General features: G+C 47.9%; 1 long non-coding RNA gene across 2 annotated transcripts; it reads left to right on the forward strand.

Moving 5' to 3' along the window:
- The first annotated feature begins 49849 nt into the window (after window positions 1-49849).
- LOC141270908 (uncharacterized) lies at window positions 49850-185361 on the forward strand. 2 transcript variants are annotated; one of them, XR_012321756.1, is made up of 3 exons: window positions 49850-50410; window positions 182607-182820; window positions 184023-185361. It is a non-coding gene; the product is annotated as an uncharacterized lncRNA (long non-coding RNA). The 2 variants fall into 2 exon arrangements; XR_012321757.1 differs by lacking the exon at window positions 49850-50410 and adding an exon at window positions 178323-178494.
- The last annotated feature ends 102997 nt before the right edge of the window (window positions 185362-288358 follow it).

The raw sequence follows: 288358 nt of genomic DNA on the forward strand, positions 1-288358 counted from the left end.
CTTATCCCAGGGTTCCCCAACTTCAGTCCCCAAGACCCACCAACAGGTCATGTTTTCAGGATTTCCTTAGTATTGCACAGGTGATAATTCCAACATGATCTGTTGGTGGGCCTTGAGGACTGTAGTTGGGGAACACTGCCCTATCCTACCATTGTTTGCACTACTGCTTTCACATTTTGGAGTCTAAATAAGTAGAAAGGTAACTTCACAGTATACAGCCACTGTACCCAGTTTGATTGCGTATTATTATTTGTGTACTTTATGGCATTCTTATTTGACCATACTCTTAATGGGAATCTGTCTTCAGGTTCATTCCACCTTATCTGTGAGCAGCATAAAGTAGAGACAGAGACCCTGATTCCAATGATGTGACACATACTGGGCTGCTTGCTGTATAACCCCACCCCCATCACTGATCGGCAGCCTTCTGCCTATGTGTAGACCGAGTACCGAGGGGGTCTCTCACAGAGCACAGCGGACCGAGGACAAAGTATAATAGTCAATTTGTTGGGGTAACAGCTTTTTACTAAAGACTGGAACTGGGTTGCCCCAGCAATGAAAATAAGGAACAACAATAAATCTCACACACACCTAGCTCAATATAGCTAGGACCCTTGCGCTACACAACCGGCAGGCCCTGGATGTACTAACAAGAGAACTATAATTTGCCTACCCAGTGGTTCCGCCTAATGCAGTTTCCGAGCGTTACCCAGAGGAATGATGTAAACGGATGGGTGCACAAGGTGGCCCGTACAGTGGTGTAGCGCAAGAGTTAACAAACAACCAATTTCTATGTTTCCAATACAGTTATACTAACTATACACCATCTCACCACAGTGGGGAGTCTCTAACTAAGGTTCGCCCAGGACCTGCCTACAACCAATGTCTTTGAGAACTGGTGTTTAGCGCCAAACTATTCCTGCTATTTGAATGTACCAACAGAAACCTGTGGTGATATCTGAGCTCAGATCTTTCTGGCGGGTAACTGCTCTCTGATGAAGCTGAAGTCTGAGGAGAGGGTCCTGCACTTGTCACAGGAGCACGGTTTCAGTCTGTAAGGCTAGCAGAGGGTCCTTCACATCTCTCAGATGCCCAGGGGAGGAATCCAGCTCTGCATCCAATAACGGTTGTCCCTTCAAGGTAGCTCCCTCTCTCTGGCCAGAGTCACAGGAAAATCTTCTCCTTCAGGCAAAGCTCTATCATGATCTCTGCATGCTGCACACACCAAGCTCTTGGAGTACAGCTCCACCATCTCTCTCCTCTCTCTTCTCTAGCTCCTCTTTTTGCTGACTAACACCAACAAGTTCACCAAAAAGTTCCTTTCTTTTAGAGGCAACAGGGACCTCTGGTGGCCAGAGGCTGATAAAGCAGCAATGTCCACACAGCTCACTCTTACATGCCACCCCACTAGAGGTTGGCGTCCTCGACACACCTTCCCAGATGAAGTCGTCTTGCGCATAGCGTTGTGGGGAAATACCTGCGGTAGTCCGAGTGGTCCTTCACAGGACTGGGGCTGCTGACTCCCCTGGTGCACTAATGCTGGGGTTTGTCACAGGTTGCGCAGGGGTAGTCATCACTTCTTGTATGTTGTCTCTGGGGGAACCACAGGTTGAGAAACAGACTCTCTGGAGGGCATTATTACAACAGCAGGGCCCCCCATTTGCAAGGGAGAGGATGCGACCCACCCATCAGCATCCATGAGCGGGCCCACCTCCCTTGGCTCAGGTTCAGGAGTCGCAGCCGCAGTAGTCGGTTTCCCAAACTGACACCGTCGCAACATGTTGCGATGGAGATTTCTCGTAGGCCCCCAGGTCCCACCGGTTCCACCTTATGCACAGGGATATCGACACCTACTCTCCTTTTTACCACATATGGCACCACCTCCCACTGATCATCTAACTTTACAGACCGTTCTTTTACTCGAACCAGCACTCTTTCCCCTGGGGCAAACACTTCCTGCTGTACCGGTCTCGGGTCATGATGGGTCACCTGTTTCAACCGCTCACCCACCACCCTGTGTACCGTTCTCAGGTGCCGCCGATGCTCCTGGGCCCAGGAGGTAATAGACCGAGGAGGGTCCACCATGGGATCAGGCATGTGTAGATCTTCAATCTCCCTTCCTGCCCTCCCGAACATCAGCATGTGGGGCGAGTACCCTGTCGTGTTGTGGACCCGATTGTTATAGACCCACATCAGTTCTGATAAGCACTCAGGCCAGCGCGCTTTTTAATCATTCTCCAGGGTCTGCAGCATTTGCAGGAGGGTGCGGTTAAAACATTCACATGCTCTGTTGCCTTGCGGATGATAGGGAGTCCTCCTTGATTGTTCAATACCATAAAGGCGATAAAGTTTGGGACCTGTATTGTTCAACATCTTTATCAATGATTTAGATGAAGGAATCGAGGGTAAACTGATTAAATTTGCTGATGACACAAAGCTAGGAGGGATAGCTAATACTAGAGAAGAGAGAGAGAGGATTCAAAAAGACCTAAATAAACTGGAGCAGTGGGCAGCAACCAACAGAATGGTTTTTAACAGGGAAAAATGCAAAGTACTACATCTGGGCAATAAAAATGAAAAAAGCATATACAGAATGGGAGGAATAGAGCTAAGCAACAGTACATGTGAAAAAGACTTAGGTATACTAATAGATCATAGACTGAACATGAGTCAACAGTGTGATGCAGCAGCAAAAAAGGCAAATACAATTCTGGGATGTATTAACAGAAGCATACAGTCTAGATCACGTGAAGTCATTATCGGTCTTTACTCCTCTTTGGTCAGACCTCATCTGGAATACTGTGTACAGTTTTGGGCACCACATTTTAAAAAAGACATAGACAAACTGGAGCAAGTTCAGAGAAGAGCGACCAGAATGGTGACTGGTCTGCAAACCATGTCCTATGAGGAACGGTTGCAGGATTTGGGAATGTTTAGCTTGCAAAAAAGAAGACTGAGAGGAGACTTAATAGCTGTCTACAAATATGTCAAGGGCTGTCACATTGTAGAAGGATCATCTTTATTCTCATTTGCACAAGGAAAGACTAGAAGCAATGGGATGAAACTAAATGGGAGGAGACACAGATTAGATATTAGAAAAAACTTTTTGACAGGGTGATTAATGAGTGGAACAGGCTGCCACGAGAGGTGGTGAGTTCCCCTTCAATGGACGTCTTCAAACAGAGGCTGGACAGACATCTGTCTGAGATGATCTAGTGAATCCTGCTTTGAGCAGGGGGTTGGACCAGATGACCCAGGAGGTCCCTTCCAACTCTACCATTCTATGATTCTATGATTCTATGATTCTAAGTTCTTTCATTAAGGCGCCCTGGAAGCATGCTCCCTGATCGGAATGAATCCGCCGGGGACACCCGAACACCTGGATGAAGTGGCGAAATACGGCCTCAGCGTCTGATTCTGCGGTCTGGTCTCTGGTAGGTACCGCCACTGCGTATTTAGTGAAATGATCCATCATCACTAAACAATACGAGTGTCCATAACTGGAGTACCCTATTTGTACATAGTCTATCATGAGTAACTCCAACGGAGCGAACATGCATATGGTCTGGATGGGAGCTCGCTCTTCCAGACTTTTGCTAAGCCCACACGCTCAGCATTTTTGACACGCCTCAACTACCATCTTCTCTAGGTCTGGGCAATATACCATTCTCTGTAGCCATTTGTATGTCTTATCACTCCCGAAATGAGCCCCTCTCTCATGGGCCTCTCGAGTGGCATCTGAACCCAACGCCAGGGGAATCACCACATGTTGACGGTGCTGCAACTCTGAGGGTAGGTAAATCTGACGACATAAGAGACCTTGCACCATCTTCAGATTATCCCATTGACGCAACAGTTTTTCACCTTCCAGGGACAATCTCTCCCGCTCCTCTGGCCTGGGCCATATATTTGCTTTGACCCAGCGTTTCACGCATCTTATATCTCTGTTCTCATCTTGGGCACGCTCCCAATCTGCAATAGTTTTCCCGAGCACTGTAGGCATTCCGGAGGCCATCCCACTTGCGTGTACCACGTTCCGGAAGGGGGGCAATCGGTCCAGGTCAGGCGTCTCGGTGTCCTCTAGTTCACCATCGATATTCCCCGCCGGTGGCTCCATCGGATCTCGAGATAGTGTGTCTGTGTTTCCATTTTCCCTTCCTGACCGGAACTTGATGTGTTGGTTGAACTTAGTCAGCCGTGCCATGCACCTCTGCTCCAGTGCCCCCAGTTTGGAATTCTCCAGGTGGGCCAGTGGATTATTATCCATCATGACCATCACTTCAGCCCCCGTGAAGTACTTCACAAATCGTTTGGTCATTGCTTAAACAAAAGCCAGCAGTTCTAGCCTGAAAGAACTATAATTTGCGGGGTTACGCTCTGTCTCTCTTAAGGAATGGCTTCCATATGCGATCACTCTGTCCTGGCCATCTTGTACCTGCGACAAGACTGCTCCCAAACCATGCAGGCTCCCATTGGTGTAGAGCAGGAACGGAGCATCAAATCGGGCGTAGGCCAAGATAGGTGCGCCAAGAGCTGCACTGAATGGGGCGATTCTTGGGTTCTCGCGTTATGTCTCTCAGGAGTTCATTCAAGGGTCCAACCATATGAGCGAACTTGGGGACTAACCATTGGTAGTATCCCGCTAGTCCCAAAAAGGCTCTCACCTCTCACAACGTTCTTGGCAGAGGCCACTTCTGGACAGCCTCAACTTTACTGACATCTGGTCGTACTCCTTCAGGAGTCACCACATGACCCAGGTATTCGATACGGTCTTGAAACAACTGACATTTTTGAGGCGTTATCTTCAACCCATGGTCACAAAGTCGCTGAAGAACCTGCCGAAGCTTCTGAAGATGATCCTCAAACAATGTCCCAAACAGCACCACGTCGTCCAGGTAGACCAACCCTGACTCAAAGTTGAGGTCCCCCAAGCAATGTTCCATTAGTCACTGAAAGGTTCCCGGCACATTGGAGAGACCAAATGGCATCCTGTTAGATTCATAGAGTCCCATGGGTTTGATGAACGGCGTCTTCGCTTTGTCTTTCTCAGCCACCGGGATTTGCCAGTATCCGCTGGCCAAGTCGAGGGTCGAGAAGTACTTAGCTCGACCCAGCGCTGATAGCGATTCTTCAATCCGGGGAAGAGAGTAGGCATCCCTTACAGTGTGAGCATTACATTTTCTATAGTCAACACATAATCAAAGGGACCCATCCTTTTTACATACTAAGACCACGGGCGCTGCATATGTGTAACATACCTGGCGGCGTTCTTGCATGGTGGTCCATCTCCCACTGTGCAAGAGCGCGCACTTGATCTCCAGTCCAGAATGTCTCTCTGGCTTCCCTCCATGCTGTCTGTTTGTGTCTGTTTCTGCTGCTTAAGGGCGGCGCCCGATCACTTCCTGCTTTTTTGTACCTGCTGTGGGTCACACCCCTTGTGCGTCCTCAGCCTATTGCTGTCTGTCACCTGGTATATAGCTCAGCTGCTCCCATCTATCCCTGCCTGAGCATAGTGTTTCTTTCAGTGTGTGCTTGCACTCTGAAGATGCTAGGTCCCGTTCTTTGTCTCCTGCTTTGCGGTATCAGTTCCCGTGTCTGAACTGAGTCCTGTCTATTTCTCCTGCTTTACGGTATCAGTTCCTGTGTCTGAACTGAGTCCTGTCTATGTCTCCTGCCTTGCGGTATCAGTTCCCGTGTCTGAGCTGAGTCCTGTCTATGTCTCCTGCCTTGTGGTATCAGTTCCCGTGTCTGAACTGAGTCCTGTCTATGTCTCCTGCCTTGTGGTATCAGTTCCCGTGTCTGAACTGAGTCCTGTCTATGTCTCCTGCCTTGCGGTATCAGTTCCCGTGTCTGAACTGAGTCCTTTCTGTGTTCTCTTGTCTGCCTATCCTGGAGGCTGTATTTCCAGGCCTGTCTGAACTCGCTCCTAGCCTGTTCCTCCCGCCTTCTAGGGGCCGATTACCTAGACCTGTTCCTGTATCTTGTCTGTCCTGTCTGAACACGCTCCTTGCCTGTTCGTCCCGCCTCTCTGGGGGCCGTATTCCCAGACCCGCTCCTGTATCCCGCTGCAGTGTCGGTCTCCTCCGTACGCTCAGTTCCAGTCTGAACTCTTTCCTATCCTTTACCTGTTTTGCCTCTATGTCCGTTCCCTTCCTTTTTCTGCAGAGTCTGAACTCGTACCTAACTCCTGCTTGTTGTCTCTGTACTCCCGTTTGTGAGTTTGTGGTCCACTCGCTACTTCACTGCAAGTATCCTGTGGGTATCTGGCTCTGCCTTTCTCTTCCTGTCTGTTCCGTGTGAACAGAGCCCTGTCCCCCCTGCTCTGCCTTGCTCACCGCTCCGGCGGTTCTAGCCTGCTCCTACTCCTTTGCTCATCGCTCCGGCGGTTCTAGCCTGCTCTGACTCCTTTGCTCACCGCTCCGGCGGTTCTAGCCTGCTCTGACTCCTTTGCTCACCGCTCCGGCGGTTCTAGCCTGCTCTGACTCCTTTGCTCACCGCTCCGGCGGTTCTAGCCTGCTCTGACTCCTTTGCTCACCGCTCCGGCGGTTCTAGCCTGCTCTGACTCCTTTGCTCGCTGCTCCGGCAGCCTTGCTCCGCTCGGACCCTTTTGCTCGCTGCTCCGGCAGTCTCGCTCCGCTCTTATCCTTTTGCTCACTGCTCCGGCAGTCTTGCTCCACTCTTGCTCACCGCTCCAGGCGGCCTCGTCCTGCTTTACTCTTGCTCACTGCTCCGGCAGTCTCGCTCAGCTCTGACCCTTTGTTCACCGCTCCTGGCGGCCTTGTCCTGCTCTACTCTTGCTCACCGCTCCAGGCGGCCTTGTCCTGCCCTTTTCTCGCTCACCTCTCTGGGCGGCCTCACTCTGCTGTGTTTGTCCGCCACATCTGTGGTTCTGTTCCTGAGTCCCAGTGTGTACTGGGTCCTATCCCGCCAGTGTCCCTACCTGCTAGTGCCTCCCTGTCTGCACTCTAGCTGTGCTTGCCTGTACCCCTCTGCCTGTATTGTTCCTGAGTCCCAGTGTGTACTGGGTCCTATCCCGCCTGTGTTCCTACCTGCTAGTGCCTCCCTGTCTGCACTCTAGCTGTGCTTGCCTGTACCCCCCTGCCTGCATACCCGCCTGCCTGCATACCAGTCGTGCCTGCCTATACCCACCAGTCTGTGTGCCAGCCTACCAGTCTGTTCCTGTATTCCCCTGTGTGGGTCAACAGCCGTGTCCGGGGTCTGTCCTGGAGTAGCACCTGGTCCCTCTGCTCGGTTCCTCCTTGGTGCACTGGCGTCGTATGCCGTCGTGCGACCCTGGTCGGATCGGGTGAATACCTAGTTACGCCCCTCCAGGCATTCACTCTCCGGCACGGTCCAGTGGAATCACTACAATCACACGCACACGCCGCTCAGCCCGGGCGTGTGCATTACAGCATGCTCAGGCCATGGTTCCCGTTGAGCCCCACGGCCTTCGCTCTCTGAGAAGTTTTCCAGCGAATACATGCATTAAAATAAATAAATACATTTTTTTTTTCCTTAGCTGAGTTCCAGGCGAATTACGCACCGTCCAGATGGATCTATCAGCTCTCGTTCCTGCGGATCCGCTACGTTACTATGGGGATCCAAGACAGTGTCGTGCATTTGTGGAGCAATGCATGCTACACTTTAAGGCCTACCCTCTCTATTTTCCTTCCGATTGGGCTAAAGTGGCCTTTATGATTGACTACCTAGCGGGTGATGCCTTGAAATGGGTCACCCCCCTATGGGAAGCATGGGATCCTGTCGTCCTTGACCTGCAGGCCTTCCTGGTGGCCTTTCGTATGGTCTTCGAGGACCCTAACCCTGAAGCCCCTGCTGAAGCTTCACTTCCCAATATCCCGGAGCAGCCCCGACGGGTAATGTGTGTGGGTAGCGCAATAGTCCTCCAGCCTAATGAGACTACTGCCCACCCAGAATCCTCACAGGGTGACTACGCTTTCCGGAATACTTCTCCCAACCTCAAGAGGCAGTCCAGACGTGCTAGACGTAGAGGCAAGCCGTCATGCCAGGGTCTGTCCTCCCTGAGACCTCCTGACCCCAACCTTGAAGTCCCTACTGAAGCTTCATCTCCCTGTATCCCGGAGAAGCCCCAACGGGTAATGTGCGTGGGTAGTGCACCAGTTCTCCTGCCCGAAGAGACTTCTGCCCATCCAGACTCCACACAGGAGAACTTCCTGCACCCGGCATCAGATGCTTCACCCACTTTAACTGGTGTGCATGTCCAAGGATGCTCCAAAGCTGTGGTTATCTCAGAGTCTGTGCACCTCTACTACCTGGTGGAGGACCCCCTGTTGCCTCCTGAATCCTCCGGGATACCACTCGATGACAAATGGAGAGAGACTTCTCTACACCCGGTACTCGATACTTTGTCCGCTTCGTCCTGTGAGCCTGACAATGGGTACCCCAAAGTGGTAGTTACCCCCAAGTCTCTACACCCCTCCGACCAGGCGGAGGACCTCCAGTTGTCTCCTGAACCCTTCGGGGTGCTACCTGGTAGCGAAAGGACAGAGACTCTCCTATACTCTGTACCTGATACCTCGCTCGCTTCGTCCAGTGAGTCCAACCTAGTGTACTCCGAAGCAGAGGTTACTCCCGAGTCTCTACACCCCTCCGACCAGGCGAAGGACCTCCAGTTGTCTCCAGAACCCTTCGGGGTGCTACCTGGTAGCGAAAGGACAGAGACTCTCATATACTCTGTACCTGATACCTCGCTCGCTTCGTTCACTGAGTCCAACCTAGTGTACTCCGAAGCAGTGGTTACTCCCGAGTCTCTACACCCCTCCGACCAGGCGGAGGACCTCCAGTTGTCTCCAGAACCCTTCTGGGTGCCACCTGGTGGTGAATGGACAGAGACTTTCCTATACTCGGTACCCGATACCTCGCCTGCTTCGTCCAGTGAGTCCGACCTAGTGTACTCTGAAGCAGATGTTTTTTCTGAGCCTCTGCACTCTTCTGACCCGACGGAGGACCTCCAGTTGTTTCCTGAATCCTCCGGGGTATCACCAGATAACAAAGAGACAGTGACTTTTCCTCATTATGTACCTGATAACCCGTCTATTTCTTCCTGTGAGCTTGACAAGATGTACCTCGAAGCAGAGATTACCCCCAAGTCTCTGTCCCCCTCCAACCCGGTGAAGGACTTCCAGTTGTCTCCTGTACCCTCTGGGGTGCCACCTGAAAATATGTGGAGAGAGACTTCCTTGTGTGCTGTTCCTGGTACTCCACCCGTTTCGTCTGTTGCTGAGGATGGCTGGATAGGAGGTAGCATCCTAGCTAACCAGATGAGATCAGTTTTTCCTGTGGACAGTGGAAGTGATCTCCTTGAAGTGAACGACTGGTCCTCGAATTCCCTGCGGAAGATTCTGGCAGGCCTGAAGAAGAGGGGGCGTAAGGGGGGGGGTACTGTAACATACCTGGCGGCGTTCTTGCATGGTGGTCCATCTCCCACTGTGCAAGAGCGCGCACTTGATCTCCAGTCCAGAATGTCTCTCTGGCTTCCCTCCATGCTGTCTGTTTGTGTCTGTTTCTGCTGCTTAAGGGCGGCGCCCGATCACTTCCTGCTTTTTTGTACCTGCTGTGGGTCACACCCCTTGTGCGTCCTCAGCCTATTGCTGTCTGTCACCTGGTATATAGCTCAGCTGCTCCCATCTATCCCTGCCTGAGCATAGTGTTTCTTTCAGTGTGTGCTTGCACTCTGAAGGTGCCAGGTCCCGTTCTTTGTCTCCTGCTTTGCGGTATCAGTTCCCGTGTCTGAACTGAGTCCTGTCTATTTCTCCTGCTTTGCGGTATCAGTTCCCGTGTCTGAACTGAGTCCTGTCTATGTCTCCTGCCTTGCGGTATCAGTTCCCGTGTCTGAGCTGAGTCCTGTCTATGTCTCCTGCCTTGTGGTATCAGTTCCCGTGTCTAAACTGAGTCCTGTCTATGTCTCCTGCCTTGTGGTATCAGTTCCCGTGTCTGAACTGAGTCCTGTCTATGTCTCCTGCCTTGCGGTATCAGTTTCCGTGTCTGAACTGAGTCCTTTCTGTGTTCTCTTGTCTGCCTATCCTGGAGGCTGTATTTCCAGGCCTGTCTGAACTCGCTCCTAGCCTGTTCCTCCCGCCTTCTAGGGGCCAATTACCTAGACCTGTTCCTGTATCTTGTCTGTCCTGTCTGAACACGCTCCTTGCCTGTTCGTCCCGCCTCTCTGGGGGCCGTATTCCCAGACCCGCTCCTGTATCCCGCTGCAGTGTCGGTCTCCTCCGTACACTCAGTTCCAGTCTGAACTCTTTCCTATCCTTTACCTGTTTTGCCTCTATGTCCGTTCCCTTCCTTTTTCTGCAGAGTCTGAACTCGTACCTAACTCCTGCTTGTTGTCTCTGTACTCCCGTTTGTGAGTTTGTGGTCCACTCGCTACTTCACTGCAAGTATCCTGTGGGTATCTGGCTCTGCCTTTCTCTTCCTGTCTGTTCCGTGTGAACAGAGCCCTGTCCCCCCTGCTCTGCCTTGCTCACCGCTCCGGCGGTTCTAGCCTGCTCCTACTCCTTTGCTCACCGCTCCGGCGGTTCTAGCCTGCTCTGACTCCTTTGCTCACTGCTCCGGCGGTTCTAGCCTGCTCTGACTCCTTTGCTCACCGCTCCAGCGGTTCTAGCCTGCTCTGACTCCTTTGCTCACCGCTCCGGCGGTTCTAGCCTGCTCTGACTCCTTTGCTCACCGCTCCGGCGGTTCTAGCCTGCTCTGACTCCTTTGCTCACCGCTCCGGCAGTTCTAGCCTGCTCTGACTCCTTTGCTCGCTGCTCCGGCAGCCTTGCTCCGCTCGGACCCTTTTGCTCGCTGCTCCGGCAGTCTCGCTCCGCTCTTATCCTTTTGCTCACTGCTCCGGCAGTCTTGCTCCACTCTTGCTCACCGCTCCAGGCGGCCTCGTCCTGCTTTACTCTTGCTCACTGCTCCGGCAGTCTCGCTCAGCTCTGACCCTTTGTTCACCGCTCCTGGCGGCCTTGTCCTGCTCTACTCTTGCTCACCGCTCCAGGCGGCCTTGTCCTGCCCTGTTCTCGCTCACCTCTCTGGGTGGCCTCACTCTGCTGTGTTTGTCCGCCACATCTGTGGTTCTGTTCCTGAGTCCCAGTGTGTACTGGGTCCTATCCCGCCAGTGTCCCTACCTGCTAGTGCCTCCCTGTCTGCACTCTAGCTGTGCTTGCCTGCACCCCTCTGCCTGTATTGTTCCTGAGTCCCAGTGTGTACTGGGTCCTATCCCGCCTGTGTTCCTACCTGCTAGTGCCTCCCTGTCTGCACTCTAGCTGTGCTTGCCTGTACCCGCCTGCCTGCATACCCGCCTGCCTGCATACCAGTCGTGCCTGCCTATACCCAGCAGTCTGTGTGCCAGCCTACCAGTCTGTTCCTGTATTCCCCTGTGTGGGTCAACAGCCGTGTCCGGGGTCTGTCCTGGAGTAGCACCTGGTCCCTCTGCTCGGTTCCTCCTTGGTGCACTGGCGTCGTATGCCGTCGTGCGACCCTGGTCGGATCGGGTGAATACCTAGTTACGCCCCTCCAGGCATTCACTCTCCGGCACGGTCCAGTGGAATCACTACAATCACACGCACACGCCGCTCAGCCCGGGCGTGTGCATTACAATATGGACTTTGGCTCTCTCGTATGACCTCATTGTCCAGCATGTTGGCTACCATGTGTTTTACTTCTTGATACATCTTTGGAGGGATCTGCTGATAACGTTCCCGAATTGGGGGCGTGTCGCAGGTTGGAATTGCATGCTTGATGGTAGAGGAACATCCAAAATCTGCGCCATGGCGGGAGAAGGCCTCCTGGAATTCCCACAGGGTCTCTTCGAGGAACCTCTGTTGAGCAAGAGTCAGGGTCCTCCTATCCACTCCCATCCGATCCATCATGATTCGGCCGTTCCACTCAGCAGTTGGGTCTTCCTTCCTGGTTAACTCATATCAGGCCGGAGTTCAAACCCTGCTCTTCGGAGTATCTCTCCATCAGGCATATAGACTTCTGCCAGTAATGTACCCCCGGGTATAGCAACTTCGCTGTCCAGCATGTTAATGAAACGAACAGGCACGCAGCCATCTCTCACCGTCGCTAGTGCACGGGCCACCAAAGGCTTTGCCTGGGACGACTCGTCAAACATTGGCTCAATTAGTACTTCCAGACCTTTCAGCCTACCCGAGGTTCCTATAGGCAACATCAGAAGTTGTTCTCTTTTCGGTGCGATCACCACCGGTGCACGGAAGGGAACCCTGATGAGACCTACTGGTCGGCCAGACGGGGCACTTCTCTGAAAGCCACAACTTCTCACTATCCTCTGAAGGACCGTCTGGGTTGGCCGGTGAGCTGTAGTGCGTTGCCAGTATCGCGGTCCTTCCTTAGTGAACAGACGGTGATCCAGATCTTGTAATACATTCATCCCCAAGGTTACGTCCATTCCTTGCCTAGGGGAATGATTGACCAGGACCACTCCTTTTGTACTGATATCTTGGCTTCATAGCATCACTCTCATCCACACAATTCCCTTCACAAGCAATTGTCCATTGTTGGCTGCTGTAAGTTGAATAACGCTGCCCTCTTCAGGCGCCATCATATGACCGAAACGATTCTCAAAGACCTCCAGGGGCATAATGGTGCACTCAGACCCGGTGTCCACCAGACACCTTACTTTCTGTCCTTCAAAATCAGCCTGTAACACTGGACTGCCGGAATACAAGTCACATTCTCCACGTGAAGGGCTTGGTTGATTGGGGGCAGCTGCAGGATGCCCAGCTACTGCTCCGGTTGGTAGTTTAACGCTGGAGCCACCACATCTGAGTCGGTCCCGGCATCGCAGTCTCTGGTAAGATGACCATATTGTTGACAACTCCAACAGAGGGGACCCTGGCTCTTCGAGCACCAGGAGCGCTCCCTTGGTTCCGCCTCCGCGGCTAAGTCGGGACCGACAGAGGAGCTCGGGAGGGTGGGGTCGCCTCTTGGGGTCGCACAGATCTCGCCCTCATCTGGGACTCCTCTAGTCGAAGATCCTTCAATTCTGTGTGCAGAGCCTGCACCACTTCCTTCAATGTATCCGGATTTTCGGATCCTGTCCAGCTTTGCATTACCTGCGTGCTATTTACGACTTTCTCGGTCACGGGCGTGGACTCTTCTTCTCTTTCTATTGAGGCGAGATAGATCTGGTAGAAGGTCATATTGGCCGTCGTCCGGGTCATCTTCCATAACTTGTCCCGTAAGAATTTATTGGCCTACCCAGAAACGAACTGATCCTGCAACAGCCTGTCCACTTCCCGGAAAACTTCCATGGCTTCAGGGTCCCGCTGTTGAATTTCATTTAGCGTTTCTTGCAAAGCATTGGAGTATTGCATTAGAGTCTCGCCCTCACGCTGCGGCCGATTAAAAAAAGAACTTCGCAGATGCATCACTATGACACCCCTATACCCGTGGGTTCCCTCCAGCAGTGCAAGTATCTTATCTAAGGTGTCTCGTTCAGACTCGGGCCTGACCATTACTGTCCGCCTGGCATCACCCTCTAGTGCATTCAATGCTATTTCTGCTCACAACCCCGGGATCAAATTTCGCATTTTAATCACACTCCGCACCCTTTCTGTCCAATCTTGCAACAACATAGTTTTACCGTCATACTTCAACAAATGCTGTAATAGTGTGCCCGCCGGGAGGTATCCCGCCAAAGCTAAAACAGCAGGAGGTGGATTCAGTACCTCGGCCGGGGCCACCGCTGCTACTGTGTTGTCTCCCTCCATGTACTTGTCCAAGGCAACGCTGTGTCCTTCCGACAGTTGTAGACTGAGTACCGAGGGGGTCTCTCACAGAGCACAGCAGACCGAGGACAAAGGATACTAGAGTCAATTTGTTGGGGTAACACCTTTTAACTAAAGACTGGAACTGGGTTGCCCTGGCAATGCAAATAAGGAACAACAATAAATCTCACACACAGCTAGCTCAGTATAGCTAGGACCCTTGCGCTACACAACCGGCAGGCCCAGGATGTACTAACAACAGAACTATAATTTGCCTACCCAGTGGTTCCGCCTAATGCAGTAACCGAGCGTTACCCAGAGGAATGATGTAAACAGATGGGTGCACAAGGCGGCCCGTACAGTGGTGTAGCGCAAGAGTTAACAAACTTAACCAATCTCTATGTTTCCAATACAGTTATACTAACTATACACATCTCACCACAGTGGGGAGTCTCTAACTTAGGTTCGCCCAAGACCTGCCTACAATCAATGTCTTTGAGAACTGGTGTTTGGCGCCAAACTATTCCTGCTATTTGAATGTACCAACAGGAACCTGTGGTGATATCTGAGCTCAGATCTTACCGGTCGGTAACTGCTCTCTGATGAAGCTGAAGTCTGAGAAGAGGGTCCTGCACTTGTCACAGGAGCGCGGTTTCAGTCTGTAAGGCTAGCAGAGAGTCCTTCACATCTCTCAGATGCCCAGGGGAGGAATCCAGCTCTGCATCCAATAACGGTTGTCCCTTCAAGGTAGCTCCTTCTCTCTGGCCGAGTCACAGGAAAAGCTTCTCATCAGGCAAAGCTCTATCATGATCTCTGCATGCTGCACACACTAAGCTCTTGGAGTACAGCTCCACCATCTCTCTCCTCTCTCTTCTCTAGCTCCTCTTTTTGCTGACTCACACCAACAAGTTCACCAAAAAGTTCCTTTCTTTTAGAGGCAACAGCGACCTCTAGCGGCCAGAGACTGATAACGCAGCAGTGTCCACACAGTTCACTCCTACATATGCACAGTGTACTCAGAAAGCTGCTAATCAGTGGTGGCGGGGTTATACAGAGCTCAGCATTCTGAGAACTGGTATATCTGCAGCACAAAAAGATGTGCTTTTATCAAAATTACAGCAATCAGCCCAATAAATGTTACATTGCTGGAATCAGGGTCTATACCCCTACAAATGGGTAGCAAAAACTTGGTGTCACATTCCCTTTAAGGCTACATTTAGGCATTTTATGGTACATTTTTCAGTACACTGTATTTTGTGCTATTTTTGCCTCTTACAGCCATGTTATCTGGACACTAGATGGTAGTTTTAATCAGACACTGTATGGGACATGTATTTTTACCCTATAATGGGTCATTATTAGGAGACTAGATGGTGGCCCGATTCTAACGCATCTGGTATTCTAGAATGTGTATGCGGCCGACCGGGCGCAATCAGCAGAGCGGTGTTTAAATTTGGCGCCAATATCGCTGATTGGTCGCCGCCGGCGGCCGCGACCAATCAGTAGAGCGGTGTTTAAATTTGGCGCCAATATCGCTGATTGGCCGCGGCCAGCAGCCGCGACCAATCAGCAGAGCGGTGTTTAAATTTGGCGCCAATATCGCTGATTGGTAGCGCCGGTCATCCCCCAGCTGCATCGCCGCTGACCTCCGTGCGGCAGATGAGCCGCTAACGGCCACCATCTTATCCTGAAATCCCGCGTCGCTGATTAGCCACTGCCGGATCAATCAGCGATGCGGGATTTCCTGGACAGATGGACAGACAGACGGGATCATTATTAGGAGATACTGCACGGGGACTAGCTCTGCTCTCAGGCTATGTACCCACGATGCAGAAATGCTCCGGATTTTTCCTGAGCGTTTCTGCATCTCCCCTGGCAGAACAAACACATGTGGATTGTACATGCTGATTGTACATGCGGATTGTACATGCGTTTTTCCTCCCAGGGACATGCGGATGTGAAGTGTTCTTCACATGCATTTCCGCATGCGGGTTGACAAGCGCTTTCCAAGCGATTTTAGCATCACTTGGAAAGTGCTTGTCAACTTGGTCACACTAAAAGGCATGGATTTATATACTGTGACCCCAAAGAATGGTTACAAATAAAAAATTAAATCTATACTTACCTTCCGATGGCCCCCGCAGTCTTGCTTCACCGTCCCGGCTGCCGGGACATCGTGGTACACGGAAGGACCTGCCCACGTTAGCGTCGCGTGACCTGTCACATGACTATGACGTCAGCGCAGGTCCTTCAGTCCATCGCAATCTGTTGGCATGCGAAGAGGAGCGCACCGGGGGCCACCAGAAGGTAAGTATATATTTATTTTTTATTTTATTCTTTTTTTTTTTTATTCTATGGTACCCGGGTCCGGAGGAGAGTCTCCTCTCCTCTAGACCTGGGTACCATCCGCACATTGAAATGCTTGGATTCCGCATCTACATATACGGTGATGCGGAATCCAAGCGATTCAATGCAAGACAATGGCGGCGAAAACGCAAAATAATTCGTAGTGCTGCGTTTTTTTCCGCAATGATAATCCGCAGCGGAAATTTCTGCAGCATGTGCACAGCACATGCGGATTATCATTGGGGAACATGGCAGGCCTTCTACCATGCGTTTTTTAAGCGTTTCTGCAGCGTTTTGCCGCTGCGGAAATGCTTAAAAAACGCATCGTGGGCACACAGCCTTACTTTTACTTTTTTACAGGCAAAAGATTATGTAGATTTGCAATTAGTAAAAAAGCAGCTCTTGAAACTCATCTTGTCCATCTTTATCGGAAGATTTTCTGAGGATCTTGAATTCATTCTGATGGGATGATTTGATGCAATTAGAACCTTTTTTGGGTCTTTGATTTTTGTCTTTAAGCCATTTGTAGTCTATTACTCATCGCTGGGAGACAACGGACAAGCTGAACTGCAGATGATTTGGCATTTTGAAAATTTAAATAGCTCATAAGTTTCCAATATTTTCAGTGTATAAGAAATAAGACCTGGCTAATGTAATTATTGCGCCTAATTATTCACGGTAATCTTTTAGGAGGATGAAAATGAATGTTAGGTGCATTGCAAGCTCCTCATTACCCGAAGAGCCTGCTGTTATTAAGTTCATGTGACATTCTTGGAAAAATAATTCACATATCTTTAATTAATTAAGATGATTTTGATGTTCTTTTGATTTGCATTTGAAGGCATTCACCTTCAGGGAATGTTTGAACTGCAATTTTGACTTAACTGTGTCTGTGCTGCAAGTTTTCTGTATCAGAGTCAATATTATAGGATCGCTACACATATTTTTAGGGCATATTGAACCTTAAAGTATACCAGCATTTCCTGTGTCTGAGTACAGGTGTGTACGTGAGGAACTACAGTACAGACCAAAAGTTTGAACACACCTTCTCATTTAAAGATTTTTCTGTATTTTCTTGACTGTGAAAATTGTACATTCACACTGAAGGCATAAAAACTATGAATTAACACATGTGGAATTATACACTTAACAAAAAAAGTGTGAAACAACTGAAAATTTGTCTTATATTCTAGGTTCTTCAAAGTAGCCACCTTTTGCTTTGATGACTGCTTTGCACACTCTTGGCATTCTCTTGATGAGCTTCAAGAGGTAGTCTATATATATATACACTGCTCAAGAAAATAAAGGGAACACTTAAACAACAGAATATAACTCCAAGTAAATCAAACTTCTGTGAAATCAAACTGTCCACTTAGGAAGCAACACTGATTGACAATCAATTTCACATGCTGTTGTGCAAATGGAATAGACAATAGATGGAAATTATTGGCAATTATCAAGACACCCTCAATAACGGAGTGGTTCTGCAGGTGGGGACCACAGACCACATCTCAGTACCAATGCTTTCAGGCTGATGTTTTGGTCACTTTTGAATGTTGGTTGTGCTTTCACACTCGTGGTAGCATGAGACGGACTTTACAACCCACAGAAGTTGCTCAGATAGTGCAGCTCATCCAGGATGGCACATCAACGCAACCTGTGGCAAGAAGGTTTTCTGTGTCTGTCAGCATAGTGTCCAGAGGCTGAAGGCGCTACCAGGAGACAGGCCAGTACACCCGGAGACTTGGAGGGAGCCGTAGGAGGGCAACAACCCAGCAGCAGGATCGCTACCTCCGCCTTTGTCCAAGGAGGAACAGGAGGAGCACTGCCAGAGCCCTGCAAAATGACCTCCAGCAGGCCACAAATGTGCATGTGTCTGCACAAACGGTTAGAAACCGACTCCATAAGGGTGGTATGAGGGCCCGACGTCCACAGATGGGGGTTGTGCTCACAGCCCAACACTGTGCGGGACGCTTGGCATTTGCCACAGAACACCAGGATTGGCAAAGTCGCCACTGGCGCCCTGTGCTCTTCACAGATGAAAGTGACTCGCCCTCCCTGAGCGGTGGGGTTACTCAGTGCCGGGCCAATGTACGGTGGTGGTGTGGGATGTCGTCGTGGCTGTGACCCGGTCCGTGCCCAGGGCGGTCACATAAAAAAAATGGGCTTTAGGTTGAGTGGTTGTTCGACTACGCCACCTGTGGTTTCTGGTGAAGGCCACCAGTGCTGCAACAGTCCTCTGAGGCTGGTGTTCTGGCAGCTTGGTTGGTACTACTCCCCACAGGCGGAGTAGGCCTTAGGGCAGTGTTTGATGAACTGCGTGGAAGGATGGTGGGTGTTAGAACCTTGCTCTTAGGTTTTTTCCTTTGCTGGTCACATGACCTTGTTGGCCTATTTAATCCTGCTCCGCCCTTCTGGCTTTGCTGGACTTCATTGTATAACTACTTTCTAGCTAGCCTGTGCTCTGTATCTAACTCTGTTAGTTTGCTTGGTCTACGGACCTCAGTGTTCTATATATTTTGTTTGTTTGTCTGTCTGCTACTATTTCTGTTAGGAGGTGTCCCATTTTCCTCCCAGTCCTTAGTACTTGTAGGGATTCCTTCCCCACATCTATAGGTCTCCGTACAGACTAGCTTAGGACTTTAGCAGGTCTGATCGCAGGATCAGGTCCCCTGTTACATCGTAGGGATAAAGCTGAGTTCTATCGTAGGGACAGATCTCCTCTCTTTCCTTAGCTCTGGTAGCAGAACATAACAGTAAGTCCAGCCTGCAAATTCTCTAAGGAAAGATTTTCCTGTTCCATCATGGTGTCGGTTCAGGATTTGGCTCATCGCCTGCAGGGACTCTCTCTGGAGGTGGCCGAGCTCCGTCAGCACGTGAGTAACTGTCCTGGAGCACATTTCTTGGAGCCTAAGGTATGTTTGCCGGATTTATTTTTTGGTGAACACCGAGAATTTTTTTCATTTAAAAATGCTTGCTTATTGTATTTTCGTTTGAGACCCAAGTCCTCTGGGGATGAATCCCAGCGCATAGGGTTCATAATGTCACTTTTGCGCAAAGAGCCTCAGGAGTGGGCCTTTTCTTTGCAACCTAGTGATACATGCTTCAGATCAGTGGATAGTTTTTTTTCTGCTTTGGGACTATTATATGATGATCCTGACCGTGTCGCATCAGCTGAGACTGAGTTGAGACGTTTGAAACAGGGATCAGGTAATGTGGAAAAATATTGTACTCATTTCCGTCGATGGTCTACTCAAACAGGGTGGAACGATTCTGCTCTGAAAAGTCTATTTCTTGCTGGGCTCAATGAAAGGGTTAAAGACCTGCTAATTGCTTATCCTACACCTGAAGATTTGCAACAGGCTATGCAATTAGCTATACGGGTGGATAGGAGACTGCGTGCAAGGGTTAATGAGAGCAAATCCTCTGCTATGTCAGTTTCTGGTTATGAGAATGTGTGTACTAACAGTGGTGAACCGATGGAGATTGGATCGGTGGCACCTCGCTCTCAAGAAAAAGACCGTAGATTTTTTGAAGGCTTGTGTTTCTATTGCGGAAAATCTGGTCATTTGATTAAAGGCTGTGAGCTTCGTATGAAGAAAGAAAAAAAAATGGTCAGTCATGCCCGTATTGCCTGTTTAAATTCCAAGGGTGTATTTTTAGCTGCTTCCACGATTGCTCAGGAAAAATTAATGGAATTTCGGGTGTTTGTTGATTGTGGGTCTACTCTGAATGTAATTGATGGGGGATTCTTGGAAAGACTCAATTTAAAACCCGAACCTTTATCATCCCCCATTGCTGTGGCTTCTGTGGATGGTTCCCCTTTGAAGAATATTACTCTCAAGGTCTGTGAATTTCCTCTCACTATTAATGGTGTTCACCATGAGAAATTGGATTTGGTAGTTTTGAATAACTTGCCTTCTCCAGTAATATTGGGATTGCCCTGGTTAAAATTTCACAATCCTGTACTGGATTGGTCTACCAGTGAAATTAAATCCTGGAGCCATAAATGTTATGACAAGTGTTGTAACGGGCGTATTGCAGCTTTGGATAGGGGAGAATTGCCTGTTCCTATTCAGGATTTTTGGAGAGTTTTTTCTGAGAAGGAATCGCAGGTTTTGCCTCCCCATAGAGACTATGATTGTTCTATTGAATTTGTCCCTGGAGCGACTCTTCCTAAAAGTCGTTTATTTAACCTTACTATTCCTGAGAGGAAGGCTTTGGAGGAATACATACAGACAAGTTTGGCCGCCGGTCACATTAGGCCCTCTAAGTCTCCTGTGGCGGTTGGATTTTTTTTGTAAAAAAAAAAGGACGGCGGTTTACGTCCTTGTCTGGATTTTCGTGAGATTAACAAAATTACTGTACGCAATCCTTACCCACTGCCATTGATTCCTGATCTGTTTAACCAGTTAATGGGGGCCAAGTGGTTCTCTAAAATTGACCTTAAGGGGGCATACAATCTGTTGCGCATGAAGGAGGGTGACGAATGGAAGACTGCTTTTAACACTCCTGTGGGTCATTTTGAGAATCTGGTTATGCCTTTTGGTCTTACTAATGCTCCTGCATTTTTTCAGAATCTTATTAATGACATCCTTAGACCTTTGATCGGCAAAAATTTGGTTGTGTATTTGGATGACATTTTGATTTATTCGCCGGATCTGGAGTCTCATTGGCGGAGCGTACGTGAGGTATTACAGTTGTTAATGGACAATTCGCTTTTTGCTAAGCTGGAGAAATGTGAGTTCGCTGTACAGAGAATTAGTTTTTTGGGTTACATTATCTCCAGCGAAGGTTTTGAGATGGACCCGGTTAAAGTTCAAGCTGTACAGGAATGGCCTAGGCCTATTGGTTTGAAATCGATACAGAGGTTTTTAGGTTTCGCCAATTATTACAGAAAATTCATAAAAATTTTTTCTAGTATTGTCAAACCTCTGACCGATCTCACCAGGAAAGGTGCTGATGCGGTTCAGTGGTCTTCTGAGGCTATTGAAGCTTTTGTGTATCTCAAGGAGAGGTTCACCTCTGCTCCCATCCTTATGCAGCCTGATGTGACTAAGCCGTTTTTGGTTGAGGTTGATGCTTCCTCTGTGGGGGTTGGCGCAGTATTGTCTCAGGATAACGGGGATGGATTACATCCCTGTGCCTTTTTTTCAAAAAATTTTTCGGAGACTGAACTGAATTACGATATTGGTAATCGGGAATTATTGGCTATTAAACTCGCATTTGAACACTGGCGCCACTTCTTGGAAGGTGCGGAATTTCCCGTTCAGGTTCTTACGGATCATAAAAATCTGATATATCTTGATGCTGCCAAGCGCCTGAATGCCCGTCAGGCTAGGTGGGCACTGTTTTTCTCGCGGTTTAATTTCTCCGTTACTTACATCCCTGGTACTAAGAATGTTAAGGCGGATGCCTTGTCTCGCAGTTTTTCTCCCATAGTCGGTGCTGAGAAAGAGGAGAACATTTTACAAGAAGGTGTTGTGATAGCTGCTTTGGACTCCGTTTTGGAAGATGAGATTCTTAAAGCACAGGAGAATGCCCCATCTAACACTCCTCATGGGAGGTTGTTTGTGCCTGGGACCTTTAGGAGAGATTTGTTTGTTGAGTGTCACGAATCTCGGTTGGCAGGTCATCCCGGAATCTCTGAGACCAAGAGACTGGTGGGTCGCAGTTTTTGGTGGCCTGGATGGCAGAAGGAATTCATTAAGTGGGTGCGTCAATGTACTATATGTGCTAGATCTAAGTCCTCACATACTCCTGCTGCGGGGTTGCTTTGTCCTTTGGAGGTTCCCAGTGCTCCTTGGACACATTTGGCTATGGACTTTATAACTGACCTTCCCCCCTCTGAGGGTTTTACTGTCATCTGGGTGGTCGTGGACCGTTTTAGCAAGATGTGTCACTTGGTTCCCTTCGTCAAACTGCCCTGCGCTAAAACTCTCGCTAAGGCCTTTGTCAAGGAAATTGTCAGACTTCATGGCGTTCCTACTGACATTGTTTCTGATAGGGGTCCTCAGTTCGTGGCTCGTTTTTGGCGTGCCTTTTGTGATAGGTTGGGAGTTCATTTGTCGTTCTCATCCGGATATCATCCTGAATCTAATGGCCAGACAGAAAGGAAAAAACAGGATGTTGAGCAGTTCTTGCGTTGTTTTGTGGCAGACAATCAAGAGGGGTGGTCTGAGTTTCTGCCACTTGCTGAATTTGCTCTGAACAATCATACATCTTCTTCTGCTGGTTGTTCGCCTTTTTTTTGTTGTTCTGGGAGACATCCGTCGTTTGGGTCGTTCTCCAAGTTGGGATCTGCCGTGCCTGAGGAGGAGAATTTTTCCGGTGATTTGGAGAGAGTTTGGACGGATGTGCGTGGTAATCTTCAGGAGGCCAACAGAAAATCTAAAGACTACTTTGATAGGAAACGACAGGAGGTTTTGTTCGCTGTTGGTGACATGGTTTGGTTGTCCTCTAGGAATCTGCGGTTGAGGATTCCTTCTAAGAAATTGGGTCCCAAGTTTGTAGGGCCCTTTAAGGTGCTTCAGGTTGTCAACCAATCTGCTGTTAGGTTGGAGGTTCCTACCTCCTGGAGAATTAATCCGGTATTTCATGTCTCTCTGTTAAAAAAAGCTGTTGTGTCGGATGGTGACGCCTCTGCCTCTGTTCCTCCGGTGGTGGAGGACGGGGAATATGAAATTTCTCGCATCCTTAACTCTAGACAGTATAGAGGTAGTTTGCAGTATCTTGTGGCCTGGAAAGGTTTCGGACCCGAGGATAACTCTTGGGTGAGGTCAGATGATGTTTCCGCGTCCAGACTTATCAGAGCGTTTCACAGGAGATTTCCTGATAAGCCTGGTCCTAGGGGATCCGGAGGATCCTCTTAGAAGGGGGGGTACTGTTAGAACCTTGCTCTTAGGTTTTTTCCTTTGCTGGTCACATGACCTTGTTGGCCTATTTAATCCTGCTCCGCCCTTCTGGCTTTGCTGGACTTCATTGTATAACTACTTTCTAGCTAGCCTGTGCTCTGTATCTAACTCTGTTAGTTTGCTTGGTCTACGGACCTCAGTGTTCTATATATTTTGTTTGTTTGTGCTGTCTGCTACTATTTCTGTTAGGAGGTGTCCCATTTTCCTCCCAGTACTTAGTACTTGTAGGGATTCCTTCCCCACATCTATAGGTCTCCGTACAGACTAGCTTAGGACTTTAGCAGGTCTGATCGCAGGATCAGGTCCCCTGTTACATCGTAGGGATAAAGCTGAGTTCTATCGTAGGGACAGATCTCCTCTCTTTCCTTAGCTCTGGTAGCAGAACATAACAGTGGGTGCAGTGCCGCGCTGGAATAAACAAGCGGAGGTGGTGAATGAAGTCATCCGGGTCTTTACTCACTTTAGATGAACTTTCAGCCGCAAAGCTTCTCTCTGCTACACACGGCGTACTGCGGCCACCAGGAAGGGGGTTCAGCACTTCCCAGGTAGATCAGGAGCACCTGTCAAGACCCCGCTGGTGTGTTCCTCTCCTTAGCAAGTTCTCCCACTGAGTCTTCTCCTGACTGTGTGTGGTATGAACGTGGTGTAAGGCCGGGTCCCACTGGGTAAACGCAGTTTGAAGGATACAGGTGGCGACTCCGCTCCGTCCGTATCCCCCTGGGATCCACTAAGCCTCCGGGCTTTTCTGACTGAGACGTGAAGTGACAAAGTCAGATATCGGGGGCCGGTTACCCTTTTTGCAGCAGGAATCCCTCTGGCTAGGCCAGAGTGAAGAATACAGGTGGCGACTCCGCTCCGTCCATATCCCCCTGGGATCCTTTTGCCTGTGGAGACTATCTCCTCTGCTCCCCCTTCTTAGAACTGGACCCTGACCGGGCAGAGACACTGGTTAACTCTGACCCGCTCCTCGTCTCTAGGCCAGAGAGCGAGGACCGTGAATCTTCACCCAGCTACAGACTCTTGCTGGACCCTGACAGAAGACCACAATCAAAGACCTTGAACTTAAGATGGCCAAATATTATATATGATTCTATAAGTCCTTCCTGTAAGTGTTTCCTCCACCCTCACCCACTACTTGGTTCCCCCTATCTTTGGTTCCCCCCATCTCCTCTATCCCGGAACGAGGCAGCACCCTGGTGCATTCAGGCCCCCTGCAGGACAGGAGTGGTGTAGTGTTGAGTGTGAAGTGGGGTCCTGAGTGATGCTCCATCCTTACCTGGAAGAGGAGATACCACACCTCTATCTGAGGTGCAGTACCCCTGAGGCGACTGAACCCTCAGGGGCGCCACGTTACCCCCCTGGTGTAACACAGCACGTCCGCGGGCTGCAATAGAGCAAAGTATTAGGTACAGACATTCAAATTTTTAAATGTTTTTGTAAGCAGTAAAACAATCTTCCCTTTATGGGAGGTTTGGACACTTTTAACGTTGCAAGATATATATAGTATAAATATATAAAACATTAAAGAGACTTTATGATTGTAGAAAATACTGTAGAAAGTATGGTAGAAAGTGCTAATTCAGCAGCATGAGGGACCTGCCCAATACCCTCAACGTAGGCCCTGGGGTGGCTGCAGGGCATGGGGATCCCGAGTTGGACCTCCAGTAGAGCCACACCAGACAGGTTTTGTTTCTGAGGTCAGAGGTAGAGGTGGTTTTGCATAAAACCAATAGGGGGCACCTAAATAGGTGCAAACTATATACAATGTTAGTCTGTCTCATGTTCAGCGTCCACAGGGACAAGTGTTTGTTTCAAATGATCCGGGTGCAAAATGAACATGAAAACAAAAGTTCAAACAACAGGGAGGTGCATCCTCTGGGGCTGCTTAACAATGGTATCCCCACCGGGGAAAAGGCTCGTTCTTTCCAACGGAGCCTGACCGGTCCTCTGTAGCTAGGTTCGTGGGGGCATCTTCCTTGAATGCCCTGTGGACATCTAGGGCATACCACCCACGCTCCCCGTGGTGGCGGGTGTAGGATACTAGATCACCCGGGTAGAGGTTCCGGCCAGGGTGGCCCTGCTCCAGCCTCGGCTCGTCGTCCCGCCGGTTGACAAAGACGTCCCGGCTGAACTGTTGGCTATGGATAAAGCCCCATCCTGCCTCCTGGTGGAAGCGCACGATAAGGCCTTCTTCCCGGGGGCTTGGACGGGTGGCCTCCGCCTGACGGGCCTGTGACTTGGCAGCCTTGGTGCGCACCTCCAGGCGCTCACAGTGGATCCTCCTCTCTCGCCGCTCCTTGTCGAGCTGGAGGAGCTCCTTACGGCAGGTCTCCTCCCGCCTCCGCGCTTTGGACTGGGTCTCCCGGGGGAAGCCCATCAGGTCTCCCCACTTGTTGTCCCAGGCAAACTCTTCTGCCGCCGGGCAGGTGACCGGAGGTGCGGGAAGCGGCAATAGCGGGGGTCGTTTCGGGTCCTCTATTGGTGCGGACCAGTCCGGGTTGGGGCAGGTGTACACCGAGGTGAGTGCAGGGTTCTCCGGACCGGGAGTCGGGAGGCTTAGCAGGTCTCCGGCAGTGGCGGTGGCTTGGGCCTCGGCCTCCGGAGCCAGGAATTGCTCCCAAACAATGGCGCCCGGGGACAGGGGTGACGGCAGGAGATCTACTAAGAGGGCTTTGGTGCGTCCCGCGCCCGGGATAGGGGTTTCGTCCTTACCCGCTCTTGGGCTGCACAGGGCCTCCTGGGCTTCCTCCGCCTGGGCTGGGGCCTCAATGGTCAGGCGCGACGAGCTCTGGCGGCGGGCCTTGATCTTCCGCAGCACCTCTTCTCTCCATTCGGCGGCGGCCAGTCGTTGGGCCTCTTCGACCCTCCGGGTCAGATCCTGCGTTTCACCACGGAGGAACTCGGCCTCCTCCGCGGTCAGATGGATTCCCTCCATAGTGAGGGAGGTAGCAGCTGGTGGGCCAGCGACGGAGGGCATCTCCTTGGCTGCGTCCATCTCTGCTGCAGGATGCGGTCTTCTTCTCCTCCTCTTTTTGGGGCGGCTCCAGGGCAGCTGGCTGACGGGCACTCCTTGGGACGTCCCATCCGTCTTGACGGACACTACTATGCGGACAGTCTCTGCTGGAGGGGGTGGTCGGCACTTTTGGCGCCATTGGGGAGCCAGGCCCACGATGGGAGGTCTTAGGTTGCTGTTGTTTTTCCACATAATGGCGTCTGTTCTTCTTGGGCGGGTGTCACATTGAGTGTGTAACGACAGTCTTTTGTGAAAGGCGCACAGTACCCGGCGGCCATGGGGATTATCTTCTTCCGTTGCTGAGGGCACGCAATCCTGCTGACTACGCCAGTTTAAGTGACTCGCCCTCCCTGAGCGGTGGGGTTACTCCGTGCCGGGCCAATGTACGGTGGTGGTGTGGGATGTCGTTGTGGCCGTGACCCGGTCTGTGCCCAGGGCTGTCACATAAAAAAAATGGGCTTTAGGTTGAGTGGTTGTTCGACTACGCCACCTGTGGTTTCTGGTGAAGGCCACCAGCGCTGCAACAGTCCTCTGAGGCTAGTGTTCTGGCAGCTTGGTTGGTACTACTCCCCACAGGCGGAGTAGGTCTCAGGGCAGTGTTTGATGAACTGTGTGGAAGGATGGTGGGTGCAGTGCCGCGCAGGAATAAACAAGCGGAGGCGGTGAATGAAGTCATCCGGGTCTTTACTCACTTTAGATGAACTTTCAGCCGCAAAGCATCTCTCTGCTACACACGGCGTACTGTGGCCACCAGGAAGGGGGTTCAGCACTTCCCAGGTAGATCAGGAGCACCTGTCGAGACCCCGCTGGTGTGTTCCTCTCCTTAGCAAGTTCTCCCACTGAGTCTTCTCCTGACTGTGTGTGGTATGAACGTGGTGTAAGGCCGGGTCCCACTGGGTAAACGCAGTTTGAAGGATACAGGTGGCGACTCCTCTCCATCCGTATCCCCCTGGGATCCACTAAGCCGCCGGGCTTTTCTGACTGAGACGTGAAGGACAAAGTCAGATATTGGGGGCCGGTTACCCCTTTTGCAGCAGGAATCCCTCTGGCTAGGCCAGAGTGAAGAATACAGGTGGCGACTCCGCTCCGTCCATATCCCCCTTTGATCCTTTTGCCTATCTCCTCTGCTCCCCTCCAAGGCCTTCTTAGAACTGGACCCTGACCGGGCAGAGACACTGGTTAACTCTGACCCGCTCCTCGTCTCTAGGCCAGAGAGCGAGGACCGTGAATCTTCACCCAGCTACAGACTCTTGCTGGACCCTGACAGAAGACCACAATCAAAGACCTTGAACTTAAGATGGCCAAATATTATATATGATTCTATAAGTCCTTCCTGTAAGTGTTTCCTCCACCCTCACCCACTACTTGGTTCCCCCTATCTTTGGTTCCCCCCATCTCCTCTATCCCAGAAATGGGCAGCACCCTGGTGCATTTAGGCCCTCTGCAGGACAGGAGTGGTGTAGTGTTGAATGTGAAGTGGGGTCCTGAGAGATGCTCCATCCTTACCTGGAAGAGGAGATACCACACCTCTATCTGAGGTGCAGTACCCCTGTGGCGACTGAACCCTCAGGAGCGCCACAAAAGCAGGTTCACACTGAGCACATGTGACAGACGTGACAGAGTCTGGAGATGCCATGGAGAGCGATCTGCTGCCTGCAACATCCTTCAGCATGACCGGTTTGGCAGTGGGTCAGTAATGGTGTGGGGTGGCATTTCTTTGGAGGGCCGCACAGCCCTCCATGTGCTCGCCAGAGGTAACCTGACTGCCATTAGGTACCGAGATGAGATCCTCAGACCCCTTGTGAGACCATATGCTGGTGCGGTTGGCCCTGGGTTCCCCCTAATGCAGGACAATGTCAGAACTCATGTGGCTGGAGTGTGTCAGCAGTTCCTGCAAGATGAAGGCATTGAAGCTATGGACTGGCCCGCCCTTTCACCAGACCTGAATCGGATTGAGCACATCTGGGACATCATGTCTCGCTCCATCCACCAACGTCACGTTGCCCTACAGACTGTCCAGGAGTTGGCGGATGCTTTAGTCCAGGTCTGGGAGGAGATCCCACAGGAGACCATTCGCAACCTCATCAGGAGCATGCCCAGGCTTTGTAGGGAGGTCATACAGGCACATGGAGGCCTCACACAATACTGAGCCTAATTTTGACTTGTTTTAAGGACATTACATCAAAGTTGGATCAGCCTATAGTGTGTTTCTCCACTTTAATGTTGGGGGTGACTCCAAATCCAGGCCTCCATTGGTTAATAAATTTGATTTCCATTGATGATTTTTGTGTGATTTTGTTGTCAGCACATTCAACTTTGTAAAGAACAAAGTATTCAATGAGAATATTTCAATCATTCAGATCTAGGATGTGTTATTTGAGTGTTCCCTTTATTTTTTTGAGCAGTGTGTATATATATATATATATATATATATATATATATATATATATATATATATATATATTCTGCATGTAACCTACAAACATATGCAGATGACTGCACTTCCTTGTGTAACATATCACTCTCTCACTCATCCGGTGAGAATTATTGATACAGGATTTTTTTTTCTTCTTGACATTAAAATCTGTGCCCCTCATTCATCTGGTGCTTATAATGAGTCACAATAAGAGGAGACGTGCGATGGGATGGCTTATCAGCACATCCTCTATTAGATCAATATTCATGGATTTATGCAGGGCAGCATAGACAGAAAATATCCTTTTATATCACTCCTTCATTTACCATCTTTGTAGCCATCAACCCTGCAGTCCCTTTACATCTCCCCATTGGGGGGTTGTCACAGGGGCTGGTTTCTGCTCTTCGCTGATAACAGCCGCGCCATTGTCTCGCAGCAGAGCGTGATTTTATGAATGGTAAATCGATCGTCCTTCACGAGCTGCTTGAGAAAAGCATTTGCAAGAGGAGGAGATATTATACCAGAGCGTCACTAACCAGTCACAACCCAATCCTGAACTTTTCTTTCAAAGTGCCAAACCAGTCTTTAACAATTATTTATTGTATTTAGAAAAGTTTTACAATTTGTGATATCATTTGTCTTCCACTTGATCCCCATTTTTCAATGGCTTACAGTCAGCAAATGGAAAGATTCTTGTCCACATTCAAAGATTGACCACTTATCCTCACGTAATTCTACTTACACAGGCGCAAGGGTATACAGGGCATTAAAGGGAATCTGTCACCAGATTTTTGCTACCTAATCTGAGAGCAGTTTAATGTAGACCCTTATTCCAGTGCTGTGTTACTTACTGGGCTGATTGCTATCCTTGATACAACTATGTTTTACCAGCATGAGAATATCACTAGAGGTCTAGTAAACCTGCTGCCGTGTAGTCCTACATATTCTTGAGCTCTGTATAACTCTGTCCCACCACTGATTGATAGCTTTCTGTCTATGCACGGTGTACACAGAGAGCTGCCAATCAGTGGTGTGGGCAGGGTTATACAGAGCTCAGCATTCAGAGCACTGCTAGATCTGCCGCAGATAAAACAGGTATTTTATTAAAACTGCTGCAAGCAGCCCAGTACGTGACACATCACTGTAATTAGGGTTTCCGTCCCTATATCATGCTGTTCTCAGATGGGGTAGGAAAAACCTTGATGACAGATTCCCTTTAGGTCTCCTTCTAATACAGCTGTATCATTTTGTTCAGTACAGTTTCCAACCTCTGTATGTATGTGAAATGTTTTCAGCAAACAAAAAAAAAACTTAACTCTGTAATAATAATCTTTTTATTTATATAGCGCCAGAATATTCCACAGCGCTTTACAATTCAGACAATTTACAGACATTATGGGCACTGTCCCCATTGGGCTCACAATCTAGATTCCCTGTCAGTATGTCTTTTGAGTGTGGGAGGAAACTGGAGAACCCAGAGGAAACCCATGCAAACACAGGGAGAACATACAAACTCCTTGCAGATGTTGTCCTTGGTGGGATTTGAACCCCAGCGCTGCAAGGTAGCAGTGCTAACCACTGAGCTACCGTGCATTAACATAGAGCACTGCTGATATTGCTTAGGGAGCATGTGACCATGTGGTAGTTTGTCATTCCTTCCTTCAATATAGCAGTCAAATTGTAGTTAAAAAGCATTAAAGTGGCTGTCCATAACTTTATAACAGATTATTGATGGACACAGGGTGGTGCAAAAAAAAATCTACCTTCAGAACTCCATCATGTCTGTACTTTGCACTGTGTCTCACACAAAGCTTCCTCTGTATGGGGCTGCGGAGGCAGTGTAATGCCCTGTCTTGCTAGAAAGTCTTGAGAACTTGCATTGTTGTGGATTGTGCTTTGACACGTACCACCTTCCTAATCATTGTACAGACCAAATACGAATACAGTTCTTCATGGCAATGATATTCCATAAGGCAGTGCCCTCTTACAGCGTTTTGAGGAACATGATTAAAAGTTCAAGGTGTGGACTTGGCCTCCAAATTCTCCACATCTTTACCCAGTCAAGGATATGTGATATGTACTAGAGAAACATGTCTAATCCATGGAGTACGCACCTCACAACTTGCAGGACTTAAAGGATCTGCTGCTAATGACTCGCCCCCTGGGCCGTGGGACACTCGGATCCGGGCAACAGGGCAATAATGGGGGTAGTAGTGGCAACCCGGTCCATGGCTCAGGGTGGTCAGACCAGTGGCAGTCTTCTATATGTTTTGCAATGTACGACTACGCCACCAGTGGATTGCGGTCAGGGCTAACCGCCGCTGCAGCGCAGACCGCTGGGGCAGATGTAAATGTGCAGCACTGAATAGTACAACTCCCCACGGGAGGAGTATGGCCCCAGGGCAGTATATAATGGATGATGGAGGGGATGATTCCGACCGCGATAGCCAGGAAACGGAGGCCTCTTAAACAGTTCAGGGTCTTTATTAGAAAAGGTGAAACGACCTAAAACCAGTCCCGGCTAGGAGGGGGCCTGGAGGTCTGAGAACAAGTGGGAAGCTGGCCCTGATCAGGGTGAGGGTGTAGGCCTACCGTGCTCTCTGCGCTGTTTCTGGCTATTTCCCTCCTCGTGGTGTAATAGCCCACGTTCCTGAGCTCGCCGTGTCTTCTCGCCCGTATGGCTTGCAACTTGGGTCCCATTCTACTCCCGGCCTGGTACGGCTTTGCTGGTCCCTTCTGCTGTGGCGGAACCTCCGGGCTTCTTAGACCAAGGAACCTACAATCCCCTGCGGACTGGTTATTTGCTGTAGGACTTGGAATCCTCACAGCCTCAGACACCAAAGTCTGGTAGATTAGTTTCTCTATCTGCCAGGACAGGCTTGCTTCGCCTCTTGTCCCTGGCTCGTGGCTCTCCTACTGCCACACGGCCTCTTAGGCTGCAACACAACTGTCTGTCCCTGCTCTGGGACACCTCTTTCTTCAGACACAGGTTGTCCAGTTCTCTCTAACCCTGCCCCCAGTTCCAGCTTTTATAGGGGCAGCCTACTCCCCCTACTGGCCTGGGACAGGAGGTATTGCATGCTAATGGTCCTTGACCAGAGAACCTCCCCTTTGCTCTCAGACACAGCTTTATTATACATTTGTGGCATCCAGGCCAGGGTGACACACTAACATATTTGTGCTAGATACAGGACACCTTCCAAGGTCTTGTGGAGTTCCTGTCTTCAATGGGTCAAGGCAGTTTTGGCAGTGCAAAGGTTTCACTTCCTACATACTGTTATTGTTATGGCTGGGAGATACAATGTATATGCAGAACATGAATGTCAGGGTTTCACAGCGACGACACTGAGGAGATCACACAATATCTCACCGTTGCCGTCACTCTGTCAGCATTTCGTCAGGGATTCACAAACACACGATCCCGACTACGCTCTACATAGGTATCGCAAGCGACCAGTAAGTGTATGGCGTCACACCTCCGGATTCCAACGCATGGAATATGTGTACATGCCCCGTACGGTCACTGTCAGCTTCATGATACCCCAATTATTATTTTTCGCTGCCTCCACCATCCAGATTTGAAATATAATACAGGCCTGGTCGGACGCCTGCATTCTGGTAGCATATATGGCTTCGGGGGAGGGAACAATTACAGTAAAAATGAAATAGGACTGTTAAATTTTATATTTAATCCAAAAGGGAGGCAGTGTTCTGAAAAATATACAAAGATTTTACAAAGGGGACAATACAATACAGAATATACAGTTACACAAAGTAATAAGGATTAAAGAAGAAACCTACTATAAAGATCACTGAGACAATTCAATATAACTGGAGAGGAGTTCTCCTATGACCATTCAGCGGACGCGACCCCTTGTTTATGATACATATACTCCCAGCAGCGAGTGTGGATCAATCTTCAGTTGGATCTTTTATGCCGAAGAGGCGACCTGCCCACACGCCCCTTGTACTGACATCATGTGGGCTGGGCTCCACCTTTCATATTTCTATTAAAAACTCTAACTTCTTTTGATAACTCCTCACTGGTTGATCATAGAGGCCTGAAAGTGATACCACTTTTTCCGTTATGAATTTACCTTTCCTTAGACACTACACATGGCATAGTTGCTGTCTTCTATTTCGTTACTTTTGCGCCACAGCAACCCGGAGGGACTTACAGCGACGGGAAAATATCCATATTGTTCCCTAGCTGACCCTGTCACTAAAAATATAGGTGCCATTATTATCGGAATTATAGAACTTACAATATGCAATATTGTACAATGTTTAGTCTGTGGGTCGGGATTTTTTGTTTTTTTGCACAATTGTTTGGTATGTTTTTAACTTTATACCTTAATAAATATATCATTTTAAAATGTCTTCCCTTTAGTTTATATACTGTGATTGGGTAAGATTAATAACATTTATTGTTGTGAGCCCCAATATTTTGTTTTGGCTCCGGCCGTCTGCGAGACCCCTGTTAAATTCCCTTTGACGTTCTGGGAATAGAACTTCATGTAAATTGTCGCAAGCCTGTGTCTAATTATCCCCTGCCTCGGCCAGGGAAATACACTCACATTTTGGTAGACTCCATACTAAATAAGGAAGGAGTCACTGACTGTGGTGGCCCCTCCCCGGGCCGTGGCGATTAGTGACCCCCTTCGCTTCCCCTCACTGACCAGTGATCCTGAAGTCCCCGAAAGGGTCCAATGAAGCGGAAGGGACGGCTGCCACAAGCCGTCCCATGGATACATAAACACCGGGACATCCCACGTTCCTTCCTTTCTCTGTTGGTCCCGGAGTCGAACGTCGCCATGGACAATTCAGGATCAGGTCAGATTGCTGAGGCCCTCCGGGCTGGGTTTGCACAGGGGGGCGAGCGCTGGTTACAGGCCCTCATATCTGGGCTCAGCGCTCAAACCCCTGGCCCCAGCTCTAAATCCCCAGATCACCCTGTCCCAGGCCCTCAACCCCTTATGGGAACAACATATTCCCCAGACCCAGTCCCCTCGCCCCTTGGGCCCACTCACCCACTCCATCAGGATCAAGTGCCCATGGTTAAGCGGTTCCCTTCACTCCAAGTGCTGCGGTCGGGTCCCCTGGCCCGGTCCCCCGTTCTTGCCCGGCTGCCGCAGCCGCACAGCTTCAGAAGTCTCATCAGGCCAGGCACCCCGGCGCAGGGGAGTGGGCGGCTGCGGTGACGCAGCGGGCGCGCGCTGGCACGGGGGAGCGGGCAGCCACGGCGGTCCGGCGAGCACACGCCGGCAAAGGAGAGCGCTCAGCTGCGGCGGTGTGGCGGGCGCACGCCAGCAAAGGGTTAACAGATTCGGCTCTGCGGTCGTGCACCGGTGCAGGGGAGCAGGCGCGTGACTCCTCTGGGCCGGAGAGGCACGTTGGTGGAGGCGTGACTGGAGAGCCGGCAGCGCTCGATGCGCATGTGCTGGGCGTGTGCCCGCCGCACGTGACCCCGCAGGCCACGCCCCCCAGTCCAGGATGCTGCAGGGCAGAGCAGGAGGCTGCATCTCTTGCGGTGGCGGGCCCTTCACCTCACTCACAGCGGGCGCAGGGCTCCGCTGCGCTAATAAATGAATGGGGGCTTTCTTCAGTGTCGGCGGCGGGCGCAGAGTGGATTCAGGGCTCGTGCCCGCCGCCGGCTCTGGAGACAGCACAGAGTCCGTTGTTCCCCACCCCCCTGAACACATCCGTCCCGCATTCCGCCGAGGGGCACCCTGGAGAGCGGAGGTCCAGCCAGCACTCCCACCCTCCAGAGCGCTTTAGGCACAGCACTACGCAGCCTCACAGAAGAAGCTGCCGGCCACATATTAATCAGTCCCCGCCCCCTCAACACACAGCAGGGGCTGTGGCAGAGCAGAGCTCCGGACGGGAATCCTCTGCGGGGGGCTGTGCTCTGCCTCCCCCCCAAACACCCCCCCCCGCAGAAAACCCTCTAATAAAAATAACAGAAAAAGTTCCCAAAGCAGAACAGAAGACACTACACATCCAGGGGACATTGCGGCCCCTGTAATCACCGCTGCCCATCTATCGCCCATTCACAGTATCAATACCCCCCTGATGGACACTACGCGGAGCTTAAACGCTTCAGCGCCTATCCTCGCCTCCTCCATATACCCCTATAATAGCGCTGCGCCGCACGTGCTTGACACCGCTATACGTAGCATCGCAGCACCAGATTGAAAATGTATTAGTTAATGTTCCCCTGACGCCCACCAGCTGGCCACAAATAGCACAGACATGTCCCGGCGGGACGCATGTAAACGGCGCAGAACCCCCCCATACACCCTCACGGACATAGAGACGCCAGGCGTACTCGCTCCAGGTGAACTCGCCGTAGTTCCTCCTCCGACAGATCTACACCATCACACACAAGTCACCGGCGAAGGAAGCGGTCGCCTCAAACAAAGCGAAGATCGGCATCCCACAGGAGGGGTCACAGGTCAAGGTCCTCAAGGTGGTGCTCATCATCCTCCGCTTCAGAGATGTCAAGCGCATCGTCGAGCGCCAATAGCCGCTTGCACCGATCCTGTCCTCCGGGGGGCAGAAATGATACAATGGCACCCTCCAGAGCTTACAGCCTGCATGCTGCAACGATTTCACGCAGGTCTACGAGCAGAGGCATGCCGCTCACCCCGATCGAGACTGGTGCTGGAGTTCCTCCACACATCGGAGTCCCTCCTCCAGCCGCGGGAATAGGTGAGTGCAATATAACTGAAATGGGAAATAGTAACGCCAACTTAATAGCGGCCCTTAAGGCCCTAGTCAAACAACTATCTGCCCCACCAGGCGCAATACATAATTCTACGAAAGCAACTCCACCATTAGGCAGCGTACAGAAGGACGCATTCTTTTGCGGGATTAGCCCATTGGGTTCACACATAGATGAGGAAACCAGAATTAAAATATTGAATAATGACTACATCGACATTTGGTCCCTAGTATCCGCTGACCAACATACTATAGACAAAGAGAGAAGGATAGCCGACAGACCATTTGACAGAAACAGACAAAAGGTCGCAAAGACAATGAGTAACTGGTTATAAGCGTTTTCTGTGCTGGGTTGCATAATCGGCCAAAAGCATCCGGAACGCTGCTCGGAACTATTCATATACCAGGATACGGTGTATAACTCGTACAAAGCCCACGGCGGTTCAGCATGGTGGCGCTATGACGGAGAGTTCCAGAGGCGGTTGGCCCTGCAACCACAGCTGGGCTGGGGGTTAAAAGCTACAGACGTCTGGTTGCGACTAATGCTGTCACAGAAGCACCATCCCTTTCCAACAACGGCTACTGGACAACCAGCAACAGCAGGCCAAAATTCAGTGGTCGTACGTAGACCAGGGGCCTGCTGGCAGTATAACGAGGGACACTGTCATTTTTACGCCTTATGCAGATACAATTATGAATGCTCAGCCTGCGGAGGAGCCCACCCTGCAGCAAAATGTTATAGTCCCGCAAGCAAATTATCAATTAAACTCCCACAGTCAGAATCCAAGGACCCCAGTGAGCGTAAACGCGATGGGCCCCTGGCTAGACTAATATCCTAAGAAAGACGCGGCGGGGCAGTTACGTTTTGGTTTCACATACAGTTTTTTCATCCCTTTCAAACTTAATAAATCGCCTACCTTTGCAAATAACCTTAAATCTGCAAAAGAGCACGGCCAAATACTTGGGCAAAAAATACAAAAACAAGTAGCCCTAGGCAGAGTAGCGGGCCCTTTCCCAACACCACCATTCAGCAACCTAAGAGTTTCCCCTCTGGGAATAATCCCCAAAAAAGAGACAGGTTCATTCCGGCTTATCCATCATTTATCTTACCCAAAAGGAGAGTCTGTGAATGACGGTATTTCGTCTGAAGACGCCTCGGTCTCCTACGCGTCGTTCGACAGAGCAGTAATGTTAGTACGCGATGCGGGGCCAGGAGCGTTACTTGCTAAATCCGACATAGAATCCGCCTTTCGCCTACTTCCGGTACACCCAGGTTGCTACCACCTGTTGGGATGGCAAGTAGACAATGAATACTTCTACGACACTTGCCTACCAATGGGTTGCTCAATATCTTGTTATTACTTCGAACTATTCAGTTCCTTCCTGGAATGGGTGCTGAGGTACGAAAGCGGCAATAGGTCCGTCACACATTACCTAGAGTCGGACCCAAAGACTCAAAGCAATGCCAATCATTACTCAACGAATTCACAAACATTGCCCGTCGGTTTGGAGTTCCATTATGCCCAACAAAACCATAGGCCCCACAACAAAGCTATTGATCTTAGGCATCAAAATCGATACCACAGCAAAGTTGTTCCGCCTCCCAACGGAAAAAATACAAAAAACATTACACTTGATCGAGGGATTTTGCGCAGTACGAAAACTAACACTACAACAGATGCAAGTGTTACTAGGCCTCCTCGTGTTTGCGAGCCGGGTGATGCCAGTCGGAAGGGTTTTTTCTCGTTGTTTATCCCTCGCAACAAAACCTGCATTAAAACCGAGTCATAGAATCAGAATCACAAGGCAGCTACGGGCAGACTTAGAGATGTGGAAAACCTTCTTACAATCATTCAACGGTCACATGTTATTTATGTCAGCTGAGCAGTCCAACATTGAATTAAGATTATTCACTGGGGCAGCATAAGCGGGCGGATAAGCAGCGATACTAGATAACCAATGGTGCACGGGCTTATGGCCTCCGTATTGGTCTGAACAAGGGTTGACAAAAAAACACACACTCCTGGAACTCTTCCCAATAGTGGTAGCAATAGAAATATGGGGCACGCACCTGGCGAACAAAAATATACTTTTCATAACAAAAAACACCAGCCTAGCGCACTGCATAAACAAGATGGCATCATCATCTCTCCCAGTGCTAGGCCTACTACGCCGGCTAGCATTACTGTGCCTAAAACACAATATAAGGGTCCGCGCTAGCCACGATGCTGAGGGGTCTAACGCTGCTGCTAACGCTTTATCACAATTCAATTGGCAGGTTTTCAGAGAGCTCCTCCCCAACGCCCACCCGTCAGGCACCAGTTGCCCCCCCTTCCCTCTGGGATATAGTGGCGAACAGCTGATGTCATTAATCAGAGCGTCGACGTGGCAAGCTTACGGTAAGGCATGGGAAGAGTGGACACGACTAGTGGCATGCAGACGGGTTGACCAATGTGAACAAGCCAGATTAGAAGTAACCATAGAATTTCTCCACCAGCTAAGATGAGGGGCATATCAGGGGCGTCAGCACAGCGGTGGCTGACCGGAGTGGCATTTCACTTCCAAATACTGAATTAGGGAGATGTGACAAAGAGATTAATCATCAGACAAGCCTTAAAAGGGTGGAAAAGGGCTCAGCCAAGTCAGGAGTGTAGACGTCCCGTGTCACTAAAACTGCTTTCAGAAATCATATCCCTAACACCAGTACCATGCCAATCACAATTTGAAGCGACACTACTGTCTACTGCATTTGCAATCGCCTTCTTCGGGGCACTACGCAAAAGCGAATTAGTCCCTCAATCCAAAATTATCACCAGTGGAGGCTTATTACACCAGGATGTAGTCATAGCCAATAATGCTATACGCCTATGACGCGCCCCCTGGGTCGTGTATGGGGGAATACCCGGAGCTGGATCTCTGTGTAATGTCAGGGGTTGTAGTCTCCGTGGCGGCGACCCGGTCCCGTGGCTCAGGGTGGTCAAACCAGTGGTGGATCTGTTTACTTGGTTTTTAATGTTTAAATGTCCGACTACGCCACCCGTGGATTGCGGTCACTGAGAACTGCCGCTGCGGGGCAGACCGCTGAGGCTGTTTTTGCGTGCGCAGCAGAGGGTAGTATAACTCCCCATGGGAGGAATATAGCCTCAGGGCAGTGAGTGAAGATGGTGGGGGTGATGGTGCGCGGGAGCAACAGTAATGACTCAGAGTCCAGTGATGCAGTCCAGGGTCTTTACTCACAGTTTTACACTCCAAGCCACTTCTGAAGGTGATGGCTGCCCACGTCGTGCTGTGCTCACCAGGTGAGGGGCTCGGCCAACTCCCAGGTACCTTTTGGAATGCTTTTCAGGACCCCCTTCATGTGTCCTCTCTCTGGCCCGTCGTAGCCCACAATTGACCACGTTTCTGTCCAGCTGCCTTGGGCCTTGGCGGGCAAATGTATGTTCCGTTTCCCTGGGTCCTATATGGTGCCTTCCTAACGGGTGTAGTGAGGGCCAGTACACGTGCAATGCCACGGCCTCCGGTTACTAGCTGAGGGTAGTTGCTCTCCTCCACTAGATGAGGGATCCGGTTCCCTTTCTTGGCCTGACCCCCCTACTCTGGTAGCGGCGGGTGTACGGTGGCTACTGGCCGGTCCGCACCCCTGGGGTCCCTTCACTCCACTCCTGGATGTAGCGCCGGCGTCCCTGCCCTCTGCTAGGCAGGGACGCTGTTCCCCTCACCTCTCTGCTCCGTGCCCGGCGTCCTCCTCCCGCTCTGCTGGCAGCGCGCGCTCCTTCCCGGCCACTGTGCTTAGGGCGCGCGCGCGCGCTCTCCCTCCCTCTTAAAGGGGCCGCGCGCGCCGTCCTAAGGAGTCCCCGGCCAATGGCCGGAGGACTTCACCATATATAAGGCACCTCCTCCAAAATGGAGGTGCCCGAGCAATGTAGTTGCACTGTTCACTACTCTGCTTCAGCCCTCAGGTCCCGTTGCCAGTTACCTGCCAGATACCTGCCAGATTCCTGCCAGCTTGCTGTCTTATTCCTGCCTGATTATCTGCTACCTGCCTGCTAGTCTGAGGTCTGACGGTCTGCCTTCCAACTCCTGTCAGTCTGTCTATGGACCAGCTTGCCTGCTCACCTGGGAGCACACATCTGCTACCTGCCTGCTAGCCTACCTGGAGGCTCCTCCGTCACGTGCTGTGACCACCTGCCTGTCCAGTGACTCCTGCCCGCTCACCTGGGAGCGCTCATCTGCTGCCTGTCTGCTAGCCTACCTGGAGGCTCTGCCGTCACGTGCTGTGACCACCCGCCTGTCCAGAGACTTCTGCCCGCTCACCTGGGAGCGCTCATCTGCCGCCTGTCTGTTGGTCTTCCTGGAGGCTCCGCCGTCACATGCTGTGACCACCCGTTCATCCAGAGACTCTCGCCTGCTCACCTGGGAGCTCACGTCTATCATCAGCCGCCACAGGTCGTACCAACCCTTTACCCAGAGACTGCCCCGGTCACTTGCCGTGACCATCTGCCCGTTCATCCAGAGACTGCCCCGGTCACTTGCCGTGACCATCTGCCCGTTCATTCAGAGACTGCCCCGGTCACTTGCCGTGACCATCTGCCCGTTCATTCAGAGACTGCCCCGGTCACTTGCCGTGACCATCTGCCCGTTCATCCAGAGACTGCCCCGGTCACTTGCCGTGACCTCCAGCCCGTTCACTCAGAGACTGTCCCGGTCACCTGCTGTGACTTCCTGCCCGTCTTCCCTGGTCGCCACCCGCTCCCTTACAAGGACCGCCCCCTTGTATAGTAGCTCAGAGGTTCCGCCTCCCAGACCCGTTACAGTTTGCTCGGGCCATGGAACCCGGTGGCACCCAAGCTCCCTCGCTCTCGGACCTGTGTCATGAACTGTCCCGTCAGAGGTCCCAACAGGAGTCCATCCTGGGTCACCTGCGGAATGTCAATACTCGCCTGGACACTCTGACTGCTCCACCAGCAACCTCCGCCAGTGCCATGTCTCGCAATCCGGCAGCTCCGCTGCCCACTAATACCATGGTATCCTACCCCGGACCCCGGCTTTCTGCACCTCCTCGCTTCGGAGGCGACTCCGCCCAGGCTCGGGGCTTCATAAATCAGTGCACCCTGCACTTTGAACTATTGTCCCACCAGTTTAACTCCGACCGAGCCAAAATTGCATTCATCATGTCCCATCTCACTGGGGAGGCCCTGGCCTGGCTAAATCCTCTATGGGAGAGAGGAGACCCCCTGGTGTCCAACTTGCCTGCTTTTCTCACTGCTTTCCGGAAAGTCTTCGACGAACCCGGACGGAAGACCTCATCCGCATCATCACTGCTACGCCTCCGTCAGGGAAGTCTCACCGTGGGCCAATATGCCATACGGTTCCGTACCCTTGCCTAGGAGCTGGCCTGGGATAACGACGCTCTGGTATCCCGTCTTCTGGGAGGGTCTGTCCGGCCGTATTAAAGATGAACTTGCCGGTCGGGACATCCCTACCACTCTCGATGACCTAATAACTCTTGCCACCCGGATTGACCTACGGTTCCAGGAGCGTGCCAAAGAGGTCACCCGTGAGAGGAGGTTACCTCGTCTAGCTCCTACTTTTCAGAAACCCGTCACTCCCTCCGTCTCTACCCAGGTACACTCTCCTGAGCCTATGCAGGTCGACCAGACCAAGATGGTCAAAACCCGTCAGGACTTACGCCGTGCCGAGGGGAGCTGCTTCTACTGTGGCAGTAAGGAGCACCGGATCCGTACCTGCCCGGAGAGGTCAGGAAACGCCTGTGTCTAGGTTCGCTCAGAGAGGTCGACCTAGACAAGAATAAATCCTCTCCATCTCTGCTGTTGTCAGTCTCAATCGTCTGCGGGGAGAACCGTTATTTCGAACTAGCCCAACTTGACTCTGGAGCAGCCGGGAATCTTATTTCACAGTCCCTGGTAGAGAAATACCGCATCCCCACCAAACCTCTGGCTGTACCCTTGTCTGTTGCTGCCGTGGATGGGGGTCTCTTACCACGCCCCATCCAACTCATCACCGAATCCATTACTCTGCAGGTGGGAATGCTGCATTCTGAGAGTATCTCCTTTCATGTTCTGCCTGGACTCTCCCACGCCCTCTTGCTAGGCCTACCTTGGCTCCAGAGACATGCACCCGTGCTTGACTGGCAGACCAGAGAAGTCCTTCGCTGGGGACAGGACTGCCATAAGACCTGTCTGGTTCCCGTCCATCCCGTCCGTCCTTCTCCTACCCCAGCTAATCTACCTGGACTTCCGAGTCCTTATTGGTCTTATGCTGATGTCTTTAATAAAAAGGAAGCAGAGACACTACCCCCTCATAGACCATACGATTGCCCTATCGACCTGTTACCTGGTACTACTCCTCCCCGTGGGCGTATTTATCCATTATCCGCTGCTGAGACCCGGTCGATGTCCGAATATATTGAGGAGAATCTGGCCAGGGGATTCATCCGGAAATCTACCTCCCCGGCGGGAGCAGGCTTCTTTTTCGTCAAAAAGAAGGACGGCTCTCTCCGTCCCTGTATAGACTATAGAGGCCTTAACCAGATCACGGTGAAGAATAAGTACCCCCTTCCGCTCATTCCGGAGTTATTTGATCGTCTGAGGGGGGCTAGAATCTTCACCAAACTGGACCTCCGTGGGGCGTACAACCTGGTTCGTATCCGTCAGGGGGATGAATGGAAGACGGCATTCAACACCCGGGACGGCCACTATGAATATCTGGTAATGCCCTTTTGGTCTCTGTAACGCTCCTGCCGTCTTTCAAGAGTTGGTCAATGACATCTTCCGGGACCTTCTCTACTCCTGCGTAGTGGTGTACCTGGACGACATCTTGGTCTTCTCTCCGGATCTCCAGACTCACCGGAGGGACGTTCGTCAGGTCCTGCTCAGGCTCAGGCAGAATCACCTCTTCGCTAAATACGAGAAGTGCCTCTTTGAGCAGACCTCGCTTCCTTTTTTGGGCTACATTATTTCTCAGACCGGCCTACGAATGGATCCAGAGAAACTGTCTGCCATCGAGAAATGGCCTCGACCGGAGGGGTTGAAGGCCATTCAGCGATTCCTGGGCTTCGCTAACTACTACCGCCTCTTCATACCACATTTCTCTTCCCGGACTGCCCCAATTTCCGCGCTCACCCGTAAGGGTACTAATCCCAAAGAGTGGCCGCCCGAAGCAGAGGAGGCCTTTCTTTCCCTAAAACAGGCCTTCTCTTCCGCCCCGGTGCTGCATCGCCCGGACGGCAACAAGCAGTTCTTCCTGGAAGTTGACGCCTCCTCCTCTGGAGCCGGAGCGGTACTTACTCAAAAATCATCTTCCGGGAGAATGGTAACTTGTGGCTTCTTCTCCAAACTCTTCTCCTCTTCTGAGCGCAACTATTCCATAGGAGACCGAGAGTTATTGGCCATCAAGCTGGCGTTGGAGGAGTGGCGTTACCTACTCGAGGGGGCTCTTCACCCGGTAATAATTTACACTGACCACAAGAACTTGGCTTACCTCCAGCATGCCCAGAGACTTAACCCGCGCCAAGCCCGGTGGTCCTTGTTTTTTGCTCGCTTTGATTTTGTTCTTCATTTTCGCCCGGCTGACAAAAACGTCAAAGCAGACGCCTTGTCCCGATCCTTTCTGGTGTCTGATCTCGAGGAAGAACCTAAACATATCATCGATCCCGCCAGAGTAATGCAGGTGGCTCCCGTGAGTCTAAATCGTCTCCCTCCCGGTAAGACGTTTGTTTCAGTACCTGATCGGAAGAAGATCCTACACTGGGGCCATTCGTCTAAACTAGCTGGCCACGCCGGTCAGAAAAAGACCCTCCAGCTTATTGCCCGGCACTACTGGTGGCCTACCCTGCACAAGGACGTAATAGACTTTGTTTCTGCCTGTGTGTCCTGCGCCCGCAACAAAGTCCCGAGGCACCTGCCAGCCGGTCGCCTCCTTCCGCTTCCTGTGCCTGCTGCCCTCTGGCAGCATATTGCTATGGACTTCATAACTGATCTCCCCGTCTCCGCCGGTTGTATGGTCATTTGGGTGGTCGCTGATCGCTTTTCCAAGATGGCTCACTTTATTCCCCTGCCAGCCCTCCCGTCTGCACCCGAGCTGGCTAAAGACTTTATTCGTCACATCTTTCGTCTTCATGGCCTGCCCCTCCACATCGTGTCGGATCGTGGGGTACAGTTCACCTCACGCTTCTGGAGAGCCACTTGTATACTGCTAGACGTCACCCTGGACTTCTCTTCCGCTTACCACCCACAGTCCAATGGTCAAGTGGAGCAGATCAATCAGAACCTGACCAGTTACCTCCGGCACTTCGTTAATGCTCATCATTCAGACTGGGTGGATCTCCTACCATGGGCCGAGTTTTCTTATAACAATCACGAGAGCGAATCCTCCTCCAAATCCCCGTTTTTTGTAGTCTTCGGTCAGCATCCTCGGATTCCTTTTCCTGTCTCCACCTCTGTGGACAACCCGGCTGCGGAATCTCTCGTTAGCAAATTTTCCTCCATTTGGGAGAGTACCCGATCCGCACTCCTTCAGTCGTCCGAACGGATGAAAAGACACGCTGACAAAAAACGCCTGGATCCTCCACAATTTCGTCCTGGAGATAAAGTCTGGCTCTCATTTAAATATGTCCGGCTCAAGATTCCTTCCTATAAGTTAGGGCCTCGGTTCATCGGTCCTCTGGAGGTCATCAGTCAGATCAACCCGGTGGCCTATAAATTGAAACTCCCGGCCAACTTACGGATCCCTAACTCCTTCCATGTATCTCTCCTCAAACCTGTGGTACTTAACTTTTTTTCCAAGTCTACAGGTACGCCTCCTGCTCCGGTTTCTGCTGAGGACGAGTTTGAGGTAGAGAACATTCTTGCCACCAAAAGGGTAAGAGGAAAGACCTTTTTTCTAGTAGATTGGAAGGGGTTTGGTCCTGAGGAGAGAACGTGGGAGCCCCGGGAGAACATCCATGCCCCTCTTATCCTAGCTAAATTTCTGTCTGGCCTAAAAAAGGGGGGGCCTAAAGGGGGGGGTACTGTAGCGCCGGCGTCCCTGCCCTCTGCTAGGCAGGGACGCTGTTCCCCTCACCTCTCTGCTCCGTGCCCAGCGTCCTCCTCCCGCTCTACTGGCAGCGCGCACTCCTTCCCGGCCACTGTGCTTAGGGCGCGCGCGCTCTCCCTCCCTCTTAAAGGGGCCGCGCGCGCCGTTCTAAGGAGTCCCCGGCCAATGGCCGGAGGACTTCACCATATATAAGGCACCTCCTCCAAAATGGAGGTGCCCGAGCAATGTTGTTGCACTGTTCACTACTCTGCTTCAGCCCTCAGGTCCCGTTGCCAGTTACCTGCCAGATACCTGCCAGATTCCTGCCAGCTTGCTGTCTTATTCCTGCCTGATTATCTGCTACCTGCCTGCTAGTCTGAGGTCCGACCGTCTGCCTTCCAACTCCTGTCAGTCTGTCTATGGACCAGCTTGCCTGCTCACCTGGGAGCACACATCTGCTACCTGCCTGCTAGCCTACCTGGAGGCTCCGCCGTCACGTGCTGTGACCACCTGCCTGTCCAGTGACTCCTGCCCGCTCACCTGGGAGCGCTCATCTGCTGCCTGTCTGCTAGCCTACCTGGAGGCTCTGCCGTCACGTGCTGTGACCACCCGCCTGTCCAGAGACTTCTGCCCGCTCACCTGGGAGCGCTCATCTGCCGCCTGTCTGTTGGTCTTCCTGGAGGCTCCGCCGTCACATGCTGTGACCACCCGTTCATCCAGAGACTCTCGCCTGCTCACCTGGGAGCTCACGTCTATCATCAGCCGCCACAGGTCGTACCAACCCTTTACCCAGAGACTGCCCCGGTCACTTGCCGTGACCATCTGCCCGTTCATCCAGAGACTGCCCCGGTCACTTGCCGTGACCATCTGCCCGTTCATTCAGAGACTGCCCCGGTCACTTGCCGTGACCATCTGCCCGTTCATCCAGAGACTGCCCCGGTCACTTGCCGTGACCTCCAGCCCGTTCACTCAGAGACTGTCCCGGTCACCTGCTGTGACTTCCTGCCCGTCTTCCCTGGTCGCCACCCGCTCCCTTACAAGGACCGCCCCCTTGTATAGTAGCTCAGAGGTTCCGCCTCCCAGACCCGTTACACTGGAGCCTCCTCCGTTCCTCTCCTTTCTGTTTTCTCTCTCCAGGCTCAGGCCTTGAGGCTGGGCCTGCCTGGGGAGCAGAACCCATAGAGAGCCCCTGCTCCCAGCCTCCTTCTCTCTCTTCTCCCTCTCTCTTCTCTCTCTGACTCCAAGATGGTGCCCACCTTATATACTCCCCTTTCCAGTGCACCCTGGATCTACTCTCCCCACCCACACACTACCGGGTTCCCTCTTTCTAGGTGTTCCCTCCCCCACACTCCAGCCAGGGACAGGGGCAGTTGTGTTCACTCTTGGGAGCATTGTCGCCCTGCCCCTCGGAAATGTGGTGTAGTGCATGTGGGTGTTAGGGTCCTGAGCCACACTCCATCCTTACCTGGAAGTGAGATATCACCCCTCTGGGTGAGATGCAATACCTCTGTAGCGACCGAACCCTCGGGGCGCTACACCTACGCATACGCAAATCGAAAACGGACCCAGCGGGCAGGGGCACTTGGGAGCTTTTACAACCCACTAACAGTACACTGTGTCCGGTAACAATAGTAAAAATATATACAGCCATCAGGCCACAAAGTAATTTCTTCCTATCACACATTGATGGAACTCCATTATCAAGATACCAGTTCCAATCTATATTTAATAAATGCCTAACATCAGCAGGGTACCACCCCAAAGATTACGGAACACACTCATTCCGCATAGGCGCAGCCACGGAAGCAGCAAGAGCAGGACTGTCAGAAGCAGAAGTTCAGAAAATAGGAAGATTGCGATCTGCGTGTTTTGCAAGATACATAAAACTGGACTTGTTATCCTAACGTGGTTTGTTTCTTTTACAGGTGACGCTAAGCCAACAGTGTGGGTGATAGGTCACTCGTACATATACTGGGCAGAAAAAAGGGCGAAAGTCCGCCCGGGCGGGAGGAAGTTAGGGTTTCATAACACATATTTCAACTGGAGAGGTATTAGAAGTCTGCGATGGCCACAGGTACTAATGGAGGTGATCGAGATAGGGAGAGAGGCAACAGGTCCGGTCATATTAGTTATACACGCCGGGAGAAACGACCTCGGTCATTACAAGAGCGCAGAATTAATGGCAATAATGAAGCTAGACACTGAGCGCTTCAGAGCATTTTTTAGAAAACTACTGTAACTATAGTATGGTCAGAGATTGTGCCGAGAGCGGTATGGCGAGGTGCGCGAGACAGCGCGGCCATCGAACGGACAAGGCGGCTAATAAATATTCGGATGGCAAAATTTGTAAAAGAAAGAGGTGGTGTAGTAATACAACACCGAGAACTGGAAGGAGATAAAGCAGGCCTCATACGGCCCGATGGTGTTCACGTAACGGATATTGAACTGGACATATTCCTGTCAGGACTCCAGGACGGAGTAGAAAAAGCGTTAATGATGATGGGTGGGGTCGGAGTCCTGCCTACGAGTACGCAGGATCCTCCAAGGCCTGGAAATAGAAAGGACATGTTGGAGAGTTACTCTTGTTGGCCAACTTGCCGGTGTGGAGACACAGGGCATGCTGCAACAAGCTGAATCATTTTGGAAATAAAATGGCTTTCTAATGAAATGAGTTAAAGAGTTAATAAAGCTGTGACCGATCCTCACCCATCCAGTTGTAAGAGTTACATTATTGTATTGTCAAGGAAAGGGGGGCGGTAGGGGGGCTGATCGTCTGGGTTTGGTTAGGGGTCCCCACAGTCTGGTAGACTCCAACTAAATAAGGAAGGAGTCACTGACTGTGGTGGCCCCTCCCCGGGCCGTGGCAATTGGTGACCCCCCTTCGCTTCCCCTCACTGACCAGTGATCCTGAAGTCCCCGGAAGAGTCCAATGAAGCGGAAGGGACGGCTGCCACAAGCCGCCCCATGAATGCATAAACACCGGGACATCCCATTTTCCTTCCTTTATGTGTTGGTCCCGAAGTCGAACGTCCCTCCCACCCTCTTTGGTGTGAAGACTGCAAGAAGGACAATCATAGACTTTTCAAGTCACAGCTGCCTGGAAATAGAAAGGACATGTTGGAGAGTTACTCTTGTTGGCCAACTTGCCGGTGTGGATGTGGCGCCCCTGAGGGTTCGACCGCCACAGGGATGCTGCACTTCTCTAATGGAGTGTAGTGTCCCTCCTCTGAGGTAAGAACAGTGCGATGGTCAGGACCCTTCCTTCACATCCAACACCACACTTCTCCCACCAGAGGGGGCTAGAATGCACTAGGTGCTGCCCTCCTGGTTACTGGGAGACTGGGGAACCAAGAGATAGGGGAACCATTTAGTGGATGAGGGTGTAGGACTCACATTTTAGTGACACTGTAAATTTCATATTTAATAATAAAACCATTTTGGTTCTTGGTCTTTGTATTGTGATCTCCCTCCCTGAGCGTGGATCCTGTGTGGGCCTGCAGAGGACGGAGACACGGCCCTCATACCTTAGCCTTGGGTCGAGGGGCAGGTTGCAGATAATGAATGTCTCAACCCGGTCAAGGACCATGACCAAGAAGGCCCGGAGCTTAAGAGTGTAGCTCCACAGCAAATGGATCCCAGGGACGATGCAGATGGAGCGGTATACGCCACCTGTCCTCACCACCTGATATACTCAGAGGGAGTCCGGCTGCAAGAGGGGTACCGGCCCCCGACACCCGACCTTGCTACTCTACATCCTGGTCGGGAAAGCCCGGTAGGCCCAGAGGATCCCACAGGGTAACGGAAGGAGCGGAGCTGCCACCCGTACCCTTTTTCTGAGAGGAGTTCAGAGGGAGACCCGGCCTATCTACACACACACAGACAGGAAAGTACCTGGTCTACAGTCTAGGAACACTCTGGTGTGGGGTCCTGATTGAACGCTGGACTTACTCGGAGGTTGTCAGACCCTCGTCTCTGGTGACCGCAGAACTCCACGAGGAGCAGGGAGAAGCCTTGCAGCTGTACTCTACAATGTGAGTAAAAACCCTGGAAGTTAACCCCTATGGCCTCCGGACTCTTTATTCTGCATTACACCGCGCTACGTAGCACCAGATCTCCTGGACTACTACCCCCGTCTTCCTGCCCCTCTGCCCTGAGGCCTTGCTCCGCCTGTGGGGAGTAGTAACAACGACTGCCGCCATAATATCATGCCTCAGCGGACTGCAGCGGCGCTGGTGGCCTTCACCAGGTGCCACAGGTGGCGTAGTCGAGATCAGCCACTCAACCCGGATAAGCCCGTACCATCTCTTTTTGTTTTAGTGTGACGACCCTGGGCACGGGTCGGGTCCGGGCCACGGCTGCACCCCATCTCTACTTCAAAGGACCCGACCCGAGTACCCCATCTCCCAGGGTAAGGGCTTACAGAGGAAGCACGTGAGTCACACATGGAGACACAGGGCATGCTGCAACAAGCTGAATTATTTTTGAAATAAAATGGCTTTCTAATGGAATGAGTTAAAGAGTTAATAAAGCTGTGACCATCCTCACCCATCCAGTTGTAAGAGTTACATTATTGTATTGTCAGGGAAAGGGGGGCGGTAGGGGGGCTGAGCGTCTGGGTTTGGTTAGGGGTCCCCACAGTCTAAGTGGGGTGGTAGCAACTCTCTTGTGCCAGCATTTGTTTACAAGCCCCTTCTGCTGTGGGTGATAATTTGCAGAGAGATCGCTCTTTAGATTGTCAGCTCTTTTCTTGTGACAAATACTATAGAGGAGGGGTGAGAGGGGCTTCAGGGAGAAATTGTTAATATTTTCTTAATATCTCCATGACAATAAATAATTTCCATCCTGTGCTACAGAGGTGACATTATTGACTCCCCTTCTGCAGGTTCAGAGATGCCTGTTTGTTTAAGCTCCTCAGCGAGCTAATAGCAGGCAATCATCCCTCCACATTAATGCGCTTCTCCGGCTTGTCAATTTGTATCTAAAAGACGTCTTTACCTTTTCATTTCAAATACCAATTTACAGGTCTTACCGAGAGAGAATTTAGAAATCCTAATCACGTACGTGCCTGAGCAAGTCATGATTGTCCGTGAGGTTTGTGAGCTGCAAACCAAATGTACATACATAATGCAGCAAGTCGCTGAGAATGGGAAAAGATGAAGGAATTCTTATCTCATTATGTTCTATAAATATCAACATCTCAACAACAACCACGTCCTGATCTGATATCAGAAATTCCTTTTTTTTGTTAATAAATCCATTACACAACAGAAGAGAATCAAAGCCATGTTCTTTCTCTACAGTTTATATCTGTCCCCCTTTCCTACTGTCTGTAGGTCATCAAGAACACGGTGGCAGCAGCAGGTGCAATAATACATGACTGCAGGATCAGACGACAGTTTGTGATCGTGTATACGTGTTGTAAGGTGGCAGCCGGACAGGTCGTGGACGGGAGGTATGTGTCCCCGAAGTGCCAAGCTTCGGTGATGTAGGACCCGGAGAAGCAGGCTCCAGCACACATAGTGCTGAGAGGAATTTAATGGGCCTGGATTACAGGGCCGGGTTTTACGAGCAGCTGAAAGAGCTGGAGGGGAACAGCGGCTCACTTACCTCCAGTCCAGGTCTTGGAAGGCTGATTTAAGACAGCTGCGCCTGTCTCAGTCTGTCTTTGTGTGTTGGGCAGGGTGAGCAGACCTTGCATGTGCTGCTTAGTCTCTGCAGGAGGCAGAGAAAAGCACTTTTGTTTAAACGGCTGAGGCCGTGCTGCATGGACTTCTTATTTTGAACTTTGTTTTGTTATTCCTTTTTGTGCCAGGAAAAGGCTGTTACTTTTGATTCCTCACTGGTGTATGGACACTAAATAAACCACCAGTTTGTTTGAACCCGCGGACTGCATCACTGTGTGAACCTGCTTAAACATCTGTTGCAGGCACAGCAGGCACAACAAGCACAGCACCAGCAGCTACTTCAGCAACTGCAGCAGCAACTTCAGCAACAGCAGCCTTAGCAGGCGCAGTTCCAGCAGCAGTATCTGCAGAGCCAGCAGAACATACAGCAGCAGCAACGGGAGCAGCAGCAGGAAACAAATAAACTACTGATGCAGCAGTTCCAACAGCAGCAAAGACAAATGGAAATCTTGGCAGAGCAGATCCGTGGCAGGACGACCGCCACATCCTCAGATCCAGGTGATGACTCACACGTCAGGAAGACGGTAAGAAGAGCATTACAAAAGATGACCCCGGGTGATGATGTTGAGGCTTTCCTGACAGTCTTTGAGAGGGTGACAGAGCGGGAGAAATTGCCTTCAGAGCAGTGGGTGGAGGTACTGGCGCCATATTTGACAGGCGAGCCGCAGAAGGCCTATTATGACTTGGCCTTGCAGGATGCAAAAGAGTACGCTAAGTTGAAAACTAAGATTTTGGCATGCTTAGGAGTGACTCTGACTGTCAGGGCACAACGGGTGCAACACTGGGCCTATTGCAGTGACAAACCTCCCCGGTCCCAGATGTTTGACCTCCTACACCTGGTTCAAAAGTGGTTGCAACCTGAATCTTCCTCCCCAGCACAGATGGTGGAGAAGGTCGTTATAGACAGGTTTATACACTCTCTCCCGAAGTCGGTGAAATCCTGGGTTGCCCAGGGAGATCCCCATAATGTCGATGACTTGGTGGGGTTGGTGGAAAGATACCAGGCGGTTTAGAGTCCGTTGGGAAAACAAGGGGTTGTAGCCTCTCAATACTGGGTTTCCCAAAAGGCGGCGAACACGCAAAAGAAGGGAGCTAGAGCCACACCTGGGGGACATCCTAGAGTTCAGGAGGGGTCTGAGTTTGTGCCCAAGGTCCCACCCCATAATATAGTGTGTTGGAGATGTCATACCCCTGGCCATATTGCCGCCCGGTGTCCCATAAACTCTGAGCCAATGGACTGCAACATGGGCCGGCATTGCTCCTATTTTGCCTACCCCGCCGGCAGCGCGGATCGTCAACATGGCGAGGGCCCTCAGGCATGCTCTGTGTCAGTAAACGGGGTACAAATCTCTGGACTATTGGACTCAGGAAGTTTGGTGACCCTTATAAGGGCCACACTCCCTCATCGACTGGTTCCTGGGAAGGTGGTGGGTGTCCGGTGTATCCATGGGGACGCTAAGAACTATCCTGTGGCCCAGGTGGATGTAAACACGGACTGTGGCACCACATCTCATGAAATGGCGGTCGTTAAGGACCTATTGCATCCCATAATAATTGGACGTGATTTTGCATTATTCTGGGAAATGTGGGGGAAAGCGGGGACACCTGGTTGCTCAGACGACAGCCAGATCACCCCTAAGGAAACTTACCCGCAGAACATGGTAGATGAGTTTCCCATGTGTGTGTTTGTGGGCGATGAGGATGAGGCAACATCCCCTGAGGCCAATATCCCTGAGCTGGAGGTGTCCGAGGGAAACTTTGGAACTGCCCAACTCAGGGATTTAACTCTGAAAAGGGCCTTTGAAAATGTTACTGTGTTAAATGGGGTGCCTCAGGAACCGGGGGCTGACACTCGGTTCCCTCATTTTGCTGTGAATGGGGATTTGCTGTACAGAGTAACCAAGCCAAGGGGTGAGGTAATAGAACAGTTGCTGGTGCCAGGGCCGTATAGACGCAGGGTGTTAGACATGGCTCATTCTCATGTGTTGGGTGGTCACCTGGGTGCAGACAAGACTCAGGAACGGATCCTCTAGAGATTCTACTGGCTAGGTTGCTATAGAGAAATTAAGAGTTATTGTCGTTCCGGCCCCACATGCGAGATAACCTCCCCAGTGGCCCACTTCCGCAGTCCCCTAGTGCCCCTACCCGTCATCGAGGTTCCATTCGAACACATAGCAATGGATCTAGTGGGGCCTCTGGTCAAGTCTGCCCAAGGGCATCAGTATATCCTGGTGGTATTAGATTATGCTACACGGTATCCGGAGGCCGTACCACTACGAAACTCCTCCGCCAGGTGTATAGCCCAGGAGTTAGTCCACATGTTTTCAAGAATGGGGTTGCCTAAGGAGATCCTAACAGACCAAGGAACTCCATTTATGTCAAAGGTCATGAGGGAATTGTGCAAGACATTGCAGATTGCACCACTGAGAAACTCCGTGTACCATCCCCAGACAGACGGACTGGTCGAGAGGTTTAACAAAACCTTGAAAGCAATGTTGAGGAAAGCAGTTCAAAAGGATTGCCAAGACTGGGACTGTCTGCTTCCCTATCTGTTGTTCACCATCAGGGAAGTTCCCCAAGCTTCCACAGGTTTCTCCCCGTTTGAACTACTCTATGGACGACACCCTCGAGGACTCCTGGATGTGGCGAAAGAGTCCAGGGAAGCTGAGACCACTCCCTATAGGAGCGTTGTGGAGCACGTTGCCCAGATGCAAGAGAGGATTGCCCACATGATGCCCATTGTGAGGGAGCACCTCCTCAAGGCACAAGGGGCACAGTCCAGGGTGTATAATAGGTCGGCCCGGGTGAGATCGTTCAACCCAGGAGATTGAGTGCTTATGCTAGTGCCCACAGTGGAGAGCAAGTTCATGGCCAAGTGGCAGGGCCCATATGAGGTGGTAGAGAAAGTGGGGGAAGTCTACTATAAAATCCACCAACCGGGGAAGAGGAAGCCCTGCCAAATTTACCATGTTAACTTCATTAAGCCATGGCAAGATAGAGAGCCCGTGGAAGCTCCCTAGAGTTGCCAGGACTCACTCAGGTCATAGAGCATGAGGTTCTCACAGAGCCTCATGTTTGCGTCAATCTAAAACCATACCGGATCCCCGAGTCCCGCAGAGAGGTGATCTCAAAAGAAGTGAAGCGGATGCTTAACCTGGGAGTCATTGGAGAGTCCAAAAGTGGATGGTCCAGTCCTATAGTCTTAGTGCCAAAACCAGATGGAGAATGGCGGTTTTGCAATGACTATAGGAAGCTGAACGAGGTCTCGAAGTTCGATGCCTACCCAATGCCAAGGGTAGATGAGCTTATCGAAAGGCTAGGACCCACTCGGTACATCACCACTCTGAACCTCATCAAAGGATATTGGCAAATTCCCCTGTCCAAAGAGACCAAGGAGAAGACAGCCTTCTCAACGCCAGACGGATGTTATCAATACGTCAGGATGCCGTTTGGGTTGCAGGGAGCGCCGGCCACCTTCCAGAGAGCCATGGACCGGATCTTAGCATCCCACAAAAAGTATGCAGCGGCCTACCTAGATGACATCGTCATATTCAGCCAGGACTGGGAAAGTCATCTGGACAAAGTTCAAGCCATACTTGATGCCCTAAGGAAGGCGGGCTTTTCTATCAACCCAAAGAAATGTGCCATGAGGATGGAGGAAGCCAAGTACCTAGGGTACGTGGTTGGTAGAGGGGAAATAAAACCACAAATAAATAAGGTCGAGGCGATCTTGAACTGGCCACAGCCCCTCTTAAAGAAGCAGGTCAGGGTGTTTCTACTATCGAAGATTTGTCCCTAACTTTGCCCTGATAGCAGCCCCGCTGACCGATCTTCTGAAAGGGACAAAGTCAGCTATGGCCAGGTGGTCCCCGAAAGCAGAAGCGGCCTTCCAGGAATTGAACCTGGTCCTCTGTAAACAGCCAGTCTTGGTGGCACCCAACTTCTCCAAGGAGTTTGTGGTTCAGACGGATACATTGGATGTCGGGCTGGGAGCAGTCTTGTCCCAGGAGATTAACAGAGAAGAACACTCTGTAATATACCTCAGTCGGAAGCTCTCCACTTGTGAGAAGAACTACTCCATTGTAGAAAAATGTTTGGCCATTAAGTGGGCGTTAGACACTCTGAGGTATTACCTGTTAGGTAGAAGGTTCAGGTTAGTGTTAGACCATGCCCCACTGAGGTGGATGCGAGAAAGGAAGGGGAACAATGCCAGAGTGACTAGGTGGTTCCTGGCTCTACAAGATTTTAGTTTCCAGGTAGAGCATAGGCCTGGGAAACAACATGGGAATGCTGATGCCTTTTCAAGGGTTTATTGAATGGTGACAGAAGGTGCCAGAGGGGTGGGGTATGTAAGGTGGCTGCCGGACAGGTCATGGACGGGAGGTATGTGTCCCCGAAGTGCCAAGCTTCGGTGATGTAGGACCCGAGAAGCAGGCTCCAGCACACATAGTGCTGAGAGGAATTTAATGAGCCTGGATTACAGGGCCGGGTTTTACGAGCAGCTGAAAGAGCTGGAGGGGAACAGCTGCTCACTTACCTCCAGTCCAGGTATTGGAAAGCTGATTTAAGACAGCTGCTCCTGTCTCAGTCTGTCTGTGTGTTGGGCAGGGTGAGCAGACCTTGTAAGTGCTGCTTAGTCTCTGCAGGAGGCAGAGAAAAGCACTTTTGTTTAAACGGCTGAGGCCGTGCTGCATGGACTTGTTATTTTGAGCTTTGTTCTGTTATTCCTTTTTGTGCCAGGAAAAGTCTGTTACTTTTGTTTCCTCACTGGTGTATGGACACTAAATAAACCACCAGTTTGTTTGAACCCGCGGACTGCATCACTGTGTGAACCTGTGCCTACCTACAACGCGGCTCAGTGAGTACTAACCCCTACAGTGTGTACACATAGAACTGCAGAGGAACTGTATACTCAAAAAAATTTAGTTAAATACCCTCATAAAAATCCCTGAGCTTTGATGATTTTGATGCTATTTTCCATTTTGCGTTGTGACCCTCCATTGCAAAGATATTCACATTTGTTCCTTCTGGAGCGCATATGTGAAATCTCTGCTAGCAGACCATCAGAGTCTTCTCTGGGGGAGTGCACTTTCACTTCTACCTCCCAATCGCTGCCAATTATTGCTTGGCAGATTGACTAGGAATCTATAACTCTGGGGGTGAGAGGTGAAAGAACACCCCATAGAAGACTTTGAAGAATCTCCTGTTTGGACTGCTAGCAGAGATTTAACATGCTGCGCTCCAAAATCAACAAATTTGAATATCTCTGCAATGGAGCGACGCAGCTCAAAACAAAGAACTGGCAGAATCGGGAGAGATAAGAGATTTTTACAAGGTATTTAACTCACATTTTTTGATAAAGTCACAGGTCCTCTATAAACCGATTGAAAGGCTGGTTCACTTTTTTTTTTTAGATACATGATGTCATAAAAAAAGTGCAAACAACCTATACAATAATAAACTGCACAAAAACACATGCAATTTTGTGATGTTGTTATCAACTGCACCTTTTTTTATTTACCAACAATAAGCAGCACAGATAAAAACCGTGGCTATTTGCGACAAAACCCTTGCGCCGATTCATCAAGAGTGGTATAGTGCAAACTCGTGCTGCGACAGTCTTCACGGAGTACAGAGCACCGAAATTCATTAAGAGGTGCATGCCACTTAATGAATTCGGAGCCTCTTCTAAGTGTTGTGCGCCTTCGTGTGCTGTGACAGAAATGCTACTCCAGTCAAGTCATTGTAGAAAACACACACTGGAACATTTGATGAATTTGATGGGAGGAATGGCAGTGTCCCTGTCTAACCCTGTCTCCTCCCCACTTCACCCATTTCATTGGAGCTGATTCAAACTGGTGGAAAACGCCAAACATCGCAAAACTATTGCGCAACTCCCCGTTAAGCAAAAAATGGTTGACTTAAATGTTTTTTAACCACTTTTATGGTGCAAAAGCTTTGATGAATGTGTTTTTTAATCCATCTTTTAAGTGATTAATATATCTCTGGTATACAAACCTGTACTCAGGAAATCCATTTATGATATCTGCATATATTGGCCCTGGTTCAACATTTGTGATCTATTGAAGTCACTCTTCTTTTTTTTGTCTCGTGGTATTCGCTCACACATTTTGTGCCAAATTCTTCAAAATGGCACATGTTGTTCATGAATTCAATGCAAAATCAAAAATGCTCTTTATCTTTTTCTTTAACTGGCTTTGGCAAATTTTCAACAATTTGGTAAAAGTTGCATTTCTTGAATCTGTCTAAAACATCTGTAAAAGCAAAGTTGTCAAGGAAAAAATTAAAAAGAAAGACTTAAAAAAGAATGACAACTTAAAAAGTGGAGTAAGAAGTATAGAAAATAAGGCGCAAAGCCACTAAAAAGGAGCAAATGACTCTAGAAAAGTGGAGAAACAACAATGATGTATTAGGGTCAATGGCTTTTAAAGGTGGATTCCGCCTGCATCCTTCTAAAAAATCGCTTGAAAAAAAAATTAACATATGCACTGCAAGGTCAATACGACTTGCTGATCACATGTTCAGGCCTTTTGCAGCTTCTTTTAACTGCTTCAGGCTTCTAAAGCCGTGAAGCGGCTAAAAAAAGTGACTGGTCCATTCTTCAGGCAGCTCCCATTTAGAAGTCGCCATTATTTTATATATGAAATTTAAAAAAAAGAAACCTGTGACAAAGTTTCCGCAAAAACAAATAAAAAGATGAGAAAGATAACTCTTCAGGAAACATACCGTCGGCAATTTTTACTGACGCGTCTTCTGCTTCAGCTATACAAGGCGTCATGTGTACTACCCTTAGAGCAATTAAGTCCGGCTTTGGGGTACAAGTAACATAAAGTGACTGAAGACTTGTGAATCCTCACAGTGCGTGCACTGCACACTGTGAGGATTTTCCGGTGCTGGAAGCAGGCAGTCATATGACCGCAAGTATGCAATTTGCGTACTTCTAGCCACATTCTGACTAGACTTGACGGACCTTGCTCAATACATTTGAATTGAGCGAGGCTGCACACGTTTAGTCGGCACGTGACTGCATGTATAAAAAATTACATACTTGCAGTCACGTGTCTGCCACAGCCAGTGCCAGTACTGTGCATGCAGTGAGGATTCATAAATCTGCAGTCACTCATTCCCTTGTACCCCAAAAACCAGACAACCCTTTTTAGAATCCACATCTGAGTAACCCACTGACTATACAGAACTCGGCACAACATCAATACTAAGGAAAGATGCAAACCTTAAACAAATGGTTTTACGTTCTGTTGGGTTCATCGCTAGAACTGAGAGCCAGAAAGTACAGAAATGATACAACATGGAAAACCCCAGCTCTTCTCCCACAAGACAGAGATTAAGAGTTAGATTTGTAAGGAGCTGTTATGTGTGAGGAGTGCTGGGATCACCATGATTGTGGGGTTGAAGGACAGACTTGTCTATACAGGAAATATCTCCTTATTACTTCTTGTCATGTTCATCACCAGGAAAGGGTTTTAGCGCACGGAGGTCCTGACTTGAAGATAAGAATAGCAGCTGTAATGAAAACACTTGGCCGATGATCTGCGGTAGACATCTGTGTGTAACCTCCTGGGACTAAACCAGAAGAAAATACAATAACTTTCACTTGTCCCCAGCCATAAACATCCCCAGGGGCGTCACAGATCTTGTATTAGGAGTTGAACTCCTGATGTATATTTAATGCAGAAGACAATATCTAACTATTTTCCATACTTATCAGATGTGCAGAGCTGGAGCTATGGTTTATCTTCTGATTTTCTATATGAAACTAATGACTCCTAGTTTGTCTATAACTCCTCTGGGATTGCTGGTGAAACACTTCACCGACATATTGCCAGAAAAGGGCTCATTATGTTATGTTTTCCAGCTGCTAATTTGGTAATAGCGAAGTCCAATCCATTGACCACCTCATTCATAGCTCAACAGTGCTAATCCACCAGTAAAACATGAGAGGATTATTATTTTACAAGAATAAAACTGCGAATGACACTATTGTTGCAATGTAAACCTTACAGAATTGGAACCCAGTGGCAGTCATATTTGACTGGACTTGACACCATCCCTTCTGCACATACAGGTGCTTCTCACAAAATTAGAATATCATCAAAAAGTTTATTTATTTCAGTTCTTCAATACAAAAAGTGAAACTCATATATTATATAGAGTCATTACACACAGAGTGATCTATGTCAAGTGTTTATTTCTGTTAATGTCGATGATTATGGCTTACAGCCAATGAAAACACAAAAGTCATTATCTCAGTAAATCTTAGTTATCATTATCATTATCTTAGTCCTCGCTCCTCCTGTACCAGTCGCTGTCACATTGTGTTCAAAATTATTGTAATTGTTCTTGTATTATACCCCTTTTTCACATGTAAAGCGCCATGGAATAAATGGCGCTATAATAATAATAATAATACTTTATAACAACAGCTTGAAAAATGATTTTAAAATCCGAAATGTTGGCCTACTGAAATGTGTGTTCAGTAAATGCACTGAATACTTGGTCGGGGCTCCTTTTGCATCAATTACTGCATCAATGCGGCGTGGCATGGAGGCGATCAGCCTGTGGCACTGCTGAGGTGTTATGGAAGCCCAGGTTGCTTTGATAGCAGCCTTTAGCTCGTCTGCATTGTTGGGTCTGGTGTCTCTCATCTTCCTCTTGACAATACCCCATAGGGTTAAGGTCAGGCAAGTTTGCTGGCCAATCAAGCACAGTGATACTGTTGTTTTTAAACCAGGTATTGGTACTTTTGGCAGTGTGGACAGGTGCCAAGTCCTGCTGGAGAGTGAAATTTCAATCTCCAAAAAAGCTTGTGGGCAGAGGGAAGCATGAAGTGCTCTAAAATTTTCTGGTAGATGGCTGCACTGATTTTGGTCTTGATAAAACACAGTGGACCTACACCAGCAGATGACATGGCTCCCCAAACCATCACTGATTGTGGAAACTTCACACTAGACCTCAAGCAGCTTGGATTGTGTGCCTCTCCACTCTTCCTCCAGACTCTGGGACCTTGATTTCCAAATGAAATGCAACATTTACTTTCATTTCAAAATAACACCTTGGACCACTGAGCAACAGTCAGGTCTTTTTCTCCCTGGCCCAGGTAAGACGCTTCTGGTGTTGTCTATTGGTCATGAGTGGCTTGACACAAGGAATGCGACACTTGTAGTCCATGTCCTCCATACATCTGTGTGTGGTGGCTCTTGAGGCAATGACTCCAGCAGCAGTCCTCTCCTTGTGAATCTCCCCCAAATTTTTGAATGGCCTTTTCTTAACAATCCTTTCAAGGCTGTGGTTATCCCGATTGCTTGTGCACCTTTTTCTGCCACACTTTTTCCTTCCACTCAACTTCCCATTAATATGCTTGGATACAGCACTCTGTGAACAGCCAGCTTCTTTAGCAATATTCATCAATGAAGTAAAATCCCAGCACTCACATATGTTTTTAATGTTTCTTTAATGGACAACCACAGAAGACGATTCAGCCCTCCCAAGCTTTATCAATTGTGGACTGCTATTAACAACATGCATTTATAGGGAACAACCCCAGAAATACCAAAAACAAGAAAAAAAAAGAAAAAAACTTTTGTGACAGAAAACACTACAAAAATTATCATCAAATAAGTTATTACAATTAATCACAAAAATGTGTATATATACACAAAACTACAAAGTATATGCGCAACATATATCTAACATACAAAAAAATAAAATAAAATTGAGATGGGGCATTTTTATCACAAAAATCTATATTATTAGGTAATATCTGATATATAATTCCACATTGTATATACAATTTTTCCACATTGGAATTAATTAATGTTCTAATTTTAATAATATTTATTACAAAATATGTATAGTTTTTCCACATGGAAATGAATTAATATTCATTGCAAATAGTAATAATAAATTCTGTTGTATTGCTATGTTGATTATACCCATAATATATGGGATGAAGTATCCATCAAATATGCTACATTGTAATATACCAGAAAAAAAAACCTTTTAATTTTTTTATTTTTATTTATTATCTTTTTATTATAATTATTATATTCTTAAAATGTATTTATTTATATACTGTATGGAATTAATTCACACACTATCCATCCAATATACCATATTACATCAAAAAAACTTTTTGTTTATTTCCATTCAAAAAACTCCTAAGGTTTATTTATTTTTTATTAATTTACTATATCAGATATTCATCATCGTAAATGAACTTCATCGGGTGCCACTAATTAACGTGCTTGTGATGTCTGAAAAAGGAGAAAAAATATATAAATAAATAAACCTCTGAATACAGGATCACATAAAGCGGCTTGTCTCGTACTCCCTGTTCAAGCCATGTGGAGTCAATGTATTCAGGGTGTAGATACAATAGGCTTCTCTTTGCCATAGGATCTTTTTGATGTTGCCAGTTGCCATCACGTCTAGGTAATTCAACCTGTTCTAATGTTTGAAATTTAGGTTGCGCTATAGAATGTTTCTTCTCATTGAAACGATATGGAAGAGGTAATGTCAAATCATTGCATCGAATGGTAGATTTGTGCTTATTTATCCTCCTACCCACCTGCTGCATTGTCTCCCCTATGTAAAGTAAGCCGCATGGGCATTTTATAGAATAAATGACATAAAAACCCTTTGATTGCAAAACGTTTGCCTGTATGGGGATGTAAGAAATATTGGCCCCTGATCACATTATTGCACTGGGCACAATTCATACATGGATAAGTGCCATTATTATTATGGGAAAAGAAAGTCTGTTTTGGAATTTTTACTACACTCCCTATATCAGCCTGTATTATTCTGTTGTGTATGTTGGGTAACCTTTTATTACATACTAAGGGAGGGTTTCCAAATTCAGGCACATTAGGGTGTGCTTTCTCTAAAATGTACCAATATTTCTTCAGAATTGTATCTATTTTACAATTGATAGGATGGAATTCTCTTACAAAAGATATACGTTTTTTTTTATTTCTGTGGGCTGAAGTCAGCAGTCTTCCCCATGATTGTGGAGCCTACTGAAACAGACTAAGGGACCTTTTTAAATGCTTAGGAAGCCTTTGCAGGTGTTTTTTTGTTAATTATTCTAATTTACTGAGATAATGACTTTTGTGTTTTCATTGGCTGTAAGCCATAATCATCAACATTAACAGAAATAAACACTTGAAATAGATCACTCTGTTTGTAATGACTCTATATAATATACAAGTTTCACTTTTTGGATTGAACTGAAGTAAATTAACTTTTAGTCTAATTTTGTGAGAAGCACCTGTATGTTGGTGACATCTTAGGACCTTGGACTGTTCCTTTGCAGCTGACAGTAGCATCAAGTGCAAGATGCATTCAACTAATTACTGAGGTGTTGTAGAAGTGACACTTCATGAAGCGAAAGCTTTTCATGGACAAGTCTCCTCCACATAAGATGTCCCACAGTCCTTAGAATCCAGTGAGATCTGTAACATGTCATGAATTCATTTCTGCCCATTTTTCAGTGGTATCATTGCACAGAGATTTGGTGCTAGAGATGTCAAAGCTTGGGAGATAGTATTAAAGAGAAATTGTCAGTAGGATCAACTCTCCTACACAGTCTATATGGGCATGTAGGTCATAGGAAGCTGAATAATATGATACCTTGATATCTGTGATCCAATATCTTATTTCAGAGAAATCCATGTTGTTCTTAATATGTAAATGAGCTGTTAAGATCTATGGGCCGGACATAGATCTCCCCAGGAATCTGGCTCCAGAGATCATTGTAATTGAGAGGGGGTGATACCAGTGTGAGACATGCACATCAGGAGAGCAGACTGTCAGTCATTACAAGTCTCACACTGGGAATGTTCCCTTTCATTTAACATAAGCTATAGAGGCAGAGTCTCAGGGAGGTTTATGTCCGGCCCAGAGATCTTAACAGCTTATTTACATATAAGAACAATTTGGATTTCTCTGGAATAATACACCGGATTGCAGTTTACAGATTATAGGTTTTAAGAGTTTTGATCACCAGGGGCTTTCACTAAAGTCATTGGGAGACATTCATCATCGTGTTTATGCAAACGACTTTCTAGAGTAAAAAAAAAAATATCAAATTATGGTGCATGCCATATGAAAGCCATGTATTTTGGCTTTTTGATCTTTCACACCAGCTCAGGGCACTTTTGTAAAAGGTACATTGAGCTTTGAGGAAGAGTGTGGGGTCATGCGCCACCTAACACATTTGCTATTACATACGCCAGAAAATGGAGTAAATTATAGCACAAGCAAAGCAAGCGATGTGCCAAACATATTATCTGGTGGCACATTTTACACCATCATTCCCCATGGTCTTTTATTGCCTTTACTTGCAGGAGGAGGTAAAGCAAATTAGGCTTGTCACCAGTAATGTTATGAAAATGTCTTTTTTGACAAAACGCAACAAAATGACATTATAAAATGCTAATGTAACGAAACAAACACAAATAAAACAGATAAATGGCCAACACTGCAAGTGTAAATCACCTTCACAGCTCAGAGGGGACTGAAGGATTACCAAGAGGGGAAGTAAATAATGCTCTGCGCTTGTCATCTCTGCATAATCCAGAATGAACAGAGCATCTGTGGAAAAAGATTTTGGAGAGTTTGTAGGCAGGTCTGGATTAAAGTGAGAGGTATTTATTGGCGAATGTTAGCACATTATTACAGAGTGAAGAGTGTCGGGAAGAAGACAGACTGACAGCAAACTCGATAATGAACTATCTGCTCTCAGATCAGTAAATACGCAGCCGTATATAATAAGCGACAGTGGAGACGTCTTCCAGTATATGTGGAGCGCAGTAGATAATGTCCTTGTAACTTCACTCTGTTATCATTGCTGACATTTTCATAATATTTGCAGGAATACTATGATGAGGACGGGTCATTCAACAATGTCACAAGCAGTAAAACTCTCTGAGTTATGACCAATCAATACCTGGATACAATTTTAATGTTGTGTTTTGTATGCAAGATATAAATATTTGTCATTACATTATGGAAGGTTCTGCAACTTTGTATTTCAACTAAATAGTATACCTGTATTTTCAAGATCTTTTCTTGTTATGGAATGGAAAGATACAGTATTGTGCAAAAATTTTAGACAGGCGTGGAAAAAATGCTGCAGTTTAAGAATGCTTTAAAAAATGGAAGTGTTAATAGTTTATTTTTATCAATTAACAAAATACAAAGAGAATGAACAAAAGAGAAATCAAATCAATATTTGGTGTGATCACCGTTTGCTTTCAGAACAGCATCAAAGCATCAATTCTCTGTACACCTGCAAGCAGTTTTTGAAGGAGCTCGGCAGGCAGGTTGGAGAACTAACCACAGATCTTGTGCAAACCCTTCTGTCTCTTCGTGTAATCCCAGACAGACTGGATGATGTGAGATCAGGGCTCTGTTGGGCCGTATCATCACTTCCAGGTCTCCTTGTTCTTCTTTACGCTGGAGATAATTCTTAATGATGTCAGCTATATGTTGGGGTCGTTTTCCTGCTGCAGAATAAATTTGAAGTCAATCAGATGCCTCCCTGATAGTCTTCCATGATGAATAAGTTTCTGTCTATGTTTCTGAGCATTGAGGACACCATTAATCTTGATTCTTGACCAAATCCTCAATTTCATTTGCTGAAAGGCAGCCCCAAACTTGCGAGGAACCTCCATCATGCTTCACTGTTCCTGCAGACACTCATTATTGTGCCGCTCTCCTTTCCTTTGGCGAACAAATATAGAGTCTTTCTGGGATTACATAAAGAGGCAGAAGAATTTGCATAAGTGACATCCACTGAAGATCTGTGGTTAGTTCTCCAAGATGTTGGCAACAACCTCCCTGCCGAGTTCCTTCATAAACTGTGGGCAAGTGTAACTAGAACATTTTGAAAGTAAATGAAGCACAAATCAATTTCCTGTCCTATTATTCACAGTGTATTGCAGCAGGTGAAATGTCTGAAGCTTGAACTGCTTACTTCATACAGGTAAAAAAAAGTAAAAACAGAAAGGGGAAAACATCAATAACTTTGCCCTTAAAAAGTTGCATATCATTCATGACGCACCAAAATTGAGCACAAATTATGTCTTTTATTGCTTGTCTAAATAAGTTGAAGCCAAGGTTTCCATAACTTTTAACAGATGTATTAGTATTATTGTATTAGCCAGAAAAGGGTGTAAATCTTGTCACAAGTGTATCCTTGCTCATAGGAAACCAAACATTAATTTTCTGACTTAGGTTCGGTATAGACAAGTGTATGTTTTATAATAGATTCTAAGACAATAGAGGTCGCCTGTGCAAGAACAATATATGGGCCCTTGGCAGTCCAATAGCTCATCATAATGCTCAATTCCACCTGCTTTGGAGATGGTAGTGACCCCCTTTCCTCTTGGGCCCCTGTGCGGCTGCACAGGTTGCACCAATGGTATGTCCACCCCTAAATTCGAAGATGCAGGACTAAATACATTCACACAACATGGTTAAATAAAGTAATACAGTTTACTGAAATGATAAGGAAAATACATGTAACAGGTGTTTTGTATGTCAGTTTATACCATCCACAATTAAAAATTAATAAAAGGCATCATACATTTTCTCTTGGAATCTTTGCAATTGACCAGTTAAAAATGGATGGTGCACGGATGGTCTATGTATAGTATCCATTTTTTTGTTGTACCTATTGAGAATGCATGCTGCATTTATTTTTTTTACACAGACCCTCGGTTTGAGTGAAAGAAAGTTAATCTTAAGTAGCCCATTGGTTCAAGTGCTCTGTCTTGCACAGATATGGACTGGAAAAAAAAATCATCTGAACAAATCCTTAAGGAAAGTCTTAAATATGTCAATTTAATAAGATATTTAAATAGCCTCTTCCAAATTTTAGCTGAATCAATCATGTGGCAAAGCTCATTATATGGGCAGTATTGACTTATAGGATGGTACCTCAAATAGGTGGAACTAGAGACCCAGTTTTTTTTGCATACCTTTTTCAGCAAGCTTTCCATAGCCCATAAGTCTTCTTACGCCAGTTTGGAGCTCTCTATGAGAAACTTTACCCCCTAAAATTAATAGATTAATAAAGTGTGCATGCTTTGTAATAAATTAATCACAATTCAATCCAGCAGGTTTTTTGTAAGTATGAAACATCAGTAATAATAAATCTGTCCCAATCTGTTGGACAGTTGCGCTTTTTATTATACAATGATTCAGATGTAGATGTCACCTCCTCCTTATAGTTCTCGTCCTGGGTATAAAGCGATCTCTTTACTGACCCCAGATATATGTAATTTAGTCAGCATTCCTTTGAAGGTTTTTTGCCACCTAATCTGACAGCAGCATGATAAAGACCCTGATTCTAGCTATGTGTCACTTGCTAAGCTGCTTGCTGTAGTTTTGATAAAATCACAGTTTTATCAGCAGGAGATTATCACTAGAGGACTAGTAAACCTGCTGCCATGTAGTCCTACATACTCATGAGCTCTGTATAACCCTGCCCACAGCACTAATTTGTCGCTTTCTGCCTATGCATAGTGTACACAGAAAGCTGCCAATCAGTGGTGTGGGCGGGGTTATACAGAGCTCAGCATTCAGAAAACTGTTAGATCTGCAGCAGAGAAAACAGGGATTTTATCAAAACTGCAGCAAGCAGCCCAGTGAGAGACATATTGCTGGAATCAGGTTCTCTTCCCCTACATAATGTTGTTCTCGGATGAAATAGCAAATATATGGTGACAGATTCCCTTTAAATGCTCATACCCCTTCTACATTTGAGGATATTTTTTGCTGGATTTGCTAAATTTCTAGGTGCTTTTGGTATAGAGAGTACCAGATGCATCTGTCATAGTCTAGGAGTACAATAAGTAGAAATGTCCAGATAAATGTCCAATAGACTGTGACTGAGCAAGGACATGTGTGAGGAGACTCCTAATGATGAAATAAAGAAACAGACCCCTGGGATCCCACCAAGTCAAAGATCACTGCTCTCAATTATTTACCGCAGTCTCACATATGACCTTACAGCGGGATTGCTCCATCCTGGAAGGACGCAAGCCTGAGAAAAGTTAATGTTGATACTTAAGGTTAACTGTTTAACTGGTGGTTTGTTAAAGCTTCTTTCTTTGGCAGCTTATGTAATTACAGCACAAGTACTGTATACTGCAGCCGCTGAACAAAGGCTGCTAAGGGATCACAAGTAAATAGCTTTATCCTCCAACACTCGGAATAAGGTAATTGAATCGCAGGTCTTGTATTTAGACAGAATGTAAACACCTAAATAAACTAAATATATAGCCAAGATGTCCAATAGTGCTCTGAGTGATGCTTACCTGCTATTTACATTTTTCAGTGACGGCTGATTTTTAACTAAGCTCCATCTCTGTAGATTGTGAGCCCTCGCGGGCAGGGTCCTCGCTCCTCCTGTACCAGTCGCTGACTTGTATTGTTCAAATTTATTGTAATTGTTTGTGTTATGTATATCCATTTCACATGTAAAGCGCCATGGAATAAATCTCGCTATAATAATAAATAATAATTAGGGCACAGCTATAATAAGTGACTCCAGCTTAACTGCATTGTCTATTGGAGTCTAAAGTAGTCTGAAATCCACTTCCTGCATCTTCAGGGTCCCAGGCTATTGTTTTGTCCATCGTCCCTGTTTAATACTGTAGCTCTTTATTTTCAGATTGGCTTCTACAATTTCAGGGCATGAAAAGCTGATTTCCATCATGACAGCAAGTCATAAACTATAAGCAACTAAAAATCACATATAAAATGAGGTAAATTTTTCCATTGTAGGGAAAGAGACTGACTTTTGAAGTGATACCTCCCCAAGTTCAATATTGCTGCCTTAACCCTACTATTAGATGGCCGAATAATGCTTCAGACAATTGTTCGGCCAACAGCCATATCGGCCTTCTCTCACATACTCAGGAGCTCTTGTTCGGCCAAGTGCTGCTGTGCTTTCTATGAGAAAAAAAAACAAGATTAACCCCTTTACCACCTTGGGTTTTTTCCGTTTTCGTTTTTTGCTTCCTGTTTTCTCAGAGCCATAACTTTTTAATTTTTTGGTCAATATTGCCATTTGAGGGCTTGTTTTTTGCAGGATGAGTTGCACTTTTGAAAAAAAAACAAAACAATGCTTTTACCATATCTTGCACTGTAAAATGGGAAAAAAATTCAAAGTGCGGTGAAATTGCAAAAAAAAGTGCAATTCCACAATTGTTTTTTGTTTTTTTCTTTTACCATGTTCACTAAATGCTAAAACTGACCTGCCATTATGATTCTCCAGGTCAGTACGAGTTTGTAGATACCAAACATGAATAGGTTCTTTTTTATTTAAGTGGTGATAAAAAAATCCAAAGTTTGGAAAAAAAAAATGTTGTCATTTTCCAAGACTGCTAGTGTCTCCATTTTTAGGTATCATGGGCTGGGTGATGACTTATTTTTTGAGTGCCAAGCTGCCGTTTTTATTTATATAATTTTGGGGTAGGTACGATCTTTTGATCACCCGTTATTGCATTTTATGCAATGTTGCGGCAACCAAAAAAATGTAATTCTTGCGTTTTGATTTCATTTCTCGTTACGCCGTTTACCGATCGGATTATTACTTTTTTTATATTGATAGATCGGACTATTCTGAACACGACGATACCAAATATGTGTATATTTGATTTTTTTATGCTTTTATTTTGAATGGGGAGAAAGGGCGGAGATTTGAACTTTTATATTTTTAAAATTTTTAAAATATTTTTAAAACCATTATTTTAAACTTTTTACTGGCTTCAATAGTCTCCATGGGAGACTAGAAGCTGCGATCATCCTGTTGTGTGTAGCAAAAATGCTCACTTGCTGAGTCGATGGGCTGCACTTATAGCTTCCCAGCAATGACAACTGCAGGGATCTCCTGCAGACCGCGGGTTGTCATGCCAACCCATCGGCGACCCGCGGTCATGTGACATGGGCTCCGATAGGATTAGTGACGCGCTTCCGATGAAGTACAGCTGTACAGATCAGCTGTCATGTGCCCGAAAACATGCGGGCTCAGTGCTGGAGCCCACATGGAGTGCAGGGATACGACCTTAGACGTACTCATACGTCTAAGGTCGTAAAGTTGTTAAAACAAAAATGAGCATATACCCTATAGTAAGTAAATAGTAATAGTGCATGTAAATAAGGGAGGGAACTTATTCAACACTATTTTGATCAAAAAAGTGCCAGTCATCCCATAGCGACTAGGTGCACCCAATCTGGACGGTTCTAACCTTGTGTTAGACGACTTCAATATAGATAAGGGCAGATCAGGATTTGCCTGGCTGTTCAGACACCTGCCCATGTGAAACTATATAGATGAAATGCATAGCTCAGAAAGGGGTGCCACATCCCTGTATGTACAAAGTACAAGAAACTACAGCACAAGCAAAGAAATGGTACTCTATGAGAAAGCCGCCGACAGACGTTCCTGCCAGCGGTTTATCTCCTAGAGAAAAAAAGTGATCAGCAGTCCAAAATCAGGCATGCCTGATCGACACCCCCCCTCAACGATCAGTTAGCCGGGTCCCACTACACATTAAAATGTCAGGTGAACCTGTCGATATCAACGGGTTTGGCCAACATTAGCCTAATGTGAATAATATAGGTCTTTACTGAGCTGTATTTGGGACCGTAGTGGCTTTAACTCAACTTTCCCTTGAATAAATTAATTTGGCTCAGTTTTATTCATAGTAATGAAATAGGAAGACTCATTGGCTTCAACTTACAGGGGTTTTGGGAAAAGTTTTCAAGAAGGATGTAATCACCAGAGCATCCCACCAGCCCCACTCTTCAGTACGAGGGCTCGCTCCTGGCTGTCTATTATAGTTGATCATACTGATACAGCAAGTATTTATCTTATTTAGCATTTTAGATCTCTGTCCACAATAATGAAGTGTTGAGTGACTTGGAGTTTATTTTTGGAGAGTATAAATGCAATTACTCCACTGCCATGCTAAATACAGTAGAACCTAATTCAATTCAAGTTTGAGCTAGGATCTTAACTGAATAAGGAAAATGTAACTCAATTGAATGCTGATGTTATTATGTGATCAGTCTGGATCCATCTATTCTGTAATGTATTGTATGATCAAAATCATCACAAGGGAATGATGGAGACAGCGAGGGATAGAAGACACCCTTATCGTATTAATCTATCTCTTTATATTCACCTTTAAAGGAAAGTTTCAATATAATTACAGTAGTATTAAGCAGTGCAGGAAACAACAGATTTTCAGGACCCAAATAACCAAAATTACAGTGATAAGTTGTCATCAGTATTAATATGACCTTTTACCTCATCCCTACACCATTATTGACGAATGGAACTTGGGGGTAAAGTAGTTGTGTGCACAAAAAAACACAAAGTTGGCCGCCATGTCCTTTTCTTCTTACAAAGATTTAATAGTGTCACTCTCAGGAAGTATGGAGCAGGTTTCTTCTCTCCACTGACATGAGGTAATCCCATAAACATTATCAGCTCAGGTTGGTGTGGGTCAACTGGATATGTAATAATGGATAAAATCATTGATTTATTTATTAATGCTTGTCAACTGTACCCAAACATTAGTGCTTTTTGCTTACCAATGTCAGCTTACATTCATGACCGAATTTGAGACTGACACAAATTTTGGTTTTCACAAAATTTGCTGCTTAAGTTTTATAGTGGCAATTTGCATTAAGAGAACCTGTCAACAGGATTTTGCAAAGTAAAGTACACACATAGCCATATTGGCACTGTGATACTGATTAAAATGATACCTGCAGTGAAGAAATCTATTTTGTGATTTTCGTATAATCTTTGTTTGAAGTTTTAATTTAATAATATCTTCGTGCGTCGGGTCGGGCCAATAGGCAGGGTCTTTTTTGGTGCTCTGATCCCTTATTCATCTTCCTGTTTGAATGACAGGTCGCGATCCATCAGTGACCGGCCTCCTATTTTAAATATCGTGGTTTTAGAGACCACAATAATTTCTGTTGTCTCTAATAAAAACATTGTCTCCAACAAAATGGCACATGTGCAGTTGCGTCTCCAAGTTATCGCTTTTGTTCTTAATCTGCGCATGTGCTGCCCACTGCCTTCACTATCAAGATGTTTTGAGCAGCAGTGATAATTGTCTTCTCTTCGGTGCGCACACTGTGTGCAGAATACCAGAGCAGGATCTCTTCTATTCATGCTGATTGAATTATAAGAGCAGACTGGTTGCTTTAAAAGGTAACTGGTGCTTGAAATCATTGTCTTCTGTTTACCTTGGTTACCTCCAAGGAAACATGTGCAGTCATAATTGCTTTGCATCAAAAGGACTTTACAGGCAAGGACATTGCTGCTTGTAAGATTGCACCCATATTAGCCATATACCAGATCATCAAGAACTTCAAAGAGAGATTTTTAATTACTGTTAAGAAGTTTTCAGGGTGCCTAAGAAAGTCTTTCAAGTGCCAAGTCTCCTAAAGAGGACTCAGCTATAGGATCAAGTCAACACCAGTGCAGAGCTTGCTCAGGAATAGCAGTAGACTGGTGTCAGGACATCTGTATGCACACTGAGGCAAAGGCTTTTGGACCCGGCCTTGTGTAAAAAAAAAAACAGCAAAGAAGCTACTTTACTCTAAATAAAACATCAAGAAAAGACTGACATTCTGAAGTAAGTAAGTATATGCAAGGATTAGATTGCAGAGGACTGGGGTAAAGTTATTTTCTCTGATAAAGCCCCCTTTAGACATCTGGGAGAATGGTGATTGCCTGGAGAAGAAAAGGTGAGCACTACAATGACTCCTGTGTGATACCAACAGTAAAGCATCCTGAGACCATTCATGAGTGGGGGCTTTTCATCCATGGAGGGGGCTCACTCACGATTTTTGCCTAAGAACACTGCCATGAATAAAGAATGGGAACTAAGCATCCTCCAAGAGCAATTTCTCCCAATGATCCAGGAGCAATGTGATGATGACAATGCTTTTCCCAGCAGATGGACACCAGGCAGCAGTGATAACGGAGTGGCTCAGTGAACGAAACATTAAAATATTTGGGTCCATGGCCAGGAAATTCTCCAGATGTCAATCCCATTGAGATCCTATGGTCAATCCTCAAAAAGTATGTGGAAAATAAAAAACACAGAAATTGTGATAAAAGGTAAGCACTGATTGGGAAATAATGAGTTGTTACCTGTCAGGATTTGGCACAGAACCTGATATCCAACTGCCGGGGCAAAGGGCAGAAGGGACAACACAATTGTGACGCCCTGCGGCTGCAGGCTGTCACAAAACTCCTGGGTGTTGCACAGACGGATTCTCCCCAGTGGCCTCAATACATGCAGACACCTCCACCCAAGTCCACTAGATGGAGCCCTGTCAGGTATATACAGTACAGACCAAAAGTTTGGACACACCTTCTCATTTAAAGATTTTTCTGTATTTTCATGACTATGAAAATTGTACATTCACACTGAAGGCATCAAAACTATGAATTAAAGCATGTGGAATTATATACTTAACAAAAAAGTGTGAAACAACTGAAAATATGTCTTATATTCTAGGTTCTTCAAAGTAGCCACCCTTTGCTTTGATGACTGCTTTGCACACTCTTGGCATTCTCTTGATGAGCTTCAAGAGGTAGTCACCGGAAATGGTTTTCACTTCACAGGTGTGCCCTGTCAGGTTTAATAAGTGGGATTTCTTGCCTTATAAATGGGGTTGGGACCATCAGTTGTGTTGTGCAGAAGTCTGGTGGATACACAGCTGATAGTCCTACTGAATAAACTGTTCAAATTTGTATTATGGCAAGAAAAAAGCAGCTAAGTAAAGAAAAACGAGTGGCCATCATTACTTTAAGAAATGAAGGTCAGTCAGTGCGAAAAATTGGGCAAACTTTGAATGTGTCCCCAAGTGCAGTTGCAAAAACCATCAAGCGCTACAAAGAAACTGGCTCACATGAGGACCGCCCCAGGAAAGGAAGACCAAGAGTCACCTCTGCTTCTGAGGATAAGTTTATCCGAGTCACCAACCTCAGAAATCGCAGGTTAACAGCAGCTCAGATTAGAGACCAGGTCAATGCCACACAGAGTTCTAGCAGCAGACACATCTCTACATCAACTGTTAAGAGGAGACTTTGTGCAGCAGACCTTCATGGTAAAATAGCTGCTAGGAAACAACTGCTAAGGACAGGCAACAAGCAGAAGAGACTTGTTTGGGCTAAAGAACACAAGGAATGGACATTAGACCAGTGGAAATTTGTGCTTTGGTCTGATGAGTCCAAATTTGAGATCTTTGGTTCCAACTACCGTGTCTTTGTGCGACGAAGAAAAGGTGAACGGATGGACTATACATGCTTGGTTCCCACCATGAAGCATGGAGGAGGAGGTATGATGGTGTGGGGGTGCTTTGCTGGTGACACTGTTGGGGATTTATTCAAAATTGAAGGTATACTGAACCAGCATGGCAACCACAGCATCTTGCAGCGGCATGCTATTCCATCCGGTTTGCGTTTAGTTGGACCATCATTTATTTTTCAACAGGACAATGACCCCAAACACACCTCCAGGCTGTGTAAGGGCTATTTGACCAAGAAGGAGAGTGATGGGGTGCTACGCCAGATGACCTGGCCTCCACAGTCACCAGACTTGAACCCAATCAAGATGGTTTGGGGTGAGCTGGACCGCAGAGTGAAGGCAAAAGGGCCAACAAGTGCTAAGCATCTCTGGGAACTCCTTCAAGATTGTTGGAAGACCATTTCCGGTGACTACCTCTTGAAGCTTATCAAGAGAATGCCAAGAGTGTGCAAAGCAGTCATCAAGCAAAAGGTGGCTACTTTGAAGAACCTAGAATATAAGACATATTTTCAGTTGTTTCACACTTTTTTGTTAAGTATATAATTCCACATGTGTTAATTCATAGTTTTGATGCCTTCAGTGTGAATGTACAATTTTCAAAGTCATGAAAATATAGAAAAATCTTTAAATGAGAAGGTGTGTCCAAACTTTTGGTCTGTACTGTATATACTGCGGGGTGGAGTTCAGGAAGTCAGTCAGTGGGAAACAGTGAGTGTGACACCATGCTGCAGCACCAGACAAGCTGAAGTCTGTGTGGCTGAAAGCCAGGCTAGGCCCAAGTTGCGGGCTAGTCTGGCTAGTGGAGAGCCTAGAGTGGGCTAGAAGGCAAGGAGAAGAGAAGAGCCATGATGAGGGACAGAGGAACCACAGAGGGTTCGTCCCCTGATGCAAGCTGGGCACCGGGCCCGAGCCTATTGGGATCTCTACACCCAGTAGGGAATCCGGCATACTGAGGAGGATTTCATATCCCTCAGTCCACCCGTGAATATTGCACATTCAGAGGACTAGGTACCACGAAGGCCCCAGCGTCCAGGGATCGTGGTAACCAGTGGGAAAGCCATCGCCGCCAAGCAAGATGGGTGAGAGAAACATCAAGGGAGCTAGACCCTGTTCCAGGCAGGTCAGAAGCTCCAGGGAGAGAGATAGGAAGATACAGAAAGGAGGCCTTACACCCGCTCACTGGGGAGCAAGTCCAAAAGTGCACACCACCTACAAGTACCCCAGATCACACCTGCCTACCATCTGCAGTAAAGGTACTAAAACTAGCCCCAGTGTGTGTGTCTGTTCTTCCTCAGACCCGGCTGGGTCCCCTCTCTCCTGCATCCCTTCACACTATCCCTGCCCCGGGGGCCCGCTCCACCTGTGGGGAGCAGAAACACCTCAGCTGCCATTCCAACACCCCCGGAGGTCTTAAGCAGGGCTGGTAATCCTTACCAGGTACCACAGGGGCCGTCACAAACTATTTACTTTATTTTTATTTTCTATCCAAGTTCCAATCCCCTTTTTCAAGAGTGACCCCAGGGTACGGGCCCGGGAGCCGACCACCGCGACATCCCCAAAACCAGGCAAAGGCCCGGGTACCGAGTCGTCCCCATCCCCTGGGCGCGTCACTATAAATATTGAGTTTTTACATAAACTTGATGCATTTTTCAATAAAAGTAGAATTGTAAAGTTCTTAAAACGCTGAAGCAGAAAACTAAAATCTGTGTCAGTCTCAAAACTTTTGGCCACGACTGTTCAGGGTGCAAATATGATTGTCACAGGAATCTCAAACACAGTGTCAGACACTTGTCCTCTCATATATGTGCAGCCACACAATCATATAGATGTCAACTATCAGGGCCAGCGTCAGCACCCGGCGTACCCGGGCAAGTGCCGGGGCCCTGGAAAATCAGAGGGGCCCACCGCCCACTCACTGTCGGGGCCCACCGCCCACTCACTGTCGGGGCCCTGGCTGCTTCCTCGGCACCTGTTCAGTGACGCAGGCGCTGCTTGATTGCCAGCACTTCAGACATGGCTGCGCACAGTGTGCTGTGTCTGCTAGTAATGACACGGCAGGATCGATGGCACTGCACCTTTAATTGTGCTTGTGTGTCGCCCCTGCCGCGTCATTACTAGCAGACACAGCCGCACAGCGCGCGGCCATGTCTGGCGGAGTGCCGGCAATCAAACACCGTTGGAGGTCCTGCACAGATGGGGGGGGGGAGCGGCCCGGACCCGACCGCAAGTGGGCCCCTCTGATGTTCCAGGGCAATGATGTCTGTGACACGCCGGGGGCCCTGCACTGCCCCATACCTGAGGAGCTGCTGGACAGGACACTGGACCGGGGACAGGTGATTGAGGCTTCCCCAATCCCCATATTAAAAATATTTGTAATGGGTCTGTGTGAGTGCATGTATGTGAATGTCAGTGTGTATGACTGTGTATATATATTTATATATATGTTTTTAAGAATTTGTGTAAAAATGTCTGTATGTGTACATATCTGCGTACCGCGTGTGCGTGCGCATGTCTGCGTACCGCATGTGCGTGCGCATGTCTGCATACCGCGTGTGCGTGCACATGTCTGCGTACAGCGTGTGCGTGTGCATGTCTGCGTACCGCGTGCGTGCGCGCACATGTCTGCATACCGTGTGTGTGTGTGCGTGCGCATGTCTGCATACGTGAAGGATGAGGTGGCAGGCTGGGCCCTGTGTACTATATATATATATTTCTCTGTGGTATCTGTGCATCATGAATCGTGTATGTGTTAAAAGGGCCCACTGAGACTTTTTCGCCCGGGGCCCAGAAAAACCTGGAGCCGGCCCTGTCAACTATATAAGCCTTACATATAATTTAGACACATACACCTCATAATTGATGAAACAGTCGCACTGCTATTTGGAAATATTGGGTATAATAGTGTGCCTTCAGATTAGATTTGTCTTCCTGAGGCACACCATTAGGTTTGAAATATTGCAAAGGAGTAACTTGAAGTTTGTGAACCACGAAGCAAAACTTTACCCAGGCCCTTATATAATGTGGAAGTGGGAGTAGAACATCTACGCTTTCTGCTTAATGTGATGGTCTTCTCTTATGTAGTCCTGGAGCTTTTTGGGCATCTCTGGAGCAGGGTTAGGGTTAGTCCCCTTGAGCTGACCCTAATTTCTGTTGAATAGTGCCATTGAAATGATTTTGGCTCTGACAATGTGATGAATGATGTGTACAAACTATTTTCTTTCTGCTCAGTCTAGCTTACAATACCATTTCTGCTGTGTGGAGCTGTGAGAGATAACTTGCCAAAATAGGGCAAAATATTGATCTTATTTCACTAGACAAATGGGCGAATAGAAATTATAACACTAATATAATAATTATCAGCATCCCCTATCTAATAATCATCAATAGTTTATTCCAATAGTAATCTCATATAGCAAATTTTATTTCATTTTTGCAAAGGAACATTTTGTATAATTCGCAACATACCTTACATTCTTGAAAGTCGAGTAGGTCACTGTGACTTCGTTTTCATCTAATTCACCTCCGCTGAGATCACGGATAGACAACTGACTGACAGGGAATCTTTATATCCTTTCGATCAATACAGTTTGAAAATTTGCATTAAAAGGGACTGTCCACTTAGATTAATCCATATCAGGTTGCGGGTCTCCTGAAAAATTCCTAAATTCATTTAGGGAAGTGCTTTGTCAATACTTATCCCATCTGGTGGATTGGTCCTCCAGAGCTTAGCACCAGGGCTGGGACAAGGTATTTTGGTGCCCCCCCCCACCACACCAAAGCAAAAGAATGGATCAAAGACTAAGGTAACGGGACTCCCAATGCAGCTCCCCCTCCCACTCTGATTTTGTAACAAGCTATGATGAACACTTCCACTTGGGTTGTTACCTTTTTCACAAAAAAATGGCACCAAAAGTAAAGAAAAGTGGTGTACTTTAGGGATGTGACTTAACAGGGAGTGCAGTTTCAAAGTTAGATACAGAATGAATCATTTTTTTGCGGACCATTTACACAATACAGGGGAAAAATTGTGATATTCATCCCTGATGTCCTATATTTTGAATGTTAAGCCCACGAGAGTCATGGAAACTAATATAGCGTAACTATAATGGGGGCCATTTGGTTTGAATTAAGGTGTCCAGCATACCCTAATGGAAAATAAATAGACCCAGATACGTGTGATGGTTTTTGCGTCCGTCATACGACAAGTGTAGCTTGCACAAAACTGATGGTGGTTCTGGTGATGTACTCATGTACTGATGGTGGTTCTGCTGACATATTCTGGTTCTGGTGACATATGTAGCACCCTGAGGATTCGGCTGCTACAGGGGTATTGCACCTCAACCCAGAGGTGTGATATTCCACTCCCGGGTAAGGAAGGAGTGTGGAACTGAGCTCAGATAGACTGCATGCACTACATACATCCCATTCCAGAGGAGCAGGCCGACGGTACTCCCACTTAGAAATGTGCAGGTACAACCGAGCCTGTTCCTGGCTGGAGTGGGAGGGGGGTGGTACATCCCATGTAGTGTAGGGGCAGATAGGGGGAGCAGTCTGGGTAGTGATAGGAGCTCATTGGGTGCTGGTCACCTGAGCTCACACATAGAGGGATATATAAGGAGGGCACCAACTTAGATCAGGGTCAGACGCTGAGAACAAGTCAGTTGGAGAGGAGAGAGAAGAAAACAGCAGCCCTGGAGAGAGAGAGAGGAGAAAGAAAGAGAAAGACCCAGAGGGGGAAGACTGAAGGGACCCAAGAACCCAAATTAGAGCACCGGGTGAGGAGTCAGCACAAGGGTACCGGAACCCAAGCTGGTGGGGGCAAAAACATCCCTAGCCAGAGACCGGAGGCTGTGGGCAGCATCTGCCACGGCCACCCACTACATCCACCCTGAAGGCATACCACATGGAGGGTCAGGGAACCTAAGGCCAAGGGTTGCCCAACAGAAGGCCCGAGGGAGCTGGACCTAGGTGGATCCCTGGTGGGGACGGCTGAAGAAAGGACAGAGGGAGAGCTCAGGGCCACGCTCCGGACTTGTTTGGGGGTTGGCCGGATCCAGGACCTGGTGGACGCAGCACGGCTCGGGTGGTCACTAGCAGCTGGAGTGACCGAAACATCAGCAGTAAGTAAACTCCCTTAACTGCACAACCCGAGTCTGTCTTCATTGCCGGCTGCACCGCACCACCACAACCCCCATCCTCTGCGCCTGTCCCCTCTGAGGCTATACCCCTCCCGTTGGGGGTTATCCCACCAAGCTGCACATCCACCATCAGCCTCAGCGGACCCTGCTGCAGCGGCGGCCACAGTGACCGCATCACAACGGGTGGCGTAGTCGACACAAAAGAACTCTTATAACATCAGTAAGGACTGCCACATAACACTTAGCTTGACGCCCTGGGCACGGGACCGGGTCACAGCCGCTCGGAGACTACAACCCCCCATCTGATCCGGTGCCGGGTATTCCCCTCAAAAAGGAATATGTCCCAGGGGGCGCGTCAAGTTTGGCGTAGTCGGCAGGGTTACGTGCCCGCAACACCCGGGTACTGCGTGCCTGAAGAAAAGTGCAAGTTTACCTCAGGAAGAAGACTCCTGCCGGTTTCGGAGGGTCCACGCCATCGGACTCCATCACCAGTCGTTTCCCGCCGATTGTCCGCCATTTCCAGCTTGTTCCCGCCATCTGCAGAGTTTCCCGCCACTGGGAAGCGATTCCCGCCAAAACCGCAGATTTCCCGCCTTGGAAGAGCAGCGGACGCCATTATGGGCGTGCCAAAGGAGGGCAGGAGGCCACCTCCCATCGTGGGCCAGGACAGAAAATGGCGCCAAAAGTGGAAACCGCCCCCACCAACAGAGACTGTGATGCTGGAGGTGTCTGTCAGCGTGAAAGAACTCCCCCTGGAGCTGACAGTCACCGAGTTGCCCCGGGACCGCCCTCGAGGTGGGAGGAGACGAAAGGGAAGAAAAAAGATGGGTGTCGCTTGGAGCAGTCCAGAACGAGCGCACCCGGAGGCAAGGTGTCCAGAGCGAGAGCACCCGGGGTCGAGGAGAGGAAGAGTAGACCCGGGAATGGAGCGGCAGCAGCGCAGCACCGGCCCGCTGGCCAGGAGCCTGCAAAAGGAAGAAAGAGGAGAGCAGAGCAGCACCGACCCGATGGTCAGGAGCCTGCTGGAGTCAACAACCCCGCTAGGCTTAGCGGAGATCCTGGCGCAGCTTCCCCGAGATCGGGAGTGCGCGCGGAGTGCCCTGGAGGGCCTCGCGGGAAGGATGGCCCGAGTGCAGAGGGAGATCCTGGCGGAGTGGGGCCGGGAGATGGCCCAGCAAGCTGGAACCCGTCCACGGAACCCGCTCCCTTGGAAGAAGACACCGACTGCCTCTGCGGATGACGCGGGAGGACCCAAGGCCGGAGACGGCGCAGAAGAGGGAGCGAGACGCATGGCAGCAGGTAAGGGGGACGCCTATACCCCATACCGGAAGACCGCTTATCTGCCCCAGCTCCCCGTCGCAGAGCCCGAAGGTCCCCCGGCCGTACCCGAGACCGCCATGACACCGCCACCGACTAGGCCCCGACCGGAAGCCGCCGTCGCGACCCCGGTGACGTCACGCGTCGTGACCCGGAGCGTGGCGAAGGAAGAGGAGCCTCCGGCCTGGTCGCAGGGCCTAGCGTTTCCGGGCGCCGCATCCCCAGCAGAGCCATCTACCTCCGCGGAGCCTCCGGCCTGGTCGCAAGGCCAGGTAGCCCAGGGCGCCGCCGTGTTAACAGTTCCATTTACCTTCCAGATGCCCCCGGCCTGGCCGCAAGGCCTGGGTAACCTGGGCGCCCCCACCATCGCGCCCGCACCCGAAACACCAAGGGTGCCATATCTGGGAGAGGACCCCTTCAGCCAGCTAGCGTGGCCGGACGGGCGGCCTTTCATCTGGCCCGAAGAATTCTTGGAACTGGAGCGACAAAAGAAGTTAGGTCCCCTGTGTGAGCCCCTGATCCCGGCTCCAAAGCCCGTGACTCGGGTCTCGCCTCCACTAGAAGAAGCCCAATTCGTGTGGGACCCCACGGGAGAAGATTTGATGGGGTTCACCGGAGAGACTCGGGCAGCTGCAGCTGAACGCACAGAGTGTTGCCGTCAACAGCTGGCAGAGTTTAAGAGAGAACGGGAGGAGAGGCGGGTCAGAGAGCAATGGGCCCAGACCCGCAGCGCGGAGCAAAAGAGTCGGACCAGAAGGGACCCCTGTGCAGCAAATCGTCCCCGTACCATCGGGACGGTAATAAAGTTTAATGCGCAGTATGGGTGGGGCTTCATAAAGGACCGGAACACCATGGGTGACGTCTTCGTTACCCGACGGGACGTCGAGTCCCACCTGCCAGAGGGTCACAAAGGCCGTGACCTCTACGTCGGTGACGAGGTAACGTTCACCCGGCACAAGTGTGCCAAGGGACCTTACGCCCTCCACGTGCATCGCCTGACAGAGGAGGAGTTGCGGTGTAGGGAGGAGGAGCCAGAAGACCCGAACGGGTTCAAGGCTAGAAGGTACTATGACTGAGATAGTACAAAGGACTGTATATAGTTACCTGTCGGGGTACCCAAGTAACCGTGGCTGCTTTAAAGTTTAGTCCCCGTTGGGACCAGTGAACAGTTTAACCCGTGTGTCCCCTACCCAAACCAGGCTGAGGACTGTGAGCAGCCATCCCTTTCCCTTTACTTGGCCGGGGACTGAGAACGGCCAAATTCCCCTGTACATAGTTGCGCTTTCTAAGGCGCCCCCTACCGGTTTTATAGGAGAAACCATTTTTCTAGAAAGACTGTCGCACTTTTCCCGGACACACGTTGCACAGTGTCCGGAGGAGGAACCAGAGACCAGAGAAGTCTACGGGAATGTTTATATAAAAAGTTTTATATATATATAATGTTTATATGTTTTATATGTTCATATAAAAATTTTGTATGTTTTGGTGTTTTGTCTTACAGCCCGAGGACGTGCTGTGATTTACCGGGGGGGAATGTAGCACCCTGAGGATTCGGCTGCTACAGGGGTATTGCACCTCAACCCAGAGGTGTGATATTCCACTCCCGGGTAAGGAAGGAGTGTGGAACTGAGCTCAGATAGACTGCATGCACTACATACATCCCATTCCAGAGGAGCAGGCCGACGGTACTCCCACTTAGAAATGTGCAGGTACAACCGAGCCTGTTCCTGGCTGGAGTGGGAGGGGGGTGGTACATCCCATGTAGTGTAGGGGCAGATAGGGGGAGCAGTCTGGGTAGTGATAGGAGCTCATTGGGTGCTGGTCACCTGAGCTCACACATAGAGGGATATATAAGGAGGGCACCAACTTAGATCAGGGTCAGACGCTGAGAACAAGTCAGTTGGAGAGGAGAGAGAAGAAAACAGCAGCCCTGGAGAGAGAGAGAGGAGAAAGAAAGAGAAAGACCCAGAGGGGGAAGACTGAAGGGACCCAAGAACCCAAATTAGAGCACCGGGTGAGGAGTCAGCACAAGGGTACCGGAACCCAAGCTGGTGGGGGCAAAAACATCCCTAGCCAGAGACCGGAGGCTGTGGGCAGCATCTGCCACGGCCACCCACTACATCCACCCTGAAGGCATACCACATGGAGGGTCAGGGAACCTAAGGCCAAGGGTTGCCCAACAGAAGGCCCGAGGGAGCTGGACCTAGGTGGATCCCTGGTGGGGACGGCTGAAGAAAGGACAGAGGGAGAGCTCAGGGCCACGCTCCGGACTTGTTTGGGGGTTGGCCGGATCCAGGACCTGGTGGACGCAGCACGGCTCGGGTGGTCACTAGCAGCTGGAGTGACCGAAACATCAGCAGTAAGTAAACTCCCTTAACTGCACAACCCGAGTCTGTCTTCATTGCCGGCTGCACCGCACCACCACAACCCCCATCCTCTGCGCCTGTCCCCTCTGAGGCTATACCCCTCCCGTTGGGGGTTATCCCACCAAGCTGCACATCCACCATCAGCCTCAGCGGACCCTGCTGCAGCGGCGGCCACAGTGACCGCATCACAACGGGTGGCGTAGTCGACACAAAAGAACTCTTATAACATCAGTAAGGACTGCCACATAACACTTAGCTTGACGCCCTGGGCACGGGACCGGGTCACAGCCGCTCGGAGACTACAACCCCCCATCTGATCCGGTGCCGGGTATTCCCCTCAAAAAGGAATATGTCCCAGGGGGCGCGTCACATATTCATGCAGTGATGGTTGTACTGGTGCTGTATTCATGTAGTGATGATGATTTTGGTGATATATTCATCACCAGAATCATCATCAGTGCATGAATATGAAATCAAAATCATCATCAGTACATAATTAGAGCATCAAAACCATCAAGAGTGCAGAAAACTCATCAGTAAATAAATACGTCACCACAACCACCATCAGTACATGAATGCATCACTAGAACCATCATCATCAGTACATGACTACGTCACCAGGACCGCCATCAGTAAATTAATACATCACTAGAACCACCATCAGTACATGAATACCTCACCAGAAACACCATAAGTACATGAATACATGATCAGAACCAAAAATACTTGAATACAAGAATTAAGCTTAGTACAACGATCAATTATAATGTCAAGTCAGCCCCATAAACAATTGTATTGCATGAATCTACAACCTTGCAACTCCCACTATGTTCTTAACAGTAGTAAGGAGATACTGGGAGTTTTTATTAACAGCCATCATCAGACTGCAGACCATATAGGAACCACAGTACTGATGAGACACAGTCAGTATCACATAAAAACATTTACATCCAGGTACCTTATAGGTGACATCTTCTCTGGAGTCATCTCTTTCATCTCCATCATGTCTAGATGCCATGATGACTTTTCACATCCACATCCTGTCTCTGCAAACCTCCCTCTTCTCTGGTCTTTTGTAGCACATCCCGACATGATGCCCTTAAAATAAGAGTATTATTAAAATGCCCTCTACATGAAAATATCTGTCCATACTGTACCCTAAATAAGCCTCCTATGGTATTTGACCTCCACACTGTCTACCATTATCAGCAATAACCGCCACACCGTCCGTCCTGATGAACCATGGTCTACACCATGGCTGTCCTTTCTCTAATTTTCCAATACACTTCCTTTATCTCCACACTGTTCCCCTGCCATGCTAAACCCTCTCCATATTGTGCCCCCATTTCACGCTGTCCCCTCTCCATATCCATTCTGTGCCTCCTCCTCACACTATACACTCATATTGCCCACCACGCTGCCCTCTTCAAACTATAGCCACTCCTGACACAGTATGATAGTCACCACAGCCGCCTATACGGTATATCCACAACAAGCTACCATACTATACAATGATGTCCCCCACAGCACCCCATACAGTATTATGGCCCACAAACAGCACCCCAAATAGTATGATATTCACCACAGCCCCCTATCCAGTATTGTCATTACAGCCCCAGCTATAATGTCCTCCACAGCCCCATATACAGTATGGTCACCACAGCTCCTCATTCACTTTACTGTCCCCCTGCACAGCCCCTCATTTCTTTCCCTTTGCACAGTCCTTCATTTCATGTCCCCCTGCACTGCCCCACATTTCATGCTTCCCTCTACAGCTCCTCATTTTATGTCCACCCACGCATCCCCTCATTTTATGCCCCCCCACACAGCCTCTCATTTTTGCCCCTTGCACAGCCTCTCATTTTATGCCTTCCTGCACAGCCCCTCATTTTATGCCCCCCTGTACAGACCCTCATTTTATTCTCCCCTCACAGCCCCTCATTTTATGTCTTCCCATGCAAAGCCCCTAATTTTGTGCCCCATGCACAGCCCCTTATTTATGCCCCCCCGCACAGACCCTAATTTTATGCCTCCCCTGCAAAGCCCCTTATTTTATGCCCCATGCACAGCGCTTCATTTTATCCCCCCCGTACAGCCCCTCATCTTACGTTCCCCTGTGCACAACCTCTCATTTTATGCCCTCTCTGCACAACCCCTCATTTTATGCCCCCCTGCACAGCCTCTCATTTAATGCTCCTTGCTCAGGCCCTGATTGTGTGCCCCCAAGCACAGCCTCTCATTTTATTCCCCCTGCACAGCCCCTCATTTAATGCCACCCCTGCACAGCCCCTCATTTTATGCTCCCCCGCACAGCCCCTCATTTTATGCCTCTCCTGCACAGCCCCTCATTTATGCCCCATGCACAGCCCCTCATTTATGCCCCATGCACAGCCCCTCATTTTATGTCTCCTCGCACAGCCCCTCATTTTATGCCTCCTCGCACAGTCCCTCATTTAATGCCCCATGCACAGCCCCTCATTTTATGCCCCCACTGTACAGCCCCTCATTTTATGCCCCTTGCAAAGCCCCTCATTTTATGCCTCCCCGCACAACCCCTCATTGAATGCCACCCTGCACAGACCCTCATTTTATGCCCCCCCTGCGCAGCCCCTCATTTTTTGCTCCCCCTACACTGGCTCTCATTTTATGTCCCACACCCTGCACAGTCCCTCATTTGATGGGCAAGTAATATAATAAGAAAAAGGCTTATACTCACCTACTCACCTAATCCAGGCTCCCTGTCCACCGTCTCCTCTGTGCAGCAGTGGGTGCTTGACAGCGTGATGATGTCACTGCATCGCGCCATCCGACGTCCCCTGCGTGCACCTTCTCTGACGCGAGCACAAATGAGTGTGAGGAGGGAGCGATGGCCGGGGCGCAGGCAGAGAGAGTGGTTAGTGGGGTCAGTGACTGACACTGCTTCCCTGTGTGCCTGCGCCATGGCCATCACTGTACTGAAAGCTGGCTGCCGGAGGAAGGCGCCAGGTGGCTACAGGCATTCAGCAATTTCTTTTCAAAGTGCGCCCCCCTCGGGTAGGCAAGAGGTAGTGCCCTATTTGATCCTTTGCAGTTTTTGTAAGTTTGCCCACTGACAAAGACATGAACAGTCTATCATTTTAAAGGTAGGTTCATTTTAACGTTGAGAGATAGAATATCCAAAAAATCAAGAAAATCACATTGTATAAATTAGATACATTTATTTACAACGTATATGTAGTTTATTCAGCCTGCCATAATTAGGCACAGCAGAATGGGAAAACTGGCAGGGCCCAGGTAACATTTTTCCATCACAACTCAGAATATTTAAGCTTCTTTTATGTCTAGGCCTTTGCAAGTTTACCAGCATCACAAGTTTATTTAATCAGATACATCCATTAAAAAAAACAGTTTTGATGCAGTCTTTTTGTTAACCAAAGCCAGAAGTTAAATCAAAAGGAAAAGGAAAATAGTTATTTTACAGCACTAATCCCCGAGTCTCCTGACACGTGTTAGATACAGGGAGATCCCAGAGGACCAGTGATCATTAATACAGAGCTAAGGGTCACTTGTTAAGCGAGGATCCTGTGGCCCTTTATTAGCTTTTAATCATCGAGGGTGTAACAGTTGTGACAGAGTCAACGGTGTTATTTGTGAGGGGAGATATGTTTCACTACGCTTATTAGCCTTAGTGAACTGAAACCTAAAATTTCCTCCTGCATGTGTCGGGGGTTAATTCAGTATATTCAAAGGGTGTGGTTTTTGTGAGTAGGTGAGAGAGGGACAGGACGCCTACTCACCATATCTCCGCCTCGAGGGTGTGGCTGGGAGCAGTTAAATACTCGGCCACTGTTTTTTTTTCTGTGCCCTGGTCTGGAGAAGGAAGTCTCTAGGCTGTGAGTGGAGGCCAGAGAGCTCCACTGAAGGACTTTGCTGGACTGTTTGTGATACCGAGAGCGGGCGAAATCCGCTCACATATGAACTGTGCTATACTTTATCTTTTTTGTTTTCCCATTTTCCCAGGACTCGTTCTTCTTCTTTAAGCTGAAGATAGTTCTTAATGACATTAGCTGTATGTTTGGAGTCCTTGTCCTGCTGAGGTAAATCCACTAAACCTCTGGTTGGTGCTGCTTCCTCGAGGACAAGTGGAACCATGAGGACTTGGACAGACAGCAATCACAGAAGCTGTAGAACAGATGAAGTGAAATCCCACAGAGACGAATGGAAATTAAAGCCCAATAATCACAGATGGTGGATCACACCAAACATAGAACTCTGGAGTCTAATCCTGGAACACAGGTGTGTGTTAGTGGCCCTTAAATAGGATTTGGGAGATGACATCACTGAGCCATGCCGGGTTACCTGCAAAACCTGGCGTGGAACTCAACAGAGGGCATCAGATAGAGATGAAGGAAGCAGTGCCAAGGATACCTGGCAACGGTGTGTAACAGTTTCATGATGGATAAGTATCTGCCCGTATTTCTCAGAATTGAGGACTTCATGAAATGGGCAACACCGAGGACCATAAACAGAGTGGTCGGCCAAGGGAACTTAGAGATGAAGATGAACGACACATTATATTTACTTCCCTTTGACACTTGAAGATGTCCAGCAGTGAGATTAGCTCAGAACTGGCAGCAACAAGTCTGACCAGAACGGGTATTTATGGAAAAATTGTGGCCAATAACCATACCTTCAACATGGAAACAACGACAAGTGACTCAACTGTGCATGAAAACATATGAACTGAAGTGCAGAAAAATGGCAGCTGGTGCTCTAGACTAATTAGTCAAAATGTGAAATATTTGGCTTCAACAGAAGGCAGTTTGTTCACCGAAGGACTGGAGAGCAGCGCAATAATGATTTTCTGCAGAAACAGTGAAGCATGGTGGAGGGTCATGCAAGTTTGAGGTTGCAATTCAGTAAATGGATTTGGGATTTTGATTAGGATTCATGGTGTCCTCAATCCTGAGAAACATTGACAGATACTTATCCATCACACAATATCATCAGGGAGGAGTCTGATTGGCTCCAAATTTATTCTGCAGCAGAACTACAACCCAAAACTTACAGCCAATGTCATTAAGAAATATCTTCATCGTAAAGAAGAACAAGGAGTCCTGGAAGTGATGTTCTGGCCTCACAGAGCCCTGATCTCAACATCATTCAGTCTGTCTGAGATTACATGAATAGATAGAAGGATTTGCACAAGCGACATCAACAGTAGATCTGTGTTTAATTCTCCGAGATGTTCGGAACAACCTCCCTGCCTAGTTACTTTTAAAACTGTGTGTAAGTACCTAATATAATTGATGGTTTGATGCTATTTTGAAGGCAAAGGGCAGTCACATCAAATTTTGCTCTGATTTATATTTATATTTTGTACACTGATTTAGCATTTTGTCAATTGATATGAATTAAATATATATATATATATACAGTACAGACCAAAAGTTTGGACACACCTTCTCATTTAAAGATTTTTATGTATTTTCATGACTATGAAATTTGTACATTCACACTGAAGGCATCAAAACTATGAATTAACACATGTGGAATTATATACTTGACAAAAAAGTGTGAAAAAACTGAAAATATGTCTTATATTCTAGGTTCTTCAAAGTAGCCAACTTTTGCTTTGATGACTGCTTTGCACACTCTTGGCATTCTCTTGATGAGCTTCAAGAGGTAGTCACCGGAAATGGTTTTCACTTCACAGGTGTGCCCTGTCAGGTTTAATAAGTGGGATTTCTTGCCTTATAAATGGGGTTGGGACCATCAGTTGTGTTGTGCAGAAGTCTGGTGGATACACAGCTGATAGTCCTACTGAATAGACTGTTAGAATTTGTATTATGGCAAGAAAAAAGCAGCTAAGTAAAGAAAAACGAATGGCCATAATTACTTTAAGAAATGAAGATCAGTCAGTGCGAAAAATTGGGAAAACTTTGAAAGTGTTCCCAAGTGCAGTTGCAAAAACCATCAAGTGCTACTGACGCGCCCCTGGGCCTGTGTCGCGCTGCGTTGCGCACGCGGGAGCTTACCCGGAGCCGGATCTGTTTAGGGTTGTAGTCTCGTGGCGGTGACCCGGTCCGTGCCCAGGGAGTCAAACTGGAAGGCAGTCTGTTAGCGGTAGAAAATGGTTGATGACTACGCCACCCGTTGAATGCAGCCAGGGGGCTGCTGCTGCAGGGCAGACCGCTGAGGCCGGTGGAAGGATGGTGCAGCGTGATAGTATAACCCCCAACGGGAGGGGTATGGCCTCAGGGCAGCCGACGTGGATGATGGGGGTAGCAGGAACCACTCAGAGACGGTATGGTAGCGTTCAGGGTCTTTACTGGTAACAACGATAGACCCTCCCGGAGTACTTGCTAGCGAACGGGGCCTGGTCAGTCCTTGAGCAGATGGGATCTCCCCTGGCCAGGCGTAGTTGTAGGCCTCCCAAACTGACTGTACTCTTCTGGCTACCTTGCTAGAAGCTGATGTAAGTAGCCCACGTCCCTGAGTGTACCGTGTGGTGCTCACCCGTATGGCCGGTGACTCGGGGCCTTCTAATGGCTTCCGCTCCACGATGGCGGTGCTGGTCCCACGCGTGTGACCGGGCCTTCGGGCTTCTGGGCCAGGGGACCTGAAATCCCCTGCCTGACGGATTCTGCTGCTGGGTAGAAGTTAGTCCCCACAGCCTCGGACTCCGGGTCCGGTAAAGAATCTTCTTAGTCAGGGCGAGCTCTTTAGCTGCCAGCCCCTGACTCCTTGTGACTCTGCTGCTTCCTATGCTGCTCTTGTCTCTACTCTTCCTGGACTCACTAACCCTGCCTCAGCCCCGGGTTTATACAGGGGAAGTTCTTCCCCTCCCAAGGCTGGGCAGGAGGTGTGGCATGCACAGCATCCCTGACCAAAGGACCTCCCACCTGCTCTCAGACGTAATATCTCTATCACTGTGACAACCAGACCCCTGGGGTGTCACACTCCCCCCTAGTGAAATTTAGTACTCCGGGACTAAACACTTTTTAGAAAAATATAACAAGGTATATCAAAGAACAATAAAATACAATAAGGAAACACAATAAGATGGTCACGGATGTCCGCAACCGGGTGCAGTCTTTGAAGAAAAGCAAAGGTGTCCATTTCACCAACACAGGGAGACGTAACCAGGTAGGGGTCTGTCCTACCCCGAGTCCTTAACAGTCTCTAGTCCATCCTGGGTTACGCTCCAACTATATACAAAGGATTCCCGGTAAATCCACCGAAGACTCCTAAAAACAACTAGAAACACAAAATTACACACAAGCAACAATAAACAGGTAAACATTGTAAAACAACTTAAACATTTAGATCCTCCAACGTGCGGGTAACTGGCCTCTAGTGGCCCTAGTGGACCTACGGAGCTGACTGTCTGGCCCTGAACTACAGGGTGTAGGAGCTGTCAAGGGTAAACTGGGCAGCTGTCTACCGGCTCTTTGTCTCACTAGGGGTACGGCAGGCTCACTATAAGCAGAGGGTGGATTCTCCTGTTCCGCTTGGGTGGAGTCTTCTGCCTCCTGGACCGGCTGCTCTTCCAGCTCTACCCGTTGCTCCGTAGGTTCTTGGGATGATGGTTGGAGGAAGGTGAGTACGGGTACCACAACTGCACCATTGACTTGAGTCCAAGACCGAGGGAAGTCCCCGAGCACGGTACTAACCATATCTTCCCTTTCTTCCACGGGTCGATGGTCTTCCTGTTCCTCCTCAGGGTTCCTGAGTTGTTCGGGGCACTTCTTCAGGTGGTCCCGGGATACAATGGCTGTGGTTTCCCCTCCGTCTTTACTGATGGTACAGACCTTCGGGTTCTCGTGGCTTGAGGGCAGTACGGTGTACGGGTCCTTCTCCCACTGGTCGTCCAACTTGTGGAGCCGTCTCTTCCTCTTCAAGACCTGCTCTCCGGGTACCAGGGGAACAGCGGGAGCATACTGGTTGTAAGTCTTCTCTTGTCTTTCCCTAGCCTGACAGAGACTTCGCTCCACGCTCTCCTGTACTTTCCGGTACTGCTGCTGCCTCTCTGTGTCCCAGTCTGTTTCTGGTGAAGTGTCCTCGGGCGTCAGGACTCCCATTTCCAGGTCAACAGGTAACTTACCAGGTCTTGCCCTCATTAGGTAAGCCGGGGTACAGTTGGTGGAACCTACCGGGATGTGGTTGTATAGGTCCACCAGATCGGGCAACTTCTCAGGCCACAGACTGCGTTCTTCCAGGGGCAACGTTTTTAGAAGATCCATTACCACCTGGTTCATTTTCTCACAAAGTCCATTAGTTTGCGGATGGTAGGGTGTCGTCCTTATCTTCCGGCAGCCATACAGATTGCAGAATTCCTGGAAGACCTCCGCTTCAAAGGCAGGTCCCTGGTCCGTCAGCACTTGGTCCGGGTACCCGTGTGGACGGCAAAAGTGCTGCTGGAAGGCTCTAGCTGCTGTTCGAGCCGTTAAGTCCTTGACGGGGACGACAACCAGAAACCGGGAGTAATGATCCACGATGGTTAACGCGTAGACGTAGCCACTTCTGCTGGGGGTCAGTTTTACATGATCCAAGGCTACCAGTTCCAACGGTTGCCGGGTGACGATGGACTGCAGGGGAGTCTTCTGGCTGGCCCGGTCCTTCCTTCTCAGATTGCACGGGCCACAGTCTCTGCACCACTTCTCGATGGTTCCCCTCATGCCTACCCAGTGGAACCGCTCGCGCAGCAGGAACTCCAGCTTTTTCCACCCGAAGTGTCCAGCTCCGTCGTGGTATGCCTCCATCACCATGGCTGCGTCTCTTCGTGGCACCACTACTTGCCAGAGTAGTTCATGCGTCCTGGAGTTAACCATTCTGCGGCACAACTTCCCCTTGTAAAGGAACAGTCGACTCCTCTCTGCCCATAGTTGTTTGGCTTCCTCTGGAGCGTCTGATTCCAGGCAAGCCTCCGGGCGAGTCAGCATCTCCTTCACCAGTCGGACGGCAGGGTCGCTGTCTTGCGTTTCCGCCCAGTTGTAGTGAGGTAAGGGGTTCAACGTAGCAGCCTGCTTACTCCTTACCCGGTGGGAATACTGGATAGTCCCATGACGGTGGAACGCAGGGAGTTCAACTTCTTCCAGTCCCTCCGGATCTTCTCCTCCGTCCGGCAGGTTGGGCATCCTGGACAGGGCGTCCGCGTTGGTATTGGAGCGCCCTGCCCGGTATTTAATTGTGAACTCGTAGTTGGACAGACGGGCCATCCACCTCTGCTCCAGGGCACCGAGTCTTGCCGTGTCCAGGTGTGTCAGCGGGTTGTTATCCGTGTATACGGTGAACCGGGAAGAAGCGAGGTAATGCTTAAAGCGCTCGGTGACTGCCCATACCACGGCCAGGAACTCTAGCTTAAATGAGCTATAATTCTCGGGATTCCTTTCGGTGGGTCGCAGTTTTCGGCTGGCATAGGCGATTACTCGCTCTTTCCCCTGCTGAATCTGGGACAGTACGGCTCCTAGCCCGACGTTACTGGCGTCGGTGTAGAGGATGAAGGGCTGGCTATAGTCCGGATACGCCAAGATTTCATCCCCCGTGAGGGCCATCTTCAGCTGGCGGAAGGACTCTTCCTCTAGCTCTTCCCATTTGAAGGGCGGCTTCTGGTTCTTGGCCTTCCGGGACTGGCCTATCAGGAGGTCCTGCATAGGCGCCGCCTTTTTGGTGAAACCGGGAATAAACCTTCGGTAGTAGCCTACCAACCCTAGGAACTGCCGCACTTCTTTTACGCTGGAAGGGCTTGGCCATCCTTTGATTGCGGTGATCTTATCGGGGTCGGGAGCCACTCCGTCAGCGCTCACCACGTGTCCCAGGTATTGCACCTTTGGTTTCAGGAGGTGACACTTGGAGGGTTTCACCTTTAGGCCGTAACTCGCCAGAGCTTCGAACACCTCCGCCAGGTGTTTCAGGTGGTCCTCATAAGTTTTGGAGTATACGATGACATCGTCCAGGTACAACAGGACCGTCTCGAAGTTTCTGTGGCCCAGACAGCACTCCATTAATCGTTGGAAGGTTCCTGGGGCGTTGCAGAGTCCGAACGGCATGCAGGTGAACTCGCTAAGTCCCATCGGGGTGGTGAATGCGGTCTTCTCCCGGTCCGCCTCTGCTACAGGAACCTGCCAGTACCCGCTAGTGAGATCCAAGGTAGAGAAGAAGTTAGCAGATCTTAAAGCAGCCAATGACTCCTCTATCCTTGGTAAGGGGTACGCATCCTTGTGTGTGATACGGTTGATTTTCCGGTAATCTACACACATCCTCATGGTGTTGTCTTTCTTTTTGACTAAAACTAGTGGGGCTGCCCAGGGGCTACAGCTATCCCGGATTACCCCAGCCTCCTTCATGTCTCTAAGCATCCCCTTGGCGTGTTGGTAATGTGCAGGGGGTACGGGTCGATACCTCTCTTTTATGGGAGGATGATCTCCCGTGGGGATGCGGTGTTCTACCCCCTTGACTCGCCCGAAGTCTAACGGGTGTTTACTAAACACTCTCTCATACTCTTGAACCACCCGATAGACTCCTTGTTTCTGGTGTGAGGGAGTGGAGTCAGTACCCAGATGTAGTTGCTGACACCAGTCCTCCATGTCTTTCTTAGAGCCGTTACCTTCCTCCGGGTGAGATGGAGGCAAGGGTTCCACAGATTGTATAGAATTTTGATTAGTGGTATATAATTTGGCTAGCGTGGCATACCGGGGCAGGTACACTTCCCTCTCCCCGATATTTATTATGCGAACGGGCACCCTCCCATGGCGTACATTGACCACCCCCCGTGCTGTCAAAATGGTGGGCCTACTGTCTGAGTAAACTGGTTCTACCATTGCCTGGTAATCTCTACCTCTCAGACCAATAGCTGCCCGGCACCAAATCATCATTTCACTTTTTGGGGGCATGGCAATAGGAAAAGGGTCACACATTCTTACGCTACCAATCTCACCACCGGAGAGTTCTAGCTGTTGCCGTTGCATCAGTGCCCGGATCTCTTTCTGGAGCACCCGCTGCTCGCCGGAGCTGGCATTCTTGGCAACCTGCTGTAAAAGGAAAATCACCTCTGCAAGACAATTTTCAATTACATTAGTTCCTAGAGTTATTTTTGGGTGACTCTCATGTTTGTCAATATCTACAATGATCAGTCCCTGTGCGGCCAGTTCGACTCTACCAATTTTGATGGTCACCTCTTTAAATCCGATCTGTGGCACGGGCTGACCATTGCTGGCGATGATACTCAAGTCGTCGTCAGGGTAGCGGGTAATATCCGAGTCATTCCAGTACTGCTTAAAGAGCACGTACGGGATGGTGGTGACCTGTGACCCGGTGTCCAGTAGGGCACTCATGGGAATGCCATCCAGTACCACGGGCAAGACTGGACGTCCTCCCACATATCTGTCGCGCCAGTTCGATGGGCCTGGTGATCTTTTTCCTGGGGGTTGGCCCTCTACCCCAGGTTGTGCCCGTTTAAAGAACAGTACCTTTCCATATGTCCGGGTTGATTGCAGCGGCGGCAGATGGGTCGTCCGTCCTCGCTGTATCGGTCACTGGGTCTTCCTCTGGCCGGTGGGGTCCTCCTTGGTCGACGCCACGGGATGTCCTCCGGTCCGGATGCCAGCTGGATCTTCCCTGGAGTGGAAACCTGTAAAGACTGCACAGTTCGGGTTAGCGCAGCAACGCTTTTAGCTAGCTCTTGGACCTGATGGTGTAGGTCTGGAGCCGGGTCATTGTCCAAAGCCTGCGCATCAGCTCCCACAGGCCCTGCTGACAAGGGCGCCGCCTCCTGGTAGTAAGTGGTAGTGGGGCGTCTGTGGGTCACAACGCCACCTGGTGCCGGTTCTCGGAGCACCCGGATGGCTCTGTCCTTGAACTGTGCAAATTCTAGATGAGGGTCCTGTAAGGCCATTGCCCGCAACTGGGTGCGGTGGGCATTGCAATATAAACCCTCTATAAATTGTTCGGTCAACAGCCTGTCCTCGTTTCCCACTCCATTAGGGTCGGTCTGCTTAATGGCCCTCAGGGCCTCTTGTAGGTTGAGTGCATAGTCCCTTATACTCTCATGCGCTCGCTGCTTGCACCCGTAGAATCTAAGTTTAATCTCGGCTGAGGTGCGGGTATCAAAGGTGTCCTTCAGCCGGGTTAGTATCCCTGCGACAGTCTTCCTCCCAGGTGGTCAGGATTTTACTTCCCTTTTGGCTGCCCCAGTTAGTTGGGCCACCAGGATGCTCACTTTTTGCTCTTCTGTGAGGGGGTACACCTGGAAGAGGCTATCCAGCTTTTCTCTAAAGTCATGCAGGGTATGTGACTCCCCTGAGTACTGGGGTAGCCAAGCTGCTCCCGGGATATAGGGCATGGTGAAGGGCATAACTGCAACAGCGGTAGCGCTGGCGGGGGTTGAGGCAGTGGAGCTCTCCTCCGTATCCGACATCTTCCTCCCCCCTAGTGGACCGTGGCCTACCTTGCGATGATCCTGTTCCGTAGGCCGCGGCTCCGCAGTGGATCGTCAGGGTTGAGGACCTTCCGTCGCGCTCCTGTGACGTCGGCGTCTGCTGGGCTCCTTCCAGGACCTTACGCAACGTCCGGACGTGAGGCGGGGCTTCAGTTCTCGTGCGCTTTTGGAGTCCACGCCCCTCTTCTTCCCGCGCGGCGTCCTCAAGATGGCGTCCAATGGCGGGAAAACTCCACGGATGGCGGGAAGAAGGCTGAAGATGGCGCCGGATGGCGGGAATCTTCACCGATGGCGGGAATCTTCACCACTGGTAAGTTTGAACAGTCTTTGCTTTTCAGGCACGCAGTACCCGGTGGTTGCGGGCACGTGATCCTGCCGACTACGCCAAAGTTGACGCGCCCCTGGGCCTGTGTCGCGCTGCGTTGCGCACGCGGGAGCTTACCCGGAGCCGGATCTGTTTAGGGTTGTAGTCTCGTGGCGGTGACCCGGTCCGTGCCCAGGGAGTCAAACTGGAAGGCAGTCTGTTAGCGGTAGAAAATGGTTGATGACTACGCCACCCGTTGAATGCAGCCAGGGGGCTGCTGCTGCAGGGCAGACCGCTGAGGCCGGTGGAAGGATGGTGCAGCGTGATAGTATAACCCCCAACGGGAGGGGTATGGCCTCAGGGCAGCCGACGTGGATGATGGGGGTAGCAGGAACCACTCAGAGACGGTATGGTAGCGTTCAGGGTCTTTACTGGTAACAACGATAGACCCTCCCGGAGTACTTGCTAGCGAACGGGGCCTGGTCAGTCCTTGAGCAGATGGGATCTCCCCTGGCCAGGCGTAGTTGTAGGCCTCCCAAACTGACTGTACTCTTCTGGCTACCTTGCTAGAAGCTGATGTAAGTAGCCCACGTCCCTGAGTGTACCGTGTGGTGCTCACCCGTATGGCCGGTGACTCGGGGCCTTCTAATGGCTTCCGCTCCACGATGGCGGTGCTGGTCCCACGCGTGTGACCGGGCCTTCGGGCTTCTGGGCCAGGGGACCTGAAATCCCCTGCCTGACGGATTCTGCTGCTGGGTAGAAGTTAGTCCCCACAGCCTCGGACTCCGGGTCCGGTAAAGAATCTTCTTAGTCAGGGCGAGCTCTTTAGCTGCCAGCCCCTGACTCCTTGTGACTCTGCTGCTTCCTATGCTGCTCTTGTCTCTACTCTTCCTGGACTCACTAACCCTGCCTCAGCCCCGGGTTTATACAGGGGAAGTTCTTCCCCTCCCAAGGCTGGGCAGGAGGTGTGGCATGCACAGCATCCCTGACCAAAGGACCTCCCACCTGCTCTCAGACGTAATATCTCTATCACTGTGACAACCAGACCCCTGGGGTGTCACACTACGAAGAAACTGGCTCACATGAGGACCGCGCCAGGAAAGGAAGACCAAGAGTCACCTCTGCTTCTGAGGATAAGTTTATCCGAGTCACCAGTCTCAGAAATCGCAGGTTAACAGCAGCTCAGATTAGAGACCAGGTCAATGCCACACAGAGTTCTAGCAGCAGACACATCTCTTCAACAACTGTTAAGAGGAGACTTTGTGCAGCAGGCCTTCATGGTAAAATAGCTGCTAGGAAACCACTGCTCAGGACAGGCAACAAGTAGAAGAGACTTGTTTGGGATGAAGAACAGAAGGAATGGACATTAGACCAGTGGAAATCTGTGCTTTGGTCTGATGAGTCCAAATTTGAGATCTTTGGTTCCAACCACCGTGTCTTTGAGCGACGCAGAAAAGGTGAACGGATGGACTCTACATGCCTGGTTCCCACCGTGAAGCATGGAGGAGGTGTGATGGTGTGGGGGTGCTTTTCTGGTGACACTGTAGGGGATTTATTCAAAATTGAAGGCATACTGAACCAGCATGGCTACCACAGTATCTTGCAGCGGCATGCTATTCCATCCAGTTTGCGTTTAGTTGGACCATCTAGACCTGAACCCAATTGAGATGGTTTGGGGTGAGCTGGACCGCAGAGCGAAGGCAAAGGGCCAACAAATGCTAAGCTTCTCTGGGAACTCCTTCAAGATTGTTGGAAGACCATTTCCGGTGACTACCTCTTGAAGCTCATCAAGAGAATGCCAAGAGTGTGCAAAGCAGTCATCAAAGCAAAAGGTGGCTACTTTGAAGAACCTAGAATATAAGACATATTTTCAGTTGTTTCACACTTTTTTGTTAAGTATATAATTCCACATGTGTTAATTCATAGTTTTGATGCCTTCAGTGTGAATGTACAATTTTCATAGTCATGAACATGCAGAAATATCTTTAAATGAGAAGGTGTGTCCAAACTTTTGGTCTGTACTGTATATATATATACAGTGTATACTCTATAATGAATTCTTCTTAAGTCAAGTATCCTATATACTGAAGTTGAAGTATATACGCTGCACTATTTTGTAGACGTTTACGGTAGGTAAATTTAATGAAAAGTCAATGCCTAATTTTCTTAAAGAAAAGTGAATTCCCAGTAATAGTTTTTTCTTCTTTGCAATCAATAAAAACTGGAGCGAAGACTAAGAGAGTGTCAGTAAATGTGCCGGCACTTGTGTCCTCCAGGGCGTCATCTTATTTAAAAACAGCCCTCAGCGTGCTTAAGGAATGGCAAAGAAAACGAATTACTTTTTAGCTGTGTACTCTCTTTCTGCTTGGAATAATGAATTCAGTGGTGAAGTGCTCTGTGCTGCTGACTCAAAGCTCTGTGCTATTAAATGTCCGTGTGGAGGAAGAATGAGGAGTGTTTTGCTTCCCATGCAGTTAGGTAACTCAGTTGCTGCTACCTAATTTGTTAGCCCTCCATGTCAGTTACCTGCAGAACTAACAGGGGGTCACTGCCAAGTGAAGGAGCTATTACATATTTGGGTGCACTTTATTGTAACCCATGGTCCCATCAACACTGCCCTGAGGTATAACACATGTATTGATGAATTGCAGCTTGTTGGAGGTCCATTAACTGGTCGTAACTAACAACACTGTAACATACCTGGCGGCGTCCTTGCATGGTGGTCCATCTCCCACTGTGCAAGAGCGCGCACTTGATCTCCAGTCCAGAATGTCTCTCTGGCTTCCCTCCTTGCTGTCTGTTTGTCTGTTTTGGCTGCATAGGGCGACGCCCGCTGAACTTCCTGTTTCTTGTACCTGCTGCGGACACGCCCCTGTTGCACCTTCAGCCTATTGCTGTCCATCTTTGGGTATTTATACCACCTTCTTCCTCTAGATGGCGCCTGAGCATTGTTTCTTGTCAGTTGGCTTTTTGTGTCTGACATGCCAGGTCCTATCCTGTTTTCCTGCCTGTTTTCCAGTTCTGTGTCTGAACTGTGGTCTGTTCTTGTGAACACGCTTCTTGCCTGTTCTTTCGCCTTCTAGGGGCCGTATTCCTAGATCTGCCTGTCTGTGCCTTGCGGTATCTGTTCCCGTCTGAACAGAGTCCTGTTTGTGTCCCTGCCTTGTGGTATCTGTTCCCGTCTGAACAGAGTCCTGTTTGTGTCTCTGCCTTGCGGTATCTGTTCCTGTCTGAACAGAGTCCTGTTTGTGTCCCTGCCTTGTGGTATCTGTTCCCGTCTGAACAGAGTCCTGTTTGTGTTCCTGTCTTGCGGTATCTGTTCCCGTCTGAACAGAGTCCTGTTTGTGTTCCTGCCTTGCGGTATCTGTTCCCGTCTGAACAGAGTCCTGTTTGTGTTCCTGCCTTGCGGTATCTGTTCCCGTTCCTCTGTTCCCTGTTGTCTGTGCCTCGTTTCTACTTTAACCTTGTCTCCCTTTTCCCTCTGTCTGTTTTCTGCATCTTTCTGCAGAGTCTGAACTCGCTCCTAGCCTGTTCCTCCCGCCTTCTAGGGGCCGATTACCTAGACCCGCTCCTGTATCTAGTCTGTCCTGTCTGAACACGCTTCTTGCCTGTTCGTCCCGCCTCTCTGGGGGCCGTATTCCCAGACCCGCTCCTGTATCCCGCTGCAGTGTCGCTCTCTTCCGTACACTCAGTTCCAGTCTGAACTCTCTCCTATCCTTTACCTGTTTTGCCTCTATGTCCGTTCCTTTCCTTTTTCTGCAGAGTCTGAACTCGTACCTAACTCCTGCTTGTTGTCTCTGTACTCCCGTTTGTGAGTTTGTGGTCCACTTGCTACTTCACTGCAAATACCCTGTGGGTATCTGGCTCTGCCTTTCCCTTCCTGTCTGTTCCGTGTGAACAGAGCCCTGTCCGTCCTGCTCTGACTCCTTGCTCACTGCTCCGGCAGCCTTGCTCCGCTCTGACCCTTTTGCTCACTGCTCCGGCAGCCTTGCTCCGTTCTGACCCTTTTGCTCACTGCTCCGGCAGTCCTGTCCTGCCCTGCTTCTGCCCGCTGCTCCGGCAGTCCTGTCCTGCCCTGCTTCTGCCCGCTGCTCCGGCAGTCCTGTCCTGCCCTGCTTCTGCCCGCTGCTCCGGCAGTCCTGTCCTGCCCTGCTTCTGCCCGCTGCTCCGGCAGTCCTGTCCTGCCCTGCTTGTGCTCGCTGCTCCTGCAGCCCCGTCCTGCTCTGTTCTTGCCCACCGCTTCGGGCGTTCCCTCTCTGCTGTGGTTGTCTACCGCATCTGCGGTTCTGTGACCCAGTCTGTACTGGGTCTTAACCTTTCTGTGCTCCAGCCCGTCCTTTCGGCCAGTACCTCCCTGCCTGCATACTCTCCTGTATCCACCCATCTGCATACCTGCCGTGTTTGCTTACATCCACCAGTCTGTGCCAGCCTAACCTGCCTGTTCCAGTAATCCCAGTGTGGGTCAACCCCCGTGTCCGGAGTTTGACCTGGAGTAGCACCTGGTCCCTCTGCCCGGTTTCTCCCTGGTGCACTGGCGTCGTATGCCGTCGTGCCACCTTGGTCGGATCGGCCAGATACTTAGTCACGCCCCTCCAGGCACTCTCCGGTCCATGGTCCAGTGGAACCACTTCTCCCGCACACGCCAGTCAGTCCGGGCGTGTGCATAACAAACACAGTAATCTAGTTCAGTTCCGGGGTCCTGCTCTTTCTGTTTTTGTTAGATTAAGCTGCTGAGATTTTTTCAATTCATTTTTTTTAATAAGGATACAAACAGGAACTATATACAGATTATCACTGCACTTTTTATTATTTTTTGTAAAGGGAATGTGAGAGCTGAAACTTGTTGCCTGCTCAATGGCCAGCATGTACATTGGTGGCCAAAAGTATTGGCACCCCTGCAATTCTGTCAGATAATACTCAGTTTCTCCTTGAAAATGATTGCAATCACAAATTCTTTGGTATTATTATCTTCATTTAATTTGCTTGCATGGAAAAAACACAAAAGAGAATGAAGCAAAAATCAAATCATTGATCATTTCACACAAAACTCCAAAAATGGGCCAGACAAAAGTATTGGCACCCTCAGCCTAATACTTGGTTGCACAACCTTTAGCCAAAATAACTGCGAACAACCGCTTCCGGTAACCATCAATGAGTTTCTTACAATGTTCTGCTGGAATTGTAGACCATTCTTCTTTGGCAAACTGCTCCAGGTCCCTGATATTTGAAGGGTGCCTTCTCCAAACTGCCATTTTGAGATCTCTCCACAGGTGTTCTATGGGATTCAGGTCTAGACTCATTGCTGTCCACCTTAGAAGTGTCCAGTGCTTTCTCTCAAATTATTTTATAGTGCTTTTGGAAGTGTGTTTTGGGTCATTGTCCTGCCTTAAGACCCATGACCTCTGAGGGAGACCCAGCTTTCTCACACTGGGCCCTACATTATGCTGCAAAATTTGTTAGTAGTCTTCAGACTTCATAATGCCATGCACACGGTCAAGCAGTCCAGTGCCAGAGGCAGCAAAGCAACCCCAAAACATCAGGGAACCTCCGCCATGTTTGACTGTAGGGACCGTGTTCTTTTCTTTGAATGCCTCTTATTTGATGATGCTTTTTCCCAAAAAGCTCTACTTTTGTCTCATCTGACCAGAGAACATTCTTCCAAAACGTTTTAGGCTTTCTCAGGTAAGTTTTGGCAAACTCCAGCCTGGCTTTTTTATGTCTCGGGGTAAGAAGTGGGGTCTTCCTGGGTATCATACCATACAGTCCCTTTTCATTCAGACGCCGACGGATAGTACGGGTTGACACTGTTTGACACTTGTTTGGATGTTAGTCGAGGTTCTTTATCCACCATCCGCACAATCTTGCATTGAAATCTCTCGTCAATTTTTCTTTTCCGTCCACATCTAGGGAGGTTAGCCACAGTGCCATGGGCTTTAAACTTCTTGATGACACTGCGCACGGAAGACACAGGAACATTCAGGTCTTTGGAGATGGACTTGTAGCCTTGAGATTGCTCATGCTTCCTCACAATTTGGTTTCTCAAGTCCTCAGACAGTTCTTTGGTCTTCTTTCTTTTCTCCATGCTCAATGTGGTACACACAAGGACACAGGACAGAGGTTGAGTCAACTTTAATCCATGTTAACTGGCTGCAAGTGTGATTTAGTTATTGCCAACACCTGTTAGGTGCCACAGGTAAGTTACAGGTGCTGTTAATTACACGAATTAGAGAAGCATCACATGATTTTTCAAACAGTGCCAATACTTTTGTCCACCCCCTTTTTTAGGTTTGGTGTGGAATTATATACAATTTGGCTTTAGGACAATTCTTTTTGTGTTTTTTCATTGAAGACAAATTAAATGAAGATAATAATACCAAAGAATTTGTGATTGCAATCATTTTCAGGAAGAAACTGAGCATTATCTGACAGAATTGCAGGGGTGCCAATACTTTTGGCCACCACTGTATCTGACACTGGCTATATGATTTTAGCCATGCATGTTTGACTCTTAAATGCTGTGGTGTTTCAGAGAAAAACATACTTTGAAAGCTGCTGGGAACCGAGCCGCATGAGAGACTAGTCAGACATGCAGGTCTTTGGCGGCTTTTCTCAGCTCGCTGCAAGTGATTGAAAGGTCTCAGTCTGTGTGTGTATAGGGAGAGACCTGTCAGTCACTTGTAGCAGGTGGGGAGAATCCACTGGAGACCCACCTGTCTGACTAGGTGCCTGTGCAGCTCAATCCCCAGCTGCTTTTAAAGCATGTTTTCCTCTGAAACGCTGCATTTCTGGCTAAAGTCTTCATCTGATACATGCTGCCCATGGATCAGGCAGCATGTATCCAATGTCAGTTTCCCACTAACATCTTATTCAGTGATCATTGAGTACATCTTACTTCTCAGTTGACATGCTCCCTTATTTATCTTTTGGGGGTACACAGCTGTAACTTCATGGTTGTCATCCAACCTTAAATGGGCACTGTACATTCAACAACCTTTTCATAAATCAATAGTATAAGGCCAGCAATCACCTAAGGAACAAGCAAAATGCTTGCTCATCAGGTCAAATAATTTTTATGCATGGATAGAAATCATCATTGTCGGCAACACATCTCCCCCCTATCAATAGGTGATGTGTTATCGATAATATGATATTCTATGGGTTAGATATAGCCTATCGGCAGTCATTTAACATTTTATGTGGATTGGCTCATGGAAAAAGGCCAGATGGACAGTCAGCACAGTGAAGATGAGGGGAAGAGAGGCATAGAGCAAGAAACAGGCATAAAAATGCCTTGGCTCTGATTCATCAAGACTAGTATTTTTCACATCTTGATGAGGTGACAGGGTGGAGTTTGCCGGAGCTGGGCAAAAATGTTGTAAAACCTCCAAAGTTGCAAAATTTGTGTGCGTACTCACGGTGGGCAAATATTTTGTGACTTTTCAAAGCTTTGTATGCCAGAATTCTATCTGAAAAGCTTTGATGAATTGGGGCCATTGTGTTGCAGCTTTCTTAGAAGTACACTGTCTATGCTAGAGCTCGATTCCCAGCCACACTGCTCAGTACTGCTGTGTAATGTCCTCCATGCCTCTGCTGCTTCTGTCTGTGTCCTGCTCACGGAAAGTATGGCTGACATCATAACAGCTTAGTGTCCACCCACTAGCTCAGAATCAATTGCAAATAAGAGAGCCTGCAGAGGGAAAACTGGTGTTATTCCTCATGTACACACATAACTTATTCTGAAAATTTACTTGAAAGTATTTTTGTTCTTTACCCACATTATTGACAGATGTAACTAGGTATCCTGTGATAGAATTAGGAAAGAGATGATGGGGTGTCTGTTATTGGAAACTTTTTCATTATTATTAGTGATGAGCCAGCACTAAAATGCTCGGGTACTCGTTGTTCGAGTCAAGCAAATTGGAATACTCGGGTGCTCGGACCGAGTAACGAGCCCAAAGTAAGTCTATGGGAAACTCGAGCATTTTTGCGGCGGCTCCCCCTAGCGGTCTGCAGATGGCCTAAAAATTGCCCAAATCGATGGGAACAGTGCTCAAATGACATGGGATCAGCATGGGGAAGACCCCTGAAAGCATTTCTGTCGCCCAGGTCACTGCTGTCAACAATGGTGTCAGAGGTATTATGCCACTGTTACGGACTCAGAGCAAAACATGCAAAAACTAAACCAAAATGGATTTTCCTGGAAAATATGTTAAGGAACATCCTTTCCAGGGTAATGACTTGTATATAAGGCAAAATAAATAAACAAAACAAAAATGCTCCTCTACACCTTGGGCTATGTTCACACGTAGCGTTTTTGATTCGTTTTTGCACTTTTGCATTGCTTTCAACGAAGACAAATACATTCACTGGGAAATGTAATTTTAACATTTTGCAACCTTATCTTGCCATGTGATGTGTGATACATCATCAGACACATGCATACAGTGCTGAAAAGACATGGGAACAGCATGGGGAAGACCCCTGGAAGCATCTCTGACTCCCAGGTCACTACCTAAAAGTGTGCCCATCATCAGTGATCCTTGGCACATGCGAAGATGCCTCCCACCATGCACCAGTCCTTGCAGACTTGCAGCAATCACCGTCCACGTCCTTGTCCCAGCACAGCATTCAGTTGACCCTACCCCATTCCTTGGAATGCAAGCGTAAGTATGCAGCCAGCCACCCACCCACAGGCCGCAATAGTAAACTGACAGATTTCTGGGCAGCTTCTTGCACTTGAAATGCTGCCTTTTAGGCTTGTGGAGGCGGAAGCAGTCCACAACCTCATGTGTCCATATTGGGTCCCCAGCCACCACTATTTCTCCCGGTGTCGTCTCCGCCTTCCACAAGCGTGGGTCCCACAACATTACTTGTGCCCTCTCCAGTGCACTTACTGGGAAGGACCGCCTAACCACAAACACATGGACAGGTGAATGTGGCCAGAGACAGTCCAGAGCCAGTCCACATTAAAAATGCAGCCATAAAGTGTTCGGGAACCTTCCCACACACTTTTCTTAGCCAGGGCTGCTTCTCAGCAGGGTTGGACGGGCCCACCCGAGAATCCTCGGGTGGGCCCTTGCTTCTGTGGCACCCTGCTACTACAGGTACCACAGGACCCAAAAGGGTGCATGGAAGAACTTCTCCACAAGAGGCCCTTACTACACACAGACACCTCCACCCTTCCACCTCATACCACCAGAGGGAGCCCTGTTAGGGATATATATACTGGAGGGTGGAGTTAGGTAGTCAGAGTGTGCTGACACTTTAGATCAGTGAAGGAGCAGCACGTCTGCTGCTGAGCTGAGGGCCCCGAGTGTGGCCGGAGGCAAGGAGAGGAGAGAGGAGTTAAGGGGGCAGAGGAACATCTTAGGCTCACCCCAGAACACAAGCCGGACACCGGGTCTGCGCCTACAGGTCAACCTGAAGCTATAACCATTTACAGGACTAGGAACCACGAAGGCCCCAGCGTCCAGGGATAGTGGTTGCCAGAGAAAAGTTCTACTACCAAGCCGACAGGTGGGAGAGTGAAACAGCATAGAAGCTAGGCCTAGTTCCAGGCAGGCCAGGAGCTCTAGAGAGCGGAAGAAACGGACCAGGAGGCCTTATACTCGCTAAATGGGGAGAGTCCAGAAGTGCACCCTTCCTTCCAAGTACCCTGGACCATACCTGTCATCTAAACCAGTAAAGGTACTGAATTGAATCTCCTGTGTGCGTGTCCGTCATTCCCCCTGACCCAACCTGGCCACCTCTCACCTGCATTCCTTCCATCAACCCTGCCCCGGGGAGCCGAAGCATCCCAGCTGTCATTCCATCACCACCAGAGGTCTGCAGCAGCGCTGGTACCCATTACCAGAAACCACAGGTGGCGTCACGAGACAAAACTGTTATCGTCCCTTCAAGTAACAAGCCCCTTTTAAAGAGTGACCCCAGAGTACGGGCCCAGGAGCCGACTGACGTGACCTATAAAGAAGGTAAAGGCCCGGGTACCGAGTCCCCCATATCCCCCTGGGTGAGTCACTTCTCCATCAGGAGAGTTCATGATAGGCGCAAACTTTGCAGCTGCTATGGGGTTCTTGAGTGGGGGAGAAAGGTGGGCCCTCAGAATCAAATCCTCTGGTGGGCCCACTGTTTTTCAGTCTGACACTGTTTCTCAGTGAGAGTAGTATTTCACAACAGCCATATTCTTTAGCTCGGTGAAAGGACTGGCATAGAGGGAAACCATATCTACTCCGGATGTCATTTCTCTCAGGAAGTCCTCTAATGCAGCTTGTTGCATAAGCAATGGCAGCCCGTCCAACATCAGCTCACACTTGTCGGTGGTGCTTTGACACACAAACATCTTGCTTTGTGCCTTTGATTTCATGATTGCAGAGTTGGGCAATGGTCTGATCTGTAATGCGGTTTTAGAAATAACATGCATAAGTGTGGCGCCCCTGAGGGTTCGGTCGCCACAGAGGTATTGCATCTCACCCAGAGGTGTGGTATCTCACTCTCAGGTAAGGAAGGAGTACAGCTCGGGACCCTAACACCTGCATCCAACTCATACCTGCAGTGGGGGTAGGGCGAGATTGCTCCTAAGGGAGAGCACAGTCCCAGGTCCCTAGCTGTGGGGAGGGACTATGTAGTGGGTGTGGGTGGAGGAAGTAACTTAGGGGAGCACATGTGAGGAAGGTATAAAAAGAGAAGCCATCTTGTTTAGTTTAGTTCAGTCTGAGGAGAGAAGGAGAACAGTCTACAGTGAGAGCAGTGGAGCAGGGCTCTGCAGGAGCTCTGCTCAGGCAGAGGGCCTGAGGAGAGGCCCAGGACTGAAGAAAGAGGAGAGGGAGCAGGAAGGGCTCCAGGAACGGAAGAAGGGACCCCAGGGGTACGGGCAGTGCTGGAGGCCACCCGTACGCCCGAATCTACCAGGAGGTGGAGGGATCAGGCCACACAAAGGGGACCGGTCCCTCAGCTAGCAGAGCACTTTATGTCTTAACTAGAAACCAGAGGCTGTAGTATTTCAAGTCCTGCAGCCAACAGTCCATATCAGTCTCACCAAGAAGGTAGCTATAGAGGACCCAGGGGACGGAACAGACGTCGCCCGACAAGGCCCGCAGGTACCGGATTGGGACACTAGGTATGAGGTGCAGGGAGACGGCCAGAGAGAAGACACAGAAGGGGGTCCTGCTAAGCACTCCAGGTACCTTAGGGTGGACCGAACCCCTCCCTGAGTAAGCGCAGCACGACGAGGGAAGTTACTTTGGTACCTGTAACTTGGACTGCAATAACCGTGAGTAAAGACCCTGAGGACTGCACTTCATTGTCTCTGTGATCCTTGCTGCGCCATCAACCCTCTGCACTACAACGCCCAGCACAACCCATCACATCTACACTGCCCTGGAGCTAATCTCTACCTGTGGAGAGCCACACCATCCCTGCTGCAGTAACATCAGCTCCAGAAGACATGCTCCGCAGCGGCGGCTCCCTTGGTCGCATACCACAGGTGGCGTCACGAACTTTATATAAACTATAATCCCCTGTAAATAAACCCCTTTTGATTGACCGCCCTGGGTCACAGACCGGGTCACCGCCACTGTGACATCACCCCCAGCATCTACCGGCCCGGCACCGAGTACCCCATGGCCCAGGGGGCGCGTCATAAGCACATCCAATCCACATTAAAAAAGCAGGGGAACCTTCCCACAGGGCTGCTTCTCGGCAGGGTTGGATGGGCCCACCAGAGAACTGGAGACTCCTCCGGTGGGCCCTGGTTTCTTCTTCAGGAGAGTTCAGTGCCGAGGTAAGGCCATGATGATGATAGAGGCCACCATCTGCTTAGTTTTCTGTTACTTGGAATGCAAGCAAAAGTATGCAGCAAGCCACCCACCCACCCACTCACAGGCCGCAATAGTAAACTGCTAGATTTCTGGGCAGCTGCTTGCACTTGAAATGTGGCCTTTTAGGCTCGTGGAGGCGGAAGCTGTCCACAACCTCATGGCGGCGGAGGCCAGGTGTCCATACTCGGTCCCCAGCCGCCACTATTTCTCCTGGTATCGTCTCTGCCTTCCACAAGCACGGGTCCCTGAACATTACAGCTGGTACTTTTCTGTGGGAATCTGTTTGCCTCCTACCAGCCTGGAATATTTCCAGTAAACTATGGTACGACGCCATGGTATTAGCACTGCCCCCAGTACCAGCAGAGAAGCCATCCCAAATTTCCTTCTCAGGAATTTCATTTGGTAGATTGAGTGACTGCCCAAATACATTAGTTTCTCACAAAGGAGCTGAAGATAGAGTGGCTGTAGGTGCAAGTTTCTCCAGCCTGTTAGATATCAGAGGGTGAACGGCAGCACATTGGCTCAGTGGTTAGCACTGAAGCTTTGCAACGCTGGGATTCTGGGTTCAAATTCCAGCAAGGACAATATCTGCAAGAATTTTGTATGTTCTCCCCGTGTTTGCGTGGGTTTCCACCTCAGTAAAAAAGCCGCCATAGAGTGTCCAGGAATCTTCCCACACACTTTTCTTAGCCACGACTGCTTCTCGGCAGGGTTGGACGGTCCCACCAGAGAATCCTCGGGTGAGCCCTGGCTTCTCCATCAGGAGAGTTTATGATAGCACAAACTTTGCAGCTGCTATGGGGCTCTTGAACAGGGGAGAAAGGTGAGCCCTCAGAATCAAATCCTCTGGTGGGCCCAATGTTTTTCAATCTGAAACAGCTTCTCAGTGGGAGTTGTATTTCACCACAGCCATATTCTTTAGCTCGGTGAAAGGACTGGCATAGAGGGAAACCATATCTACTCCGGTTGTCATTTCTCCGTCACCAGGTTCCGCCCATTGTCACACACGACCATGCCTGGCTGTATGTTCAGCGGTGAGAGTCACAGATCAGGCTGCTGAGTTACAGCTTTCAGCAACTCTGCAGCAGTGAGCGGTTTGTCACCAAGCATTAAGCATGTTATCTTCAACACAGCCTGTTGTTGCTTGGCCAAGGCAGTGCTGCAGTGCTTTCAGCTTGTGACTGATGTGGTCATTTCAGAGATGGAGGTCGAACTGGAGGAGGAGGTGCAGGAGCTGAATAATGTGATTAAATTGAGGTTACATTGGTGAGTCTGGTTTTTATACTAAAGAAAGATCCTACTGTGTTTTTATTTATTTATTTATTTTTTACGTTATTTTTTAAGACAAATGCATTCACCGGGAAATGTTATTTTAACATTTTACAACCTTATCTGGCCATGTGGTGTGTAACACATCATCAGACACATCCCATTATTAACAAGTGGGTCTCCTATACTGTTATTGCGTATCCAGTGACTGCAAGTGCTGCCAAAAATTTGGACGCAACCCAATACCCCTTTGAAGAGACATAGAGGAGGGTCTCAGTAAAAAAATGTTTCCATTATAAAGGAGCGGGTCTCCTCTAGTGGTAATGCTCATGCTGTGGCTGCAAGGGCTGCCAAAATTTTTGAAAAACTCCACTAACAATTTAAAGACACATAGGGCCACAGTAACTGTTTGCCTGTGCAGTGAAGCAATGGCTGCCAAAAATTTGGAGGAACTCCAGTGCCCCTTGCAAGACACGTAGAGGTCGGAGGGCCTCCTGAAATCAATGTTCTCATTATTAGGAAGTGTGTCTCCCATACTGTTTGCCTATGCAGTGAAGCAACGGCTGCCAAAAATTTGGAGGAACTCCAATGCCCCTTTCAGGAGACGTAGATATGTTGATATGGTACATATGGTGGTGGAGGATGAGGATGAGGAGAAGGAGGAGGACAAGAGCCAATAGACAAAATCAGGAAGCGTATACCCATGTCTGGGTGTGAAGACAGAGGAACATGGGAATAGAGTTAAACCTCCCAAAAAAAAGACACTGTATTTGAGTTTATATTACGCTGCTATCATTCGGTGGTGTTGAGAAGTCTGGCCCAATCCAGCCCTTGTTCATTTTTATAAGAGTCAGCCTGTCAGCATTTTCAGTTGACAGGTGGATGCACCTATCGGTTATAATTCCACCGGCGGCATTAAAAACCCTCTCTGACAAAACGCTAGTGGCAGGGCAGGCCAAGAACCCCAAGGTGTAGAGAGCCAGTTCATGCCACGTGTCCAGCTTGGATACCCAATAATTATAAGGCACAGAGGAATCACGGAGGACGTTGGTATGGTCGGCAAGGTACTCCCTCAGGATCTTCTGCAACTTTTCCCTCATTGGGATAGTACCCCACGCATCAGAGGTTGTGCGATGGGAAGGTCTGAGAAAACTATCCCAGAACTTTGACAGTGTTCCCCTGCCTCTGCTGGATTGCATTTGTGTCTCTCTCGTCTGTACTCCTTGGTTGTCCAACGAACTGTGGCCTCTGCCACCAGCGTTTTCAGATGGGAATTTTTTAATAATTCCGCTACAAAGGCCTTTTTGTACTGCACCATTTTATTAGGCCTGTCCTGCAAAGACAGAAAGTTCTCCTTGTAGCATGGGTCTAGAAGTGTCACCAACCAATAATGACTGTCACCCAAAATTTGGACAACGCGAGGGTCATGGAAAAGGCAGCGTCACATAAACTCAGCCATGTGTGCCAGACTGCTAACAGGCAAAACTTCCGTGTCCTCACCAAGAGGATGACTGACCATGCTCTCCTCCTCATCTTCCTCCTCCTCCTCTTCCATCTCCCTGTCCTCAGGCCATCCACGCTGAACAGACGGTATGACAGTTGTACAGGTAGTACCGTCTATAGCGCAGGAAACTAGCTCCTGTTCTTCCTCATTGTCACTCAATCCATGTTGGGATGAGATGAGGCTGGGCTGTGTGTAATCACCCTGTATGATTCCTTGCTCCATCTCATCATGTTCCGCCTGCAATACATCCTCTTTAATTGTGAGCAGAGAGCATTTCAGAAGACACAGAATCGGGATGGTGACACTAATTATGGCGTCATCACCGCTCACCATCTTGGTGGAGTCCTCAAAGTTTTGGAGGATGGTACATATGTCTGACATCCATGTCCACTTCTGAGGTTTTATGTGTGGAGTCTGAACTGAATATCAACGGCCTTGTTGATGCTGGTAGTCAACAATTGCCCTCTTCTGCTCACAAATCCTTCCCAACATCTGTAATATAAAGTTCCAACGCGTGGAGACTTCGCAGATCAGTCTGGTGAGCTGGAAGCTGCAAACGCTGCTGAAGCACGGCAAGGGCGGCTGAAGCTGTAGCTGACTTTCTAAAATGGGCACACAGGCAGTGTACTTTGACAAGCCGATCCGACAGATCCGGGTAGGTTTTGAGAAACCGCTGAACCACGAGGTTAAGCATATGGGCCAGGCATGGTACGTGTGTGAGCTCGCCTTGCCTCAGAGCCGCCACCAGGTTTCGGCCATTATCACACACGACCATGTCTGGCTGTGGGGTCAGTGGTGTCAGCCACAGATCTGCCTCCTCTTTCAGAGCTCTCCACAACTCTTCAGCATTGTGCGGTTTGTCACCTAAGCATATTAGCTTCAGCACAGCCTTTTGCTACTTGGCTGAGGCAATACTCCAGTGCTTCCAGCTTGCGACTGATGTGGTCATTTCGGAGATGGAGGCTGAAGAGGAGGAGGAGGTGCATCAGCTGTAGAATGTGGGGGCAACCCTGATTGACCCAATCCTCAGCGTCGGGAGGACGTGTTCCATCCCAAGGTCCGACTGGGTCCCGGCTTCCACTATATTAACCCAGTGCGCCATCAACGAGATGTACCATCCCTGCCCACAAGCACTTGTCCACGTTTCCGTGGATAGGTGGACTTTGCCAGTAACTGCATTTTGAGGGCACATCTAATGTTGTGGGACACGTGTTCATGTAACACGGGGATGGCACACCGGGAGAAATAGTGGCGGCTGGGGACCGAGTACCGAGGGACGGCCGCCACCATCAGGTTACTTAAAGCTTCTGTCTCCACAAGCCTAAAATGCAACATTTCGAGCGCAAGCATTCGCGAAATGTGTGAATTTAGTAGTGTGGCCTGTGGGGCGTTGGCTGCGTATTTGCGCTTGCAATCCAAGGACTGGGGTAGGGACAACTGAATGCTGCGCTGGGACAAGGACGTGGACGTTCTTGCTGGTGGTGCTAGTTGAGAGTGTTCAGCGACAGGTGCAGGGCGGGAGGCATCTTGGAATGTGCCATGGACAGGGGATTGGCTTGCATGCACAACAGCGGAACAAGCAGTGCTGTCACCTGCAGACACTGTTTCTGGATCCTGGGGTTCTGCTCACTTAGTCGGGTGCTTTGCTGCCATGTGCCTAATCATGCTGGTGGTGGTCAGGCTGCTAGTTTTGCTACCCCTGCTGATGCTGGCCTGGAAGGTGGTTCAAATGGCCTTTTTGGGGTCATCTGCTGAGTCTTTAAAAAATAACCAGACTCGGGAAGATCTAACAGTTGTATTGGCAACTTCCGTCATGTTGGAGTTACGAGGAACGCTTTCCTGCCTTGTGTCTGTGGCCACCACACTGTTTCTTCCTGCCTGTTATGGTGCTACACCTCCCTCCCCAAGTGTGCTGCTGTCCTCGCTCTGTATGTCCCCCTGCCAGGTTGGATCAGTTTCTATGTCATCCACCACCTCGTCTTCCACTTCCGCACCCTGTTCCTCCTCCTGACTTTCTGGCAATTGTGTCTCATCATCATCATCCACCTCTTAAGACACTAATTGTACTTTCCCACCTTCGCCTTCGTGTGACTGTGGCTGTTTCAATATTTGGGCATCGCTCCACGTGTTCTCCTCTTGACTCGCTTAAACCTGGCCAGGCGAGAGGCCCAAATCTACAAATGGAAAAGTGACCAGCTGTTCTTAGTGTCCAAGTGTGGGATCAGTTGTCTCCGGGCACTCGGCATGGTGGGAGGAAGGAGGATCAGGGTGAGGAATATGCGGCCCAAACTCACAGCTACTGAGACTTGACCGTGTGGAAGTGTTACACACACGCCGCTAGGTTCAGATAGGGTGAGACAGGTTTCATGAATTCATTTGAATCCTGGGTGAACCGTTACTCAGGGCGACCATAGGCTGCTGCTCACCAGACACATCTGACAAGAGTCTTTTTCAACAGTTTAACAGAATTGGAATTTAATCTGAAGCACGACCAGTGCAATTCAGGGATATTACAGCAACAATCTTCATTACAGTACAGTCTCATAAAGCAGGCACAGTAATGTCAGTCTCTTCATTAGCATAATTCAGCACAGATTAAATCTCTTAGCAGCACACTTCTATGCATAAACAGTAGGCTTTTCCTTCACAAGGACTCACTAGTACACAGCATTCTTTATCCTGCATGGAGATGGAAGGGGGGAGGGTTTGATGAGGGAGATGATCTCTATGACACGATTCCTTCCAGTCCTTATCTTTCTGCCTGATAATACTCCACACTGTTAGCTCAGGGAGTCTATCTGACCTGTGTCTAGCTTCCCTCCTGACCTGAATTCTGTTCCCTCATCTTCTGTGAAATACAGCTCACACACCACCTTTCTCTACGGCTCCAGCCAGAACAGTAAACAACTTCCCCACAATCCCCCCAGTTCTCTGCTAAAACACTCCCTGTCTCCTGTGACTGTGTTAACCTCTCTAGTTGCTGGGTGCTTCTGGAGCACAACACTTTCTGTCCCCTGTGCTGGTGTTACTTCTAATAGTTGCTGGATGCTTTTAAATCAACAGCACTACCTCTGCATGTCACAGAAGACATAGTGGTGGTGGTGGCAAAGTGACTGGAAGCATTATTTGCTATCCAACCAACAACCTTTTGACACTGCTCTGTGTTCAATAGTGGTGTTCTGCGGTACTCTAGTAATTGGGACAGGAAGGTCGAGCAACAAGATGTGGGTGTTTGTTGTGGCACAATTTCAGTTTGCCCATGGCCACGTCCTCGGCCTCTGCATGCTCTATCACCATCACATCCACTTCCCCGTCCCTTGCCACGCACCTTGCCCATTTTTAATGGAGGACAATATTTTCCACGTTCACGAGAAATGGCTGATTTTGGAACGCAGTTATATGTGATACGTCTGACAGAGAACCACAATTTTAAATAGCAGGCCTGTAATTTCCTAATACTATTCTTCACAGACACTTAGTGTGAATAGCTTGACCAACACACTGCAACGGAATGGAAATGGAAGAAATGTATAATTTTTGAACAGTCTTATAGGTGATATGTCTGACAGAACCACGGTTTTAAATAGTAGGCCTGTAATTTACTAATATTATTCTACACAGAGACCTAGTGTGAATAGCTTCACCGACACACTGCAACAGAATGGGCAACTATCACGCACAGTTTGGGAAAGACTAAGTACAACACAAAGGGATGAGGGGGAGGGAGCCCAGACACTAGGGAAAGGGGCAGTGGAGACCCCTAGGCAGATTTAATAACACCATGCCTCCCCTACAGTCCCTATATTCGTTCCACACTAATCGCCGAGCAGGAAACCTAAGCCCTGTATATCTCTGTATATATATAGGGGGAGGGGACGAGCACTGGTCAGTCCCCACTATAAACTAAAGACAACAAGGGAGACAAACAAAGGGGGAGAAACTTAGCTTGAGCAGACTCCAGAGCGATAACACCAAACATCCTCCAAGCGCGCCAGAGAGGAAGTAAGCAGACTGCTATAGCTCCAAGTCTTCACAATGGAACATGTGAATATCACCGATCTCCTGCAGCAAACTGACAGTTTTTAACTCCTATGCAAGGGTGTGTCAATTAACAACAGGAGGGAGGTAACCGCTGGATCCTAAAGGCAGAAAGGTTAAGAAGGCGTCTGCAATGCCAGGTGCTGCGACCTTCTACAAACAGATCCAAAGCAACTGTCTGTTACACCTGACACACCCCTGACAGCAAGAGAGGAGGAGAGAAGCCGTGGAATAGTGGGGTGACAGATGGATTAATTGGCCAGCAGAGTTTAGGATAGATTGGAGAAGTGTGAGAGTGTTAGCAGGAAAGCCACAGAACAGGAGGTTGCAGTAGTCGAAGCTGGAGATAATGAGGGCATGCACTAGTGTTTTTGCAGATTCATGGTTGAGGAATGTGCGAATCCGGGAGATATTTTGGAGTTGGAGTCAGCGGGAAGTGGAAAGGGCTTGGATCTCAGGTTTGAAGGAGAGATCAGAGTCAAGCTTGAGGGACTAGGGAGAGTTGGCAACCATTGCCTTTGATGGATAGGTCAGTTGGGAGGGTTGAATGAGATGGTGGAAAGATGATGAATTCAGTTTTATCCATGTTAACTTTTAGAAATCTAGCAGAGAAGAAAGATGAAATAATGGACAGATATTGTGGGATTCTGGTTAGTAGGGAGGTGATATCAGGTCCAGAGAAGTAGATCTGTATGTCATCAGCATAGAGGTGATGCTGATGGGACTCAGATACCTGAGGTGCACACGGACTGCACTGTGCTGTCAGGGCAGGAAGAGAAGGAGGGTGACTCTAAGGGTGAGGAGTGGGAGAACAGATAGGATGACGATGAGGTTGTAGATCCACTTGGTGTGAACCCAGAGGCACATAGCTGAGTAAGTCAGCAGAGGAGGTGGAGGAGGAAGATGAGGAGGTTACATTGCGGCTTCCCGCACAGAAACTGAGTCATGCAACCATGACAAACACTGCATCTACAGCCACAACTCTGGCTATGGCTAGCAGCGGTTGAAGGTCTCCAGTTTGCAGGGACAGCAAGGTTTGCCTAGCCTGTGTCTTCTTGGAGACCGCAAAGGATGACACAACTCACTACATGCATGAACTGGCGCATGGGCGATCAACATTCGTTAGACTGGGAATCTCACTACGCTAAAATGCAGACTAGCGGGCCTCGCCAACCACCGGCCCCATCAACTGCAACTGCTGCTTATTCCTCCTTCCTCACCATGGCAAGTGTTCTTACACAAGTCTCCAGATGCAGAACCTCCACTTGTTTGCCCGCTACAGTCAGGGTGAGTGAGAGGCTGTCAGCTGTTACGAAAGTGGACATGCCTGCTGTTTTTGACCGATCTCAGACACTGAGCACACCACATCTCTCTCAATCCACCATAACATCTCCGCCTGCACCTCTCTCACAGTCCAGCAGTTTGTCATGTTCAATCTACTTCACTCTCTCTCAGAACAGCAGCCAGCCCTCGGTCTTGCAGTTGTGGTCATGTAAAAGAATGTTTCCTCCTACACATGCCAAAGCAAATAGATTGAACTTCACCATCTCCAATCTGTTGGCCACGGAAATGCTGCCTTTCTGTCTGGTGGATACAGATGTTTTCTGAAAGCTGATGGCTGTCACAGTCCCCCAGTATCAGTTGCCCAGTCGCTATTACTTCTCTAAGAAAGATGTGCCTGCGCTACACCAGCATGTTGCAGACAACATCACCCGTTCCTTGAAAAATATCTATGTCTGCCAGGGTGCATTTCATCACTGACACCTGGACAGGCAAGCGTGACCAGGGGCGTTACATCTCACTGACTGGCCACTGGATGACTCTGGTGGCTGTGGGGGCAGGAAGAGAATGGGCTGCTCCACAAGTCTTGGAATCCCCAAGGCTTGCAGGGCGCTTGGGGATGGAGAACTAAACCACTACCCACCAGAAGATAGAAAACTAAACTACTAAACAACAGGCGTTGGAGAGCTAAACTACTAAACACCTAGGGTTGGATAACGAAACAAATACACAGCAGAACATGGAGAACCAAACTAATACACAACAGAGGTTAGAGAACTAAACCACTACACACCAGGAGATGGAGAACTAAACCACTAGACACCAAGTCTTGGAATTCCCAAGTCTTGTGGGACAAACCACTGTATCTGAGATAGATGCTGGGAAAGGAAGTTGTTTCTGCACTCTCTGGAGGCACGACAAACCTTTAGTATGGATAAAAATGTAGGTTTATTGTCTACACGTTTCAGAGTCCACCGACTCCTTCCTCAGGACAACCATACATCTTGTGGCCTACTTTATGTATCACAGTAGTAAGACAACAAATTTAGATTTTATCATGTGAACCCCTAAAAGCAAGAATGATTGATCTGCTGGAAGGTTGATTTCCCAGCCACACGGGACCCTATCTATCTAAACTATCTGACTTAGAAACCAGCTATCTCAAATCTCTCAGGAGCGGCGTCAGGAGCAGCCTCTCTGCGCTGTTACACTGACAAAATGGCGCTAAAATAACATGTCCGCTCTTTATATGGAGAGGTACTTGTGACTTCAGCAGCCCATGATAGAAGCCCTTGTGTCTGGACGTTGTGGATGGTTCCTGCGCACTGATTGGCTTGCCGGAATCTGCACACATTAAGTTAAGAAAAAAAAATATGATTAACAGCCCACCCCTACTCTGACCTCTACCCACCGCCTACCCTCATCAAACACGTCCCCCCGCTCATCATACAGCACCACTACCCTAGCCAAAGTCCTAAAAAATACAGTAGTAGAAACGCGATCATTTACCACATTTGCTGAATTGGGCCAATTTTCAGTAAAGACACTCAGGTGTTCGGTCATGAATCCGAATGTGCAATGTTCGTGCCGAATTTGAAAAAACCAAACGTTTTCCGAACATGTACGCTCATCTCTAATCACCACTACAGCTCTCATGAGGGATCACCACTACAGCTCTCATGGGGTTTCAATACTGCATTATTATCCAAAGTTCAGTAAAGAATCAAGGAAAGCTAAGTTACATCACCATACTACCATTTCCAGTACTTTGATCCCTGCCCATTGTGGACTCTGCTTGTCTCCTCATCTTTATAAGTGTGGTTACTCTCAAAAGTAAGGGAATAGTGTGTGAGGCAGTGAGGGGAATTATATGCGAGGGACCGTATGTATCCCCAGAATGCGCATAGAAGCATTTTGAACCCACTGGAGTGCATTGCAATCACAGACATAGCTGTGGTTGCAGTGCAGAATAAAAGTAAGGTTGGACTTGGTCAAGCTATTTGACCAAGGCAGATTTAGTAAAACCCGGCATTTATTCTTGGAGTGGACTACAGGATGGCAGTGTGGCAGTCCACTCGCTCCAGCCTGGGTCTTGCATGTGGCTCATGTCCACAGTTTTCATTTAAAAACCTACAGCAAAGGTTTTGTGAGTCAGTTTTGTGTTTACAAGCCTGCAATACATGCCTGTGTGACAGGAACACAGAGCCCAAGAAGGCAAAACTGACGCACCTCAGAGTGATACGGCGGTGCAGTCGCCCGCAGTAACGGGTCTAGAAACGGACTGTACTTTGATGGCCCGGCTGCGATCTGTAGGATACCAATTACTATTATGTTGTGAGTTTTCTGGAGAATAAAACATTTGATTTGAACTTTTCCTGGGTCACTGCCTCATTACCGCACAATGTGAACACCAGCACACTACAATATGGTGGAGGATACAGGCAGTGTGAACTGAGGCATGCCCCAATGCCAGCTGCATGTCTGTCATTAGGCCTGCCACCCTGCAGCCCAGGCACGCTGACAAGATGGAGAAAATCCTTGAGACAGTTGGTTCTCACACAGCAACAGCAGACGAATAACCTGTTGCTGCAGGGTTTTATTATATCACACACAGAATAATGTTTATTTCCACTGGTTGCACAGTGCTGAAAACAAACTATAAACATAAAATCCCTAGCCTTGTCCAGGCGCTAGCTAAACCATACAGACCCTGGCTATTCAGACATGCCTAAGCTAGTCCCCATTCGATCACACAAAACAACTACCATCCATAACAACCAGTGATATTTGCAGTTTGGTGGACACGGCCTGTGCAGACTCTTCTCCGAGAGATTCTGGCTTGTCTCTCTCCAGTTCCAACACAACCAACACAAACAATTCTGCTCAGCTTCACCCAGCTGACTGACCAGTGAACACATGGCCTAATTCTAGGCCTAGCTATCCAGGTGCACCTAATCAGGACCTGCAGTGCTAGGATTTAACCCTAGCCTACCTGGCTTTCCTACAATGGCAATCCAGCGCTGTCTGATTTTTTTTTTTAACAAACCCATAGATTTGCATTGATTCCAAACTTGGAATGAAATCAGACATGTCTCCTTCTTTTTATGCGGTCCACTTGAGCCACAAAAAACACGGCCATTTGAATAGCCCCATACACTGTAATAGGTATGAGTTCTATCCGTGAACAATACGGCTAACACATTTACGAGAAAAACTGATGTCTTGATGTCTGAATGAGGCCCAAGCTTTACACAGACAATGATTTGCTACCTATTGGTTTAGGGGTAATGCCCCCTATGGTGGCAGAAGTGGGGAACACTCACATTTTGTTTGTGTTAACCAAAAGGAAACATTTCAACTACCAAACTACAAGATATAAAGTGCAGAGTAATCTTCTCTGGGATATGGGGTTGTGTATAAAGAATAAGCTACTGTAACAATCAGAGCCCATCCTGCTGGGGACTGTTTTACTGAACCCATCCGCAGTTGTTATGAATTTGACGGATGAACTACATAGCGGCTGTCAGTGTGCTGACATTGTATTGATGGCTTCAGAAGATGTTATTTAAAACAATGTCACAGAGCTTGTCTTCCTCCCTAGCTGCAGCGTCTTAGTGCTCTCATCGCCCTCTTTTCTTCATTGTTTTCTAGTCATGAACTTTGTTGTTTGGGGCTAACAGGCACTTGGGTTGGAGGTGGCTGTTTGGCTGGGTGCACTTCTATGCAGGGAAATGCAATGCTTTTTTTTTTTGTAACTGGGATTTCTACTTCTACAGATGCTCAGTAATAATATAGCGACACCGTCCCCCCTTACACAGAGTCGTTCTGCATAGTGAGCGGGCTCTAGGTGACCTGCATGCTAAAGAGAACTGCAGATTTCTGCATGTGCAACGTTCCTCCCATACAAAATGCAGAGCTGTAAGGCAAGGATACAGTGTTCTGCTGTAAGTAGTGACTTTCTGTGCTGCCTCAAAGTTGACTGCGAATGCCGCTAATATTGGTTATTACAGAATAAACTAATTAAGCTGTGTCAGAGTCCTATTTAAGGTACTTTGCCCTAAACATTGTTCATCAGTTGAGCAGATGGAGTTATAATAGTCAGTCACCCATAATAACCTTGTTAACATATTGATGAGCTCATTAAACAAATAGTAAACAAAGTAATTTTGAAGCCACCTTAGGTAAATGGGGTCATATCAGGGGTTAATCGCTATTAAGAATGAATATATCCTAAATAATTCTGCTTGTCTCCACTATCTGGTATCATCATGTGCACAATAGAAGTATCTATCTATCTATCTATCTATCTATCTATCTATCTATCTATCTATCTATCTATCTATCTATCTATCTATCTATCATCTCTTATTACATGTCCTTATGCCTCTATTCCATTATACATACAGTGGGTACGGAAAGTATTCAGACCCCTTTAAATTTTTCACTCTTTGCTTCATTGCGCCATTCATTGCTGGTATAACTAGCGCCATACATTGCTAGTATAACTAGCGCCATACATTACTGGTATAACTAATGCCATACATTGCTGGTGTACAGTGGGTACGGAAAGTATTCAGACCTCTTTAAATTTTTCACTCTTTGTTTCATTGCTGCCATTTGGTAAATTCTAAAAAGTTCATTTTTTTTTCTCATTAAAGTACACTCTGCACCCCATCTTGACTGAAAAAAAAACAAATGTAGAAATTTTTGCAAATTTATTAAAAAAGAAAAACTGAAATATCACATGATCATAAATATTCAGACCCTTTGCTCAGACACTCATATTTAAGTCACATGCTGTTCATTTCCTTGTGATCCTCTTTGAGATGGTTCTACTCCTTCTTTGGAGTCCCGCTCTGTTTAATTAAACTGATAGGACTTGATTTGGAAAGGCACACACCTGTCTATATAAGACCTCACAGCTCACAGTGCATGTCAGACCAAATGAGAATCATGAGCTCAAAGCAACTGCCAAAGGAGCTCAGAGACAGAATTGTGGCAAGGCACAGATCTGGCCAAGGTTACAAAGAATTTCTGCATTACTCAAGGATCCTAAGAGCACAGTGGCCTCCATAATCCTTAAATGGAAGAAGTTTGGGACCACCAGAAGTCTTCCTAGACCTGGCCGTCCAGCCAAACTGAGCAATCGTAGGAGAAGAAAACCTATAAAGAATCCACTAAAAGTGGAGTCTAGCCCGATTACATAAATCAAACCAAAAAAGGGGGGGGACAAAGTCCTCTGATCTACAGTATATAATCACAGTAATTGAACCCTAAATGGATTCATAAGATATTATAACGATATATAAGTTTAGCTAACGGTTCAAATAGATATCCAAGGAATAAAAAATAAATCAGAGAGCTCTTTGTCAGGAAAAAGCCGCGGGATCGGTTTTAGCACAAAGTCAATTTTATTAGAGAAATATAATCATACACACAGAAAATCCACACATGATGAGAAAAGACAAATTGCTAAAATATTTGCAGCAGTAGTGTGTAATAAGGACCCATGGGAACACAGAGGATTCCCAGCCCTCAATCAGAGTTGGCAGAAATTAACCCCCCACAAACAGGCATAACAGCCTCCGAGACAGCAAAGATTTGATTTAGATAGAAGTCAAAATGCGCTTAACAATAAGCACTAAAGAGATATAGCACGGCATAGTAAGATATCAGTAAAGGAGTGCTGTACCTGGAGACATATTAGCGTTGTGAGGGGAGGGCTGGAGAACCACACGAGCGCCTCGACGCGCGTTTCTCCTTCCGGCTTCGTCAGGACACTCTGCACCCCATCTTGACTGAAAAAAAAACAAATGTAGAAATTTTTGCAAATTTATTAAAAAAGAGAAACTGAAATCACATGGTCATAAGTATTCAGACCCTTTGCTCAGACACTCATATTTAAGTTACATGCTGTTCATTTCCTTGTGATCCTCTTTGAGATGGTTCTACTCCTTCTTTGGAGTCCCGCTGTGTTTAATTAAACTGATAGGACTTGATTTGGAAAGGCACACACCTGTCTATATAAGACCTCACAGCTCACAGTGCATGTCAGACCAAATGAGAATCATGAGCTCAAAGCAACTGCCAAAGGAGCTTAGAGACAGAATTGTGGCAAGGCACAGATCTGGCCAAGGTTACAAAGAATTTCTGCATTACTCAAGGATCCTAAGAGCACAGTGGCCTCCATAATCCTTAAATGGAAGAAGTTTGGGACCACCAGAAGTCTTCCTAGACCTGGCCGTCCAGCCAAACTGAGCAATTGTAGGAGAAGAGCCTTGGTGAGAGAGGTAAAGAAGAACCCCAAGATCACTGTGGCTGAGCTTCAGAGATGCAGTAGGGAGATGGGAGAAAGTTCCACAAAGTTAACTATCACTGCAGCTCTCTACAAGTCGGGCTTCTATGGCAGAGTGGCCCGACGGAAGCCTCTCCTCATTGCAAGACATATGAAAGCCTGCATTGAGTTTGCTCAAAAACACATGAAGGACTCCCAGACTATGAGAAATAAGATTCTCTGGTCCGATGAGACGAAGATAGAACTTTTTGGTGATAGTTCTAAGCGGTATGTGTGGAGAAAACCAGGCTCTGTTCATCACCTGCCCAATACAATCCCAACAGTGAAGTATGGTGGTGACAGCATCATGCTATGGGGGTGTTTTTCAGCTGCATGGACAGGACGACTGGTTGCAATTGAAGGAAACATGAATGCGTCCAAGTACAGAGATATCCTGGATGAAAACCTCTTCCTGAATGCTCTGGAACTCAGACTTGGCCGAAGGTTCACCTTCCAACAAGACAATGTGTAACATACCTGGCGGCGTCCTTGCATAGTGGTCCATCTCCCACTGTGCAAGAGCGCGCACTTGATCTCCTGTCCAGAATGTCTCTCTGGCTTCCCTCCATGCTGTCTGTTTGTGTCTGTTTCTGCTGCTTAAGGGCGGCGCCCGATCACTTCCTGCTTTTTGTACCTGCTGTGGGTCACACCCCTTGTGCGTCCTCAGCCTATTGCTGTCTGTCACCTGGTATATAGCTCAGCTGCTCCAATCAATCCCTGCCTGAGCATAGTGTTTCATTCAGTGTGTGCTTGCACTCTGAAGGTGCCAGGTCCCGTTCTGTGTTCTCTTGTCTGCCTATCCTGGAGGCTGTATTTCCAGGCCTGTCTGAACACGCTCCTAGCCTGTTCCTCCTGCCTTCTAGGGGCCAATTACCTAGACCCGCTCCTGTATCTTGTCTGACCTGTCTGAACTCGCTCCTAGCCTGTTCCTCCCGCCTTCTAGGGGCCGATTACCTAGACCCGCTCCTGTATCTTGTCTGACCTGTCTGAACTCGCTCCTAGCCTGTTCCTCCCGCCTTCTAGGGGCCGATTACCTAGATCCGCTCCTGTATCTTGTCTGTCCTGTCTGAACACGCTCCTTGCCTGTTCGTCCTGCCTCTCTGGGGGCTGTATTCCCAGACCCGCTCCTGTATTCCGCTGCAGTGTCGGTCTCCTCCGTACACTCAGTTCCAGTCTGAACTCTCTCCTATCCTTTACCTGTTTTGCCTCTATGTCCGTTCCCTTCCTTTTTCTGCAGAGTCTGAACTCGTACCTAACTCCTGCTTGTTGTCTCTGTACTCCCGTTTGTGAGTTTGTGGTCCACTCGCTACTTCACTGCAAGTACCCTGTGGGTATCTGGCTCTGCCTTTCCCTTCCTGTCTGTTCCGTGTGAACAGAGCCCTGTCCCCCCTGCTCAGCCTAGCCTGCTCTGACTCCTTTGCTCACCGCTCCGGCGGTTCTAGCCTGCTCTGACTCCTTTGCTCACCGCTCCGGCGGTTCTAGCCTGCTCTGACTCCTTTGCTCACCGCTCCGGCGGTTCTAGCCTGCTCCGACTCCTTTGCTCACCGCTCCGGCGGTTCTAGCCTGCTCTGACTCCTCTGCTCACCGCTCCGGCGGTTCTAGCCTGCTCTGACTCCTTTGCTCGCTGCTCCGGCAGCCTTGCTCCGCTCTGACCCTTTTGCCCACTGCTCCGGCAGTCTCGCTCCGCTCTTATCCTTTTGTTCACTGCTCCGGCAGTCTTGCTCCACTCTTGCTCACCGCTCCAGGCGGTCTCGTCCTGCTTTACTCTTGCTCACTGCTCCGGCAGTCTCGCTCAGCTCTGACCCTTTGCTCACCGCTCCTGGCGGCCTTGTCCTGCTCTGGGCGGCCTCACTCTGCTGTGTTTGTCCGCCACATCTGTGGTTCTGTTCCTGAGTCCCAGTGTGTACTGGGTCCTATCCCGCCAGTGTCCCTACCTGCTAGTGCCTCCCTGTCTGCACTCTAGCGGTGCTTGCCTGTACCCCTCTGCCTGTATTGTTCCTGAGTCCCAGTGTGTACTGGGTCCTATCCCGCCTGTGTTCCTACCTGCTAGTGCCTCCCTGTCTGCACTCTAGCTGTGCTTGCCTGTACCCCCCTGCCTGCATACCCGCCTGCCTGCATACCAGTCGTGCCTGCCTATACCCACCAGTCTGTGCGCCAGCCTAACCAGCCTGTTCCTGTATTCCCCTGTGTGGGTCAACAGCCGTGTCCGGGGTCTGTCCTGGAGTAGCACCTGGTCCCTCTGCTCGGTTCCTTCTTGGTGCACTGGCGTCGTATCCCGTCGTGCGACCCTGGTCGGATCGGGTGAATACCTAGTTACGCCCCTCCAGGCATTCACTCTCCGGCACGGTCCAGTGGAATCACACGCACACGCCACTCAGCCCGGGCGTGTGCATTACAGCATGCTCAGGCCATGGTTCCCGTTGAGCCCCACGGCCTTCGCTCTCTGAGAAGTTTTCCAGCGAATACATGCATTAAAATAAATAAATAATTTTTTTTTCCCTTTAGCTGAGTTCCAGGCGAATTACGCACCCGTCCAGATGGATCTATCTGCTCTCGTTCCTGCGGATCCGCTACGTTATTATGGGGATCCAAGACAAAGTCGTGCATTTGTGGAGCAATGCATGCTACACTTCAAGTTCTACCCTCTATGTTTTCCCACCGATCGGGTTAAGGTGGCATTCATTATGTCTTACCTGGCGGGTGATGCCTTGGAATGGATCAACCCCCTATATGAAACACAGGATCCGATCCTCCTGGACCTAATGGCCTTCCTGGTGGCCTTTCTAATGGTCTTCGATGATCCTAACCCGGAGGCTCCTGCTGAAGCTTCACTTCCCAATATCCCGGAGCAGCCCCAATGAGTAATGTGTGTGGGTAGCGCAATAGTCCTCCAGTCCAATGAGACTACTGCCCACCCAGAATCCTCACAGGGTGACTACGCTTTCCGGAATACTTCTCCCAACCTCAAGAGGCAGTCCAGACGTGCTAGACGTAGAGGCAAGCCGTCACGCCAGGGTCTGTCCTCCCTGAGACCTCCTGACCCCAACCTTGAAGTCCCTACTGAAGCTTCATCTCCCTGTATCCCGGAGAAGCCCCAACGGGTAATGTGCGTGGGTAGTGCACCAGTTCTCCTGCCCGAAGAGACTTCTGCCCATCCAGACTCCACACAGGAGAACTTCCTGCACCCGGCATCAGATGCTTCACCCACTTTAACCGGTGTGCAGGTCCAAGGATGCTCCAAAGCTGTGGTTACCTCAGAGTCTGTGCACCTCTACTACCTGGCGGAGGACCCCCTGTTGCCTCCTGAATCCTCCAGGATACCACTCGATGACAAATGGAGAGAGACTTCTCTACACCCGGTACTCGATACTTTGTCCGCCTCGTCCTGTGAGCCTGACAATGGGTACCCCAAAGTGGTAGTTACCCCCGAGTCTCTACACCCCTCCGACCAGGCGGAGGACCTCCAGTTGTCTCCTGAACCCTTCGGGGTGCTACCTGGTAGCGAAAGGACAGAGACTCTCCTATACTCTGTACCTGATACCTCGCTCGCTTCGTCCAGTGAGTCCAACCTAGTGTACTCCGAAGCAGAGGTTACTCCTGAGTCTCTACACCCCTCTGACCAGGCGGAGGACCTCCAGTTGTCTCCAGAACCCTTCGGGGTGCTACCTGGTAGCGAAAGGACAGAGACTCTCCTATACTCTGTACCTGATACCTCGCTCGCTTCGTCCACTGAGTCCAACCTAGTGTACTCCGAAGCAGTGGTTACTCCCGAGTCTCTACACCCCTCCGACCAGGCGGAGGACCTCCAGTTGTCTCCAGAACCCTTCAGGGTGCCACCTGGTGGTGAATGGACAGAGACTTTCCTATATCCTGGATCTGATACCTCGCTTGCTTCGTCCAGTGAGTCCGACCTAGTGTACTCTGAAGCAGAGGTTACCCATGAGTCTCTACACCCCTCTGACCAGGCGGAGGACCTCCAGTTGTCTCCAGAACCCTTCGGGTTGCCACCTGGTGGTGAATGGACAGAGACTTTCCTATATCCTGGATCTGATACCTCGCTTGCTTCGTCCAGTGAGTCCAACCTAGTGTACTCTGAAGCAGAGGTTACCCGTGAGTCTCTACACCCCTCTGACCAGGCGGAGGACCGCCAGTTGTCTCCAGAACCCTTCGGGGTGCCACCTGGTGGTGAATGGACAGAGACTTTCCTATACTCGGTACCCGATACCTCGCCTGCTTCATCCAGTGAGTCCGACCTAGTGTACTCTGAAGCAGATGTTTTCTCTGAGCCTCTGCACTCTTCTGACCCGGCGGAGGACCTCCAGTTGTTTCCTGAATCCTCCGGGGTACCACCAGATAACAAAGAGACAGTGACTTTTCCTCATTATGTACCTGATAACCCGTCTATTTCTTCCTGTGAGCTTGACAAGATGTACCTCGAAGCAGAGATTACCCCCAAGTCTCTGTCCCCCTCCAACCCGGTGGAGGACTTCCAGTTGTCTCCTGTACCCTCTGGGGTGCCACCTGAAAATATGTGGAGAGAGACTTCCTTGTGTGCTGTTCCTGGTACTCCACCCGTTTCGTCTGTTGCTAAGGGTGGCTGGATGGGAGGTAGCATCCTAGCTACCCAGAGGAGACCAGTTTTTCCGGTGGACAGTGGAAGTGATCTCTTCGAAGTGAAGAATTGGCCCTCGAATTCCCTGCGGAAGATTCTGGCAGGCCTGAAGAAGAGGGGGCGTAAGGGGGGGGGGGGGTACTGTAGCATACCTTGCGGCGTCCTTGCATAGTGGTCCATCTCCCACTGTGCAAGAGCGCGCACTTGATCTTCTGTCCAGAATGTCTCTCTGGCTTCCCTCCATGCTGTCTGTTTATGTCTGTTTCTGCTGCTTAAGGGCGGCGCCCGATCACTTCTTGCTTTTTGTACCTGCTGTGGGTCACACCCCTTGTGCGTCCTCAGCCTATTGCTGTCTGTCACCTGGTATATAGCTCAGCTGCTCCAATCAATCCCTGCCTGAGCATAGTGTTTCATTCAGTGTGTGCTTGCACTCTGAAGGTGCCAGGTCCCGTTCTGTGTTCTCTTGTCTGCCTATCCTGGAGGCTGTATTTCCAGGCCTGTCTAAACACGCTCCTAGCCTGTTCCTCCTGCCTTCTAGGGGCCGATTACCTAGACCCGCTCCTGTATCTTGTCTGACCTGTCTGAACTCGCTCCTAGCCTGTTCCTCCCGCCTTCTAGGGGCCGATTACCTAGACCCGCTCCTGTATCTTGTCTGTCCTGTCTGAACACGCTCCTTGCCTGTTCGTCCTGCCTCTCTGGGGGCCGTATTCCCAGACCCGCTCCTGTATTCCGCTGCAGTGTCGGTCTCCTCCGTACACTCAGTTCCAGTCTGAACTCTCTCCTATCCTTTACCTGTTTTGCCTCTATGTCCGTTCCCTTCCTTTTTCTGCAGAGTCTGAACTCGTACCTAACTCCTGCTTGTTGTCTCTGTACTCCCGTTTGTGAGTTTGTGGTCCACTCGCTACTTCACTGCAAGTACCCTGTGGGTATCTGGCTCTGCCTTTCCCTTCCTGTCTGTTCCGTGTGAACAGAGCCCTGTCCCCCCTGCTCAGCCTAGCCTGCTCTGACTCCTTTGCTCACCGCTCCGGCGGTTCTAGCCTGCTCTGACTCCTTTGCTCACCGCTCCGGCGGTTCTAGCCTGCTCTGACTCCTTTGCTCACCGCTCCGGCGGTTCTAGCCTGCTCTGACTCCTTTGCTCACCACTCCGGCGGTTCTAGCCTGCTCTGACTCCTTTGCTCACCGCTCCGGCGGTTCTAGCCTGCTCCGACTCCTTTGCTCACCGCTCCGGCGGTTCTAGCCTGCTCTGACTCCTCTGCTCACCGCTCCGGCGGTTCTAGCCTGCTCTGACTCCTTTGCTCGCTGCTCCGGCAGCCTTGCTTCGCTCTGACCCTTTTGCCCACTGCTCCGGCAGTCTCGCTCCGCTCTTATCCTTTTGCTCACTGCTCCGGCAGTCTTGCTCCACTCTTGCTCACCGCTCCAGGCGGTCTCGTCCTGCTTTACTCTTGCTCACTGCTCCGGCAGTCTCGCTCAGCTCTGACCCTTTTCTCACCGCTCCTGGCGGCCTTGTCCTGCTCTACTCTTGCTCACCGCTCCAGGAGGTCTTGTCCTGCCCTGTTCTCACTCACCTCTCTGGGCGGCCTCACTCTGCTGTGTTTGTCCGCCACATCTGTGGTTCTGTTCCTGAGTCCCAGTGTGTACTGGGTCCTATCCCGCCAGTGTCCCTACCTGCTAGTGCCTCCCTGTCTGCACTCTAGCGGTGCTTGCCTGTACCCCTCTGCCTGTATTGTTCCTGAGTCCCAGTGTGTACTGGGTCCTATCCCGCCTGTGTTCCTACCTGCTAGTGCCTCTCTGTCTGCACTCTAGCTGTGCTTGCCTGTACCCCCCTGCCTGCATACCCGCCTGCCTGCATACCAGTCATGCCTGCCTATACCCACCAGTCTGTGCGCCAGCCTAACCAGCCTGTTCCTGTATTCCCCTGTGTGGGTCAACAGCCGTGTCCGGGGTCTGTCCTGGAGTAGCACCTGGTCCCTCTGCTCGGTTCCTCCTTGGTGCACTGGCGTCGTATGCCGTCGTGCGACCCTGGTCGGATCGGGTGAATACCTAGTTACGCCCCTCCAGGCATTCACTCTCCGGCACGGTCCAGTGGAATCACACGCACACGCCGCTCAGCCCGGGCGTGTGCATTACACAATGACCCTAAGCACACACCTAAAATAACAAAGGAGTGGCTTCAGAACAACTCCGTGACCATCCTTGACTGGCCCAGCCAGAGCCCTGACCTAAACCCAATTGAGCATCTCTGGAGAGACCTGAAAATGGCTGTCCACCAACCTTCACCATCCAACCTGACAGAACTGGAGAGGGTCTGCAAGGAAGAATGGCAGAGGATCCCCAAATCCAGGTGTGAAAAACTTGTTGCATCATTCCCAAAAAGACTCATGGCTGTACTAGCTCAAACGGGTGCTTCTACTCAATGGTGAGCAAAGTTTTTACTTATGACCATGTGATATTTCAGTTTTTCTTTTTTAATAAATTTGCAAAAATTTCTACATTTCTGTTTTTTTCAGTCAAGATGGGGTGCAGAGTGTACTTTAATGAGAAAAAAAATGAACATTTTAGAATTTAACAAATGGCTGAAATGAAACAAAAAGTGAAAAATTTAATGGGGCCTGAATACTTACCGCACCCAATGTATGTAAAGTGCGCGAGAGCAGTAGCATGAAAGTCCGCAAGGGATATCAGTATGGCCTCCCACTGCCTCAAATGACTGGCAGATGCTTCCACTAGCAGGCCACTGCACCCGAACTTGACCTTGACACTGCACTTTCCTATCTACCTCACTATCAGGAAGTGCCCCCATTCTTTTAGCACTAGTTCCCACCCAATGGGTTAGTTCAATCATTAACTATGTCCTATCCTATAGACTAAACCTATTGTTCTTATCCTATGTCCTATACCATTGCTAAACCACTTACTATATAAACAGTACTTATCTTATCCTTAATCTAATCCTGTGCTATGCACTACTCACATTATACATTAACACTTTACATTACCATAACACATTATATAAGATGCACATCACTATTCACATTATATGTAAAACCGCTTGACACTATATGTATAGCGTGATTGTTGTCTTCAGGGGCAGTAACAGGGTAAGGCAGTTCCCATTCCTACACATACACTCTTCTACATTGAAATTGCACCACCAAGAAAGGAAAGTAATGGAATTATGGAAATCATAGAATGGATAGACATTTTACTAATCTGCAAATGATGAAAATGGTAACAAAAGTTTCAAAAATCTCAATTTCTCAGTGTCAAGTATGAGCCACATGCAGAAATCCCTTACTTACAGCCTTGCCTGCTATCAGTGAGATTATTAATGGTTGTCTGAGTAATGTTCTGCTGTGCTGAATTCACTTGTGCATGGAAATCATCAAGATCTGCTGCTGGCTGCTGCCTTTGCAATTGCCGACTGATGACATCCCAGATGTGTGAGATGGGGGACACTGCAGGTCATGGTAGCACATTTATGCCACGCAGGATATTGTTGTGTTGAAAAACAGCTCCTTGGACACTTTTGCATTTCGTCATGAAAACCTTTTCATAGTGTTGCTTACCTGGTCTCCAGACCAACTTACGACTATAATGACAGAAGTTTGACTCATTGTGGAAATGGTTAGTCCTCCATTCCAGCCTTCATTGCCATCTTGCTCTGCACCATGATGTCTTTGAGAGCAGTGGTGAGATCTATGAACATCTCTACCTGGACATCTGGTAAGCATCTTCTGATGCTTTGTGCAGACACTGTGTGATGTCTTAAGCCCACTATGCATTTTTCAAGCGTTTTTGGGGCGGAAGGAGCTCCATTGGTAATTAGCCTGGATAATTGAGTTCACCACTTCTTTTGTACCCTGCTATTTGCATAGAAGCAACTTCTCAGAGTGTTAGCTCTTCTCACTGCCAGTGAGATAGGGGAGGAGGGATGAGTGAGAGGGATTTCAGAGGGATAGAGGAATTTTTAATAATTTCTATGACACTCAGTATGTGCTGTCCAATTTCATTTGCCACACAGAATGTTTCACTACGCAACATTATTTTAATCTGGCGAGACCATGAGGGCAATGCCATGAAGAGGCTTTCATGCAGGAACATCACACTGGTCATACTCCAGGTATAATGTTGTGAGGTGGAATGTAGACTAGCCAGACCCCTCTAGTCTACATTGCACATACAGCAACAGCTCACCATTACATTAATTTGATTATGGAACCAGCTGTGCGGCCATTTCTCCAAAGTGTCCCAAGAATCGTTTTTCAACACAGCTCCAGGCCGTATGTTACTTGCGCAACTGTGAGCAGCCTGTGTGACCTATACATACTACCATAACCTGCAGCGTCTACGGACTCTGCTCCCATCAAGCACATCTAGGATGTCACTAGTCGGCAACAGCAAAGGGAGCAGCCAGCAGTGGATCTTGATGATTTTCTCAAGTGCATTCGGCAGAACAGACAACCATTAATAGCCTCACTGATAGCAGCCAAGGCTGTAAGTCTGCCGATTTCTGCTCATACTAGGTAATGAATAAATCAAGATGCTTTCAAAATTTTTTTTTAATTTTTCATCATTTGCAGATCAGTAACATGTCTATCCATCCTGCAATTTCCATGATTCTACGACTTCTCCTTCTTGATGATGCAGTTTCATTGTTGAGGCGTGTAAATCCTTGCTTTTTATCCTGCCAGCTTCTTTATTTATACATCACTGTCTTATGATTGTATCTATTCATCTATCATATTACTGTCTGCAGTATCACTGACAGCCATGAGACGCATGATCTAAGGATAAAAGGCAGATTCAATCTATCACCATTTTATTTCTCAGTTTATCTGTAAGTAAAGCTTTCTGGTTATTTTACATGTTACTGGATTCTGGTACTTAGTGTGAATCACTGGCAGTGCACATAATAGCGCTTCTCCATTAAAGCATTTCTCAGGACTTCCCATTTGTCCAGGTACTGTAGATGCAGATGGTTTAAAAACTGAAAACAAAATTTGCCCAAAACTAATATATATGAACTGAGGCACTAAAAAGACACAACAGAAATTAATAAGGACAGTAACAACCCCCATGTAATTAAATCAAATGGTGTGCACACACATATACAGTACATATATATATATATATGTAGATAGATAGATATATACATGTTTGCACACCCCTTGATATATATATACATATGTATTTTTTAATTGTTTTATTAATTTAAGTTACATTGGAACATTAAGTAATTTATTGCAAAAGCGTCCGCACCCTGAAATGCAACGGATAACTGAGTTACTCATATATTAAATCGTATCTCATTTGTGTGCTTTAAAGCAATTATTAATCTTTGTTCCAAAATTTTGATTTGATAGAATTCACATCCTGCTTTATGAAGACTCAAAACAATGGATTTAGCAGTAGTCACTGATAACAGAGACTTAGTCTGTAGCAGGCTCTACTCAATAATCAATTTCTGCTGTATAAACATGCAGTAGATTATTTTTCCTTTCATCTTACATGAAACAGAAGAAAATCATCTTTTTATTCTCTGTATATTCGTTTAACTTAATTTTTGTCCTCTCTGAACTGAAATGGCAACATAGAAATCAATAAAGATCTTGTTACTGGCTTCCTGTAAATCCCATTTATGGTCAGGCATGACTCTGGTGAAGTACGTTTCCGTGCTGTCGCACCATCCTGGAGCTGGAGTCTACCCTCTAGAGATAGTCATTTAGAGAAAAATGTCTGCATGTAGTGTGCTTGTTAGTGAGGCCTGGATCCCTACATTTCTTATCAGGTGCCTGCTGAACAAATGTCATTTATATTTCATTTTCTTTTCTCTGTTATTTAATGCAGAAACTTAATTTTGCATTTAAAGGGAATCTGTCCGCTTCCCCCCGACCCACCAAACTGTTCTGGTCATGTTGCTCTTTGAAAGATAATGTTATCCTCACTTTTTTGTTGGAAATCTGTTGATCTCTGGCTATACAATAGCTGTATTAATCCATATGCAAATGAGGCATAAGTGCTCTGGGCATGTCAGTGCACTTCCCAAACCTCTGCCTCCCTGGATCTATTCCCCACCCAGCCCCACCTTCTTCTGCTTGACTGACAGCTCATATGCTTGAGTACACACCCACTGAGCTTTCAGTAAAGAAGAGGAAGGTGGGGCTGGGTGGGGAATAGATCCAAAGAGGCTGAGGCCTGGGAAGTACTTCAACACTTCTGTAGCACTTAAAAGGGTGGTCCGAAACTAAAACCTATTTTGATTTTTGATCCTAAATATTTATCTATTTGATGTAATAATTCAATTACTTTTCTAATACACTTTAATTAAAAATTCCCTATTGTTCCCTTTCTACTCTAACTGCTTTATTTTATTTTTTTTACTACTTCCTCTGACAACACTTAGAGAATCCTAGTGCATGCTAGGATTGGCAAATATAGCATTATCAAGGGGCAAAGGCTGTGGTCACTGCTGCAGCCTCTGCCCCCTCCCTGAAGCAAAGTGCCATTGGTGATGCCTGTTTCAGGGGTGGGCTAGTCCCTGCTCTACTGAGCATGCGTTAGTTCTCAATTCTGACGTGTGCCCTGTAGATTCTGCCAGTAGATTCTTTCACTAGCTCTCCAGTACTGTCACTCCAGCTGTCTTCAATCAATTTGCAACTATAAAAGACCAGTGCTTGTCTCTGCTTTTCCTGCATGATGCTGGGTAATCTTACAATTTTGCCGGCTCATAACTTCTGCTCAGAGCCGGCAGGGAGCGCACTGTCACTGTGCATATTGCACTCTAAATCGAAGGAGAACTTTTATGATCACTTTTTATTACACTTCTTGGGAGGTGGAACATAGAAAAAAACGTCAATTCTAAAAATGTTTTCCTGATAATCACCGTTTACAGTTTAAATGTTACGTTTTACAACTTCAAAGAAAACCAATTTTTCATAACTATAATTTTTTTCGGGTTTTCCCATACTCCAAGACCAATAACTTTTTTATTTTTCTGTAGACAAATTTGTATGAGGGCTTATTCTTTGTGGTAAAAGTTGTAGTTTTCAATCGTCTTATTTGCAGATACATACCATACCAGTCAGGATGAGCATAACCCAGCAATTCTGTTATTGTTTTGTATTTTTTTCTTGTGATATTCACTGTACGAGATAAATAATGATAAAGGTTTTTTTTAGTATGGATTGTCAGAGCCATAATGTTTTCATTTTTTTCTTTTATAGAATGTATTACGGCTTTTTTTGCTTATCAAGCTGTAGTATTTATTCTTACCATTTTGGCAGGTGTACAACTTTTTGATCACTTTTTTTTTTTTTAAATCAGATAAATTTTTATTCAATTAGAGAAAAAATAATGAAATACAACTTCAGCATAACAATTTTCCATTTTCTTATTAGCAAAAAGAACTCCACCCTCAACCCAACTCCCCTTTAACGGACAGCAATAATCCCTCATCGTTATATAAGATATGATCCAATATCACACAAAACATCCTATAACCATTTCAATGCATTTCGTAGTGTATTCACTGGAATCTTCCCTCCAATAGCATTAATCATTAATCACACCTTCCATGGTGCCCATAGGTTGTCACTGAGTTTGGCATTTTTCCTTTTGAAATAGATTTTCTCCTCCATCCGTACCACATAATCCACCGGCCTTATATACTCTTGTCTAGAGGGAGGTTCCATTCGCACCCAATACCTAGCTATTACCTTTCTAGCTGCATATAAGAGTCTGGCAATTGCCAATTTTGCAACATCATTCCCCACAAGTTCCTCCACATATCCCAACAAGCAAACTATTGGATGTCTAGGAATTATACAGTGATAACGCCCTTCAATTAGGGCAGCTACTTCAGACCAATAGCTTGCAAGTTTTGGGCAACTCCACATAACATGTAGTATACCGGCAGCTTCTGACCCACATCTCGGGCAATCCGAGGTCTCCCGTACCCCTATTCTGAATAAAAAATCAGGCGACCTATACGCTCTGTGAATAAGAAGTAGTTGGGACATTCTGGCAGATTCACTTAGAGACAACTTGGGGATATATTCTAATATGGATTCCCATTTGTCATCTTCAATGGTACCAACATCTGCTCCCCACTTTCCCTTAGCCAAAACAGGATAATTCAGTAGAAAGGTGTGAAGCAGATCAGCATACACCGTAGATATAACGCCTGTTGTACATCCCCCCATACAAATATAATCAATGACGATATCCCTTTGAACAGATAGGTTCCTCATTTTCCCTTGTTTAATAAACGCATGTTTAACCTGTGTATACTGATAGCTGTGTCCGTCCGATAAGTGAAATTCCTCTTTCAGCGTCTCTAGGGTTTTGATGTTTTGATTATCCATCAGTTGGTAGATGTATTGTATACCCTTTGCCATCCAGCCTTTCAGCTCTCTTATTTTGTAAAATTTACATAGGTTTTCATTATCCCAAATAGGAGTATACATTGTCAGCCCCACTAGAGGCATCCACAATTTATGAACTAGGCCATAGGTCGGGTATGACTTGCCCATCTTCCCAAAAAGTCCCGTTTTATCACTTTTTATTTATTTTTTTTGTTAGGAAGGATGAACAAAAATGGCAATTCTAGCATTGATTTTTTTTTTAATTTCATGTTTTTCACTATGCGGGATAACTTATGATACAGTGCTAGAGTACACAATACCAAATATGTCACTTTTTAAGATACATTTATTTTTTTCAGGTTTCACCTTTTTATCAGGACAACTGGGATTTGAGGAAGGTGTTCTTACTTTTTTTCCTAAAAATATTTTGTTGTTTTTACAATACTCATTAGTGCTCCAAGTTGACTTGAACATGCAATCCAGTGTTCCCATAGGTAATACACTGCACTACCCATGTAGTACAGTGAATTGCCTCATGCTGTTAGTGACGCGCCCCTGGGCCTGTGTCGCGCTGCGTTGCGCACGTGGGAGCTTACCCGGAGCCGGATCTGTTTAGGGTTGTAGTCTCGTGGCGGTGACCCGGTCCGTGCCCAGGGAGTCAAACTGGACGGCAGTCTGTTAGCGGTAGAAAATGGTTGATGACTACGCCACCCGTTGAATGCAGCCAGGGGGCTGCTGCTGCAGGGCAGACCGCTGAGGCCGGTGGAAGGATGGTGCAGCGTGATAGTATAACCCCCAACGGGAGGGGTATGGCCTCAGGGCAGCCGACGTGGATGATGGGGGTAGCAGGAACCACTCAGAGACGGTATGGTAGCGTTCAGGGTCTTTACTGGTAACAACGATAGACCCTCCCGGAGTACTTGCTAGCGAACGGGGCCTGGTCAGTCCTTGAGCAGATGGGATCTCCCCTGGCCAGGCGTAGTTGTAGGCCTCCCAAGCTGACTGTACTCTTCTGGCTACCTTGCTAGAAGCTGATGTAAGTAGCCCACGTCCCTGAGTGTACCGTGTGGTGCTCACCCGTATGGCCGGTGACTCGGGGCCTTCTAATGGCTTCCGCTCCACGATGGCGGTGCTGGTCCCACGCGTGTGACCGGGCCTTCGGGCTTCTGGGCCAGGGGACCTGAAATCCCCTGCCTGACGGATTCTGCTGCTGGGTAGAAGTTAGTCCCCACAGCCTCGGACTCCGGGTCCGGTAAAGAATCTTCTTAGTCAGGGCGAGCTCTTTAGCTGCCAGCCCCTGACTCCTTGTGACTCTGCTGCTTCCTATGCTGCTCTTGTCTCTACTCTTCCTGGACTCTCCTTGTCTGCAGGCTCAGGCCCCTGGACAGGGCCTGCCTGTGGAGCAGAGCCCATAGAGCAGCTCTGCTCCCTGTCTTCTCCTCTCAGAACTCTCTACCCTGCCTCAGCCCCAGGTTTATATAGGGGAAGTCCTTCCCCTCCCAAGACTGGGCAGGAGGTGTGGCATGCACAGGATCCCTGACCAAAGGACCTCCCACCTGCTCTCAGACGTAATATCTCTATCACTGTGACAACCAGACCCCTGGGGTGTCACACTCCCCCCTAGTGAAATTTAGTACTCCGGGACTAAACACTTTTTAGAAAAATATAACAAGGTATATCAAAGAACAATAAAATACAATAAGGAAACACAATAAGATGGTCACGGATGTCCGCAACCGGGTGCAGTCTTTGAAGAAAAGCAAAGGTGTCCATTTCACCAAAACAGGGAGACGTAACCAGGTAGGGGTCTGTCCTACCCCGAGTCCTTAACAGTCTTTTAGTCCATCCTGGGTTACGCTCCACTAACTGTACAAAGGATTCCCGGTAAATCCACCAAGGACTCCTATAAATAACTGGAAACACATAATATTTACAAGATATGGCCGCTCTCAGTCCTCGGCCAGTGGGGATAAGGATTGGCTGCTCACAGTCCTCAGCCTGTGGGGAGATGGGATGGCTGCTCACAGTCCTCAGCCTGGATAAGGATAGGGGACACACGGGAACAGTTCACACTTGTCCCAACGGGGACCATATTTTAATTAGCAACACAAGTACCCCTATGGGTAACTATGTACAGTTCCACTTTACCGTACTTCAGTAACGGCATCCTCCTGCTCCTTCTTGTGTGTAGGCTTCAGACCCGTCCGGGTCCTCTTGGCTTTCCTCGTATTGGTAGTACTGCAGCTCCTCCTTGGTTAACGTGGAGGGCGTACAGTCCTTTTGCACCTGGGGAGTTCAGGCCTTGCGACCAGGCGTGGAGAGGGTCGCCGTTGATGACGCCCGGGGTCAGAGGGTGCAACTTTGGGCCTGGGCGCGGGCTGGTGGTGGTAGTGCCCAGGGCTGGAGGGCTTGGCCGCAGGGCTTGTTGCGGGGGCTGGAGCAGGTCGGTGTCTGCAGCGCCCGAAATCGGCGGCTCCACCAGGGGGCCCGGGAGCAGGCTGACGCTGGCAGCGTCCGGGACAGGGAGACTCCTCTTACCTGCTCCCGCGACCGCTCCTGCGTCACGCGTCTTCTCCCGGCGCTGGTCGGGGCCGGCGACGACTGGGGCACTGCCGATGCTGGGCAGCTTAGTCTGCTGCCGGTCCGCCATCTTGCTGTCCGTTCCTGGTGTCCTCCTCCCCCCTAGTGGACCGTGGCCTACCTTCCGGAGATCCTCTTCCGTAGGCCGCGGCTCCGCAGTCAATCGTCGGGGTAGAGGACCTGGCGTCGCGCTCCTGTGACGTCGGCGTCTGCTGGGCTCCGTCCAGGACCTTACGCAACGTCCGGACGTGAGGCGGGGCTTCAGTTCTCGCGCGCTTTCGGAGTCCACGCCCATCTTCTTCCCGCGCGGCGTCTCCAAGATGGCGCCAGATGGCGGGAAAACTCCTCGGATGGCGGGAAGAAGGCAGAAGATGGCGCCGGATGGCGGGAAAACTCCACGGATGGCGGGAATCTTCACAGATGGCGGGAATCTTCACCACTGGTAAGTTTGAAAAGTCTCTTTTTCAGGCACGCAGTACCCGGTGGTTGCGGGCACGAAATCCTGCCGACTACGCCAAAGTTGACGCGCCCCTGGGCCTGTGTCGCGCTGCGTTGCGCACGTGGGAGCTTACCCGGAGCCGGATCTGTTTAGGGTTGTAGTCTCGTGGCGGTGACCCGGTCCGTGCCCAGGGAGTCAAACTGGACGGCAGTCTGTTAGCGGTAGAAAATGGTTGATGACTACGCCACCCGTTGAATGCAGCCAGGGGGCTGCTGCTGCAGGGCAGACCGCTGAGGCCGGTGGAAGGATGGTGCAGCGTGATAGTATAACCCCCAACGGGAGGGGTATGGCCTCAGGGCAGCCGACGTGGATGATGGGGGTAGCAGGAACCACTCAGAGACGGTATGGTAGCGTTCAGGGTCTTTACTGGTAACAACGATAGACCCTCCCGGAGTACTTGCTAGCGAACGGGGCCTGGTCAGTCCTTGAGCAGATGGGATCTCCCCTGGCCAGGCGTAGTTGTAGGCCTCCCAAGCTGACTGTACTCTTCTGGCTACCTTGCTAGAAGCTGATGTAAGTAGCCCACGTCCCTGAGTGTACCGTGTGGTGCTCACCCGTATGGCCGGTGACTCGGGGCCTTCTAATGGCTTCCGCTCCACGATGGCGGTGCTGGTCCCACGCGTGTGACCGGGCCTTCGGGCTTCTGGGCCAGGGGACCTGAAATCCCCTGCCTGACGGATTCTGCTGCTGGGTAGAAGTTAGTCCCCACAGCCTCGGACTCCGGGTCCGGTAAAGAATCTTCTTAGTCAGGGCGAGCTCTTTAGCTGCCAGCCCCTGACTCCTTGTGACTCTGCTGCTTCCTATGCTGCTCTTGTCTCTACTCTTCCTGGACTCTCCTTGTCTGCAGGCTCAGGCCCCTGGACAGGGCCTGCCTGTGGAGCAGAGCCCATAGAGCAGCTCTGCTCCCTGTCTTCTCCTCTCAGAACTCTCTACCCTGCCTCAGCCCCAGGTTTATATAGGGGAAGTCCTTCCCCTCCCAAGACTGGGCAGGAGGTGTGGCATGCACAGGATCCCTGACCAAAGGACCTCCCACCTGCTCTCAGACGTAATATCTCTATCACTGTGACAACCAGACCCCTGGGGTGTCACACTCCCCCCTAGTGAAATTTAGTACTCCGGGACTAAACACTTTTTAGAAAAATATAACAAGGTATATCAAAGAACAATAAAATACAATAAGGAAACACAATAAGATGGTCACGGATGTCCGCAACCGGGTGCAGTCTTTGAAGAAAAGCAAAGGTGTCCATTTCACCAAAACAGGGAGACGTAACCAGGTAGGGGTCTGTCCTACCCCGAGTCCTTAACAGTCTTTTAGTCCATCCTGGGTTACGCTCCACTAACTGTACAAAGGATTCCCGGTAAATCCACCAAGGACTCCTATAAATAACTGGAAACACATAATATTTACAAGATATGGCCGCTCTCAGTCCTCGGCCAGTGGGGATAAGGATTGGCTGCTCACAGTCCTCAGCCTGTGGGGAGATGGGATGGCTGCTCACAGTCCTCAGCCTGGATAAGGATAGGGGACACACGGGAACAGTTCACACTTGTCCCAACGGGGACCATATTTTAATTAGCAACACAAGTACCCCTATGGGTAACTATGTACAGTTCCACTTTACCGTACTTCAGTAACGGCATCCTCCTGCTCCTTCTTGTGTGTAGGCTTCAGACCCGTCCGGGTCCTCTTGGCTTTCCTCGTATTGGTAGTACTGCAGCTCCTCCTTGGTTAACGTGGAGGGCGTACAGTCCTTTTGCACCTGGGGAGTTCAGGCCTTGCGACCAGGCGTGGAGAGGGTCGCCGTTGATGACGCCCGGGGTCAGAGGGTGCAACTTTGGGCCTGGGCGCGGGCTGGTGGTGGTAGTGCCCAGGGCTGGAGGGCTTGGCCGCAGAGCTTGTTGCGGGGGCTGGAGCAGGTCGGTGTCTGCAGCGCCCGAAATCGGCGGCTCCACCAGGGGGCCCGGGAGCAGGCTGACGCTGGCAGCGTCCGGGACAGGGAGACTCCTCTTACCTGCTCCCGCGACCGCTCCTGCGTCACGCGTCTTCTCCCGGCGCTGGTCGGGGCCGGCGACGACTGGGGCACTGCCGATGCTGGGCAGCTTAGTCTGCTGCCGGTCCGCCATCTTGCTGTCCGTTCCTGGTGTCCTCCTCCCCCCTAGTGGACCGTGGCCTACCTTCCGGAGATCCTCTTCCGTAGGCCGCGGCTCCGCAGTCAATCGTCGGGGTAGAGGACCTGGCGTCGCGCTCCTGTGACGTCGGCGTCTGCTGGGCTCCGTCCAGGACCTTACGCAACGTCCGGACGTGAGGCGGGGCTTCAGTTCTCGCGCGCTTTCGGAGTCCACGCCCATCTTCTTCCCGCGCGGCGTCTCCAAGATGGCGCCAGATGGCGGGAAAACTCCTCGGATGGCGGGAAGAAGGCAGAAGATGGCGCCGGATGGCGGGAAAACTCCACAGATGGCGGGAATCTTCACAGATGGCGGGAATCTTCACCACTGGTAAGTTTGAAAAGTCTCTTTTTCAGGCACGCAGTACCCGGTGGTTGCGGGCACGAAATCCTGCCGACTACGCCAAAGTTGACGCGCCCCTGGGCCTGTGTCGCGCTGCGTTGCGCACGTGGGAGCTTACCCGGAGCCGGATCTGTTTAGGGTTGTAGTCTCGTGGCGGTGACCCGGTCCGTGCCCAGGGAGTCAAACTGGACGGCAGTCTGTTAGCGGTAGAAAATGGTTGATGACTACGCCACCCGTTGAATGCAGCCAGGGGGCTGCTGCTGCAGGGCAGACCGCTGAGGCCGGTGGAAGGATGGTGCAGCGTGATAGTATAACCCCCAACGGGAGGGGTATGGCCTCAGGGCAGCCGACGTGGATGATGGGGGTAGCAGGAACCACTCAGAGACGGTATGGTAGCGTTCAGGGTCTTTACTGGTAACAACGATAGACCCTCCCGGAGTACTTGCTAGCGAACGGGGCCTGGTCAGTCCTTGAGCAGATGGGATCTCCCCTGGCCAGGCATAGTTGTAGGCCTCCCAAGCTGACTGTACTCTTCTGGCTACCTTGCTAGAAGCTGATGTAAGTAGCCCACGTCCCTGAGTGTACCGTGTGGTGCTCACCCGTATGGCCGGTGACTCGGGGCCTTCTAATGGCTTCCGCTCCACGATGGCGGTGCTGGTCCCACGCGTGTGACCGGGCCTTCGGGCTTCTGGGCCAGGGGACCTGAAATCCCCTGCCTGACGGATTCTGCTGCTGGGTAGAAGTTAGTCCCCACAGCCTCGGACTCCGGGTCCGGTAAAGAATCTTCTTAGTCAGGGCGAGCTCTTTAGCTGCCAGCCCCTGACTCCTTGTGACTCTGCTGCTTCCTATGCTGCTCTTGTCTCTACTCTTCCTGGACTCTCCTTGTCTGCAGGCTCAGGCCCCTGGACAGGGCCTGCCTGTGGAGCAGAGCCCATAGAGCAGCTCTGCTCCCTGTCTTCTCCTCTCAGAACTCTCTACCCTGCCTCAGCCCCAGGTTTATATAGGGGAAGTCCTTCCCCTCCCAAGACTGGGCAGGAGGTGTGGCATGCACAGGATCCCTGACCAAAGGACCTCCCACCTGCTCTCAGACGTAATATCTCTATCACTGTGACAACCAGACCCCTGGGGTGTCACATTAGTGTCAGATTGACAGGTGAATGGAGAGATCTGATTGGCTGTTGTGCATGACAGACCCAATGGCCTTTTTTCAGGCCCCCGTTTGCCATAGTAAATTTTAAACAATTTACAACTGCGCTGCTTGAGTGCTGATTGGCTGACAGAGGGAGCGCTGTCCCAGAGTCAAACTCCTCATTTGCCGCTGTCACTATTGGTAGTGTCATATAAGAGGGTAAACTGTTCGAATCGGTGATAAGATTGATCCTAGCAGCTACAGCTGGAGGCCAGCTGTGTATATCAACCAGCCGCCTGCATCTGATCGAACCAGTAGAGTCGCAGTATCATGCGATCAGCATGACATACAAAACCATCTTAGAGCACAGAGTAACGTGTTCATGATAGAGACATATACGTCAAATAGCGCCAAGGAGTTAAAGTGATAGATTCAGACTGAACCATTAAATTAACCCTTTGTAATAAAATCCTCTAGTATACTGCGGAGCTGCAGTCACAGTCGTCTTGTATTTTTTGGATGGCGTCAGCAAGGCAAAGAATAGACAATTAGTTGTTCCTCTATCTACTGACTGTACTGTGTCTGATATAATGTCGACACTTCCAAGATTGCAAATCACTAATAAAAGTCCTCTCCTGTACTAGATGAAAATCCCTAGACACAACAGAGCAGAATCTTATTGTTTTTCATACATAGTATTACTCTTTTCATCACACACCTTAGACGCTATTATATGGAAAACTGGAGAAAATGGTGAAATCCCATGAGAACATGAAGAGCATGTACAACATATACCTGGTTGGGTTCACCTCCTGGTCCCGAGTTCTGCAGAAGAGTTGCATTAAACCTCAAGCCAGTGCACTTAGCCATGCAGTATTACATAGGACTGGTGTTGTCAGGGATCCCACAGGGACTACACCAGGGAGATCACGCAATATCTCACCGTGCCATCACTATGTCACGGATTTCGTCAGGAATTCTCGAGCACACGATCCAGACTACTCTCTCCTTGGTTACCGGCAAGCGACCAGTGAGAGTAGGGCGTCACATCTCTGGATTCCAATGCATGGAATATGTGTTTACGCCCCCGTACTGTCACTGTCAGCTTCACGATAGCCTGATTATTATTATTCTCTGCCACCAATGTCCAGATTTGAAATATAATACAGGTCTGGGCGGACACCTGTGTTCTGGTAGCGTATATGGCTTCGGGGGAGGGAACGATTACAAGACAAAAGAAACAGAACTATTACATTTTATATTTAATCCAAAAGTTTGGCAGTGTTTAGGAAAAATATATACAAGGATTTTACAAATGGCACAATACAACACATAGCAGTTACACAAAATAATAAGGATTAAAGAAGAAACTTATTCTATAAAGATCACTGCGATTATTCAATATAGCCGGAGGGGAGCTCTCCTTATGGCCGTTCGGATGAACATGATCCCTTGTTTATGATACATATAAGCAAGGCAGTACTGCTCCAATGAGTACTGCTCCAACCTCAGCAAACTATTTTATGCTTAAGCGAGAGACTTTTCCACACCCCCTTGTGCCAACATCACAGGGGCAGGGGCTCCAGCCTTCATGTTTGTATTAAAAATCAGTTTTTTAGGATAACTTATCGCTGCTGGATCCCAGAAGCCCAAAAGTGGTATCATATTTTCCATTTTGATTTTACCTTCATTTAGAGACCACACATGATATAGTTGAAGTCTGCTATTTTGCTACTTTTGCACCACAGCTCCCTGGTTTGGCTTAGAGCAATGAGAAAATATGCATACATTCCTTGGCTGACCCTGCCACTAAATATATAGGTCCCATTATTATCGGAATTATAGAACTTACAATATTCCATATTCCGCATTGGTCCCGGAGAGACTATGGACTTCCTTTTGAAGCTCGGGAAGCAAGCTTCAACAATTACACATAAATTATTGCAAGCCTGCGACTAATCATCCCCTTTCTTTTCCAGGGGAAATCTATTTGCATTTTAAGAAGGCTGGTGGCACCTATCTTGCCAGCAGTTGTGTACTAGGCCTTACTAATGAGTGTGCTAATTGCGGTTTTGTGGTGAGATGTACATGGAGACAGCTCTTGTACTGATAAGTGGTGGATAAGGGAAGGGTGAGGGGGCCTTCAGGGGAAGAAAGAAAGAATGTACTCAATATTTCTCACTATTTCCCTGACATCCCCTCCTCTTTGAGGTGGCGTAGGGGGCTGATTTACAGATTGCCCTTTTAAGCCCACCTCTTGGCTCACCCCTCCTGCTGATCCGACAAGCCGTGGACCCAACTCGCCCAGTACCCCGACCGACAGGGGATCCAGCTTTTCGATCATCCTGACCGGTTTGGGATACATTTTCTCCACACCTCTGACAGGCTATGGGTGCCTTCCTCCCATACTCCTGTCATACAGGGGGACCCACATTCCCTTTATCTTGACTGGTGGTGGGGCACCCCTGTCCATGTGTCATTGTTACCTTGGGAGTTGTGCTCACTAGGGGGGAGCTACGACCAGCCATGTCATAGTCCGTTGTGACACTGGTCGGCGGCATGGGACCAGTGTCACTTTCCCTATGATCCCGGTGCCTCTCCCCATCCTTGCTCAGTACCTCTAGAGCCGTGCTAGTTATGGGGCAGCTACCATTGACCATGACACTCTTTGGCGTGACACTGGTCATCTGCATGGGACGACCTTCTTCCTGGTGTCCGTGCCTGCTCCCCTTGCCCACAGCACTTATGCTGGCTCGCTTTAGGGAATCCTCAGCGGTGTCACCCCGCAGGGTGAGGTGGCTGAGTTCCCCTTTACCACAACACACATTTTTATTATACATCACATTGACATTTTTGACAGTGGCATTATATGACATATCAGATCTGGGAGGGTTGTCAGGAATGTATCAGGCAACCAACCATCCCAGATCAGTTCCCAATAGCACATTAGTGGGGAGATTCTCCGACACCCCCACTTACCTTAACCCCCTCTCTGCACCCCAGTCTAGGAAAACTCGGGCCATTGGTATGGGACGGCGAACACCCCCAAACCCGGTGACAGTCAGGGTTTTCCTAGGAATGAGTTCCTCTGGTAACACAAACTCAGGGTGGATGAGGGTACGTTCTGTGCCAGTGTACTTAAGGCCAACAGTAATGGTATCGCCCACAGTAGCCGGTTGTAAGTTCTCCCAGACCCAGCCAACCGCCCCACCCACAAAAAGGATGTCTGCAGTAGGCCCTGAGGCCTCAGGTGTGGGGTCCATCTTCTGCCTCTCCGGGCATACAAGGCTGATGTGACCCGTTTGGTCACAAGTGTAGAACTTACAGGAGTCAAATGCAGTCCAGGTGCTGGAAGATGGGGCAGGACCCGCTGAGAGCCAGCTGGCTGGAACACTGCGGGTGGTTGTAGGCTTACCCCCTTTCCAGCTGGTGGTGGCTGACTTCTGCACCTCTGGTGTTCAGTGGGCCTCATAGGCATCCGCGATCTGGGCTGCTTTGGCTGCTTCCTTTGGCTCCCGATCCAGCACAAACTGTTGAACTACCACAGGGCAAATACGAAGAAACTGGTCCTTCACCATCAGATCCTTCAGATTCTCAAAGATGGTGACTGACAGTCCTCGGACCCACTGCTCAAAGTTGGTTCTGAGCCTATCCACCACATCTCTGTAGCTATCATGTAACCCACGTTGGAGGACTCTGAACTTCTTCCGGTAAACCTCCGGAGTCAGCTGGTACTTTTTTATCAGCGCCTGCTTGACGGACTCGTAGTCTCCATCTTGTTCTCGAGGAAGAGAAGCAAACCCTTCCTTTTCCTCTAAGCCCTGGGGTTAAATACCTGGCCCACTGATCCTCGGGCAGCTGATACTGTCTGCAGACTTTTTCAAATCCCCGGAAAAATATGTCCAAGTCTCCGTCCTTTTCCATTACAGGAAAATGCTCCGGACGGGGTTTAAAGCTGTTGGTGCTGTTGGACTCACAGATCTGCAGTGTGGATGGCTCCTTCTAAATCCGGGCTAGCTCCAGCTGGTGCTGCTGCTCATCTTGCCACTTTCACTCAGCAGCCTCTCGGTCAGCTTGGGCCTGGCGCTCAGCCACCTCTCGCTTTTGGAATTTCAGGATCAGCTGCAGTCGTCCATCATGATCATCTGCGGCGAGCAGCTCCAAGGCCATCTGCAGGTTGAGGTCCACACTACCCTGGCTGCGGGTATGGCTGGCAATCACAGGTGGGACTCCTGCAGCAGCACCGTCCGGGCCTTGGCTGGCCGCCCCTTCATCAGGGCTCTGGTGTGGGACGGGCTCTGGCCCTGCCTCACCTTGCAACAGTTCAGCAATCATTTGGGCCCTGTTTTTGCCCGTGGGGTCAGTCTGTCTCAGTTCACAGAGGGCAGTGAGAGCGGCCTTCGTCTGCTGTTGATAACAGGGCTCTTCACGTGTAGCTATCATTGCCAAATAAAATATAGGACAGAAAAATAAGAGAAGGGAGGGGATGCAACTGCTGTATTTAACAGTAATGTCCCAGATAGAAAAATATTAAAACACTGAGTCTGATTTCTTAAAACTCTGCACAGAATTTTAAGTGACAGGAATGATTGCTCAATCCAGCCACTGATGTTCTGTAATATCCCAAAGCTTGCCACCAATTTGTCAGGGATTCCACAGAGATGACATCGGGGAGATCACGCAATATCTCACCGTGCGTCATTATGTCCATGGATTTCATCAGGAATTCGCAAGCACACGATCCAGACTACTCTCTACTTGGGTACTGGCAAGCGACCAGTGAGAGTAGGGTGTCACACCTCTGGATTCCAACGCATGGAATATGTGTTTATATATGTTTATATGTCACTGTCAGCTTCATGATAACCCGATTATTGTTATTCTCTGCCACCACCGTCCAGAATTGAAATATAATACAGGCCTGGGCTGACGCCTACGTTCTGGTAGCGTATATGGCTTCGAAGGAGGGAACGATTACAGGACAAAAGAAACAGAACTATTAAATTTTATATTTAATCCAAAAGAAAGGCAGTGTTTAGGAAAAATATATACAAGGATTTTACAAATGCTCTCCTTATGACCGTTCGGTGGAACGTGACCCCTAGCTTATGATACATATGCTCCCTGCAATGAGTACTGCTCCAACCTCAGCAAACTACTTTATGCTTAAGGGAGAGACCTGTCCACACCCCCTTGTGCCGACATCACAGGGGCTGGGGCTCCACCCTTCATGTTTGTATTAAAAATCTGTTTTTGGGGATAAATTATCGCTGGTTGATCCCAGAAGCCCAAAAGTCGTACCATATTTTCTATAATGATTTTACCTTCATTTAGAGACCACACATGATATAGTTGAAGTCTGCTATTTTGGTACTTTTGCGCCACAGCTCCCTGGTTTAGCCTAGAGCAATGAGAATTTTGCATACGTTCCTTGGCTGACCCTGTCACTAAAAATATAGGTCCCATTATTATCGGAATTATGGAACTTATGTAGCGCCCCGAGGGCTCGGCCGCTACAGGGGTATTGCACCTCTTCCAGAGGTGTGGTATTCCACTCCCAGGTAAGGATGGAGTATGGACCAGAGCTCAGTTAGCTGCATACAGCACACTCACCTCATTTCCGAGGGACAGTTCAACGGTGCTCCCATTAGACAGAAATGCAGGAACGACAGACCATGTCCCTGGCTGGAGTGGGGAGGGGGGAGGAATACCCAGTGATGTAGGAGCAGATAGGGGTTGGTTTCTGAGCGTAGGTAGGAGCTCATTGGTTTCTGGTCACCTGAACTCACACACTAGGGAAGGGTATAAAAGGTGGGCACCATCTTAGTTCTGGGAGTAGAAGAAGTATGTTCAGTGAAGTTCAGTGAGAGGAGAGGACAGGGAGCAGAGGATCTGTAGGAGCTCTGCTCAGAGGCAGGCCTAGAGAAAAGGCCAGGAACAGAAAGGAACAAGAACAGAAAGGAACAAGAACAGAAAGGAACAGAAACAGCAAGGAACAGCAGGGAAGGAGAGAGAGAGGAACAGAAGGGCTCAGGAACAAGAAGGCAGAAGGGACCCTAAGAACCCACGAGAATATAGGGTGAAGGGTCAGGCAGATTAAAGGTACCGGATCCCAAGTTGGTGGAGGAGAAACAACCCTCAGCCAAAGACCGGAGGTCGTGATCATTTATTGGTGCGACACCTCATTAAACCTGCTAGGAAGGCACCATATAGAACAGTGGGGAACGGGATCCACGTTTACCCGTACAAGTTCGCGGCAGCTGGACAAAAGTGGGTCACTGGTGAGGCAGGCCAGAGAAAGGATAAAAGGGGGTCCTGGGCCATGCTCCTGAACTGCCTGGGGGTTGACCGAGCCCCTCACCTGGTGGACACCGCACGGCTTGGGAAGTGCATTGAGGTGAAGGGTACATTGCTGGAAAAGGAAGAAAAAAAAAAAAAAAAACCTCTTTAAATCTCTTAGTTTGCGGGTGTGAACGAGCTGCGTGTGTCTGGAGCGTAAGTGCGAACGAAAGTAAGTGTGTGACTTGTTTTTCAGTGAAGAGGTATTTGGGAATCCTGCAGAAAATGCCTGTGTGAATTGCGGTGAGTGCTGCATTGTGACCTGCTGAGTGCTTTTCTACCTGTTTAGATTTATTGGGCTTTTTAAAACCTATTTTCTCACTACAGTTTTAGTTTCTTAGTTTACTACCTGTGTATTTAAGGGTTAACTACATTGCACTAAAATCCTGAGGTGTAGATTTACTCACAAGGGGTTAATTAAGGGGAAGGAGTCATAATTAAGGGTTTATAAGGGGCAGCTGGTTGGACATCAAGTCCTTTGGAAGTGCATTGAGGTGAAGGGTACATTGCTGGAAAAGGAAGAAAAAAAAAAAAAACCTCTTTAAATCTCTTAGTTTGCGAGTGTGAACGAGCTGCGTGTGTCTGGAGCGTAAGTGCGAACGAAAGTAAGTGTGTGACTTGTTTTTCAGTGAAGAGGTATTTGGGAATCCTGCAGAAAATGCCTGTGTGAATTGCGGTGAGTGCTGCATTGTGACCTGCTGAGTGCTTTTCTACCTGTTTAGATTTATTGGGCTTTTTAAAACCTATTTTCTCACTACAGTTTTAGTTTCTTAGTTTACTACCTGTGTATTTAAGGGTTAACTGCATTGCACTAAAATCCTGAGGTGTAGATTTACTCACAAGGGGTTAATTAAGGGGAAGGAGTCATAATTAAGGGTTTATAAGGGGCAGCTGGTTGGACATCAAGTCCTTTGGAAGTGCATTGAGGTGAAGGGTACATTGCTGGAAAAGGAAGAAAAAAAAAAAAAACCTCTTTAAATCTCTTAGTTTGCGAGTGTGAACGAGCTGCGTGTGTCCGGAGCGTAAGTGCGAACGAAAGTAAGTGTGTGACTTGTTTTTCAGTGACTTTGGATTCAGGGAGTTTGGAAGGGAGGACTTAGGACTGAATTGCTGACTGTATTTCATTCTTTCTTTACTTTACTTTTTACTTAATTAATCCACCTGACCTACTTATCTGATTCCCCCGTCCATACTTGATACTTAACTGATCCCCCGCCGATATCTAATTGATACACTTGCACATCCCTAATTGATCCCCGTCCATACACCTATATATAAATAATTGTCTTTTGTACTTGTATATATATACTGACTGTATCCCCATATTTAGAATGACGTCCATGTTGGCCGGAGCCGTGCAGTGTACATCTTGCGCAATGTATGCATTCCGTGAGCAACCGCTCGAGGATCCATACTGCTGCGAGAGATGTGAGCATATCGTGCACTTGGAAGCCCAAATTCTGGATCTAAGTGCTCAGATAGCGATACTGAGGAGCATCGACAACATGGAACGGAGTTTGCTGCTCACCGAGCAGACACTCAATGGGTCAATACTGGGGGTGGAGCATAGAGGGGAAGTGCAGGCTGAACAGGCAGGGAGCTGGATAACAGTTAGGAGGGATAGAGGGAAGAAGTATAGGAAGGCTGGTTCAGAACAGGCATTATTGGAGCACGACAGATCCTCTGACCGCCGGGGGAGTGTATGCTCCAGTAATGAGGGGGAGGGGGGAAGTGTAGGGCAGGCAAGACAGGTTCTGGTAGTGGGTGACTCTATTATTAGGGGGACAGACAGGGCAATCTGTCACAAAGACCGGGATCGCCGAACGGTGTGCTGCCTCCCTGGCGCTCGAGTCCGGCACATCGCGGATCGGGTTGACAGGTTACTGGGTGGGGCAGGCGAAGACCCAGCGGTCATGGTCCACATCGGCACCAATGACAAAGTGAGTGGTAGATGGAGGGTCCTTAAAAATGATTTCAGGGACCTAGGTAGGAAGCTTAGGGCAAGGACCTCCAAGGTAGTTTTCTCAGAAATACTACCAATCCCGAGAGCCACACAGGAGCGCCAACGGGAAGTTAGGGAGGTGAATAAGTGGCTAAAGAGTTGGTGCAAGGCAGAAGGGTTTGGGTTCATGGAGAACTGGGCCGACTTCGCGGTCGGCTACAAGCTCTACCGTAGGGACGGGCTGCACCTCAATGGGGAGGGTGCAGCGGTGCTGGGGAAGAAGATGGCTAACAGGTTGGAGGAGTTTTTAAACTAGAGACGGGGGGGGGGGAAACCAAGGAAATAGGTGGGATGTGAGGCAAGCAAGGGGGAAGGGGAGAAGTGAATATAATGAGGGTGGAGAGGGGGGTGGGGATAGTACAGTTAGATCGTTAGAGAAGAATAGGATGCTAAATAACCCCAAAGTTTTATCTTGCATGCTGACCAACGCAAGAAGCCTGACCAATAAGGCGGATGAGCTGCAGGCGCTTATATCGGAGGAGAGATATGACATCGTAGGTATAACAGAGACTTGGCTAGATGATAGCTACGACTGGGCGGTAAATTTATTAGATTATAGTTTATTTAGAAGGGAAAGGAAACAGGGGAAAGGCGGAGGAGTCTGCTTATATGTAAAGTCATGTCTAAAACCCAGACTAAGGGAAGATATAGGAGAGGGAGAAGAGGGGGTCGAGTCCATGTGGGTAGAGATAGAGGGAACTAAAAATAATAATAAAATATTACTGGGGGTCTGCTATAAGCCACCAAATATAACAGAGGAGAATGAGAATCTGCTATTAGGACAAATAGACAAAGTAGCAAAACATAATGAAGTGATTGTAATGGGGGATTTCAACTACCCGGATATTGACTGGGAAACAGAAACCTGTAGATCTCAGAAAGGAAAAAGGTTTTTGACAAATATTAAGGATAATTATCTCTCCCAACTAGTGCAGGAACCAACGAGAGGGAAGGCCGTGTTGGACTTAATATTGACTAATAGGCCTGATAGAATAACTGAGGTACAGATAGGGGGGCACCTAGGTAATAGCGATCATAATATTATCGACTTCAAAATGCCCTTCAGTAGGGTTATCAATAAGGGAACAACAAAAACATTAAACTTTAGGAGGGCGAAGTTTGATCAGCTGAAAGAAAGCCTTCAACTTATTGACTGGGACAAAGTTCTTAATCAAAGGAATACGAATAGTAAATGGGAAACCTTCAAAAGAATTCTGAATACTCAGTGCGAGAGATATATACCGTATGGGAATAAAAGGGCCAGAAATAAGAGGAAACCAATATGGTTGAACAAGAACGTAAAAGGGGCGTTAAATAGCAAAAAAGAGGCATTCAAGAGATTAAAACAGGAAAACAGTAAGGAAGCACTAATGTGTTACAAGGAAAAAACGAGAACCTGTAAAAAACAAATAAAAATAGCGAAGGAGGAAACAGAGAGACGTATTGCTAGGGAAAGTAGATCAAATCCCAAACTGTTCTTTACGTATATAAATAGTAAAAGGATTAAATCGGATAATATTGGACCGATAAAAAGTGAGGAAGGCAAAATCATAGAGAAAGATGAGGATAAAGCTAATCTATTAAATAATTTTTTTTCGACAACTTTCACAAAGGAAATCGAAATAACAGGAGAAATGAGAAGTGACAAGCTTAATCCTCCACTAAGTATGACTAATCTAACCCAAGCTGGGGTACAGAAACGCCTCAGTAACATTAAAATAAACAAATCACCAGGACCTGATGGCATACACCCACGGGTACTAAGGGAACTAAGTAATGTGATAGACAGACCGTTATATCTTATATTTAAGGACTCTGTTGAGACTGGGTCTGTGCCACTTGATTGGCGACAGGCGAATGTATTGCCAATATTCAAAAAGGGAGCGAAAAGTGACGCCGGAAACTATCGGCCGGTGAGTCTGATGTCCGTTGTGGGCAAAATTTTTGAAAGCTTCATTAAAGAGGCAATTACGGAGCATCTTGATGCTAATAATCTTTTAATCCCGAACCAACATGGATTCATGAGGAATCGCTCCTGCCAAACAAACCTGATTGACTTCTACGAGGAGGTTAGCTCTCGAGTAGATCAGGGGGAACCAGTGGATGTCGTGTATCTCGACTTCTCAAAAGCGTTCGATAGCGTGCCACATAATAGGTTGGTATACAAAATGAGAATGATGGGGCTGGGGGAAAATGTCTGCAAGTGGGTAGCTAACTGGCTAAAGGATAGAAGGCAGAGGGTGGTTATAAATGGAATATACTCAGATTGGGTAAGCGTCACTAGTGGGGTACCACAGGGGTCTGTACTAGGCCCAATGTTATTTAATATCTTTATTAACGACATAGTCAACGGGATAAATAGTAAAATATCAATATTTGCAGATGACACAAAGTTTTGTAAAACAATTAATACAAAAGAGGACAGTGCAGACCTACAGAGGGATTTGGATAAGCTGGGTAGGTGGAGCATTAAATGGCAAATGAGGTTTAACGAGGAGAAATGTAAGGTCATACATATGGGAAGGAAAAATGGAAGTCACCAGTACTCACTGAATGGGAAATCATTGGGGAATTCAGAGATGGAGAAGGACTTGGGCATCTTGATTGATAGCAAACTAAATTGGAGTGCCCAAAGTCAGGCCGCTGCTGTAAGGGCAAACAGGGTAATGGGATGTATCAGAAGAGGTATAGCTGCAAAGGATGAGAACATTGTTCTTCCACTGTACAAAGCACTGGTCAGACCACACTTGGAATACTGTGCTCAGTTATGGGCCCCAATATATAGAAAGGATATAAATGAGCTTGAAAAGGTACAAAGGAGGGCAACAAAATTAATAAAGGGAATGGAGGGACTGCAATACCCAGAGAGGTTGGCAAAACTAGGACTATTCAGCCTGGAAAAGAGAAGGTTGAGGGGGGACATAATAAATGTGTACAAATATGTTAGGGGACAGTATAGAGATCTTGCCCGGGATTTGTTCAAAAGGAGGGATATTACGGTAACAAGAGGGCACTCACTAAGTCTGGAAGAGAAAAGGTTTCAGCACCAGCATAGGAAGGGGTTCTTTACGGTAAGAGCAGTGAGATTATGGAATTCACTGAGTGAGGAGACGGTAATGTCGGATTCACTACACCAGTTCAAGCGGGGACTGGATGCATTTCTAGATACCAGGCAGATTTCAGCATATACTTAAAAATAAAATAAAATAGTAGGTTGATACAGGGATTTATTCTGACTGCTGGTTTCAGAGTCGGGAGGGAATTTTTCCTCAGGTGAAGATTGGCCAAATCATTTGGGGTTTTTGCCCTCCTCTGGATCAACTTTAGCAATTACAAAACTAACAGGTCAAACTTGATGGACGCAAGTCTTTATTCGGCTTTACAAACTATGTTACTATGTTACTATGTTACTATGTCACTACCTGTACAGAAGTGAACAACTGGCTACCTGTACAGAAGTGAACAACTGGCTACGTCGATGGTGCCGTCAACAAGGATTTGGATTTCTGGATCACGGAATGAATTACCTATACGATGGACTACTTGCTAGAGATGGGGTGCACCTTACGAAGACTGGAAAACATGTATTTGGAAGTCGCCTTGCTACACTCATCAGAAGAGCTTTAAACTAGAACAATGTGGGAAGGGAAGCAAAAGGCCAGAAAAAGCCATACAGCTGACAAATACTATTGAGATCTCTGCTACTGGAAGTGGAAAAGAAGAACAAAGACAAAAAAATCTAAATAATAAAAATATGGGAGGAAGAGAAACCAATCACAAACTAAAATGTTTTTATACAAATGCACAAAGCATGGGCAACAAACAAGGAGAATTGGAACTACTAATGCAGGAAAAGGAATATGATGTCATTGGAATCACTGAAACTTGGTGGGACGATACACATGATTGGAATAAAAGGCTAAAAGGATACAACTTATTTGCAAGAAACAGACTTGATAAACGAGGAGGAGGTGTTGCATTGTATGTTAGAAAAGCGTATATCTGCACAGAGATTGAAGCTTCAGAGACTGGGAGTTCTGTGGAAACTGTTTGGGTAAGAATACAAGGAGAGAACAACGGAAAGGACACCATTGTAGGCATTTACTACAGGCCACCTGGGCAAGCTGAAGATATGGATGAACTCTTTATGTATCAAATGACCAAGTTCTCCAAAAAATATGACGTAGTGGTCATGGGAGATTTCAACTATCCAGACATTTGTTGGGAATCTCTCTCAAGTAAAACTAACAGGTCAAGCAAATTCTTAACCTCTCTTGCTGACAACTTTATCTTCCAAAAGGTAGGGGAGAAAACAAGGGGATCTGCTACTTTGGATCTAATCCTTATAAACAGGGAGGAAATGGTTGAGGAGGTAAAGGTGGCTGGGACCCTAGGAGGCAGCGATCATGCTATTATAGAATTTTGGATAACTAGAGGAGGAAGACATGTGAAGACTCAAACTTCAAGGTTAGATTTTAGAAAGGCAGATTTTAAGAGACTCAGAAAGAGAATAGGAGGGATCCAATGGCTGGATGTCCTTAAGGACAAAAATGTCCAGGAAGGATGGGAAATTTTTAAAAATGAGATTCTCAAAGCACAATCGTTAACAATCCCGAAAAGTAGGAAGAATGGGAAGCATTTAAGGAAACCAGGATGGATGAACACAGAACTTAAACACATGCTAAAAAGAAAGAAATAAATGTTTATTAAATGGAAAGAGGGAGGCATATCTAAAGAAGATTATAATGCAGTCTGCAGATCCTGCAGGGCACGTATCAGGTTAGCTAAAGCTGACAATGAATTAAGGATTGCAAGAGATGTCAAAAGCAATAAAAAAGGATTTTGGGGGTATGTCAAAAGTAAAAGAAAAGTCAAAGATGCTATAGGATTTTTACAGGATGAAAATGGAGAAATGGTAAGAGAGGATGTTGAGAAGGCCGAACTTTTTAATTCCTATTTTGCATCTGTTTTCTCTCAGAAAGAAAATGTAACATCAACTGATCTTCACTGTCCTTTTAAAGGAATAGAGGAATCCAAGTTATCAGTAAACAGAAAGATTGTGAGGGAATATTTAGCTAACTTAAATGAGTTCAAGTCTCCAGGTCCAGATGAATTACACCCCAGAGTACTGAAGGAGATGGTAGAAGAAATTTTAGAACCACTCTCCATAATCTTTGAAAATTCTTGGAGAACAGGAGAAGTCCCAGAAGACTGGAGAAGAGCAAATGTTGTTCCTATCTTCAAAAAGGGGAAGAAGGTGGACCCAGGGAACTATAGGCCGGTGAGTCTGACTTCTATACCAGGAAAGATCTTTGAACAAATTATTAAACAACATGTATGTAAGTACATGGATAAGAATGAAGTGATTAACCAGAGTCAGCATGGGTTTGTAACTAACAAGTCATGTCAGACTAACTTAATTTCCTTCTATGACAGAATCACTGACTGGGTGGATCAGGGAAATGCTGTAGATATAGTATATCTTGACTTCAGCAAAGCATTTGACAAAGTATCTCACATCATCCTTATTGAAAAAATGACCAAGTATGCAATGGACCAGGCAACTGTTAGGTGGATTCATAACTGGCTTAGTGATCGGACTCAAAGGGTGGTTGTAAATGGCTTCACATCCAGCTGGATGAATGTCTCAAGTGGGGTACCACAGGGCTCCGTCCTGGGACCTGTATTGTTCAACATCTTTATCAATGATTTAGATGAAGGAATTGAGGGTAAACTGATTAAATTTGCTGATGACACAAAGCTAGGAGGGATAGCTAATACTAGAGAAGAGAGAGAGAGGATTCAAAAAGACCTAAATAAACTGGAGCAGTGGGCAGCAACCAACAGAATGGTTTTTAACAGGGAAAAATGCAAAGTACTACATCTGGGCAATAAAAATGAAAAAAGCATATACAGAATGGGAGGAATAGAGCTGAGCAACAGTACATGTGAAAAAGACTTAGGTATCCTAATAGATCATAGACTGAACATGAGTCAACAGTGTGATGCAGCAGCAAAAAAGGCAAATACAATTCTGGGATGTATTAACAGAAGCATACAGTCTAGATCACGTGAAGTCATTATCGGTCTTTACTCCTCTTTGGTCAGACCTCATCTGGAATACTGTGTACAGTTTTGGGCACCACATTTTAAAAAAGACATCAACAAACTGGAGCAAGTTCAGAGAAGAGCGACCAGAATGGTGACTGGTCTGCAAACCATGTCCTATGAGGATTGGTTGCAGGATTTGGGAATGTTTAGCTTGCAAAAAAGAAGACTGAGAGGAGACTTAATAGCTGTCTACAAATATGTCAAGGGCTGTCACATTGTAGAAGGATCATCTTTATTCTCATTTGCACAAGGAAAGACTAGAAGCAATGGGATGAAACTAAATGGGAGGAGACACAGATTAGATATTAGAAAAACTTTTTGACAGTTAGGGTGATTAATGAGTGGAACAGGCTGCCACGAGAAGTGGTGAGTTCCCCTTCAATGGACGTCTTCAAACAGAGGCTGGACAGACATCTGTCTGAGATGATCTAGTGAATCCTGCTTTGAGCAGGGGGTTGGACCAGATGACCCAGGAGGTCCCTTCCAACTCTACCATTCTATGATTCTATGATTCTATGACCCGGAGAATCTGAACTGTGAGTAAAAGGCATTGGACTGTAGTACGTTGTCTGTGTACTCTTTTGCTCCTCCCGCACTAACGGTACTGGGACTCCCTGCACCATCACCCCCACCATCCACTGCACTGCCCTGGGGTTACACTCTTCCCATGGGGAGTTATACAATCTCAGCTGCGCATGCCATCAACCTCAGGGGACTGCCTTGCAGCGGCGGTTCCTAATAACCGCAATCCACGGGTGGCGTAGTTGGACATTACCAACAGCACATAGCAGACTGCCATCTTTCTGACCACCCTGAGCCACGGAACCGGGTCGCCACCACTACCCCCATCGTCTCCCTATTGCCCGGCTCCGAGTGCCCCACGGCCCAGGGCCCAGTCTCAGCTTTGGCGTAGTCGGCAGGATTTCGTGCCCGCTAACAACGGGTACTGCGTGCCTGAAGAAAAAGAGACTGTTTTATTGAGCTTGACCGTGTTGAAAATGGCGCCCACCCCAGAAGAACAAGCGCCATAATGTGCGCGCCAAAAGACCACCGGAGGCCGCCTCCCATCGTGGGCCGGGTCCCAGAATGGCGCTAAAGAAGGAGCCCACCCCCAACATCCATGAGTGCGGCTGTGGAGATGTCCATCAAGGTGGGGGGACTGCCCCTGAAAGTGATTGTTACCAAGTTGCCCCGGGACCACCCTCAATGGGGGTGGGAAGAGAAGAAAACTGTGGGGCAGGGCGCGGTCTGGATCAGTCTAGACAGACCGCACCCGGGAATGGACGCATTCCACAGCACCAACCTGTTGGCCCGGAGCCTGCTGCAGGCTGGACCACCCTGCAGCCTGGCAGAGATCCTAGCGCAGCTCCCTAGAGACCCAGAACGTGCGCAAGCTGCACTGGAGGACCTGGAGCGGAGGATGGTCCGAGCGCAGTGGGGTGCGCTCATCGAGTGGAGGGAGGAACTGGCCCGGCAGGCTGGAATCCACCAGCGACAGGCCTCAACCGCACCCCGGAGTCTGCCTGCCTCTGAGGACGGCGCAGGAGGAGTGAGGGCCGGAGACGCCGCCGCGGAGGGAGCCGTGAGGACTGAGGCAGGTACAGGGGACGTAACCACCCCAGGCCCAGCAGCTGCAAGCCTGCCCCAGCCTCCCGTTGCAGAACCCGAAGCCCCACTCACCGCACCCGTTGCCGCGCCGCCACTGCTCCCAGCTGGGCCTCAAGCGGCGAGCGCCGCGGCCGCGCCCAACGCCACGCCCCTTGATCCCGGGCGCCGTAAAGAAGGAAGCGTCATCGGCCCGGTCCCAAGACCTGGTTAACCTGGGCGCCGCTACCCCACCGGCACCCCATACCCGGATTGGGCCGCCACCAGACGTGACCAGAAGACCCCCGGCCTGGTCGCAGGGCCGAGTGCCCCTGGGCGCTGCTCCCAAACCGGGTCCCTCCACTCTACCACCGCTGGGCGCGGACCTGTTTGCCCATCATACTGGCCCGGATGGACTGCCGCTGGAGTGGCCGGCTGAACTGACCAGCAGTCAGCCATGGAAAACCCAGCCCCCGCGCGAGCCTTTGATACCAGCTCCGGAGCCCGTAGAGGTCACCCCGCTCCCATTAGAAGACGCCCAATTTGAGTGGGACCCCGCCGGCGAGAACTTGATGGGGTTCACTCAGGAGACCCTGGCGGACGCGGTCCGTCGTCTGGAGGCTTGTCAGCAGAAACTGGCGACCTTCGAACAGGAACGGCGGGAGAGGCGCGTCAGGGAGAAGTGGCTCCAGGCTCGAAGCGCTGAGCATAAGCGCAAAGCCCGTCAAGACCCCCGGGCCGCCCGCGGTCCCCGAATCACCAGGACCATAATTAAATTCCACATGGAAAACGGCTGGGGTTTCATCAGGGGCCCGGAAACGGCAGGCGACGTCTTTGTGACCCGCAGAGACGTTGAAAGCCACCTACCGGAGGGACACCGTGGACGTGACCTCTACCCTGGTGACGTGGTCACCTTCACCCGACACGAGGGCGCAAAAGGACCATACGCCCTCCATGTCCATCGGCTTACATCTGTTTGATATGGCCAATGACAAGAAGACCAAACAGACAATTGATAAAAAATAAATAAATGTTCTTTCCGAATCTACGATTCCCTATCTTCTTCTCTGGCTGTAATGTAATGGCCTCTGTTCCCAGTAAACAATAAATCGGCTTCATTGCTCTGCACAACACTTTTCCCAGGGAATCAGGAAGAAATTGCTTGTGGCATTTGGCTACAAAACTCTGATTATGTGCTTTGTCTTTTCCTTGGCGCTGGGGACCTTCAGCATTAGTTCTGGATTTCCTAATAACATGTGTCTTTAGTTATTTTACAATTCATTAATTTTGCTGTCGGAAATTTCTGCTTTATCATCTCTGCCCTAAATTTGTATCTTTTTTCTATCCTTTATATATTGTGAATGTGTTAATAGGATAAGCTGTGAAGCTGCTGAAGAGTAATATATTTTCCATGTAGAAGCAGCACTGATCTAATCACTCCTTTTTTTCGATGGAACATCTATATATCCGTCACGGCAAGCTTTTATTTCCAAATATTTTGAATTGCACACACATAAGCAAAGGGTTTTCAATGATTTCATTGGAGTAGCCTAGAACAGTGGAGTCGCCTAGAATTCAAGGGGTAAGTAAGAATGATTTATTCATTTTATAACATGACCTATTCTAGGGAAGATTTTGTAAAATCTTGAAAAAACAATTTAGTGTATGTGCACATAGCATCTTTAGGCTGGTACATTCAGAAACCTGCTTGAACAAAATGCTTACAAAATGCTAGAAAGAATGAACATTTGCACTGCAGTGTCAAAACGACTTGCTGTGCAAATATTATTTTTTTTTGAGCTTCTTGTAAACATTTCAGGCTTTTAAAGTCGTAAAGTGGCTGAAAGAAGAGACTTGACCATTCTTCAGGTGGCTTCTGCTTGGAAGATGCTCAATAATTTTTATTAAACCGTCCAAAAAGAAGAACACTGGTGAAAAAAAAAAAACGGCAGAAAAAGATGCTTCAGGACAAAAGATCCCGGCATGTCCTAAAGCATCTTCCCCTGGCAAAAAAAAAAAACATCGAGTATGCCGACATCTAAAAGACACCTTGTGCACACAGTCTAAATGTAAAATCTTTTGCAAATGGAAACTATGATGGACTTTATAAGTTGCAGGGACAGATAAAGGTTGGTGTAGTTCAACTCCCAGTAGCTAGCAAGATAGACAAGACATTACATAATGGTTAGATAATTATTGACTAATCTATCCAATGTCCGCAGAATACACTGACAGTCTATGTGCATATGTAGCACCCCGAGGGCTTGGTTGCTACAGAGGTATTGCACCTCACCCAGAGGTGTTGCACCTCACCCAGAGGTGTGATATCTCACTCTCAGGTAAGGATGGAGTGTGGATCAGGACCCCGACACCTGCATGCATTACACCACATTTCCGGGGGGCAGGGCGACCGATATGCTCCAAATAGAGCAAGACAGTCCCTGTCCCTGGCTGGAGTTGGGGGAGGGAACACCGAGGAAGGGGGAACCCTGTAGTGCATAGGAGGGAGAGGGCAGTTCCTGGGTGCACCTAGAGGGAGGTATAAAAGGTGGGCACCATCTTAGTTCAGTGGTTCAGTTCAGACAGAGAAGAAGAGGGAGCAGGAGGTGGGAGCAGAGGCTCTGCATGGGCTCTGCTCCGCAGGCAGGCCTAAGAGAGAGGCCGGAGCCTGGAGGAAGCAGAAGGAAGGAGAAAGAAGGTGAAGGAAGGAAGAGGAGCGGAGGAGGCTCCAAGAACAAGGAACGAAGGGACCCCAGGGGTGTGGACCGGCGAGTCGCCACCGCACACCTGAATCTACCTGCGTAGAAGGGTCAGGCCAAAGGGGGAGACCGGTCCCCGAAACTAGTGGAGGCGGGGAACTACCCTCAGCTAGATCCCGGAGGCTGTGACATTTCACGTGGCGCAGCCCCTCGCTACACCCGCTAGGAAGGCACCATATAGGGTCAGGGAAACTGGCGCCAAAGTTTACCAGAGAAGGCCCGAGGCCGCCGGACAGAAGCGAGGTCACTGGCGGGGTATGACAGGCCAGAGAAAGGACACACAAAGGGGGTCCTGTGAAACGCTCCAAAGTTATCTGGGAGTAGGCCGAGCCCCTCACCGGGTGAACACAGTGCGACGTGGGACGTTATGACCAGCTGTAGTAACGTGGATAAAGAACTGTGAGTAAATAACCTGGACTGCATTACAGGACTCTGTGTCGTTACTGCTGCTCCCGTGCACCATAACCCCCAACATCTCCACTTGCTGCCCTGAGGCTATACTCCTCCCGTGGGGAGTTATACTACCCTCTGCTGCACCCACAACACCAGCCTCAGCGGTTTGCCCTGTAGCGGCGGTTCACTCTGACCGCAACCCACGGGTGCCGTAGTCGGACATTTAATATCATAAAACCCTATAAATAGACTGCCATTTAGGTTGACCATCTTGAGCCACGGGACCGGGTCGCCGCCACACAAGGACTACAACCCCCAGCATTCGCAACGGGTCCGGTTCCGGGTCTCCCCACACACGCGCGGCCCAGGGGGCGCGTCACATATAAGTTCAGCTTCACTGTCCCCAGTCAGGTATTTTGATTTCTGGTATTTTAAATGCGTTTTCTAGAAGTCAAACTCTGATAGCCTTTTACTTTTCTTAGATAGTAAATCTTTCATCAGTAAACTGATGTATAGTGATCTGTTTACCTGATGAATGTACAATACCAGTCAGTAGTGTGGACACGCCTATTCATGCAATGGTTTTCCTTGTTCTTAGCAGAATGTGTACATTATAGATTCAGGCTGCAGGCTGCAAAACCACAAATGAACACATATGAAAATTAGAAGTAAATGAACACATGTGAAACAAACTAGAATATTTGTTAAACTTTAGATTTCTCAGAGTACCCCCTTTTTACTCACTTTATAGCATTACAGCCCCTTTGCATTCTCCCAAACAGGTTGTCAACTGGAATGTCTTTCAGCAGTCTTGAAGGAGTTCCCACAGGTGCTGAGCACTTGATGGCTTCTTTGCCTTCACTTTGCATCTAACTCATCCCACAAAATCTCTGTTGGGTTGAGGATGAGTGATTGTGAAGGCTATGTCATCTGACACAGCCTCTATCTCCCTTATTCTTGGCCACATAGCCCTTACATAGCCTGGAGGTGTGTTTTGGGTCATTGTCCTGTTGCAACACAAATGATGGTCTTACTAAGAGAAAACCAGATGGGATTGGATGTCGTTGTAAAATGATGTGGTAGCTATGCTGGGGAAGTTTAACTTGAATTTGTAATAAATCAAAAACAGTGTCATCATCATCCCGGCTCCTCCATGATTCATGGTCGGCACCACACATATGCAAACCAACCGCTCATCTTTTGTGCATCTCACAAAGACATGGCAATTGTTACTAAAAATATCAAATTTGACTCATCAGACCACATTACAAATTTCCACTGATCTAATGTCAAGTCCTTGTGTTGTTTGGCCAAACAATTCTCTTCTTATTTGCAGTCCTCAGTAGTGGTGGTTTTGCAGCAATTTAACCATGAAGTCCTACTTGTCACAGTCTTCTCAGGACAGTTGATGTTTAGATGTGTCTGCTACTTGATGCCTTTGCATAATTTATGAGGTGCTATCAGTTTGCAGTTTCTGAAGCTGCAAACTCTGATGAACTTATCCTCTGCAGCAGGGGTCATTTTTGGTTTTCCATAAGAGGGCGGTCCTCATGAGAGCCAATTTCATCATAGCGATTTGATGATTTTCATAACTGCACTTGATGATACCTTCAAGGTTCTAGCAATTTTCCGGATTGACTGAACTTCCTGCATTAAATTAATTGTGGACTGTCGTTACTCTTTATTTAGTTAAGTGGTTCTTGCCATATTCTGGCTTAGAACAGTTGTGAAGGGCTCAGCACTGTATGGAGCTGTGTACCAACACTGCCTCAGCAAAACACACTTGATGGCCGCAAACACTTTCTGAAAGCCAGTGATTCCACATATGAACATTCCAGTTGAAGAACGGATGCAGCTACTTGAAAGAATGCAAAGGGTGTGTAAAGCTACCATCACAGTAAAAGAGAATCTAAGGTTTAACATATATTTTGATTTGTTTCACGTTTCTTTACTCCTGGGACCTAATTCATAATTTGCAATTTATTAAAGTCACTTTTCTTTTTTTGTCTTTTGTTATTCGCTGATGCTTTTTTGCTCCAAATTCTTCAAAATGTCATGCGTGGTTCATGAATTTAGCATAAAATAAAAAATGCTCTTTATTTTTGTCTTTGAACAGTTTTTACGACTTTTTAACATCAAAACTTGCAAATTCTTTAAAAAGTTGTAAAAATATGCCTATTTTAAAACTCCTCCAGAAACCTTTCTCTAGACAGGGACTGAAATGAGCTGCGCTAAAAGAAAGTGACATTTGGTAAAATACGCATGTCATGAATCTGTCTAAAACATCTGGATAAGCAAAGTTTTTGAGGAAAAATTACAAGAAGACTTAAAAAACAAAGGCAACTTAAAAAGTGTCCAAAAACTTTTAGAGAATAAGGTGCAATATCATACTGTAACGGGTCTGGGAGGCGGAACCTCTGAGCTACTATACAAGGGGGCGGTCCTTGTAAGGGAGCGGGTGGCAATCAGGGATGACGGGCAGGCAGTCACAGCAGGTGACCGGGACAGTCTCTGAGTGGACGGGCTGGAGGTCACGGAAAGTGACCGGGGCAGTCTCTGGATAAACGGGCAGGGAGTTACGGCAAGTGACCGGGGCAGTCTCTGGATGAACGGGCAGGGAGTTACGGCAAGTGACCGGGGCAGTCTCTGGGTAAAGGGTAGGTACGACCTGTGATGGCAGAGCCTCCGGGTAGGCTAGCAGGCAGATGGTAGATGTGTGCTCCCAGGTGAGCAAGCGAGAGTCTCTGGAATGGTAGGTGGTCACAGCACGTGACGGCGAAGCCTCCAGGTAGGCTAGCAGGCAGGTAACAGGTGGGCGCTCCCAGGTGAGCGGGCAGGAGTCTCTGGAAAGGCAGATGGTCACAGCACGTGACGGCGGAGCCTCCAGGTAGGCTAGCAGGCAGGTAACAGGTGTGCGCTCCCAGGTGAGCGGGCAGGAGTCTCTGGAAAGGCAGATGGTCACAGCACGTGACGGCGGAGCCTCCAGGTAGGCTAGCAGGCAGGTAACAGGTGTGCGCTCCCAGGTGAGCGGGCAAGCTGGTCCATAGACAGACTGACAGGAGTTGGAAGGCAGACCGTCGGACCTCAGGCTAGCAGGCAGGTGACTGGATATCAGGCAGGACAAAGGCAGCAAGCTGGCAGGAATCTGGCAGGTAACTGGCAGGTAACTGGCAACGGGACCTGAGGGCTGAAGCACAGGTGAGACACAGGTGCAAACAACATTGCTCGGGCACCTCCATTTTGGAGGAGGTGCCCTTTATATGGGAGGTCCTCCGGCAATTGGCCGGGGACTCCTTAGGACGGCGCGCGCGGTCCCTTTAAGAGAGGGGGAGCGCGCGCGCCCTAAGCACACTGCCGGGGAAGGAGCGCGCGCCGGAAGCAGCGGGGAGAGCAGCGCTGGAGGACGCCGCGCCAGGAGCGGGGAGGTGAGAGGGACGGCGTCTCTGCCTAGAACGGGGCAGAGACGTCGATGCTACAGTACCCCCCCCTTTAGGCCCCCTCTTTTTTAGGCCAGAAAGAAATTTTTCAAGGAGAAGCGGGCGTTGATGTTCTCCCTGGGTTCCCAAGTTCTCTCCTCAGGACCAAACCCCTTCCAATCTACCAGAAAAAAGGTTTTTCCTCTTACCCTCTTGGAGGCCAGAATACTCTCTACCTCAAAGATGTCATCAGCGGAAACCGGAGCAGGAGGGGCACCTGGATTTTTGGAAAAAGAGTTAAAGACAACGGGTTTGAGGAGAGATACGTGGAAGGAGTTGGGGATCCGTAGGGTGGCCGGGAGTTTTAATTTGTAGGCCACTGGGTTAATTTGCCTGAGGACTTTGAAGGGGCCGATGAATCGAGGACCCAACTTGTAGGAGGGTATTTTGAGCCGCACATGTTTGGATGAGAGCCAAACCTTGTCTCCCGGACGGAATTGGGGCGGATCCAGACGTCTCTTATCAGCATATCTCTTCATCCGCTCAGAGGAGAGAAGAAGAGCGGACCTGGTGCTCTCCCAAATAGTAGAAAATTCGCTGACAAGAGACTCCGCAGCAGGGTTGTCCACAGAAACGGAGACAGGAAGTGGAATCCGGGGATGTTGGCCACCAACTATAAAGAACGGGGATTTGGAAGAGGACTCGCTCTCATGGTTGTTATAAGAGAACTCGGCCCACGGTAGAAGATCCACCCAGTCCGAGTGGTGAGCATCCACGAAGTGCCGGAGGTAGCTGGACAAGATCTGATTGATCCGCTCCACTTGACCATTGGACTGAGGGTGGTAAGCGGAGGAGAAATCCAGGGTAATGTCCAGCAGCTTACAAGTGGCTCTCCAGAAACGAGAGGTGAACTGAACCCCACGATCCGACACGATGTGGAGGGGCAGACCATGGAGACGGAAGATGTGGCGGATAAAGTCTTTAGCCAACTCGGGTGCAGACGGAAGACCAGGCAGGGGAATGAAGTGGGCCATCTTAGAAAAACGGTCAGCGACAACCCAAATGACGGTACAACCGGCAGAAACTGGAAGGTCGGTGATAAAGTCCATAGCGATGTGTTGCCAAGGAGCAGCAGGTACGGGAAGGGGCAGGAGATGGCCGGCAGGTAGATGTCGGGGAACTTTGTTACGAGCACAGGATGAACAGGCCGCGACGAAGTCTACCACGTCCTTACGTAGGGTAGGCCACCAGTAATGCCGGGCAATAAGTTGAAAGGTCTTTTTTTGGCCAGCATGGCCAGCTAGTTTAGAAGAATGTCCCCAGCGAAGAACCCTCTCCCGATCTGGCACAGCTATGAACGTCTTACCGGGTGGAAGATGAGTTAGATCCAAGGGAGCCACATTCATCACCTTGGAGGAGTCGATGATGTGCGTAGGTTCCTCCTCTTGATCGGAGGACAGGAAAGACCGAGACAAGGCATCAGCTTTGACGTTCTTGTCCGCCGGACGGAAATGAAGAGTGAAGTCGAAGCGGGCAAAAATCAACGACCACCGGGCCTGGCGAGGATTGAGCCTCTGGGCATTTTGGAGATATGCCAGGTTTTTGTGATCCGTGTAGATAATTACCGGGTAGAGAGCCCCTTCAAGCAGATAGCGCCACTCTCCTAGTGCCAATTTGATGGCTAGCAATTCCCGGTCTCCAATGGAGTAGTTGCGCTCCGACGAGGAGAAGATTTTGGAGAAGAAGCCGCACGTTACCATTCTCCCGGTAGAAGACTTCTGGGTGAGCACCGCTCCGGCTCCGGAGGAGGAAGCATCAACCTCCAGGTAGAATTGTTTATTACAGTCCGGACGGTGCAGGACGGGTGCAGAGGAGAAGGCTTTCTTTAGGGAAAGGAAGGCCTCCTCGGCTTCAGGCGACCATATCCTGGGGTTAGCCCCCTTACGGGTAAGTGCAGATATGGGAGCAGTCCGAGACGAGAAGTGTGGGATGAAAAGACGATAATAATTAGCGAAGCCCAGGAATCGCTGTATCGCCTTCAAACCTTCAGGATGAGGCCATTTTAGAACGGAAGAGAGCTTCTCGGGATCCATTTGCAGACCTGTTTGGGAGATGACATAGCCCAAGAACGGAAGGGAGGTCTGATCGAAGAGGCACTTCTCGTATTTGGCGTAAAGGTGGTTCTGCCGAAGCCTAAGCAGGACCTGACGAACATCCCTCCGGTGTGTGGGGAGATCCGGAGAGAAGACCAAGATATCGTCCAGGTATACCACTACGCAGGAGTACAGGAGGTCACGGAAGATGTCATTGACTAGTTCCTGAAAGACCGCGGGAGCATTACAGAGACCGAAGGGCATCACAAGGTACTCGTAGTGACCGTCCCGGGTATTGAATGCCGTCTTCCACTCGTCTCCTTGACGGATACGGACCAGATTATACGCTCCTCGAAGATCCAGCTTGGAGAAGATCCTGGCGCCCTTGAGCCGGTCAAACAATTCGGAGATGAGTGGCAGGGGATATTTGTTTTTTACCGTAATGAGATTGAGTCCTCTGTAGTCAATACAGGGACGTAGCGAGCCGTCTTTCTTTTTGACAAAGAAGAATCCGGCTCCAGCCGGGGAGGTAGATTTTCGGATAAATCCCCTAGCCAGATTCTCTTCAATGTACTCAGACATGGCTCGGGTCTCGGCTGCAGATAACGGGTAGATACGCCCACGGGGAGGAGTGGTGCCAGGTACCAGGTCGATCGGGCAATCGTATGGCCTATGGAGCGGCAACGTCTCAGCTTCCTTCTTACCGAAGACGTCCGCATAGGGCCAGTAGGGAGCCGGGAGACCAGGTAAGTTAGCTGGAGTAGGCTGAGGGCGAAGTGGACGGACCGGAACCAGGCAGGTCCTATGGCAGTCAGGACCCCATCGGAGTACTTCACCGGACCGCCAGTTCAATACGGGTTCATGTGTCTGGAGCCAAGGTAGACCTAGCAACAAGGAGTGAGAAAGTCCGGACAGCACATGGAATGAGATCTCCTCAGAGTGCAGCATTCCCACCTGTAGGGTTATAGGTTCGGTGACGAGCAGGATGGTCTCCGAGAGAAGTCTTCCATCCACGGAAGCAACTGACAATGGCTCCGCCAGGGACTTGGTGGGAATATGGTATCTCTCTACCAGAGACTGGGCGATGAGGTTTCCAGCAGCTCCAGAATCCAGATGGGCGAGTTCGAAGAGACGGTTTTCTCCCCAAGCAATAGAGACCGGTAAGGTCAGAGACGGAGAGGACTTACTTTTGTCTAGGACGACCTCTCCGAGTGGTCCTAGACACTGGCGTTTCCCGGCTTTTCCGGGCAGGAACGGATGAAGTGCTTCTTACTGCCACAATAGAAACAGCTTCCCTCGGCTCGGCGAGATTCTTGGCGAGAACCGACCATCTTGGTCTGGTCGACCTGCATAGGCTCAGGAGAGACGGAGGGAGTGACGGGTTGCTGAAAAGTAGGAGCTAGGCGTGGAAACCTCCTCTCACGGGTGACCTCTTTGGCACGCTCCTGGAACCGCAGGTCAATCCGGGTGGCAAGAGCTATCAGGTCATCGAGGGTGGTAGGAATGTCCCAACCGGCAAGTTCATCTTTAATACGGCCGGACAGACCCTCCCAGAAGACTGAAACCAGAGCGTCATTATCCCAGGCCAGCTCCGAGGCAAGGGTACGGAACCGTATGGCATATTGGCCCACGGTGAGGCTTCCCTGACGGAGGCATAGCAGTGACGATGCGGATGAGGTCTTCCGTCCGGGTTCGTCGAAGACTTTCCGGAAGGCCGTGAGAAAGGCAGGCAAGTTGGACACCAGGGGGTCTCCTCTCTCCCATAGAGGATTTAGCCAGGCCAGAGCCTATCCGGTGAGATGGGACATGATGAAGGCAATTTTGGCCCGGTCGGAGTTAAACTGGTGGGACAGGAGTTCAAAGTGCAGGGTGCACTGATTTATGAAGCCCCGAGCCTGAGCGGAGTCGCCTCCGAAGCGAGGAGGTGCAGAAAGCCGGGGTCCGGGGTAGGATACCATAGTGTTGGTGGACAGCGGAGCTGTCGGATTGCGAATCATGGCGCTGGCGGAGGTTGCTGGCGGAGCAGTCAGAGTGTCCAGGCGAGAATTGACATTCCGCAGGTGACCCAGGATGGACTCCTGTTGGGACCTCTGGCGGGACAGTTCATGACACAGGTCCGAGAGCGAGGGAGCTTGGGTGCCACCGGGTTCCATGGCCCGAGCAAACTGTAACGGGTCTGGGAGGCGGAACCTCTGAGCTACTATACAAGGGGGCGGTCCTTGTAAGGGAGCGGGTGGCAATCAGGGATGACGGGCAGGCAGTCACAGCAGGTGACCGGGACAGTCTCTGAGTGGACGGGCTGGAGGTCACGGAAAGTGACCGGGGCAGTCTCTGGATAAACGGGCAGGGAGTTACGGCAAGTGACCGGGGCAGTCTCTGGATGAATGGGCAGGGAGTTACGGCAAGTGACCGGGGCAGTCTCTGGGTAAAGGGTAGGTACGACCTGTGATGGCAGAGCCTCCGGGTAGGCTAGCAGGCAGATGGTAGATGTGTGCTCCCAGGTGAGCAAGCGAGAGTCTCTGGAATGGTAGGTGGTCACAGCACGTGACGGCGAAGCCTCCAGGTAGGCTAGCAGGCAGGTAACAGGTGGGCGCTCCCAGGTGAGCGGGCAGGAGTCTCTGGAAAGGCAGATGGTCACAGCACGTGACGGCGGAGCCTCCAGGTAGGCTAGCAGGCAGGTAACAGGTGTGCGCTCCCAGGTGAGCGGGCAGGAGTCTCTGGAAAGGCAGATGGTCACAGCACGTGACGGCGGAGCCTCCAGGTAGGCTAGCAGGCAGGTAAAAGGTGTGCGCTCCCAGGTGAGCGGGCAAGCTGGTCCATAGACAGACTGACAGGAGTTGGAAGGCAGACCGTCGGACCTCAGGCTAGCAGGCAGGTGACTGGATATCAGGCAGGACAAAGGCAGCAAGCTGGCAGGTAACTGGCAGGTAACTGGCAACGGGACCTGAGGGCTGAAGCACAGGTGAGACACAGGTGCAAACAACTTTGCTCGGGCACCTCCATTTTGGAGGAGGTGCCCTTTATATGGGAGGTCCTCCGGCAGTTGGCCGGGGACTCCTTAGGACGGCGCGCGCGGTCCCTTTAAGAGAGGGGGAGCGCGCGCGCCCTAAGCACACTGCCGGGGAAGGAGCGCGCGCCGGAAGCAGCGGGGAGAGCAGCGCTGGAGGACGCCGCGCCAGGAGCGGGGAGGTGAGAGGGACGGCGTCTCTGCCTAGAACGGGGCAGAGACGTCGATGCTACACATACGAAGACAGCAATCACTGTAGAAGGACATCATGGTCGGAAGAATAGAATGAACAAGGCGAAGAAGAAGATTGGCCACCCGATGGATTGATACAATCAAGATAACGGCAGGGAAGACCCTGGTGGAACTATCTAGGCCTACACAAGATCGATCTTCCTACAGAGCATTCATCCACCAAGTTACCATGGCTCAAGATCGAGCTGAAGGTGGTAAATGATAATAATAATAATAATAATAATAATTATAAACTACAGATACTAAGAAGGAGCAAAGTACTCCAGACAAGTGGAGAAACAGCAATGATGGACCGGGGCCATTGTCAATCATATGGAAGGTTCTGTTTGATCAGGTGTCAAATCCACTTATTCGAATTTCTTACCACCTACTATCTTCTCAGATCACCTCACTAAGTTCAACGGTGTAAATACTTTTTATCTCCTACTTGTTTCTTGTGCCTAAATTCTGAACTGTTGTGTTGTAACCCACATGCATAAGCCTAGGTGCTGATTTACTAATCAACTTTCCTGTTTAATTTTATTCATTCTGTGTAAATTTTAATTATTATTGAATAAAAATTTAGATATTTTATCGCTTATCTTGTGTCTGGACTCCTATGTACTCCTTGGCGTTGCCTCTAAGGAGATTTGTGTAGTATATGGATAAATTCTGAACTGTGTAGGGTCCATTATTGAAGTGACTTGAGGAGAGTTTTTCCTTCCTGATATATGAGGCTTCTCTGAGCGAAGTGTATGTAATGATGAAAGGTTCTCCGGCTATGTGTGATAAGCTGAAGCATCTGCTTATTTGAATTTTGCAGCCATTTCTCAGACGAGATAAAATTTGATACCAAACTGAATATTTTGCATCTTTTTGTGTAATTTACAGAACGTGCAATTTATCAGGGAAATCTGATTCAGTTGAAGATCAGGCGACAGTATCCAACTGAGTGGCATTTATGGTGACAGTGGAGATTAGTCATAGAGATGGATCCGGAGATTATAAGTAGCTGCTCCCAGGCTCTGACCTATAGATTAGTAAATAAAATTCACGTGAGTGGAATGCGGAATAGCCCGGGACACATTAATTCTGGAAACCGGCAATCATTTTACCTTCTGTTTTCAGCATAACATATAAGTAATATACAGTAATAGAAAAGCTTACTTTCTCGTGTGCGCCATTGTACCCACAGTGAGAGGAGTACCATTGGGCAATTTCATCATCACCTTAGGCTCTAAAGGTGAATTTACACTGCATGATTATCATGAATGCGTACTACTAGGAACACTCATTTCACAATAATTGTACAGTGTAAGCAAGCTGTTGATCAACCGACGAATGAGCTAAATGCTCGTTCATCAGGTGAAATGATTTCTTGGCTTGCTTAAAAGATTTTCATTTTCAAAAGCACATCGTAAGAATATGTGTTGCAGAGAACAATGACAGCTTATGTGCAGAGAAAGATCTATTAATGATCATTCTGTGAGCATATTATGTACAGTCTGCCTTTTTAAATAGGCTATTAAAGAGAACCTGTCATCAGGATTATGCATGTTAAAATAAAGGTATGGCCATAACGGTGCTGTTATACTGATTTAATTGATACCTTCAGTGAAGAAATCCGCAGCCTGGTTGTCGTTTAATCATTAGAAGTTTTGGATCCCTAAGCTTTCGGTGCATTGGGGTGGAACTGTGGGTCAGGACTAGGGTAAGGTCTTTGGCTCTGCCCCGTCCCCTCCGCTGCCTCTGGTGTCAGTATTTTCTTCCTGTTTTAAATTTTGTGCCGGCCCAAATCTAACCACTGGCGGCACTTGTGACTCGCCCCCTGGGCCGTGGGGCACTCGGAGCCGGGCAACAGGGAAACGATGGGGGTAGTAGTGGTGACCCGGTTCCGTGGCTCAGGGTGGTCAGACCAGTGGTAGTCTGCTATGTGCTGTAGGTAATGTCCGACTACGCCACCCGTGGATTGCAGCTATTATGAACCGCCGCTGCAAGGCAGACCGCTGAGGCTGATGGTGTAGGCAGCTGAGGTAGTGTAACTCCCACGGGAAGAGTGTAGCCCCAGGGCAGTGTAGAGGATGGTGGGGGTGATGGTGCAGAGAGTCCCAGTACCATTAGTGCTGGCGAAGCAAAAAGCACAAAGACAACGTGTTGCAGTCCAGGGTCTTTTACTCACAGTTCGTATACTCCAAGCCACTGCGGCACCGGTAGTGACTGCCCGAGCCGTGCTGCGTCCACCAGGTGAGGGGCTCGGTCAACCCCCAGGCAGTTCAGGAATATGGCACAGGACCCCCTTCTATCCTTCCTCTGGCCTGCCCCACCAGTGACCAACTTCTCTCCAGCTGCCGCGGATCTGCGCGGGTAAACGTGGGCCCCGTTCCCCGCTGTCCTATATGGTGCCTTCCTAGCAGGTTTGGTGAGGTGTCGCATCAATAAATGATCACGACCTCCGGTCTTTGGCTGAGGGTAGTTTCTCCTCCACCAACTTGGGATCCGGTACCCTTAATCTGCCTGACCCTTCACCCGGTATTCTCATGGGCTCTTAGGGTCCCTTCTGCCTTCTTGTTTCTGAGCCCTTCTACACTTTGGGTACTTCTCTTTTCTTTGCTGTTCCTTTCTGTTCCTTTCTGTTTCTGATCCTTCCTTCTGGCTCCGGCCTTCACTCTAGGCCTGCCTCGTGGAGCTGGGCCCAGACTGAGCCACAGCCTCCTGTCAGCCATCTCTGGCTGAACTCCTTCTCCTCCTGCACACAGAACTAAGATGGTGCCCACCTTATATACCTTCCCCTAGTGTGTGAGCTCAGGTGACCAGCAACCAATGAGCTCCTACCTATGCTCAGAAACCGTCCCCTTCTGCTCCTACATCACTGGGTATTCCTCCTCCCTCCCCACTCCAGCCAGGGACATGGTCTGTCGTGCCTACATTACTGTACTAATGGGAGCACCGTTGAGCTGTCCCCCGGAAATGGGGTGTGTGTGATGCATGCAGCTAACTGGGCCCTGGTCCATACTCCATCCTTACCCGGGAGTGGAATACCACACCTCTGGCAGAGGTGCAATACCCCTGTAGCGGCCGAACCCTCGGGGCGCTACACTTGTACAGATTGATCTCTTGGAGGGCTTCAGTAAAATGGTGCCGGTGGCGGCGCATGCACATTTTGACCTTCAGCGGTCTTCTGTAAAATGGTGCCGCTGGCAGCAAATTTGCAGATTGAGATCAATGATGAGCCAAGATCTAAATCTGTGCATGTGCCAGTGATCAATATGCGCAAGCGTTGCTGTGGTTAGAATGCCGCTGGCAAGAAATTTAAAACTCTGACACCCAACCCACAGTCCCACCCCACAGTCCTGCCCCAATGCACAGACAGCTTAGGAAACAGAAACTTCTAATGATGATTAAACAACAATCAGCCTGAGAATTTCATCACTGGTGGTATAACAGTGCCATTATGGACATACCTTTATTTTAACATGCATAATATTGATGACAGGTTTTCTTTAAACAACCAATGAATGGCAAATACAGTATGTACTGATCGGCAGTCATTTAATGCTGCAGAATGTCTAATGTAAATGCACCCTTAGTCTCAAGTCTCAGTGCAGACTGTGATGAAGGTAAAGCCAAATATGACCTTCAGGGTCATGTGAAAGATAAGTAAGTAAATCTTTTTTACATAACGCAGAATTTACACTTGAAGAAATATCATTACTGTTTTTTTCTGCTCTTTCTTATTTCTCAGCTAAAAAAAATAAAGAAATGTGTTAGTATGCGGAAACCATCAAAACACATAGCAGCAGCTGTTGCTGTATTTTATTATGGTTATTTTTATTCTGATTATGACTACGGGTATTTTAGAATAATTTATGAGCTTATCTACCTTTGGAGACAATTTTTTCAATACTTAAATGTAATTTCAACTAAATAACATTTTTGTATTTGGGTTTCATGAAAAATGTTGCACTGTTTGCCTCTGAGTTGCACTGACAATTGCTGGCTATAGAGCAGGTTAACAGAGAATCTATGGGAGAGTTTCTAACTTTTTTTTAATCTTTTTTTTTAAGTTTCTCAGCTGATTTATGATCACAAACCACATCACAGTTGAATGTGCAGGGAAATAAAGTGCCTGTAAAAGCCAAATAGTTCAACATTTTTAATGTTACTTAATATTCACATTAAATGGCCAGTAGGAGGTTGTCTCAATATTGTACTTCAGGAGCACATCCGCTTTCCTGTCTTCCATCTTTCTTCTTGTTGGGGACATTGTGCTCCTGTTTGATTGACAGCTCAGATGAAAGGCATTGTTGTTTCGCTGGCTCGGATTGCAGCATCAGAGGAGCACAGTTGCAGTCCAGCGATCCAGCCAATTTTAAAGCAGGGCTTACGAGCTCTTGTAATTGCTGGGCTTCTTCCCTTGGAAACTCATCACTGCAGATACAATGCAGCGATGGCTCGTAACAAGCAGTAAACAATACAATTAAAAATCCCTCCATTCTTAAGAACAATGAAGATTTTTAATAACAAGCAAATATCAAAGTTGTTTGTTATTTTCCAATTTTAACCACGACACCAAAAGTCAATAGGAGAACAGCTATGGGCAAATCAACAATGAAGTTGCCGGACAGGGTCTTCAAATCGAGAAACATTTCAATGGCGATAAAGACATACATAGTCTGGTCTTTTCTTTGGTAACATACGGATGTGAAACCTGGACGATAAAGAAACAAGACAGAAGAAGAATCAATGCCTTGGAAATGTGGTGCTGGAGAAGGATATTATCAAAACCATGGATGGCAAGAAGAATAAATAAATCAATTTTGGAACAGATGAAACCAGACATGTAACTCGAAGCAAGGATCACCAAGCTACGACTGGCCGACTTTGGACACATCATACGAAGGGCGCAATCACTGGAGAAGGACGTCATGGAAGGACGAAGAGGAAGACCAACAACCTGATGACTGGATACTATCAAGATAATGATGGAGAAGACCCTGGTGGCTTGTATAAGATCGATCTTCCTACAGATTGTTCATCCATCAAGTCACTATGGATCGAGATCGAGCCGAAAGCCATTAAATAAATAAATAATAATGAAAATAACTTTTATGTGCTCTTCAGACCCACCTCTCCTGCCAACCATCAGAAAGCTCCTTTAGTTGCTTTGTTTATTATGTTTAATTTTGAAGAAAACATTGTCAAATTTCTAGCATTTTCTGCTGATGTGTGACCTTACTGCTACATTTTGTGTTGTGTGTGACCTTACTACTACCTTTCAGTTTTTAAGTCCCAAGCAAAAGGTTTTTAATCATTTTCCGCAATCCTGTAAATGTACTTTTTCCATAGCTCCCGTATTCTGCGGGACTGTCCCGATTTCAGGGCTCAGCTGTTCTCCCGGCTTCTATTTATAGAAGCTCTCTGTAGCTCCTCCTCCTCAGGGGGTGGGGCCACTCACTCATCAGTGAGTAAATTAAATTACTCACCTCTTCGTTCTCCTTTGACAGCACCTGCCATCCAGAGACTGCAGCTCTAACCATTGAGCTACAGCTCTCAATGGTGAACATAGGGGGATTTAGTTAACTTGACTCTACAATGCAGTCAATGACTCCAGAAGCAGCTCATGCAAGTCCATAGAAATACATTGTGTATAACAATGTATTTCTATGATGCATGTATACTGAGCAGAAGAAAATTAGTAAATTTATGAGCAATTACAAAACATATATTTCTTTTTCTCTGTGAGTCCCTGGTGTTGAACCCACAACTTCACTCACACAGACACTTAACCTGCTGAGCCACCAGCTCTACTGAGATCAGTGCTAGAATTCTATCTACTTCATCTGCACTGCAGAATCTGTCTAGGCTGATAGAAATACACTGCTGTGCACAATTAATGTACATACATACATACATTGTACACAGCAGAATAAGAGATTTTTTTCATCCTATAAAATTCTTAAAAAATAATAAAAAAAAACACTCGATATTGAAATAATTATTGTAATTTTTAATGAGTTTGTAAAAAATTATGAACATCACAAATCAGCGCATAACATGGACCTATTTGGGGTCCCTGTAATCGTAATGACTCGCAGAACACAGCGATCAGATAATTTATGGGGATCGGTAAATGGCGTAAAAAAATGGCATCATTAATATTTTTTCTATATTATACCCAGAAAAAATTTAACAAAACTGTAATGCTGAGGCCGTGTTCACACGTAGCATTAATACCGCTTTCTTTTTTATGCTTTTTTTCTACAGGTGTTCACACCACACGGTGCAATAACAATCTTCTCTGACTATTGCGTATTTGCTGCATTTCTTTTATGCATTTTCCCACTTATTTGATGCGATTTTGATGCAGATGTGAAGCAGAGTTTTTAACGCTTTTTAATAGTACAGAAAAGCTTTGATTCTGAGCTTAAAAATGAAGCGGCATTTTTTTTTCTTTATTCGTATTTTTCAGAAGAAGCCAAGGAAAAAATTCTCCAAAACCGCAGAGTAGTGATGAGCGAGCGTGTATTGATAACCCTTTTGGCAAGCACGCTTGGGTGCTCGCAGAGTATTTTCAGCATGTTTGGCATCTACGTTTGAGCCGCAGCGGCTGCATGTGTGTGGCGGCACTAACATAAATGCTGAGCGTGCTTGCCGAAAGGGTTATCAATACGCGTCGCTCAGCTCGCTCTTCAGACGCTTCTATGTGGATCCTAAAAAAACGCAGATACTTCTTTAAGTGCAAAATCAAAGCTTTTCTGTCCTCTAGAAAGCTCCTTAAAAATGCAGCTTCACGTCTGCACCAAAACGCATCAAATAAGGGGAAGAAAATTGTTCTTGTGTAGTTTGATGCGGACATCTGCAGGACGCACAGATGACGTCACGCTATCCCGGAAGATAAAAGATTCATGGCGTCTCATCCACCCACCATGTGGCACTGACCTGGACGCTGGACCAGAGACCCAGGAATCCATCTGCTTATCTCTAGTCCTAACTGTCCTGGATACAGTGGGCAGTCCTGGATTTGGGACTACACCCTACAGTCTCAGGCGTCTGCTGAATTTTCCTCACTACCACCGCCCCTCTGACAACTCTTCCTGTGGGGGGAAAAGATAATGGTAAATGGGTGTGGATTGGGGTGTGGCCATGGGCGTGGCCAAAATTTTCCGCGGCGCGCTACGCTCTTCGCATTATTTCTCCCTCTTTCTATTCTTCAAAAGTTGGGAGGCATGCTTTTTCTGATGTTTGTATTATAACACTTGGATGAAAATGAAGTGTTGATAATGAGGAGCACAGGCTCCCTACCTCTCCAGTACTATCCCATCTCTATGTATTTATACCTTTCATATGTATTTTTAGATCAAACCTTTTAGTGGCATAGACATTTGTTTCTATAGAAACAGCCACAGATTTCACTTCTGCACTTAGTACCTAAAATTTGATTCTTTGTTGTTATGAATTAGACATTTTAAGTAAATCCACCTACTCACATATGCTCTGGATGAAGCTGGAGAATACACTGGGAATTCAGAAAATTTGCCATATGTTTGGGAGGACATAATATGACTGACAAAGAGGAAGCGTTACAGTGTAAATGTAGTGTATGAGGAAGGCAGTGTCAGATGTACGGATGTTAGTTGTATGTTTGTTAGAATCTGGTCAAAAACAAACCTTTATAAATAAGTGCACCAGTAAGATACGGACAGCAGCTGTGTGCAATAGCTTTTCCTTATTGCTGTCACAGAACTTTTATTTTATTTTTTTCTCTATATTAATGTACATAAAAAGATACTATTCAGGATCAGTACAGGGTAAGTAATGTAATGTATGTACACAGTGACTCCACAAGCAGAATAGTGAGTGCAGCTCTGGAGTATAATACAGGATGTAACTCAGGATCAGTACACGATAAGTAATGTAATATATGTACACAGTGACTGCACCAGCAGAATAGTCAGTGCAGCTCTGGAGTATAATACAGGATGTAACTCAGGATCAGTACACGATAAGTAATGTAATATATGTACACAGTGACTCCTCCAGCAGAATAGTGAGTGCAGCTCTGGAGTATAATACAGGATGTAACTCAGGATCAGTACAGGATAAGTAATGTAATGTATGTATACAGTGACACCACCAGCAGAATAGTGAGTGCAGCTCTGGAGTATAATACAGGATGTAACTCAGGATCAGTACAGGATAAGTAATGTAATGTATGTATACAGTGACACCACCAGCAGAATAGTGAGTGCAGCTCTGGAGTATAATACAGGATGTAACTCAGGATCAGTACACGATAAGTAATGTAATATATGTACACAGTGACTCCTCCAGCAGAATAGTGAGTGCAGCTCTGGAGTATAATACAGGATGTAACTCAGGATCAGTACAGGATAAGTAATGTAATGTATGTACACAGTGAGTCCACCAGCAGAATAGTGATGCAGCTCTGGAGTATAATACAGGATGTAACTCAGGATCAGTACAGGATAAGTAATGTAATGTATGTACTTAGTGACTCCACCAGCAGAATAGTGAGTGCAGCTCTGGAGTATAATACAGGATGTAACTCAGGATCAGTACAGGGTAAGTAATGTAATGTATCTACACTGTGACTTGACCAGCAGAATAGTGAGTGCAGCTCTGAAGTATAATACAGAATGTAACTCAGGATCAGTACAGGATAAGTAATGTAATGTATGTACACAGTGACTCCACCAGCAGAATAGTGAGTGCAGCACTGGAGTATAATACAGGATATAACTCAGGATAAGTAATATAATGTATGTACACAGTGACTGCACCAGCAGAATAGTGAGTGCAGCTCTGGAGTATAATACAGGATGTAACTCAGGATCAGTACAGGATAAGTAATGTAATGTATGTACACAGTGACTCCACCAGCAGAATAGTGAGTGCAGCTCTGGAGTATAATACAGGATGTAACTCAGGATCAGTACAGGATCAGTAAGGTAATGTATATACACAGTGACTCCACCAGCAGAATAGTTAGTGCTGCTCTGGAGTATATTACAGGATGTAACTCAGGATCAGTACAGGATCAGTAATGTAATGTATGTACACAGTGTCTCCACCAGCAGAATAGTTAGTGCTGCTCTGGAGTATATTACAGGATGTAACTCAGGATCAGTACAGGATAAGTAATGTAATGTATGTACACAGTGACTCCACCAGCAGAATAGTGTGCAGCTCTGGAGTATAATACAGGATGTAACTCAGGATCAGTACAGGATAAGTAATGTAATGTATGTACACAGTGACTCCACCAGCAGAATAGTGAGTGCAGCACTGGAGTATAATACAGGATGTAACTCAGGATCAGTACAGGATAAGTAATGTATTGTGTATACACTGACTCCACCAGCAGAATAGTGAGTGCAGCTCTGGAGTATAATACAGGATGTAACTCAGGATCAGTACAGGATAAGTAATGTAATGTATGTACACAGTGACTCCACCAGTAGAATAGTGAGTGCAGCTCTGGAGTATAATACAGGATATAAGTTAGGATCAGCACAGGATAAGTAATATAATGTATGCACACAGTGACTCCACCAGCAGAATAGTGAGTGCAGCTCTGGGGTATAATAAAGGATGTAGCTCAGGATCAGTACAGGATAAGTAATATAATGTATGTACTGTAGTATGAACATGAAAAATGGCTATTTTATATTTCAAATCCATATTGAAATAAAATAGGAACCAGACTTATCAGCATTTGTAGGTATCCTACCTCAGTAGACCAGGGGTCATTAGTCCAGACATACTAAAACATAGCTTTAGTTTAAGTTTGCTAACAGTCTGAGGTTTAATCTTTATTACTGAAGGGAATTAGACTTTGTATACACTGTGTTTGCTAGAACCAGAGACAGACAATTGCACAAAATTGTAAATAAGACTACAGGCATATGGCTTAAGATGGAAACGCTTATTGTAGTACCAAAAATATAAGTGGCTATCTGAAACCCATTATGATGTATCCAACCTTTAATTAATATTCTGATTATATATTCTGTGTTAAGGTATACTATATCTGTGAATGTATCTCACTGATACATAGCTTCTTAACTAGGGTTGAGCGAGTATGTTCTGTCCGAGTACGCTCAGGCCGAGCTGTGAGTATTTATATTTGCTCGGTGATATGGTTGAATCACTCCAATGTGCATGATTTGCAACTGTTTGACAGCTTTATTACATGTGAGGAATGTCCATTTCTTACACATTCCTCACATTTAATAAACCTGTCAAACAGTTGCAAATCATGCACACGGGAGCAATTCAAGCATATCACCGAGCAGCTGTAAATACTCGGAGCTCGGCCCGAGCATACTCGGCGAAAGGGTTAATAGAAAATACTCGCTCAACACTATTCTTAACACAATATACTGTCTGGGAAGAAAACCTTGTTCTGATTTATAATCCGGTGTAAGATTTACTCTTATCATATGTAAACATTATGACAGAAGTAGAATGGTCCGTGAACAGGTCTTGTCCGGCATTGCTTATCTGTGATAGCAGGCCACTGTCACAGGATTGGAATGTTGGAACAACCTATGAACTTTCATGCTTACGTAATATTAGGTTGGGTAAGCCTTTTTCTAAAATGTATAAAGCTGTTGAAGAATTCAGTTATGGCAGAAGCATTGTGGACCTGTGAAGAGGACTCTTTACAGTGTAGGACCTAGGATGCATTCTCTGCCCATCGCTGAACGCTTCTCCAGCTGAAGTTTCTGGACAGATGATGTACATGCTACTAGGGAAATCTTTTTCTTCTTCTATCTAATAGTAAGTATGTAACCTTTATAAGTACTTAACCTTTGTAACCTTTAATCTACAAAAGTGTACGCAATATTATAATATCATACTATTCCTTTGATTCTGTATTTTATCTTTCAAATTAACTATTCTAAATAAAATTGTGTTATATTAGAATTGGTTGCCTTCTTTAAAGCCATATCCGAACCTTATTGCTAAAAACTTGGCAATACATAATTTGGCGTAGTCGGCAGGATACGCAGAAGGCTTAGAAGTTCGTTTTATTGGAAAGTAGAAGGGACTCTGTGTGATAGTGTGATATTGCGTAAAACATGCCTCTCTTTAAGAAAAAAGAGGTTGTAAGTGTTTCTGTAGAAATTCCAGGGTGGGAGCAGGCTCCTTACGATATTTTGGCCAAAGAGTTGTCGCAATGTGTTGGATTAAGTGAATCATGGGACAAATGTTTGAATGATGCTGAACATGCTGATGTGGTGACATGTCTGCAAAAAGTGAGAGTGGAAAAAAAACAGGAATTGGGTGCTGTGAGCAGGAGAAGATGGATTTTGTTACATGCATGTAGAAAACAGCATGAGGAAAGAATACGTATATTAACAAAAGTTCAGGAATTGGAAGACAGTTGTTTGAGGCCCAGAATGCATTGGTTATAGCACAGTGTCAGAATAAGTTATTAATGGACAGATGTGATGGATATTAGCATGTTGCAGAAAGGGCTGCTGTATGTGTAGCGCAGTATAAATACAAAAGGAGGCGAGGGAAGGTTAATAAAAAGTCAGGGGTTTCACATAATAGAAAGGTTACAGTAAAAGATTCTGAATCCCCACAGCAGGGGCCAGGCAGGACACGGGGAGAGAGAGGGCCCACTCCCTCCTCGTCGCCAGAAAAGCCCACAGCACCGGGGTTTGAGGATCTTTATGCTGAAGTTAAATCCAATACAGGAATTCAAAGCCCAACAGAAGGGGGTGACGCGCCCAGGGGAATGGGGGAATGACTCGGCACCAGGGCCTTGTTGTTGCCTGATCTTGGGGGATGTCGCGGTGGTCGGCTCCCGGGCCCGTACCCTGGGGTCACTCTTAAAACAAGGGGGGAAGTTGTATGGGATAGGGATGTTCGTGACGCCACCCGTGGTGTCTGGTGAGGATCACCAGTGCTGCGACAGTCCTCTGAGGCTAGTGTTCAGGCAGCTTAGTTGGTGTGGCTCCCCACAGGTGGAGCGGGGCCTCAGGGCAGCGTAGAGAGGGTGTAGAATAGAGCGTTGGCGGGTGCAGAGCCGCGGAGGAAAGAACAGACAGAGGCAGTAGTTGAAGTCATCCGAGTCTTTACTCACTGTGATGTTTACTCAGCTCAGAGCTTCTCTCTGCTGTCACACGGCGAGCTGCTGCCACCAGGGTGGGGTTCAGCACTCTCCAGGTAGTTCAGGAGCACTTGTCAGGACCCCCGCTCTAGTGTGTTCCTCTCTTGTTCAACGTCTCCCACCTTGTGTCCCCCACGGAGTCCCGTACAGGTACTGCGATGTCCCTTGTGGTTAACGTGTAGTTCCCGGACCGACTGGGTGCCCTTTTTGGTGACTTGTGGTGAGAACGTGGCGTAAGGCAGGGTCCCTCTGGATAAACTCAGATTAGGGCATACAGGTGGCGACTCCGCTCCGTCCGTATCCCCCTGGGATCCACATAAGCCTCCGGACTTTTCCGACAGAGACGTGAAGTGCAAAGTCAGATAATCGGGGACCAGTACCCCCTCTTGCGGCAGGGTCTCTCTGGCAGGGCCAGAATAAGGTATGCAGGTGGCGACTTCGCTCCGTCTGCACCCCCTGAGATCCTTTCGCCTGTGGAGCCTATCTCCTCTGCTCCCCTCCTGGGCTTTCTTGCTTGGACCCTGACCGGGGACAGAGCCGGTTATAACTCTGCCCGACCCCCCGTCTCGAGGCCTGAGACTGGGGACCGTGGAACCTCAGCCGGCTGCAGCTTTGTGCTGACTTGCCGTCCCAAAGACCCACGACCAAAGACCTTGTTATTAAAATGGCCTCCAGTTATATAGAATTCTAATACAGTGCTTAAATAAATGCTTCCTCCACCCTCACTCACTACTTGGTTCCCCCTAACTTTGGTTCCCCCCAACTCCTCCATTCAGCCCCGGGGCAGCACTATGGTGCTTTAGGCCCCCTTCAGAACTGGAGTGGTGTAGTGTTGAGTGTGTGGTTGGGGTCCTGGGCAGTACTCCATCCTTACCTGGGAGAGGAGATACCACACCTCGTTCTGAGGTGCAGTACCCCTGTGACGACTGAACCCTCAGGGGCGTCACATTCTTCCCTGGTGAAACACAGCACGTCCACGGGCTGCAATAGAGCAAAGACATGGTATATTTCAGACATTCAAAAATTTAAATTATTTTTAAACAATAACAATCTTCCCTTTATGGGAGGCATTTTTCTTAAGCGTTGCAGGTTATACGTGATAAATATAAAGGCATTGTATATATATAAAACAGTAGAAAATATTGTATAAATGCAAGTTCAGCAGCATGAGGGACCTGTCCAAAGCAAACCCTCAACGTAGGCCCTGGGGTGGCTGCAGGGCATGTCGATCCTGAGTTGGACCTCCACTTGTGCCACACCAGACAGGTTTTTGTTCTCAGGTCTGGTGTTGTGCATATAAAACCAATAGGGGGCACCTTAATAGGTGCAAACTATATACAATTAAGTTTGTTGACTGCTCACTGTACGCAGGAACAATGTCTTAGTAAAACATATAACTGGGAGGTAAGGAAGTCCAGCCTCCGGTGCCGCACTAGTGATGGTATCCCTACCGGGGGTACGGCTCGTGCTTGCCCATGGATCCTGACCGATCACCCGTGGCAGGGCGCATCTTCCTTAAACACCCGATGCACCTCTAGGGCGTACAACCCACGTATTCCGTGGTGGCGGGTGTATGAGGCCAAGTCTCCAGGGTAGAGATTGCGGTCGGGGTGGCCTTGCTCCAAGTGGGGCTCAACGTCCCGCCGATTAACAAAAACATCATGTTTGAACTGGGGCTGCGGATGAAGCCCCATCCCGCTTCCTGGCGAAACCGGACGATAAGTCCTTCCTCCCGGGGGCTGGGACAGAAGCCCTCCGCCTGTCTGGCTTGGGCCTTAGCGGCTTTTGACCGCACCTCCAGTTGTTCACAGTGGACCCTCCGGGCACGTCGTTCCCTCTCTAGCTGGAGGAGCTCGCGTTCACAAAACTCCTTCCGCTGTCGAGCTTCAGCTTGGGTCTCCCGGGGAAACCCCATTAGACCCCCCCCTGGTTGTCAAATCTAAATTCCTCCCCTCCTGGGCAGGCAACCGGGGGTGCTGGCAACGGCATTAATGGGGGCCACTGTTGGTCCTCCACCTTCGCGGACCAGTCCGGGTTCAGGTGCATGTACACCCAGGCGAGGGCAGGTGCTGGCGGTTCCGGAGCGAGAGGGGTAGCAGGCCTCCAGAGGCTGCGGCGGCTTGGGCCTCAGGATCCGGGGCCAGTAACTGCTCCCAAACGGTGGCGCCCGGGGATGGAGGCGACGGTAGAAGGTCCAGGAGCAGGTCGGCGTACTCAGCGCCCGGTACCCCTGTGGCGACTGAACCCTCAGGGGCGCCACAGGGGCATCATGTTCTCCTAATATGATGTCTTCATCTGAATTGGTGGATCGATGGAGGGAGACAGATAAAAGTGATTGACATGCTGGCCATGTTGGTAGATACAGGGGCGGAAGCCAGTTTGATTAATGGAACTTCAAAACAATTCAGTGAGTGCAAGGTTATAACTACAGAATTAGGAGGAAAGTAAATTGAGGCAATTCAGGACAGAGCAAAACCAGGAGTTACTGGAGTCTCCACATTGCATGAGAAGGTAAGCAAAGTCCCTATGGGATTTGAGGAGCAGGAGATACCCTTTGAACAATTGATTCCTGAGCAGAGGAAACAAGCGTGGTTTACAGAAGGGTCAGCTAGTTACCAAGGTAACAACCGTGTGTGGAACGCAGTGGGCTATCAGACTACAAGTATACATAGCAAAGAAGTATGGGGAAAAAAGTTGTGGCAAGATATCTGGGCAATTGTACAAATAATTAAATGGACTGTGTTTCATGTTGATGCTATTTGTGCTTCAGATACCCTGGAAAGATTCTTCAACCCAGTAGCAGACGAACAGTCCAAAATATCAGTCACTGAATCCAGTAAAGACTGACACCGCTGAGGAGCTGCTCGGACTAACACCGCTGAGGAGCTGCTCGGACTGACACCACTGAGGAGCTGCTCGGACTGACACAACTGAGGAGCTGCTCGGACTGACTCAATTGGCACAGACCAGAGGGTGCCCATCAGGTTAGATGTAATCAATGAAACAATTATGAAATGTCCAGTATGCCAACATTCGCAACAAAGACCTGTCCCCCATGTTGTTAGGGGTCAGATAGCCCGAGGTAAACTACCTGGACAAATTTGGCAGGTAGAGTACGTTGGCCCCCTTCCACAAGATGGAGGATGTGTGTATGCACGGCTGTGGACACATACTCAGGGCATATGATGACTTGTCCGTGTAAAACGGCCAATGCTAACAGTACTATTAAAACCATGGAAACCATAATATTGTATTACGGTATTTCATTGCAAATTCAGAGTGACAATGGTAGTCACTTCAAGAACAGGAAGGTCGCAGAGTTCTGCTCAGAACATAATATTGAGTGGATCTTTCATATCTCATATTATCTTCAAGCCGCAGGATTGATAGAGCGGATGAATGGGCTATTGAAAGAACAGTAGAAGAAATTGGGAAATGGAAACTACAAAGGGTGGAGAAAACATTTAAGTGAAGCCCTTAACATTCTTAATAACAGACCAATTGGAGAACAGGAAACACCGTTAATGAGAATGATTACCCCCAATTTACAGATCATGCCTTTAAAAGCTATTACCACAGGACAGACAGTTCTTTATTGGGAACTAGAGCCAGGGGCTCTGGGACATTATAGAGCCACCCCACAGGCAGCAGGACTAGATTTACACTCTCATGAGGAAATTAGATTAGAAATAGGGGTGGTAAAGGCAATCAGAACTACTATAGGATTACAAATGCCTCCTGAGCATTTTGGTTTTATAGCTCCAAGATCAGGTTTGGCCCTGAGAGGAATTCAAGTGATGGGATGAGTGATAGATCAGGATTATCAAGGTGAGGTCAAGGTACTCCTGTTGAATAGTGGGGATAATGACTTGTTGATCCAAAAAGGAGACAGTATAGCTCAATTAATAATTTTATCTATCCAGAAAATGAAAATAATCAAGGGAACAGCTCCTACAATAATAACAGTTGGAGGAGATAGAGGTTTTGGCTCCACTCATTTTCTGAATGATGGTGCTAAAATCTGGGTGAAGCAACCTGGAGATAAAGGTCCTCCAGAACCTGCAGAGGTGATCGCCCAAGGGGCAGACAATGTGTTAATAGTGATGAAGCCAGGACAAGAGAAGTGGGAACATGTTCCTGCAGACAGGTGATTTCTCAGAGACTAATGTATATATTTCCATTTTAGATTCAAAATTCAAAATTGGAGATGGTGGATGATCGGTTTTACAGGCATGGTCCTTTGGGTCTCTGTCACTACCCAATCGTTATACAGAAGGGAAAGAGAAACGCCGGACAAGGAGATTGAGGCTTTATGGAAAATTAAACAGAATTGATGGAGCTACTTGGCGCAACTGACAAACATGAGCCCTTTTTGTATGACAAAGACTGCTAGGGCTACAAATGTGTTGGAAACTTGTATGGTAGCTATACCAACCCCCTTACGACTGTGGACCAAATTGATAGGGGGATTTATCCAAGATGAGGAGGTGGAAGAAGGAGATGTGTTTCAGAATTATACATACAACCCCTATTATGCTTGTATAAACTGTACTGGAGAAGATTTTATTACTGAAGATATGATCACTATAAAGACTGAAAACATTGCATCTGTTGGAGTTATTCCTTTGGGATATGGCGTTGGATATAAATAATATATGGTTTCAGATAACCAAGGATGGATTGTAGTATGAACATGAAAAATGGCTATTTTATATTTCAAATCCATATTGAAATAAAATAGGAACCAGACATGTCAGCATTTGTAGGTATCCTACCTCAGTAGACTAGGGGTCATTAGTCCAGACATGCTAAAACATAGCTTTAGTTTAAGTTTGCTAACAGTCTGAGGTTTAATCTTTATTACTGAAGGGAATTAGACTGTGTATACACTGTGTTTGCTAGAACCAGAGACAGACAATTTCACAAAATTGTAAATAAGACTACAGGCATATGGCTTAAGATGGAGACGCTTATTGTAGTACCAAAAATATAAGTGGCTATCTGAAACCCATTATGATGTATCCAACCTTTAATTAATATTCTAATTATATATTCTGTGTTAAGGTATACTTTATCTGTGAATGTATCTCACTGATAGATAGCTTCTTAACACAATATACTGTCTGGGAATAAAACCTTGTTCTGATTTATAACCCGGTGTAAGATTTACTCTTATCATATGTAAACATTATGACAGAAGTAGAATGGTCCGTGAACAGGTCTTGTTCGGCATTGCTTATCTGTGATAGCTGGCCACTGTCACAGGATTGGAATGTTGGACAACAACCTATGAACTTTCATGCTTACATAATATTCGGTTGGGTAAGCCTTTTTCTAAAATGTATAAAGCTGTTGAAGAATTCAGTTATGGCAGAAGCATTGTGGACCTGTGAAGAGGACGCTCTTTACAGTGTAGGACCTAGTACGCATTCTCTGTACATCGCTGAACGCTTCTCCAGCTGAAGTTTCTGGACAGATGATGCACATGCTACTACGGAAATCTTTTTCTTCTTCTATCTAATAGTAAGTATGTAACCTTTATAAGTATTTAACCTTTGTAACCTTTAATCTACAAAAGTGTACGCAATATCATAATATCATACTATTCCTTTGATTCTGTATTTTATCTTTCAAATTAACTATTCTAAATAAAATTGCGTTATATTAGAAGTGGTTGCCTTCTTTAAAGCCGTATTCGAACCTTATTGCTAAAAACTTGGCAATACAATGTACACAGTGACTCCACTAGCGGAATAGTGAGAGCAGCTCTGGAGTATAATACAGGATATAACTCAGGATCAGTACAGGATAAGTAATATAATGTATGTACACAGTGACTCTACCAGCAGAATAGTGAGTGCAGCTCTGGAGTATAATACAGGATGTAACTCAGGATCAGTACAGGATAAGTAATATAATGTATGTACAAAGTGACTGCACCAGAAGAATAGTGAGTGCAGCTCTGAGTATAATACGGGATGTAACTCAGGATAAGTACAGGATAAATAATGTAATGTACGTACACAGTGACTCCACCAGCAGAATAGTGAGTGCAGCTCTGGAGTATAATACAGAATGTAACTCAGGATCAGTATAGGATAAGTAATGTAATGTATGCACACAGTGACTCCACCAGAAGAATAGTGAGTGCAGCTCTGAGTATAATACAGGATGTAACTCAGGATCAGTACAGGATAAGTAATATAATGTATGTACACAGTGACTCCACCAGCAGAATAGTGAGTGCAGCTCTGGAGTATAATACAGGATGTAACTATGGATCAGTACAGGATAAGTAATGTAATGTATGTACACAGTGACTCCACCAGCAGAATAGTGAGTGCAGCTCTGAGTATAATACAGGATGTAACTCAGGATCAGTACAGGATAAGTAATGTAATGTATGTACAAAGTGACTGCACCAGAAGAATAGTGAGTGCAGCTCTGAGTATAATACAATACTATAAAGGCTTTATTTTCTGACCTCATGTCGAATCTTTCTGCTGCAGTTACTCAGCATCATGTAGAGAAGTGTAACTACTTTTCAATGCCGCAGGCTCCCTTTTATAAGGTACTCTTTTCCCCTCCTTCAGCTCTGAGACTGCTCCATCCAGAATAAATGTCTATGCTTGTAAATAATAGGATGCATTATTATAACAGATCATTTTTTGTTATGTGAAATTTTTCTTTTTTATTCTAGCTTGTTCTTTGAAAAGTGAAAATGTTCTCCTTGCTGTCCCACACAGCCAATAATTCTTGCCAGCTGCTATTTGCGGCATGCAGGCCCATGGCAGACTTAGCTGTTCTGTAATAAACAAAGCAGCAGGCATGGCACGTAGGGGTAGTAAAAGTTGACTAGAAGCTATTATATAAACTTTCACTGGAATAATTTTCTAATAAATTATAGTAACAAGTGTCTGGTGTTTTCATTGTACTTTACCTACAGACTTTGATGCACCACTTGACGTTACCTATAGTATATTGGTGTGCATCCCCGCCTAGTGCGTTGTAGGGCAAATGTGTGACAGGTCTAATTGCCCAGGTAGAAATTAAAATAGCAGCCTAATGGCTTCCTGTTATCTCCATTGACCCCGCATTCACCCACTCATATCGTGAAATGCTGTATTTGAATTTATTATTGTCTTTAAATGTCATTGGAAGGAAGATGTATGAATAACGCTCATTGTGAATGCTAAGTGCTTCCACCAGCGCTGAGTGCCCTTCCAATCTGAGCCATACATGACATTATCTGACTGCAGCTTCATCAGTCCAAGAAAAGTGGCTTTATAGACAACAAGCGATGAGTAAATACTGTTTTGTTATATGGCGGAATACTTCACAGAACGTTCCTGAAGCTGCAGGTTTTGTGGATTCCTTGATGTAAATGCACCTTCAGTTGCAGAGTAATTTACTGCAAAATATAATAGACCTGATATGCTACTTTGGCCTAAATGCCCCTTAAGATCAGACAATAATGGGAATAAGTGTTAGAAAACTCGTTTGCTGATTAATGGCTTGTGTAAACATCCCAGCAATCACCTGACAAACGAGCATAACTCTTGTTTGTTAGGTGATTGATTTGTTCATCTCTTCATTAAAATCATCATTATTAGGACTTGTGCACATGGCCGTATTTTTGATCTAAGCGATATCTGACAAAACATCAGTTCACACTTGGACCAATGTTATTCTATGGGGCCATGCACATGTCCGATATTTTTTCCTCGGTTCGGCTCTGTCTGAGCATGCCCGAGTTGGATTTGATATTTAGAGTCAATGAGTCCATGGAAAACATTGGGCTGCTGTCACAGGTGTGTCAGGTTTGACAGGCACTCATTCTGGATCCGGCTATAGAACTGCACTCAGATGACATCTAAGTTCAGTCCAATTTCCACAGACTGACAGAATGGATAAGATGGAGACATTTTTTCTCCATCTTCTCCTTGTACAAGGGAATCGGATCACACTATGAGTATGATCAGAGTGTCATTTGCAAAATTGATCTAATTCGTTTGGATGAAAGAATATACGTTTATGTGACCCTAGCCTTAAGAGCATAGAATATAATGTTATGGGGGGCACATCAAATGTTTAGACAGGACAATCTATCAAAACAGTCAGCATGTACAGCAGGTGAAATAAGTACTGAACACGTCACCAATTTTGTAAGTATACAGTCCTACTCATAGTTATTGGCACCCATGAAGTGTAAGTACATAATGTGGAATATCTCCTTAAAAAAATGAATCAAGTGAAACAACTTTTTGTATAGAGCACTCGGGTTAAATACAAAAGAGTAAATGATAAACAATAATTTAAAACAAAAAAAATGAGAGGGAAAAATAGAAAAATCTAAAGCTTGCATCCAAAAGTATAAGGCCATCTCCAAAGACCTGGGTATCCCAGTTTCAACAGTGCACTATGTTATTAAAAAGTTTGCTAAGCATGGAACCGTCAAGAACCTCCCTGGATGTGGGGGAAAGAGGAAAATTGACAAGAGATGTCGTCGAAGGTTGGTGCGAATAGTAGAAAAAACACCACGTCAAACATCTAAAGACCATAAGGCCAACCTAGAACAGTCTGGGGTTGTGGTTTCAACAAGTACCATATGCCGAACAAAGGAAGAAACCATTGCTGAAGAAAAGACATAAAAAGGAACAACTGGTGTTTGCCAAAGAGTACCTTGACAAACCACAATCCTTCTGGGAAAATGTTCTGTGGACAGACAAAACAAAAATACCGCTTTTTGGCAATGCAAAGAAACAGTTTATCTCTTTCATTCACAGGTATGTGCAAACCTACAATAGCCTGCATGGTTATAGGAAGTTTCGCCCCCATCAGTTCGCCCCCATGAGTTTGCCCCCAGGTATATTTTGCCCCCGCACATTTCGCCCCTATCATTTCACCCCCTGCAAGATTCGCCCCCGCACATTTCGCCCCCGCACGTTTCGCCCCCGGACGTTTCGCGGGGCAAAACATCCGGGGACGAACTGGGGACGATATGTGAGGGGGTGAAATGTGCGGGGGCAAAACATCCTGGGGGCTAAATGCTGGGGACGAAATGTGTGGGGGCAAAATGTACCCGGGGGCGAATTGCTGGGGGCGAACTGCTGGGGGCGAAACATCCAATTCCCAGCCTGCATATTGATGGAACACCATTCAGACTGTGTGTCTGTATTGTGGTCTGTTTGCATCCTATTCAATTCCCTGCTGTCTTGGTAGCAAGCTTTTCTTATCTCCTGTCTGTTTAATTTACCCCATTTGCATAATTCTTACCTGTCTCCCTGAGCCTCCTCCCTTCTATTTACATCTGACTACTTTCATGTGTAATTAGCTAGGAGGTATAAATGTAGAGGTCCTGGCCTCTGACCATGCATGGTCTCTGAGCAGTTATCATAAGCTGCAGTTTTCAAAGTGGCTTTTGGAAATATACTAGAATTGTCCCAGAAGTGACCAGAAGGGATCATACACTAAGGTGCTTACTCTACTTCTTTTCTCCTTTATTACATGTAACACCTGCACAGGGAATTGTCAGGGCAGCTACTGATATACTGGAACTTACAGACATTAAGAAGAGCTTTGCAGCTGCTGTTAAACAGGGACCTACAGACATTAACCATTTTTCCCCTGAGCTGCAGTGGACTACAATTCCCGGGGACCCTTGTTTCAGTCAGATGACACAGCCTGGAAGGATAGAAGGAGAGAGATTGGATTGGATGAGGAGGGATTTGGGGGAGGGAGCTGGGCAGAAAGTGAAAGAAAAAGTTCAGAGAAAAAAGAGCGTGGCAGCTTGCTGTGAGGGACGGAGCGGTGTGGATCTGCATTCCTCTACGCTGCCTAGTGTGGCGGCCCCCTCTCAGATACCCGCGTTGCTGGAGAGAGCGCGGTCTTGTCACCCTCTGAAGCAAGTTACATCAAGGACTCGGAGGGTTCTACCGGCACTCCCACCGTATAAAGGCCTGAATACTGCCGCCCCCAGCTGGTGTCCAGAGAACCATCCGAACGTTTGAGACACACAGTGAGTGCCCTTCTGAGACTTGTGGTTCTACCAGCGCTATTTACAGTGAATACACTACAACCCGGACTATTGACATTAATATTCATCTAAGTGCACCAAGGGTTCTCATTTGCGCGCCAACATCTGCGGCAACTGGGCCCCAACGTTTGGACTGAGTTAATGCAAAAAGGGAAAACCTGCTACGTTATATTTGCAGGGTTGGAGTAGAAGTAGATTGTGATGTGTATATGACTTTTATAGAGCACTGTTACTTGTATTGTATGTTATTCCTTTAAACCCACCTCAATTCTGCTGCATAGCAATAAACCTGTTAAACGGTTTTACTCCTGTTCCCTATGAGTGTGTACTGAACTGTGGCAGGGGCTTCCCGAATCAGCCCCTGGCAGATGGTAATAGTCCTTCTGCAGTCCCAGAGAGAGAGCTCCAATCAAGGTTTGGGTGGAGGCACTGCGCCCTAGAGAGGTGAGACCCCCCATAACACCCAGTGTACCGTGGTAGCCCTAAAGGGGTGCTACAGTGGAGGCACTGCTGAGATCCAGAACTAACACAGGAGTATTTACTATGGAGACTTTAATAGAGCAAGAAGTGTATTTGTGGTGTGAGGAGATGGATGTTACAGCTAAACAAAGCTTTGCAGTGAGTGGTGAGCTCTGTGATGCGTCTGATGAAGAGATACTGAAAATAGTTAACCGACTCACTGACCGCAGGAAGGAAAAGGGGGGACAGTTACCCACAGCCCTGATCTCAACCGGGCAGATCTTGAGGAAAGAATACTTCCCATCCATGGTAGCCATGTCCCCAGAGTATGGTCGACAATGGAAGATCACTTGGCCTACTGAGTCCGAAGTTGAGACCTGGCAACAGGAATCAACCACTAAGCCTAGAAAGACTAGTATATGTCCACCCTCTACTTATCCATGCACCCCATAAGAAATACGTTGCAGTATTTCTGGACGATATTGTTATCTTCAGCCCCGACTGGGAGAGTCATCTAGAAAAGGTCCAGGCGGTGTTTGATGCTGTAAGGAAGTCGGGGTTTTTAATAAACCCAAAGAAATGTGCCATGGGGAAAGGAAGCCAAATACCTGGGATATGTAGAGGCGAGATCAAACCTTAAATCAGTAAAGTGGAGGCGATCCAAACATGGCCGAGACAGCTGTCAAAAAAGCAAGTTAGAGCATTCCTGGGGCTCATGGGATACTACAGGAAGTTCATCCCAAACTTCGCCATGATGGCCGCACCCCTGACTGACCTCCTTAAGGGGACAAAATCAGCTATGGCCAAGTGGACTGCAGAAGTGGAGACGACCTTTCAAGAAATGAAAATGGCTCTGTGTAGACAACCGATTCTGGTTGCCCCCGACTTTAAGAAAGAGTTTATACTCCAAATGGATGCATCAGATGTCGGTATAGGAGCAGTCCTGTCCCAGGAGACTCACAAGGAGGAGCACCCTGTTCTTTACCTGAGCAGGAATCTGTCCTTATACAAGAAGAATTATTCAGTCATAGAGAAGGAGTGCTTGGCCATAAAGTGGGCGGTAGACACGTTACAGTACTATCTGTTAGGATGTAAGTTTAGATTGGTATCCGACCATGCCCCACTCGGATGAGGGAAACAAAGGGTAAATTCCATGTAGAACATAGAGCAGGGAATCTACATTGTAATGCCGATGCCCTCTTGAGAATCCCCTGTCTAGTGGTAGAAGATGCTAAGGCCCACGGCTTTAGACAGAGGGGGGAGGTATGTAAGGTGGCTAATGGTCACATAGTCGATGGGAGGTATGTATCACAGAGATAGCTGTCCTCTGAGATGTAACCTGGAGTGTTTCTCTAGTGAACGTGAGCACTAAGAGGACTGATTGGTGTACCTGGAACCGGATTATGGGTAGCTTGGATAGATGGGCGGGGTCCAGCTACCCACATACCTCACCTCTGGGTGTGGTTAACAGCCTATAAAATGGAGGCCATTGTTTGGCACATGGTCTGTGTGCTTGGAGGGAGAAGGCCTCCTGTGTGTTGTGGTCTCCAGACTGAGCCGGGATACTGAACGCTACCCAGCCTGTGTGCCCACAAGACTAGCTGAGCAGAGACCTGCTTAAATGACATTTTACTTTTGTTCTGGAACTGAAGTCTGTTTGTTTTTCCTTTTTGCTTGTTGGTTTCTGAAGCAATAAATCGACATGGACTTTTAAAGGAACATGCTCCCTGTTTTCCTCCCGTCACACCCAAGTGAGTAAACCCCCTAGACTACCTCTTGAAGCTCATCAAGAGAATGCCAAGAGTGTGCAAAGCAGTCATCAAAGCAAAAGGTGGCTACTTTGAAGAACCTAGAATATAAGACATATTTTCAGTTGTTTCACACTTTTTTGTTAAGTATATAATTCCACATGTGTTAATGCATAGTTTTGTTGCCTTCAGTGTGAATGTACAATTTTCATAGTCATGAAAATACAGAAAAATCTTTAAATGAGGTGTGTCCAAACTTTTGGTCTGTACTGTATAATTTTAACACTTTGTATCTTAGTAAATTATTAATATGACTCAGATATTTGTGTATACATATATTATTTTTCCCTTCCTTTGATCCTTCTAAGAGCCTAATTAAAATAATTCAACATTATTAAGCAGCCACAGGTTTTAAGTAGTGTTGAGCCACCCCCGTAGTGTTCGAGTTCGGTTCGGTTCGTCGAACACCCGTATGTTCGCCGAACTGTTCGTCGAACACCTTCGAACACCGTTAAAACCAATGGCAGGCAAACAAAAGCACATAGAAACACATAGAAAACACCTTCAAAGGTGTCCAAAAGCTGACAAACTGCTCAGAAGACACAACTAACGCATGGAAAAGTGACAAGTACATATAGTCATGCGAAAAGAAAAGAGGTGGAGGAGTAAAAGGAGGGGGAGACACAGATATAGGCATGTCATGCCCTTCTAAAATCAAGAAAGGCTAAAATCAGCCTACCGACACCCAGACGTCGTGACAAGAAAATTAAAAAAAGAAATATCTTTAGGTAGAATGGCGGTTCCATTCAGAACACTTTCCTTACAAGACGTAGTGGTATCCCCGTTGTGGGTTGTGCCAAAAACGGAACCCAATACATTCGGACTAATCCACCATTTGTCATATACAAGGGGCAGGTCCGTAAACGACAACATCGACGCGGAACCAAGTACAGTAGTATATACTGTACATCCTTTGACAAGGCAATCAGGCAGATCAAGAAGTTGGGAAGGGTCACCCTAATGGCCAAAACAGACATTGATGCGGCGTTCCGGTTACTTACTACCTGTGCCTCCGAATAGTGTCCACCTATTGGGCTGCTTCTGGGAAGGAGCATACTATATAGATCGCTGTTTGCCCATCAGGTGCTCCAGATCCTGCTCACTATTTGAGGCGTTTAGTTGCTTCCTCGAATGGGTTGTAATGGACATTTCTAAGGGGGCACATATTATCCATTACCTCGACAACTTCTTATGCCTGGGCCCAAAAGATTCGCCACAGTGTGAATACACGCGGTAGTCCACCTGTGAGAAGGAGAGAGCTGGAGGGAGAGCGGACACCACAGAGCGGAGGGGTTAGATGGAGAACGGAAGAAAAAAAAAGGGCGAGGGAGGAAAGGGAGTACAGTGGAAGGCCGACCTGAGCTCCCCCAAGTTCCTGCTGGGCGGGGAACAGCCCTGGGAAGAAAAGCCGTTTGCTCATCCCTTTGAGGTTACGGGCGCGAGCGGGCAGAGGGACTACGCTGGAGTGCCAAGCCGACACGGTCAGTCCGTTCCTGCCCGTGCGACCTCCGTGTCGCTGGGTTGGTGCCAGAGCCGCGGTGGACCCTGACGGCCAGCCCCCCTCTCCCAATACTGGTGCCTGTCCGCTGGTGGGTCAAGCCCCCCCCGCGGTGTGGGGGAGTAACATCTGCAGAAGAAAGACCAGCTTCCAGCCAAACTAAGATGTCTACTTCTTTTCGTGGACAATGTGATACGATCCCTTTCTTACGGACACGCCCATCGCTACAAATTCCAGATGAGGCACAAAAACAGCAGGTGCTTCAACGTATATCAAGTGCTCCTTCAAATGGGCTCTCCTCCACCTCCACTTCAACATCACAAATACTCCAGTCCTCAGAAGTGTCACCCCAATCGCACTTGCTTCCTCACAGCTCCCAAGTCTCCAGCTGCCCGTCTGAGTATGGGGTAACACAGAAGGTTGAGTCAGCACAGCTGTTTACTCATACTATAGCCTGGGAAACGGAGGTCTGCTCCAGAGCTTCTGTTAATCCAGACAAGGAAATGATCTGCACTGATGCCCAGAATCTTTATGAGTTGGATCCAGGACCAGTTGAAGAAGGTTCTGAGCATAATGTAGACCCTCGTTCCCAAACTGTAACTCCTGTTGGTGGAGACAATGATGAAGACGATGATGAGACTCAAATACCTGATTGGAGCGACAACTTGACTTTTCGGGCAGGGCAGGAAGAGGTTGGCTCTGAGGACGATGGGTGTGAGAACACACAGGGTGATGATGACGAGGTTGGAGATCCCACTTACTGTCAACCCACAGTCAGTCAGTCGATGAGGTCAGCAGAGGAGGTGGAGGAGGATGTGACTAGCCCAGGGGATGGGGATGACTCGGTACCCGGGCCTTTGCCTGGCCTTTGGGATATCGGGGTGGTCAGCTCCCAGGCCCATACCCTGGGGTCACTCTTTAAAAGGGTGGATAATTGTTAATTTTATAAGAGTTCGTGATGCCACCTGTGGTATCTGGTGAGAAGCACCAGCGCTGCAGTAGTCCACTGAGGCCGGTGATAAGGCAGCTTGATGGTATAGCTCCCCACAGGTGGAGCTAGGCCTCAGAAAAGCGTATGCAGTGGGAATGCAGGACAGGCGAGACCCAGCTGGGTCAGAGCAAGAACGGGAACGGACACGGTAGTCACTTCAGTACCTTTTACTGGTGGAAATTCAGGCACATCCTGGAGCACTGTAGGGTGAAGGGTGCATATCAGGATCCTCCCCAATGAGCGGGTGTAGGGCCTCCTGTTTCTTGCCTCTGCATAGTAAGTTTCTGACCTGCCTGGAGCTAGACCTAACTTTGTCTCTGTCCTGCGCTGGCTGACCTTGTGGTAGGGCCTTATCTTGGAGTTCACGCTCCATGTATGCGGGGCCTAAGCATCTCCTGGCTCTGTTACGTATCAGCACCTTAGCGATCATGGGACTTGTAGTTCTCCAGGGATTCCGGTTATGCCTTACTGGGTCATAGAGATCCCGGTAAGCTCGGATCCGGTGTCCGGTAAATGCTTCGGGGTGAGCTGGTTAAGCTCCTCTGCCCCCTATGTACTAACTCTCCACTCGCCTTCGGCCTACTTGGGCCCTCACTAGGCTATACACACTAATGGCAGCTTGCCGCGCTTCACCAATCTTATGGCGCCGGCACACCTTAAGCTCTAACTGGGCTAGCTAGCAGGAGCCTCGTGCTCCACTGCTGAACTATTAACTGAGTTCTCTAGACTAGACTGAGCTCCACTGCAGACTGACCTCTCTTAGGCTTCTCTACTGCAGGAACTCTTCAGAGGAACTGAACAGCCTAGCTCCACCTTCCCTATTTATATCCCTAACGGGCTCCCTCTGCTGGTCTGAGGTGGAAGGTGGAGATGTGTGAATGTTTATGGGGGCCTCTTGTGGAGGATTCCATCAATGCACTCTTCTAGGATCTGTGATACCAAGCACAGCTGGGCGTCACAGATGCTATTGACGACGAAGTTAGGTTGCGCCTTCCTGGACAGAGACGGAGTACTGGAAGCACGTCAACAACTGCATCCTCAACCACAACTCTGCCTCTGACCACAAGTCGTAGTGGCTCTTCAGGTCGCATGGGCTCTAAGCCTTGCATAGCCTGGGCATTTTTTCAGATTGATAAGGATGACCCAACTCGTGTTATCTGTAATATTTGTCACCAAAAGCTAAGTAGAGGCCAAAAAATCCATAGTTTGAGTACTTCATGCATGAACCGTCACATGGATATGAAGCATAAGTTGCAGTGGGAAGCTCACTGTGCTACAATGCGGCCTAGCGGGTCAGGCCAACCACCGTCTGCCCCATCTTGTGCATCCGCGGCCTCTTCATCCTCTGTGACTGGGGGGACAGCAGTCACACATGTTTTTGGATGCAGACCTGCCACCTCTTTACCCACAACAGCCAGTGTGATTGGCAGGTCATCATTTCATTTGGAAGATGAAACACAAGCTGGTGTGGAGCACTGTCCGACATCGAGAGCACCACCTTTGGATCAAGGCAACCTAACTTTTCCGCCTGCATCTTCCTCACAGACCGGCAGTTTGCCGGGGACACCCTACTCAACCCCGTCTAAGCACAACAGCCAGCCCACGGTCCCTCAGATGTGGACAAGTAAAAGACCATTTCCTCCTAGCCATGACAAAGCTAAGAGGTTGAATTTCACCATCTGCAAGCTGTTGGCTACAGAAATGCTGCCTTTCCGCCTGGTGGACACAGAGGATTTTCGAGACCTTATGTCCGTCGCAGTGCCCCAGTACCAGATGCCCAGTCGGCACTACTTCTCAAAGAAAGGTGTGCCTGCACTACACCAGCATGTCGCACACAACATCACCGCTTCTTTGAGAAACTCTGTGTGTGACAGGGTGCATTTCACCACAGACACTTGGACGAGTAGGCATGGACAGGGGCGTTACATGTCGCTGACTGGGCACTGGGTAACTATGGTGACAGCAGGACAAGGGGCTGCTGTCCAAGTCTTGAAGTCTCCACAAGTTGTACATCAATCCTCTTTATCTAGAAGTTCCTCCACTGCTTCTGCCTCCTTAACCTCCTCTCGGTCCTCCACCTGCACCCAAAGCCTGTCTGGTAATGCCACCCGCTTTCTAACTGCGCAGAAGGAATCCTGCACACCTCCTTACTATGCTGGCAGCAGGGCTCAATGGCATCAGGCGGTGTTTACTTTGAAATGTCTGGGAAATGTGAGTCACACAGCTGAGGAGTTGTGGTCAGCTCTGGAGACCCAGTTTCATGAATGGTTGTCTCCACTGGACCTGCAACCAGGGAAGGCCGTGTGCGACAATGCTGCAAACCTGGGTGCGGCCCTTCGCCGGGGCAATGTCACACACGTGCCTTGTATGGCTCACATGTTGAACCTGGTTGTCCAGCAATTTTTAGCCCACTATCCCGGACTAGATGGCCTTCTGCAGAGGGCACGGTCGCTGTGTGCTCACCTCCGCCGTTCGCATCCCGCAGCTCAACGACTTACATCTCTGCAGAAGTCGTTGGGCCTGCCAGTTCACCGGATGAAATGCGATGTGCCGACACAGTGTAATTCAACTCTGCACATGTTGCAGCGACTGTGGCAGCACCGACAAGCCCTGGTGCAATATGTTCTGACGTATAGCCTGGGCCAACGAGATCCAGAGGTGAGGCAAATCACGCTGCAGGAGTGCTCTCAGATCAGGGACCTATGAAGTTGACGCACCCCCTGGGCCGTGGGGTACCCGGAGCCGGGCTGGTAGACGCTGGGGGTTGTAGTCACTGTGGCGGTGACCCGGTCCGTGACCCAGGGCGGTCAATCCAAGGGTAATTTGTATATATGGGTTTTATAATGTCCGACTACGCCACCTGTGGAGTGCGGCCAAAGGGGCCGCCGCTGCGGAACAGTCCTCTGAAGCTGGTGGTTTTGCAGCAATGGTATTATTACTCCCCACAGGAAGAGTGTAGCTTCATGGCAGTGTGGGTGGATGATGGTGGTTGTAGTGCAGGGAGTCAGTAATGAACACAGAGTCCGTGTGATGCAGTCCCAAGATCTTTACTCACAGTTGTTGCAGTCCAGATTACAGGTACCAGAGCAATCTCCCCCGTCGTGCTGTGCATACTCAGTGAGGGGCTCAGTCCACCCCCAGATAGCTCCGGAGTACTTAGTAGGACCCCCTTCTGTGTGTCCTTTCTCTGGCCTTCTCTCTGCACCTCACACCCAGTGACACTTCTATCCGGTATCCTTGGGCCTTGGCGGGCGACGTGTGTTCCGTCCCCTGGGTCCTATGTGGCTACCTTCTTAGTGAGACTCGTGTGGACTTTGGCCTGCAGTACATGAAATGCTGCAGCCTCCGGTTTCTAGTTGAGCCTTGCTGTTTCTCTGCTAGTCGAGGGACCGGTTCCCCTTATCTGGAATGACCCCTCTACCTCCTGGTAGCAGCGGGCGTACGGGTGGCCTTCTGCACGGCCCATACCCCTAGGGTCCCTTCGGTTCCTGGAGCCTTCCTGCTCCCACTCCTCTCTTCTCTCCTTCAGTCCTGGGCCTCCCAGGCTAGGCCCGCCTCCGGAGCAGAGCTCATGCAGAGCCTCTGCTCCTGTCACTTCTCCTCTTACTGGCTTGCTCTTTCTAAGATGGCTTCCTATTTATACTCTCCCTGTCATGTGCTCCCCTAAGCTGCTTTCTCCACCCACACCCACTACATAGGACCCTCCCGCCAGCTAGGGACCTGGGACTGTGCTCTCCCTTAGGAGCAATCTCGCCCTACCCTCACTGCGGGTATGTGTTGGATGCAGGTGTTAGGGTCCCGAGCCATACTCCTTCCTTACCTGAGGGTGAGATACCACACCTGTAGGTGAGATGCAGTACCTCTGTGGCGACTGAACCCTCAGGGGTGCCACACACCCTTCTGCACAGTTTTGAAATGGCGACAAAGATGTTTAGTGCTGACGATGCCATTATCAGCATGACTATTCCGGTGATTTACATGCTGGAGCACACGTAAAACAGAATTCAGAGTCAGGTGGTGGGACAAGAGGAGGTGGAGGAAGTAGAGGAGGAGTCGTATGCGGAAGGGATAACATCTCCAAGGTCCAGACGGTCGGCAGCACCAAGGCGGCAGGCATGGGAGGGTGGGGGAGAGGGATTAACCAGGGCGCATGGTAGCAGCCAAACTGTTGAGGAAGGTGCATGAGCCGAGGAAGAAGTGGAGGACGAACTGGCGATGGGCATATAAGACTCATCAGATGAGGGAGACCTTGATCACATTTCTGTTGTGTGAGGTTGGGGGGAGAGGGCAGAGGAAGGAAGCATGATTCTTACCTTGCAAGGTAAGAATCTTACACAACAAGGACTTGGTCCTCCTGGATGCGCAAGACACATGAGTGCCTTCTTGCTGCACTACCTGCTACATGACCCTTGGATTGTCAGAATTCGAAGTAATCCCGACTACTGGGTTACCACACTCTTAGATCCCCGGTACAAAAGCAAATTTGCCGAAATAATTCCTGCCACAGAAAGGGATTCACGCATGCAGGAGTATCAGCAGAGGCTGTTGCAGAATCTTACATATGCTTTTCCACAAAACACCAGTGGTGCACGTAGTGAATCTCACAGTTCTAACTTGCAAACCATGGGACTGTCGAGTCTTCATCACTCAAACCGTAACAGTAACACAGTATCTGCTGGTAACAGCAATTTTGTGGAATCGCTTCACCACTTTTTTAGACCATCCTTTGCAAGGCCACAGGAGACAAGAAGTCTGACACATAGTCAACGCCTAGAGAGGATGGTACAGGAGTATCTCCAAGTGAACATCAAAGCCATGACCCTTGCTCATTTTGGGATTCCAATCTGGAAAAATGTCCGGAGCTCGCCACTCATGCCTTGGAGATCTTGTCATGCCCTGAGGCCAGCGTTCTCTCTGAATGTGTGTTCTGCGCTGCTGGTGGTGTGCTGACAGATAAGCGCATGCGGCTGTCCACTGAGAATGTAGACAGACTCACGTTCATAAAGATGAACAAATCATGGATCCGCAAGGACTTTTCTACCCCTGTGTCATCCTGGGGAGACTAAAAGCTTGAGGATTTGGTAAAATCACCTCCCCAACCGTCTTAAGCAACTCTGGGGCAATTGATGCCACTTACATGGTGTCTGTGCCACAATTTTTGGAAAAAATGGAGACTCTTTTTGGAGTCCCCTTGCTGTGTTTTACGTGATGTTGGCATTGTCAATTCCAGGTGGGTTGGGTCCCCCCCCCCCCCCCTTTAACTGTAAGAAACTACATACACTATGGCTTGGGGTAGCACAGATGGTTGAGTCTGAAGAGCTGTTTACTCAGAGGTCTGCTCCAAAGCTTCAGTGTCTGCTAGTCAGCGTAGAATTTTTAAATGCATCTAGCCTAGGCAATACTTTGGGCGTAGTAGCCCAGCTGCGAAGCAAGCTGCACCGCCTGTGTATCTAATAAGAATTTTTAAATGCATCTAGCCTAGGCAGACTGTGGGGACCCCCAACCAAACCCAGACGTTCAGCCCCCCTACCGCCCCCCTTTCCTTGACAATACAATAATGTAACTCTTACAACTGGATGGGTGAGGATCGGTCACAGCTTTATTAACTCTTTATACTCATTCCATTAGAAAGGCATTTTATTTCTAAAATAATTCAACTTGTTGCAGCATGCCCTGGGTCTCCACACCGGCAAGTTGGCCAACAAGTGTAACTCTCCAACATGTCCTTTCTATTTCCAGGCCACGTAGGATCCTGCTTACTCGTATGCAGGACTCTGACCCCCATCCATCACTCTTAATGCTTCTTCCACTCCGTCCTGGAGTCCTGACAGGAATATGTCCAGTCCAATATCCATTAAGTGAACACCGTCGGGCCGTATGAGGCCTGCTTTGTCTCCTTCCAGTTGTCAGTGTTGTATCACTACACCGCCTATGTCTCTTCTAAATTTTGCCATCCGAATATTTATTACCCGCCTTATCCGTTCGATGGCCGTGATGTCTCGGGCACCTTGCCATACAGCTATCGGCACAATCTCTGACCATACTATAGTTAGTTTTGTGAAAACTCTCTGAAGCACTCAGTGTCTAGTTTCGTTATTGCCATTAGTTATGTGCTCTTGTGATGACCTAGGTCGTTTCCCCCGGCCTGTATAACTAAGATGACTGGACCTCTTGCCTCTCTCCCTACCTTGATTACCTCCATTAGTACCTGTGGCCATAGCAGGCCTCTAATACCTCTCTAGTTGAAATATGTGTTATGAAACTCTAATTTCCTCCCACCTGGGCGGACTTTCGCCCTTTTTTCTGTCCAATATATATACGAGTGGCCTATCACCCACACTGTTCGCTTAGCGTCACCGGTAAAAGAAACAAACCACGTTAGGATAACAAGTCTGGTCTTATGTATCTCGCCAAACACGTTGATCGCCATCTCCCTATCCTCTGAACTTCCGTTTCTGACAGTCCTGCTCTTGCTGCTTCCGTGGCCGCGCCTATGCGGAATGAGTGTGTCCCATAATCTTTGGGGTGGTTCCCTGCCGATGTTATGCATTTATTAAATATAGCTTGGAACTGGTATCTTGATAATGGCATTCCATCAATGTGTGATAGGAAGAAATTACTTTGTGATCTGATGGTTATATATGTTTTTACTATTGTTACCCGACTCAGTGTACCGTTTGTGAGTTGTAGAAGTACCCAAGTGCCCCTGCCCGCTGGAACTGTTTTCGATTGGCGTATGCGTAGAAGTATTGCATTATTGGCTATGACTACGTCCTGGTGTAATAAGCCTCCACTGGTGGTAATTTTGGATTGAGGGACTAATTCGCTTATGCATAGCGCCCCGAAGAAGGCGATCGCAAATGCAGTAGACAGTAGTGTTGCTTCAAATTGTGAGTGTCATGTTAATGGTGTTAGGGATATGATGAGAAATCAGTTTTAGTGACACGGGACGGGACGTCTACACTCCTGACTTGGCTGACCCCTTTTCCACCCTTTTATGGATTGTCTGATGATGAATCTCTTTGTCACATCTCCCCAATTCAGTAGTTGGAAGTGAAATGCTACTCCGGTCAGACACCGCTGCGCTGATGCCCCTGATATGCCCCTCATCATTAGCTGGTGGAGAAATTCTATGGTGACTTGTAATCTGGCTTGTTCACATTTGTCAACCCGTCTGCCTGCTACTAGTCGTGTCCACTCTTCCCATGCCTTACTGTATGCTTGCCACGTCGACGGGGCAACTGACGCTCTGATTAATGGCATCAACTATTCGCCACTAGATCCCATAGGGAGGGTGGGCAACTGTTGCCTGATGGGTGGGCGTTGGGGAGGAGCTATGTGAAAATCTGCCAATTGAATTGTGATAAAGCGTTAGCAGCAGCTTTAGACCCCTCAGCATCGTGGCTAGCGCGGACCCATACATTGTGTTTTAGGCATAGGAATGCTAGCCGGCATAGTAGGCCTAGCACTGGAAGAGACGATGATGCCATCTTATTAATGCAGTGCGCTAGGCTGGTGTTTTTTGTTATGAAGCGTATATTTTTGTTAGCCAGGAGCGCGCCCCATATTTCTATTGCTACCACTATTGGGAAGAAAAATTTTTTTCCGGGCTAGATGCAGCTAAAAATTATTAATAATTTCAAAGCTGGTGGAGCTTGGTATAGATGGCCTAATACAATGAGTACCACACACTGCTACTATGCCCAAAATTATTTTCCAGGCAAGATGCTGCTAAAAATTATTAGTAATTTCAAAGCTGGTGGAGCTTAGTATAGATGGCCTAATAGAATGAGAACCACACACTGCTAATATGCCCAAAATTAGTTTACAGGCAAGATGCAGCTAAAAATTATTATTAATTTCAAAGCTGGTGGAGCTTGGTATAGATGGCCTAATACAATAAGTACCACACACTGCTACTAAGCCCAAAATTATTTTCCGGGCTAGATGCAGCTAAAAATTATTTTGAATTTGCAACCTGGTGGAGGTTAGTATAGATGGACTAATAGAACAAGTCCCACACACTGCTACAAGCCGAAGAGCACATATTTTTTCAGAGCTAGATACAGATAAAAATTATTTTGAATTTGCAACCTGGTGGAGGTTAGTATAGATGGACGAATAGAACAAGTCCCACACACTGCTACAAGCCGAAGCCCAAATATTTTTTCAGAGCTAAATGCAGATAAAAATTATATTGAATTTGCAACCTGGTGGAGGTTAGTATAGATGGACTAATAGAACAAGTCCCACACACTGCTACAAGCCGAAGCCCAAATATTTTTTCAGAGCTAGATGCAGATAAAAATTATTTTGAATTTGCAACCTGGTGGAGGTTAGTATAGATGGACTAATAGAACAAGTCCCACACACTGCTACAAGCCGAAGCCCAAATATTTTTTCAGAACTAGATGCAGATAAAAATTATATTGAATTTGCAACCTGGTGGAGGTTAGTATAGATGGACTAATAGAACAAGTCCCACACACTGCTACAAGCCCAAATATTTTTTCAGAGCTAGATGCAGATAAAAATTATATTGAATTTGCAACCTGGTGGAGGTTAGTATAGATGGCCTAATACAATGAGTACCACACACTGCTACTAAGCCCAAAATTATTTTCTGGGCAAGATGCAGCTAAAAATTATATTGAATTTGCAACCTGGTGGAGGTTAGTATAGATGGACTAATAGAACAAGTCCCACACACTGCTACAAGCCGAAGCCCACATATTTTTTCAGAGCTAGATGCAGATAAAAATTATATTGAATTTGCCACCTGGTGGAGGTTAGTATAGATGGACTAATAGAACAAGTCCCACACACTGCTACAAGCCGAAGCCCAAATATTTTTTCAGAGCTAGATGCAGATAAAAATTATATTGAATTTGCAACCTGGTGGAGGTTAGTATAGATGGACTAATAGAACAAGTCCCACACACTGCTACAAGCCGAAGCCCAAATATTTTTTCAAAGCTAGATGCAGATAAAAATTATATTGAATTTTCAACCTGGTGGAGGTTAGTATAGATGGCCTAATACAATGAGTACCACACACTGCTACAAGCCGAAGCCCAAATATTTTTTCAGAGCTAGATGCAGATAAAAATTATTTTGAATTTGCAACCTGGAGGAGGTTAGTATAGATGGACTAATAGAACAAGTCCCACACACTGCTACAAGCCGAAGCCCAAATATTTTTTCAGAGCTAGATGCAGATAAAAATTATATTGAATTTGCAACCTGGTGGAGGTTAGTATAGATGGACTAATAGAACAAGTCCCACACACTGCTACATGCCCAAATATTTTTTCAGAGCTAGATGCAGATAAAAATTATTTTGAATTTGCAACCTGGTGGAGGTTAGTATAGATGGACTAATAGAACGAGTCCCACACACTGCTACAAGCCGAAGCCCAAATATTTTTTCAGAGCTAGATGCAGATAAAAATTATATTGAATTTGCAACCTGGTGGAGGTTAGTATAGATGGACTAATAGAACAAGTCCCACACACTGCTACAAGCCGAAGCCCAAATATTTTTTCAGAGCTAGATGCAGATAAAAATTATTTTGAATTTGCAACCTGGTGGAGGTTAGTATAGATGGACTAATAGAACGAGTCCCACACACTGCTACAAGCCGAAGCCGAAATATTTTTTCAGAGCTAGATGCAGATAAAAATTATATTGAATTTGCAACCTGGTGGAGGTTAGTATAGATGGACTAATAGAATGATGCTATGCCCAAAAGGTTTTACTTGGCTAGGTGCAGTAAAAAAATTTGTATTCTATACACAGGTGGTGTAGCTTGCAACACAGATAGGCTACTCCACTGACTAACACACACTGCAAGAGGCCAAAAAGGATTTGCTTAGCTAGATTTAGCCAAATGCTGTGAAAAAAACTTACACAGCACTGGCACAGACCTGCCTGGCAAAAAGTGATAGGAACTGATGTAACCTAGCCCTCAAAAGGACTGCAATTACAATTAGTCTTTACTCCCAACCTATCTATTTAAGAGCACAGACCTGCCTGATAAAAGTGATAGGAACTGATGTAACCTAGCCCTCAAAAGGACTGCAATTACAACTATTCCATACTCCCAAGCTATCTGTAGATTTGTGCGAAAATTAGCTTGAAATTAACACTGAAAGTATAGCGCACACAGCAACAGCGGTGCCGTCTAACACGCAGCTGCAGCAGTGAGAAAATGGTGGCGACGGGAAAAATGGCTGTGTCTTATAGGGCAAGGACATGTGACATACTCTGCCAATGACACATGCCCTTGCTTGTGTGAAAAAAAGCAGTTCGCTCCGTGTGTGCGCTACTGATAGGCTGACAGATTGCACCTCCCCACTGTAAATGCGGGAAAGAGGAAAAAAAATGGAGATCTTCATTATTTCTGCAGAGATCCATCCCCTGCCCCTCCCCCCACCCCGCTGTACACTCAAACTGCGTATTAACATTAATTTTCAGCATTACCGAGAAAAAATCCAGTTATGATTTTGGTGCACGAACAGTTATCGAACATAACCTCGAACAGCCAAATTTTTTTCAAATTGTTCGTGTTCGCCGAACGGCTCGAACACCGCCCAAAACAGCTCGAATTTGAGATAGGCGAACAGTTCGAGTCGAACACCGCTCATCTCTAGTTTTAAGCAATATGGGAAAGAAAAAGGATCTTTCTGCTGCTGAAAAGCGTCAAATAGTGCAAAGCCTTGGGCAATGTATGAAAACATTAGATATTTCTTGAAAACTTAAGCATGATCATCCTACTGTGAAGAGATTTGTGGCTGATATAGAGCACAGATGGGTTTGTGCAGATAAAGGCGTAACAAGGAAGGTTTCTGCTAGACAAATTCATTGGATTAAGAGAGCAGCAGTTAAAAAACCATTACAAAGCAGCAAACAAGTATTTGAAGCTGCTAGTGCCTCTGGAGTCCTGCAAACCTTAAAGTGTAGGCAAACAAAAATGCAATTTACCACACCGCTATTAATGAATTGCACCTTGTGGTGACTCCTCTGTATTTGCTCTCATAAAGTCTTCTCTTTATGGTAGACTTACACACTGAAACACCTACTTTCTAGAGAGTGTTTTTCACTTGGATGGATGTTGTGAAGGGTTTTTCTTCACGATGGAAAGAATTCTGTGATCGTCCACCACTTTTGACTTCCGTGGACATCGAGGTTTTTGACTTCCGTGGACGTCCAGGTTTTTTTAAGTTCCCAAGCTCACGAGTGCACTCTTTTTTGCAGAATGATTTGCACACTCCAAATTTTTCATCCTAATGATGATCTGTTTCTTTTCCATTGAGAGCTCCTTTGACCACATGTTGTGTGTTCACAGCAACAGCTTCCAAGTTCAAATACCACACGTGGAATCAGCTCCAGACCTTTTACCTGCTTAATTGATGATGGATAGTGTTGAGCGATACCTTCCGATATCAGGAAATATCGTATCGGATTGGATCGGACCGATACCCAAAAAGTATCGGATATACCGGAAACCAATGCAAGTCAATGGGACACAAATATCGGAATGAAAATAAACCCTTTCTTTCCTTGTAGGTTAATTATACATGAAGTAAAACAACTAAGAATAATGTAGAATGTATTATGCGAAAAGCCGGCAATTCATCAGCGGCATACACCGGTACCCGACAATTTACAACAGAAAGAATAGAGCTTCACACATAGATTAGATAGATAGAAACATGTCAGTCACATATATATGAAGTACAGTGACAGTGTTGCTTACTGTATTTGTCATTTAGTGTAAAGGATTTATTTAAAAAAATAATAGTGTTTTCATGCACCGTCTCTTTAAAAAAGCCGGCCGGCAATTCAGCAGCGGTACCCGACAATTTACAACAGAAATAATAGAGCATCACACATAGATTAGATAGATAGAAACATGTCAGTCACATATATAAGAAGTACAGTGACAGTCTTGATTACTGTACTTGTCATTTAGTGTTAAAATAAAGGATTTATTTAAAAAAAAATTGGCGTGGGGTTCTCCGTAATTTTAGTCTCTAGCGGAGGTTAAGCAGACAGCTGGGGCAGATGTTTGAAGCCTGGGAAGAGGGTAATACCCATGGAGCTTCCCAGGCTACTAATATCAGCCCCCAGCTGAATACCTAGCCTTTACTAGCTATTAAAATGGGGGACCCCCCCAAAAAAATGACGTGGGGTACCCCCTAATTTAATAGCTAGCAAAGGCTAGGCAGACAGCTGGGGGCTGATATTAATAGCCCAGGAAGGTTGCCATGAATATTGGCCCCCTCCCAAGCTAGAAACACCAGCCGTCAGCCGCCCCAGAAATGGCGCATCTGTAGGATGCGCCAATTCTGGCACTTAGCCTCGCTCTTCCCACTGCCCTGTAGTGGTGGCAGTGGGGTAATAGGGCTGGGGTTGATGTCAGCTTATAATGCCAGCTGACATCAAGCCCAGGTTAGTAATGGAGAGGCGTCTATAAGACACCCCCATTACTAACCCCATAGTCAAAGTTAAAAAAAAACACAAACACCCAGAATAAAGTCCTTTAATTGAAATAAACACACAATTTTTTATTGTTCTAAATTAAACCATACTTACCATCACGCCCATTCCAGCTGAAGCCAACGATCTTCTGCAATAAAAGAAAAATAATAAAGCAACCTCATCTTTACCTTTCCATAGTTCCCAGGACGGCTCCAGCTCTGCTACATCGAGATGACAGGCTGGACCGCAGCAGAACGCTGCCATCCAGCTTGCCATGCCGCAGACACTGAGAAGCGCAGGCATGCTTGCGTTCCTCAGTGTCTCGCTGTGACGGCATAAAGATGAGCCGAGGTCATGTCCAATGAACTCGGCTCACTTCATGCACGTCACTGACAGCGTGGGAAAATTCTCACGCTGAAGCGCTGAGTGCAGGAGAATTCTCCCACGCTGTCAGTGACGTGCATGAGGTGAGCCGAGTTCATTGTCGGCTCATCTTTATGCCGTCACAGCGAGACACTGAGGAGCGCAAGCATGCCTGCGCTTCTCAGTGTCTGCGGGATGACAGGCTGGATGGCAGCGTTCTGCTACGGTCCAGCCTGTCATCTCGATGTAGCAGAGCTGGAGCTGTCCTGGGAACCATGGAAAGGTAAGGATGAGGTTCCTTTATTATATTTCTTTTATTGCAGGAGATCGTTGGCTTCAGCTGGAATGGACGTGATGGTAAGTATGGTTTAATTTAGAACAATAAAGAATTGTGTGTTTATTTCAATTAAAGGACTTTTTTCTGGGTGTTGTGTTTTTTTTTAAATACTTTACTAGAAATTCATGGCGGTCATGTCTAATATTGGCTTTTTATAAAAAATAATTGTTTAATGATAATGTAGTGCAATAAGCAGACGTTTCGGTCCCACGGACCTTCATCGGTGTACAGAAGAAGTCTAGAAGAGATGAGCTGTGGGGTATGGTGATCAAGGGTGGCTGTAATGGAGGGAGAACGCGGTGTCCACCGCTTGTTCTAGGCTATGAACAAGCGGTGGACACCGCGTTCTCCCTCCATTACAGCCACCCTTGATCACCATACCCCACAGCTCATCTCTTCTAGACTTCTTCTGTACACCGATGAAGGTCCGTGGGACCGAAACGTCTGCTTATTGTACTACATTATCATTAAACAATTATTTTTTATAAAAATCTTCTAAGAAATCTTCAAGTCTATTTGAGTGCCAGGTTTTTGGTTTAATATTACGTCGGGCTTGCAACCCTACCTGAGCACCTCACTACTCCAGGAGTGCGGTAGTTTCTCTATTTTATGTCTAATATTGGCGTGACCCCATGAATTTCGGGCTTAGGGCCAGCTGATAATGCCAAGCTGGCCCTAACCCCTTTATTACCCAGTGAGCCACCGCACCAGGGCCCTGGATGAGTTGGGTACAGCGCCAGAAGATGGCGCTTCTATGAACGCGCCATTTTCCGGGGTGGCTGCGGGCTGCAATTTGCAGCGCGGGTGGCCCAGAAAGCTTGGGCCTCCCAGCTCTGCGAATTCCAGCCCCCAGCTGCCTAGTTGTACCTGGCTGGACACAAAAACAGGGCGAAGCCCCACGTCAATTTTTTTTAAATTATTTAATGAAATAATTAAAAAAAAGGGCTTCCCTATATTGTTGTGTCCGGCCAGGTACAAATAGGCAGCTGGTGGTTGGGGGCAGTCCGTTCCTGCCTGCTGTACCTGGCTGGACACAAATATAGTGCGAAGTCCCACGTCAATTTTTTTTAAATTATTTCATGAAATAATTAAAAAAAAAAGGGCTTCCCTATATTGTTGTGTCCGGCCAGGTACAAATAGGCAGCTGGGAGTTGGGGGCAGCCCGTTCCTGCCTGCTGTACCTGGCTGGCATACAAAAATATGGCAAAGCCCACGTCAAAATTTTTGGGAAAAATTAATTAAAAAATAAATAATAATTTAGGGACTGCATCTTTATTAACCCCTCAAGTGTCATTTAGTGTTAAAATAAAGGATTTATTAAAAATAAAATTGGCGTGGGATCCCCCATAATTTTAGTCTCTAGCGGAGGTTAAGCAGATGGCTAGGGCAGATGTTTGAAGCCTGGGAAGGGGGTAATATCCACGGAGCTTCCCAGGCTACTAATATCAGCCCCCAGCTGAATACCTACCCTTTACTAGCTATTAAAATGGGAGACCCCCCCAAAAAATGACGTGGGGTCCCCCCTATTTTAATAGCTAGCAAAGGCTAGGCAGACAGCTGGGGGCTGATATTAATAGCCCAGGAAGGGTGCCATGAATATTGGCCCCCTCCCAGGCTAGAAACACCAGCCGTCAACCGCCCCAGAAATGGCGCATCCATAGGATGCGCCAATTCTGGCACTTAGCCTCGCTCTTCCACGCTGCCCTGGTGCGGTGGCAGGGGGTAATAGTGGTGGGGTTCATGTCAGCGCCAGCTGCCATGAAGCCCAGGTTAGTAATGATGGGCGTCTATAAGACACCCCCATTACTAACCTACAAAGTGTTAAAAATAAAAATCACACACTACACCCAGAAAAAAATAATTTATTTGAAATAAAACACACCATTTTATTTAATTCTTAGTTTACTAAAAAAAAAATAGTTACCTGTCCACGTTCCTGCGCTGATCTCCCATGCACAGCTGTCACATCTGGAGATGTGACAACTGTCATTGCTGCTATAAGCTCACACTGCCGGGAACACGTCCGCTCCCGGCAGCGGGAGCCACTGACTGAGGTTACCGGAGTGCATTCAGGCAGCGCAGCTCCGGAGACCTCCTTTACGGCACTGCTGTACCGTGGGAATTTCTCACGGTACAGCGGGGCCGTAAAGCAGCTAACCGGAGCAGCGCTGCCTGAACTCCGGCGAACCCGCTTATGCAATGACGGTTCAGAGCGGTCACATTCTATGTGGCTGCTCTAAACTGGAGATCATCGTGGAACACTCGTGGACTACTACGGAGGGGTAAGGATAAGGTTGTGGTTTATTATTTTATATTTTATTACAGGAGATCGATGGGAATTCGGTGTATTCGGGGAATTAGGTGTCTAGGTGAGTATAGGTGTAGTTTTTTATTTTTTTCTTTATTTTAGGTGGCGATCGGAGGGGACAGGTAATGTATAAACTAATTTATTGTAGGTAACCACTGGCCACCAATGACATGTATTTAAAATTTATTGGGGACCATGGGGCAGTTTAAATAGCAGGATCAGGCTGATGGGCACTACTGCTCCCATCGAGCTGATCCTGCTGGCACGAGTGGACGGGGGACAGACATAGGCCGATGGGAGTAGTAGTGTCACATCGGCCTATGTTTGCCTGCACGCAGACACCGGCAGACATCGCACAGACACCGCACACACCCGCAGACATCGCACAGACACCGCGCACACCCGCATACACCCGCAGACATCGCACAGACACCGCGCACACCCGCACACATCGCACAGACACCCACACACACTAATCATGACGGGTCTGGGAGGTGAGGCTGACCTGTGCGACCGTGGGAAAGTTCATGTGAGTTCATGCAATGCAGTCAAGCATGAACTCACATGAACCCTCCGAGGGCACCGCGGCTACTTCAAATGAACAGCTGATCGGCATCACCTGATACCTCAGCTGTTCATTTGAAATAACCGGCGGGAAAGCGCAGCACAGAACGGGAAAGCCGGCGGTGAAGTCTTTTCACTGCCGGCTTCCCCGCCCGGGTCCTTCGCTCCCCGCTCCTTGGTGCTGCGCTCCCCGCCCGGTCCTAACTTACGATCGGGATGGGAGGTGGCGAGGGGAGCGGAGGATCGGGGTGGGAGGCTGCGGGGAAGCAGTATGGGGCTGTGTGATTGTTTAAAACCGCCTGCCGGCTTTTAAATAATCAGGAGAATTCTCTCACGCTGGGATGGCATTCTGATGACAGGCTGGATCGCAGCTGAGCGCTGCCATCCAGCTTGTCATCCTTCAGAGAGACTGCAGAGTGCAGGCATTATGGGAACTTCCGATTCCGGTATTCGATATTCTAAAAGTATCGGAATTAAGTATCGGAATTCCGATACCGCGAATATCGGCCGATTCCCGATATTTCAGTATCGGAATGCTCAACACTAATGATGGATTAATGTGGGGAAAGCCCATGCAGCCAATTAAAGAGCTTTTGAGATAATTGTCCAATTACTTTTGGTCCCTTTAAAAAAGGCAGCTAAATATTAAAGAGCTTTAACTCCTAAACCCTTACTGCAATTAGGATGTGAGTACCCTCAAATTAAAGCAGAGAGTCTGCACTTTAAGTCAATATTAATTGTGTAACTGTATCTTGAATATGTTTTGGTAAACAGATAAAAAAATGTGAAAACTTGTGTCACTGTCCAAATATTTCTGGACATAACTGTTGTAAGATGGCCGCCAGACAGGTCCTTGACGGGAGATATGCATCACCCAGGTTTGTAGCTTTGGTGATGTAAAACTGGGAAAGCATGCTCCAGCACGTTTAGTGCTGAGAGGGTTAATAAGGCGTGTCAAGGCCTGTTTTTACAAGCAGTCATAAGAGTTGGGCAGAATTGGTTGCTCACATATCCCCACCCCAGCGCCTGTGTATAAAATGGAGACCGATTGTCTCATTCAGTGTCTGTGGCTGGAGGTGTGGAGACCACCAGAGTGTCTGTGCTACAGGACACTGACTGTGAGCGGGCGAACCCGCAGCACTGTATGGACTGTTTTTCTTGTTTTATTACTTTGTGCCAGACAAAGCTGTGTTTTGTTATTTTGTGCCGGACAAGGCTATGTTTCATTTACCTGGAGAGTGCGGTTTATGAAGTCTGAATAAACCCACCTTGGACATTTTTAAAGAAACTGACTGGGACTACCTCAAAAGCGGCTGAGTGAGTACCAACAACCGTACACTGTATATATGTTTTAATATACAGGGCATTAGACTTCTATAATAATTTGAAAATTGGATTATTGATCCTCTATATGCTAGGAACGGACCCATCTTTGAACATCAACAGTTACCGGCTGAAGTAAATTACTATAATTATCTTATGGTAACCGGGTTGGTCTGATGACGAGTTCCCTTTTAGATTATTTATAATGCTTTTCTACAACTTATAGTTGGTCTTTATACCTTATCCCTGCTTAGTTCTGTCTACGTTCTCCCCGGTGAGAGAAATTATAGAATGAGTATAAAATGATGATAGATGAACAGATTATATAATAATGGATGAGATCTCAGGTTAGCAGCATGATCAGTGGTGTGAAGAGTTTATTTTATAAGTGGGTTAGAGACCCCAGAATGCAGGAAAGAGGCCACAAGAGTCTACAAAACAACAGATTGCAGCAAAACTCATATACAGTAGGAGTCCGAAGACCCCAATGACCAGACAGACCAGCTGCTCCCCAATCCTTCACAATTAGAGTCTATTATTATAGTAATGTCTTTTCATGTCATTTCTCAGCTGGTAATTTTGTCTTGGGCCCCATGTGCTGTGGCGCTTCCTTCTGCTGGCCTGTGGCGTCTTATGAACATGAAAATGAAATAATCTTTGCCACTTTTGCTTTTTCTTGCCTGCAGCTTGTGTTGACGGCTCATTGTTGTCCTCTCCTCTTCCTCTGCAGATGGCCACAGTTGCAAATACCACAAGCATTCATCATCACACTCATAACCTAAGGAGGAACATGAATGATTAGCATGGTGTGCAGTCGCCAGCTCTGGACCATGGAGCCTCTGGGCACATGTTTACTTAATACATTCTATTCCTCAAGAAGCACTAAAGATGCCATTCTTTTCAACACTTCTGTTTCCTTGTGTGTTAAGGCTAAAAAGCCAAAAAGTAACTGAAATAGACAAACTGATGGATATACAGGATGAGAAAGAGCAGCCATGGGGTGGGGTGGGGGAAGAAGCAGAAATACATTAGTGTGCAAAAGTTTTATGCAGGTTTGGAGAAGCTGCTGAAGAGTAAAAGTAAGAATGCCTTCAGAAATAAAAGTGTTAATAGTTTATTTGTATGCATTAACAAAATACAAAGTGAATGAACAAAAGAGAAATCTAAATCAGTAATTGGTGTGACTGACTTTTGCCTTCATCAGTTCTTCTAGGTACACTCATAAGAAAAAACTCACAGGGAGGTTGTAACTAGTGTTGAGCCACCCCCGTAGTGTTCGAGTTCGGTTCGGTTCGTCGAACACCCGTGTGTTCGCCGAACTGTTCGTCGAACTGTTCGTCGAACACCTTCGAACACCGTTAAAACCAATGGCAGGCAAACAAAAACACATAGAAACACATAGAAAACACCTTCAAAGGTGTCCAAAAGCTGACAAACTGCTCAGAAGACACAACTAACACATGGAAAAGTGACAAGTACATATAGTCATGCGAAAAGAAAAGAGGTGGAGGAGTAAAAGGAGGGGGAGACACAGATATAGGCATGTCATGCCCTTCTAAAATCCAAAAAGTGAGAAGCCGAGACGGCCAGTCCGCTCCTGCCCGTGCCACCTCCGTGTCGCCGGGTTTGTGCCAGAGCCGCGGTGAACCCTGACGGCCAGCCCCCCTCTCCCAATACTGGTGCCTGTCCGCTGGTGGGTCGAGAGAGCCCCCCTGTGGTGGAGGCAGCTCTAAGCTTTTTAATTTAAATTGTCCCTCTAATTTGAATGAATACACTTTAAATCCATTTACAAGGATCTATTGGAGGGCAAGTCTCATGCCAGCAGCCGCGTAATTCCAGCTCCAGTAGCGTCCACTAAAGCTGCTGCAGTTAAAAAGCTTTTATAAGGATCGAGCTCGGCTGTCCACCGCAAGGCATCCTAGTGCCAGTCCCAGCCCCTATGCCTTGGGGTGCCTCCTGATGCTCTTCACTAAGTATCCCGTGGTCCCGAAGCATTTCCTTTGAAAAAATTAAGTGTCCAAACTACAGGTGGTGTAGCTTGCTTAACAGCCGGGATAATCCGCTGACTAGCAGACACTGCTACTAGGCACAAAGTATTTCCTGGGCTAGATGCAGTTAAAAATTTGTAAGTAGATACTCTCGTTGGATGCTGAGAAAGCATTCCATAGAGTCTCCTGGCACGCCATATATGATTCTCTTAAAAAGCTTGGGGTAGGGGTCTAGGGGACCCTTTTATAGCCAAAATCACGGCCCTGTATCACAATACGTCACCTAGGCTGAAGATAAATGGAACTGTAGCACCGAGGGCTCGGTTGCTACAGACGTATTGCACCTCACCCAGAGGTGTGATATCTCACTCTCAGATAAGGATGGAGTGTGGATCAGGACCCGACACCTGCATGCATTACACCACATTGCCGTGGGGCAGGGCGACCAATATGCCCCTGAGATGGGCACGACAGTCCCTGTCCCTGGCTGGAGTGGGGGGAGGGAACACTGAGGAAGGGGAACCCTGCAGTGCAGGAGCAGGGAGGAAGCAGTTCCTGGGTGCATTGAGAAGGGAGTATAAAAGGTGGGCACCATCTTAGTTCAGTGCAGAGAAGTCTGAGCAGAAGTGGCAGGGAGCAGGGGCTCTGCATGAGCTTTGCTCCGGAGGCGGGCCTAGTAACAGAGGCCCAGGCCTGCAAGAGGGAGAAGGAAGGAAGAGGAGCGGAGAAGGCTCCAGGAACGAGGAATGAAGGGATCCCAGGGGTGCGGACGGACGAGTCGCCACCGCACGCCCGAATCCACCTGCGTGGAGGGGTCAGGCCAAAGGGGGAGACCGGTCCCCGAACTAGTGGAGGCAGGAAACGACCCTCAGCTAGAAACCGGAGGCTCTGACATTTTATGTGGCGCAGCCCCTTGCTCCACCCGCTAGGAAGGCACCACATAGGGTCAGGGAAACTGGCGCCAAGTTTACCAAGAGGAGGCCCGAGGCAGCCGGACAGAAGTGTTGGTAAGAAAGGCCAGACAAAGGACACACAAAGGGGGTCCTGTGAAGCGCTCCAAAGTTATCTGGGAGTTGTCTGAGCCCCTCACCTGGTGAGCACAGTACGACGTGGGCAGCCGTTACCTGCAGACGTGGTCTGGATAATAAGAACTGTGAGTAAAGGCCCTGAACTGCATCACTGACTCCGTGTCGTTACTGCTGCTGCCCTGCACCATCACCCCCATCCTCCGCATACACTGCCCTGAGGCTATACTCCTCCCGTGGGGAGTTATGCTACGCTCTGCTGCACCCACAACACCAGCCTTAGCGGTCTGCCCTGTAGCGGCGGTTCACTCTGACCGCAATCCACGGGTGGCGTAGTCGGACATTTAAACATCAAAACCACATAAATAGTTCCGCCACTGGTTTGACCGCCCTGAGCCACGGAACCGGATCGCCGCCACGAAGACTACAACCACCAGCATCCACCAAAAAGGGTCCGGCTCCGGGTGTCCCAAGGCCCAGGGGGTGCGTCAGAACATTTTCATCACCTTTCACAATCACCAATGGGACAAGGCAGGGATGTCCTCTGTCCCCTCTCTTATACATCCTAGTGACGGAGCACCTGCTCTCATCAATTCGCCATAACCCCAATATTAGGTGGATTGAGGTGGGAGGCACCGAGTACAAGTGCTCTCTATTTGCTGATGATGTCCTAGTATATATCACTCAATCACATATATCCATCCCTGCTGTTATGGCTGAAATAGATCACTTTGTTACATGGTAAAATTTTAAAATCAATGCAGCGAAGTCTGAGGCCCTCGATGTCTCCCTCCCTAAATCCATATAGGATTCCATCCAGTCCAACTTTCCCTTTGCCTGGCCCTCACAGGGTATCAAATACTTAGGAATTCCTATTCATAGAGACCTCTCCCATCTATGTTATCTTAATTTTGGGCCCTTTATTGAACAATTCCATACAGACCACGGTTGGCAAGTTAGAACTGTAAGATTCACTACGTGAACCACTGGTGTTTTGTGGAAAAGCACATGTACACCGCGTTCCAAATTATTATGCAAAAAGTGTTTAGGAGTGATAAGGGAAGAATTTGTTTGTTTGTCAGTTAAACTCATTGATGGTGATGTGTGTCAGGGCTCTTTATATCACTGTAAGCAATTGCAGACACCTGTGCTAATTAGTTTGGCAGGTGTGTTCAATGAAAGGCAAGACTACTTAAGAAGGCTCTCTCACATTATTAAGCAGCCTACATTTTCTGCCAAAATGGGAAAGAAAAAGGATGTGTCGGCTGCTGAGAAGCAACAAATTGTGGAGTGTTTAGGTCAAGGCATGACTACAATCAACATTGTGCGATGATCAGGATGAAGTGTCTTGGCAATCAAGAAGTATGTAGCTGATTCACAGTACACACGTGTGCGTGCTGATAAGGGCAAATTGAGGACTCTTTCCTACAGGCAATTACGTCAGGTTGAAAGAGCAGCGGCAAAAAAGCCTTGTCATAGCAGCAGACAAGTTTTTGAAGCTGCTTGTGCCTCCAACGTCCCCCGAACAACAAGATGCAGGGTCCTTCAGAGGTTTGCAGCTGTGCATACGCCATCCTGTCGACCTCCTCTATCCACTTCACACAAGCAGAAACGGCTCCAGTGGGCCAAACATTACATGAAGACTGATTTCAAAACTGTTTTGTTCACGGATGAGTGCCGTGCAGCGCTCGATGGTCCAGATGAATGGAGTGGAGGATGGCTGGTTGATGGACACCCCACGCAAACACGGCTACAGCGCCAACAAGGAGGAGGTGGAGTAATGTTTTGGGCTGGAATCATGGGGAGAGAGATTGTCGGCCCCTTTAGGATCCCTGAAGGCGCTAAAGATGAACTCCATAATGTATGTGGATTTTCTCAAACAGCACTTCCTGCCATGGTTCAAGAAGAAGAACCGTGTATTTCACAGCAAGATCATTTTTCTGCATGATAATGCACCATCTCATGCTGCACATAAAACATCTGCATCTCTAGCTGATATGGGCATAAAAGGGGACAAACTTATGGTGTGACCCCCATGCTCCCCTGACCTCTACCCCATTCAGAACCTTTGGAGCATCATTAAAAGGAGTGTCTATGATGGCGGGAGGCAGTTCACATCTAAGCAACAGCTCTGGGAGGGTATTCTGTCCTCATGCAAAACAATTGAAGCAGAAACCATCCAAAACCTGACAAATTCAATGGACGAGAGAGTTCAGAAGCTCCTTTCGAACAAGGGGTCCTATGTGAAAATGTAACATCACCTAGAATAAAGTTTTGAGTTGAAAACTGTTTGATTTCAGTTTCTAACAACCTGCTAATGCTTATAATTTCAAAAATGACCATTTTTTTGGTCTTTATTAAAATGAAAAGGTTGATCGAAAAGTTTGGGGGATCTAAGAGTGTGGCAACCCAGTAGTCATGATTACTTCGAATTCTGACAATATGAGGGTCATGCTGCAGGTAGTGCAGCAAGAAGGCACTTATGTGCCTTGCGCATCTCGGAGCCCCAAAATTATTTTCCGGGCTAGATGCAGCTAAAAATTATTTTTAATTTTAAATCTGGTGAAGCTTATTATAGATGGCCTAATAGGATCAGTGCTGCACACTGCTACAAAGCCCAAATTATTTTCCAGTCAAGATACAGATAAACATGATTAGTAATTTGAAAGCTTAAAACGGTTGGTAGGGTGATTTTAACCAATCATCAAGCTTTTACTCTCCCCAGGATGACACAGGGGTAGAAAAGTCGTTTCGGATCCATGATTTGTTCATCTTTATGAACGTGAGTCTGTCTACATTATCAGTGGAGAGCCGCGTGCGCTTATCTGTCAGCACACCACCAGCAGCGCTGAACACACGTTCAGACAGAACGCTGGCTGCGGGGCATGACAAGATCTCCAAGGCGTAAGTGGCTAGCTCCGGCCATTTATCCAGATTGGAAGCCCAAAAAGAGCAAGGGTCCAGTGACACAGTCGTGGCTTCAATGTTTACTTGGAGATACTCCTGTACCATCGTCTCTAGGCGTTGACTATGTGTCAGACTTCTTGTCTCCTGTGGCCTTGCAAAGGATGGGCTAAAAAAGTGGTGAAATGATTCCGCAAAATTGATGTTACCAGCAGATACTGTGGTTCTGTTACGGTTTGAGTGCTGAACACTTGACGGTCCCACGGTTGGCAAGTTGGAACTGTGAGATTCACTACGTGCACCACTGGTATTTTGTGGAAAAGCACATGTAAGATTCTGCAACAGTCTCTGCTGATACTCCTGCATGCGTGCATCCCTTTCAATGGCAGGAATAATTTCTGCAAATTTACTTTTGTACCGGGGATCTAACAGTGTGGCAACCCAGTAGTCAGGATTATTTCTAATTCTCACAATTCGAGGGTCATGTTGCAGGTAGTGCAGCAAGAAGGCACTCATGTGTGTTGCGCATCCAGGAGCACCAAGTCCCTGTTGTGTTGGTGGCGAGGTAACAATCATGCTTCCTTCCTCTGTCCTCTCCCCCCAACCTCGCACAACAGAAATGTGATCAAGGTCTCCCTCATCTGATGAGTCTTCCATCAGTTCGTCCTCCACTTCTTCCTGGGCTCCTGCACCTTCCTCACTAGTTTGGCTGCTACCATGCGCCCTGGTAAAATCATCTCCCCCACCCTCACATGCCTGCCGCCCTGGTGCTGCCGACCGTCTGGACCTTGCAGATGTTAGCCCTTCCGCATACAACTCCTCCTCCTCTACTTCCTCCACCTCCTCTTGTGCCACCACCTGACTCCGAATTCTGTTTAACATGTGCTCCAGCATGTAAATCACCGGAATAGTCATGCTGATAATGGCATCGTCAGCACTAAACATCTTCGTCGCCATTTCAAAACTGTGCAGAAGGGTGCATAGGTCCCTGATCTGAGACCACTCCTCCAGCGTGATTTGCCCCACCTCTGAATCTCGTTGGCCCAGGCTATACGTCAGAACGTATTGCACCAGGGCTTGTCGGTGCTGCCACAGTCGCTGCAACATGTGCAGAGTTGAATTCCACCGGGTAGGCACATTGCATTTTAGCCGGTGAAGTGGCAGGCCCAACGACTTCTGTAGAGATGTAAGTCGCTGAGCTGCGGGATGCGAACGGCGGAAGTGAGCACACAGCGACCGTGCCCTCTGCAGAAGGCCATCTAGTCTGGGATAGTGGGCTAAAAATTGCTGGACAACCAGGTTCAACACGTGAGCCATACAAGGCACGTGTGTGACATTGCCCCGGCGAAGGGCCGCACCCAGGTTTGCAGCATTGTCGCACACGGCCTTCCCTGGTTTCAGGTCCAGTGGAGACAACCATTCATGAAATTGGTTCTCCAGAGCTGACCACAACTCCTCAGCTGTGTGACTCACATTTCCCAGACATTTCAATGTAAAAACCGCCTGATGACGTTGAGCCCTACTGCCAGCATAGTAAGGAGGTGTGCAGGATCCCTTCTGCGCAGTTAGAAAGCTTGTGGCATGACCAGACAGGCTTTGGGTGCAGATGGAAGACCGAGAGGAGGTTGAGGAGGCAGAAGCAGTGGAGGAAAAATGACATAAAGAGGATTGACGCACAACTCGTGGGGACGGCAAGACTTGGACAGCAGCCCCTTGTCCTGCTGTCACCATAGTTACCCAGTGCCCAGTCAGCGACATGTAACGCCCCTGTCCATGCCTACTCGTCCAAGTGTCTGTGGTGAAATGCACCCTGTCACACACAGAGTTTCTCAAAGAAGCGGTGATGTTGTGTGCGACGTGCGCAGGCACACCTTTCTTTGAGAAGTAGTGCCGACTGGGCATCTGGTACTGGGGCACTGCGACGGACATAAGGTCTCGAAAATCCTCTGTGTCCACCAGGCGGAAAGGCAGCATTTCTGTAGCCAAGAGCTTGCAGATGGTGAAATTCAACCTCTTAGCTTTCTCATGGCTAGGAGGAAATGGTCTTTTACTTGTCCACATCTGAGGGACCGAGGGCTGGCTATTGTGCTTAGACGGGGTTGATAAGGGTGTCCCCGGCAAACTGCCGGTCTGTGAGGAAGATGCAGGCGGACATGTTAGGTTGCCTTGATCCAAAGGTGGTGCTATCGATGTCGGACAGCGCTCAAGACCAGCTGGTGTTACCACCTCCAAAGAAAATGATGACCTGCCAATCACGCTGGCTGTTGCGGGTAAAGAGGTGGCAGGTCTGCGCCCCAAAACAGGTGTGACTGCTGTCCCCCCAGTCACAGAGGATGAAGAGGCCGCGGATGCACAAGATATGGCAGACGGTGGTTGGCCCGGCCGGCTAGACCGCATTGTAGCACACTGAGCTTCCCACTGCAACTTATGCTTCATGTCCATGTGCCGGTTCATGCATGAAGTACTCAAACTATGTATTTTTTGGCCTCTACTTAGCTTTTGCTGACAAATGTTACAGATAACACGAGTTGGGTCATCTTTATCGATCTGAAAAAATGCCCAGGCTATGCAAGGCTTAGCACCCATGCGACCTGAAGAGCCACCACGACTTGTGGTGAGAGGCAGAGTTGTGTTTGAGGATGCAGTTGTTGACGTGCTTCCAGTACTACGTCTCTGTCCAGGAAGGCGCAACCTGACCTCGTCGTCACTAGCATCTTCCTCCACCTCCTCTGCTGACCTCATCTCTTGGCTGACTGTGGGTTGACAGTAAGTGGGATCTCCAACCTCATCATCATCACCCTGTGCGTTATCACACCCGTCGTCCTCAGAGCCAACCTGTTCCTGCCCTGACAAAAAACTAAAGTTGTCGCTCCAATCAGGTATTTGAGTCTTATCATCGTCTTCCTCATTGTCTCCACCAACAGGAGTTACAGTTTGGGAATGAGGGTCTACATTATGGTCAGAACCTTCTGCGTCTGGTCCTGGATCCGACTCATAAAGATTCTGGGCATCAGTGCAGATCATTTCCTCGTCTGGATTCACAGAAGCGCTGGAGTCGACCTCTGATTCCCAGGCTATAGTATGAGTAAACAGCTCTGCAGACTCAACCATCTGTTCTACCTCATACTCAGACGGGCAGCTGGAGATTTGGGAGCTGTGAGGAAGCAAGTGCGATTTGGGTGACACCTTTGAGGACTGGAGTATTTGTGATGTTGAAGTTGATGTGGAGGAGAGCCCACTTAAAGGAGCACTTGATATCCGTTGAAGCACCTGCTGTTTTTGTGCCTCATCTGGAATTTGTAGCGATTGGCGTGGCCGTAAGAAAGGGATCTTATCACATTGTCCGCTAAAAGAAGTAGACATTTTAGTTTGGCTGGAAGATGGTCTTTCTTCTGCACCTACCCCACGGACACAACCTTTTTTCCCCTTCCCAACACGCCTATTCCCCTTTCCACCAGCAGCAGGCCTTTTTCCACTCATTTTGGTGGTTAACTAATTCACAACTCTGGAGTTGTTTGCACAAAAAAACAATGGATGGTAACCGAGCAGAGCTGAGTGGCCAAACTGTGGTATTAGGCCAAAACTATTGGCTGGGTTAGATGCAGAAAAAAAATATTTTTAATTTGCAACCTGATGGAGGTCAGTATAGATGGACTAATAGACCAAGTCCCACACACCGCTAGAAGCCCAAATATTTTTTCAGAGCTAGATGCAGAAAATTTTTTTATTCAATTTGCAACCTGATGGAGGTCAGTATAGATGGACTAATAGACCAAGTCCCACACACTGCTAGAAGCCCAAATATTTTTTCAGAGCTAGATGCAGAAAAAAATTATTTTTAATTTGCAACCTGATGGAGGTCAGTATAGATGGACTAATAGACCAAGTCCCACACACCGCTAGAAGCCCAAATATTTTTTCAGAGCTAGATGCAGAAAAAAATTATTTTTAATTTGCAACCTGATGGAGGTCAGTATAGATGGACTAATAGACCAAGTCCCACACACCGCTAGAAGCCCAAATATTTTTTCAGAGCTAGATGCAGAAAAAAATTATATTCAATTTGCAACCTGCTGGAGGTCAGTATAGAAGGACTAATAGAACAAGTCCCACACACTGCTAGAAGCCCAAATATTTTTTCAGAGCTAAATGAAGAAAAAAATTATTTTTAATTTGCAACCTGATGGAGGTCAGTATAGATAGACTAATAGACCAAGTCCCGCACACTGCTAGAAGCCCAAATATTTTTTCAGAGCTAGATGCAGAAAAAAATTATTTTTAATTTGCAACCTGATGGAGGTCAGTATAGATGGACTAATAGACCAAGTCCCACACACTGCTAGAAGCCCAAATATTTTTTCAGAGCTAGATGCAGAAAAAAATTATTTTTAATTTGCAACCTGATGGAGGTCAGTATAGATGGACTAATAGACCAAGTCCCACACACCGCTAGAAGCCCAAATATTTTTTCAGAGCTAGATGCAGAAAAAAATTATATTCAATTTGCAACCTGCTGGACGTCAGTATAGAAGGACTAATAGAACAAGTCCCACACACTGCTAGAAGCCCAAATATTTTTTCAGAGCTAAATGAAGAAAAAAATTATTTTTAATTTGCAACCTGATGGAGGTCAGTATAGATGGACTAATAGACCAAGTCCCACACACTGCTAGAAGCCCAAATATTTTTTCAGAGCTAGATGCAGAAAAAAATTATTTTTAATTTGCAACCTGATGGAGGTCAGTATAGATGGACTAATAGACCAAGTCCCACACACTGCTAGAAGCCCAAATATTTTTTCAGAGCTAGATGCAGAAAAAAATTATTTTTAATTTGCAACCTGATGGAGGTCAGTATAGATGGACTAATAGACCAAGTCCCACACACCGCTAGAAGCCCAAATATTTTTTCAGAGCTAGATGCAGAAAAAAATTATATTCAATTTGCAACCTGCTGGACGTCAGTATAGAAGGACTAATAGAACAAGTCCCACACACTGCTAGAAGCCCAAATATTTTTTCAGAGCTAAATGAAGAAAAAAATTATTTTTAATTTGCAACCTGATGGAGGTCAGTATAGATGGACTAATAGACCAAGTCCCACACACTGCTAGAAGCCCAAATATTTTTTCAGAGCTAGATGCAGAAAAAAATTATTTTTAATTTGCAACCTGATGGAGGTCAGTATAGATGGACTAATAGACCAAGTCCCACACACCGCTAGAAGCCCAAATATTTTTTCAGAGCTAGATGCAGAAAATTTTTTTATTCAATTTGCAACCTGATGGAGGTCAGTATAGATGGACTAATAGACCAAGTCCCACACACTGCTAGAAGCCCAAATATTTTTTCAGAGCTAGATGCAGAAAAAAATTATTTTTAATTTGCAACCTGATGGAGGTCAGTATAGATGGACTAATAGACCAAGTCCCACACACTGCTAGAAGCCCAAATATTTTTTCAGAGCTAGATGCAGAAAAAAAATATTTTTAATTTGCAACCTGATGGAGGTCAGTATAGATGGACTAATAGAACAAGTCCCACACGCTGCTAGAAGCCCAAATATTTTTTCAGAGATAAATGAAGAAAAAAATTATTTTTAATTTGCAACCTGATGGAGGTCAGTATAGATGGACTAATAGACCAAGTCCCACACACTGCTAGAAGCCCAAATATTTTTTCAGAGCTAGATGCAGAAAAAAATTATTTTTAATTTGCAACCTGATGGAGGTCAGTATAGATGGACTAATAGACCAAGTCCCACACACCGCTAGAAGCCCAAATATTTTTTCAGAGCTAGATGCAGAAAAAAATTATATTCAATTTGCAACCTGCTGGAGGTCAGTATAGAAGGACTAATAGAACAAGTCCCACACACTGCTAGAAGCCCAAATATTTTTTCAGAGCTAAATGAAGAAAAAAATTATTTTTAATTTGCAACCTGATGGAGGTCAGTATAGATGGACTAATAGACCAAGTCCCACACACTGCTAGAAGCCCAAATATTTTTTCAGAGCTAGATGCAGAAAAAAATTATATTCAGTTTGCAACCTGATGGAGGTCAGTATAGATGGACTATTAGAATGATGCTATGCCCAAAAGATTTTACTTCACTAGGTGCAGTAAAAAAATTGGTATTCTATACACAGGTGGTATATCTTGCAACACAGATAGGCTACTCCACTGACTAACACACTCTGCAATAGGGCAAAAAGGATTAGCTTTGCTAGATTCAGCCAAATGCTGTGAAAAAAACTTGCACAGCACTGGCACAGACCTGCCTGGCAAAAACTGATAGGAACTGATGTAACCTAGTCCTGAAAAGGACTCCAATTACAATTAGTCTTTACTCCCACAATCTATCTATTTAAGAGCACAGACCTGCCTGATAAAAGTCGTAGGAAATGCTGTAACCTAGTCCTTAAAAGGACTGCAATCACAACTATTCCCTACTCCCAAGCTATCTGTATATTTGTGCGAAAATTGGCTTGAAATTAACAAGGTATAGCGCACACAGCAACAGCGGTGCCGTCTAACACGCAGCTGCAGCAGTGAGAAAATGGTGGCGACGGGGAAAATGGCTTGGTCTTATAGGGCAAGGACATGTGACATACACTGCCAATCACACATGCCCTTGCTTGTGTGAAAAAAAGCACTTCGCTCCGTGTGTGCGCTGCTGATAGGCTGACAGATTGCACCTCCCCACTGCAAATGCGGGAAAGAGAAAAAAAAATGGAGATCTTCATTGTTCCTGCAGAGATCCATCCCCTGCCCCTCCCCCCGCCCCGCTGTACACTCAAACTGCGTATTAACATTAATTTTCATCATTACTGAGAAAAAATCCAGTTATGATTTTGGTGCACGAACAGTTATCGAACATAACCTCGAACAGCCGAATTTTTCTCAAATTGTTCGTGTTCGCCGACCGGCTCGAACACCGCCCAAAACAGCTCGAATTTGAGATTGGCGAACAGTTCGAGTAGAACAACGCTCATCTCTAGTTGTAACCACAGACCTTCTGCGGATTTCACTTGTGCAAATCCTTCTATTTCTTCATGTAATCCCAGACAAACTGGATGATGTTGAGATTGGGTTCTGTGGGCTACATATCATTATTTCCAGGACTCCTTGTTATGCTAAAGATAGTTCTTAATAACATTGGCTGAATCCTTGATAAGATGGGCTTTCTATTTTTCACAGCATTCTTACTTGCAGCACTTTTTTCACACATGCCTTAATCTTTTGCACATAACTGTGTATATATATATATATATATATATATATATATATATATATATATATATATATATATATATATATATACTGTATATATATATATATATACATATACACAGTTACATATAATTACTCACAAAGTGCATCCAACAAAGAGGTAAGAGGACTCCTCCAAAACATATAGCATGTAAAACCACAAAAAAATGAAAGAAATATTCCAGCACCAAAAAAATTGTAAAAGTGAAAAGTCTTTATTGATATAATAAAAAAGTCATAGTAGCAATAAATAATGAATATGGGTGGGGGAAAAACCGAGAAGGAAAGGGGGAAAAAGTCTTACGCGTTTAGGACAGACATGTCCAATCATGAGGTCAACACGTGACGTTCTTCACAAATGTAGGCGAAACCTGGTGAGTGTACAGAAAGTGTCTGGATAAGCCCGAGGAGGATTCTTTTCTCAGATGTGTGGATGCCCCATAGGGGCTAAATTTTCACCATGTTTAGCAAACCTTTATATGTCTTGGTGGGAATCCATGTATATTTTATGTATAAATAACTCCTTTCTTTCTTCCATTAGGTGGTTTGGGAGATATATCGATGAGATAATCATGATTTGGCAGGTCGGTGACAGAACTCATTTACATCTTATTGCCTCCTTTAACCCTATCACCCTGAAGCCTGTTTTCACCTTCCTGACCAGGCCAATTTTTTTAGTTCTGACCCGTGTCACTTTATGAGGTAATAACTCTGGAACGCTTCAACGGATCCCGGTGATTCTGAGATTGTTTTTCGGGATATATTGTACTTGACGATAGTGGTAAAATGTATTTGATATCACTTAATTTTTATGCCCTTAAATTAGAGAGTAATGTCATACAAAAATAGTTAATAAATAACATTTCTCACATGTCTACTTTACATTACGACAATTTTGGAAACATAATTTTTTTTTGTTAGGAAGTTATAAAGGATAAAAATTGACCAGCGATTTCTCATTTTTACAGCAACATTTACAAAACCATTTTTTTAGGGACCATATCACATTTAAAGTGACTTTGAGGGGCCTATATGACAGAAAATATCCAAAAGTGATACCATTCTAAAAACTGCACCCCTCAAGGTGCTCAAAACCACATTCAAGAAGTTTATTAACCCTTCAGGTGCTTCACAGAAATTAATGGAATGTGGAAGGAAAAAATGAACATTTAACTTTTTTTCAAATTTTTTTTACTTTAGATTAGACCCAATATTTTTTACTTTCACAAGGGTAACAGAAGAATATGGACCCCAAAATAATTTGTTGTGCAATTTCTCCTGAGCACACTGATATCCAATATGTGGGGGGAAACTACTGTTCGGACGTACAGCAGGGCTTGGAAGGGAACGAGCACCATTTGACTTTTTGAATGTAAAATTTGCTGGCATAATTAGCCATGTTGCGTTTGGAGAGCCCCTGAGGTGCCTAAACAGTGGAAACTCCTGACAAGTGACACCACTTTGGAAACAAGACCCCTCAGGGAACTTATCTAGATGTGTAGTGAGCACCTTGAACCCCCAGGTGCTTCACAGAAGTTTATAACTTTGAGCCGTGAAAATAAAAAAAAACACATTTTTCCCACAAAAATGTTTTTTTATCCCCAAATTTTGCATTTTCATAATTGCAGCAGGAAAAATTGCACCATGCAATTGTTTGTGCAATTTCTCCCAAGTATGCAGATACCCAATATGTGGAGGAAAACCACTGTTTGGGACGATGGCAAGGCTTGGAAGGGAAGGAGCGCCATTTGACTTTTTAAAAGCAAAATTTGCTGGAAAAATTAGCAGACGCCATGTCGTGTTTGGAGCGCCACTGATGTGCCTAAACAGTGGAAACTCCCACAAGTGACACCATTTTGGAAACTAGACCAATCAGGGAACTTATCTATATGTGTGGTGAGCACCTTGAACCCCCAGTTGCTTCACAGAAGTTTATCACGTTGAGCCGTGATAATAAAAAAAATCACATTTTTCCCACAAATGTTTTTTAGCTCCATATTTTGCATTTTCACAAGGGGAACAAGAGAAAATAGACCCCAAAATTTTGCAGATACCACATATGTGGGTGAAAACTACTTTTGAGGCACAGTGCAGAGCTCAGAAGGGAAGAAGCGCCATATTGGAGTTCAGATTTTGCTGGACTGGTTTGAGGGTGCCATGTCACATTGGTAGAGCCCCTGAGGTGCCAGGTGAACACCCAATGAGTGACCCCATTTTAGAAACCACATCTCTCAATTAATTCATCTAGGAGGGCAGTGATCATGGTCAGGTGTGTCACAGCATTTTATACCATTGGGCAGTGAAGGAAAAATAATTAAATTTTACCACCAACATTTTGTTTTAGCCCAAGATTTTACATTTTCACATTGGGAAATGGGTAAAAATGGCACCAAAATTTGTCTTACAATTGCTCCTGAATGTAGAAATACCCCATATGTGGCTGTGCAGTACTGCTCAGCCACACGGCAAGACTCTGGAGGGACGGAGCGCTTTTTACCTCCTGGAGCGCAGATTTTCCTAGAATCGTTTTTGGACTCCATATACAGAGCCCCTAAGTGCTAGAAGAGCAGAATCTGCCTCAAGTGACCCCATTTTGGAAATTATACCCCTTTGGGAATTTATCTACTGATGTAGTGACGATTTTGACTCTATGGGTGTTTTCCAGAAGCAATCAACAGTGGATGTTGCTGAGTGAAAATTGCAAACTGCCATTGTTGTGACTGACCAGTACATTGTAGTGGCCAGTACGTTGTGTCCAGCTCGTGCTTCTGGAGACATGCACCCATAAATTATGCGGGCTCTTACCGCTACAGAAATTCCAAGCATGTGGACACTAAATGTGGTTTAGGCACCTTGTGGAGCTCAGGAGGGAGGGGCGCATTTGGATTTTGGAGCGCAGAATTCACTGGATTTCTTTTGGAGGACGAGGAGCCATTTTGCTTTTCCAGAGCCTTCGCGCTATCCGTAACGTGGAAGCCCCTATATTTCCATTAACAGATGATGGACCTGAGTGGGGACTTTCTTTTTTTGTGAATAGAGTTGAAGCTTTTATTGGTAAAATTTTCCATAACATTTTGGATCACATTTATCCGGCGCTCTACGCTGAGCACTTATTTCGGGGTTTCAATCTAAATCTCCGAGTGACGTGATTGAGATGAAACCCCTGAGAGTTACTCTGGACTCCATCTGACCTCTGTTCAGCGGTGTCCTTCTTTTCAAAACTTCTGGCCACAGCGCTTTTATGTACGCCTAAAAAGACAGACACTGCTGGATCACAGGCCAGATGGCGTCCGTAGTGCCTCCATCTGCCTCATTATAGGAAATATTCCTCCGGGGGTTCCGTCTGAATCAAGTTTTTCGGAGATTTACATGGAAACCCCGATGTAAGCGCTTAGCGTAGAGCGCAGGATAAATGTGAACCGAGCCTTACTGCGATCTTTGGGAGGCAGAATGAACAAATCAACAGGAGGTGAAGAATCGGTTTTATTTATTTTTTACTCCGTTCCTCATGTGGTATAAGTGATTAGACGCCTTTTTCTTTGGGTCAGTGCGATTACAGAGATACAAGTATCCTATTAACCACTGTTTGAGGATCCATAAATAACATACCGTACTTATTATAAAACGTTAGACTTATGAAACTACTGATGTTTGGAGGGATAATTCCCTAGGATTGAACATAGGTGGGTCATATTCAATCAAGTGACTTGCCAAAGGGATGTTTAAGTAACATAGAGGTTGGTCTAGGAGCGTAAAACAATTTTCTTGATCACAGAAGGTCTCAATTACTTTTGTTTTATTGTGTGCCTTATACTGTAGATCTGTGGTTAAGTTTGGCTAATATCTGAGTTTTTGTGCATCCAATACTGTCCAAAAAAAGTTTTTAATTGTAGGTGGTTGTTCCTGTCTTTTGCATTTTTTTAATAGGCTATAAATAAATAAAAATTTTAATATAAATCTCTACTTTCGGCTTTGATAAATAATTTTGGTGAGATGAACATTGCATTAGTTTTCTGCTGTGTCTAAGAATTAAAACTACAACGAGAAATCCAGATGTGTGTATGAAAGCAGCCGAGTATATCATACATACTGTATATGCATATAGAATTGGAATGAACTAATATATACCATTCAAAACGCAATTAATAGCCTTTAGCAGTATATCACCATGTGAGGGGAAAAAAAGGAAAAAACAATTAGATGTTGGAACTAAACTGTTGGAAATAATTTCTGCCTATGTGGTAGTTCTAAGCCTTGAATCAGTTTACTATAACACAATGCCCTCTCTTGCTTCTTAGATTTCACAAGACTTGTGAAATCTAAGGAAAAGGTTATGTTTAATGTGAGTAAATGAGAATATATGATAGCCTTTCCATAACGCATGACTTAAGCTGTTTCTCATAATCAGCAAACTTGTATCCTATTCTATTTCTTTTACAAGCAGACCTTATACTGAGCATACAAAAAACACAGAGATATGGAAAGAGGGAGGCATATCTAAAGAAGATTATAATGCAGTCTGCAGATCCTGTAGGGCACGTATCAGGTTAGCTAAAGCGGACAATGAATTAAGGCTTGCAAGAGATGTCAAAAGCAATAAAAAAGGATTTTGGGGGTATGTCAAAAGTAAAAGAAAAGTCAAAGATGCTATAGGATTTTTACAGGATGAAAATGGAGAAATGGTAAGAGAGGATGTTGAGAAGGCCGAACTTTTTAATTCCTATTTTGCATCTGTTTTCTCTCAGAAAGAAAATGTAACATCAACTGATCTTCACTGTCCTTTTAAAGGAATGGAGGAATCCAAGTTATCTGTAAACAGAAAGATTGTGAGGGAATATTTAGCTAACATAAATGAGTTCAAGTCTCCAGGTCCAGATGAATTACACCCCAGAGTACTGAAGGAGATCGTAGAAGAAATTTTAGAACCACTCTCCATAATCTTTGAAAATTCTTGGAGAACAGGAGAAGTCCCAGAAGACTGGAGAAGAGCAAATGTTGTTCCTATGTTCAAAAAGGGGAAGAAGGTGGACCCAGGGAACTATAGGCCGGTGAGTCTGACTTCTATACCAGGAAAGATCTTTGAACAAATTATTAAACAACATGTATGTAAGTACATGGATAAGAATGAAGTGATTAACCAGAGTCAGCATGGGTTTGTAACTAACAAGTCATGTCAGACTAACTTAATTTCCTTCTATGACAGAATCACTGACTGGGTGGATCAGGGAAATGCTGTAGATATAGTATATCTTGACTTCAGCAAAGCATTTGACAAAGTATCTCACACCATCCTTATTGAAAAAATGACCAAGTATGCAATGGACCAGGCAACTGTTAGGTGGATTCATAACTGGCTTAGTGATCGGACTCAAAGGGTGGTTGTAAGTGGCTTCACATCCAGCTGGATGAATGTCTCAAGTGGGGTACCACAGGGCTCTGTCCTGGGACCTGTATTGTTCAACATCTTTATCAATGATTTAGATGAAGGAATTGAGGGTAAACTGATTAAATTTGCTGATGACACAAAGCTAGGAGGGATAGCTAATACTAGAGAAGAGAGAGAGAGGATTCAAAAAGACCTAAATAAACTGGAGCAGTGGGCAGCAACCAACAGAATGATTTTTAACAGGGAAAAATGCAAAGTACTACATCTGGGCAATAAAAATGAAAAAAGCATATACAGAATGGGAGGAATAGAGCTAAGCAACAGTACATGTGAAAAAGACTTAGGTATACTAATAGATCATAGACTGAACATGAGTCAACAGTGTGATGCAGCAGCAAAAAAGGCAAATACAATTCTGGGATGTATTAACAGAAGCATACAGTCTAGATCACGTGAAGTCATTATCGGTCTTTACTCCTCTTTGGTCAGACCTCATCTGGAATACTGTGTACAGTTTTGGGCACCACATTTTAAAAAAGACATAGACAAACTGGAGCAAGTTCAGAGAAGAGCGACCAGAATGGTGACTGGTCTGCAAACCATGTCCTATGAGGAACGGTTGCAGGATTTGGGAATGTTTAGCTTGCAAAAAAGAAGACTGAGAGGAGACTTAATAGCTGTCTACAAATATGTCAAGGGCTGTCACATTGTAGAAGGATCATCTTTATTCTCATTTGCACAAGGAAAGACTAGAAGCAATGGGATGAAACTAAATGGGAGGAGACACAGATTAGATATTAGAAAAAACTTTTTGACAGTTAGGGTGATTAATGAGTGGAACAGGCTGCCACGAGAGGTGGTGAGTTCCCCTTCAATAGACGTCTTCAAACAGAGGCTGGACAGACATCTGTCTGAGATGATCTAGTGAATCCTGCTTTGAGCAGGGGGTTGGACCAGATGACCCAGGAGGTCCCTTCCAACTCTACCATTCTATGATTCTATGATTCTATGATATTAAAGCTGGATATATAGATATAAATTGTTTAAATCATAATCAAAGCAAGCTATAAAATATTAACCCTAATTAGAAAAAAATACATGTAACACAAAAACCTGATCTTAACAATTATTCATTTTCTTTTGATAGCTTCCTTTTAATACCACAGCAAAAAAAAATTCCTGGAACTGCAAGTGTGATGGAATATGCATGGCAATAATGGAGATTTAAGCGCATGGATGAAATGTGTGGAGGTGAAACATTGGAGGGTTATACTAGCAGTACAGTATAAGGCCGGTTTCAAACGTCCGGATATTTCCGGTACAGGAAAAAACGGTACCAGAGATATCCATGCCATGTGTATCCGTGTGTGTTTTACATGTGGAATCCATGTGCGGCACGTGTGCGGCATCTGGATCATACGGATGGGCGCCTGGGAATCAGCGCTACAGGTAGCGCTGTTCCCAGGCACCGGTGCTGAACGCTGCCCTCATCATGGTTCCCTGCCGGCGCTGTGATCAGCACCAGCAGGGACCATGATGAGAGTAGTAGTAGTGTACTCTCAGTGTCCCCAACTGTAAAATTAAGTATAAAATAATAAAATCCTTATACTCACCTCTCCTAGGTGTCCCCCGCTGTCATCCATGTGACCGCTGCTGCAGAGGAGCCGGGGAGAATGAGCGACTCTGGAGCTGCGTTCAGTGAGTGACAGGACACCGCTCCTGAGCCGATTCCCGGAGATACTGACATGTGAAAGAGCCCTAAGGATCTATTCATATCAGTTTTTTGGTTCAGTGTTTTATCAGTGCTTGTAAGCCAAAATCCAAGAGACGACCGAACAGGAGTGAATCATAAAAGGTGTTTTATGATTATCAATGGGTAAAACTGCTTTTTAAAACAAGCAACTTTGCAATGTACCTCATACAGTCCTCACTGGAAATTTCAGTAGTTTAGAAATTCTTCTGTAACCAATGCCATCAGTATGTTTTGCAACAATAAGGTTGCGAAGGTCTTGAGGCAGCTCACTGGTTTTACCCATCATGAGATGTTTTTTGTGTGGCACCTTAGTAATGAGACACTTTTTTATTGGTCATCAGTTGAACCAGCTGATAATATTTTCCACTACATAGCAGGATTGCTTTCTAATGATAGATTTCAGCCGGTGTCATGATTTTCCATTGCTTTTTGCACCTCTCTTTCTTCATATGTTCAATACATTTTCCCTGTGTCATTTTTCATTATTACACGTAACTTAATTAATCAAAATCTACGGTTTGATTTCTTTGCTTGTGTGAATTGGATGGGTTGTTAGTTACTAATATCAGATGAGAAGCCAATAGCACCTTTCGAAATATATACAGTGCTGCTCAGCATTATTGGCACCCCTTCATTTTTTTCATAGACTGTACAATATCTTCAGAAATAAATGGAAATGTACCAAAGTTATATCCTCAGGATTTTTTAATTAGTGGTCCAAATTAATACAACAAAAAAACATTGTTTTTCAACTTCCATGTTGCAGTTTCAAAGAAGAAAAAGAATAAACAGCATGTACAGCAATAAAGGCACCCCTAATTAATAGTTGGTTGCACACCTTTGGCATTGATGACAGCCTCAAAATGTTTCTTGTAGCCATCTATAAGCTTCTTGCACTTCTCAGCTGGAATTTTCTGTCACTCTTCCTTTGTAGTTTGTTCAAGCTATTGAATGTTTGCAGAGTTCTTTTTCCTAATGGCAGATTTCAGCTCACTCCAAAGATTTTCAATGGGATTGAGGTCAGGTGTCATTGCTGGCAATTTTAAAACAGTCCATTTTTTCTTTTTCAAGCATTTCTATGTACTTTTGGATGTGTGCTTTGGGTTATTGGCTTGCTGGAGGACCCATTGATCTTCGACTCAAACCATGTAGGACATTTCGCTCAAAAATCTTTTGATAAATCTCTGATTTCATGATTCATGTGATACGGTCAAGGCCTCCAGTACCAGACGCAGCAAAGCCACTCCACAGCATTATGGATCCTCCACCAAGCTTAACTGTTGGTAAGGTGTTCTTTTCCTTATAAGCTTCATTGTGCCATCTGTAATCAAACTGTTAATAATGTAATAATAATTTTTATTTATATAGTGCCAACATATTCCGCAGCACTTTACAATTAACTAGGGACATATACAGACAATATAAACAATACAATTTATCATATTTCAACAGTTACAGGAGGAATGAGAGCCCTGCTCGCAAGCTTACAATCTATATCGAAATGGGGGGGGGGGGCACAATAGGAAGAACATGGTCATCAGTCAGTATCTGTCTAAGGTCAGTTACCGTGTGGTATTTGGTGCATGGTGGATGTGGAGACTCATGAATACGCAGGGGCAGGTTAAGATTAATATTTAGGAGGGAACAGGGGAGAGTTAGGTTGGTGAGTTGAGGTGGTAGGCTTGACTAAACAGATGTTTTTAATGAACGTTTGAAGACATGGGGGCTAGATATCAGTCGGATCGTTTGGGGCAGTGCATTCCAGAAAACTGGCTTGGCACGAGAGAAGTCTTGGAGCCGGAGGTGTGAGGTTCGGATTAAGGCGGATGTTAGTCTTAGATCAGTTGCAGAACAGTGGGCACGGGAGGGGTGATAGACAGAAATGAGGGATGAGATGTAGGGCAGTGCAGAACTGTGGAGAGCTTTGTGGGTGAGAGAGATGAGTTTGTATTGCATTCTGTGGTGAATGGGTAACCAGTGCATTGACTGGCACAGGGTAGAGGCGTCAGTGAAGCGGCTTGATAGAAATACGACCCTGGCTGCTGCATTAAGAATGGATTGAAGAGGAGAGAGTTTGTTTAGAGGGAGACCGATCAGAAGAGAGTTGCAGTAGTCCAGACAAGAGTGAATAAGAGCAACAGTAAGAGTTTTTGCCATATCAAAGGTGAGAAATGGTCGGGTTGTGGAGATGTTTTTAAGGTGCAGGTGACATGATCGAGTGAGTGATTGAATATGGGGAATAAAGGAAAGTTGTGTGTCAAATATGACTCTAAGACAGCGAACTTGCTGCTTGGGAGATATGGTGACACCACCCAAGGAAATTGAAAAGTCAGTTATTGGTAATTTAGTAGAGAGAGGAAAAATAAGGAGTTCAGTTTTAGAGAGATTCAGTTTCAGATAGAGGGAGGACATGATGTTAGAGACAGTGGACAGACAATCACTGGTATTTTGTATTAGAGTGGGGGTAATGTCAGTTGAAGAGATGTATAGTTGGATGTCATCAGCATAGAGATGATACTGGAAACCAAATCTACTGATTGTTTGCCCAATAGGGGCAGTATACAAGGAGAAGAGGAGGGGGCCTAGGACTGACCCTTGTGGAACCCCGATAGTAAGGGGAAGATTAGAGGAAGAAGAGCCGGCAAAAGATACCGTGAAGGAGCGATCAGAGAGATAGGAGGAGAACCAGGAGAGCGCAATGTCCTTGAGGTCTATAGAGCGGATCATAGTGAGGAGGAGCTGGTGATCCACAGTGTCAAAAGCGGCAGAGAAATCCAGGAGAAAAAGCAGGGAGTAATGACCATTAGATTTAGATGTTAGTAGATCATTACAGACTTTAGTGAGGGCAGTTTCAGTAGTGTGTGAGGAGCAGAAACCAGATTGTAAAGGGTCGAGAAGAGAGTTATCTGAGAGATAGCGGATTAGACAGGAGTGGGCCAAGCGTTCCAGGAGTTTAGAGATGAAGGGAAGATTAGAGATAGGTCTATAGTTAGCGGTGCAATTCTCATCCAGGGATGGCTTTTTAAGTAAAGGGGTTATGATGGCATGTTTGAATGAAGAGGGAAAGCTACCCAAAGAAAGAGAGGTTAAATATTTCAGATAGATGGGTAGTGACAGCTGGGGAAAGGGACTGAAGGAGATGTGAGGGGATAGGGTCACTGCTGCAGGTTGTAGGCCGAGAAGAAGCGAGGAGTCTGGTCTCTTCTTCTTCTGTGACAGGCTCGAAGATGGAAAGTGAACTTGAGGTGCGGGAGGGTAGGGGATCCAGCTCTGAGGGAATTATGCAAGAATGTCTTGATGGATATGATTGATTTTTTGTAGGAAATAAGTGGCCAGATCGTCAGCACTTAGGTTGGGAACGGGCGTCTGTACTTTAGGACTCAGGAGGGATTGGAAGGTTTCAAAGAGTTGTTTAGGATTATTGGCTAGAGTTGTGATGCGAGTGGTAAAGTAGACTTGTTTAGCCAGATGGAGAGCAGAGTTATAGGTTTTGAGCATGAACTTATAGTGGATGAAGTCTTCTGCCGAAAGTGATTTTCTCCACAGACACCTTGAGCAGCGCTGGAGAAAACGTGTTTGCAACGTGTGCCAGGGCTGCCGTCTATGCCGAGTCATTCTGCGTGTAGCAGATGCTGCTTCATCCAGGGCACTCTGCAATGTGTTGTTATAGTGTGACAATGCTGAGTCTGGACAGGAGAGGGAGAGGATGGGGGCTAAAGATGACTGCAGATTGTTCATAAGTTGCTGGGTATTAATGGCAAGTAATTTGTGGCGCCCTGCTGCGCATTGGTGCCACAGATCCCAGAGGGGTGTGTGTCACCCTGGCCTGGATGCCACAAAATGTAATAAAGCTGTGTCTGAGAGCAGGGGGGAGGTTCTCTAGTCAGGGGAACATTAGCATGCAGTACCTCCTGTCTCAGGCCAGTAGGGGGAGCAGGCTGCCCCTATAAAAGCTGGTGCTGGGGGCAGGGTTAGAGAGAACTGGATGGCCTGTCTCAGCACTGAGACGTGTCCCGGAGCAGAGCAGGGACAGAAAGTTGTATTGCACCTAAGAGGAAGTGTGGCAGGAGGAGAGCCACAAGCCAGAGACACGAGGCGAAGAGAGCCTGTCTTGGCAGATAAAGGACTTAATTTCCCAGACTTTGGTGTCTGAGGCTGGGAGGATTCCACATTCTCCAGCAGATAACCAGTCCGCAGGGGACTGTATATTCCTTGGCCTAAGAAGCCTGGAGGCCCTGCCACAACAGAAGGGACCAGCAAAGCCGTACCAGGCTGGGAGCAGAAAGGAACCCATGTCACAGGCCATACAGGCGAGAATACACGGAAAGCTCGGAAACGTGGGCTGTTACCCTATAACGAGGAGATAGCCAGAAGGAGCACAGAAAGCACGGTAGGCCTACACCCTCACCCTGACCAGGGCCAATTTCCCCGTTGCTCTCAGACATCCAGGTCCCCTCCTAGCTGGGACTGTTTGTGGGTCAATTTACCTGTTCTAGTAAAGACCCTGGACTGCAACCTGTTGTCTGCGTGCTCCTTGCTCCTCCAGCACTATCAGCACTGGGACTCTCACTACCATCACTCCCACCATCCACTACACTGCCCTGGGGCCGCACTCTTCCCGTGGGGAGTCACACCATCCCAGCTGCATACATCATCAGCCCCAGTGGTCTGCCTTGCAGCGGCGGTTCCTAATGACCGCAAATCCACGGGTGGCGTAGTCGGACATAATCATCAGTACATAACGGACTACCACTGGCCTGACCACCCTGAGCCACGGAACCGAGTTGCCACTACTACTCCCATCGTTCCCCTACTGCCCGGATCCGAGTGCCCCACGGCCCAGGGGGCGAGTCAGCTTTGGCGTAGTCGGCAGGATTTCGTGCCCGCAACCACCGGGTACTGCGTGCCTTCAAAAGACTGTCATACCTGCCGTGGTGAAGGTTCCCGCCATCCGGAGCCGTTTCCCGCCATCTTCAGTCGGTTCCCGCCATCTTCAGCTGTTTTCCCGCCATCCGAAGTCGTTTTCCCGCTGCGCAAGGTCCTGGAAGGGAGAGAGAGCGACGCTGACGTCATCAGGACGCGACGCAAGGTCCTCGTCCAGAGCAGCAGCAGCGGAGCCGCGGCCTACAGAAGAGGATCGTCGGAAGGTAGGCCACGCTTAACTAGGGGGGAGGAAGATGTCGGACACAGAGGCGCCCACTACCACCAACGCAGCTGCAACAGCGGTGATGCCCTTTTCCCTGTCCTACATCCCTGGAGCGGCCTGGCTGCCCAAGTACTCAGGGGAGCCCCATGCCCTAACTGACTTTAAGGAAAGGCTGTACAGTTTGTTCCAGGTTTACCCCCTGACAGAGGAACAGAAGGTCAGCATACTAACAGGGCAGTTTACTGGCGCAGCCCAAAGGGAAGTAAAATCATGGCCCCCTGAGGAGAAAAGGACTGTGAAGGGTATTCTGGCCCGGCTGCGGGGTACATTTGACACACTTACCTCCGCTGAGATTAAAATGAGGTTCTATGGATGTAAGCAGCGGGCACAGGACAGCATCAGAGACTATGCCCTAAATCTGCAGGAAGCCTTGAGGGCTATTCAACAAACTGACCCTGGCAGTGTGCAGGAAACGGATAAGCTGCTAACAGAACAATTCATAGAAGGTCTGCTGTCTAGCGCCCACAGGGCCCAACTGCGCCTCATGTTCTTTCAGAACCCCGACCTGACCTTTGCCCAATTTAAGGACAGGGCCATAAGGGTGCTCCGTGAATCTGCAACCAGTGGCGCTATAAACCCCCGGCGCCCTGCTCTCACCTACCACCAGGAGGCGGCGCCCTCCTCTATGGACCCCGTGGGGGCTGATGCACAGGCCCTGAACCAAGCCCCGTCGAAAGACCTGCACCACCAAGTCCAGGAGCTGACCAGGAGCGTCGCGGCGTTGACCAGGACCGTACAAGCGTTGCAAGTGGACCCGTCAAGACCCATCGAGCTGGCTTCAAGTCCGGAGGATGTCCCGTGGCGTCGACAGAGGAGGATCCCGTCGTTCCGAGGTAGGCCCACAGACCGCTACGCAGAGGATGGACAGCCCATTTGCCGTCGATGCAACCAGCCCGGACACATTTCCAGGTACTGTAATTTAAACGGGTCCAACCTGGGGCAGAGGGCCAACCCCCAGGCATAAGATCACCAGGCCCTTACAATTGGCGTAATAGGTACGTTGGGGGGCGCCCGGTTTTACCCGTGGTGCTGGACGGTATCCCCATGAGCGCCTTGCTGGATACTGGGTCACAAGTAACCACTATCCCTTATGTACTTTTTAAGCAGTATTGGACTGATGCTGATATCACACGGTATCCAGACACTAACTTGAGCATCATCGCCAGCAATGGCTTACCCGTGCCGCAGATGGGGTTCAAGGAGATGACCATTAAAATTGGTAAAGTTGAACTGCCGGCACAGGGAGTGATTATTGTGGACATTGACCGTCGTGAAAGTCACCCTAAAATAACTGTGGGTACTAACGTAATTGAAAATTGTCTTTCAGAGGTAATTGTAATCTTACAACAGGTGGCGGTGAATGCTAGTTCCAGCCAACAGAGAGTCCTCAACAAGGAGATAAAAGCCCTGATGAGACGGCAGCAGGTAGAACTGTCTGGTGATGAGATCGGTAGCGTAAGACTGAGTGACCCATTCCCCATTTCCATGCCTCCCAAAAGTGAAATGATGATCTGGTGTCGGACTGCAATCGGGTTGAGAGGTAGAGACTACCAAGCCATGGTAGAACCCGTGTACTCAGACATCAGGCCCACCATTTTGACAGCCCGGGGGGTGGTTGATGTCCGTCATGGGAGGGTGCCCGTTCGCATCCTCAACATTGGGGAGAGGGAGGTACACTTACCCAGGTACGCTACACTCGCCAAGCTGTTTGTGGTCGAACACAAAGCTATCAGGGCCGTGGAACCCTTGCCTCCATCTCCTCAGGCGGAGGGTAATGGCTCCCAGAAACAAAAGGAGGACTGGTGCCAGAAACTCCATGTGGGTGCTGACTCCACTCCCCTGCACCAAAAACAAGGAGTCTACCGGGTGGTACAGGAGTACGAGAGAGTCTTTAGTAAGCACCCGCTAGACTTCGGCAGAGTAAAAGGGATAGAACACCACATCCCCACAGGGAGCCACCCACCGATAAAAGAAAGAAACCGACCTGTACCTCCTGCACATTATCAGAACGCAAAGGGCATGCTAAGAGAAATGAAGGAAGCTGGGGTCATTAGAGATAGCTGTAGCCCCTGGGCAGCCCCCTTGGTTCTGGTGAAAAAGAAAGACGGCACCATGAGAATGTGCGTGGACTATAGACAAATCAACCGTATCACCCACAAAGACGCATATCCGCTGCCTATCATAGAGGAGTCTTTAGCCGCACTAAAATCAGCTAACTTCTTTTCTACTTTGGACCTTACTAGCGGGTACTGGCAGGTTCCTGTGGCAGAGGCTGACAAGGAGAAGACCGCCTTCACCACCCCGATGGGACTGAGCGAATTCAACTGTATGCCTTTCGGGCTCTGCAACGCACCAGGGACCTTCCAGCGGCTGATGGAATGCTGTCTAGGGCACCAAACTTCAAGACGGTCCTCCTTTACCTGGACGACGTGATCGTCTATTCGAAGACCTACGAGGACCATCTCAAACACCTGGCTGAGGTGTTCGAAGCCCTGGCAGGCTATGGCCTGAAGGTGAAACCATCGAAGTGTCACCTGCTGAAACCAAAGATCCATTACCTAGGGCACGTGGTAAGTGCGGAAGGAGTAGCCCCCGACCCTGACAAGGTCACGGCAATCAAGAGCTGGCCAAGCCCCTCGAGCATCAAAGAGGTGAGACAGTTTCTCGGGTTGGTAGGCTACTACCGAAGATTCATCCCCGGGTTTACCAAGATGGCAGCTCCTATGCAGGACCTCCTGATCGGACAGTCTAAGACCAGAAGTCAAAAGCCACCCTTCAAGTGGGATAAACCGGAAGAGGAGTCCTTCCGCCAGTTGAAGATGGCCCTCACGGGGGATGAGATCCTGGCCTACCCTGATTATGGCCAGCCTTTTAATCTCCACACAGACGCCAGTAATGTGGGACTGGGAGCCGTACTGTCCCAAAACCAACAGGCCAGAGAACGGGTGATCGCATACGCCAGCCGGAAGCTGAGGCCCACTGAGAGGAACCCGGAGAATTACAGCTCCTTCAAGCTAGAATTCTTGGCGGTGGTGTGGGCCGTGACAGAACGCTTCAAGCATTACCTGGCCTCCGCAAAGTTTACCGTGAACACGGACAACAACCCGTTGACACACCTGGACAATGCAAGACTGGGTGCCCTGGAACAGCGGTGGATGGCCCGTCTCTCCAACTATGACTTCGTGATCAAGTACCGGGCAGGCAAAACCAATGCCAATGCGGACGCCCTATCAAGAATGCCTCACTTACCTGAAGGTGACGAAGACCCAGAAGAGCTGGAGGAGGTAGAACTCCCCGCGTTTCACTGGTATGGAGCCGCTCAATACTCTCACCGCGTGAAGGAGGAGGATCTAACAACTGTGATGATCAATCCCCTACCTCACCACAGCTGGGCCGAGACCCAAGATAGTGACCCTGCAGTCCGCCTGGTGAAAGATCTGCTGACCCGGGAAGACGCCCGCTTAGATCTAGATGCCCCAGAGGAAGCCAAGCAGCTATGGAAGGAGAAGAGCAAGCTGTTCCTCTACGAAGGCAAGTTGTGCAGAAGGATTGTCAACCACCGGACGCACGAGCTGACCTAGCAAGTCGTGGTCCCAAGGCGGGATGCAGCTATGGTCCTGGGGGCTTACCATGACAGAGCGGGACACTTCGGTTGGAAGAAACTGGAGTTCCTGCTAAGAGGAAGGTTCTTTTGGGTCGGCATGAGAGGAGCTGTAGAAAAGTGGTGCAGAGACTGTGGCCCTTGTCACCTAAGGAGGAAGGACCGCACCAGCCAGAAGACACCCTTGAGGCCCATCGTCACCATGCAGCCTCTTGAGCTGGTAGCTCTGGACCACGTCAAATTGGCTCCAAGCTGGTCTGGATACATCTATGCCCTGACAATCGTGGACCACTATTCCCGTTTTCTAGTGGTGGTCCGGGTAAAAGACTTGACAGCCCAAACGGCGGCCAGAGCCTTCCAGCAATACTTCTGCCGTCCACACGGGTATCCGGAACAGGTCCTGACAGACCAGGGTCCAGCGTTCGAGGCTGAAATCTTCCAAGAGTTCTGCAACCTCTATGGCTGTAAGAAGATTCGGACAACACCTTACCATCCACAAACCAACGGGATGTGTGAGAAAATGAACAACATAGTCATTGATCTCCTGAAGATGTTGCCCCTGGAGGAACACAGCCTGTGGCCAGAAAAACTGACGGACCTGATAGACTTATACAATCATATCCCGGTGAATGCTACCAACTGCACCCCGGCCTACCTGATGTGAGCCAGACCAGGTAAGCTGCCCGTAGACCTGGAGATGGGAGTCCTGACGCCTGAAGACACCTCCCCAGATGCAGACTGGGATACGGAAAGGCAACTGCAGTACAAGAAGGTACAGGAGAGTGTGGAGAAGAGCCTAGCCCAGGTGAGAGAGAGGCAAGAAAAACTCTTCAACCAACACGCCCCTGCTGGTCCCCTAGAACCTGGTGAGCAAGTCCTGAAGCGGACGAGAAGGCTACATAAGTTGAACGACCAGTGGGAAAGGGAACCCTACACCGTACTGCAGTCTGATCACGACAACCCGAAGGTGTGCATGATCACCAAGGACGGAGGAGAAACCACTAGCACCGTCTCCAGAGACCACCTCAAAAGATGCCCCGAGCAACTCCGTAGTGCAGAAGAGGATCAGAGTGACCTTGAACCCGCAGAGGTCAAGGAAGAAATGATCAGCACCGTTCTCTGAGAGTTCCCTCAGTCCTGGACTCGAATAAATGATGCCATAGTGGTACCCATCCTGCATTTCCTGCAACCGGCACAGCAACAACCAACACCAGAGCCGGAAGGTGAAGAGGAGCAAGCGGTTCCAGAGGCAGAAGAGCCTGTACCAGCAGCCCAGGAGAGTCAACCCTCTGCTGACAGTGAGCCTGCCATGCCTGTGGTAAGCCAAAGGACCCGCAGACAGCTGCCTGCCCTACCTGTACACCCAGCTGGTAGCTGTACCCCTAACGCTAGTGGGGAAAGCCAGGTTGGTCCACCACCAGACAGTGGGTTAAGGAGGTCAACCAGGAGCACAAAGGGGCAGATACCCGCTCGCTGGAGAATATAGAGTGTACTAAAATTGTAAATAATCCTGTTGCCAAATGTTGAAATGTTTGCCAAGTTACACGCATGTTTGGTAATTCTGTGTTTCAGTTTCTTGCAGCTACCGTAAGGACTCAAAGGTTATGGACTTTTAATAACCGGGACCTTGTATGGACTGCGTTCGGAGCCTAACCCAGGAATGAACTAAGAATGTGAAGGACTTGGGGTAGGACAGACCCCCACCTGGTTAAATCTCCCCGTTGTATTGGTGATATGGACACCCGGTCACAGACCACACTGTGACCTTAAGAACTCAATCTGTGCGTCGTTTGTCTATTAATGTTTTATGGTCGTGCCTATTATCTTTCTTTATTGTTTAGTCCCGGAGTACTAAATTTTACTAGGGGGGAATGTGTCACCCTGGCCTGGATGCCACAAAATGTAATAAAGCTGTGTCTGAGAGCAGGGGGGAGGTTCTCTAGTCAGGGGAACATTAGCATGCAGTACCTCCTGTCTCAGGCCAGTAGGGGGAGCAGGCTGCCCCTATAAAAGCTGGTGCTGGGGGCAGGGTTAGAGAGAACTGGATGGCCTGTCTCAGCACTGAGATGTGTCCCGGAGCAGAGCAGGGACAGAAAGTTGTATTGCAACTAAGAGGAAGTGTGGCAGGAGGAGAGCCACAAGCCAGAGACACGAGGCGAAGAGAGCCTGTCTTGGCAGATAAAGGACTTAATTTCCCAGACTTTGGTGTCTGAGGCTGGGAGGATTCCACATTCTCCAGCAGATAACCAGTCCGCAGGGGACTGTATATTCCTTGGCCTATGAAGCCTGGAGGCCCTGCCACAACAGAAGGGACCAGCAAAGCCGTACCAGGCTGGGAGCAGAAAGGAACCCACGTCGCAGGCCATACAGGCGAGAATACATGGAAAGCTCGGAAACGTGGGCTGCTACCCTATAACGAGGAGATAGCCAGAAGGAGCACAGAAAGCACGGTAGGCCTACACCCTCACCCTGACCAGGGCCAATTTCCCCGTTGCTCTCAGACATCCAGGTCCCCTCCTAGCTGGGACTGTTTGTGGGTCAATTTACCTGTTCTAGTAAAGACCCTGGACTGCAACCTGTTGTCTGCGTGCTCCTTGCTCCTCCAGCACTATCAGCACTGGGACTCTCACTACCATCACTCCCACCATCCACTACACTGCCCTGGGGCCGCACTTTTCCCGTGGGGAGTCACACCATCCCAGCTGCATACATCATCAGCCCCAGCGGTCTGCCTTGCAGCGGCGGTTCCTAATGACCGCAAATCCACGGGTGGCGTAGTCGGACATAATCATCAGTACATAACGGACTACCACTGGCCTGACCACCCTGAGCCACGGAACCGGGTTGCCACTACTACTCCCATCGTTCCCCTACTGCCCGGATCCGAGTGCCCCACGGCCCAGGGGGCGAGTCAGGTGCATGGACGGATTCCTCCACAAGAGGCCCTCATAGCATTCACACACCTCCACCTTCCACCTCAGACCAGCAGAGGGAGCCCGTTAGGGATATAAATAGGGAAGGTGGAGCTAGGCAGTTCAGTCTGGAGTTGCAGTCTGGTCTGAAGTCAAGTCTGTAAGGAGTTCAGTTACAGTCTAAGTCTGGAATCTACCGCCTGGAGACACAGTCTAAAGTCAGTCTGCTGCAGCGAGAGAGGTTGTCAGTCTAGCCCAGACTCAGGAAGCTCAGGTTAGTGAGCCTAAGGCGTGCCAACGCCATAAGAGCGGTGAAGAGAAGCGAGGCCTACTGCCCTCATAGCATTCACACACCTCCACCTTCCACCTCAGACCAACAGAGGGAACCCGTTAGGGATATAAATAGGGAAGGTGGAGCTAGGCAGTCAGTCTAGTCTGAAATCTACAGCCTGGAGTATGCAGTCTAAAGTCTGCTGCTGCCAGAGAGGTTGACAGGTCAGTACAGACTCAGCAAGCTCAGTTAGTGAGCCTAAGGCGTGCCAACGATGGAAGAGCAGTGAAGAGTAGCGAGGCCTACTGCCAGTGTGAAGTCTAGTGAGGGCCCCGAGTGTGGCCAAAGGCAAGTGGAGTAAGCGAGCTACAAAGGGGGCAGAGGAGCTTAGCGAGCTCACCCCAAGACCATATTCCGGACACCGGGTCCGCGTCTGCAGGGATCTCTACGCCCAGCAGAAACAACCGGAACCCCTGGCGAACTATATGTCCCAGGAACACCAAAAGCTGACCGTTATACCAGAGTCAGGAGTCACGGAGGCCCAAGAGACCAGGGAGTGTGATCTCCAACAGAAGGCCCTACCACCAGGTCAGCTGGTGCAAGACAGAGACCAAGTTAGGCCTAGCTCCAGGCAGGTCATAAACTTATCAGGAAAAGGCAAGAAACAGGAGGCCCCACACCCGCTCACTGGGGAGAGTCCTGATATGCACCCTTCACCCTACAGTGCCCTTGATCGTGCCTGAAACACCTCCAGTAAAGGTACTGAAGTGAACTGTTGTGAGTGTGCCTATTCTTCCTCTGACCCGGCTGGGTCCCCTCTGTCCTGCATCCCTTCTCCTGCGCTGCCTACGCACCAACTAAGCTGCCGGAACACCGGCCTCAGAGGACTGTAGCAGCGCTGGTGATCCTCACCAGACACCACGGGTGGCGTCACGAACAATTCCCCCTTTCCTATACACCTTTCCCCCATCCCTTCTTTTAAGAGTGACCCCAGGGTACGGGCCCGGGAGCCGACCACCGCGACATTCCCCAAAACTAACAGTAAGGCCCGGGTGCCGAGTAGTCGTCCCCATCCCCTGGGCGTGTCAGATTTCTGTGTGTATGGTAAGTGGGGGTGTCCCCGGTGAGGAGACAATTCTTGACAGAAAAGTAAAGAAGGTTGTGGTCAGAGAGTGGTAGAGAGGAGTTAGTAAAGTCATGCAGCGAGCAGAGTTGTGAGAATACCAGGTCCAGAGTATTCCCGTCTTCATGTGTAGGAGAGTTAGTAAGCTGTGAGAGGCCGAATGAGGAGGTTAGAGAAAGAAGATGAGGCAGATGGGGAAAACGGCTTATCTATAGGTATGTTAAAGTCCCTCATGATGAGAGTGGGAATATCACAGGATAGGAAGTGTGGAAGCCGGATGGCAAAGTTATCCAGAAACTGATGGGAGGGGCCTGGGGGGCGATATACAACCGCCACTCGCAGGGAGAAGCGTTTGAAGAGTCTAACAGTGTGGACGTGCGAGTTCCAAAAAGCACAGTTAAAAGAGACAGGAGAAGGCAAGCAATGAATGTTTATTAGATTGGCAGGGCTTATGTGTGCAGCAGGATGAGAGTTATGTATACTACACTGTGTTCCAAATTATTATGCAAAAAGTGTTTAGGAGTGATAAGGTAAGAATTTTTTTTTTTGTCAGTTAAACTCATTGATGGTGATGTGTGTCAGGGCTCTTTATATCACTGTAAGCAATTGCAGACACCTGTGCTAATTAGCTTGGCAGGTGTGTCCAATGAAAGGCAAGACTACTTAAGAAGGCTGTCCCACATTATTAAGCAGCCTACATTTTCTGCCAAAATGGGAAAGAAAAAGGATGTGTCGGCTGCTGAGAAGCAACAAATTGTGGAGTGTTTAGGTCAAGGCATGACTACAATCAACATTGCCAAGACACTTCATCATGATCATCGCACAATCAAGAAGTATGTAGCTGATTCACAGTACACACGTGTGCGTGCTGATAAGGGAAAATTGAAGACTCTTTCCTACAGGCAATTACGTCAGGTTAAAAGAGCAGCAGCAAAAAAGCCTTGTCATAGCAGCAGACAAGTTTTTGAAGCTGCTGGTGCCTCCGACGTCCCCCGAACAACAAGATGCAGGGTCCTTCAGAGGTTTGCAGCTGTGCGTAAGCCATCCTGTCGACCTCCTCTATCCACTGCACACAAGCAGAAACGGCTCCAGTGGGCCAAACAATACATGAAGACTGACTTCAAAACTGTTTTGTTCACTGATGAGTGCCGTGCAACGCTCGATGGTCCAGATGGATGGAGTGGAGGATGTCTGGTTGATGGACACCCCATGCAAACACAGCTACGGCGCCAACAAGGAGGAGGTGGAGTAATGTTTTGGGCTGGAATCATGGGGAGAGAGATTGTCGGCCCCTTTAGGATCCCTGAAGGGGTAAAGATGAACTCCATAATGTATGTTGAGTTTCTCAAATAGCACTTCCTGCCATGGTTCAAGAAGAAGAACCGTGCATTCCGCAGCAAGATCATTTTCATGCATGATAATGCACCGTCTCATGCTGCACATAACACATCTGCATCTCTGGCTGCTATGGGAATAAAAGGGGACAAACTTATGGTGTGGCCCTCATGCTCCCCTGACCTCAACCCCATTGAGAACCTCTGGAGCATCATCAAAAGGAGTGTCTATGATGGCGGGAGGCAGTTCACATCTAAGCAACAGCTCTGGGAGGGTATTCTGTCCTCATGCAAAACAATTGAAGCAGAAACCATCCAAAACCTGACAAATTCAATGGACGAGAGAGTTCAGAAGCTCCTTTCGAACAAGGGGTCCTATGTGCAAATGTAACATCACCTAGAATAAAGTTTTGAGTTGAAAACTGTTTGATTTCAGTTTGTAATAACCTGCTAATGCTTATAATTTAAAAAATAACCATTTTTTTGTTCTTTATTAAAATGAAAAGGTTGAAAACTCTGCTGTGCATAATAATTTGGAACATGCATTTTGAGAGCAGTTTGAGTGTTTTATTTTTTTAAAAATATACTGTTATCATAGGCAGTTTGTACAAAAACCTTTCAATTGTACTCTAATAGTTATTTGACTGGAAAATTACAATGACTGCAATTCATATAGGTAATTTGGGAAAATCTGATAAAATATTATTTGCATAATAATTTGGAACACAGTGTAGTGTGTGGAGGCCCAGGGTTGGGAGAGATGTCGCCAGCGACTATGAAGAGGAGGCAGAATAGAAATAGCAGGTGGTTCAATGATTTGTGTGAACGTTTTGTGCACTGTATGGTGGTAGTGGATGGTTTGGAGTGATTGAGAAAAGTCAGTAAGGCCTCAGTGTTGTACATGGGAGAGGGCAGGAGAGAGGGACTGATGTAGAGAGACTGTGTAGAATATGTCAAAGGGCAGTAGAGATGAAAGGAAACAGCAGTTAGGACATATATGAATCAAAGAGATATGGAAATTAGATGTTGCAGTGCAACTGAACAAAGAGCATGTTTGTTTGAAAATCTGGCATAGCTGGCCCGTCTCCTGCTCTGTCCTCTTGTCATGTTTATCTTGCGAGACTCCGTGGATATTTTGGACATAAAATGAATTTCACAAGAGCTTCAGCACACGTATTCTCTTTAAGCCAGATCTGGATATATTGGAAGTATGTGCTGGGATGTAGGGCCAGTTTTCCTTATTGAATAGCAATTAGCAAGAGACTGCATCAGGCATTACTATGCAAGACATACAAATATCCACACTGGACAGACAGACAGACCAGAAATCATCAAGTATATGTGACGCGCCGCCTGGGCCGTGTGTGTAGTGGAATACCCGGAGCCGGGTCTCGGTGTAATACTGGCGGTTGTAGTCTCCATGGTGGCGACCCGGTCCCGTGGCTCAGGGTGGTCAAACCAGTGGCGGATCTGTTTCTTTGGTTTTGTAATGTTTAAATGTCCGACTACGCCACCCGTGGATTGCGGTCACTGAGAACCGCCGCTGCTGGGCAGACCGCTGAGGCCGATGTTGCGTGCGCAGCAGAGGGTAGTATAACTCCCCACGGGAGGAGTATAGCCTCAGGGCAGCGTCTATAGATGGTGAGGGTTGTGGTGCGTGGGTGCAGCAGAAATGACTCAGAGTCCATGCAGTGCAGTTCAGGGTCTTTACTGTTGGTGATAAAGAAAGCACTGCCGGGAGTACTGGCTAACATTAGAGGCCTGGTCAGTCTGTGAGCGAACAAGAGTCCCCCTGGTCAGGTGGAGGTGTAGGCCTTCCCGTCTGACTGCACTCTTCCTGGCTACCCTGCTGTAGTCGTGTAGTAGCCCACGTCCCTGAGTGTACCGTGTGGTGCTCACCCGTATGGCTGGTGACTTGGGGCCCTTAGTGCCTTCCGCTCCTTGATGGCGGTGCCGGTCCCTTGCTTGTGACTGAGCCTCCGGGCTTTCTATAGCCAGAGGACCTGAAATCCCCTGCCAGGTGGTTTCTGCTGCTGGGTGTAGCATCCCCACAGCCTCGGACTCCGGTGTCCGGTTCTCTGCGTCTTTCTGCCAGGACGAGCTCTGCTCCAGTCCTTGGTCTTCAGCTCCTGGCTCCTACAGAGCTCCTTGCTGCTGCTCTGTCCCTTCTCTGGAACTAACTCTGTTCTGACTCTCTAACCCCGCCCCAGATCCAGTTTATAAAGGGCAGGTTCCTCCCCTCCCTGGACTGGGGCAGGAGGTGTGGCATGCAATATTGCTCCTGACCAGGAAAACCCATGCTCGCTCTCAGACATGGTATTTCTACCACTGTGGCAACCAGACCCCTGGGGTGCCACATATGTAACACCCCTTTAGGGCTACCATGGTACACTGGGTGTTATGGGGGGTCTCACCTCTCTAGGGCGCAGTGCCTCCACCCGAATCTTAATTGGAGCTCTCTCTCTGGGACTGCAGAAGGACTGTTATCTTCTGCCAGGGGCTGATTCGGGAAGCCCCTGCCACAGCTCAGTACACACTCAAAGGGAACAGGAGTAAAACCGTTTAACAGGTTTATTGCCATGCAGCAGAATTGAGGTGGGTTTAAAGGAATAACATACAATACAAGTAACAGTGCTCTATAAAAGTCATATAAACATCACAATCTACTTCTACTCCGACCCTACAAATATAACGTAGCAGGTTTTCCCTTTTTGTATTAACTCAGTCCAAACGTTGGGGCCCCGTTGCCGCGGATGTTGGTGCGCAAATGAGAACCGTTGGTGCACTAAGATGAATATTAATGTCAATAGTCTGGGTTGTAGTGTACTCACTGTAAATAGCCCTGGTAGAACCACAAGTCTCAGAAGGGCACTCACTGTGTGTCTCAAATGGTTGGATGGTTCTCTGGACACCAGTTGGGGGCGTCAGGATAAGGCCTTTATACGGTGGGAGTGCCGGTAGAACTCTCCGAGTCCTTGATATAACTTGCTTCAGAGGGTGAAAAGACAGCGCTCTCTCCAGCAGCGCAGGTATCTGAGAGGGGGCAGCCACACTCGGCTGCGTAGAGGAATGCAGATCCACACCGCTCCGTCCCTCACAGCAAGCTGCCACGCTTTTTTTTCTCTGAACTTTTTCTTTCACTTCCTGCCCAGCTCCCTCCCCCAAGTCCCTCCTCATCCAATCCACTCTCTCTCCTTCTATCCTTCCAGGCTGTGTCATCTGACTGAAACAAGGGTCCCTGGGAATTGTAGTCCACTGCAGCTCAGGGGAAAAATGGTTAATGTCTGTAGGTCCCTGTTTAACAGCAGCTGCAAAGCTCCTCTTAGTGTCTGTAAGTTCCAGTATACCAGTAGCTGCCCTGACAATTCCCTGTGCAGGTGTTACATTCTCCCCCTAGTGAGTCATTGAAATTGTCCCATCATGACATGAGGACTCACCACCTGAAGCATGAATGGGGGTTAAGGCATCCTGACTAACACCAAATTTACATGCACACAAACCACCACCTGGACACATGGGAGATACCGGGAAATAAGGCCAAACAGAATTTGAATTAGGGTGTATTAGCCTAGGGACCTCAGTGGTATGTCCCATTCTATCATAGGTCAGCATCATGGGTGGCCTAGTGTCCCGTTTGGGACGAGTGTGTACCGAGGGGGCCCCCTCCTCAGCCCCCGACTCTTGTCTCTCAAGAACGGGCTCCTCCAGATGGATCTCTTCATTCAATAAATGTCCCTCCTCTGAACTCTCCCCCAATTGTGGGCAGAGCGCACTTGCCTCCTGACAAATGTCCTTTTTTCGTGTTTCCACTTCAGGAGTCTGGTTTACAGGGTCCGTGCCTATGGGGCATGGGTCCTCGGTTCATCTGTAGCTCCATTGACCGTTGGGTCCCCATTCATCCCCAGACTTGCTGTCACTTCCTCCTGAGGCAACCCCAGGCTGGGGTGGTTGTTTACACCTACGACTTCTCCTATTGCACGGAAGGGTTGTATGACCTCCGTGGGTTGGCAATGGTGGTAAAGGGATGTTTTTTCCCACAGGCAACAGATGGTGTCGATGATAGGTTTTGACAGCTCCGCCCCTTTCTCGGGCTTCACTCTGTAGGCCGGGACATCGGGCAGCTTCTACATCACCACATAAGGGTCAGGACACCATCGATCAGCAAGCTTGTGCTTCCCGGGAAGGCCCAGAAGTTGGATAAGGACTCTATCTCCAGGCAGTAAAACTTGTTCTCGAACTCTACAGTCAAAGCGAGTCTTATTGCGCTTCCCTGACCAACCAGAGACCTGTTCTGCCAATCTGTAAGCTTTTTTCAAATCTTCTTGTAGCTGGGACACATACAGTACAGACCAAAAGTTTGGACACACCTTCTCATTTAAACATTTTTCTGTATTTTCATGACTTTGAAAATTGTACATTCACACTGAAGGCATCAAAACTATGAATTAACACATGTGGAATTATATGCTTAACAAAAAAGTGTGAAACAACTGAAAATATGTCTTATATTCTAAGTTCTTCAAAGTAGCCACCTTTTGCTTTGATGACTGCTTTGCACACTCTTGGCATTCTCTTGATGAGCTTCAAGAGGTAGTCACTGGAAATGGTTTTCACTTCACAGGTGTGCCCTGTCAGGTTTAATAAGTGGGGTTTCTTGCCTTATAAATGGGGTTGGGACCATCAGTTGTGTTGTGCAGAAGTCAGGTGGATACACAGCTGATAGTCCTACTGAATAGACTGTTAGAATTTGTATTATGTCAAGAAAAAAGCAGCTAAGTAAAGAAAAACGAGTGGCCATCATTACTTTAAGAAATGAAGGTCAGTCAGTCCGAAAAATTGGGAAAACTTTGAAAGTGTCCCCAAGTGCAGTTGCAAAAACCATCAAGCGCTACAAAGAAACTGGCTCACATGAGGACCGCCCCAGGAAAGGAAGACCAAGAGTCACCTCTGCTTCTGAGGATAAGTTTATCTGAGTCACCAGCCTCAGAAATCGCAGGTTAACAGCAGCTCAGATTAGAGACCAGGTCAATACCACAGAGAGTTCTAGCAGCAGACACATCTCTACAACAAATGTTAAGATGAGACTTTGTGCAGCAGGCCTTCATGGTAAAATAGCTGCTAGAAAACCACTGCTAAAGACAGGCAACAAGCAGAAGAGACTTGTTTGGGCTAAAGAACACAAGGAATGGACATTAGACCAGTGGAAATCTGTGCTTCAGTCTGATGAGTCCAAATTTGAGATCTTTGGTTCCAACCACCGTGTCTTTGTGCGACGCAGAAAAGGTGAACGGATGGACTCTACATGCCTGGTTCCCACCGTGAAGCATGGAGGAGGAGGTGTGATGGTGTGGGGGTGCTTTGCTGGTGACACTGTTGGGGATTTATTCAAAATTGAAGGCATACTGAACCAGCATGGCTACCACAGCATCTTGCAGCGGCATGCTATTCCATCCGGTTTGCGTTTAGTTGGACCATCATTTATTTTTCAACAGGACAATGACCCCAAACACACTTCCAGGCTGTGTAAGGGCTATTTGACCAACAAGGAGAGTGATGGGGTGCTACGCAAGATGACCTGGCCTCTACAGTCACCAGACCTGAACTCAATCGAGATGGTTTGGGGTGAGCTGGACCGCAGAGTGAAAGCAAAAGGGCCAACAAGTGCTAAGCATCTCTGGGAACTCCTTCAAGATTGTTGGAAGACCATTTCCGGTGACTACCTCTTGAAGCTCATCAAGAGAATGCCAAGAGTGTGCAAAACAGTCATCAAAGCAAAAGGTGGCTACTTTGAAGAACTTAGAATATAAGACATATTTTCAGTTGTTTCACACTTTTTTGTTAAATATATAATTCCACATGTGTTAATTCATAGTTTTGATGCCTTCAGTGTGAATGTACAATTTTCAAAGTCATGAAAATACTGAAAAATGTTTAAATGAGAAGGTGTGTCCAAACTTTTGGTCTGTACTGTACTTTAAGAAGGTCTTCCCATTATAACTGTCAAAGGATGTTCCAAAACTAATATCCACTGGTAGCCGGGCTTTTCTTACAAACATGAGGAAATAAGGTGAGTATCCAGTTGACTCATTTGTGGTGCAGTTGTAGGCATGAACCAACTGACTCACATGCCTGCTCCAGTGTCCCTTCTTCCTGGGATCCAAAGTGCCTAACATGTTCAGAAGGGTACGGTTGAACCTCTCAGGTTGAGGGTCCCCTTGGGGGTGATATGGTGTGGTTCTGGATTTCTTGATCCCACAGATGGCGCATAGCTCCTTGATTAGTCTACTTTCGAAATCTCTTCCTTGATCGGTATGGATGCGAGCTGGCAGCCCGTAATGTACGAAGAATTTCTCCTATAGTGTTTTTGCCACAGTAATTGCCCTTTGATCTTTAGTGGGCATATCGGGTGAAATGGTCAGTGACCACTAACACATTACTGACATTGCTTTCATCAGGCTTGATGGAGAGGAAATCAATGCACACTAGCTCAAGTGGGCCATCACTGGTAATGTTCAAAAGGGGGGCTGTTCTCAAAGGCAAGGTTTTTCTCAACACACACCGGGAGCATGATTTGCAGTATTCTTCAATTTCCGCTTCCATCCGAGGCCAGTAAAATCGATCGGCCACCAGACCCGTGGTCTTTTCAATGCCAATGTCGCGCCCCCAGGGCAGTGGGGTATTCGGTGCCGGGCCTATGGATGCTGGGGGGGGGGGTATATGTCACAGTGGCTGGCCCGGTCCGTGGCCCAGGGCGGTCAACCAAAAATGGGATAGTAATTTGGATAGAGAAAAAAAATGAAATAAATAGTTTGTGATGCCATCTGTGGTACCTGGTAAGGTTTACCAGCGCTGCTGCAGACCTCTGGAGGGTGATGGGATGGCAGCTGAGGTGTTTCTGCTCCCACAGGTGGAGCGGGCCCCCGGGGCAGGGATGGTGTTTGATGGTGGGTGGTGATGCTGGGGCTTGTAGTGCAGGCGGATGGTGCAGCCGGAGTAACTGACAGAGACAGGGGATTCGCTTCAATACCTTTACTGGTGCGGATGTCAGGTACGGTCCAGGGTACTCAGCAGGATGGGTGCACTTTGGGACTTCTCCCCAGTGAGCGGGTATAAGGCCTCCTGGTCCGTGTCTGCCTCTCTGTATGCTCCTGGCCAGCCTGCAACTGGGCCTAGCTTATGTGTCGTGCTGTTCCTTTGTGGCGCCCCTGCTGTGCATGAGTGCCACAGATCCTAGAGGGGTGCATGGATGGATTGCTCCACAAGAGGCCCTCACAGCATACACACACCTCCACCTTCCACCTCAGACCACCAGAGGGAGCCCGGATATGGATATAAATAGGGAAGGTGGAGCTAGGCAGTCAGTTCCTCTGGAGAGTTCAGCAAGTACAGGTCTGAATACAGAGTCGAGTTCAGTCTGGAGTAAGTCTGAAGTCTGTAAGGAGTCCAGTTACAGTCTAAGTCTGGAATCTACAGTCTAAGTCTAAAGTCTGCTGCAGCCAGAGAGGTTGGCAGTCCAGCCCAGACTCAAGGAGCTTAGGTTAGTGAGCCCAAGGCGTGCTGATGCCATAAGAGCGGTGAAGAGTAGCGAGGCCTACTGCCAGTGTGAAGCCTAGGGAGGGCCCCGAGCATGGCCAAAGGCAAGTGGAGTAAGCGAGCTACAAAGGGAGCAGAGGAGCTTAACCAGCTCACCCCACAACCATTTACCGGACACCGGGTCCGCGTCTGCAAGGATCTCTAGCACCAGCAGAAACAACCGGAATCCCTGGCAAACTACATGTCCCAGGAACACCAAAGGCTGACTGTAATACCAGGGTCAGGAGTCACTGAGGCCCAAGAGACTAGGGAGTGTGATCTCCAACAGAAGGCCCTACCACCAAGTCAGCCGGTGCAAGACAGAGACCAAGTTAGGCCTAGCTCTAGGCAGGTCATAAACTTATCAGGAAAAGGCAAGAAACAGGAGGCCCCACACCCACTCACTGGGGAGAGTCCTGAAATGCACCCTTCACCCTACAGTGCCCTGGACCGTGCCTGAAACACCACCAGTAAAGGTACTGAAGTGATCTGTCGTGTGTGTGCCTATTCTTCCTCCAACCCGGCTGGGTCCCCCCTGTCCTGCATCCCTTCTCCTACGCTGACCTGAGGCCCCGCTCCACCTGTGGGGAGCAGAACCAACTAAGCTGCCCGACCACCGGCCTCAGAAGACTGTAGCAGCACTGGTGATCCTCACCAGACACCACAGGTGGCGTAACGAACTTTCCCCTTCCCATACACCTTTTCCCCCATACACCTTTTTAAGAGTGACCCCAGGGTACGGGCCCGGGAGCCGGCCACCGCGGCGTCCCCCAAAACCAAACAGCAAGGCCCGGGCGCCAGTCCCCATCCCTTGGGCGCGTCATCTCTTACTGGCGTCACGAACAGGATTCCGTGCCCGCTGCAACGACGGTGTGTTGTGCCCATTGCCACCTGGTACTGTGCACCTTTATTCTGAACTGTGTATTTAACTGTGGCGAAGATTGCCGCCATTGTTGGGCCGCCGAGCGGGAAGAAGGGCGTAACAGCGGGAAACTGAGGGGCGTACCTGCTAAAGCGCGCGAAGCCCCGGACACGCCCCACGCCTCAACGTCAAACCAGGAAGCGCCAGGTCCTGGAAGGAGCGTTGCTGAGCGCCCTGACGTAGGACGCAAGCGACGCAAGGTCCTGAAGAAGACCGTCACCTGCGGAGCTGTGGCATACCAGAAGAAAAGAAAGTAGGCCATGGTTCGCTAGGGGGATGCGAGAATGTCCGAGGAACAGCACAACGCCGGAGTACCGGTTAACAACCCTGATAAACAACCCACGCTCGGCGCCGAGCAGGCCGAAGCAGCCGCTCCACCAGCAGGGCCTGTAACCCCTGTCATACCCATGGCCCTATCGTACATCCCTGGCTCGAAGTGGCTCCCCCAGTACAGCGGCAAACCAGATACCCTGTCTGGATATAAACGGAAAATATGCGGTATACTAGACATGTACTCTATGATAGGCAAGCAAAGAGCTGCTGTTGTATTAGGACAATTGACTGGTGCTGCGGAGTGAGTAGAAACCTGGTCGGCCGCAGACCAGGAGTCAGTGTCCGCAATCTTTAAAAAGTTACAGACTGTCTTTGAAAATCGTACTGAGACAGACCTCCGGATGAGGTTCTACAACTGCTCTCAGCAATCGGAGGACAGTGTTCGGGACTATGCTTGACGTTTACAAGGGGCCCTGCGGGCTCTGAAACAGGTTAGTCCAACCAGCATAAATGATGAAAATAAAATGCTGAAAGAACAGTTTATCCGGGGACTGAGGTCCCAAGAGGAGAGCAGGACTGTGCGTTGGTGGTCCCTGGATCATCCAGATGCCACCCTTGACACCCTTAAGGACATGGCTATAAAAGGACTGCAGCCCCTGGAAACAACTGCTATCCAATGTTACCAGGGTGGGGCCACCCCAGTGCCTGCAGCATCCACCTTTTCCCCGGTGGCTGCTGAAGCCAAAGTGCAAGCAACGTCCCCTAGTGAGCTGGACAGTCTGCGCTCTGAAGTACGTCAGTTGAGCAAAACCCTGACCACTGTACTGAGTGCCCTGCAGCTGCGGACGGAGCCCGAGGAGGAAGGATCCTGCTAGCCGACAGCCCTGAGGATGTCCCCTGGATGAGAAGGAGGAAGAGGACAACGCCACCCCCTGGGAGGATCAGCGACCAATGCCGTCCACCGAGGGACCCTGTCTGCCACCGCTGCCACAAGTCAGGTCACCCCATCCAGAGCTGTCCTTTAAACGAGAAAACCCTGGGTCCGAGGGCCAACACCCAGGAAAAGACTCAGCAGGCCCCTCAGACTGGCACAGCAGGTTCGTGGGAGGAAGACCTTTCCTGTCCTTTGTGCTGGACGGCATCGCGACATCCGCTCTGCTGGACACAGGATCTCAGGTAATCATCATGCCTGATGTCCTCTACAAAAGGTTCTGGTCCATGGATGACCTAAGCCCACCAGCTCCAAACCTTTCCGTTTATGCCTCAAATGGCCTCCCCCTTAACCTAGTCGGGGTTAAGGATGTGGCAATAAAGGTGGGAAGAGTGGAACTGAAGGACCAGGGACTAATTGTAGTAGAGACTAATCCTGATGATACAAACTTGTATATGGTACTTGGCACTAATATTGTTAGTAACTGTTTGGGAGAAGTGGTGTTCTTGCTCCAACAGATAGCTGACACTGCCAGACCAGGGCAGAGAAGGACGCTGCATGAAGAGATCCGAGCCCTTATGTTCCAGCAACAAGTAAAGCTAACAGGTGGTGAAATTGGTAATGTACGGGTGACAGACCCGGTACCCATTGTAATTCCCCCGATGAGTGAAATTCTGATATGGTGTAGAGCAGCAATAGGTCTTAAAGGACGGAGCTACCAGGTGGTAGTAGAGCCCCTTAGCTCAGAACATAGGCCTACACTCTTGACTGCTAGAGGGGTAGTGGATGTATGCAATGGGAGGGTGCCCGTACGCCTCCTAAACCATGGGGAGGACGAGGTTAGATTACCACGCTATGCCACTGTTGCCAAATTGTACACAGTAAATAACAACTCCATACACATGGCGGAGTCCTTAACTTCACCAGACGAAGTGGAGGATAATGACCCGGCAACCCAGGTGGAGGATTGGTGTCAACAGCTCCATGTTGGGACAGACACCACTCCTGTCCATTAGAAGCAGGGTGTACACCGGGTGTTTCAGGAATACGAGCAAGTATTCAGTAAGCACCCACTTGACTTTGGGAGGATTAAGGGGGTTCAACACCATATCCCTACAGGTGACCATCCACCCATCAAAGAACATTACAGGCCTATACCACCAGCACACTACCAGAAGGCGAAGGAGATGTTGCATGACATGAAGAAGGCAGGGATAGTAAGGGATAGTTGTAGTCCCTGGGCAGCTCCCCTAGTACTAGTCAGGAAAAAGGACGGAAGCATGAGAATGTGTGTAGATTACAGACAAGTAAATCGCATTACACATAAAGATGCATACCCTTTACCACGTATAGAGGAATCCCTGGCTGCCTTGAAGTCTGCAAATTACTTCTCCACCCTTGACCTCACTAGTGGGTTCTGGCAAGTAGCTGTTGCTGAGAAGGATCGGGAGAAGACGGCCTTCACCACCCCGATGGGACTCTGCGAGTTCAATAGTATGCCGTATGGACTCTGAAACGCCCCTGGAACGTTCCAGAGATTGATGGAGTGCTGCCTGGGACACCGCAACTTCGAGACTGTACTACTATACCTGGAAGACGTGATAATGTACTCCAAAACGTATGAGGACCACTTGAAGCACCTGGCAGAGGTATTTGAGTCGCTCTCCCGGTATGGGATGAAGCTGAAACCTTCCAAGTGTCACCTGTTCAAGAGAAAGGTACAGTACCTGGGGCACATCGTTAGTCCAGAGGCCAGAGGGAGTAGCACCAGACCCGGAGAAGGTCACTGCCATCCAGAAATGGCCAGAGCCGAAGAGCCTCAAGGAGGTATGTCAGTTCATGGGATTAGTCGGGTATTACCGGAGGTTTGTGAAGGACTATACCAAGAAAGTGGCACCTTTGCAAGATCTCCTGGTAGGACATTCCGGGAGAGGCAGAAACCCCTCGTTCCAGTGGGGTAAGGAGCAAGCTGAATCCTTTGAAGTGATGAAGGGGATCCTGACCGGCGAAGAGATCCTAGCCTACCCTGACTACAGCCAACCGTTCCTGCTGTACACTGATGCCAGCAACAAAGGATTAGGAGCTGTACTGAGTCAGAAGCAGAATGGCCGAGAGAAGGTGATCGCCTATGCAAGCAGGAAGCTCCGCCCGACCGAGAGGAACCCAGAGAACTATAGCAGCTTCAAGTTTGAGTTCCTGGTCTGGGCCATCACCGAGCGGTTCAAGCACTACCTAGCCTCCAGTAAGTTCACTGCCTTCGCTGATAATAACCCCTTGACTCATCTGGAAACAGCCAAGTTAGGAGTCATGGAGCAACGATGGATGGCTCGGCTGTCAAACTACCAATTCACTATTAAGTACCGGGCGGGCCGCAAGAACGCCAACACCGATGCCCTGTCCAGGATGCCTCACCAGTCAGACACTGAAGAAGAAGTGGGTGACCTGAAGGAGATTGAACTACCTGACTTTCATCGGAATGGGATGGTCCACGAGCAACGAGCCTCCAGGAGGCCTCGCGGTAAGACGTTAAACCCCCTGCCTCAAGACAGCTGGAAGGAGACCCAGGACAGTGACCCGGTTGTCAGCCGTATCAAAGAGCTGATAACCCAGGAAGGTTCCTCCCTGGAGAAGAACGTGTCTCTACAAGCCAAGTAGCTGTGGAATGAGAAGAGCCGGCTGTTCATCTATAGAGAGAAGCTGTGCCGAAGGTACGTCAAACCCAAAACCCATGAGATGGTATGGCAGATAGTGGTGCCCAAGACAGACATCCAGAGGGTGTTGGAAGCCTACCACAATCAGGCGGGGCACTTTGGCTGGAAGAAGCTAGAGACCCTGCTGAAGTGTCGATTCTACTGGGTAGGAATGCGCAGCTCCATTGAGCGGTGGTGCCGAAACTGTGGACCCTGTAGTCTCAGAAGAAAAGACTACAGCAGCCAGAAGGCACCCCTGCAACCCATCAAGGCGACTCGACCCCTGGAGATCGTGGCCCTGGACCATGTCAAGCTGTCACCCAGCAGGTCAGGGTACTCCTATGCCCTGACCATGGTGGATCACTACTCAAGGTTCCTGGTGGTCGCCCCGTCAAAGACCTGACGGCAGAGACAGCAGCAAAAACGTTCCAGGCGTGCTTCTGCAGGCCCCATGGATACCCTGAGCAGGTGCTGACGACCAAGGCCTGGCCTTTGAGGCTGAGTTGTTCAAAGAGTTCTGCCATCTTTACGGGTGTAAGAAGATAAGAACTACACCGTACCACCCACAAACCAATGGCCTCTGTGAAAAGATGAACAACATCGTCATCGACCTGCTGAAGACCTTACCACTTGACCTACTACCTGACCTAGTAGATCTGTATAATCACATACCTGTAAGTTCCCCCAATTGCACTCCAGCATATCTCATGCGAGCAAGACCAGGGAAGTTGCCCATGGACCTGGAGCTCAGTGTTGTAGAACCAGAAGCCGAAGTGACCACTGAGGACTGGGACACGACCAGACAGGAGCAGTACAGAAGAGTACAAGCCTGTGTTGAAGACAGTCTCACTCGGGTGAGGGACAAGCAGGAAGCTCAATACAACAGAGGTGCCCCAGCAGAACCCTTCACACCTGGTGCAGTAGTGTTAAAAAGAAAAAGGAGAAACCACAAACTTGATGACCAGTGGGAGAGAGAACCCTACACTGTGTTGAATTCAAGATTTGATAATAAGAAAACCTGTTTGATTAGCAGAGACAGGGGAAGAACAACTGCTACGGTATCTAGAGCCCACCTGAAGTTGTGTCCAGATCTGCTAAAGCCCCAAGAAGAAGTGCCTCTCACCATACCGGAGGAGCCTAAAGAAGCAGTACTCCATACTGACTTAGGAGATTTCCCGGCAGATTGGCCTCAACTAGGAGGAGCAGTAATAATGACTCGCCCCCTGGGCCGTGGGGCACTCGGAGCCGGGCAACAGGGAAACGATGGGGGTAGTGGTGGCGACCCGGTTCCGTGGCTCAGGGTGGTCAGACCAGTGGTAGTCTGCTATGTGCTTTAGGTAATGTCCGACTATGCCACCCGTGGATTGCGGCTACTATGAACCGCCGCTGCAAGGCAGTCCCCTGAGGCTGATGGTGCGTGCAGCTGAGATGGTATAACTCCCCACGGGAGGAGTGTAGCCTCGGGGCAATGTAGTGGATGGTGGGGGTGGTGGTGCAGGGAGTCCCAGTACCGTTAGTGCTGGAGAAGCAAAAAGCACAAAGACAACGTGTTGCAGTCCAGGGTCTTTTACTCACAGTTCGTATATTCCCAGTCACTTCTGTCAGCAATGACCGCCCGAGCAGAGCTGCGTCCACCAGGTGAGGGGCTCGGTCAACCCCCAGGCAGTTCAGGAATATGGCACAGGACCCCCTTCCATCCTTTCTCTGGCCTGCCTCACCAGTGGCCAACTTTTGTCCAGCTACCGCGGATCTGCACGGGTAAACGTGGGCCCCGTTCCCCGCTGTCCTATATGGTGCCTTCCTAGCAGGTTTGGTGAGGTGTCGCACCAATAAATGATCACGACCTCCGGTCTTTGGCTGAGGGTAGTTTCTCCTCCACCAACTTGGGATCCGGTACCCTTAATCTGCCTGACCCTTCACCTGGTATTCTCATGGGCTCTTAGGGTCCCTTCTGCCTTCTTGTTCCTGAGCCCTTCTACACTTAGGGTACTTCTCTTTTCTTTGCTGTTCCTTTCTGTTCCTTTCTGTCTCTGTTCCTTTCTGTTTCTGTTCCTTCCTTCTGGCTCTGGCCTTCACCCTAGGCCTGCCTCATGGAGCTGGGCCCAGACTGAGCCACAGCTCCCTGTCAGCCCTCTCTGGCTGAACTCCTTCTCTTACTGAACTCAACAACAACCCAGAACTAAGATGGTGCCACCTTATATACCCTTCCCTAGTATGTGAGCTCAGGTGACCAGCAACCAATGGGCTCCTACCTATGCTCAGAAACCGTCCCGTCCTGCTCCTACATCACTCTGTTTTCCTCCCCCCTTCCCACTCCAGCCAGGGACATGGTCTGTCGTGCCTGCATTACTGTACTAATGGGAGCACCGTTGAGCTGTACCCCGGAAATGGGGTGTGTGTGATGCATGCAGCTAACTGGGCCCTGGTCCATACTCCATCCTTACTGGGAGTGGAATATCACACCTCTGGCAGAGGTGCAATACCCCTGTAGCAGCCGAACCCTCGGGGCGCTACATTCCCCCCTGGTAAACCACAGCACGTCCTCGGGCTGGAAAAGAGTAAAGACATTTGATTACAAGACATGCACAACTTTTTCAATAACCTTTTACATTTAGAAAACGGACGACATTGTTCAATTCCCTTTATGGAAAACACTTTTCTTTGTCATAGTTAATACTATCGGAACTCTTTTGTCATATAAAACATCATATAAAACATTTGCATTATCACCTAGCAGCATATAAAACTCTTCATATAAAACATTTTCAAATAAAGCACATTCTTGTATCCTGGCCGCGGTGCGACTTGCGACCAGGTGTTCATTCTTCTTAAAGGTGCAACAGTCCAGCAAATTTGTCCTGAGGTAGACGTTGCAGTCTTTTTATAAAACCAGTAGGGGGCGCTTTAGGAAGCGCAACTATTTACAGGGTTGGCCGCTCTCAGTCCTCGGCCAGGTAGGGAAGGGGATGGCTGTTCTCAGTCCCCAGCCAGATTAAGGAAAAGGGATGGCTGCTCTCAGTCCTCAGCCAGGTAACTTAGGGGGTGGGGCATCTTTTTATCAGTTCTATATCAGTCCCAACGGGGACCACACTCTCAGTGGAAACAGTCCCAAAACAGTTCCTTTTACCCTGACGGGTAACTATATACAGTCACACTTTACTGTTTACTGGTAACGGTGTCCTCCTGTTTCGCCTTGCTCCTCGTGGTCATCTTCAGGCCCGTCCGGGCCCTCTTGGTACTCTGGATCTGAGTAGTGCTGTTCCTCCTCCTCTACTACTCTATGGACGTGGAGGGCGTACCATCCCTTCACGCCCTGGTGTCGGGTGTAGGACACCACGTCGCCAGGATACAGATCCCGCCCTCGATGACCTTCTGGCAGGTGGCTCTCGACGTCCCTCTGGGTCACAAAGACGTCGCTGATGGTCCCAGGATCTTTGATGAAGCCCCAGCCACGCTCCATTTGAAATCTCACCACGGTCCCGGTGACTCTGGGACCGCTGGCGGCTCGGGGTTTCTGTCGGGCTCTCCTTTTCTGCTCCACACTTTGCACCTGGAGCCGCTCTTGCCGGACACGCCGTTCCCGCCGCTCTCTCTCAAACATCTCCAACTGCTGACGGCAGGACTCTCGTCGACGGGCCGCGTCCACCCGGGTTTCTTGGGTGAACCCCATCAGATTTTCTCCACTGGGGTCCCATTCGAACTGGGCGTCCTCGAGCGGGGGTTGGGCAATTTCCATGGGCTCCGGAACAGGTATTAGGGGTCCAGGTGAGGCTCCGGCCTCCGCAGACAGGCTTCTCTGGAGGCGGGGGTTGACATACTCGGGCGGCCAGATGAAGGGCTGCCCGTCCGGCCCGGTGTGCTGGGCGAACAAGTCCGTGCCCAGGGGCTGTATGGCAGGGGGCACCGGTGGGGGAGCGGCGCCCGGGGGAACTCGGCCTTGCGACCAGGCCGGTGGTCGTCTTCCGGTCGTGCCCGTGAGTGGCACAGCCGAGGCCAGGGGCGCTGGCGAGGTAGCGGCGCCCAGAGGTCTTAGGCCTTGCGTCCCGGCCTGTGGCGTCTGCTTCTTTATCGCGCCCGGGGTTAGAGGGCACGGCGCGGGGCGGAGCGTGGCAACAGTGCCTGCAGCCTGAGGCCTAGCTGGTAGCAGCGGAGGCGTGGTGTCAGGTATGGTTCCCGGGGCCTCGGGCCTCGCAATGGGAGGCTGAGGCAGGCTCGCGGCTTCAGGGCTGGGGGTGGTGACGTCCCCGTTACCTGCCTCGGTCGCTGCAGCCTCCTCCGCGGCGTCGTTCCCGGACTCCGATCCTCCTTCACCGTCCTCGGAGGCTGGCGTGCTGCTGGGCGGTGGTAGCACCTCCTGCGGTCGGGCCACGGCTTGCCGGGCCAACTCCTCCTTCCACCCGGCGATCACATCCCGCTGTGCCCGGACCATCCTCCGGTCCAGTTCTTCTAGCGCAGCTTACGCACGCTCCGGGTCCTTGGGGAGCTGTGCTAGCAGGGTGGCTCGGCCTGCAGCAGGCCATGCGTCAGGGTACTGGTGCTGCTCTCTCCTTCCATTCCCGGGTGCGGTCCGTACAGACTGATCCAGACTGCACCCTGCCCCACAGTTTTCTTCTCTTTCCGCCCCCATTGGGGGTGGTCTTGGGGCAATCTGCTGACAATCACCTTCAGGGGCAGCCCCCCCACCTTGATGGACATCTCCACAGCCGCGCTCATGGCTGTTGGGGGTGGGCTCCTTCTTTAGTGCCATTCTGGGACCTGGCCCACGATGGGAGGTGGCTTCCTGTGGTCTTTTGGCGCGCACATTATGGCGCTCGTTCTTCTGGGGCGGGCGCCATCTTTAACACAGTGAAACAGTCTCTTTTCGGGCACGCAATACCCGCTGGTGGCGGGTTGGTCACGATCCTGCCGACTACGCCAAAGCTGTGGGGCACTCGGAGCCGGGCAACAGGGAAACGATGGGGGTAGTGGTGGCGACCCGGTTCCGTGGCTCAGGGTGGTCAGACCAGTGGTAGTCTGCTATGTGCTTTAGGTAATGTCCGACTATGCCACCCGTGGATTGCAGCTACTATGAACTGCCGCTGCAAGGCAGTCCCCTGAGGCTGATGGTGCGTGCAGCTGAGATGATATAACTCCCCACGGGAGGAGTGTAGCCTCGGGGCAATGTAGTGGATGGTGGGGGTGATGGTGCAGGGAGTCCCAGTACCGTTAGTGCTGGCGAAGCAAAAAGCACAAAGACAACGTGTTGCAGTCCAGGGTCTTTTACTCACAGTTCGTATATTCCCAGTCACTTCTGTCAGCAATGACCGCCCGAGCCGTGCTGCGTCCACAAGGTGAGGGGCTCGGTCAACCCCCAGGCAGTTCAGGAATATGGCACAGGGCCCCCTTCCATCCTTTCTCTGGCCTGCCTCACCAGTGACCAACTTTTGTCCAGCTACCGCGGATCTGCACGGGTAAACGTGGGCCCCGTTCCCCGCTGTCCTATATGGTGCCTTCCTAGCAGGTTTGGTGAGGTGTCGCACCAATAAATGATCACGACCTCCGGTCTTTGGCTGAGGGTAGTTTCTCCTCCACCAACTTGGGATCCGGTACCCTTAATCTGCCTGACCCTTCACCCGGTATTCTCATGGGCTCTTAGGGTCCCTTCTGCCTTCTTGTTCCTGAGCCCTTCTACACTTAGGATACTTCTCTTTTCTTTGCTGTTCCTTTCTGTTCCTTTCTGTCTCTGTTCCTTTCTGTTTCTGTTCCTTTCTGTTCCTTTCTGTTTCTGTTCCTTCCTTCTGGCTCCGGCCTTCACCCTAGGCCTGCCTCATGGAGCTGGGCCAGACTGAGCCACAGCTCCCTGTCAGCCCTCTCTGGCTGAACTCCTCTCACTGAACTCAACAACAACCCAGAACTAAGATGGTGCCTACCTTATATACCCTTCCCTAGTATGTGAGCTCAGGTGACCAGCAACCAATGAGCTCCTACCTATGCTCAGAAACCATCCCCTCCTGCTCCTACATCACTGGGTTTTCCTCCCCCCCCTCCCCACTCCAGCCAGGGACATGGTCTGTCGTGCCTGCATTACTGTACTAATGGGAGCACCGTTGAGCTGTCCCCCGGAAATGGAGTGTGTGTGATGCATGCAGCTAACTGGGCCCTGGTCCATACTCCATCCTTACACGGGAGTGGAATATCACACCTCTGGCAGAGGTGCAATACCCCTGTAGCGGCCGAACCCTCGGGGCGCTACAATAATACCTGTGATCCACTTCTTTCAAACAGCCAGAAGACCCTCCACAGCAAGTAGAGCCTGTAAGTTCTTCAGAAGAGCCTGCTCCAGAAGAATCCCCAGAAGAAGGATCCCCGGTTGGAGCAGAGCAAGAAGGCCCAGCCAATGGTACACTTGCCAGTCCCGTAGGGAGGTTAAGGCAACCCTGCAGTACCCCAACACTTAGAACTGACAGAATGGAAGGTAGTGCAAATACTAGTGCCTCACGCATCCCAGTACCACGTAGGTCTACACGTAGTACACTAGGTCAACCCCCTGTCAGATACACTGAGTAAAATAGTTAAACTCTGACAGTGAAAATAGTTACCCCTGGGGTATTATATAGCATTGTATTGTATATTACTGTATTATCATGTATATTGCCATGTATTCATTGCCTTTTATATGCATTTAACTTATATTTTTTGCCTTCATTAATGGACAATTCAAGTGATATGGACACTTTACCAATTTACTTCTCATTACCCGTATGGAACTCTGTGGCTGAGGACCATGTGCAGCCCAAAGACTTTTCTTTGTAAATATTTGCACTCCCAGGAGTGCCCCATTGAGCAACCTCTCCAGAAGAGACTTGGACTTCTAGGTTGCTTATTCCAATACATAGATCTATTTATTACTTATTAATGTTATATGCAACGTTTAAGAATGTGCCTCCCATAAAGGGAAGATTGTTGTAGTTCATGCTGTATTGTTGTTTCAAAATGTACTTCAGCCCGGGAGTGCTGAGCTTTGCTAGGGGGGAATGTGCCCCCCCTGCTGTGCGTGAGTGCCACAGATCCTAGAGGGGTGCATGGATGGATTCTTCCACAAGAGGCCCTCACAGCATACACATACCTCCACCTTCCACCTCAGACCACCAGAGGGAGCCCGGATAGGGATATAAATAGGGAAGATGGAGCTAGGCAGTCAGTTCCTCTGGAGAGTTCAGCAAGTACAGGTCTGAATACAGAGTCGAGCTCAGTCTGGAGTATGTCTGAAGTTTGTTAGGAGTCCAGTTACAGTCTAAGTCTGGAATCTACAGTCTAAGTCTAAAGTCTGCTGCAGCCAGAGAGGTTGGCAGTCCAGCCCAGACTCAAGGAGCTCAGGTTAGTGAGCCCAAGGCGTACCGACGCCATAAGAGCGGTGAAGAGTAGCGAGGCCTACTACCAGTATGAAGCCTAGGGAGGGCCCCGAGCGCGGCCGAAGGCAAGTGGAGTAAGCGAGCTACATAGGGGGCAGAGGAGCTTAACCAGCTCACCCCACAACTATTTACCGGACACTGGGTCCAAGTCTGCAAGGATCTCTAAGACCAGCAGAAACAACCAGAATCCCTGGCGAACTGCATGTCCCAGGAACACCAAAAGCTGACTGTAATACCAGAGTCAGGAGTCACTGAGGCCCAAGAGACAAGGGAGTGTAATCTCCAACAGAAGGCCCAACCACCAGGTCAGTCGGTGCAAGACAGAAACCAAGTTAGGCCTAGCTCCAGGCAGGTCATAAACTTATCAGGAAAAGGCAATAAACAGGAGGCCCCACACCCGCTCACTGGGGAGAGTCTGGAAATGCACCCTTCACCCTACAGTGCCCTGGATCGTGCCAGAAACACCACCAGTAAAGGTACTGAAGTGATCTGTCGTGTGTGTGCCTATTCTTCCTCCGACCTGGCTGGGTCCCCTCTGTCCTGCTGTGGCGCCCCTGAGGGTTCGACCGCCACAGGAATGCTGCACTTCTTTAATGGAGTGTGGTATTCCTCCTCTGAGGTAAGGCCGGTGTGATGGTAGTGACCTAACCTTTTGCATCCAACACCACATTTCCACCAGAGGGAGCTAGTATGCACTAGGTGCTGCTCCCCTGGTTACAGGGAGACTGGGGAACACAAAGTAGTAGGAACCAGTTAGTGGGTGTGGGTGGAGGAACAACTAGATAGTGACACTTCTAATTTGATATTTAATAGAATGCCATCTTTGATCTTGGTTCTCTTTGGTCCTTCGGTCCTGTCTTCTCTGGTTCATCAGTCTAGCCTTTGCTAGTCTGTCGGCTGTCACTGTGCTGTCAAACTACTGTGTGTAATGTGTGTAATGTGACTTCCCTCCGGGAGCGCAGATCCTGTGTGGGCCTGCACCGGGATGGGACACAGCCCTCATACCCCGATCTATGGGATGAGAGGTAGGTTGCAGACAAGGAATGTCTCAACCCGGCCGAGGACCAGGATCAAGAAGGCCCGGGAGCTTTAGAGTGTGGCTCCCTAGCAAATGGGTCCCGGGGAGGATGCAGACGGAGCGGAGTACGCCACCTGTCCTCGCCTACCTGATCTATTCAGAGGGATTCCGGCTGCAAGAGGGGTACCGGCCCCCGACACCGAACCTCGTACTCTACGTCCAGGACGGGAAAGCCCGGTTAGGCCCTGAGGATCCCACTGGGCATCGGATGGAGAGGAATTGCCACCCGACCCCTACACCTTAGAGGAGCTCAGAGGGAGACCCGGCCTATCTACACACGCACAGACGGAAATGGGTGAAGTCTGTAGTGCAGGAACACTCTGGTGCAGGGTCGCTACCAAACACTGGACTTCCTCGGAGGTAGTCGGACCCCCGTCCCTGGTGGCCGCAGGACTCCGCAGGGAGCAGGGAGTCGCCTTCCCGCTAACATCTCTGAGTGAGTAAAGCTTTGGAAGTTCACCCCTAAGGCCTCCGGACTGTTCATTACGCGCCATACCATGCGACGCGGTGCCCGTACTCCCCGCACTACTACCCCCTCTCTTTCCTGTTTGCCTGCCCTGAGGCCTTGCTCCGCCTGTGGGGAGCAGTGAGAACTTTAGCCGCCATGACACCAGGCCTCAGCGGACTGTAGCGGCGCTGGTGGCCCTTCACCAGACACCACAGGTGGTGTAGTCGTTAATCAGCCACTCAACCCGGAATAGCCCACACCATCTCTTTCTAATGTGACGGCCCTGAGCACGGGTCGGGCCCGGGCCACGGCTGCATCCCATCTCTCCAACAGGGCCCGACACTGAGTCCCCCAACACCCAGGGTAAAACACGGGCTTTCAGAGTAGAGGCGTCACAACCTGGCGTAGTCGGCAGGATATCGTGCCCCCAGCAACGGAGAAGAGTGCCCATTGCTATCGGGTACTGTGTGCCTTACACCTTGAACTGTTGTTTTACACTTAAAATGGCGCCCGCCCAAGAAGAACAGACGCCATAACGCTGAAAAAAGACTGTCTTTGAACGCCTCCCATCGTGGGCTGGGCTCCCGCTTGGCGCCAAAAATGTGGACTGCCCCTTCCATCAGAGACTGTTCGTGGGGTAATGCCCGTCAAACTGGATGGGCTGAACGAAGGCGGGCCTGTCAGCATTCCGCCCAGGAACCGCCCTGAAAGAGGAGGAAGAAGTAAAGCAACAAGGTGCGGCCATAGTAGTCGGAGCTTGGCAGTCAACGGAGGCAGACATGGATGCCTCTGGGGAGCAAGTCCATGCAACTACTGAATCCGTTTCAGGCCCTTCACCCGGCAGAGAGCAAGGCGGCAGCGTGTTAACCCCGGGAGATATTGAATTTCTCCATTAAGAAGCTCCGGAACTTGCAAGGAGGCAGAAAGAGGCCCAGGAGGCGGCGACGGCAGCGTGGAAAGAGGAGACGCTGCTGCGTATTCGAGACCGCCGCCGAGGAGTAGAGGTTCCAGGACCAGTCGACTCGGAGACCGAGGTCGAGGATGACCTCGCGGCGGGTGAGTGTGCAACCCCTGCCCCTGCTGCAGAGCCAGCAGAGACTATCCTGGACCTCATGGCGGAGTACATAGTTCCCCACGCAGTCACCTGGGAGCAAGCGCTAGCTCCTGAGCTGCAATCGGCAGCCATCGGTGGGGATCTGTGATGTCGCCCAAGCTCAGATAAGGAGGTGCCTGCAGCTGCGGAGGAGGCTACCGGCTCCGACCCGGACCGGTCCGCATCAATCGAGCACTCGCAGCAACCCGTCCTCACCCCGCTACCTGCAGCGGCAGTAACCTGGCCCGAGGCCGAGGAGTGGGCCTGGGAAAACCAGGGGGGCGACCTGATCTTTCAGGCATCACACTGCATCCCTTGTCTCACGTTGCCCTGAGGCCCTGCTCCACCTTTGGGGAGCAGAACCAACTAAGCTGCCCGACCACCGGCCTCAGAGGACTGTAGCAGTGCTGGTGATCCTCACCAGACACCACAGGTGGCGTCACGAACTTTCCCCTTCCCATACACCTTTTCCCTCAATTCCTCCTTGCTTTTTAAGAGTGACCCCAGGGTACGGGGACGGGAGCCGGCCACTGCGGCGTCCCCCAAAACCAAACAGCAAGGCCCGGGCGCCGAGTCCCCATCCCTTGGGCGCATCACCTTCACCTGTCGCTCGGTAGTAGGACCTTCTGCTGGTAACCACTCTCCCTGGACGCTGGGGCCTTGTGGTTCCTGGTCCTGTAATGGGTCTAGCTTCAGGTCATCCAGGGACTTGTAGTCCTCCTGGAATGCCAGTGATCCCTACTGGGTATAAAGGGACCCTGTAGGCGCGGACCCGCTGTCCGGTTTGTATACTGGGGTGAGCCTATGATGCTCCTCTGCCCCCTTCACTCCTCTCTCCTCCTTGCCATCGGCCACACTCGGGGCCCTCAGAACTCAACTTGTGCTGTAGGCCTTGGCTCACCTAAGCACAGCAGCCAGCGTGCTGCGTCTTCACTGGTCTAAGTGCCAGCACACTAACTTCTGACTGAGCTGCCTGGCTCCACCCTCCATAAATATATCCCTAACGGGCTCCCTCTGGTGGTATGACGTGGAAGGGTGGAGGTGTTTGTATGTAATGAGGGCCTCTTGTGGAGAAGTCCGTCCATGCACCCTGGGTGCTGTGGTACCAGTGCGCAGCAGGGTGCCACACCAAGATGTCCATGATAATCATGCAGGGACTTCTTGACCATCCTCCGAAATTGGGTGGGTAACACCAGCTGTCTGCGGACTCCTCCCTTCTGGCGCTTTGCCTCCCGGTATAGTAGTCCATTTCTTACTACTAGAGACTCTAGCTGCCGAGTCAGCAGGACAGACTCCTCTGTTCTTAATGCATTCTTTTCGGGCCTCCAGCCCCTCTTAACCCACCATCGGACTACTCCCACCGACCGATCCGACTGCTGCGCCTTTCTGACTTGATTACATGTCAGTTGAGGGAGAGAGTCTGGGGTTACATTTGTCACTTGGCAATACAACAACGGGAGGGCTTCATTGGATGCTCCTAAGAATTTAGCACAGCACTGCATAGGGAGGGCATTAGTTTGATGTCTATGGCACAGAATCTTTACCTCAGGGGCAGGGACCTCTATCCATCCTCCTTCTTCTTCCTCATTTAAGGGTTCCCTAGGCAGGTGAGAGAGTGTGTCTGCAATCAATGTTACTGATCCCTGGTCGATATTTTAAGCTGAAATCGTACAAAGAGAGTGCAGCAAACCACCGGTACCCCGCGGCATCCAGTTTTGCTGTGGTTCTCACGTAGGTTAATGGATTGCTGTCGGTATGAACCACGAAGTGTACCCCATAGAGGTAGTCATGCAGCGTGTCCACTACAGCCCATTTCAAAGCCAGAAACTCCAGTTTGTGAGCTGGGTAGTTGCATTCACTGGAAGTCAATCCTTGACTAATGTAGTAAACGGGACGCAGACAGCCATCATGGTCCTGATAGAGAATCCCTCCTAGTCCGTCGAGAGAAGCATCTACATGTAACACATATGGTTTACTGGGGTCTGCATAGGCCAACACTGGAGTTTGGGTCAAACATGACTTCAGTTTCTCGAATGCCTCATCGCATACAGGTGTCCATCTTTTCCCAAAAAGTTCATTAACTCAGAAGTAGACTCTCTTTCCTGACCTTGAGGAGTGGGCTGTCCTCCCAGAAAGGGGATACCCCTGGGTAAGGGCAGTTAACGACTTCTAAACAACAAAAACCAAAAGAAGACCCTTAAAAAATACCTTTAATAGTTTCTTTTATAAAAAAGATACTCAATGGTACCTATGGAACAGAGTATACACACAAAAGCAAGTATATACTTTGATATACTTCAATTATCATACAAAGGGAGGGATGTAAGACAACGATCCAAAATTGCCCTAGGTCACCCTAGTAGTAGATAATAGCCCACCTAAAGGCCAAGTATTTAGTTCACCCTAAGGGTTCGAATGATGTCCCCACTCATCAGTGGGTATAGCTAAACTCTCCCTATATCCCCATGCACACACAAGTGAAAAATATATCAAAATAAAAAATAATAATAAATAAATTGCAAAGCGTCAGATAAAGTAACAAGATGCCAGTCACATACAGTATCAAAAATGGACTAAATGAAAAATAGCCCGTTATACATGGCAATCAACTATACAAAATAGACTTAATCAACTATCGCCCGCAAGATGCCAATCACATACAGTATCAGAAATGGACTCAATTGAAAATAGCCCGTTACACGTAGCAATCACATATACAAAAAATGGGCTCAGTAAACTAACGTCCGTTTTTTGAGATATCAGGCTAGTACTTGTTAAAAATATAGCTTATGGGACCTCAAGTTGCCTGGGATCATGAAAGAAATGATCAATTATAATCAAATACTAGAAAATTCAAAACTTAAAGTACTAATTAAGATGTCAGAGGATAAATATAGATAAATAAACATAATGCAAGAGTAAACTTAATATAGGATGATTCTTCTGAGATGTCCATCAATACTCATCAATATTATAAACCATAGGGCCACAATGAAATGACCCAAACAAAGATCACTAATGGAAGGTTATCAATGAATGTCTCAAATTGTAATAATCCCTCAGAAAAAAATCAAAAAAGGAGACGAAATATCATTCATAATGTCCCAGGCGTCATCAAATAAGGTAACAGTTATCCTCAGAAAAACATGACAAAATGTCCATTATTAATGTGGTCCCAGCATCCGTAGTTATGCAGCATATCCTATCAAGGTGGTTGTAAAAATTAAATAAATGGACTTATTCTTAAGTGCATTTCTTCTGAGATGACAGATGATATATTTCAAGCAATACATGTATCCAATTGTAGTAGTCCCTCAGAAAAAATATACTGTCCCAGCAACAGCAATTATGCATCAGTTATCTTCGGAAAAAATGACAAAATGTCCATAATTGACATCCCAGCATCCGCAGTTATGCAGCGTATCCTATCAAGGTGGTTGCAAAAAATTAAATAAATGGACTTATCTTAAATGCATTTCTTCTGAGATGACAGATGATATATTCCAGGCAATGTTCCTAGAGGGACCATGGAGATCATCCAGCCAAAAAGAATAATGGATTTACGATAAGGGGTTGTCAGCAGGTATGCCCATTCAGGTTTATCCAAAGAAAGTCCATCAATAAATGTCCCAAGGTGATATGCCAAACATGAGGTCCCATTGACCTAGTCCCAGTCCCAGGGACTAGGTCCCAGCATCTGCAGTTATGCAGTATATCCTATCAAGGTGGTTGCGAAAATAGACAAATGGACTTATCTTAAGCGCATTTCTTCTGAGATGACAGATGATATATTCCAGGCAATGTTCCTAGAGGGACCATGGAGATCATCCAGCCAAAAAGAATAATGGATTTACGATAAGGGGTTGTCAGCAGGTACGCCCATTCAGGTTTATCCAAAGAAAGTCCATCAATAAATGTCCCAAGGTGATATGCCAAACATGAGGTCCCATTGACCTAGTCCCAGTCCCTGTAGTCCCTGTAGAACAGTATGAATGGTCGCTTCATTCCTTTTCTTGATATATTTTTTCTGAGGGACTATAAAAATTTGATACATGTATTGCCTGGAATATATCATCTGTCATCTCAGAAGAAATGCATTTAAGATAAGTCCATTTATTTAATTTTTTGCAACCACCTTGATAGGATACGCTGCATAACTGCGGATGCTGGGATGTCAATTATGGACATTTTGTCATTTTTTCCGAAGATAACTGATGCATAATTGCTGTTGCTGGGACAGTATATTTTTTCTGAGGGACTACTACAATTGGATACATGTATTGCTTGAAATATATCATCTGTCATCTCAGAAGAAATGCACTTAAGAATAAGTCCATTTATTTAATTTTTACAACCACCTTGATAGGATATGCTGCATAACTACGGATGCTGGGACATTAATAATGGACATTTTGTCATGTTTTTCTGAGGATAACTGTTACCTTATTTGATGACGCCTGGGACATTATGAATGATATTTCGTCTCCTTTTTTGATTTTTTTCTGAGGGATTATTACAATTTGTGACATTCATTGATAACCTTCCATTAGTGATCTTTCTTTGGGTCATTTCATTGTGGCCCTATGGTTTATAATATTGATGAGTATTGATGGACATCTCAGAAGAATCATCCTATATTAAGTTTACTCTTGCATTATGTTTATTTATCTATATTTATCCTCTGACATCTTAATTAGTACTTTAAGTTTTGAATTTTCTAGTATTTGATTATAATTGATCATTTCTTTCATGATCCCAGGCAACTTGAGGTCCCATAAGCTATATTTTTAACAAGTACTAGCCTGATATCTCAAAAAACGGACGTTAGTTTACTGAGCCCATTTTTTGTATATGTGATTGCTACGTGTAACGGGCTATTTTCAATTGAGTCCATTTCTGATACTGTATGTGATTGGCATCTTGCGGGTGATAGTTGATTAAGTCTATTTTGTATAGTTGATTGCCATGTATAACGGGCTATTTTTCATTTAGTCCATTTTTGATACTGTATGTGACTGGCATCTTATTACTTTATCTGACGCTTTGCAATTTATTTATTATTATTTTTTATTTTGATATATTTTTCACTTGTGTGTGCATGGGGATATAGGGAGAGTTTAGCTATACCCACTGATGAGTGGGGACATCATTCGAACCCTTAGGGTGAACTAAATACTTGGCCTTTAGGTGGGCTATTATCTACTACTAGGGTGACCTAGGGCAATTTTGGATCGTTGTCTTACATCCCTCCCTTTGTATGATAATTGAAGTATATCAAAGTATATATTTGCTTTTGTGTGTATACTCTGTTCCATAGGTACCATTGAGTATCTTTTTTATAAAAGAAACTATTAAAGGTATTTTTTAAGGGTCTTCTTTTGGTTTTTGTTGTTTAGTTTTGTACCCTGGTTTTCCAACTTTTGTTGGTCTTTGTTGGTTTGTTTTCTTCAGTTAACGACTTCGCAATCCGAGAGTACTGGGGTACAAATCTTCGGTAATATCCACAAAACCCTTAAAAGGACCTAAGCTTCCTCAGTTTGGTGGGCTTAGGCCAGTTTACAACAGCCTCCACTTTGGCGTGGTCGGTGGAAATTCCTTCTCTGCTGACTATGTGCCCCACATATTTCACAGTCGTCTGGCAAATCCGGCACTTGTCAAGGGACGACTTCAACCCAGTCTCCTTCAACTGATCCAGCACCTTGAACAACCGCTGGTTGTGTTCTTCCAGATTCTTCCGAGTCTTCCCAAAAACATTAAGATCATCTAGATAAACCAGGACCTCACGTAAGTGCATGTCCCCCACTACTTTGTCCATACATCTCTGAAAAGTGGCCGGAGCACCTGTCCGTCCTTGAGGCAGTCTCTGAAACTTGAAGAACCCAATGGGGCAGATAAAAGCGGTCTTCTCTTGATCTTCTTTTGACATGGGTATCTGATAGTAGCCACTCGGAGATCTAACACAGAAAACCATTGGTTCCCTTGCAGGCAATCCAAAGCTTCTTCGATTCGGGGCACAGTGTACTGGTCAGGGACCGTACGTTTGTTCAAGGTACGATAATCCACACACATCCGAATAGCTCCATTTTTTTTTTCGAGCTATCACGATGGGGGAAGCATAGGGGCTACTAGACTCTATGATGACTCCTGTGTCTAACATACCGTGTAGATGCTGCCTGACATCTTCGATATCCGCCGGGGCCAATCTTCGGGATCTCTCTCAGAAAGGCTTTGATCCTTCAACCGAATGCGATGCTCTACTCCTTGGGCGAGGCCCATGTCGCATTCGCCTAAAGAGAAAGCTGCCCCCCGCATCATCATGCCGTCGATGACCAGCCCCCTCTCTTCTCCTTTCAGCTCACTTCCTTCAAAACAAGGGTCAAAGCTTTCAGGCTGTAGTTCCCTCTTCTCCTCCTCCGTTCTCACATAGTCTTCCAGACAGACTGGGTGGATGGATAGGGTCTGCGAGTAATTTTCTCCCCCAACTTCCCGACACCACTGAGCTAACGTACGGAAGATGTTGGCATTTGTTCTGACTATGTTGGTCTCTCATCTGCCTCTGCCTCCGGGCAGATTAGCGCTATGATGGGTATCTCTTTATCCACTCCAACAACAGTCTTTGGGAATCGTAACGTCACGGACAAGTACCCTCTGTAGGGGTAGCTGTGCTCACTCAGTCACCACACCACGAGTTCAGACAATGGTTTCAGAGGCATGTTGGATAAATATCTCTTATACCATCCTTTGAAGATGATGGACACTTGAGACCCACTATCCAGCAATACTGTACAAGGTTGACCATTGATATATGCGGGGACATGTGGGGCTGGTCCCACTAAACCTTCAGGCAGTGTTTTCGATGAGGCACTATTGGATGGGGCAGTAGAGTAGGTCTTAGTTGCTGATGGGGGCTCAGTATGCGGTTCTACTGGCCCCCTTTCACGTTTCCCAACTGCCTCTGAGTGTGATGGGGAAAATGTTAAGAGTTCTTTGAGCTCCACCTCTTCGGACACTGACGAGCTATATGGCCTGGACTCCCACAGACAAAGCACCCTTCTGGTTTCCTACTCTCTACTCTACAGAGGTCATCATTCTCGCTTGCTGAAGCCAGGGTATGCTTCTCGGCTACCTCCACAGCACTTTGCAGCCGCTGTATTGTCTTGGCCTGGGCACTTAACAATTGTGTGTCCACAAGGACACAAAAGGGAAACCTGCCTGACTCTGGATGTGGTGATACCTCTTTGGAGTGTGTGAGGAAACTAGTGAACCCAGAGAAAACTCACACAAACACAGGAAGGACATACAGATTCCTTGCACACATTGTCCTAGGTGGGATTTAAACTCAGGACCCCAGCGCTGCATAGTTACAGTACTACTGTACTCATTGAGCCACCATGTTGTCGTAATAGTTAGCACTGAAGCCTTGCAGCTCTGGGGTCTTGGGTTCAAGTTCCACCAAGGACAACATCTGCAAGGAGTTTGTATGTTCTCCCCATGTTTACGTGGGTTTACTCTGGTTTCCTCCCACACTCCAAAGACATACTGATATGGAATCTAGATTGTGATCCCCAATAGGGACAGTGATGATAATGTCTGTAAAGCAGTGTGTAAATGAATGGAGTTGCATAAGTGCATAAAATTAATACAAATTAAAGGTCAGTTTACTTGGCATATGGATGACTTGATATACCTGTGTCTTTTTTCAACTTATATAACTTTGTAACTAGTATGACTAAGGAAGCAAATGTTTATTTTTCACTCACAGAAGGTCGGATTTACATTGCACATCCTCAGGAGTGGAAATGCAGTAATTAACGTACTTCATTAAGTACAGAATTCATACTGCTGAATGGCGCATAAGCCAGCAAATGATATCCTCATGTAATAATGTAAGAATACAGAGCCTCTTCTATTACTGCAGCTCCAGTAATGCCTTACTGAATGACACAACTGTACAATGGAATAAATGTTTCTACCATCTGCTCTGTCTTACATATCATCAATAGGTATTTGGACTTTGTAAATCACTTGACCTTTCCAGGTCAGATAGACCACAGAAGGGAATTCTTGCTTTTGTCACTGGATTACCAGAATATTCAAGATGTTCTACAATAGATTTGTAAAGGGGTATTATCACTTGGGTTTCTCATTTAGTCTTCATTTTATTCTGTTTGATAACTGTTTTTCTCTTTTTATGCCTGGTGAAATTGTAGAAGTCTGAATGCCAACTACCTGGCATTCAGTGCTGCTGCTTAGTTTACCGTTAATCAATATAACAAATACTTTCCTTGTTCAGTGATCCCCGGTTGTATTCTAGTTACACTGTAACCTTGGTGGATTCCTTTAAATTTCGCAGAATTTCAATTACGTGTGCGGTTTGTCTGCACAGGCAACAGCTTGCCAAGGTCTTTCCGTAATGCTATCATGAGGAAAGTGTTAGTGCCTCCACCTCCGAAGGTGTCATCTCGAATTCTGCGATTACTGAGGCCTGAATAAACAGGGAAAGGCTGAGCAGAGCAACATTGTTCAGAGAGATAAAAACCAGGCAGGTTAACTGTGCGCCATCCACATGTCTGGCCATTCAGTCTTCCCCTGAGAGTGAATGTGAGATGCTTGGCAGGGTGGTATGTTTGAACTTGCAGCAGAGAAAAAGGCAGTATGTGGTCTCCTTGGTCTCACCGGGGCTCATACTTCTAGTTATTTTCATCGAGATTGATATGTCAGATAAATGATGTTTGTATTCACTGTAAGGAATGACACATGCTGCTGTCATGTCTTCATCACTGTGCAATGCTCCAAAAATAGTAATTTCTTCCTAATTAAAGCGAACCTGTCATGTCACCAAATGCTACTAACTGGCAGATATAGGGTTAATCTGTGGGTTAATAGCGTTACAATACTGTCCATAATGGCTCATGCAGACAAGCGTATAAATCAGATGTGTACTGTCTGATTTTTGATAACACACGGTCGGAGAGCACCCTGACCCATGTTCTTCAATAGGGGCGTTCAGATGAATGATTTTTCTCTCGGTCCGACGGTCCATTAAAAAAGATCGCAGCATACACTACTTTCTTGCGTATATCAGATGAAACTCAGCCTTTCAATTCTATGGGTGCGTAAAAAAAAATCGGACCCCACGCAAAACATCCATGCCGCATCTGATTTTTACAGATACATTTCTATTATAGAAATAGGAAACTGTATTGATCATGTGCATTTTTTAAAGGAGATGTATGAAAATGTATCACACAGGGATGTCACAGGGTCATCACAAGGATGTTACACAGACATAAAAAATGAACATACAGATAGGAGATGTATGAAAATCAGATGACAAATTTAAAAAAAATAGAATTTTCTGGATGAAATTTAGATAATTTCTCATACGCTCCTCTTCAGGGGCCCTTAGACCAACTGCAGACGAGCATATGAAAAATTGTGCAAGTTTCATTCAGAAAACTCAGATGATTTTTATCTAATTTTCCTCTGTGTGCCACCCGTGTGACAACCGTGTGCAATCTGTTTTTATACAGCTACATTAAAAAATGTACATTATCAAATACAGTTTACTAGGTTAATAATAGAAATGTATCTGTAAAAAGAAAATACCACCTGGATGTTCTGTACGGCATCCAAATTTTTTTTAACGCACCCATAAACCTGAATGGGTGAGTCTCATCCGATATACACAGAAAAGTAGTGCATGCTGCGATTTTTTCTCATGGACAGTCCAAGAAAAAAATTGTTCATCTGAACGCCCCTATTAAATAACATGGGTCAGTGTGCTGTCCGTGTGCGATCTGGTCAAAAATCAGACAGCACACATGCGATTTATTCGCTCATCTGCACATGCCCTATAGGTAGTCACTTGGCGTCCAAACTCCCAAGTCTTCAATCTATGCTGGAAAAACAAGTCCCATCCATAGAGACCTCATCTCACAGTTTACAGGATCTGCTGCTGATGTCTTGGTGCCAAATACCACCGAGCACTTCTATAGACTGATGTTAAGACGTTGGGGGTTTATAGTATCAAGTATTACATTTTAACGAAACTATGTTAAATATTCATGTACAAGTACATACGATACACACTGAGTTAAGTATTTTATAGTGTGGATGGAATAATCATGGGACAAGAATCAGTTTTTCTTCCTGTTGGAGACAGTAGGGGCAAAGAAAAGTCATGTGCAAATAAATCTGATTTGCATCCTGGTTGCCTCTGAGCTCTATAGGTAAATGATTAATTCTAGCAGTGAGTGCAGTGCAGTTTTGTTCTTTGCTTCTCTCTGTTGTCTTGTGAACTGAGGGGTACAAAGTGCACTTGTAAAGAGGCAAGAGGCAGCTTCTTGTGGATGGGATGGAAATAATGACAGGGTTAGAAATACAAATTGCAGCAACCAAGATCATTACTGCTCTCATATATTACACTTTCTCTCTACAAGTGGGCACATTTCTGGCAATGATGCATATACATTTGAACTCAGTCTTACGTCCACATGGGGTATTACAATCATGGCTGCCGTCAGGGCATTACTACCCTTACTGGTGTATGGGATCCGGTGAGTAGAAGCAAAGAGTGGGGCCTGGACTGGGTGAGACACGCTGGCAGTGGGCCCCACCTCTATTGCTTCTGCTCCCCAGATTCCAGAGGCAGCGTCAGTCAGGGCCCTTTGTGTCCAAATGGCTACTCCATAAGTCTCTGATGCAGGGGCAGACATGGCTGGAGTCATTGCAGCTTGGGGATCCTTACCTGGTGGCACTATCATTCACTGGTTCTCCATGGGGCCCTGATTCTCACCTGGAATTCATGTCAATGACAAATGGGGGGGCTGACTCTTTTTCCTTATGATCGATCTAATCATCATTGGCCAAATCATCTTTTAACTTCGGCAAACTCACACAGCAGCATTCCCTCTAAACTGAGGAATCTAGAAAGTAACAACATACTAACAAGGTCAATGAGCCAATTACAGATATACTCGAGCACAGAATTTGGAGCTTAGAGGAAACACTGACCCGCAACCATTTCTGGCAGCGCTCGATTTAGCACACCTCATCTTTAGTGCCTTCTCAGGCTGCCTTTCTGGTATCGGGTGGGGAGCCTCCATTTCCCACCTACAGAAAGTAAGCCATAAGCACTGAGCCATATCCATAATACAATGAAACAAAATAGAAATCTCATTGATTTAATATGGAGTCTGTCATGGTTATAAGGCCAGCAGCACAGGATACACTGTTCATGCCATCATAAAACAGAAGGATATAGTGCAAGTGTGACCAGAGCTTAAAGTGGTTGTCCAACAGAGAATTTTTTTTAAGACATGGATGCACTTCAAATAAAATAGTGGCATACTGATCCACCACTGTCCCAGCAGATCCAGTGCTGGCTGCTCTGGAGTTTTGCGCTGGCTCTGGAAGTGGAAGCTGTAGCAGTCAGGTGACTAGAAGAACGCATCAAATGCTTCTGTTATCATGTGCTCTTCTAGTCACCTGACCCCTCCAGCGGTCTACTGACTTCCAAAACAGGCAGGTATTGCTTCCACCAGAAACCTATGGAATGACCTGTCCTGGATCTGTAGGGGCGCTGGCAGGTGTGTAAACCACCTTTTTTCATTTTAAGCTCGTCTATGCCTTAAAAATGTTTTTTTTTCCCCCATGTTGGACTACCACTTTAGGACGATGATTCTTTGCCTTAAATTCCGTGGTAAACAACAGAAGTTAGTTAACTTATGTTTTTTATTGCATCTACTCCAACTATTCTGGGACATCTTTGGAGGAAAAACTTGGATATGGTACTGCATGCAAAACTTGCAATTGCCACCGTATTTGCTTTGGTCCTGATTGAAATTGTGGAGATACGGCATGCTCTTGTCCTACACGATGTATGTCACAGTCCTGTCTCGTTCATTAATGCATGAAATCTAGATGTGGGAACTGAGCGCACAATAGGGTGATGCCCTATGGAGGGAGAGTGGATAAGTTCTGGTTACGCTCACCTGGTGGGGTTGTGGCAGGAACAACTCCTATGTAGGTATGAAGAAAAACAGCTGCTGCTTCCCCATGCTTGGTGGATAGATCCTCCAGCAAATATCCAAATAAAACACATAGGGTGGGCTGCGCAACTGAAGTAAATCAATTTTTCAACAATGATGATAGTAAAAAGGTTTTTTATTCACAACGCGTTTCAACGTCTTTGTCAAGATTGACTTTGAAGATTGAAATTGTAGGGATGTGGCATGCTCTTGTCCTAAACTATAGATGTCACAGTTCTGTCTCATTTATGAATACATGACATATGGCTACAGGATAAGAAAATATCACCTTTGAGTTCTCTGAGTATGTGATGTGTACACAGTATATTGGCCCCACAGAGATGAACACCTGCCCATTGTACAGATCTACTCCCACATCAGTACTGACAGCTTGATATCCTCTCTAGAAGTGAGACGTCTTGCATTGTTCTTGTGTGTGGTTTCTTTCACTCTTGACTGAAGTTGATTCTTCCTCTGTCACGGACACAGGAAAGTACTTGTAAAATGCAGCATAAACCACCCCAGATAAATATAGCCATCGTGCCAGCAGAATTGTATTAGACGTTACTTGCGCTTGACATATTTCCAAAGCCTCCACTCTGTCTTGATGATTGAGGTTCGAAGCTGGATGTCCCTTCAGCCTCGATGCCTCCTGTATATGGGAGATTGGTTTCAGATAAAACTCTGCTTTACTGCTCCGAGGTGGCGGATTCCAATTAGCTGAATCACTTGCTATATAACAATACTGAGAATCCAGAGCCACACACGGAGATCCTCAGACTAAATACAATTATAAGCTTCTGGTTGATTTACAAGACAGCCATGTAGCCATGCACAATGTCAACTTCTCTGCTATGGCACTCAAGTCTGGAATATTTCACATGAACAGACACATGGGCCAGCAGAGCTTTATTTTAGGCCTCAAGAAGAAATTTAGGTGAGAACGAAGTATCTGTCACATTGACTGCAAATATTGATGATCAGTTTATAAAAGGAGCACAGCGTTGTTTGCACAAAGTTGTAGCCATTGTGGCGCCCACCTAGATGCAGATACATCAATGAGGCCAAGCGCAACTGTATAGACAACATCTACTAGGAGATATCCAAGCACCTACAAACCCTAGAGACAAACTATGGAGCCAGCCATCCACTGTACCTGATTAGATCCGTAGGCTGCTGCCAGTAATTATTTTTGCATCGCCTATATTATTGACAATTTTTTTTTCTTAAAGAGTAGTTCCTGGCGAGCATTCTGACGGCAAAGGCTATAAGGCTAAGTTGCACAAAAACGGCATATAACATATCAGATCTTTTTTATATTTCTTTAGATTTACATTTTATAAGTAGAATCAATTCATAGGCAATAAATCACCATATTCACCACGGTGAAGCAAATGTCGCCGCAGGTGCAGGCCCTCTGATTGTCAAGCAGCGTCTCTGCCTCCATACTTGCTCTTCGGAGTGAAAGGCCTGTCTATATCAGACTTGCTTGATTTGTTACACTGTGGAGAATATGCTGATTTATTACCTATGAATTGATTCCACTTACAAAATGTAAGAATGGAAATATAAGCTTTTTTTATGGATAAAAAAAATATAAAAAAGATCCTACGTGTTATATGCCATTTTTGTGCAATTTGTGATATATGGCAGTGTCATCCTTGACAATTATATATATGTTGTGAAGTTATGTTCACATAGCGTTTTGGGCCCCCACTTTGGCGAAGGAGTTAATCAATACATGTAACATGTATGAGCTCTTTAAATCCATGAACAACTATTGTAAGAACAAAATCATGCTTTGTTTTTTTTTTCTTGTCTTTCTTTTCACTTGAAGAAAAATACACTAAAAAATAAAAAAAATAAAAATCTATCATTAAAAAAATAGTCCGGAGCAAGAAGCCGTTCAGGAAAGGTCATACAAAAGTATAAGGCATTTAATAGCAGAGAGGGAATTATAGCTTTTTCCAGACCCTGGCAAGAACAGAACGTTTACCGAGATATTGAAATGCTACAAAAGACACCACAAAGAGATGCTTGCTGGCGGAGCGGCAAAGGCGATTACACACGGGCGCTGCCACTCTTCCATTGTGGCTGTTTTTACATTTTTATCTCTTCTGTTGCATGTTGTGGTTTCTTCTTCCTGAGAGCCGTGAGATTACTATAATGTTATTTCTTTGTTTCCTCCTTGTAGTCACATGAGCTTTCTCCACAAATGCGGTTAAATGTAAATCTGATTTTGGAAATGAATAGCGCGCGCGTTACGCCTGCATTTATGGAGCGCGCACTTATATTTCTGCATCAACCCAATTTCTCTGAGTCTTATGTTTTCTTTTATGGAGTTTTAGGACCTGATCTCATTGTACTGGTTTCTGCTGGAGATCATCGGAGCCTCTCTATACCTCTCACATTATACATATGTGTACCCAGATGTCTATTTCTGGGAGCACAGGATGATAAGGCGTCATGTGCATTTACAGTCTTATTATTATTTTGGTCTGGGTTGCAGATGGCGGAAATGAATGAATGTGATCCTGATATATGAGGGAATATGGCAGTAATATAAGCAAGAATGTCAATAAGTGAAGGGTGTGATTGTCATATAGAGAAGCTGCTTTCCAGGAGACCCATTTCCTGCTGGGGGTGCACAGAGGGCGCGTCACTGCCTTTATATTAAAAAGCATTTCCCCTTAACTGAAATCTCAGCTCCGAATCTTCCTTTTGTGTGAAGTCTTTTTATTATTTTATTCAAATATTCTCTCTCTTAGGACTCGCTCACATCAGCGTATATATCAGAAGAGTGCTATCTGATTTTTTATCGGATATCTCTCAGACCAATGTTATTCAATGGGGCAGTGCTGATGCACAATTTTTTCTTTGACAGAATCTGTCAGTGAAAAAAATCACAGCATGTTGGGATTTCACTTTTAAATTGGACTCCACTCACCCATTCAAGTCTAAACATTGGGCTGCACTCGGATATTATCTGAGTGCAGTCCAGTTTCTGCAGACTCACAGAATGGAGAAGATGGAGAATTTTTTTTCTCCATCTTCTCATCTGAGAGAATTTGACCACACTATGCTCACACTTTGATCAAACTCTGAGTTTGATCAAAACAGAGTTTGATCAAATTGTCATTTGCATAATTGTCCCAATTCTCTTGGATTAGAGAATCTACAGCCATTTGACCGTAGCCTTACAGGCAGTGGCATAACTAGAGTCCAGTGGTCACCTGTGCAAAATTTGTACCTGAGCCGTCCTTCCCCAGCATGTTGGTCAGATGTATGGGCCCTTTCTAAAACCTATAAGGACATACAAGTTGCATCTCCTTCTCCATTATGTAGTAATGTCCCCATCTTGGGCTCATTCCTGGTATATATGTCCCTCATCCTGGCCCCTGGTGTATATATATATATATATATATATATATATATATATATATATATATCCTCCATCCTGGTATATATGTTACCCCTCCTGGCCCCATCCTGGTATATACAGGTGCATCTCACTAAATTAGAATATCATCAAAAAGTTAATTTATTTCAGTTCTTCAATACAAAAAGTGAAACTCATATATTATATAGAGTCATTACACACAGAGTGATCTATTTCAAGTGTTTATTTCTGTTAATCTTGATCTTTATGACTTACAGCTAGTGTTGAGCGAGTATGTTCTATTAACCCTTTCGCCAAGTATGCTCGGGCCAAGCTCCAAGTAGTTACAGCTGCTCGGTGATGTGTTTGAATCGCTCCCTTGTGCATGATTTGCAACTGTTTGGCAGCTTTATTACATGGGAGGAATGTCTATTTCTTACACATTCCTCACATGTTATAAAGCTGTCAAACAGTTGCAAATCATGCACACGGGAGCGATTCAAACATAACACCGACCAGCTGTAAATGCTCGGAGCTCGGCCCGATCATACTCGGACAGAACATACTCGCTCATCACTACTTACAGCCAATGAAAGCACATGAGGACACACATCCAATTGAAGTTTACGCTGGCACCGGCAAGCCCCTCACCTGCACGGGCCCAGTAGCAGTTGCTTCTTCTGCGACTGTCAATGTTACGCTCTGCTTACAAGGTTAAAGGTACTAGGCGATGTCTATTTATGGTGGCCGTTAATTTATAAAACTATACATTGCTCCTTTTCTTAGCCCAGTCGCTTCACTGTAACACTTGTACTCTAGTCATGATGATCATCTAGTCTCTTGCTGTGCAGATGAGAGTCACATAGCAATAATGGGCCCCTTTTGTGGACAGAAGCCTAGGCATTCATCCTGACTGTGACCACTGAGTGTATTACATCCTAACACTGGGTTCAGATAGCCTTATTAAAAAACAGGCTATTTGCGGTCGCAAATTGCAGAAATGACTTGCTTTTTAAGTTTGTCCGCATTGCGAACTGGTGCTGGAGTACATTTCATGCTTTATTCTGGTCAATAAATGTATTTATTTTACATATCACTAGCATATTTCATAACGCTTTACAGACAACATCACTGTGGCGCCCAGCTGCGCTTGGTACCACAGATCCTAGAAGGGTGCATTAATGGATTCCTCCACAAGAGGCCCCCACAGCACACACACACCTCCACCTTCCACCTCAGACCACCAGAGGGAGCCCGTTAGGGATATAAATAGGGAAGGTGGAGATAGGCAGCTCAGTGATTCAGCAGTTCCTGCTCAGACACAGAAGGAGTCAGTGCAGTCGAGCCAGAGCCTAGCAGTTCCTGCAGAAAGAGTTCAGCATAGTCTGTAGAGTTAGTCCAGACTAAAACTCACAGAGCTCAGGATAGAGAGCTAGGAGTGTTCCGACACTCTGAGAGCGGCGAAGAAGAGCAGTGTCCCGGCTGCAGTGTGTGCAGCCTAGTGAGGGCCCGAGCGGGGCCGAAGGCAAGTGGAAAGTGAGTAACATAGGGGGCAGAGGATCTTTACAAGCTCACCCCAGAAGCATATACCGGACACCGGGTCTGAGTCTACGTGGATCTTCATGACCAGTAGAAAACAACCGGAACCCCTGGCGAACTACGTGTCCCAGGATCACCAAAAGCTGATACGTACCAGGGTCAGGAATCACGGAGACCCCAAAGAATATGGAGAGTGATCTCCAACAGAAGGCCCTATCACCAAGTCAGCAGGTGCAGAACAGAAACCAAGTTAGGCCTAGCTCCAGGCAGGTCAGAAACTTACTACACAAAGGCAAAGACAGGAGGCCCTACACCCGCTCACTGGGGAGGATCCTGATATGCACCCTTCACCCTACAGTGCTCCGGGACATGCCTGAATTTCCATCAGTAAAAGGTACTGAAGTGACTATCGTGTCTGTCCCTGTTCTTGCTCTGACCCGGCTGGGTCCCATCCGTCCCTGCATTCCCTATACCTACGCTGCCCTGAGGCCCAGCTCCACCTGTGGGGAGCTACACCATCTTAGCTGCCGGAACACCGGCCTCAGAGGACTGCTGCAGCGCTGGTGGTCCTCACCAGAAACCGCAGGTGGCGTCACGAACATTTACAAACCTATTATCCCAATATACATTCCCCTCTTTTCAGTTGTCCGCCCTAGTCCATGGACCGGGCCAGCCACCGTGGTATCCCCCAAGCATCTGAGGGCCCGGCTGCCGAGTACCCCATGGCCCCGGGGGCGCGACAACTTCTGGCGTCACGAACATGATTCCGTGCCCGCTGCAACGATGGAGTGTTATGCCCGTTGCCACCTGGTACTGTGCGCCTTTATTCTGAACTGTGTGTTTAACTGTGGTGAAGAATGCCGCCATTGTTGGGCCGCCGAGCGGGAAGAAGGGCGTAACCGCGGGAAACTGAGGGGCGTACCCGCAAAAGTGCTCGAAGCCCCGGACACGCCCCACGCCTCGACGTCAAACCAGGAAGCGCCAAGTCCTGGAAGGAGCGTCGCTGAACGCTCTGATGCAGGACGCAAGCGACGCAAGGTCCTGAAGAAGACCATCACCTGCGGAGCTGCGGCCTACCGGAAGAAAAGAAGGTAGGCCACGGTTCGCTAGGGTGGCGCCAGGATGTCCGAGAAACAGCACAACGCTGGAATACCGGTTAATGGCCCTGATGTTCACCCCGAGCCCAGCGCCGAGCAGGCCGAAGCAGCCGCTTCATCAGCAGGACCCTTATCTCCTGTCATACCCATGGCCCTGAATGTCCACAAGGTGGGGGAGGAGAGCAAACCCCCGCCATCTACAGCTGATGACCAGGCTGGGCCAGCCTATCATGGACAGGTGCTTCCCCGGAAGGAGCACCATTATTGAACTGCTGAAAATGTTTTATATGTTTATAATGTTTTTATTATGCAACGTTTAAGAAATGTGCCTCCCATAAAGGGAAGATTGTTAATGTTTATTGTTTTATAAAATGTACTTCAGCCTGGGAGTGTTGAGCTTTGCTAGGGGGGAATGTGGCGCCCAGCTGCGCTTAGTATCACAGATCCTAGAAGGGTGCATTAACGGATTCCTCCACAAGAGGCCCCCACAGCACACACACACCTCCACCTTCCACCTCAGACTACCAGAGGGAGCCCATTAGGGATATAAATAGGGAAGGTGGAGCTAGGCAGCTCAGTGATTCAGCAGTTCCTGCTCAGACACAGAAGGAGTCAGTACAGTCGAGCCAGAGCCTAGCAGTTCCTGCAGAAAGAGTTCAGTATAGTCTCTAGAGTGAGTCCAGACTAGAACTCACAGAGCTCAGGATAGAGAGCTAGGAGTGTGCCGACACTCTGAGAGCGGCGAAGAAGAGCAGCATCCCGGCTGCAGTGTATGTAGCCTAGTGAGGGCCCGAGCGGGGCCAAAGGCGAGTGGAAAGTGAGTAACATAGGGGGCAGAGGAGCTTTACAAGCTCACCCCAGAAGCATATACCGGACACCGGGTCCAAGTCTACGTGGATCTTCATGACCAGTAGAAAACAACCGGAAACCCTGGCGAACTACATGTCCCAGGATCACCAAAAGCTGATATGTACCAGGGTCAGGAATCACGGAGACCCCAAAGAATATGGAGAGTGATCTCCAACAGAAGGCCCTATCACCAAGTCAGCAGGTGCAGAACAGAAACCAAGTTAGGCCTAGCTCCAGGCAGGTCAGAAACTTATTACACAAAGGCAAAGACAGGAGGCCCTAC

This window comes from Phyllobates terribilis, unplaced genomic scaffold, assembly GCF_046119375.1.
Source record: "Phyllobates terribilis strain yellow unplaced genomic scaffold, ASM4611937v1 Scaffold_5__5_contigs__length_657084704, whole genome shotgun sequence".
Classification (NCBI taxonomy): Eukaryota; Metazoa; Chordata; class Amphibia; order Anura; family Dendrobatidae; genus Phyllobates; species Phyllobates terribilis.